The sequence below is a fragment of the Pan troglodytes genome, chromosome 1 (genome assembly GCF_028858775.2).
Source record: "Pan troglodytes isolate AG18354 chromosome 1, NHGRI_mPanTro3-v2.0_pri, whole genome shotgun sequence".
Classification (NCBI taxonomy): domain Eukaryota; kingdom Metazoa; phylum Chordata; class Mammalia; order Primates; family Hominidae; genus Pan; species Pan troglodytes.
In genome coordinates, this window is record NC_072398.2 from 23579260 (window position 1) to 23858941 (window position 279682).

General features: G+C 42.1%; 1 protein-coding gene and 1 long non-coding RNA gene across 21 annotated transcripts; one reads left to right on the top strand and one right to left on the bottom strand.

Moving 5' to 3' along the window:
* Nucleotides 1-543: 543 nt before the first annotated feature.
* Nucleotides 544-26534, bottom strand: LOC104004758 (uncharacterized). Of its 2 annotated transcripts, none has more exons than XR_001712919.3 (4): nucleotides 26400-26534; nucleotides 17063-17912; nucleotides 7638-7703; nucleotides 544-913 (listed from the first exon to the last, which is right to left on the bottom strand). It is a non-coding gene; the product is annotated as an uncharacterized LOC104004758 (long non-coding RNA). The 2 variants fall into 2 exon arrangements; XR_677790.5 differs by lacking the exon at nucleotides 26400-26534 and adding an exon at nucleotides 24837-24991.
* Nucleotides 26535-64705: 38171 nt separating this feature from the next.
* Nucleotides 64706-219419, top strand: ENAH (ENAH actin regulator). Of its 19 annotated transcripts, none has more exons than XM_063800653.1 (16): nucleotides 64706-65388; nucleotides 146825-146990; nucleotides 159159-159336; nucleotides 178710-178766; nucleotides 183625-183709; nucleotides 194684-195015; nucleotides 196223-197017; nucleotides 199306-199610; nucleotides 201195-201340; nucleotides 201497-201554; nucleotides 202352-202400; nucleotides 206186-206252; nucleotides 209175-209237; nucleotides 213167-213245; nucleotides 215841-215898; nucleotides 216436-219419. In XM_063800653.1, the coding sequence occupies exons 1-16, from the start codon at nucleotides 65384-65386 to the stop codon at nucleotides 216471-216473; spliced, it is 2481 nt and encodes an 826-aa protein (XP_063656723.1). In that variant the 5' UTR covers nucleotides 64706-65383; the 3' UTR covers nucleotides 216474-219419.
* Nucleotides 219420-279682: the final 60263 nt, after the last annotated feature.

The following is a 279682-nucleotide window of genomic DNA, read 5'->3' on the forward strand; positions in this document are numbered from 1 at the left end:
TCTACCCGCCTCGGCCTCTCAGAGTGCTGGGATTGTAGGCATGAGCCACCGCACCCGGCCTGCACTCTGCTACTATTAGGATTACACCATGTACCTGGTCCTCAGCTTTCCCTTTCCTCCAGGTGCAAGGGATGAGAGTATCCCTATGAGCTCCACTCAGTTTTCAATTGCTGATGAATCCTTTTCAACATTTCATTATTTTTTTCGAAGTGTTAATTATCCTTAGTGAAAGCCACCTAATTGAATTGTCCTTGTGGTAATTCCCCCCATATTTCTCAACCACCTGATAGGTCACACCCTCTGGTGCATTTCCTTCCATGGGAATACCATTCTAGTTCACCATTGGCAAAAGTTTTAACAATTTCACTGCTATCTTGTGCTACGGACTATATGTACTTCTTCTACTGCCACTGATGGGGTCTGCACTGCCAGCTGGATGGTAGGTGATCCAATTCCAAAATCTCATGTTGGCATCTCTTTCTTGGATCACTGCTGGTATAAACAATCTAGGGTTGAGTTCCCAGGGAAGGAGACACCGAGAGATATTAGCACGGAAGAAGTTTGTTATTAGCACAGAAGTTTGATATTAACACAGAAGAAGTGCTGGGAGGGAAGTGAAGGAGTCAGGACCGTGTATAGGAAGAGGTTGGTTGGACCACAGTGAAGTCTAAAAGTCTCAACCATGGGAAGCTCTGAAGCTGGGTGATCCTTCAGAGTAGTCTCAAGTTGGGGAAGGGGGACCAGGCCTTTGAGTCCCCATATTGGCCAATCATTGGATGTGGGTCCCAGGAGTTGGAGTGATCTTGGGTGAGGTGACTTTCTTCATCCAAGGCAATTCCCAAAGAGGACTGACAACTGAAGGCTGACCACACCATCAGCAACTGGGGGAGTAGTCTCCAATCCTGAAAGGCACCTAGGCAGAACCAGAGCATCCACTACGATCACGGTAAGCAGACAAACAGACCTGACTATCCTATTTACTACTCAGTGAGGCAACCCATACCACCTCCTCTCCACCCCATCCCTGTCTATGGCACTTAACATCTTCTAACGTAGTATATAATTAACCTATTTATCATACTGTTTAGCAGCAATTTCCCCTGCTAGAATGTAAAATCAAAGAAGACAGAGATTTTTATTCATTTGATTTACTAATGCATGCTAAGCACATAGCTAAGGACCCAACACATAATAGGGGCTGAGAAACATGTTCTGAATAAGTGAACAAATAAATAAATAAATAAATACCTAACTCGTTGGTTTTTCGTGAGGATTAAACTGAATTGATGAATGTAAAATATTTAAACAGGCCAGACACACACTCACCACCATGTTAACTATTATTATTATAGAGTTTAAAGTCTTAGACCAATATGTTAATAATGACTGTCTCTGATTTACGGGATTATAGGTAATTTTTATTTTGTTCTTTGGAATTTTTGTATCTTTTAAATTTTCTGTGATAGATAATCAGGAAAGGAAAAATAGCAAATTATTAAGTTAAAAGAAAATTTGGTTGGTATACATTGGATAGTAGAGAGAATGAAAATTCCTGATGGACATCACCTCTCTTAGAAAGAGCAATTGATTTGACAGCAAGTTTTTTTGTTTTTTGTTTTTTTGAGACAGAGTCTTGCTTTGTCGTCCAAGCTGGAGTGCAGTGGCACCATCCTGGCTCACTGCAACCTCTGCCTCTCGGGTTCAAATGATTCTCCTGCCTCAGCCTCCCGAGTAGCTGAGATTACAGGCATCCGCCATCAAGCCTGGCTAATTGTTGTATTTTTAGTAGAGCCAGGGTTTCACCATGTTGGCTAGGCTGGTCTCAAACTCCTGACCTCAAGTGATCCGCCCACCTCGGCCTCCCAAAGTGCTGGGATTACAGGCATGAGCCACCACACTCGGCCTGACAGCAAGTTTTATATGGTTCTTTCTCAAGCTTGACCTCTACATTGTTGAGGGCCTGGAACTGTGCCTGGCACAGAGCAAACACTCAGGAAATATTTGCTTCTAATAAGGACAGGAGGAAATTGGCATCATGGGATTTGGGAGATAGCTGTTCTACTGTTGAAAGCAGCACTGTCAGGCTGAGGAAGTTTTAAAATTCACTGTTTGTGTCTCAGTTTTCCTGTCAAACAGATAATAAATGGTTGTTTCCCACTCTGACCTGTTAGTGGCCTCATGGACCTACTTCAATAATAAATGATTTCAACAATATCCCTATCAAAATTTTAGCTGCCCCTTTTATACTTTTTTGCAGAAATTGACAAACTGATCCTAAAATTTATATGAATATATAAGGGACCCAGAATAGCCAAAACAATCTTGGAAAAGAAGAACAAAGTTGGAGGACTCACACCTCCCAATTTCAAAATTTACTACAAAGCTACAATAGTCAAGACAGCAGGATACTGTAATAAGGATAGAAATTAATGGCATATAATTGAGAGTCCAGAAATACACTGTCAAATATGGTTAATTGATTTTCAACAAGAGTGGCAAGACAATTCAATGAGGAAAAATAATCTTTTCAACAAATGGTGTGGGGTAACTGGATTTCCTCATGCAAAACAATGAAACTGAACCCCCTATATCACATCATATCATATCATATAAAAATTAATTTAAGGCTGGGTGTGGTGGCTTACACCTGTAATCCCAGCACTTTGGGAGGCCGAGGCAGGAAGAGCCTAGGAGTTCGAGACCAGCCTGAGCAACATAGCAAAACCCTATGTCTACAAAAAATATATATTTTTTAATTAGCCTGGCATGGTGGTACAATCTGTGGGCCCTGCTACTGGGGAGGCTGGGGCAGGAGGATCACTTGAGCCCAGGAGGCTGAGACTGCAGTGAGCCATATTCATGCCACCTCATTCCAGCCAGGGTGCCAGAGAGAGACCTTCTCTATCTCTCAAAAAAAAAAAAAAAAAAAAAATCAAAATGGATTGTAGGCCGGTGCAGTGGTTCACACCTATAATCCCAGAAGTTTGGGAGGCTGAGGCGGGCGGATCACCTGAGGTCAGGAGTTTGAAACCAGACTGGCCAACATGGCAAAACCCCGTCTCTGCTAAAAATACAAAAATTAGCCGGGCATGGTGGTGCACACCTGTAATCCCAGCTACTCAGGAGGTTGACAGGAAAATCGCTTGAACTCGGGAGGCAGAGGTTGCAGTGAGCCTAGATTGTGCCACGACACTCCAGCCTGGGCAACAGAGCAAAACTCCGTCTCAAAAAAAAAAAAAAAAAGGCTGGGCACAGTGGCTCACGCCTGTAATCCCAGCACTTTGGGAGGTCGAGGAGGACAGATCACAAAGTCAGGAGGTCGAGACCATCCTGGCCAACATGGTGAAACCCCATCTCTACTAAAATAAAAAAGAAAAAAAAATTAGCCAGGTGTGGTGATGCACACCTGTAGTCCCAGCTACTCGGGAGGCTGAGGCAGGGGAATTGCTTGAAGCCGGGAGGCGGAGATTTCAGTGAGCTGAGATCGTGCTGCCACTGCATTCCAGCCTGGGCAACAGAGCGAGACTCTGTCTCAAAAAAAAAAAAAAAAAAGGATTGTAGACCTAAATGTAAGAGTGAAATGACAAAACTCCTAGAAAAAAACATAGGAATCAATCTTCATTGCTTTGGATTATGCAATGGTTTTCAAAATATGACACCATAAGCACAAGTAACTAAGGAAAAAAATAATACATTGAATTTCCATCAAAATTTAAAACTTTGTGCTTCAAAGGACATCATAAAGAAAGTGAAAAGACAACCTACAAACTGGGAGAAAAGATTTGCAAATCATATATCTGATAAAGGACTTATATCTGGAATATAGATATAGCTCTTGTAAGAACTCTTACAACTTGGTAGTAAAAAGACAACCCAATCTTAAAACGGATCTAAATAGCCATTTCTACAATATACAAATGGCTGATAAGCACATGAAAAGATGCTCAACATCATTTGTCATATGAAAAATGCAGGCTGAGGCAGGAGGATTGCTTGAGCCCAGGAGTTTGAGGTTGTAATGAGCCGTAATGGTGCCACTGCATTCTAGCTTGGGTGACAGAGCAAGACCCTGACTCTAAGATAAAAGAAAAAAAGAAAAGAAATAAAGAAAAAAATGCAAATCAAAACCACAATAAGGTACCCCTTTAAACCCACTAGAACAGTTACAAAAAAAAAAAAAAACAAGGAGGGCCAGGTGCAGTGGCTCACACCTGTAATCCCAGCACTTTGGGAGGCCGATGTGGGCAGATCATGAGGTCAGGAGATTGAGACAATCCTGACTAACATGGTGAAACCCCGTCTCTACTAAAAATACAAAAAATTAGCCGGGCATGGTGGCACACGTCTGTAGTCCCGGCTACTTGGGAGGCAGAGGCAGGAGAATTGCTTGGACCCGGGAGGCAGAGGTTGCAGTGAGCCAAGATTGCGCCACTGCACTCCAGCCTGGGCGACAGAGCGAGACTCCATCTCAAAAAAAAAAAAAAAAAAAAAAGGAATAAAAACAAGTGTTGGGGCCAGGCGCAGTGGCTCACACCTGTAATCCCAGTACTTTGGGAGGATAAGGTGAGCCAATCACCTGAGGTCAGGAGTTCGAGATCAGCCTGGCCAACATAGTGAAACCCTGTCTCTACTACAAAAACTAGCTGGGTGTGGTAGCGCATGCCTATAGTCCCAGTTACTCAGAAGGCTGAGCCAGGAGAATGGCTTGAACCAGGAATGCGGAGGTTGCAGTGAGCCGAGATTGCACCACTGCATTCCAGCCTGGGGGATAGAGCAGGGCTCCGTCTCAAAAGAAAAAAAAAAGTGTTGGGGAGGATATAGAGAAATCAGAACCCTCATACATTGCTGGTGGGAACATACAACAGGGCAACTGCTTTGGAACACAGCTTGGTAGTTCCTCAAAAAGTTAAATAAAATTACCATATGACCCAGAAATTTCACTCCTACATATATATCCAAGAGAATTAAAAACCTATGTTGATGCAGAAATTTGCACACAAATGTTCATAGCAGTGTTATTCCTAACAGCCAAAAGGTAGAAACAACCAAAATGTCCATCAACTGATGGATGAATAAACCAAATCCATACAATGGAGAATTATTGAGCCACCAAAAGGAATGAAGTACTGACACACACAACATGGTTGAACTTTGAAAACATGCTAATAAGTAAAAGAAGCCAGATGGCTGGGTGCAGTGGCTCAGGCCTGTAATCTCAACACTTTGGGAGGCTGAGGTGGGCGGATCACGAGGTCAGGAAATCAAGACCATCCTGGCTAACACGGTGAAACCCCATCTCTACTAAAAATACAAAAAAATTAGCCGGGCATGGTGGCGGGCACCTGTAGTCCCAGCTACTCGGGAGGCTGAGGCAGGAGAATGGTGTGAATCCAGGAGGCAGAGGTTACAGTGAGCTGAGATCGCACCACTGCACTACAGCCTGGGCTACAGAGCGAGACTCTGTCTCAAGAAAAAAAAAAAAAAAAAAAAAGCCAGACACCAGGCAGACTATATATTGTATTATTCTATTTACAGGAAGTATCCAGAAGAGTCAAATTTATAGAGATAGAAAGTAGATTGTTGGTTGCTAGGGGATGGGGATGGGGTAGGGAAATGAGAAGTGACTTGATAGGTGCCGGTTTCTTTTTGGAGTGATGAAATGTTCTAAAATTAAATAGTGGTGATGGTTGCACAATTCTGTGAATATACTAAAAACCACTTAATTGTACGCTTTAAAAGGGTGAATTTTATGGCATGTAAAGTACATCTAAGTAAAGCTGTTATTAGAAAAAGAAAAGGGGCCAGATGTGCTGGCCTATGCCTGCAATCCCAACTACTTGGGAAGCTGAGGCAGGAGGATTGCCTGAGCCCAGAAGTTGGAGACCAGCCTGGGCAACATAGTGAGACACCATCTCTAAAAAATAAAAAAGAGAAAGGAAAGGAAAATAAAAGGGTAGGGGGCAAGGGGAGGGATAGCATCAGGACAAATACCTAATGCATGTGGGGCTTAAAACCTAGATGATGGTTTGAGAGGTGCAGCAAACCACCATGGCACATGTATACTTATGTAACAAACCTGCATTTTCTGCACATGTATCCCAGAAGTTAAAGTATTATATATATATATATATATATATATATATATATATATATATATAGAAAAAAAAGAAAAAAAGGCTGGGTGTGGTGGCTCGCACCTATAATCTCAGCACTTTGGGAAGCCAAGGCAGGAAGATTGCTTGAGCCCAGGAATTTGAGACCAGCCTGGTCAACATGGTAAAAACCCATATCTACAAAAAATACAAAAATGTGTGGTGGTGCATGCTTGTGGTCCCAGCTACTCGGGAGGCTGAGGTGGGAGGATAGCTTGAGCCTGGGAGGTCAAGGCTGCAGTGAGCTGTGATCACACCACTGCTCTACAGCCTGGGCAACAGAGCAAGACCATCTCAAAAAAAAAAAAAAAAAAAAAAAAAGAGGCAAATGACACAAGGAGGTTTCTTAAACCAGAGCACTGGAAGTTGGACTAGTGCAAAGCTTTCAGGGGACCAAAGTCCCTGCAGGGTCACAGGGGCAGTCTGAGCCTTTTCCTTCCTGCCCCACAGTGCAGGCATTCCTGCCCCTTTCCCCAACATGAAACACAGCCACCTCTGTGGTCTCTATCAGGTTGCTAAATGATTTTCCGAACCTGAGTTAGCCAGCGGCCCTGTGAGCTGCCAGCCATGCTGAGTGACTGTTCTAAAAGGGCCTGAGCTCCTTCAAACAGCCCATGTGGAAGGTTCTTTTTCCCCTTGCCTGGAAAGTCTCCTCTGCCTACCTGTGCCTTAGCCCCTCCTTACTCTGCCTTTTCCATAGGGCATTCTGCAGCCTCCCGTGGGCTTTTTTATCTACCCCTTCCTGCCCTGGGCCCTCTCCCCAAAATCACAAGTCATCCACTTCACCAAATTTGGTGGATCAAAAACCCACCAGGCATGCTTTTATTTTTTAGGAGACAGATTCCTGAAATTCACCCCACTGAAATTGAGTCAGTAGGTTGGGGGCAGGCCTGGGACTCTCGAAGCTCCCCCAGGTGATTCTGATGATCAGCCAGATTTGGGAACCTTTGATCCAGTTCACCCTCCCACCCAGTGCTCCAGCATCCCTGCCGAGAGGTTGACTCAGCTTTTCCAAGAAGCATTCCCTGACTTGCCTTGCCAAGGTGGGAGCTCCACCCAAGTGCTTCGAAAATGCTGTGCTCATCATCAACCCCAGTCTTAGTGTGAATCATGTATTGTCATCGCCTGTTTAAATGTCTCACTCCCCTACTAGACTCTTTGAAGAAGGGGACTGTGTCTTAGTTAATGTATTACCCCCAATACCTGACTTGTAGTAAGGACTTCGTGTATTTATCAAGTGAGTGAGTGAATAAATGAACACCACTAGAAATCTACGAATATAATACAGTCATTATCTAAGGTATAATGATTTTGCTTGTACAGCATTTGGTGTGAAGAATTTGACAGTGAAAATATTTATTTGGCTATTGTGTAAAAGGAATTAGATTTTGATATATCAGCTCTGAAAATCGGGCTGGAAGCTAGCTGTCCTTTAGACAGGTAGGTCCAGCTGTTCTCACAAGTGCGTCATTTAGGAAGACATACCATTCACTGGAAGGATTTGACATATTTCCTGGGTCCAAGAATAAGCTTTGACTTAGGCTCTGTAGTCTGTAAATGTGAGAGAAAGTAAAGTATGAGCTGATTTAGATTTATCCATATCCAGTTAAGGGCAGATTCACATTTTGAGGGGCCTGAAGCTTGGACAATTTTGGAGGCTTTCTTTTAAAAAAGCCCTTGTTTCTCTACCACCCCCAAACTTCTAGTGCCAGGAGCCCAGGACAGGCTCATTTTGTGACATCACATCTGACCCTGTACCTTTATGACATGCCAGGTGGGTCTTTACAGTGAGTAAAGGAGTATTCCTGGACGTCACCTATGTACTGATATAGCTAGCAATAACTTCATATCTACCTAAGTGACAGCATACCACATACGTCTCCCACATCCCATAAATATGTCCCCAACATCCCATACTAAATGTAGTCCCAATGCAACTTCCTCTTAGCTGGATATCCAGAATGCCCATGGCCTCTCCAATGTCATTGACATCAGCGGAAAGTGGTAGAGGGGAAGTTAGGGTAGAGACAGAGAACTAGTTAAAGTATCTTACCTTTGAAATTTTTATAAAAACAGATTACCATGAGAACACACAGTAGTCCCCTCCCAGAGCCATGAAAGAGGACAGTGCAATTGAGGGGCTATGGAGCTTAAACTCTGTTTAGTTTCATGATAAATGCACCTCTGCAAACAAACATTTATTGAGCATCCCTTACATGCCAGGCACTGTTTCAGGCACTCAGAATGAAGTGGTGAATAAAATAATCAAAGCCCATGACCTCATGGGGTGCACATCTAGTCTAGTTAAAATAGGTGCGTTTTCCTGGTTTGTGAGGACAGGAACATTGGATGTATTGGCCACCACTGCCTGACTCTCAATAAATATTTGTGGAATGAATAAATGAAAGATGGAATGAATGAAACATTTCAGAACTAAAAAGTATTGTGCTGTTGAGATTTGGTATGTCAAGGAAATTCAGCACAAATTACAAAGTTGCTACAAAGCCTATGAAAAATTATAAGGACGATAATGACATGGGTGTTGCACCACAATTTTCCAGGACCCAAGCAGGACTATTGTTCTGACATGTATTAACATTGGCAGGTAACCAGAGATTCCACTTCCTTTCTGGAACTAAATTGGCACTCCAGCTAGTACACCTCTAAGGCAGGTCCTCCCTCAGGTTTGGAAGGTTAAAAACAGGGAGAGACAAGTGAGAACCAGTCCCAGTCCTGTGTCACCGACTCCTCCTTCTTCTGCCCGCTGGCTGCCGGAGCTACTGGAGATGTGGCCCTCACAGCTGCTCATCTGTCACAGCATTCACTACAGGTGATTGGGTAACCTCTCCCTCCCATTGACCCCTCCGCCACCACCCCCCTACCTCCTACTTCACAGGAGATAGAGGTAATCAGAGGACAATGCCCACAGTCACCAAACCTGCAACATTACTGCACCTGAGTCCATCTTCCCCTTTATTCCTCTGTTAGGGATGGAACGAGCCCCAGCTGCATCATTTATTAGCTCTGTGACATGGAGAATGGGGTGAGGGCCTCAGTTAAAGATTGTCCCCCACTTTTTTTTTTTTGAGGCGGAGTCGAGATCGAGGCTGCAGTGAGCCATGATTGCACCACTGCACTCCAGCCTGGGCAACTGAGCAAGACCCTGTCTCAAACAAACAAACAAACAAACAGAGATAATGGAAAAGGTACATGGTGCCTGGCACAAGAAACTTTCTTTAATTATTAATATTGCTGTTACTATTCTTATCATTTCTGTCCAAGGCCAATGCCTTCCATGGTATCTTGCCTTTTCAGAAACTCCACTCTTATCAGTTATTCACTCTCCCTGTTCCTTCAGCCTTTCTTCTATAGCCTCCTACCCATCACCATATAAACAAATACAATTTACTTCAATTTTTAAAAATGACAACGTAATTAAGAACTTTCCTTGACCTCACCTGCCCCTCCATCTGTCATTCTTTCTCAACTGCAACCTTTGGAGAGTAGCTCGCATTCACTGTCTCTGTGACGCTGTTTTCCTCCCTTCCTTTCTGCATCCACCCAGCACTCCTCGGAGTCAGTCTTAGCAAGGTTACTAAAACCTCCCTGTGGCTTGATCCGGTGACTGCCTTGAGTCTTTTCTTCCTTGACCTCTCAGTAGCTTCCCAAGTTGCTTATTGTTCCCCCTTTAATGTGCTTTTCATCCCTTGACTTCAGGACATCTGGCTCTTTAACTCCTTTAACTCCTACTTTCCCAGCTCCTCTTCCCAGTGTCCTGTGTGGGCTCCTCTCCCTTTGTGAGTTCTTCGACTTCTGCTCATCCCTAAGTGGCTGTATTCTCTGCTGGTCTAGCCCTCGTTTTGTTCTTTTCTTACTCTTTCCTCTCCTCTGGTTCATCCCAATGATTCTGTGGCTTCCATTATCATCCAAAGCTGGAGATCAATCATCCAGTGCCGCCAGTCCAGACCTCTCTTCCAGGCTCCAGACACATAAATCCAGCTGTCTGCTGCCATTCCCCATTTACATTCCCCACAGGCCCTTCAACATCCACATGCTCAAAATAAGCTCTTCATCTTGCCCCATAAACTAGTCCTTCCTCTTGTTTCCTATTTCAGTGAACAGCATCTCCCTTGACCCAGTTGCCCATGCTAGAAACTTGAGAGTCTCCCTTTACTTCTTCTTTATCCAATCAATTAACAAGGCCTGTCCATTATCCCGCCTATAAATCTCTCAACTCCATTTGTTTCTTTTCACTTACACAGTCACTACTCTCTTGTAACTGGCCTTCTTGTTTCCAACTCCCTCCCTTCCGCAGGATAAAACGCAGACTCTAGGCAGGTTGGGTGGGACTGGAGGGGCAGGCTCTGCTCCCTGTGATCAGCCCTTGCTTACCTCTCCAACCTCAGGTCTTTTCTCTTCTTCGCCACCTACCCTTCGCTCCAGCCACACAGCTCCACTTTTACTTTCCAAAAAGCCAGGCTCCTTCTTGTCTTTGGGCCTTTGATTCTGCCACTCACTCTAAATAGATTAATCTTTGCAGCCTTAAGTTTTTGTTACCACTGGGGCCATCCCCCCGACAGCTCCCCTTATTTACCCTACTGTAGCATTCCCCACACTGTGCCCCAACTGCCTGTTTGCCTGTCTTCTCATCTAGTCTGCGAACTCCTTGATGAAGGGACTCAGCCTCTTTTGTTCACTGCTGAAGAAGGCTCTAAGTAGCACCTGGCTCGAGGCAGGTGCTGGACATGTGATTGCTGGGTGAATGAATGGAGGACATGTGATTGCTGGGTAAATAAATGGAGGACACGTGATTGCTGGGTGAATAAATGGAGGACACGTGATTGTTGGGTGAATAAATGGAGGACAGGTGATTGTTGGGTGAATAAATGGAGGACACGTGAATGTTGGGTACATAAATGGAGGACACGTGATTGCTGGGTGAATGAATGGGCCACTGGTTCTTCTACATATCCATGTAGCCAGTAGAAACCTGGTCCTTGGAGGTTACTGCGTAAGCTTTTTAAGCACCTCTTTTCTGAAAGCTCATCACTGACCCACACATTCTTTCCACTGCCAAGCCTCAAACTCTGAGCCAGGGGTGGAGGAGAGAAGAGGTGGGGGTGACTTTCCTTTGGAAGAGAAGAACGTGGATTCTGTCTTTTCTGAGGTCAAGTCTACCAGCTCCCTCCCTCATTCATTTCTTCTCCACCCCTCAGCATCAATGTATCATCACTTACCCACCTTGCCTTCCTTTCTGCGTCAGAAGAGGAGGGGTCCCTCCTTCCAGCCAAGGTTAGCCCTTCTATGAGAACCCTTGGTGCTATGCCTCTTAGGAACCATCATGCACCCATTGTCCCCTTCTCTTCCCATTTAACAGCGTCCTGTCTGTGGTCTCCTTCCTTTCTACAGATATACAAGCTGAATGAAGTCTCTTCTATCTTGAAAACATTGTGACTTTTTCTTTTCTTTTTCTTTTTTTTTTTTTTTTTGATACAGGGTCTCACTCCTGTCACCCAGGCCGGAGTGCAGCAGTGTGATCAAAGCTCACTGCAATCCCTACCTGCTGGGCCCAAGTGATCCTCCTGCCTCAGCCTCCCAAGTAGCTGGGACCACAGGCATGTGCCACCATGCCTGGATAATTTTTGTATTTTTTGCAGAGACAGGCTTTCACTATGTTGTCCAGGCTGGTCTCGAATTCCTGGGTTTGAGTGATCCGCCCACCCTGGCCTCCCCAAGTGCTGGGATTACAGGTGTGAGCCACTGCACCTGGCCAACAAATTATTTTAAAAGGGATTTTCCACTATACTTTCTGCCTCCATCATTGTTTTCACCCTCTCGCTCTTTCCTCCTGGCCCCCTCTCCTTCCCATCTATATTGAACACGCTTTCTCTCTCTCTCTTTTTTTTTTTTTTTGTTGAGACGGAGTCTTGCTTTGTCACCCAGGCTGGAGTGCAGTGGTGTGATCTTGGCTCACTGCAACCTCTGCCTCCTGGGTTCACGCCATTCTCCTGCCTCAGCCTCCCAAGTAGCTGGGACTACAGGCGCCTGCCACCACGCCTGGCTAATTTTTTGTATTTTTAGTAGAGACGGGGTTTCACCGTGTTAGCCACGATGGTCTCAATCTCCTGACCTCGTGATCCGCCCGCCTCGGCCTCCCAAAGTGCTGGGATTACAGGCGTGAGCTACTGCGCCCAGCCGAACACACTTTCTTTAAGGTCACAAATGACTTAGTCCAGCTCACGTTCGAGGCTTGCCCCTACTCTCTACTGACACATATGCCCTAGGTTTCTGCCTCACCTTCCGCATCGTTCAACACGGGTTTATTGAGCACCTGTTTTGTGTGCAGCCCGGTGGTGGGGAAGGAAAAGTTATCAAAAAGTGGCCTCTGAACTCAGAGGTGTGACTAAGATACACACACGGAACTCTACTGAACAGTGGATGGCAGAATATAAGTGCCAAGTTATGTGGCACAGACTGTGCTTCCTACCAGGGAAGAGAGAGAACAGCCAGGCTGGAACAGGCAAAGAAATCTTGAAGCTTAAGGTACGAGCTAAGTTAAACTCTATGATGGGCGGGATTTTGCAGAGTGGGGGTGGAGTTGGGGAGCAAGTGCCAGGTTACAGTAAGACAGGAGCAAGGCCTCTACCATCTAAGATGCCTTCAGAGGTTTTCTTCACATTAAAGTGTAAATGACTGAGAAGGACTAAAAATGTAACCTATTTAAGTTGTACTTGCATTTTACATTAAAGACTTCAACTAAGAAGATGCAGGGTTTTTTTTTTTGTTTTTTTTTTTCTGTTTTTTTTTTTTTTTTTGAGATGGAGTTTCGCTGTTGTTGCCCAGGCTGGAGTGGAGTGGAGTGATCCTGGCTCACTGCAACCTCTGCCTCCCGGGTTCAAGCGATTCTCCTGCCTCAGCCTCCCGAGTAGCTGGGATTACAGGCATGCGCCACCATGCCCAGCTAATTTTGTATTTTTAGTAGAGACTACCATGTTGGCCAGGCTGGTTTCCAACTCCTGACCTCAGGTGATCCGCCCGCCTCGGCCTCCCAAAAGTGCTGGGATGGCGTGAGCCACTGCACCCAGCCTGCAGTCTTAATGATAGAATTTCAGCCATTTCCTGAGTTAGAAAAAAATATAATAGTAATGAAAAAACAAAAAAAGAGTCATCCCTTTCTCTCTCTGTTCAGTTTGCAAGTTTTCCCCTATAAGAATTATGCATGAGGCTGGGCTCGTGGTTTATGCCTGTAATCCCGGCACTTTGGGAGGCTGAGGAGAGTGGATCACCTGAGGTCAGGAGTTCGAAACCAGTCTGGCCAACAAGGTGAAACCCCGTCTCTACTGAAAATACAAAAAATTAGCCGGGCATGGTGGTGTGCGCCTGTAATCCCAGCTACTCCAGAGGCTAAGACAGGAGACTCACTTGAACCTGGGAGGCAGAGGTTGCAGTCAGCCAAGGTCACACCATTGCACTGCAGCCTGGGCAACAACAGAGAAACTCCATCTCAAAAAAAAAAAAAAAAGAGGCCAAGGCCTCACTTTGGAAGGCCAAGGCAGGCAGATCATGAGGTCAGGAGATCGAGACCATCCTGGCTAACACGGTAAAACCCCGTCTCTACTGAAAAAACACAAAAAATTAGCCAGGTGTGGTGGCGGGCGCCTGTAGTCCCAGCTACTTGGGAGGCTGAGGCAGGAGAATGGCATGAACCCGGGAGGCGGAGCTTTCAGTGAGCAGAGATCGTGCCACTGCACTCCAGCCTGGGCGACAGAGCAAGACTCCGTCTCAAAAAAAAAAAAAAAAGAAAAGAAAAGAAAAAAGAATCACGCATGAATATAACAGCTCTGCCATGTAAATATTTTCCTTGATATGAGGTCAGAGCCAGGCCTCAGGCACACACAACTGCATATCCTCCCAGCAGGCACTTTGCTCTCAGTGTAGGCTTGATACCATCTCTGTTCAGTGTGCTGTTATATTTGAGGTGTTATTTTAATCAAAACTGTTTTTTTTTAAAAATCTTCTTTTATTTTTTGCAAAATGGTTTGCAAGTAATAATAATAGCAGATGCTTAGCTAGTGTATACTGGAGACAGATTCTGCACTAAACGCTTTGCATATAGTTGCCCCCACATAATCTTTCAAAATAACACTGTGAAGAAGGTTCTTTTATAATCCCCATTTACACATGAGGAAACTGAGGCAGCTGGGTTAAATAACTTGCTGGGAAGTTAAGGAGTTAAGATTCCACTCAGGAAGTGGGGGGTGTGGGGACTATATGGTTTCCCTCTTGCAGGAGGTTGTTGTTGACCTGCCGGCTTCCCATGCGGCTGACAGTGGCTTCTGAGCTCCTGAAGCTTCAGAAGTGTTTGCATTTTATTAGTGTAATGATAGTTTGCAGTATCTAACCCATAGCAGTGTTTCTCAAACTGTGCGAAGGACTAATTTGATTTTTTTCTTTTTTGAGACAGAGTCTCGCTCTGTCACCCAGGCTGGAGTGCAGTGGCGTGATCTCAGCTCACTGCAGGCTCCGCCTCCCGGGTTCATACCATTCTCCTGCCTCAGCCTCCCGAGTAGCTGGGACTACAGGCGCCTGCCACCATGCCTGGCTAATTTTTTGTATTTTTAGTAGAGACAGGGTTTCACCTTGTTAGCCAGGATGGTCTCGATCTCCTGACCTCGTGATCTGCCCGCCTTGGCCTCCCAAAGTGCTGGGATTACAGGGGCGAGCCACCACTCTTGGCCAATTTGATTTTATTTTTAAAAATTTCTGGGGGCCGGGCGTGGTGGTTCATGCCTGTAATCCCAGCACTTTGAGAGGCTGAGGTGGGTAAATCACCTGAGGTCAGGAGTCCAAGACCAGCCTGGCCAACATGGTGAAACCCCATCTCTATTAAAAATACAAAAAATTAGCTGGGCATGGTGGCGGGCGTCTGTAATCCCAGCTACTCAGGAGGCTGAAGCAGGAGAATTGCTTGAACCTGGGAGGCGGTGGTTGCAGTCAGCTGAGATTGTGCTATTGCACTCCAGCCTGGGCAACAAGGGCAAAACTCCATCTTAAAAAAAAAAAAAAAATCTGGCTAGGCACAATGGCTTACACTAGTAAATCCAGCATTTTGGGAGGCTGAGGTGGGAGAATCCTTTGAGCCCAGGAGTTGAAGACCAGCCTGGGCAACATGAGACCCCCATCTCTTAAAAAAAAAAAAAAAGAAATAGCTGGATGTGGTGGCTCACACCTATAGTCCCAGCTGCTATTCAGAAGGATGCGGCAAGAGGATCACTTGAGCCCAGGAGTTCAAGATTGCAGTGAGCTTTGATCGTGCCACTGCACCCCAGCCTGGGTGACAGAGCAGGACCCTGTCTCAAAAAAGAAAAATTCTCCTAATCATTGCATACAATTTGATAATTGTTATAAGAGTTTCTAAATCCTCTCAATTTCTGACTTATCTTGTTGCAGATGAATAGTGAAGAGTTTGCAGGCCAACACCAGTTCGAGGACAGTATTTTGATGGGCACCAATATGTGGTATCAACAAAGCAGCTTCATACTTTTAAAATTTCATTTCATTCATTCAATACACATTTTTTAAAGTGCTTACTACATAGCAGGCACCCAACTAGGTGCTACAAATCAAGTAGGAAAAAAGAACAATGGGGCCTTCATAAAGTTAACATTCTAGCAGGGAAAGCAGAATTGAAACAATTTACTGAGAATTAATTATTTTTTATAATTAATTATAAAAATAAATACCACTGGGCATGGTGGCTCATGCCTGTAATCCCAGCACTTTGGGAGGCCAAAGCAGGTGGATCACCTGACGTCAGGAGTTCAAGGCCAGCCTGGCCAACATGGTGAAACCCCATCTCTACTAAAAATACAAAAAAATTAGTCGGGCATGGTGGCGGGCACCTGTAATCCCAGCTACTCGGGAGGCTGAGGCAGAGAATTGCTTGAACCCGGGAGGCGGAGGTTGCAGTGAGCTGAGATCGTGCCACTGCACTCCAGCCTGGGCAACAAAAGTGAAATTCCATCTCAAAAATAAAATAAAATAAATAAAAATTAAAAATTAATGCTAAGGAGACGATCAGAATACTCAGCGCTCCTATTGGGGTGCCCAAAGCTAGGCTGATGGGTGAAGGAATGCTTCTCTAAGGAACCCTTCATCTTAGAGCTGAAGAATAAGCAGGGGCTGCAAGGCCCCAAATGGGGAAAGAGGGTTCTAGGGAAAAGGAGGGACAGAGAGAGAGCCCTGGAGCAGACAGACACACAGGAGGCTGCTGAAATAGTGTCCTGCAGGTCTCTAGAGCCCATGCCAAGGATGGTGCATTTTATCTCAAGAGCTATGGAAATCTCCTGAAGGATTTTAAGCCAGGGGTGGGCAAAATGGTCAGATTTACCTTTTAAAAATCATACTTTTACTTTCCCAATAATTTAAACACAGCAGATTTTCATAATAATTGTAACAGGGAACTAACAATTCATTACAGAGATTTTCGCATGTGAACAAAAAGTTTGGGGCTGCTAATCTATCGCAAGAGTTATTTTTGATTCCCATGGCTCTACAAACACATGATGTAGACAGTCACTTACATCTCCAAAGAGGTCGCTATGCTCCTTCTGCCTCCTCCTCTCAGTCCCTACCATCCTCTAAGTAGCATCTTAAGAAGAGCGGCTGTGTGAGGTATGTGACCAAACTCCACCCACTCCTCTTCTTTTGCACTAACAGAACCACAATTTAGTTCAAGCCAGCAATATTCCCAGGAAAAACTCATTTTTAAACCTATTAAAAGTGACCATGTGACACAGTTCTGGCCAATGGGAAGACAGCAGAAATCTGCTGAGGATTCAGGGAAACCTTTTGCTTTCCAGATGAAAGGAAGCCGTCTGGCTAGTACAGTCCTGTCCCCTTCTTCCTACCTTAAAAATCAGTCGTGAGTCCCAGAGGTGCTGCAGCCATCTTGCCACCATGAGGCAACAAGCGCAAAGATGACAATCCAACATGGTAAGGTTGATGGGACAGAAAGAAACTGAGTCCTTGAGAACTCGGCCTCTGTCCACTTCTGTTCTTCTTGTTACATGAGAAAAATAAACCCCTATAGGCTGAAGCTGCTGTAAGTCTGGTTTTCTGATGCTTCAAGTTGAAAGTAAGTGAGCTTCCCAATTGGAAATGGATGGTCCACAAAATCAGATCAACTTGCATAGCACAGTATTCTCCCCCCTGCGGCTGTTCCCATCTTTGAACATTTAGATATTTCAAAGGAAAAAGCCTTTTCTATTATTTCTGACATCGCTTTGCCCTTCTCACCAGGAGCTGTAACGGGATAAGTAGGCTCTGTCACGGGTCCTTTGTTTCCTAAAAGGGGAAGGCCGGCGACGAGGCTTCATGGAAAATGCTGATATACTACACCACATCAGAATGTGCTGTTCTCATTTATTTTTTAATACAAACCCATCTTTGCATGTGGGCACTGGCAAAGAGTTGATGGTTATGAAATGTTGGGCGACAGTGGTAATATGGGAGGTGACACACAGCAAAGGAATCTCGTCTTCAAATTACACAGAACACAAAACCATTGTGGTTCATGACATAGCTCCCACATTCTTTCCGTATTTATCCAACGGGGCTCCAGTGAATTGGATGGTGCCTTCTATTTGTTTAGTGAGTGTGTAAAACTCCTGGACAGGGTTGTGTGAAGCAATGTGTAAAAGCCACAGTCGCCAGCCTGTTACCGCTACCTTATGTCCATTTTCCTCTGTGCCACGAGCTCTGCGGAGAACCAATGAGAACAGTTGGTACAAAACTCAGGGAAGAAGTTCAGGAAGTAGTTGTCAGAAATGATGCACGCTACAGTTACTATATTCAGTGCCAAAGCAATTCATTTATCTTTACAGACACACACAAGCAGAAAGGGTGAATTCAAAGGTAGTCCTCTGGGCAGAGAAAACATTGCAATTCTAGACACACACTGTCAAGAAGCCCATATGTCTGCAATGTAAAGGGCTTTTTTAAGATTATAAGCTGTCTTTCAAACACAGCAGCTTCTTCTAAAAATAATTCCATTTGATCAGACAAAGTGGGAAGAATGCTACTGGTTGGTATCTCAGGGGCAAAGATAGAATCAAAACAGAGTATAATCTCTCATGCCTACAAAAGGGCCCCAGGAAGGACTATTCATCAAAGAGGAGATGTTTTAAAGGAACACATACACTATGAGAGTGGCCAAAGGAAAATAGAAAATGCTGAAATATATGCAAAATGAAGCCTCTGTGGTTTATAATGAGGCTGAAATCTCACTGATGGGGTCTGGCTTAACTCTGAATTAAGAGAATGAAGCTGAAATCCCCATGACCTTGAGGCAGCAGCTGAAGACTTCAATGTATGTACATTTTCGGTCACTCAACTTTTGTAACATCTGGAGCATGATTAATGCTGTGAGGGGTTTAAGAACTTTTATTGGCACTAATAGTCATTGGTTGCCACTAAAAAATGGTCCTGCTGCCAGCAAAACAAATGGTTAGGCATTTAAAGCCCCTATCAGGGTGGAAAAGGGCATTTTGCCAATTTTAGTTTCCTCTTGGAAACTGTGTGGTCAATTTTCCAAACTATGTTTGAACTTCAAAAGTCCATACTTGCTGCACTGGGTTAGATGGGCTTCCTGGTATTTCAAAGAAGTTTACAAAATCTTTGGAAAGTCTAAAAGTTTTAAGATCACAATTTGGAGAAAAAAGAAATATTATCAATATATGTGCAGAAAAATACCTTAGGAAAATTTAAAATATTAACAGCAGTTATATGTGGAGTAGTGGAATTACTACTTCTTTACACATTTTGCATTTTCCAAAATTTCTATTATAATCATACATTATTTTTATAATCAAAAGACTTTATAAAGTACTTTTAAGAAGAAAAAAATTGTTTCAAGACTTCCTTCAAAAAACCAGGCAGCTTTCTATAAAGAAAAAGGTGAGTTAGGCCAGACACAGTGGCTCACACCTGTAATCCCAGAATTTTGAGAGGCTGAGGCAGGCGGATCCCTTGAGGTCAGTAGTTCAAGACCAGCCTGGCCAACATGGTGATACCTCGTCTCTACTAAAAATACAAAAATTAGCTGGGCCTGGTGGCACACACCTATAATCCCAGCTACTTGGGAGGCTGAGGCAAGAGAGTCGCTTGAACCCAAGAGGCAAACGTTGCAGTGAACCAAACTCGTGCCACCGCACTCCAGCCTGGGTGGCAGAGTGAGACACCATCGAAAAAAAAAAAAAAAAGGAAAAAAAAGAGAAAAGAAAAGAAAAAGGTGAGTTGGATTCCACCTTTGGCACTCACTAGTATGTAACCTTGGTATTAGAGATAAGCATTATATGATTAAATTAAATAGATATAAAGTGCCTGCAGGGGTGCAAGACATATTGTAAATGCTTAATAAATGTGAGTTAGCATCATTATTTCACCTCAAATGAAGTTCAACATTCAAAACAGTATTCAAAGGGCCCCAGGTATAGAATTCTATTCTGATGAGAAATTTATCTGAAAAAAATTTTTTTTTTTTTTGAGATAGAGTCTCGCTTTTTCACCCAGGCTGGAGTGCAGTGGTGCGATCTCGGCTCACTGCCAGCTCTGCCTCCTGGGTTCAAGCAATTCTGTGCCTCAGCTGGGATTACAGGCGCCCACCACCACACCTGGCTAATTTTTTTGTATTTTTAGTAGGACGGGGTTTCACCATCTTGGCCAGGCTGGTCTTGAACTCCTGACCTCATGATCCACCCACCTCGGCCTCCCAGAGTGATGGGATTACAGGCAGATTTTTTTTTTTTTGAGACGGAGTCTCGCTCTGTCACCCAGTCTGGAGTGCAATGGCACGATCTCGGCTCACTGCAAGTTCCGCCTCCCGAGTTCATGCCATTCTCCTGCCTCAGCCTCCCGAGCAGCTGGGACTACAGGCACCCGCCACCACGCCCGGCTAATTTTTTGTATTTTTTAGTAGAGACGGGGTTTCACAGTGTTAGCCAGGATGGTCTTGATCTCCTGACCTCGTGATCCGCCCACCTCGGCCTCCCAAAGTGCTGGGATTACACAGGCATGAGCCACCAAGCCCAGCCAACCTGGATTTTTAAAAGGAAGGAAAACTGTCCTGAAAATAGGATTACAGAATAGTCCTTTCATATTGCCAAAGTGTGGGAATTCTCCCTTTCACTCCAACTCCATGGTAAGGAGGAAGGGATCACGATGAGAAATTTACGCAAATTGATTGGATGCCACTGTTAGGGATCAGAATCTGGCTTCCTTACACCTCCCATTGGCTTCCAGACAGATTAAAAATGTGAGACTCTCATGACCACTTGTCAGGGATCCCCATGCCTGGGTCGGGTGCAGTGATGTGGGTCACAGCAGCTGCCATTCCCACAGCTGTTGGCCATCAGCCCTGGCAGGGGCTATTTCAGGTTTTACTGAGTATTTCTTGCCCCACTAGTAAAGCTTTGAGAAATGCTTTGAACTATCCAAAGACCAAAAGGCCCTCCCAGCCTCCATTCTTAAGAGAACAGTCTTCTGCTAACTTAGCCTCAGTGACGGTAGGGTTTCTCTCCTGCTGGGCAGAGACTGTCCCCCGCTAGGCCATAGCTTTCAGGGAACAGAACCATAAACCTCCTTTCTCCAAGTCAAAACTTTTTGGAAAGATTTTCTGCTCAATTTTTCTAGTCATTACAGCTAAATATGTCTAGTTTTAACTCTTTCCCTGCGGTGAGGGTAGTGAATCAGTGTCTGAAGAGTTGAGGCAGAATAATACTAGCTAGCATTGATTACCACTTACTCTGTGCCTGACATTGTTCAAAGCAACTTCTGTATTGCTGTAGATATGTCTCACAACAACCTCAGGGGGTAGATACAGTTATTATTACTATTTTATAGAGGACTGGCCCCAAATTACTATGACTCCATGGCCAACTTGTTGTATGTATAGGCCTAGGAGCATCCTTTTCTTTCTCTCTCTCTCTCATAAAATTTCTGAAATGATTACCAGTTAAAAATGAGCAAGTTTGAGCCAGACAGGTGCAGTGGTTCAGGGTTGTAATCCCGGTGCTTTGGGAGGCCAAGATGGGAGGATCACTTGAGCTCAGGAGTTCAAGAGCAGCCCAAGCACCTATTGGGACCCTACCTCTAAAACAAATTTTTTTTTTATAATTAGCTAGGCCTGGTGGCATGCTCTTGTAGTTCCAGCTATTCTAGAAGCTGAGGCAGGAAGATCTCTTGAGCCCAGGAATTTGAGGTTATCATTATCATGCCACTGCACTCCAACCTGGGCAGCAGTGAGACTCTGTCTCAAAAAATAAATTAAATTAAATAAAATAAGTAAGTTTGGGTCTTTATGTATTCAAGGGAGCAACTTTTGTCAAATTATTTTCCTTTATTTCCACTCTCCCACCCCATTGATCCTGGGTACTTTTCTAGATGATCTTGCATCCAGGTTTCAAATATGATTTCTTTATGTCATGTCCCTAAAGACTGATGCTCTGAGTTGTTGGCCTCAATTCTCTCCTAAAAGCTGTAATATTCTTTTTTATGGCCAAGGGAACAAATGTACTTCTAGAGTGACCAAAAGATAGGATGGGATAGAAAACTGGCCAGAACCATATGCGCTGAATTTTTTAGTGTAAGGAGAGCCCTGTGGAGCCCATTATTCATTTATCACACAGGCATCCCTGGGCAACAGCTGACAAGCGCAAAACAATGCTCTGCACATTACCAGACTGTCAGGACACTCGATGCAGGCCAGCCATGGCAGCCCCTTCCTCCATTCTCCCCTCCACCCCCATCCCTTGAAGCCTGCTCATGGCAAACATATGGGAGCCATTCAGGCTTATTCCCTCCTTTCCAATGTCTGAGTTATGTTGACAACAGGGGATTTACAACTGCCCAAAATGGAGCGTTGTGTTTCTTTTGGATTATTCCAAGTTTGGGGCCCATTAAAAGTTTTGTAACTATATAAATATTTATCCAGAGTTTTTGGTTACTATATAAACATAACAAACACGACATTGGACCTAAATGCTGTAAGTCACTTAAAAGTCTTCCAGTTAAGAAAGGGGGCAAACTAATAAAGGGCTTCAGAAATGATTATTTTTATTGTGAAATATTTTTACTGCTATTTTTATGCTGGGTTTTAAAAAGACCAAAATATGTTTATCCTTGACTCTATGTAACTCTTCAGACCATCAGCCAACTTGCTTAAGCATGCTCCTGACCTGCAGAGACATGGGAGAGAATGTGGATGGTGCAGTACAAGGCTTCACCTTTGTGAATATGCTCAGGCCAACAGCTGGAAGCTTAGGATGAGAAATGCTACTCTGAGCTTTGTCACCTTCGAAGGCCAGAGATGTTACTTTATGTTCAAATGTTGTATGTTCACATTTGTTAGTAGGTTCTGGTTAACGCTTACAGATGCTAGGTAGAAAGAGCTGAAACTATTAATGCCCAGATATTAATTATTAAGGATAGACACCAAAGTACTCAGACCTAGGAGGGCTCATGTTGTTAATGAAAAACTAGGGGGGAAATATTATGGTGCGTTATTTTCGTAACCCCTATGTTTGCCATGAAGTTAACCCTCCAGATCTAAGGGTTGAAATTCATGAAGTGTTTGTGTGTGTGTGTGTGTGTGTGCATGTGTGTGTGAAGTTTGTGTCCTTCAGAGCTGTTGGGGTTGTCTTTTTTTTTTCTTTCTTTTTTAAGACGAGATCTCACTCTGTTACCCAGGCTGGAGTGCAGTGACACGATCACGGCTCCCTGCAGCCTCAAACTCTTGGGCTCAAGCAATCCTCCGACCTTAGCCTCCTGAGTAGCTGGGACTACAGGCACATGCCACCACACCTGGTGATATGGTTTGGCTGTGTCCCCACCCAAATCTCATCTTGAATTCTTATGTGTTGTGGGAGTGACCCATTGGGAGGTAATTGAGTCACAGGGGCAGGTCTTTCCCGTGGTGTTCTCATGACAGTAAGTCATGAAATCTGATGGTTGTTATAAGGAGGAGTTTTCCTTCACAAGTTCTCTCTTTGCTTGCTGCCATCCATGTAAGATGTGACTTGCTTCTCCTTGCCTTCCGCCATGATTGTGAGGCTTCCCCAGCCACGTGGAACTGTAAGTCCAATTAAACCTCTTTCTTTTGTAAATTGCTCAGTCTCAAGTATGTCTTTATCAGCAACATGAAAATGAACTAACAGACTGGCTTTTTTTTTTTTTTGTAATTATAAGGTCTCACTATGTTGCCCAAGCAGGTCTTGAATTTCTGGCCTCAAGTGATCCTCCTACCTTGGCCTCCCAAAGTACTGGACTTATAGGTGTGAGCTGCTGTGTCTGGCCTGTTTTTCTACTTAAGGAGGCACACACATAACCTTGGTCTTGGAGGAGGTTTCTGGCCGAACTCTCTGACCCTCTGTAGAAAGCAGTAGGTCCAAGGAGAAAGCAAATTCCTGGGTTCTGTCCTGCTTCCTCAACCCCGGACTGGCACCATCTCCTACATCATTTTTTGGCTCCCTGTTCCCTTTATCCAGTGGATAAAGTAAGGCGGTCCCTTCTTTGTTCTTTGCAGCAGATCAGACTGGAACCAGGAAACTGTTTTTCTATGTTTGCTGGTACTTGGTAAAAGGAAGCAAACCCTGTAGTGTTGACTTAAGGTTAAATGGGGCGAGTGCTGACTTCATGTGTTCTGGCAGGATCTTATCTGTTGGAGATAACAGAGGCAAGCCCTGGAGTCTAGTAGAACACAGCGGGGCTGAAGCTCATACAGCTCTGCAGGGCCTTGATGCAACAAATGCTGGAGACTTCATTTCTGTGAAGGACTTAGCTAATGGTCAATTACTATTGTTAGAATATTATTAATCCCATTCTGTATATAAGTAAATGTTGACAGAAAATGGTTTAATGACTTGCTCCAAATTTCATAGTACACCAAGATTATAGTTACAGGAAAAAAATAGCTAGATTTTCTCATTTTCTTTTTTTTTGGAGATGGAGTGTCAGTCTTGTTGACCAGGCTGGAATGCAGTGGTGCGATCTCGGCTCACTGCAGCCTCCACCTCCTGGGTTCAAGTGATTCTCCTGCCTCAGCCTCCTGAGTAGCTGGGATTACAGGCGCCCACCACCACGCCGGCTAATTTTGTATTTTTTTAGTAGAGACGGGGTTTCACCATGTGGGCCAGGCTGGTCTTGAACTCCTGATCTCAGATGATCCAACTGCCTCAGCCTCCCAAAGTGCTGGGATTACAGGTGTAAGCCACCATGCCCAGCCTAGAATTTCTCATTTTCAAACCCATGCTTTAGCAGGGAGACTCGGCTGTAAATAAACATGCTTTACACGCACAGTAAGAAAATCAGAGAAAATAGCATTACAGAATCTAGCATCTTTTAGCGTCTTTGGATGGAAGTTTCTTTTTTTTCCCCCCTGTGTACTGTTTGACATTTTCACTGCTAACATTTTAACTCCTCCACTTCTGTATGCACCGTCTAAGAGGTGATGAGTCATCATTTTCTTTCCCTAAGGACCTGAGGGGCAGAGAGGTTAACAATTTAGCCCAGGACACATTTTTAGAGGTAGAACTATGACCAGAAGTCCTAGATATCCTGACTTTAGATCAGGGCTTTTCTCACAATGCTAGAAACTGACTGCTTGTGTTCTGAGCAACTAGTACATACCTGCACGGATTTTGGACTGTGCTGGGTAGCACGGATTTTGGACTGTGCTGCATAGCACGGATTTTGGACTGTGCTGCATAGCACGGATTTTGGACTGTGCTGCATAGCACGGATTTTGGACTGTGCCGGGTCAACTTGCTTTAACTGGAATGGCTTTCTCAAGTTCCTTTCTTGGTATGCCTCTGGGTGAGAGCTGGGCAAAAGAGAAATTTGTCCAAGATTAGGAAGGTGGAAGTAAAGCAACAGCCACTACTCTCTGAAGGTCATTGTGGTTTGATGCTCTGACTGGCAGGTGCAGGGGTGCTGGTGGGTTCCAGCTTGTTCAGTTTCCCGTTCCACAGCCAGCAACTCTTCCTAAGACCATTAGTGGGGCCAGCTCACCATCAGAAACATAGACTTTTCTACCAGCTCTACTTTCATGGTCCCACTTCAGCAACCGGATGTGCCTAGCTGCCTATATTCCTTGGCAAACTTTGTTCCATCCACACCAGTGCTTCAGGAAGGCTGGTTTGTGACTGATGCTTTAACTCCTTGTCATGCACCCTTCCTTAGCTTCTCCCACCATTGCCTAATATATCCTTCAAAATTTACACATGGTTCTGCTTCCCTGGTTGGGTGCTGACAGAGAGAATACCAACATGGGCTGGGTGTGGTGTCCCATGCCTGTAATCCCAAAACTTTGGGAAGCCAAGGTGGGAGGATGTCTTAAGGCCAGGCGTTCTAGACCAGCCTGGGTAACATAGCAGGACCCCATCTCTAAAAATAAATAAATTTAAAAAGGGAAAAAAAAAGAATAAGCAACATGGTGCACCATGAGAGCTGCAGAAGAAACATAAAAGTGTTCCTGCCATCAAGGGACACATGGCTATTGGGAAGATGGAGCACTTTAACACAGCCAGCTGGGGACTCATGTAGCTTATGGTAAAGTGACAAACGCACAATGCAGTCATTGCAGCCCAAGGTGTCTAGTGTCTCTTAGTGCCAGGCATGAGGAGCTGATTGGGAATGGTCATAGTCAGCATTTTCCATGACTGATGACCACATTTAGATCCAAGTGGAGACCAACTTTTCGTTTCTCTGTTCCAGGCTTTTAGGCTCCTTATCAACACAAGGATGGAAATCAAGTTACTTACATATTGGGCCAAAATATTGAGTGCAGATGAAAATAAATGCTGACTTTGAAGATTTCCCATCCAGCCCGCAGAAATTCCCCTGGCCTGCCACACTTGGGTAACTTGAGTTCTGGAATTCCAGACTTGGTTAACCCCAATCCACAAATTTGCTGGAGTTATGAAGCTGAGTGAGAGTACTGCTTTTTCTATTATGCATTCCCAATATGTTCTGTTCTGAGCTGACACCACAGAATTTACTTCTCCCACAAGTTTAACCCACTGCATGGAGTGATCATGGCTCACTGTTTTTTGGTAAATACCAAAATACAGATAACAGTTTTTCACAGTACAAATTTTATATCTGACTTGGCTGGAAACTTCCCCAGTCACTCCGTCTAGTTGCCTCATTTTGTTGGGCCTTGGTTTCCTTCAGTTTCCTACTAAAACTTACCTCTTTGGGGAGGTGTGAGTATCAATGCTTGGCTACCAATCCAGGTAAGGCCTCTGAATGAAAGGTGATATGGAAGGGCACAAACGATCTGGATACCTATCCCCTGGGAAAGTCCAGGCCTCAAGCCACAGCAATGCCACAGCTTCTGGAAGCTGCCTGGGAACTGAGGTTTTATTCTCCTGTGTGTGTCTACATGCCTGGAGTGTTGACTCTGGAGACCTATGAATACAGTAAATGACATCATAGGTAGCTCAGGTCAATGAAGATTTATTTTTAGCTATGACCCTTGTCTGTTAAATGATCTGAATTTAAAAAGAAAGAGGACACGGAAGAAGGAAAAGAAATGTGAAAGGCAATGAAAGAATGTAAGATTCCTGCTTGATCTTAAAAAGCACTAGAGCAAAAGTCAAGCACAGCTTTCTTATTTCTTTTCAACCAGAAGGGTGTTACAGGAGAAATGTATGAAGGGCGGAGGATATGCCCTCTTGTGAGAATTCTGTCTCTTCCCTGCAGTTACTCATTTTGAGAATGTGGCTCCCAGTGTCTACAGTGGAGGTGGGCTCATTTGTCCCTGGGCTTCTTTTTTATTTTATTTATTTTTTGAGATAAAATCTCGCTCTGTAGCCCAGGTTAGAGTGCAGTGGTGCCATCTTGGCTCACTGAAACCTCCGCTTCCCGGGTTCAAGCAATTCTCCTGCCTCAGCCTCCCGAGTAGCTGGGATTACAGGCGCCTGCCACCGCACCCAGCTAATTTTTGTGTTTTAGTAGAGATGGGGTTTCACCATGTTGGCCAGGCTGGTCTCAAACTCCCGACCTCAAGTGATCCACCTGGGATTACAGGCATGAGCCACTGCGATCCCAGTGATCCTGCGGGGATTACAGGCATGAGCCACCACGCCTGGCCTGGACTTCTTTAGATTGTGCTTTTCAGTAATCTGTCCCTGTTTGTCTTGGTGTCTTATGGGCTGACGTCTGAGGGATCCCTGGTTACTCCCCATTTTTATGCTGTACTGAGATAGGACAAAGAGAGAAAAGAAGTCGTGGAACTTTGGGAGGCCAAGGCAGGAGGATTGCTTGAGCACAGGAGTGCGAGGCCATCCTGGGCAACATAGTGAGACCCCGTCTCTACAAAAAAAATTTTAAGCATTAGCGAGGCATGGTGGTGCGCACCTGTAGTCCCAGCTACTCAGGAAGCTGAGTGGGGAGGATTGCTTGAGCCTGGCAGGTTGAGGCTACAGTGAGCTGTGATTGCACCACTACACTCTAGCCTGGATGACAGAGTGAGACCCCGTCTCAAAAGAAAAAAATATATAAAAAAAGCAAGAGGCCAGGGAGTAGGATCAGTCAGAAAGCTGGGTCTGTTAAGTAGAGGGAGGGAATGCAGAGAGTGCAAAAAGATGGAGAAGGGGGCCACCCAGCTAAGAGCAGTGCTCTAGGGAAGAAACTCCAGAAGGATTGTAAAATGTGATCAAACATTTTGTCATGGTTGAAACAGAGAGGGCCCAAGGCTCTGGCCACCCACACATCCTCCTTGCTTTCATTGTCTTGGTATCTTAGGGAATGACACTGAGGGGCTGGATGTCAACTCAAAAGTTTTCCTCCAGAAGAGTTGGGTTCCAAGGAACCCAATTTTAGATATGGGAAGTAGAGCCCAATGCTACCACCAAGGATGATTCATCAAAGCAAAACTAGGGCCACCTATGAAAACTACGATGATGAAATCATGCTCCAGATCATACCAGTGTCAGATATGAGCTGTACTCCTAATCTGGGTCATAATTATTACAGAGGCTTGTGTGTCACTTGATTTTTATTTTTATGATATTGGATTGGCTTTATATTATGATTGATTTAGTTAATAACACAAACCCCAATTATAACATGGTTACCCTGGAAAAATATCATCTACTTTGTGAAGCGGTTGCATGGAATGCACTGCTACCAAAAGCACTGGTGGGAAAAGGCCCACCCTGGCCCAGAGACAGCCACAGGACAGCACTGCAGGGACCTGGACAAAAGGCATGAACAGGGGCTCCCTGGTCAGAGCATGGCTACCACCAGCACCCAGTGACCAGCATTTTTCTCTCTACTTATAGTGAAATATGCAGGAAGAATGAGGTGTGTGAACCAAAAGACCCAGAATTGCAGCTCAAGATTAAATTATGAATGACATTAAAAGGAGCTCCAGAGCATTCAGGAGCCCATAATCCCAGTGCCAGACGGGCAAAGGAGTAAGATACTCAGTTGAGGTCAAAGAGAAATGAGGCAGGAAATGGGGAGCAGGGCCGCTGTTCATATTGAAGCAGCATCAATGAAGAATGGTTGACACTCTCCTTGCTACTGTCTTCAGCAGCTGTTGTAGCCTCAAAAAAGAAAAAAAGAAGTACCAGGCCTAGCTAAGAGAGGGGAGTATTCCCGACACAGGTTGATTCCTGACAAGAGGAAATACAAGGCTAAAACAAAAAATGGGGCCACAGTTTTCCTCCTATACCCGGTCAGACCAAATCAAGTTTCTTGACTCTTAATCCCTCCCCAAAGGAATAATCTTCCAATTTATGCCTGAATTAAATACACAAAATGCCATAGAATGTGATGCAAATTCTCCAACAGGTGCCTTGTAAAAATTCCAACAGAGCCAGGCACGGTGGCTCATGCCTGTAATCCCAGCACTTTGAAAGGCTGAGGTGGGTGGGTCACTTGAGGTCAGAAGATCGAGACCAGCCTGGCCAACATGGTGAAACCCCGTCTCTACTAAAAAGACAAAAACTAGTCGGTTGTGGTGGTGGGTGTCTGTAATCCCAGGTACTCGGGAGGCTGAGGCAGGAGAATCGCTTGAACCCAGGAGGCGGAGGTTGCAGTAAGCCAAGATTGTGCCATTGCACCCCAGCCTGGGCAACAGAATGAGACTCCGTCTAAAAAAAAAAAAAAAAAAAAAAAAAATTCCAATAGAAAAAGTGAGCAAAAAACGTGAATAGGTATTTCACAAAGTGGGTGAATAGATCCAAAACATATTCAAGCTGACTGGGCATAGTGGCTCACACCTGTAATCTGAGCGCTTTGAGAGGTCAAGACCAGAGGGTTGCTTGAGGCCAGGAGTTTGACTCCAGCCGAAAAACATAGCAAGACCTTGTCTCTATAAAAAAAATTTTAAAAATAGCCAGGTGTGGTGGCATGTACCTGTAGTCCCAGCTCCTGGGGAAGCTGAGGTAGGAGGATCTTTTGGGCTCAGGAAGTCAAGGCTGCAGTGAGCTGAGAAGGAAGTCAAGGCTGAGTGAGCCACTGCACTCCAGCTGGGTGACAGAGTGAGACCCTGTTTCAAACAGGGGAAAAGAAAAAAAAGTTCTGCCAGCTAATTATTCCTCAGGTAATTGCAAATGCAGATGCAGCGAGATATTCTTTTACATCTACCAGATTAGCAAAAATTAAGAACGCTGATGATACCAAGTGTGGGAGAGGATGTGAAACTACAGGAATTATTTCACATTCCTAATGAGCATGTAAATTCTTATAAACAGTTTGGTATAAACAATGTGTCATTTTGTTGTAAAGGCAAACATGCATATAACCAGGACCTAGCAGTTTCACTCCTGGGTATAGTATTCTAGATCTGGGTGTTTTCAAACATCTACAATTTGGTGGTACAACCTTTTTTTTCTCTTCAGAGACAGGGTCTTGCTCTATCACCCAGACTGGAGTGCAGTGGTGCAATCATAGCTCACTGCAGCTTCCAACTCCTGGGCTCAAGCAATCCTCCTACCTCAGCCTCCTGAGTAGCTGGAACTACAGGCACACACCATTAAGCCAAGCCTAGCTAACTTTTTTTATTTTTGTGGAGATGGGGTTTCACTATGTTGCCCAGGCTGGTCTTTTTTTTTTTTTTTTTTGAGACGGAGTCTCGCTGGGTCGCCCAGGCTGGAGTGCAGTGGCACGATCTTGGCCCACTGCAAGCTCCGCCTCCTGCATTCACGCCATTCTCCTGCCTCAGCCTCCCGAGTAGCTGGGACTACAGGTGCCCACCACCACACCCGGCTAATTTTTTGTATTTTTTAGTAGAGACGGGGTTTCACCGTGTTAGCCAGGATGGTCTCGATGGTCTCGATCTCCTGACCTCGTGATCCCCCCGCCTCGGCCTCCCAAAGTGCTGGGATTACAGGCGTGAGCCACCGTGCCCAGCCCAGGCTGGTCTTGAACTTCTGGCCTCAAGGGATACTCCTGCCTTGGCCTCCCGAAGCACTAGGATTATAGATGTGAACTGCTGCTTCTGGCCTCAACCAACTTTTTTTGTTTTTTAAACAAACAAAATAAAATTCAATAGAGTGGAAAAACTTAGTATAGTAAGAGTAAGTTTTACCAGCCTGGGCAACATGGTGAAACCTTGTCTCTACAAAAAATACAAAAATTAGCTGGGCATGGTGGTGCATGCTTGTAGTTCCAGCTTCTTGGGAGGCTGAGATGGGAGGATCACGTAAGCCTGGGAGGTGGAGGCTGCTGTGAGCCTTGTGATTGTACCACTGCACTCCAACTTGAGTGCTGGAGTGAAAAAAAAGAAAAAAGAGTAAGTTTTGTTTCATAAATTGTTGGTTTCACATATGTGTGCACCATGTGTGTACAGTTGTGATGTAAAGTATTTATGGTACCTGTAAAATATGTGTGTATAAAACATATTACAGTTTTTTAAAGTTTGGAAACCAATGCCCTGTAGTGTAACTCTTTGACATACATACCTGGAGAAATGTAGAATGTTCATAATTCACAAGAGCAAAAAACTGCAGACGACTCAAATGCCCATTGCCAGGAATATGGATAAGTAAATTGTGGAGCATTAACACAATTGTCTATTACACAACAATGAAAAGGAATGAACTATATTGCTACATGCAACAATGTGAGTGAATCCCAGAAACACAATATTGAGAGAAAAGAGCTGGTCACAGAAGACTAAAATAGTATGTTATTTTTATAAAACCCCCAACCAGCAAAACTAAACAAAACAACATACGCCATATGTGGCAAAACTTTTTTTTTTTTTTTTTTTTTTTGAGATGGAGTTTCACTCTTGTTGCCCAGGCTGGAGTGCAATGGTGTGGTCTTGGCTCACTGCAACCTCTGCCTCCCAGGTACAAGCGATTCTCCTGCCTCAGCCTCCTGAGTCGCTGGAATTACAGGCACCTGCCACCACGCCCGGCTAATTGTTTGTATTTTTAGTAGTGATGGGGTTTCACCATGTTGGCCAGGCTGGCTTAGAACTCCTGACCTCAGGTGATCTGCCCGCCTTAGCCTCCCAAAGTGCTGGGATTATAGGCATGAGCCACTGTGCCCAGTCAACTTTTTTTATACCACATTTACTCCAAAAAATGTACAACTATGATATATCGATTAAAAAAGATAAAAGTTTTTAAAGGCAAAGAAGTCACAAATTTAGGAGAGTGATTACCCCTGGAGGAAAGAAGAGAGTTACTGGTAATGTTCTGATTCTTAAGTTATTGAAAGTGGTTTTCCCATATGTTTATTCTATTATAGTTTATAATTTACAGATAGATTTCATATGTATATATACATGTATGTAATACTTAAATCTATTTGATATTACATAAAACTAAAATTGATATAACCATGAAAACATCTAATGCACTGGCTCAAAAAACATCTGATTACAGTAAGCAAATATATTTCTTTCCCTCAAAATAGAGATTTCCATCAAAATCAACAAAAATGAACTAAAAAGGAGAGGAAGAAAAAGAACAGCCTGTCTAGGCTGTCGTCACTGGTTTTTTTTTAAAGCATTGACTACATGGATCAGTACTTACTGTCATAGTTGGTAAATGAATCAGGCAAGACCCATGTTGAGGAGTAGAATGTTTTCTCCTGGGATCAACCTTTGAATGTTAAAGCAGAAAAGGTTCCAGAATAAATTCACCCAAGTTAGTAACAGACCATGTTCCCTGTCTACTTTTGTAGACTAAAACACATCATTTTCTTCAAGCTATATTTTTACACAAACCCATCTTTACCAGTAGGAGTGTAGCATGTAGCATGCACCAGACTGGAGCAGGTTCTTTTGCAGACACAATTTTTTTTTGAGACAGGGTCTTGTTCTGTTACCGAGGCTGGAGTGCAATGGTGCAATCTCAGCTCACTGCAGCCTTGACCTCTTGAGCTCAAGTGATCCTCCCACCTTGGCCTCCTGAGTAGCTGGGACTACAGGTGTGTGCTGCCATACCCAGCTAATTTTTAAATTTTTTGTAGAGATGGGATCTTGCTATATTACCCAGGCTGGTATAGAACTCCTGGCCTCAAGTGATCCTCCTGCCTCAGCCTCCCAAAGCACTGGGATTACAGGTGTGAGTCACCAGTAGACACAATTTATTTACTGCTATCACTCAAAATTCAGTTGAAATGGACCTATTCTTTAAACTGAATACAAGCAGTGGCTTTCAGGCATGCATTTTGCTCAATAATTCATGAAGTATTCATGATTACTTATTAGTGAGAATAAAATAAAATTAGCCACATAGCAGCCCAGGAAATATATCTGCCTAGGGTAATAAGCATTACTACACTAAAGCAAATTTTCCTGTCTTAAAAGCCATCCCTAGTCCCAAGGATTTACTGGAATACAAGGATCAATTATGAATTGTTGGGCTTGCAGAGATGGACCAAACTTTCATTATCTTTGTGCTGTGGGTTGAATTGCATGTTTCCCCTACCCACCCCAGCTCACATGTTGAAGTCCTAAGCTCAGTACCTTAGATTTCCTTATTTGAAAATAGGGTCATTGTGTAATGCTTAGCATCGGGGCTCTGAAACTAGGGTCACTGCAGATGTAATTAGTTAAAGTATGATGAGGTCATACTACAGTAGGCTGGGCCCTGAATCCAATAAAACTGGTGTCTTTATAAAAAGGGGAAATGTGGCTGAGTGCAGTGGCTCATGCCTATCATCCCAGCACTTTGGGAGGTGGAGGCAGAAGGATCACTTGAGCCTAAGAGTTTGAGACCACCCTGGGCAACAAAACGTGACCCCGCTTATACAAAAAATAAGAAATTAGCCATGTGTAGTGATGCATGCCTGTAGTCCCAGCTATTCAAGAGGCTGATGCAGGAGGATCGCTTGAGTCTGGGAGGTCAAGGCTCCAGAGAGCTATCGTTGTGCCACTGCACTCCAGCCTGGGTGAGAGAGGGAGACCTAGTCTCAAAAAAAAAAAAAAAAAAAAAAAAAGCTGGGGGAACACAGACACATGCACAAGCAGAATACCATGTGACAATGGAGGCAGAGACCAGGTGATGCGACAGAAGCCAAGGAGCACCAAAGATTGCCAGCAAACCAGCAAACCACCAGAAGTGAGAAGAGAGGCCTGGAACAGATTCTCCTTCTCAGCCCTCGGAAAGACCCAACCCTGCCAACACCCTCATCTTGGACTTCTCGTCTCCAGAACTGTGAGACAACAAATTTTGGTTGTTCTAATGTCACCGGCCAGGTCCAGGTCCGTTCTGCCTGTGCACAGTAAATCAATCACTGTGACACGGGTTTTGCAAAAGAGAAAAGATTTGTGAGGCTGCCAAGCAAGGAGGTGGGAGAACAGTTCTCAAATCTGCCTCCCCAAAGATAAAGCTTAGGGATATTGATGGGTTAGGGGAGTGGGGTTGTCTACGGTGCAGGGAGAGGTGATTGGCAGTGGGGAAAAATGAAGTAATGGGTTCATGTTGTGCAAACATAGTTGGGGTTTGTGGCATTTTATAGGACATATGCACAGAAAATGGTGCTGCTAGCATGATCAGGAGGGAGGAGTTTTGGGCCCTCCAACATCAAAAGGCCACCTCTCAGGCACTCATGAGGGCCCAGTGCCTGCATCCTTCAATCCGAATTGAAGACTCCTCAAAATAAAACAGCTCTATTTGGGGGCATGAGCAATCTGTAATGAGGAGGAAAAATGAGGTTTTAGATGAGGACAAGAGACAGTTTTGGCACAGAGAGCAAGTTAGAATGAGGAGAGGACTAGCCGGATGCGGTGGCTCACACCTGTAATCCCAGCACTCTGGGAGGCCGGGGTGGGCGGAAGAGTCAGTCAGTGGTCTCAACTAGTTTGAACTGAACAGGAGCGGGCCCAAGTTCCTGAAAAACAACCGAAGCAGCCATTACCATGGTAATGTATGAATGTTATATATAAAGTAGCCAGTGAAGGTTAAGCTTCAGAGTTCAGTGGCAAGACCTTCAACTACCACGGCCTTCTGCTTCATGGAAAAAGGAAAAAAGAAAAAGCTAGTGAGCAAAAGCAAGCAGGGCAGGCAGACCTGATCAAATTAACCCCTCGGTGCCACAAAGTCACCCAATTTGTGGTTTGTTCAGAAGCCCTAGCAAACAAATACACGTTGGTTCTTTAAGATTTAAGAAAATGCTTCATCTCTTAATGTAAATACTAAATATTGCCGTTAGGACTTCCGTAGGTTAGCAGTCAATATTTAAAATCGGGAGACCTAGAATAAAGATTCTACTCTGGCTTTTAATTGGTCCCCTTCAGCCTCAGATAAGTCATGTCCCGTCTTTGGGCTGTGTTCTCATGTGTGACTTGGTCATGATACTAATATTTACCCCTCACCTCTCATAGTGCACTGTAAGTGAGCCCAGTGAAGTCACCCATGGGAAAGCCTTCTGTAAATTGTAAAGCCCTACACTACTATGTTAAATATTCTATTTTTCATCTATTGAAGTGCCGGCAATGATTATCAATTAACCTTCTAATGTACTGTACATATTAGGATGTTGCATGCTGGATCCCCAAATACTACCAGCATAGCCTGTTGATAAGACATAGCCAAGTTTATTGCTTACTGTGGTTAGGGAGAACACCTCATCCATAGAGCTTTGATAGGGTCTTGGAGGGGAAAAGGTAAGGTTGGAATTTGTTGAGAATTTGAAATTTGGTTTAGTGCAGGTCTTTCGATGTGGCTTTGGTAGCATTGGGTAAGAATTACCCAATTCTTAATTTTTTGAAAGGGTGGTTTAGTGTTGGTGGCAACAGTTGGCCGAGGATTTTGAGACAGGGTTTCAAAGAATCTTAGGACATAAACAGTTGATGCTTTTTATTAAAAGAGTTGGAAGTTTCTGTAATAAACAATAAAGTTATTTGCCTGGGAAATCTCCTGAAATAGAAAAGCAATTCTGATAAACACAATAGAATCATAAAGTTGGGTTAATGCAGACAGCATGTGGTTTTGGTCCTCATGTCCAAACTGTATGGCTGGGAATGGAGGGAGATGGTTTCCTTTCTCATGTATAAAATGTGGGTACAGTGCTTGAGTTATTGGCTGGTGCCTGCCCATTCCTTCTCTTGTGAGCAGGCTCAGCTTGAGATGGAGTCTCACTCTGTCACCCAGGCTCGAGCACAGTGTCACAATCTCAGCTCACTGCAACCTCCGCCTCTTGGGCTCAAGCAATTCTCCTGTTTCAGCCTCCCAAGTAGCTGGGATTAGAGGTGCGGGCCACCGCACCCAGCTAATTTTTGTATTTTTAGTAGAGACGGGGTTTCACCATGTTGGCCAGGCTGGTCTCGAACTGCTGACCTCAAGAGATCCGCCTGCCTCGGCCCCACAAAGGGCTGGGATTACCCGTGTGAGCCACTGCACCCGGCCTGTCCTCTCCTCATTCTAACTGGCTCTCTGTGCAAGAACTGTCTCTTTTCCTCATCCAAAACCTCATTTTTCTTCCGCATTACAAATTCCTCATGCCCCCAAATAGAGCTGTTTTATTTTGAGGAGTCTTCAATTCAGATGAAGGGTGCTATGTAGACGATTCTGGAGGAAGAACTGTCCTCTGAAGAGGATGAGAACGTGTTCTCCTTCTTTCACCACCTCAACCATGGCTTCAAGACAGAGGGGCAGAAGGTCACTTGGCCCCCTTAGCTTTTGCTTCTTCTGCTGGGGAGACCAGCTAAAGTGTTCATGAGCGTCAGTTGTGTTCAGTGTGATAGAGGTTTATTTATACTAAAAACAGGAATAGGGCTGAGTGCAATGGTATACACCTGTAATCCCACCACTTTTGGAGGCTGAGGTGGGAGGATTGCTTGAGCCCAGGAGGTCTAGGCTGCAGTGAGCCATGATCATGCCAGTCTGGGTGACAGAGTGAGAAAACAACAACAGCAATGAAACACAGGAATACGGTCCCTAGTTTAGAATTCAGATAATTTGAATTTGGGAACTGGCTTCCAAGTCCCAGGTGGTCTAGGTCCAATTATTCTAGATCTGATTTCCTAACCTTTACCTGTTTCTAGCCCTCCTCACCCCAAAAGGTTAATTTCTTGCTTTAAAAAGCGATTTTGAAGAACCAGTAATTCTCTCCTTCTGGTGCTATCACAAGTGAATGAATGGCTCATTGTTAAAGAAGTCATTCCGCTGAACAAAGCAATCTCTCCTTTAAACCAGGCTAGGGGTATTGGACCAAACATTATAATTAAATCAAGTATTCGTCTGCATTCCTTGTTATACAGCCTAGTGTATTCAGGCCTTTCAAAGTACTGAATTTTGGGAGTCCTATCAACATTATTTGCCTTTAATACAAATTAATTTATAAATGAGCAGGTAGTAAAGTACCACAATACTGTCTTAATTTTTTGAAAGGGTACTAAGACACCTGAGATTTTTGAAAACTGAGACATTTTATAGGGAAAAGTAGTTAGCAGTTTCCTGCATTGCTAAGAGTATTTGCTAGAGTTTAGGTTACCAGCACAATTATATTTTCAGTATATGACTAAATCCTACTTATCCACTTATAATTCCTGCTGATTGGTGAGTGAGAAATAAAGATATAATTTACTGGCTAAGCCAGTCCTATAATAAGTGGAACAAAGCAAGATATTCTAGAGAAGTAATAAGCACTTATCTTTAATTTCTAACACTTTGGTCAGGGAACTTGAATTGGTCCTGAGTTTGATCTTTTGGTGGGAGAAAAAAAGCACGTCACTGGGTGTCCTTAAACTTTCTGCTAGGAGATGTTACGTTAAAAAAACTATGGTAAAATATACCTAACATAAAATTTACCATATTAACCATTTTTAAGTGTACAATTCAGTGGCATTGAGTATATTCACATCGTCATGCAACCATCACTACCATTCATCTCTAGAACTTTTTCATCTTGCGAAAACTGCAACTATACTCCTTAGACAATAACTTCCCATTCCCCTCTCCCCCAACTTCTAGCAAAAATCACTCTACTTTCTGTCTCTATGAATTTGACTATTCTAGGTACCTCATATAAATGGAAAGTGGAATCATGCAATATTTGTAGTTTTGTGTCTGGCTGATTTCACTTAGCATAGCGTCTTCACAGTTCATCTGTGTTGTAACGTGCGTCAGAATTTAATTCCTTTTTAAGACTGAAGAATATTCCACTGCATGTATAGACCACATGTGTTTATCCATTAATCCATTAATAGACACAGGCTGTTTTCACCTAAGATGTTACTTTCCATACCTGTTCATTTTCTGACGTCTCCCATTTCCAGATCGCTAGACAGAGTGGACACAACTGGGGAGTCAGAGTAGGGGGTGTGTTGGAGGTGAGGCAGGTGAGGAGAGAAAGAGGAGGCAGTGGGGGCAACCACATGTCTATGCTATGCAGAGTGAGGCAGACAGGACCATGCTCGATTCAGGCTCCGTTACCCTGAGAGGCCAGGTAGGCAGCAGCAAGATCTGCCAGAAAAGTTCTACCAGCAGCAGTTTATCATAGGTATCCTTTTACCCCCGTGTTTAGAATCCCTGGTTTAAAGAGATTCAGGGCCAGACACAGTAGCTCACGTTTGTAATCCTAGCACTTTGGGAGACTGAGGTTAGAGGGTCGCTTGAGCCCAGGAGTTCAAGATTAGCCTGGGCAAAATAGTGAGACCCTGTCTCTTAAAAAAAAAAAAAAAAAAAAAAAAAAAAGTCTGGCGCTGTGGCTCACGCCTGTAATCCCAGCACTTTGGGATGCCAAGGCGGGCGGATCACGAGGTCAGGAGATCGAAACCATCCTGGCTAACACGGTGAAACCCCGTCTCTACTAAAAATACAAAAAATTAGCCGGGCGTGGTGGCGGGCGCCTATAGTCCCGGCTACTGCGGAGGCTGAGGCAGGAGAATGGCGTGAACCCGGGAGGCGGAGCTTGCAGTGAGCCGAGATGGAGCCACTGCACTCCAGCCTGGGTGACAGAGCGAGACTCCATCTCAAAAAAAAAAAGAAAAGAAAAGAAAAGAAAAAATAGCTGAGCATGAGTACTTGTAGTCCCAGCTACTCGAAAGGCTGAAGTGGGAGGATTGCTTGTGGCTGCAATGGGTGGCGATTGCACCACCACACTCCAGCCTCAGCAACAGAGTGGTACACTGTCTTAAGAAAAAAAAAAAAAAAAGAGAGAGAGAGAGAGAGCGATTGAGAGATTTAGGTGTCTTTAGAATTACATCAATATTTCTGGCTGGACATGGTGGCTCACACCTGTAATCCCAGCACTTTGGGAGGCTGAGGTGGGCGGATCACCTGAGGTAGGAGTTCGAGACCAGCCTGACCAACATGGAGAAACCTCGTCTCTACTAAAAATACATAATTAGCCAGGCGTGGTGGCGCATGCCTGTAATCCCAGCTACTCAGGAGGCTGAGGCAGGAGAATCATTTGAACCCGGGAGGCACAGGTTGCAGTGAGCTGAGATCACGTCACTGCAATCCAGCCTGGGCAACAAGAGCGAAACTCCTTCTCAAAAAAAAAAAAAAAAAAAAAAATTACGTTAATATTTCTAACTAATAAAATTCCACTGAAGCCTACCAGAAAAACCTTTAACAGAACTAATAAAGCCAGTGTGACAATTTTAAAGCGAAAGATTTATACCATTTGAAGAGAAACCAGAGTATAGTGTGACCATTTTAATCTTGTCCAGATGAGCATTTAGGGAATGCAAGTTCCAATCCCCCATTACCTCTGAACAGCAATGTTTTAAACCTGAGTTTTCAATTTGACTGAAATGGGATTATGTTACAAGTTCCTCATGAATTAAAAAAAAAAAAAAAAAGGCAGTTCATAACATCAGGCCTTGGGCAAATTATGCTGTAAGACAGTCTGTAAGTAAAAATGTTGACAATTTCAGTACATTAACACATTCAACATGAATATTTTTACATCAATTTAAACACGAAAGCTTAAGTGTTGCTTCATTTGGTTTTCACAATAACCCTATGGGGAGGATAAGGCAGGTATTAACAAACATTTTACAAGTGAGGAAACTACATTTAAGAAGAGCTAGATGACATATCTAAGATTATGTACCTAACATATGGCAGCATTGGGGCTGGGCGCGGTGGCTCTTGCCTGTAATCCCAGCACTTTGGGAGGCTGAGGCAGGTGGATCACTAGAGGTCAGGAGTTCGAGACCAGCAAGGCTGGGTGTTTCTAATCCTGGGAGAAGTGACAGAGGTAGGCTGAATACCGCTATGGACTGGGTGAAGTATTACTAACTTGCAAGCTGTTTTCATGTTATCTCATGTGAGACAAATAACATCATTTCCACCTCTCATCCTTGGAAACTAGGGCTCAAGTAGTTGACTTGCCTGGGGACTAGTGAGCATAGAATGTAACCCAAACTTCCAACTGAAGTGTCCTCAACCTTTACCTACATTCTAGAAGCAGAAACTTTTTTTTTTTTTAAGTTTTACTTACGGTTTTTCAAAGACAAGTGTATTCAGAATTTAAAACTAACAAAGGCAAAACTGCTCTGATCCAAGGGGCTAAGGACTCCAGAAACTTCCCCTAAGGGGGTGCTGTCCACAGGTTGACCTAAGGGATCCTAGGTGGAATCAACTGCTCGTTAGTTTGACCAGAACTTCCCAAGCCTTTATAAGCCTTCCGGAAGCTCACTTTGGCGCCCTCTCTCCCCTCAAGCCATCAGGGTGGCATTTACCTTTTGTGCGGCAAAGCTGGTTATTCCCACCTCCCCGCTCCACGCCCCCGCAAATCCTTCAAAATTGCTTGCTCTAAGAAAGTCACCCAACTCCAAATGGGGTTGTATCTCTCTGTTTCTGATGATCGCCCTGGGACCAGCCTTAAGTGGTCGTCGAGCACTTAAAATACTAAGCGCTACACATATTAAATGGTTTGTCACCCAGAGGGAAAGAAAGGAGAAACAAGGGATTCCCTTTCGATGAGCAGGTGGAGTGAAAATTAACGTGTGCAACATGTGATTTCAACGAGTCCATCAATTCTCTCCCTAAGGGCCGGCGGCGGCTCCCGGGAAGGCCCCAGGGCCGAGGAACCAACCCTCGGAGCGCGGCTGTGGCTGCGCCTGCCCCCTCCAGCCCTCCGGAGAGGCTGGGCTGCTGCGGGGGTCAGTCCGGGCCCAGTCTGGAGGGCCGAAGCACCTGCCCGAGAGAAGGCAGCATCCCCGGAGCCGGCGCGACTGAATGAAGCCTTGCGGGAAAGGCTGTAACCGAGGCGCTAGCGAGGCTCGCCTCCGTGTGGGGTGGCTCAAATGGCTGCGAGCGATGGACAAATCACACCTCCTTTGTCTAGCACTGGGGGTGGAGAAAAAACTTCTCGGTATTAGTGAATTTTGATGAATCTTCCGGGTAACTGCAACTTCTTTCTTTAAGAACCCAAGCTGCAAATTTTTAAAACATTTTTGTTTTTGAAACATGTATTCCTTTCATTTACCCTGATGTGGCAGGCCCTTGGTCCTCGTTGCTGAGGCTCTTTCACTGTTCCAGCTCAGAACGTCTAAGGTGTGCGGGGCTCCTCTGCTACCACCATCTGCCCCCCTCCACTCTCCCCACCCCCCCCCCCCGCCCCCCACCTGTTTGTAGGCGCCGGCTCGCTCTGCTATCGCACCCATCGCTACCTCTTGAGGCCTTTTTCTCTATTTTGCTGTCTTTAATTTGTATAGGGCCAGGGAGTCAGTGTCAAACTTCTCAGAATTGATTAATAAGTAACACTAATAAATAGCCCCGGAAGGCCGGGCACGGTAGCTCACACCTGTAATCCCAGCACTTTGGGAGGCTAAGGTGAGTGGATCACCTGAGGTCAGGAGTTCAAGACCAGCCTGGCCAACATGGTGAAACCCCGTCTCTACTAAAAATACAAAATCAGCCGGGCATGGTGGCAGGTGTCTGTAATCCCAGCTACTCGGGAGGCTGAGGCAGGAGAATCGCTTGAACCTGGGAGGCAGAGGTAGCAGTGAGCGGAGATCGCGCCACTGCACTCCAGCCTGGGTGACAGAGTGTGACTCTGTCTCAAATAAATAAATAAATAAATAGCCCAAGAAGTCCTCATATGAATATGTCAAGGCTGAGCTCTTGTACATCGATTTTTAAAACCATTCAAATGCTTTTTTAAAATTATCATTCTTTTAAATTGTGGCAAAATACACATGACATAAAATTTACCATCTTGATTTTTTTTTTTTTGAGACAGAGCCTCTGTCTCCCAGGCTGCAGTACAGTGGCGTGATCTCTGCAGTCTTGGCTCACTGTAACCTCCACCTCCCAGGTTCAAGCAATTCTCCTGCCTCAGCCTCCCAGGTAGCTGGGACTACAGGCGCACGCCACCACAGCCAGCTAATTTTTGTATTTTTTTAGTAGAGATGGGGTTTCACCATGTTGACCAGGCTGGTCTTGAACTCCTGACCTCAAGTGATCCACCTGCCTTGGCTTCCCAAAGTGCTGAGATTAGAGGCGTGAGCCACCATGCCCAGCCAAATTTTGTATTTTTAGTAGAGACGGGGTTTCACCATGTTGTCCAGGCTGGTCTCGAACTCCTGACCTCAAGTGGTCCACACACCTCGGCCTCCCAAAGTGCTGGAAGTACAGTCGTGAGCCACTGCACCTGGCCAATCTTGACCATTTTTAAGTATACAGTTCAGTGGCATTAAGAGAGTTCACGTTGTTGTGCAATAGTCACCGCCATCCACCTCTGGAACTTTCATCTTGCAAAACTGAAACCCCGTTAACACCCATTAAACACCTTTCTATTCTCTTCTCCCTGGAGTCCCTGCCAATCACCATTCTACTTAATGTCTCTATGAATTTGACAACTGTATGTACCTCATGTAAGTAGAATCATACAGTTTTTGACTTTTTGTGACGGCTTATTTCATTTAACATACTGTTCTAAAAATTCATGCATATTGTAGCACGTGTCAGAATTTCCTTCTATTTTAAGACTGAAGAATATTCCATTGTATTAATAGACCACATTTTCTTTGTCCATTCATCCATCAAGGAACACTTGGGTTTTGGCTTTTGTGAATAATGTTGCTATGAAAATGAGTGTGCAGATATCTCTGTAAGACCCTGATTTCAGTCCTTTTGGGTATACACTCAGAGGTGGAATTGCAGAATCACATGGTAATTCTATTTATAATTTTTTTTTAGGAGCTGCCATACTGTTTTCTATAGTGGCTGCACTGTTTTATATTCCCACCAACAGTGCATAAGGTCTCCAATTTCTCTAAGTCCTCACCCATATTTGTTATTTTTCTCACAGATGCCTTTTTTGCTAATTTATTGTTTCTCAGTTGTCTTTTAGGTAGTGAAAATTACTGGCTTTCAGATCTCTAGATTGGTGGGGGTGTTTCCAACATGAATCAATAAGTTAGGTAGCTATGTCTCACTTTGCATAGTAGTTGTGATAATAAAAATCATACACACACACACACACATATATATATATTGAGAGAGAGAGAGAGAGAGAGAAACAGTCTTGTTCTGTCGCCCAGGCTGGAGTGTAGTGTCATGATCTTGGCTCACTGCAACCCCCGCCTTCCTGATTCAACAGATTCTTCTGCCTCAGAGCCTCCCAAGTAGCTGGGATTACAGGCACCCACCATCGTGCCCAGCTAATTTTTGTATTTTTTGTAGATACGGGGTTTCACCATGTTGGCCAGGCTGGTCTTGAACTCCTGACCTCAGGTGATCCACCCGCCTCGGCCTCCCAAAGTGCTGGGATTACAGGAGTGAGCCACTGTGCCTGGCCAAAAATCATATTTTAAATGTACAGAGTATCTAGCTATTTAAAAGAAGCCTATAATGGATTCTTTAAAAATATCTTTTGAAAATTAACTTATTACAAAATAATAGGTGTTCATTGTAGAAAATTAGGAAACTATAGAAAAGTAAATAAAAGAAGAGTCACCAATAATCCCACTGGTCAGAGATCATTTTAATGAACGTGTTGGTGCATCCCCTGCATTCTATATATGTATATATGCACACATACATTCACACACACATCCATCTACGTGTGCACACACCGTGGTTTCTAAAAATTGTCATCATTCCATTCTTACAGTTTGGTAGCCTGGTTTTCTCATTTCATAATACATTAAGAGCATTTCCTATGTCATCATATCTTCACATAATCTTCAGATACATACCATTTGTAACTGTGATTACCATTTGTATCTGTGGTGTGATTAATAGCTATATAGTAAGAATCCTTAAAAATATAATCACTCATCATCTGTTTGGGAGGTTTTCACGTACTTGACTTTCTTGGGGATACTACAGAGTTAAAAAAAAATTAAGAGAGGTTCTGTGGCTCCTGCCGATAATCCAGGTACTCAGGAGGCTGAGATGGGAGGATCGCTTGAGGCCAAGAGTTTGAGACCAGCTTAGACAACATAATAAGACCACCTGGCTCAAAAAAAAAAAAGTAAATTAATAAACCTGTTTTTAGTTTTTACAGGAGCGTTGCTAGGTAGACTCTTTTGCAAGAGTGTTACCTCCATTTTGCAGATGTGAAAGACACCCACAGAGGATCTCTAGATCCTGGATTCTAAATGGCAGGACTATTGGGCAACAATATTCGTATGGGAAAGAGACACGCAGAATAGGTTAATTCAATGCAGCATTCAAACTGTCAGAGGAGGAAGAAAATCCATAATTTGGACAAAAACTCTTTAAATATATGAAAGAGACCTGGAGGTTTATTAATTGTTCTATAATTCCATGAGCAGCTTTTGCTTCAGAATTAAATGACAGTTAACAGTAATCCCAGTGATGTTTTGACATTGTCAGACCTTTTGGGGCTCATGCCTTCATGTGTGTCTTTTTATAGAGCAATTAATAAATGTTGGCAGTGTGCTTGTGATCCTTCTGAAATGCTTGGGGAGGATATTGTCACTGCTGAAGCTTTGTGTGTCTTGGGTCTTACAAATGATTTACCACTTACTAAATCTGAAATCCAAATTGTAGATTTGGCTCTGGTTGTTGCCAGCTAACAGAAGCTATAATACTGGAAAGAAGTTAAGAAGCTATCACAGACTGCCTCAATGTCTAACTTTATCCAGGATAATCATGTAGAAAAGAAACTCCTGGACTTATAGGACAAAAAAATTATAGAATGTTTCCATAATTAAAAAATAAAATGCAATATTTGTTATATTTTATATGAAAATAAGTCTTCATCATATATTTTATTATTTATTTATTTATTTATTTATTTGAGATGGAGTCTCGCTCTGTCGCCCAGGCTGGAGTGCAGTTGTGAGATCTCAGACCACTACAACCTCCGCCTCCTGGGTTCAAGTGATTCTCCTGCCTCATCCTCCCGAGTAGCTGGGACTACAGGTGCCCACCACCACGCCTGGCTAATTTTTGTATTTTTAATAGAGATGGGGTTTCACTATGTTGGCCAGGCTGGTCTTGAACTCGCCTTGGCCTCCCAAAATGCTGGGATTACAGGCGTGAGCCACTGTGCCCGGCCTTCATTATATATTTTAAACTTGATATACTTGAGTAAACAACTTTTTTCCATTATAAATACTATAAATTACAATTTAAGTAATAATTCCTTATAAAACTAAATGGTAGATTACAGCTTCTAAGTATTATCATTCTTCTTCCTTTTGTCTTCCCCCAGACAATAAAAGAAGAAAAAACCCACAATATATAGACATATATAAAGGCATAAACTTATAGGAATGTGTGAGAATGTGCTGTTGCTGCTGCATTGTAGATTCAGAATAAAAATAGTGACAAATCGTAATTCTTCACGATCACATCTGCTAGCAAAGTTAACTGAGGAAGGTCCCACTATTTTCATCTTATACTTCCCAGGGAATAAGATGTGGCCCCTCAAAGTGTCACTGATAATCCAGCATTATCTAATTAGCACATTTGATCCATCATCCAGTTTTTGGATACATTCAAATATACTGTTTTACTGGATTTGAAAATATAAACATAGAATTTAAAATACATTAGAAACAAAATAAAATAAATCAAATATATTAGAACTGGAAAGAGGCTGGGTATGGTGGCTCACGCCTATAATCCCAGCACTTTGAGTGGCTGAGGCAGGAGGATCACTTGAGGCTCAGAGTTCAAGTCCAGGGTGGGCAACAAAGCAGAGACCCTGTCTCTACAAAAAACAAAAAAAAATTTAAAAATTGGCTGGATGTGGTGGTGCACACTTGTAGTCCCAGCTACTCGGGAGGCTGAGGTGGGAGGATTGCTTGAGCCAGGAGCTGGAGTCTGCAGAGCTATGACTACAGTCTGGGTGACAGAGCAAGATCCTGTCTCAAAAAAAAGAAAAAGAAAAAAAAAAAAGAAAAGAAAAGAACTGGAAAGGTATTATAAATCAATGATTCTAGCTGTCTCAAATTACAGATAAGGAAATGGAGGTCTAGAGAGGGTAAACAATTTGCTTAAAGGCAGATTTCTTTCTTTCTTTTTTTTTTTTGAGACGGAGTCGCCCAAGCTGGAGTGCAGTGGCGAAATCTCAGCTCGCTGCAACCTCCGCCTCCTGGGTTCAAGCGATTCTCCTGCCTCAACATACCAGGTAGCTAGGATCACAAGCTTGCGCCACCACACCCAGCTAATTTTGTATTTTTAGTAGAGACGGGGTTTTACCATGTTGGACAGGCTGGTCTCGAACTACTGCCCTCAGGTGACCCACCCACCTCGGCCTCCCAAAGTGTTGTGATTACAGGCGTGAGCCACCATGCCCGGCCAAGGCAGATTTCTTTTCATTTATTTCCTCAGTTATTCTTCCACACATTCAGTCAACCATGTTACTAAGCAGGAGTTAATGTGAGGCCCTCAGGATGTAAAAAGAGTAAGATACCACCATTATTCTTAATGAGTTAAGCTCCAGCAAAGAGAGACAGGAGCCCCTCAACCAGCTAATACAGTAAGTAGTCTGTGGTGAGGAGCTTGTGAGCATTACAGACTAAGAGCTACCAAAGAGCACAAATAGTTGTTGATTCTACTTCATGAGGTTGAGACGGCTTCACAGAAGAGCAGACCTATGAGCTGAGCCTTAAAGATGAACACGACGTCATGTAGAAAAGATCAAAGGGCAACCAGGTAGGATAAACAGCATGAGCAAAGCCACAACCCCATGAGCATGTGTGAGAAAATTAGGGAACAGTCAACAGTCCAATGTGCATGTGTGGAGGGTGTGGGGTCAAGCAGAAAAGGTGAGGAAGAAAAATTACCCTACCCAAATTACCCCAATTAAAGGAAATTGGTCTTTTAGTCTTTTGTGGCTAATTTGGTAAAAGCCTTGAATGTCATTCTGAGAAGTGTGGACTTTATTCTGAGAAAATAGGGCTCCAGGGAAGGCTTATAAGTAGGGCTAGGACACAATCAGACCTTGGTTTATGCTGGAGATGAATTAGAATTTTACATTTTAGACAGGAGATAATGAGAGCCTTGTATTAGTCAGGGTTCTCTAAAGGGACAGAACTAATAGGATAGATGAACGTACGAATGGGGAGTTTATTAGGAGAATTGACTCACAGGATCACAAGGTGAAGTCCCACAATAGGCCGTCTGCAAGCTGAGGAGCCAGGAAGCCAGTCCAAATCCCAAAACCTCAAAAGTAGGGAAGCTGATAGCACAGCTTTCAGTCTTTGGCCAAAGGCCCAATAGCCCCTGGCAAATCACTGGTGTAAGTCTAAGAGTCTAAAAGCTGAAGAACTTGGAGTCTGATGTTAAAGGGCAGGAAGCATCCAGCATGGAAGAAAGATGGAGTCCAGAAGACTCAGGAAGTCTGCTCTTTCCATGCTTGCTTTTATGCTGGCAGCTGATTAGATGGTGCCCACCCAGACTGAGGGTAAGTCTGCCTCTCCCAGTCCACGGACTCAATTGTTTATCTCCTTTGGCAACATCCTCACAGACACACCCAGGAACAATACTTTGCATCCTTTGATCCAATCAAGTTGACACACAATATTAACCATCACAAGCCTAGATGTGGAAGAATGGCAATAACGAGGAACAGAAAAGGTATATGGATGGCCAGTAAGCACATCAAAAGATGCTCAACACCATTAGTCATCAGAAAAATGCAAATTAAAACCACAATGAGGGCTGGCGCGGTGGCTCATGCCTGTAATCCCAGCAGTTTGGGAGGCCGAGGCGGGTGGATCACATGAGGTTAGGAGTTCGAAACCAGCCTGACCAACATGGTGAAACCCCGTCTCTACTAAAAATAGAAAAATTGGCCGGGCACAGTGGCTCACGCCTGTAATTCCAGCACTTTGGGAGGCCGAGGGGGGCAGATCACGAGGTCAGGAGATCGAGACCACCCTGGCTAACACGGTGAAACCCCGTCTCTATTAAAAATACAAAAAATTAGCCGAGTGTGGCGGCACGTGCCCGTAGTCCCAGCTACTCGGGAGGCTAAGGCGGGAGAATGGCGTGAACCCGGGAGGCAGAGCTTTCAGTGAGCCGAGATGGCACCCCTGCATTCCAGCCTGGGCAACAGAGCAAGACTCCAGCTCAAAAAAAAAAAAAAAAAAAAGAAAGAAAGAAAGAAAGAAAAATTAGCCAGCCATGGTGTGCACCTGTTATTCCAGCTACTTGGTTGGCTGAGACATGAGAATTGCTTGAACCTGGGAGGTGGAGGTTGTAGTGAGCTGAGACAGCGCCACTGAACTCCAGCCTGGGAGACAGAGGAAGACTCTGTTTAAAAAAAAAAACCAAAAAAAAAAAAACAAACAAAAACCAAGTAAATAAAATAAATATAAATAAATAAATAGGCCAGGTACGGTGGCTCATGCCTGTGATCCCAGCACTTTGGGAGGCTGAGGCAGGCGGATCAGGAGATCAAAAGATGGAGACCATCCTGGCCAGCATGGTGAAACCCCATCTCTACCAAAAATACAAAAATAGCTGGGCATATGGCGCACACCTGTAGTACCAGCTACTTGGGAGGCTGAGGCAGGAGAATCACTTGAACCCTGGAGGTGGAGGTTGCAGTGAGCTGAGATCGCGCCACTGCACTCCAGCCTGGTGACAGAGTGAGACTGTCTCAAAACAAAACAAAAAATAAATACATAAATAAAAATAAACCACAGTGAGATACCACTACATATCCACTAGAATGGTCAAAATTTTAAAAACTGATCATACCAAGCATTGGCCAGGATGTGAAGCAAATGAAACTCATATATTGCTGGTGGGAATGTGAAATGACACAACAATTTTGGAAAACAGCTTGGCAGTTTTCTTTAAATATACACTTACCATGTGATCTAGCCATTCCAACCCTAATTATTTACCCAAGGTATATGAAAATATATGCCCAAAGACTTGTACATGTATGTACATACCAACTGTATGCATAATAGTCCCCAAACTGGAAACAAGCCAAATGTCCAACAATACACAAATGGATCAACAAATTTAAACAAATTGTAGGATATCCATACAACGGAATACTACTTAGCAGTAAAGAGGAATGATCTGCTGATACCCATGGTGACATGGGGAATCACAAATCCATTATGCTGAGTGAAAGAAACTGACACAAGAGTACATATGACGTGATTACATTTGTATGAAACTCTAGAACAGACAAATCTAATCTATAGTAACAGAAAGCAGACCAGGCTGACGGTGAGAGAAAGATTAACTAGGAAGGATTACAGGAAATTTTGGGGGGTAATGGGGTTGTTCTCTACCGTGATTGTGCTGGTGGTCACATGATCATACACATTTGTCAAAACTGATAGTGTACATTTAACAGGAGCATTTTATTATATATAAGTTATATCACAATACGTTTCATTAAAAATAATTGAATTTACATGGTTAACGGAATAAACTAACAACACGGTAGTTGATCTGATTTTACAGGCTTTTCCCTTGGTTCTGTGTAATTATGGATTGATGTCTTAATGCAGTCCAAACAGATGGAAACAAACTTAGAAAGGATTCTCACTCCCTTCAGCTAATCAAGGGGAGGGACTTATGCAGTAAAATTCAGTAGCTAATACGATACAGAGCTCCAGTTCCAATGTCAGCAAAAAACAACTCAACTAAATGTTAATGTGATATTAATAAGCTCCCCTAAAACTGGAAAGAATTTATTTTAAGGGCTTCTTGTACCCCCTTCCACTCCTTAGAAAAGTTTTTTAAAAATATTTTTCTACATTTATTTATTTTTTCCCTCAATGTTGATGATGTCGTTTTTTCTACATTCAAGTGCATCTCTGCTGCTTTATTTGTGTATTTAGGCCTAATACAATGACTGGGTTATCTTTAATACTGCTGGTTTCAAAAAATTATTTATTCCTTTTTATTTTCATTCTTCTTTTCACAATTTTTATTACACATCTAGGGGAAAAGTAAAATGGGGTGATAAAGTGAAAAAAGAGAATGACATTGCTCAGAAAAGTAATCTAGGGAAAAAGTAAAATAGGGTGATAGTGAAAGAAAGAGAATGACATTGCTCAGAACTTGTTATTATGCCATTATTTTAGGTTTTTCTCTATTATTTTCCATCTTACTCCTTAATGTGTGATCCACTGGGAAGCAGCAGAACCTGGTAAGAAAATCAGAACTTAGCATTGTTTTATTTCTTTTTTTTTTTTTTTTTTTGAGACAGAGTCTCACTCTGTCACCCAGGCTGGAGTGCAGTGGTGCAATTTTGGCTCACAATTTTTTGTATTTTTAGTAGAGACGGGGTTTCACAGTGTTAGCCAGGATGGTCTCGATCTCCTGACCTCATGATCCGCCCGCCTCGGCCTCCCAAAGTGCTGAATTGCAGGCATAAGCCACCACGCCTGGCCACATTGTTTTATTTCTATCTTCAGAGAGTAATCCCTCCCTTCTCTGAAGGAGAGTCTCTCTTCCCTGCCTCCAGGGGTATGATTTTAGGAGGGCTCTGAAGCTGGGCACGTGACCCAAGAAGAATCAATGAAAGTACTTCACCTCCTGACCAGTGTTTGGGTGGATATGGGCACATGACCCAAGTAAGTCAATCAGAGCCTTTCCCCAGTTTCCCCCCGCCTACAGTTTATTGGGGGAAGAGTCCATCCTTCTCTGGTGGCCAAGGAAGAGGTGAGCCAGGAGCTGCTGGCTGCTGTGGTTACAGCTTTGTGAAGAAGCCAACCTGAGAGAAAGAAGCTAATACTCACAGAGAAGTAAAAAATGGAAGACAGAAAGAGTTCTGACCTGTTTGAGATGCTGTTCATCCCTGTCTTTCCTGAGAGTTCATTACATGAGAAAGAATTCTCTTAGTTCAAGCTGGCTGTCATTGAAATCTTTTTTAAAATGAGTAATTAATATAGGTTTCTTGGGCTGGGTGCGGTGGCTCATGCCTGTAATCCCAGCACTTTGGGAGGTCGAGGTGGGTGGATAACCTGAGGTCAGGAGTTCAAGACCAGCCTGGCCAACATGGCAAAACCCCATCTCTACTAAAAACACAAAAATTAGCTGAGTGTGGTGGCGGGCGCCTGTAATCCCAGCTACTCGGGAGGCTGAGGCAGGAAGAATTGCTTAAACCCAGGAGACGGAGGTTGCAGTGAGCCAAGATCATGCCACTGCATTCCAGGCAGGACTCTGTCTCAAAAAACAAACAAACAAACAAAAACATATATATGTGTGTGTGTGTGTGTGTGTGTGTGTGTGTGTGTATGTATATATAGTCCTCTGGCATAGATTATAATATAGTCAGTCTTTCCAAAGCAGGGAAGAGTGGCTTGGGTCCCTAGTAAAAAAAACTGAGGGCTCCTCTTGTGAGGCTGGGTTTATATTGATATGCAGTATAGTTGGTTCCCAGAACCCCTTCCAGATGGCTGCATACCAGGTATTTGTAAAGAATTTCCCTCCCTCTCCTATTAGTCTTGATTCTTTCCTCTTCCTGACCCAGATGTCAGCTTCTATTGAGATCTAAGTGTCTTGAGCTCTCCGTTCCCTTATTACAGCCTTCTTGGATCTCAAATAATCTAACTTCACTGCAGTTACTCCACTGGATTGCTGCCTAGTAAGTCTGGAGGCCAAGATCTAAAATATTGTTCTGAGACCTCCAGGAATATCAGCTTCCTTCTTTCTTCCCCCGTTCGAGAGAAATGGCCTCATTGAACTCTTCTGAGGGATGACCTCAGTGTCTTTTTCAAATTGGAAAGAAACATGAGTTTTATCCCAACTCATGCCCGCCTCCTTAGCCATGACATATAGACAATGGACTCTCACTGAGAACTCTTCCAAGCATACCTGAGTAGGAGCTGATTCCTAAGTGTTTATTCCCAAGGAATTTATTAGGTGGACTAGAGAGAGTATCTTCCTCTGCCATCAACCTGACAGCATGAGAGGGGTGCTGTTCTCCTTAGAAACTTGAACTTGAGCATGGACAAAGACTCTTCCTTTACTACCTTGTGGACCAGCTGAGAGCAATTTGGAACATTCCAACAAGACTTTACCAAAGATTTCTGGAAAACAAAAGGAAAATAAGCAGAGAGGGAAATAAGAATCTAGATCATCTGATATCAAGTTACAGCTCTTGCTCATGGCCTCAAGAACTCCTGCCTTCAACCTGGGCGACAGAGTGAGACCCTGTCTCAAAAATAAATAAATAGGGTTGGGCGCGGTGGCTCAGGCCTGTAATCCCAGCATTTTAGTAGGCCGAGGGGGGCGGATCATGAGGTCAGGAATTCAAGACCAGCCTGTCCAACGTGGTGAAACCCTGTCTCTACTAAAAATACACAAATTAGCTGGGCGTGGTGGTGCACGCCTGTAGTTCCAGCAACTCAGGAGGCTGAGGCAGGAGAATCGCTTGAACCCAGGAGGCAGAGGTTGCGGTGAGCTGAGATTATGCCACTGCATGACGCCTGGGTGACAGAGAGAGATTCTGTCTCAAAATAAATAAAGAAAATAAATAAATAAATAAATAATAACTCCTGCCTTAACTGCATGTAATCTGGTGCCCTCAGAGGTTCCACCTTTTTATTATTCTCATCCTTCCCATCTTGGATTTCCTGCCCCCTTCTGGAGGAAGAACTCCAAAGAATATCAGCCAACGAACCAGTGGTGAGTAGTTGTGGTACATCAAGGCTCATGGACTCTGCGACGTCTTAAGAATATGCCTGGATATGAGATCTTGGGCAAAAGTGAATATTTTTCTTTTTTTCTTTTCGTTTTGAGACAGAGTTTCACTCCTGTTGCCCAGGCTGGAGTGCAATGGTGTGATCTCGGCTCACTGCAACCTCCACCTCCCGGGTTCAAGCGATTCTCCTGCCTCAGCCTCCCAAGTAGCTGGGATTACAGGCATGCACCACCATACTCAGCTAATTTTGTATTTTGTAGAGACAGTGTTTCTTCATGTTGGTCAGGCTAGTCTCAAACTCCCGATCTCAGGTGATCCGCCTGCCTCGGCCTCCCAAAATGCTGGGATTACAGGTGTGAGCCACCACACCCAGCTGAAAGTGAACATCTTTCAGTTGGAGCAAGAGCTTCAACCACAAATACTTCTCTCAGTGCAGGAGCCATTGCTCTATTCAAGGACTTATGGGAAGTTGTTGAAGAAGAGAATGGGTCTATCAGTTAGCTTTTATTGTAAAACAAACTACTCCACAACTTTAGTGGCCTTAAAACAGTGGGTTGACTGGGCAGTTATTTTGGTCTAGATGAGCTCACCTGGGGCTGGATGGTCTAGAACAGTCTCATGCACAGTCTTTCAGTTGGCAGGCTACTGGTCCAGGGCCTCAGCTTGAGCAACTTGATTCTACTCCATGAAGTCTCTCATTCTTCAATAAACCCGTCCAGGCTTCTTCACATGGCCATCATAGCTTTCCAGAGAGCCGCAAGAAAGGGTGGGCCCTGATGCAAAAAGCCCTTTACAAGTCTCTGCTTGTGTCACATTTGCTATTGTACCACTGTCCAAAGCAAGTCACAGGGCCAAGCTCAGGGTTAGTGAGGGAGAGGCCAACCAAAAGCATGGATATTGACAGCGTAATGATTGTGACAATTTTTGTAAAAAATCTGCCACAGTTAAGAAGGAGGGAAGGATAAAGGAAGGAAGAAAATGAGGGAGATCCAGGGACTTTGTGGTGCTGCACCCTCTATTACTCTGGTCTATCATTCTGTTGAGGTGAGCAGGCTGTTGGCACAAGCTTAATTTCAAAGGAGCCCAGGGCATCTGTGGAAGCACCTATGGCTGTGTTTGAACCCGTGGAAATATTACCCTCAGAGGTTTCTGCTTTCTGGGTTTGTTTGTTTTTGAGACAGAGTCTCGCTCTGTCGCCCAGGCTGGAGTACAGTGGCGTGATCTCAGCCCACTGCAATCTCCACCTCCCAGGTTCAAGTGATTTTCCTGCCTCAGCTTCCCAAGTAGTTGAGACTACAGGTGCCCGCCACCACAGCCAGCTAATTTTTTTGTATTTTTAGTAGAGATGGGGTTTCACCATGTTAGACAGTATGGGATGGTCTCCATCTCCTGACCATGTGATCCGCCCTCCTCAGCCTCCCAAAATGCTGGGATTACAGGTGTGAGCCACCATGCCCAGTCTGTTTGTTTTTTGAGACAGAGTCTTGCTCTGTCTCCCAGGCTGGAGTGCAGTGGTGCGATCTCCGCTCACTGCAACTTTCATCTCCCGGGTTCAGGCGATTCTCCTGCCTCAGCCTTCTGAGTAGCTGGGACTATAGGCATGTGCCACCACACCCGGCTAATTTTAGTATTTTTAGTAGAGACGGCGTTTCACCATGTTGGTCAGGCTGGTCTCGAACTCCTGACCTCAGGAGATCTGCCTGCCTTGGCCTCCCAAAGAGTTGGGATTACACAGGCGTGAGCCACCTGGCCCAGCCAGGTATCTGTGCTTTGTAAATTGACTCCCACCACCAAAGAAAAATCATTCCCTCACCCATTCCTCCTACCCCACTCAAGAATGTTGTTCTTGTTTAGTTAAACCCATGCTCCCTAGCTGGAGGCTCTTTGAGTAGTTGTGGATTTGATTGCCCAATATACTATTTTATGTCCCACCCCTTGCAGTAAGAGAGCTGTCTTCCTGACCAAGGGTGGGCCCATGATTTGGTTCTGGCCAATAAGAGAACCTCTTCACCCTGGTTGCAGCCAGTGGTTCAGGATGACCATGTGACTCCTGGTCCAATCAGAGAGACCTTGCTACTTGGACAGATTGTCCAGCTTTGGGATCACAGTACTGGTAGAAAGTGAAGTTGGGACTATATATAGGAGGAGAAAATAGGTCAAAACACAAAGAAAGGCAAAGATAGGCAGAACTAAGAGATAGAGAGGATGCCATTGTTTGAGGCCCTGGATCTAGCTAGCCGGAAGAGCATACTGAAAATATACAGTAACATTAAGCTACTTTGAATTGGATTTCTATCACCAGCAACCAGAATCCTAACAAAAAGACCAGATAGAAGGTAAAAGCAGAAAAGCTCTTTTTCTTTGATGGGGGTGATGGTAATGGTGGGAGTAGTTAAGTTGGCATCAGGACCCCTTGTTATTATACTCCACTGACTGTTCTCTCTTGGAGCCCCATCACTGAGAGCCAGTTAAGGGCCTTATAGTGTTTTTTTTTGTTTGTTTTGTTTTTTTTGAGACAGAGTCTAGCTCTGTTGCCCAGGCTGGAGTGCAGTGGCCCATCTCGGCTCACTGCAACCTCTGCCTCCCAGATTCAAGCGATTCTTCTGCCTCAGCCTCCTGAGTAGCTGGGATAACAGGTACCTGCTACCATGAAGGGCCTTATATTCTATTGGTTGATGCCAAATGAATAGAACTTAACCAAGAGAGCAAATTGCCTCACTAATTTTATTTATTTATTTATTGAGACACGATCTGGCTCTGTAGCCCAGGTTGGTGTGCAGTGGCATGATCTCAGCTCACTGAAACCTCTGCCTCCTGGGCTCAAGCCATCCTCCCACCTCAGCCTCCTAAGTAGCTGGATCTACAAGGCAAGCACCACCAAGCCCGGCTAATTTTTGTATTTTTGGTAGAGGCAAGGTTTTTCAATGTTGCCCAGGCTGGTCTTGAACTCTTGGACTCAAGCAATTGCCCGCCTTAGCCTCCCAAAGTGCTGGGATTACATGTGTGAGCCACCTCTACCTAGACTGCTTTAATTCTTCCTTCCCTATTCTATCTCCTCATCTAGTTTTGGAACAGAGTTACTCTGGAAAGCAACTCTTGAATCAAACTTGACATAAACTATTAACTTAGCTAGTTACATCAACTTTCAAAATTAAACAGACTGTCCAGTGCTTGGGATACCAGAAGACCATGAAGAATCACAGGCCAGCTTTCTTAGGAATTGCTTCTTAACTTAATTTGGGCATCATTCAGTAGGAAAAGAATGCCAAGCCAGACTTGATATTAAACAGAGGCTGGAAGATATAAATAACTCAAATAAAGCAAATCAAGAATCACCATCTCACTAGTAGGAGGAGAGAAAATAAAGTGAAAAATAAGAAGGAAAAGACCAGACTGTGAACTTTTGAAGGGAAATATTATTTGCAAGTGAGAGACACTGAATAAAATCAAGTACAATGAGTTGCTCAGTGAACATTACAAAAAAACGCACAAAACAGGAGCTATTTAAAGACTGATTATGAGATGTTGACAGATATAAAATGCCACCTGAGTTAGACAAGAAAACCTGAATGGGAAGCTAGGATAGTGGTTTTCTATTCAGGGCCTTTCCCTGAAATATAAGCACCCTTATTGGTGATAAATTTTAAATGAGCAAGTCCTAAAAAAAAGTTTTTCACAAGAATATAAATGAAGAAATAGATGAGTTATTGTCAAAGATTTTGGTACATCTCATCCTAGAGTAAGACTTTTATGGCAAATTGCTTTGCAGACAACCAAAGCTAAATATAGCATCAGGTTACTTTTGGGGTACAGTATCCCTTAGCTACTCTCTGAATCTAATTAGAACGTTAATAAAAAGAATGCTAGACATTCTCAGAACACCTTTAAAAACACACTGGCGCCGGGTGCGGTGGCTCATGCCTAATCCCAGCACTTTGGGAGGCCGAGGTGAGTGGATCACGAGGTCAGGAGATTGAGATCATCCTGGCTAACAGGTGAAAACCCGTCTTTGCTAAAAATACAAAAAATTAGCCGAGCGTGGTGGCGGGCGCCTGTAGTCCCAGCTGCTCGGGAGGCTGAGGCAGGAGAATGGCGTGAACGTGGGAGGCAGAGCTTGCAGTGAGCCGAGATCGCGCCACTGCACTCCAGCCTGGGCAACAGAGTGACACTCCGTCTCAAAAAAAACCCTCCCCCAAAAAAACAAAAACATTGGCTTACAGGTATATGCATATATCCAAACTCAGCAAATTGTATACATTAAATATAGGCAGTTATTTTTTAAAAAAATACAAAAACACAAGAGACAACACACACACACACGCACGCACAGGCTTGGCTTTATTTTGTTTATCACCCTGTGTTCAACAAAAACTGTTAGCATTTCTATGAGTTTTTCGTTTACTGAGTTGGTTTAAGTAACTCTACCCGTATAAGCTTTATAAAACCTCCACTAGTTGTATGCCTGAAATATCTAAGTTGAAGGAGTGGTGAGTGAATGAATGGCTACTGGCTACTTCTCTAGTAGCATTACTGTTCTAGAAATGAAGTCCTAACATTAATTTGGAGTTGTAATTTGGAGTCTCATTTAACTCATTTATTGAGCCCCTACAGTGCACAAAGCCACAAGCCTAAGCACTAGGAATCAAATCTGTGCCTAAGGGAAGGCCTTATTTATTGCTTGGGAGATAGAAGTGTCATGATTTACCAGATAGGATATCTCTGTAGTTTCTAGTGGCAGAATGAGGAAGTTAAAGAATTGAGAGAATTTTGTTTGTTTTATTTTTACCTTCCATTTCCTAAGTGGGCCTTGAGGCTTTTTTTTTTCTTTTCTTTTTTTAATCAGAGGAAGTAAAGTGAAACAGAAGAGATCCTGTGGTGCAGAGGTTAAGAGTGTGGGCTATGAAACTGGCCTTTCTGGCCTTCTCATTTACTAGCTGTGTGACTTTGGGCAAGTCTCTTAACCTTTCTGTGCCTCACTTTCATGAGTTGTATAGCAGGCATGACTATAATGATATCCACTTCACAGGAATATTGTGAAGATTAATGGAGTTAATATAAGTAAGTGCCTAGCAGGTGAGTAAATATGACTATTGGTCAACCAATCACTTAGCTACATTCATCTCTTACATTCCTGCCACTCAAATAACATTATTTTTCTTAAATATAAAGCTTGTTGGTGTCAGACTCCATCTAAGGTAGGTATTCCCACAGAGAGGGGCCTGAAATAAGAGGCTAAATTTAAATTTTTCCCTCAATGGCTTTAATTATTGATTTGCAGTTCAATTCATTTGCTACCAAATAGAGTATTCAATCACTGGCTACTTTGATCAAAGAACCCAACAGCTTCATATACAAAATGAGTACAATATCAACATTTTACTTCATTAAAAGTTGGTACTCATGATAAGTGAGTTAAGGGTATTAGAATGTTTGGAGGCCAAATGAAAGTATTATAACTAACGACACATAATGACATTATTTATCTGATTATTTCCTGCCTTTCAATTTTAGAAAGACTTGACTAGAGGCTGAATTTGGACATTAAACCCAAGAAAATGAACATTTGAAGATAATTTCTCAAAGTAGAATTTGGCCAGGTCACCATGCTTAGCAACCGTTTCAAAGAGAAAGATAATTGAGATTTTTAATGAGCTTTGAAACTTACCTGAAAGGTGGGATAAAAGTGTGGTGTTAAGCAGTGTGAATTAATTTTTTTTTTTTTTTTTTTTTGAGGCAGAGTCTCACTCTGTTGCCCAGGCTGGAGTGCAATGGCACGATCTCGGCTCACTGCAACCTCCCCCTCCCAGGTTTAAGCGATTCTCCTGCCTCAGCTTCCCGAGTAGCTGGGACTACAGGTGTACACCACCATGCTCAGCTAATTTTTGTATTCTTAATAGAGATGGGGTTTCACCACATTGGCCAGGATGGTCTCAATCTCCTGACCTCGTGATCTGCCCACCTCAGCCTCTGAAAGTGCTGGGATTACAGGTGTGAGCCACCACACCCGGCCTGTGAATTAATTTTAGACAGCTTGTTTAGGATACATCCTAGTGGTAATATCTTTCTTCTGTACTGTAATTAGCCAGAAAATAATCTTTTATTTAATAACATTTTTTCTGATCTCCTTTGAGGAAATACTCTAAGGTCAGTTGTCACCTGATCGTATTGTCTGTGAAAATTGAGTGGTATTCTAGTTTTATTACAATAAATCACTTCAATGCAAGAAAGAGGGTACCAATCTTTTTTTTTACCTAGCTACCAGCTAGATTTTATAAAATAGGGGCTAAGAGTTCAGAATTAGATTATGATGATCGTTTCTCTTTCTTTCTTTCTTTCTTCTTTCTTTCTTTTCTTTCTTTCTTTCTTTCTTTTCTTTCTTTCTTTCTTTCTCTTTCTCTCTCTCTCTCTCTCCCTCCCTCTCTCTCTCTCTCCTTCTTCCTTTCTTTCTTTCTTTCTTGACGAACTTTTGCTCTTGTTGCCCAGGCTGGAGTGCAATGGCGCGGCCTCAGCTCACCGTAACCTCTGCCTCCCAGGTTCAAGCGATTCTCCTGCCTCAGCCTCCCAAGTAGCTGGGATTACAGGCATGTGCCACCACTCCCAGCTAATATTTTTGTATTTTTAGTAGAGACATGGTTTCTCCATGTTGATCAGGCAGGTCTCGAACTCCCGACCTTAGGTGGTCCAACTGCCTCGGCCTCCTAAAGTGCTGGGATTACAAGTGTGAGCCACTGCGCCCGGATGGTGATGGTTCTTTTCTATTTTCTTTTTATTTTTTGGGACAGGGTCTTGCTCTGTCACCCAGGCTGGAGTGCAGTGGTGTGATTATGGCTCACTGCAGCCTCAACCTCCTGGCTCAAGCCATCCTCCACCCTCAGCTTCCTATGTAGTTGGGTCTACAGGTGCATGCCACCATGCCTAGCTAGAATTTTATTTTTTAGAGAGATAGAGTCTCACTATATTGCCCAGCCTGGTCTCGAACTCCTGGGCTCAAGTGATCCTCCTGCCTCAGCCTTCCAAAGGGCCAAGATTACAAGCATGAGCCACTGCACCAGGCTTGACACTTATTTTCAATCCAATTTCTAAAGCACTATAATTTGATTGTTATCTAGATATGGGGACCAGCTGCCATATTCTTTAAATGGTGGCCATAGCTGAATTTTGTGGGAAAAAACGCATTGCATTTTACAGAATATGGCCTCTATAGACTAATGTTACTCCAAAACCATTCAGGCTATGGGAATCTTCTGCCAAATCTAAACACTGTAGAGCTAAGAAAAGAAAGAGACTCTGGGGAAGACGAAATGAAATTAACTGAATAAATCCTAATTTGGAAGGGAGAAAAATGACAAATGGAAGAAAAATGCAAAAGGCAGAGAGGCAAATAGTTTCCTCTAATGTCTGTGTCTCCTGATAATATTTTAGAGCTGACATTATATATGGGCAGCTAAAGCTGAAAGATGAGAAATAAAAATATCTTGAATCCTACCGGAATATCATGTTCTACGTTATTTTTTTTTCCATTCTTGGGGACACAAACAAAAATTACACTGTGAACTAACTGCCACAAAAGAAAACAAAATACTGTTAGGGATAAGCAGAAAGTATACAATCAAGTTCACTCCAAACTACCTTCTCTTCCTCACCCATCTGTAAAGTAACTTAATTTTTCAAGGGAGAGCCTTTTTTTTGGGTGATGGGGGAGACCGTGCCTACAATCCTTGGCACTGATTTCCTAACTGCTGAGTAGCATTAGTCACGCATCCTCCTCATGCCCATAAATGGAGGACAAGCCTACACTGATGCTATCAGATGAATTTAAACAAGGCATGTTCCAAGTGAACCCTCAGAGCCAGACTGACAACACTCCTGCAGCAAACTCATCTTCAACAGAAGCAAATTTTATTTCCTTTTCTGAGTACACACTGCTAACAAATGTATAGGCCAATGTGATGGCTCTGTACTGTACACCTAGGACTTGGAGCAGGCCTCCTACTGTGATATTAAGCAGGGGTGGCTGGGCGCGGTGGCCCATGCCTGTAATTCCAGCACTTTGGGAGGCCGTAGCAGGTAGATCACCTGAGGTGAGGCGTCCGAGACCCGCCTGGCCAACATGTTAAAACCTGTCTCTACTAAAAATATGAAAATTAGCTGAGTGTGGTGGCAGGCGCTTGTAATCCCAGCTACTGGGGAGGCTAAGGTAGGAGAACCGCTCGAACCTGGGAGGAGGCTGCAGTGAGCAGGGCTCTCACCACTGCACTCCAGCCTGGGCAACAGAGCAAGAGTTGGTCGAAAAAAAAAAAAAGCATGGGTAAAAGTTTATCTGAGAGAAAGTTGAGGTCTATATACCTGATGTTAACAACAGAGTATATTTCTTTTGATGAATAGTTTTTAATTAGGGAAGTCATTCACTCATTTATTCATTCACCTTTTGAATACCTAGGTGCCTACATGATGGGCCAGCCATTGGGCCTTGGGCCAGCAACCCTTATGATAGAAGAGTTCAAATGATTTCCACTATTCAGCCAAGCCAACACAATCTCAGCTAATTTTTAGTTTTTAATTTTAATTGTTTAGAGACAGGTTCTGTCTCTCAGGCTGGAGTGCAGTGGCCGGATCATAGCTCACTGCAGCCTCGAATCCCTGGGCTCAATCTTCTTGCCTCAGTCTCCTGAGCAGCTGAGACCACAGGGGTGTGCTACGATACCTGGCTCATATTTTTTTTCTTTGAGACGGAGTCTCGCTCTGTCTCCCAGGCTGGAGTACAGTGGCACAATCTCGGCTCACTGCAACCTCTGCCTCCCGGGTTCAAGTGATTCTCCTGCCTCAGCCTCCCGAGTAGCTGGGATTACAGGCACCCGCCACCACACCTGGCTAATTTTTTGTATTTTTAATAGAGATGGGGTTTCACCATGTTGGCCAGGCTGGTCTCAAACTCCTGACCTAGTGATCCGCCTGCCTCAGCCTCCCAAAGTGCTGGGTTTACAAACCTGAGCCATCATGCCAGGCCCAGACCTAATTTTTAAGCAGTTTATGAGAAGAGAATCAACTTTAATTTTTATTGCCTTAGTGCACTCTCATCCCATAAGAAGGTAGTTTGATATAGTCGAAGGAACAATGGACCAAGAATTGGAAATCCTGAGTTTAAGTTGTGGGCAAGTTACTTAACCTCTCTGGGTCTCACATTTCTTTTCTGAAAAATGAGTGGGCTGGACCGAAGATTCCTTCCATCTTTAAAATTCTTTTATTCTATATGGTAACACATTCCACAGCATTTCCTTTGTGACCAGAATTAGTCTGTGACTTCCTACCTTAAGTATCGCTTTGCCCTCTTTGAATGTTAAACCAAATATGAACAAGAAGCAATAACATTTTGTCACAGCCAACAAATTGCCCTTCCACAGAATGACCTTTGGGGGTCAGGCCACCCATTGCAATATCTAAATCCAAAAGGCAATGAATGCTATGACCAACTTGTGAGCTGGCAGGCTGCCATCCAAAAGGATGGAAATGGTTGTAGGCAGCCAAAATTCTTGGCTGGTACATTTTTAATAAACATAGAAAATAAGAACAGCATTTTCCACTTGGATTGCTTAATTTGGTGCCCATACCATTGGAACATTTGCTGTTAGAATAAAGATGATGTGATATATCACTTATTTAGCGCAGGATGGATTAACTTTCACAAATGAGAAGTAGGTTATGGAGTCATCTGTAAGGAATTTTTATCCTTGTTTCTTGTGTCTGGCAGGAGATAGCTTGAGTCATTACAGCACTCTCTCCACCCCTTTTGGCCCTTTGTAAGAGTTTTCCCTGAAACATAAGCTCTGTCGGATTTACTGTATTGCTATGAATGGACTAAGGCAAATTGGTGTGACTTCTCTGTGGTCGAATATGTTTTATTAATACTTTTCCAAGATGGTTCAATATGTCTTAATTTTTCCAAGAAAAAAGTCTCCACAGCACATGTTCAAATACTTGAGGTATGTGTTTCAAACTACAGGGAGAAACTTACGTAAGACAATGACCCTCATAGTTGGTAGCTATGATTTTTAATCATGCCTGTTGCACTAATTGATCCAGTTACTTGAGCTCTATGTTTCCCTGTCTCTACTTGCAATATGGCAACTAGGACATTTGACTGGCAAGTTTGTTTTCTCTCCAGTGGTTGGAGATCCTTGAATAAAATGCCCTCTGTAATGGTAAGCTGTAATTAGATATGTGGGTGGTGGAAATTAGCGTTCTTCAAGTACACCATGTTTAAGGCAGAGGCATCATGCTTTCTACTACCTGAGGCCACCTTGATCCTCTGCCATAGCTCCGGGTCACTGCTTCTATAGGGCTGTTGGTCTAAGGCTGCCGGTTCCAAAAAGAAAATAACTCGGTATTGAGCTCTGAAACCAGGAATTTTTTAAATTATTTATTTATTTATTTATTTATTTTTTAGATGGAGTCTCGCTCTGTCACCTAGGCTGGAGTGCAGTGGTGTGATCTGAGCTCACTACAACCTCCTCTTCCCAGGTTCAAGCGATTCTCTTGACTCAGCCTCCCCAGTAGCTGGGATTACAGGCGTGCACCACCACGCCCGGCTATTTTTTTATTTTTTATTTTTAGTAGAGACAGGGTTTCGCCATGTTGGCCAGGCTGGTCTGGAACTCCTGACCTCAGATGATTCGCCTGCCTCAGCCTCCCGAAGTGCTGGGATGACAGGCGTGAGCCACCGCACCCGGCTGAAACCAGGAAGCTTTTTTATGGTTAAAAATGGGCTACACAGTTCAATTATAGACAAATCAGGCATTGACCACGGATCACTATAACTTGTCTTTTCATTTGGAAGTGTACATTATCCCAACCTTCCTAACTATCTTTTGAATGGTACCTGCATCTTAAAACACCAAAACTTTTGAATGGATTCCTGGAGTCACGGTAGGTCGTCCATTTTGGATGAGATCCTTCAGCAATAGGATCCCTGTAGCAACAACCCTTTTCTATCCTCCTCACCTTTTATACAGAAAGTACATCCCTGTCTTCCGGACTAAAAGGGGGCCGTAATTCGTACAGTTAAAAATTTTATTATTGGATTTGTTTTTAGATTTAAAAAAAAAACCGAAAACAAAACCTTCAACAATGATCAATTCTGGCTTCCTGGATGCCCTCCTCCCCGACTTGACTTGAAATGAAATTGCCTCGCCAGTATTTTATATCTACTTTTTAAGGGAGGTGACTTCAAGACCATTGGGAATGACGAAAAATTTAAAATTATCATTAGTTCCTCTCTCTCCCCGCCCCCTGCCCGGGATTCCCTCTTTGCTAATGACGCTGGAAAGCGGCTCCACTGGCTGCGTTTCTCTTCTTCCACTCTTGCGGCAACACACTGTTCCGCGCGCGTCTCCCGGCGACTGCGTTTCCCTGAGAGTCGGCTGCGTTCGTTTGGGGATGAAGTCATCCCTATACCTAGTGTGCACATCAACTCGTTCCATCGGCGCAGCACGCTGGGATTCCTCGGGAAGAAAAGGAGCGAAGGGAACAATGATGACCATATTTTCCATTTATGTGCCCCTCCTCAACTCCGCAGGAATCGCCGGGCGCAGCCGCGGCGAGGGCGGGCAGTTGGGCTGACCGGGATGCCCCCCGATTCCCTCATCCCCGTCCTGAGACCGCAACAGGGCGGGCTGAGCACTCGCCCCGCGCGAGGGCACCCGGCCGCGAGCCGACCCGGAGTCTCCTGGCCCGGCCCTGTGCCCAGTCACGCGTCCAAGCTCCCCACGCCGGTGCCTACGGGTCTGGCGCCCAGGAGGTCTCGGCGCCTCGGTCTCCGCACCGCGGCCGTGGGGGAGGCCTCGGAGCTCCCCAAGCCTCTGGGGAGCGGGAGGCGACGGGGAGGGGGCCGACGGTCAAGGACAACCACGGGCGAGGAACCCCGGGCGAGGAACCCCTGCCGACAACTGGCGGGAGGTGTTGGGCGGGAGGGGGGGGTGGTGGCCCGCCCGAATCCCAGGGGGGTGCAGGGGGCGGGGTAGGGAGGCAACAAAGAGCCTCTCTCCGCCGCCGCCGCCGCCGCCGTCGCGCTCGCTCTCTCCCAGCCTCGCTCTCCGCAGTCCGGCGGGGGCCCGGCCGCCGGCGCGGGGGAGCGCGCCCGGCCCCCCGCCTCCCCTTTCCTCCCCTCCCCCCGCACCGCCCCCTCGCCCCCGGGGGAAGGAGGGGAGGAGGGCGGCGCCTGCGTGTTCCTCCGCCGCGCGCCCCGCCTCCTCCCGGGCTCCTCGCGGCGATCCCGACTCTCCTCCCGCGGCTGCAGCAGCTGCCGGTTGCACACGGCCTCGGCGGCGGCGCGGCGAGCGCGGGCCTGTGGAGCGGCGGCCGGGCGCGCGGCCCCGGCGGGCACCCCTCCGAGGGCGGCCGAGGAAGCTCCGGGAGGAGGAGCAGGACCACGAGGAGGTGGGAGGCGGCGGCCGCCTGGGGACCAGCTCCGCGCCTCGGCCTCTCCGCCCCCTCCCCAGCCTTTCTCTCGCCCTCTTCTCCCACACTCCCGGCCGGCGCCTCGGCTTTGTGCGAGGAGATGGTGTAGCCCCCTGGCCGCCGAAGGAGGAGCCGGACACTTGTCTCCCGTCTCCGAGCTGCTCCCCACCCCTGGAGGAGAGACCCCCCTCGGCTCGGCGCCTTCTGCGTCTCCCGGCTGGTGGGGAAGCCTCTGCGCCGCCGGCACCATGAGGTGAGGGGCGCGCGGGGCGGGGGCCGGGCGGGCCATTGTGCCGCGGGAGCCGCGACCCCCGTTCTCCTCGGACCCCGCCTTCCCTCTCCCGGCCCGGCGCGTCTCCCCTGGTCTCCGGTCTGTTCCTCCCCCTTCCCCCTTTTGTCCCTTCCAATTTCTCTTTCTTTCTTGGAAACCTCCCCAACCCGTGTGGTTTGGGGGTCTCGCTTCATCGTTCTCTCATTTTTCCTCAAATGCTCTTCTTTCACCCAGGATTTCCCTTCCTAAATTTAATTTGCGCCTAGCTCCCTCCCCCAAGCCTTTGCAAGCGAAACCCGGGAGATGGGGAGGGGTTCGAGAATCGAAGCGTGCGTGTTGCTGGGAAACAGGTATTTTTTCGTATATATGTAAAAATTTCATGCACTTTTGCCTCCGAACTCTCGTGTTTAATTAAAAAAGGCAGAAAAGTTTGAAAGGTCTGAAATCTCTGCGGGTAATAAAGTGCCTCTGGTAGGGGTAGGTGAAGGAGCTGTGAAAGGCGAAATTTCACGATGGTGGGGGAAGGGAAAGAATTGATTAGGTTCACGTGGTGGGGGCAGTAAAAGACTGGGATAAGTAAGTTGGTAGGGGTGTGTAAGCGGGGGCGGGGAAGGGATCTGTTTGGAAAAGCCTTTTCTCCCCTTTCTCTGTAGCAGCCTGTGTTGCATTGCAGCAGCTGCTTTTTCCCTTTGCTCTGTAATCAATAAAACAGGAGCTAAATTATTTTTGCGGCCCCGAAGAAGAGAATTGAATGTACTGTCGTAAAATATTTTTTTAATTGATACGATGAAACATATGGTGTGATATTTTTCTTTATTGTTTCTCAAATTGTGTAGGAGAATAAACCGTGATGTGGTGTGTCATTCATTGGAGATTTTTTTTCCAGCCTTTCCTAAACCTGTTTTGTGTCCATAACCTTCTCTTTTCGGATTGGTGCAAGACTTCGTGAGAAATGGGACTTGGTAGACTGAAGGCTGATCCATTCTGCGTTATCATCCTTAAAGGCCTTCCTTGTGGGTTAAACAATTGTGGATAAAGTAAATTACTCCATTTCTCTCTCCTGGAAGAGATAGTCTTACAGTTCATTTGGATTTGAATCTCCTTTGTGTTAAAGATTAATGGCCAACCGTTGCTAAGACCTTTATAATGTAATACAATGAGATTTGAATGATATAATCTACAAATTCCTTCGCTTTGGCAAGAAAATGTCATGTCATTGGAATTCTTTCTCAATTTCGGTAGTTTCCATTTTAAACTTTGCTTTTCATTTTTTTTTTCTATCAAGGTTAAACGTGTTTCCATTTTGCTTTTATATATATATTGTGATATATCTTTGTTGAATTTTTACTTAGGCTTACTGTGAATTTGAATTTTTTTCTCTGATTCCAAGTTACCTGTATTTATGATGGCCTTAAAGAGTGAGTTTAATGTGGTGTCTCTAGGCGACTGAACCCTTTTCCCTTGATGATTTCACACAAGTTATTTTCAAATATAAGCAATGAGTTTAAATAGTAATTATAGCATACAAACCAAAAAACACAATCTTTGTAAAATATGGCTTGAAAACTTTGAGTCATATGTTTGAGCATGACTTTTTTTTTTTTAATCAAGTTACTGATGTCCTTGAAAACTCAGGAACTATAATATACATACTGTTATATCTTGTAATATTATATGTTGTTGGTTTCTGTTTTAGAGATCTAATGCCGTAGGGATCTTGCAGACCAGAAGTTATCAGTTGTTTCAAACTTTGGATAAACTTATCTTAACATTGAGAAACATAAAACAGGGAAAGTTTTTTTTTTTTTTTTTTTTTTTTTAAAGATGCAGTCTTGCTCTCTTGCCCAGGCTGGAGTGCAGTGGCGCGATCTCGGCTCACTGCAACCTCCGCCTCCTGGGTTCAAGCGATTCTCCTGCCTCAGCCTCCCAAGTAGCTGGGATTACAGGCGCGTATCACCACGCCCGGCTAATTTTTTGTATTTTTAGTAGAGACAGGGTTTCACCATGTTAGCCAGGATGGTCTCCATCTCCGGACCTCGTGATCCACCAGCTTCGGCCTCCCAAAGTTCTGGGATTACAGGCGTGAGCCACGGTGCCTGGCCAAAAGTGGGTTATTTTTAAATAAAAACAGGAGTAGTTGTCTAATTCAAAGATTGTGAACTAAAAAAAAGTTACCGTTTTGGGTATTCAGTGAAGTTTAATCACTGTCATGTATAGATGTCAGTCTGTCACAGGTAAATTATGTCTTCATTTGAAAATTCCTTTTCTAATAAAAAGTAACTTCTGTTTTTCAAGCTCTTTTCTTGCTCTGTTCCTTATGAAGTGTAGAGAGAGAGGAACCACGCTGATGTTTTCCAGTAACGTAAATATAGAACTTGGTACACAGATCTGAAAAGTTTATTTAAGCAGTCTACAGTAATTCTTCGTAGGCTAATTTTGAATAAGAGCAGGAAAGAGGGTCAGCTTTTCACTTTGGAAGGAACTGGATTATTTGGCAGGTGGTTAGGTAGTACTTAGATTTGCTTAGATACCTGTAAAAGTGAGATTGGTATGGGATAAAACGTTCTTGTGCTGCTTGCAAAAGTCTTTGGAATATTCTTTGAGATATTTTGGTGCTTAGGAAGTGCTTTTCAGGTTATATTAATATATGCTTAGTCTTCATGCTTTCAAGTCCTGTGGGACATTAATGTTAGTCTTTTAAGTTGAGTCCTTTTGGGTTATATTAAGAGGTAGTTCTGATGTTTCAAAGGCCATCCAGAAATAGGAATGCCTGAACAGGAATTTCCAATTAAGTCGGTCAGAATCCTGAACAGAGGATATGATGAATATATTACGGTATAACTATTAGTGATATCTGTCAGATGACTTTAATTTTAGGAATAGCATGATCACTGTGTATAATCTTATACAGAAGAGAACTGAATAATAGTTTATGTTCCTGAAACGGTCATAGGCATTTGAGTAAAATGCAGTATATAGATTTACTTGTTAATATTTTCCTTAAAGATGAATATTTAAAAAATGAAAAAGCATATTACTTATACAGGACAGTGGATAGGTTGAGACCAAAAAGCTGGTACTCTTAGTGTCCTGTCTGTTTAGTTCTATTCTTATTTTTCATTTATGCAATGTTTCAAAAGTGTAAGATGCTTTGTGATTAAAGTGTGCGTGTATGTATGTGAATGCGTTTGTATGCAGGTACATACAGTGTGTGCCTTTTAAGTGCATTTTTAAAATTAGTTGGTTTGTTACTTAAGATTTTTTTTTTTTTTTTAACTGAAAGAGGAGCTTGTCTGATCTAAAATAGTTGCATGTAGCCTAGTGGCTAAGGAGAGCTCAGAAGATTTTGTATTTACATTCTCGGATCCGTATTAAAATAGCCCAGGCTTCCACTAGCTACTCTGACTTTCTGATATAAAAAGGTATAGTAGGGTTATGAGGATTTGTCCAAGCCATTTACTAGCTGGGTGACCTTGAAGTAATCACATTATTTCACTGATGCCTTTTTAAAAAATATGTAAAAATAGAGATAATTCTTAACTGAGTAGTGAGGATCAAATGATAATAGAAGGTACTTTATACACTGGTAAGCCTTAAATTTATGTTACTCCTCCTGTTTCCAGGCCTATTTCTATGTTAGACTATTTGGGTAAAACTTCTGGGCAGTGGGCTCCACCTTGCGACCTTATTTAGCTCAAGGATGTCAAAAAGACCGCATTTTTATTATTTTATAGGTGAGGAAGCTGTTCCCTTCTTCTGTGTTTCCTTCCTTAGGGTCTTTGAAGTATCTTCATTTGTGGTAATCATAAATTTTATATACATTTCAGAGTGTGGTACAATCAAGGGTCAGAAGATCCAGGTTTTATATGCTGACCTGTTAATTGAGTAAACTGGTAAAAAAAAAAAAAAAAAAAAAAAGAGATAATCTTATATTTCACAGGATTGTTTTTTGAAGTGTCAAGTGAGATATCCATGAAAGGATACAAATAGTAGTCTCTTTGTTCCCATGGGTCTTCATTTATACTCGTAGCTGTTGGATGTGTGACTTTCCCACAGAGGTTTATTTTAGGAGCAAGAGCCAAATCTTCATTTTTTGAATGTCAGTATTGTAGGAATTTACTAAGTGAATAAATCTTGAAGAAGAGTGTGGATTAATAGAGAAAATTCACTAAAGTTTATTCAGTATTCGAGGTGTTGGATACCTTGTTGGCCCAGTTGGATTAAGCAAAATAACTATGGAGGCACCATTTGGCTGGTATAGAAGAAATTACATACTGAATAGGTTTTGGTGATTTATCTTACAGAAGGCTTAAAACAGGTGATTGTATAACTTGTAAAACATCTAGTCTGTATCATGAGTGTAAGAAAGATTTGAAAAAATGTGATTTCAATTTTTATATGGTTGTAGGGGAGTAAAAGGGTATTTAAACCCTGCTTGTGCCAACTTAAAGTTGTCTTTTCCTCTTTTTTCTCCTCCTTGTTTGAAATTGATGAATGGAATTAAGTGGAAGTAAAAGTTAGAGAATATGAGCTGAGGCTGTACTTCAGTGGATGCTTCTTCAGATAAGGGTTTACGAAATTTTCCTGACTAGAAACAAGAAGGGGACTCCTTGTCAGACCTGGGATATAGTCCTTGACTTGCCCCTAACATGCTCCCCCAACCCCCTTGTCCCCCACTATTCCTGTGTGTTCCAGTGCACTTTACATGTTTTTTTGCTATTGCATTTATTCTGTCTTATAATTATGTGGTTCTTTTTGTCCCTCTTCATTGTAAGTTCCTTGAAGAGGATTTTTATATTCATGGTACTAGCAAAATACTAGCATTTTTATATTCATGGTACTAGCAAAATACTTGGCAAATAGTGGGTGGCCTGTGTAAGTGTTTGACTTTGACTGCGTTGCTCTTTTATAGAATCTGTTCACTAACAACCCCATTTTTGGAATACCTGTAGTGTTCTAGAAGCTCTACTGGATATTGTAGGGTGTAGTGTAGTATTTGGTGGATACTAAATGTTAATAACATAATTTAATTAAGCAAGCAAAAACTCACATCCTGACTCCAGGAATAGGTGTAGAATTTGGTTTTCTTTCGTTCTTTCTTAAATTTTAATTTAATTTTTATTTTGTAGAGATGTGGTCTTGCTATGTGGACCAGGCAGGTTTTGAACTCACCTGGCCAGAATTTATTTCTTATTCTAACACAGAGCTCGGAAGTGGCTACAAGTGACAGGATTGTCTAAATTCTAAGCCCTTTGGAGGATACCATGTTTACTTGACTTTATGATTAAATTCTGAATTACTGAAAGGGCCATCAGTCTGTTTTTAAGTCTCTTTGACCAAAGAACTTGTAAATATTTTCAAGTAACAAGCATATGCATCTCTATTGGTTTAATTTATTTTTACCCCATTTAGTGCTTGCTTTGTTTTGATTCTTTTTTTTGTTTTTGTTTTTTGAGATGGAGTCTCACTCTTGCCCAGGCTGGAGTGCAGTGGCATGATCTCCACTTACTGCAGCTTCCGCCTCCCGGGTTCAAGCAATTCTCTAGCCTCAGCCTCCCGAGTAGCTGAGACTACAGGCGCGTGCCACCACGCCCAGCTAATTTTTTGTATTTTTAGAGATGGGGTTTCAACATGTTAGCCAGGATGGTCTTGATCTCCTGACCTCGTGATGCGCCCATCTCAGCCTCCCAAAGTGCTGGGATTATAGGCGTGAGTCACCGCGCCCAGCCCTGCTTTGTTTTGATTCTTATCAGTGCTTCAAATACCAATCACTGGGTAGTGTATGATACTCTTGAAGTATTAGTGTGGGCTGCCATAACAAAATACCATAGACCGGGTGGCTTAAACAACAGAAAATTATTTTTTATTTTTATTTATTAATTTTTTTGAGACAGTCTCACTGTGTTGCCCAGGCTGGAGTGCAGTGGCTCGATCTCGGGTTACTGCAAGCTCTGCCTCCCTTGTTCACACCATTCTCCTGCCTCAGCCTCCTGAGCAGGTGGGACCACAGGCGCCTGCCACCACGCCTGGCTAATTTTTTTGTATTTTTTAGTAGAGATGGGGTTTCACTGTGTTAGCCAGGATGGTCTCGATCTCCTGACCTCGTGGGATTACAGGTGGGAGCCACAGCACCCGGCCTAGACATTTATTTTAAGGTTCTGGAGGCTGGAAGTCAGAGATCAGGTTGCCAGTATGGATGGGTTTTGGTGAGGGTTCTCTTCCTGGCTTGCAGAAGATATCCTTCTCTCTGTGTCCTCACATGGTAGGGTGGGTATGGGAATCCTGGGGTCGGGGAGATGAGGGGGGATTTCTCTCTCCTCCTCATTTCATAAGGCCATTAATCCTATTGAATTAGGGCCCTGTGCTTATAACTTAATTTAACATGAGTTACCTCCTAAAAGCCCTTTTTCCGAATAGAGTCACATTGAGGGTTAGGGTATTAACATATAAATTTTAGGGGAACACAGTTCAGTCTATAGCAGAAGATAACTACATTTTTTTTTTTTTTGTCAGTGCATACAACTTTGGAAGAAAATAATTTGTTTAATGTTTAGGTGAACTTTAGATAAGTTTTGTTTTAAGTAACCAGAAATTGTTTACTAAAGAAGATACATTAGGGGGGTTGATTGATTTATACAAGATATCCGTTAAATTTTCTAGAAATATCTTTACACTGGGAACCTTCTATTTTACAATGATTAAAGTAAGTTTTATTAACAGGCAACTTTTCCAAAGACTACTTTGGTATGAGGCAATGTATGTATATCTAAGTGTAGAGATTGAATGGTGTAGGGTAAAGAGGACAGGCTTTGAAGTTAACTCTGGGTTTGACTCTAGTTTGACATTTACTAAATAATTTATTTTTGAGTGGGTTATAAACATTTTTTGGGATCGAATATACTTTGTGAATTATAGAGTTGTTGAGAAAATTAAATAAAATTCTGGCATAACACTTGGCACACAAAATGAGCTTGATAAGAGTAAATCCCCCACTTTTATGAAAGTCTGACATCTCTTAAGTTTATGTTAAGAATGTGAAAAACCATGTAAAATGGTGCAGCTGCTTTAGAAAACAGTTTGGCAGTTCCTCAAAAGTTAAACATAGAGTTATCGTATGACCCAGCAATTCCTTTCCTAGAAATGAAAACATTTGTCCACAGAAAAACTTGTACACAAATGTCTATAGTATCGTTATTCATAACAGCCAAAAAGCAGAAATAACCCAGGTGTGTCTGATTTCATGAATAGATCATCAAAATGTGGTATGTCCATACAACAGAATAATATTTGGCCATCAAAAGGAATGGAATTCTGATATATGCCACAGCGTAGATGGAAGCATTATGCTAAGTGAAATAAGCCAGACACAAAAGGCGATATATGCCATGATTCCATTTATATGAAATGCCCAGAATAGACAGATCTATATAATAACACCAGAAGATCTCATTTGCTTTTTACGTGAGTTGTTTCTGACATTTTTATTACTTTGGATTAATATTTTAAATTGACATCTTCATGCTATTTAAAGAAGAGAGATTGAAGATAGAACTACTGGACATTTCTCTGTAGGGAAACAAGCACGTGGGAATGCTGAGGTGGAAACCTTGGTAGTGGTGGCTTTGAAAGGCCTGAACAAATTTTGGAGCTGTTTCTTCGTGCTAAGGAGACAGCCAGCCATCTCTTTGGTAGGCCTGTTGTAAGTAAGGATGACTAAAGTCACCAGTAAAATGTGATGAAGCAAATCCATCAGAATCTTCAGAAAACTTAAATCTGGGTGGTGATTTTCTGGGGTTTGTTTACAGTAGTCTCAAATACCAAAAGTTTTGTCTTTGGGGAATGAGGTAATCATGATATTTTTAAATAAACTGAGCCCTTTTCCAGTGGTAAAGGCCTTATAGAACATCTGGTCTTGGTAAGAATACATCTGATGATGTGAAATCAAAATGACTACCTTTAATTGTGCCTTAGAGGTCCTCAGTCTTCTGTCCTTTTTGGTATCTGTTACATTTGCAACTTGGCAGGGGGGGAACTTTATAAAGAACCAAGAACTTAAGTAAAATAAAATGAATAGCTCTTGAGGTCAAATCTCAAGGGAGTCCAAATTGCTCCTTTTACAGTTCAGTGAAGGGATCTTTTTATGCAGTCTTAATAATTATTAAATACTGGTTATTTGAATATCTGCTTTGTTCTGCAGCCTTTCTCCTCCTCCCCCGAATTCTCATGTTAGACTGATATTGCAAGCAAAATTGTGACCTTTCAGTTTTTAACAATTTAAGATTTATGTATCTTAAGTTTTCACTTAAAACTTTTACCTACAGTCTACTTAATTGTGGTCTTTGCAGTATTTTTAGAAAAATAAATCAATTACTGTTGTCCATATGTCTGGTCAGTATTTTTTTAAATTACTTTTTTCCTTCCATTGTAAAGTAGTACAGATTTTGAACAGATTTTAGAAGGTATGGAAAGTATAAAACATTTATTTATGAAATGTTAAATCCAAGCCATCTAGTATTTTAATATTTTAATGTGTAGATTTCTAAACTTTTTGTAGTGCATTTGCAGCCATCATTGTGTGTGTGCATATGATTATATATAAAAGTAAGATTATACTATTTAAAAATGGAATTATACTATATTTGTATTGTGTATTTTGTAGCTTGTCCCTTTCCATATATATAATATCTATACTTTTTACATTTTATTATTTTTATTTTTTAAATAGGATCTTAAACTGTCACCCAGGCTGGAGTGCAGTGGTGCAATCATAGCTTACTGCAGCCTCGAACTCCTGGGCTCAAGCGATCCTCCCATCTCAGCCTCCTGAGTAGCTGAGACTACAGATGTGCGCCACCACACCCTCTAATTGTTAAGATTTTTGTGTAGAGACAAGGTCTCGCTATGTTGCCCAGGCTGGTCTTGAACTCCTGGCCTCAAGTCATCCTCCCACTTCAGCCTCCCAAAGCACTCGGATTACAGGCATGAGCTGCTGTGTCCAGCCAGTAATTCTTGTTCCTAACTATATAGCTACATAACTTTAAGTGACTGCATAATATTCCATTGCTTTGGATGGATGACTTTGTCTACTTAAATCTTAAAGATGGACTTTTAGATTTGTTCCATTATTTTTGTTATTATAAAAAACACTGCTGTGAACATCTTTGGTTATATGTCTTTGTGTACATATCTGATATTTTAGGATACATTCCTAGAAGTAAAATCAAGAAGTAGTGCTGTGTTTTTTTTTTTTTTTTTTTTAATTTTTTGTTTCTTTACCTTTCTGTATCCAGTCTATCATTGTCCTACCAGGTCACCTTCACTTGCTTCTGTCCATCTCACTGCCTCAAGTCCAGGCCACTGTTATCTCTTACCTGAACTATTAGTGTTTCCTCATTTCCATTCGTGTCCCCTGTTCTTCATGCATCACTCAGAATACTCTTAAAGTGGAAATCAGATATTGTTATTTCCCATGTAAAGCCTTCAGCAGCATCTTAGACTAAAACCCAAATTTGTCATAAAACCAAAATTATTAAGGTCTTGCGTGACCTGGCTCTGCATTCCAAGTTCCCAGCACAGGCCTCTGTGAGTATGCATAAGTATTTGAGTGAATAATAAACAAAATGACTAAAAGGAGTTGTATCAGTTTTTGATACACGTTACCAGATAAGCAAGAATAGATGAGATTTCTAGTTACCCCACATTCTGGCCAGCTCAGGCCATTATCGGTCTTTTAATCTTTGCCAATGTGATAGGTAAAAGGTGTTACCTCATTGGTTTAATTTGTATTTCTTTGATTACCTGTAGGGTCTCTTTATTTGTTTATTGGACAGCTTTATTTTTGTGTGGATGTCTGTTCATGTGCTTTTTCTGTTTTCCCAATGAGATGTGTAGTTTTTCTTCTAATGATTTATAATAATGAGGATATTAACTCTTCATAGTGCATATACATATATCGTATCCGATATCTACTGCTGTTTAACAAAGCATCTCAAAGCCTAGTAAAGCTGTTACCCGGGCTGGAGTGCAGTGGTACAATCATAGCTTACTGCAACCTCGAACTCCTGGGCTCAAGTGATCCTCCTACCTCAGCTTCCTGAGTAGCTGAGACTGCAGATGTGCTACGGATTGGCTGGGCAGCTCTACTTACCTGGACTCATTCGTGTGTTTTCCTTCACTTAGGTTCATCTGGTGTGTCTATCCCATCCCTCTGCCTCATCGCTCACTTAACAATAGCAGCCTCCTCGTGACAACATGCCCTAGTATGAAAGCTCTTAACCAGACCTCAGCTTGCATCCTGTTTGCTTATGTTTCTTTGGCCAAAACAAGTCATATGGTCAAGCCCAAAGTCAGTGGGGGAGGTGATTACACAAGGACAGATCAAGAGGTGCGATTCATTGGTGGTCATAATGTAAACTTTACTATATGTGTCTTCTTTTTTTTTTTTTTTTTCTGAGATGGAGTCTCACTCTTTCTCACCCAGGCTGGAGTGTGTGCAGTCATGCGATCTCGGCTCACTGCAACCTCTGCCTCCTGGGTTCAAACAGTCCTCCCATTTCAATCTCCTGAGTAGCTAGGATTACAGGTGTGCGTCACCATGCCTGGCTAATTTTTTTGTATTTGTTCTTATTTTTATTTTTGAGATGGAGTCTTGCTGTGTCCCCCAGGCCGGAGTGCAGTGGTGCAGTCTTGGCTCACTGCAACCTGTGCTTCCCGGGTTCAAGTGATTCTCCTGCCTCAGCCTCCCAAGTAGCTGGAGATGCACGAGACCACGCCCAGGTAATTTTTGTATTTTTAGTAGAGAGGGTTTCACCATGTTGGCCGTGCTGGTCTCGAACTCCTGACCTCAGGTGATCTGCCTGCCTCGGCGTCCCAAAGTGCTGGGATTACAGGTGTGAGCCACGGCATCCAGCTTTTTTTGTGTTTTTAGTAGAGATGGGGTTTCATCATGTTGGCCAGGCTGGTCTCGAACTCCGGACCTCACGTGATCTGCCCGCCTCAGCCTCCTAAAGTGCTAGGATTACAAACATGAGCCACCGTGTTCAGCCTTGTATCTTCGGTAATACTGAGTTTTCCATTCTTTTTTTCATCTGTATATTAAGATTTAAAATTTTATCTTTAGTGAAGTGTGCGGCAACTCATTGGTTTTTTTAATTAAAAACTTTTTTTTTTTTTTTTTTAGAGATGGAGTCTTGCTGTGTTGCTCAAGTTAGTCTTCAACTCTTGGCCTTGAGTGATCTGTTTGCCTTGACCTCCCAAAGTGCTGGGATTACTGAACCACAGTGCTTGGCTTAGTTTCTAGTTTAATGGGTTCGACACGGTACCTTTAAAAAAATTCTTACATGTTTAGAAGGAAAATGCATAATTTTTTACTATATAGACATCATATAAAAGCATATATAATATACTTTTAGCTTTCTTTTTTATCGTTAAGTACATTTGTTCTCATTTTTCTTTGTCTTAATTTTATTTAAAATGTGTGTACTTGTATTTGGCCGGGCGCGGTGGCTCATGCCTGTAATCCCAGCACTTTGGGAGGCTGAGGCGGGTGGATCACGAGGTCAGGATATTGAGACCATCCTGGCTAACACGGTGAAACCCTGTCTCTACTAAAAATACAAAAAATTAGTCAGGTGTGGTGGCGGGCGCCTGTAGTCCCAGCTACTCGGGAGGCGGAGCTTGCAGTGAGCCGAGATCGCGCCATTGCACTCCAGCCTGGGCAACAGAACGAGACTCTGTCTCAAAAAAAAAAAAAAAAAAAAAAGTATGTACTTGTATTTAAACCATAAAGCTTGTGTTTTTAAAAATGTTTTTCCTTTGCTAATTAACTTAATTTCAGTGTTGGCATTTATATTCTTCAGTTTTCTTAGAGTTAAAAAAAATGTAATCGCTGTTATTGAGTACTTACTGTATGAAACCTTTATTAACTCATTTAACACTGATAGAACTGTTATCTCCATTTTATAGATGAGGAAATTAAGCCACAGAGAGTTAAGTGACTTGCCCAGGGTCACCCAGTTAGTAGAGAGTGGAACTGGGATTCCATCTCAGGCAGTCAGGTTCCAGAGCCCATGGTTTTTAACCAGTAAGCTCTCATACATAACTGTTTGTAATGGTTAACTTTTGAACTGAAGCTTATATTTGAATTTTCCAAATGTTAATGTGTGAGTGAGTAATTTATTTTTCCTTGTGATTTCATTGTTTAGGGGGTCTTTACTTTCTGAAAATAATTGGCATAAGAACAAGATCTTGTAGGATGAATTGACCTAGAACATTTCAGAGATAATAGTACATAGTTGGAGTGGGGAGAAAAGGCTGTATTTGGGTTTAATCTTGAAAAATGAAACAAAACTATGAAAACATTCGTGTTATGGTTGCAACTATGTGTTAAATTATTAGAATGAAAGAAGAATGAATCAAGTGTTGGTTGCTTAAAAAATTTTACATAATTTTTCTGAGAAAATTGTAAGATCACATGAAACTATCCATGTTATGATGGACTTTTGCAGTATGATCATAAAGACAGTCCTTTTTGCCAAAATATTCAAGGGCTTCATTAGTTTTCCTAACTTTACTTTGATTTTCAGATTTTCTTTTGACCTCCTGGTAATCTCATCTTTGTTAGTTCTCCAGTTATTAATTTACAATCTGTTAAAATGCTTTCAGCTCCAAGTAACTGTTTAAGACTTAAAGTGCTTAAATATTGAGAAAATTTATCCCATATAATTAGAGGTCCAGAGGTAGGGTAGGCTCCACACATACTACAGTCAGTGGGTCACTGATGTCTTTGAGGACACGGGTACATTTTGCCATCTTTGATGTTCACTCATCTTTATATTGGTAACAAGTGGACCATAGGGCTTCCAGGATTCACATTGAGACCCAGTAATTCTTGGAGGAAGTAGGACCATCCTTCGTGTGTGTGTGTGTGTGTGTGTGTGTGTGTGTGTTTTTAATCCCACCATAGTCCATTTTGTGCTGCTATAACAGATACTACAGACTGGGTAATTTATAAAGGAAAGAGATTTATGTGGTTCACAGTTCTGGAGGCTGAGAAGTCCAAGATCAAGGGGTTGCATCTGGTGAGGGCCTTCTTGCTGTCTCATAACATGGTGGAAGACATCTCAGAGCAAGATGGTGTATGCTCAAAACAGAAAAAAGGGGTTGAATTCCTGTGGTAACTAACCCACTCCCATCATAATGTTATTAATCGATTGATGGGGGTGGAATGCCCATGGCCGAATCACTTCTTAGTACTGTTACAGTTAAATTTCAACATGAGTTTCAAGATTCAAACCATAGCAGCTCTCTTAAGGTATCATTTACATACAGCTAAATGCATAAATCATGTATACATATAGCTTGGTACATTTTTACTGTGTATACATACCTGTGTAGCCACCAACCAGGTCTGGATATAGAACACACTTAGGCCATTAAGTTCCCTCATGCCCCTTCCCAGTCAGTATCTTTCCAAATACTCATTTTTTTCAGTTGCTTTGTAAAGAGTTTTCATCATTTTCAGTGACTTCATAAAGGCCTACATCTTTTGGAATGTTTGCACTTTCACTTTGTAGATAATATGCATTGTGTTGCTTTGTAATTGAAATAACCTGTCAATCATTGAGAGACTGACAGGGCAAAGGTGAAATGGCCTGACATAGAGGCTAATGCTGCTTTGGGAGGGATGTTTAATGGGGACTGATATTATAAATGTTTAGTTCATTAGCGGATATTTTTGTGTTAAGAATACTTTTGCTTCCCTGGCAACTTCTGTGTCTGATAATGAACTTTGATTTTAAGACCCTTGTACCTATTTTGTTCTGTATTACATTTTTACATATATGTCGTTATAGATTCTCTAATTTATTGCATTGGTCTATTACTCCTATGCAATCTGTTAGCTGTGAGCCGTTAGATCTTTATGAAATTTAGATTTGATCAGCTCAGCCATGAGTCTGAACTACTTCAGTGCCTTCCCATTGCTCTTGGAATTAAGACCAAGCTCCACTAAGCTCCTCCTCATTATGGCCTAAGTCCTGCATGATTTTACTTTCTCAGTGATTCCAAAGTAAGTAAAATGACCCAATAAGAAAAATCCTCAACAATAACTTACAAAAAAGTAAAAATGTGCATAGGTATGACCCCTTGCCTTAGACTTACAGTTTAGTGGGGGAGGAGACATTAATTTTCAAGAGCTGGCAGAGCATAGTGGCTCATGCCCATAATCCCAGCAGTTTGGGAGGCCGAGGTGGGTGAATCAGTTGAGCCCAAGAGTTCAAGACCAGCTTAGGCAACATGGTCTATCTCTACAAAAAATACAAAAAATAATATTAGCTGGGTGTGGTGGTGCACACCTGTAGTCCTAGCTATACTCAGGAGATTGAGGTAGGAGGATCACTTGGGCCTGGAATGTTGAGGCTGCTTTTTTTTCAAGGTGTTTGCATTTTGGGGTTAGTCAAGTTTAATAGAATCAGCATTGACTTCAGAGCCATTCTGCTATTTACTGGCTGTGAGACCTTGACTTTCCCAAACCTTAATTTCTTTTTTTGCAAAATGGGATTAATAATTCATTGCCTTGTTTTGAAATTTGCTATAATGTAGTTAGAGTTTTTATGGATTGGGCATATTCTGTTTATTGTTTTCTTTGTATTGTACCATGAGATTAAAACAAAAAATAAAGTTCAAGCTTCTGAATGTTGTTTTGCCTTTTTTGCTTGCTTGCTTTTTCTTGTTTTGAGACAAGGCCTGACTGTTACACAGGCTGAAATGCAGTGGCACGATCATAGCTCACTGCAACCTGGAACTCCTGGGCTCAAGCCATCCTTGCACCTCGGCTTCCTAAGTAGCTGGGACTATAGGCACCTGCCATCACACCCACTGTTGCCTTTTTTAACTTTTAATATGAAAGTTTCTGTTTTTTAGGCACTCTGAAAGCAAATAGCCAGTTAAATTCTTAGAGTACCTGTATTTTAAAATGATGTTTATAATTTAAGATGAATATTTAAATTAAAAACCAGCACCCAGACATAGAATGGTTATTCGCATTACTTAGAACTAAGTTCTCCCCCTAGATCTGTCACCCTACCTTCCCTTCATAATGTGTGGTTCCCGTGTGGTCAGCCATCCTATCTAAACTTTCTCCTGAAAAAAAGGCCATGCACGGTGGCTCACGCCTGTAATCCCAGCACTTTGGGAGGCTGAGGCGGGTGGATCATTTGAGGCCAGGAGTTCTAGACCAGCCTGGCTAACTGGTGAAACCCCGTCTCTACTAAAAATACAAAAATCAGCTGGGCGTGATGGCGCATGCCTATAATCCCAGCTACTCGGGAGGCTGAGGCATGAGAATAGTTAGAACCCGGGAGACAGAGGTTGCAGTGAGCAGAGATTGCACCACTTCACTCCAGCCTGGGCAACAGAGTGAGACCCTGTCTCACAACCAAGCAACAACAACAGAAAACAAAAAAAATCTACTGAGAAAACCTTCCCCTGCACCCTGGGGCACACAGAAGAGATGTCTTAACTTGGCATTCAGGGCCCTCGAGAAACAGTTCAGCAGTGCCTTTCAATACTCCCCATGTGAATTCACTTCAGAATGGTCGTTTATTGTTTTCCAAAGGTACCAGTGAAGTTGCGGTTTCATTACTTTTATTCTGCCTGTCTTCTGGAAAGCTGCCTTCTCTGTGCTCACCTCAATCCCATTCTTGCTTTAGTTTCCTCTTCTGGTTTGTCTTTAGTGATTGTTCCAGGCTGAGTCTCTCTCTTTTCATAGTTTTTGTCGACTAGCTCTTTTGGTGTGTCATACATACATTTTTCCCTTAAAAAAATGGAGTATAAACTCATGACACATTTCTCTGAAAACTTTATATCATGCTGGGTTCAATGAGACACTGTTAATAACTTTTTTGAATAAATTAAAAAAACTAAACTCATGACTATTGATTGTTTTTGGCCTCTCATTTTATTCTTTATTTGTTGTAGAGATGAGTGTCTTGCTGTGTTGCCCAGGTTGGTCTCAAATTCCTGGCTTCTAACGATCCTCCCACCTCAGTCTTCCAAAGTGCTGGAATTACGGCTGTGAGCCACTGCACCCTCATTTTATTCTTTAGCTAAATCATCTGATTTTTAATAAAGGTATTGGGACAGTACTTTAAACAATTTTATATTGTACATAGGATGTTTTGGTAAGTGACAAAGTGAAGATGTCATGGTATAACATTTTAACCAAAATTTTCAATATGCACTTGAAAATGTAAAGACAAGACATCAAATATATTTGGTTTTATTTTTCCTGCCTGGAAATGTTATACAAAATAAGAATCTTGTCACCCAATCAGCAGTTCTGTTTCCCTGTAACATATTGACTGTTAGTTTTTTCTGAGTCTGTAAAAAGTTACTAAAATTAGAAACTAATACAGTAAGGGCTTTACAAAAACTTTACATAAATTTATGCAGATCTTGGGTACACTTCTGAGGTAGGCAGTTAATTTTTTGTGACCTCCACATCTACTCTTCCCCTGTTTTCATAAATGCTCCCATCATTATTAGCCAGGGTTCTCTAGAGAAACAGAACCAGTATTTATTTAAAGGAATTGGCTTACATGATTATGGGAGCTGGTAAGTCTGAAAATTGTAAGGCCAACAGGCAGGCTGGAAACTCAGGCAAGAATTGATGTTGCATCTTGAGTCTGAAATTTGCAGAGCAAGTCAGTAAGCTGGAAACTCAAAACAGGAGGATTTCTGTGTTACAGTTTTGAGGCAGAATTGCTTTCTCTGGCTTGGGTTTGCTGGCAGTCTTTGGCATTCCTGGGCTTCTAGGTCCATCACTTCAGTCTCATGCTTCTGCAGTCACATGGCTGTCTTTTCCTGTCTGTCTTCAGTTGATGTTTTCTTCCTCTTATAAAGACACCAGCCATATTGGATTAAGGGGTCCACTCTACTCCGGTGTGACCTCATCTTAACTAATTACATCTGCAAAGACCCTGCTTGTAAAAGAGGTCACATTGTGATATACTGAGGGTTAGGACTTCAACATCAACTTCTTGCCTGAGTTTCCTCTTTGAGTATGGACCACAGTGGTCTCATTCATCTCTCTCATTAGTCAGTTGAACTAATTGTCTCAGGTGACAGATACAGAGGGAGACATGCATGTACACATTAAAAATAAATATATGCAAAGATTCCACAGTAAAGCAGCTAGAGCTAATGAACGACTTCAGCAAAGTTGCAGGGTACAAGATCGTCACACAAAAATCAGTTATTTCTATACACCTACGATAAACAACTGAAAAAAATTAAACCAGTTTCAGGCTAGGTGTGGTGGCTCGTGCCTGTATTTCCCAGCACTTTGGGAGGCTATGATGGGAGGATCACTTGAGGCCAGGAATTTGAGACCAGCCTGGGCAACATAGACTGTCTCTTTAAAAATAAATTTTATATAAAAACAATTTCATTTACAGTAGCATCTAAAGAAATAGACACCTAGGAATAAATTTAACCAAGGAAGTAAAAGACTTGTACACTGAAACTATAAAATATTGTTGAAAGAAAAGACTTCAATAAATAAAAAGACTTTGTCTTCATGAATTTGATATTGACTTGATAATTGTTAAGATGTGATAGTTGATAAGACTTGATATTGTTAAGGTGACAGTACTACTTAAATTGATATGCAGACACAATGTAATCCTTATCAAAATCCCAATGGCGTTTTTTGCAAAAATAATTCATATGGAATTTCAAGGGACCCCAAATAGCCAAAATAATCTTGAGAAAGAACAGAGTTGGAGGAGACACTTCCCGATTTCAAAACTTAACTTTGCAGTTACAGTAATCAAAACAGGTAAAGGCATAGTAAGGCATAGTAAGGACATACCTATAGACCAGACCTACAGACCAGTGAATAGAATAGAGAGCCCAGTAAACCCTACATTCAATAGATTTTTGATGACGGTGACAAGAACTTTCTCCTGAGAGAAGGGATAATCTTTTCAAATGACACTAGGGAAATGATATTCCCAGGTCTTTTCAAAGAGAGTTTAGTGTTTTTTTCTTAAAACATCAGTGCCTACTTTCAGAGTTTCTCAACCTCAACATTATTGATGTTTGGGGCCAGATAATTCCCTGTTACAGGGTTGTACTGTGAATTGTGGGATGTTCAGCAGTATCCCTAGTTTGTACCCACCAAATACCAGTAGTACACACCTTAACCTTTCTCTCCCAGAAGAGACAACCAGAATGTCTCTACATACTGCCAGATGTTTATGAGGGCTAAAATCACTCTTGGAGAACCTCTTTAAATTCTGTAAAATGTCAGCAACTACTATATAAATTACACATTTTAAAAAATATGTTCAACATATTTTAAACTCTTAAATGCTTTAAGTGAGATGAGGTGGCATTCATGCCGTTTCCTACTTTTATTACAAAATGCACATATCTGTTTGGTTGCTTAGACTTTAATAGACTAGCCTAGTACCCCAACCACAATTCATAAGCAGTTTCAAGAAAGAAAATCAGTTTGTATCCTAAAAATCATAAGCTCATTTATAAATTGGAACTGACTGAAGAAAAAAAATCAGCTTTTGAATTTTAACGTAAGTGAAATGGAAAAAATAAAACACTTTTAAAGAAGTTGAGGTACTTCATTGTTAATTTATTGCAAATACTTAAAATAAACTTATTTTTAAAAATTAGCTTTTGAGTTCCAAAGACCTGATATTAAATGTCCCTACTGATCCAGAGGCCTGATAGCTGAATATCCAAAACATGCATGCCACAGGGTATAAGTCCTTCGCCACAGACCAGAGCATCTCTGAGGCTAACCTTTGGGTAATGTTTGTTCACACCTGGTGCAAATTAAGTGGTCTAACCAATTACATATGATAACTTTGATAAGTAATATTAATAGATATTATTTGTTGAATATTTAAAGATAGGCCAGGCAACTTCACATGGATCATTTCATTTAATGGATTCGAATAAGCCATGAGATTCATGTCGTCATTGCTATTTTACAGTGTAGGAAACCAAGGCTTAGGATACTTAAGTGACTTGGCTGGAGTCATACAGTAGATAAATGACAGCTGAAATTCAGATCTAAGTCCTGCGTAACTCCAAAGTCCTTGCTCTTAATACTTTCTATAGCCTCTTATCATTTTACCTTTCAATGCTGTTTCTCAAATTTCATTTTTCATCCTTAAGATCACATCCAATGCTGTCTCAAGTCTCATGTTGGAGTTTGTGTTGGAAGCAGTAGGAAATATGGCAGTTGGGCTGGGGTGTTAAAGACTTTGAGTGACAGTTGGCTGGGTGCGGTGGCTCACGCCTGTAATCCCAGCACTTCGGGAGGCAGAGGCAGGCGGATCACGAGGTCAGGAGATCAAGACCATCCTGGGTAACATGGTGAAACCCCGTCTCTAATAAAAATACAAAAAAAAAAAAAAAAATTAGCCAGGTGTGGTGGCAGGTGCCTGTAGTTCCAGCTATTCAGGAGGCTGAGGCAGGAGAATGGCGTGAACCTGGGAGGTGGAGCTTACAGTGAGCCGAGATTGCGCCACTGCACTTCAGCCTGGGCACTGGGCGACAGAGCAAGACTCCATCTCAAAAAAAAAAAAAGACTTTGAGTGACAGTTTAAGGAACAGAACTAACATGCCACATACTTCCTGTACATTATGTCTTCCAGTCTGTAAGCCACCATACAAGGAACATGTCTTCATTAATGTCAAGCCTGCATGGTTAGTAAGTAGTGGCACCTAGACCTGAACCCAGCTTTGTCTCATTTCCAAGCCTATATGCACCTTACCCTAAGTGTTTTATTCAAAATAATTTGAACTTTTCCACTGGATTAATGACTTCCAGTTTGTGAGCCCTGGGGGGCGTCTGCGCCATTCCTTTAAAGAATAGTTGAACCCCTAGGTATAGCAAGATTTGTCTGTAATCCAAAGATGCCAGCCTTTACATGCATTATATTTCAACTATATGTAGATGCTTTTCTGATAATGTATAGATTCATTTAAAAGCTTGCAAATATAATGTGCTTTTAAATCACATTTTTTCAGTCAACATATACAGTATTAAAAGTAGAGCAATTATTCATGAAGTTAAAAGGTCTTTTCATCTTTGGAAATGTTAAGAACCACATTTTTTTTTTTTTTTTTTGAGACGGAGTCTCGCTGTGTCACCCAGGTTGGAGTGCCATGCGCGATCTTGGCTCTCTGCAGCCTCCGCCTCCTAGGTTCAAGAGATTCTCCTGCCTCAGTCTCCTGAGTAGCTGAGATTACAGGTGCCTGCCACTATGCCCAACTAATTTTTGTATTTTCAGTAGAGATGGGATTTCTCCACTTGGCCAGGCTGGTCTTGAATTCCTGACCTCAGGTGATCTGCCCGCTTTGGCCTCCCAAAGTGCTGGGATTACAGGTGTGAGCCCCTGCACCCAGCTGAGAACCACTGTTCTACATAGATGTTTTCTCTATTTAATCTGTTTCTTAGGTGGAGATTGGCAGCCATTTAACATTCTCAAAATAAAGGAGGAAACCTCTAAACAATGAAAGTATTTAAAGCTACCGCAAGAATAACTGCAATCTTGTTTTTTGTTCTCTAGGTGAAGTAGAATTTTGTGAAAAAACCAAAATGTTTTGTGAATTGTTACTAGTTACCTACAAAGGCAATCCATAAAAATAGTACAAACAAATTGTGAGTAGGAGAAAAACTTAAACTGTTAAGACATTATAGTCTTTTCTTATAAATTATAATTTTTAGAAAATAAACTGAAAGGATCAAATGATGTCTTTAAAATTAGGAAACAAAATCTGTGGGTATGCTATTACCTAGGATTAAAAAAACAAAACAAAACAACTAACTCTTGCTAGATGATGCTAGATGATGCTTTCAAAAGAAATGTAGTCCAAAAATGAGCACTGGCACTTTTTGCTGGTACATGGAGAAACTTTGAGAGTGAAGGCATATTAATACTTTCAAGTTGTAAATAGGCTGGAATTTGGGCTTGTGATTTTATAGTTTTAGAATTTATATCATTAGACTTTTAATATTGGATATTAGTTTATGCCTTTTTTTTTTTTTTTGAGAGATGGTGTCTTGCTCTGTCACTCAGGCTGGAGTGTAGTGGTGCGATCTCAGCTCACCGCAACTTCCGTCTTCCAAGTTCAAGTGATTCTCTTGCCTCAGCTTCCCAAGTAGCTGGGACTACAGGCGTGTGCCACCACGCCCAGCCAATTTTTTTTTTTTTTTTTTTATAGTAGAGACAGTTTCACTATATGTTGGTCAGGCTGGTCTCAAACTCCTGACCTCAGGTGATCCATGCGCCTCCCAAAGTGCTGGGATTACAGGCATGAGCCAAAGTCCCTGGCCTTTGTACAGATTTGTTTTGCATACTTCTCAGCCTTAGTGGGGTTAATTGTGGCTTGGCAAATCAAGAAAAGGAGTTCTGTGCTGTTTTCAGACTGCAGAATCTTGTTGCTATGCAACAAAAATTGTCAGTCAGTATAGGGTATAGTAAATTGGTATTCTCTGTCCCTTTTCACCACATGCTCATTTTGTAATCTGAGAGAAGTGGTTTGGGGCTAGTTTGCAAGGTTTTATTTTAAAACAAGCATTTAAAAAATTTTGTTGCTATTTGTAATTGGTTATATTTAAGGTCGGTGAAGTCTTTCTGTACTTATTAGAAGATACAATAAAATGCTAGTGTTCAAAGGGTTTATAGATCTGTTTCCAAGTTGTTTCAGGTTAGAGCAGTGTATTTTTGTTTTGATGCTGTAACAGGGGTAATATTGCCAACTTCCAAAGAGTAAATTTTAGCTTGAGAATTCAAGTTGTATAATTTGAACATCAGAAGTTTATTGTAAGCACATCATATTATTTTTAAATTTATTTATGAAAAACATGAACCCAAAAAACCCTTTTATTAATAAAGTTTTTTAAATAGGAACCCTAAACTTGTATGAAGTCTCATGTATGATAATTTATTTTCTGCCAGGAGAAATTAAAATGCCTTTATAGCAAATGGGTGATGGCTAATAGCCTTCTAAAAATTGTGATAAAATATATATAACACAAAATTTACCATTTTAACCATTTCGAGTGTTTCACATAGTTGTGCAAATATCACCTGTTCATCTCCTGGATAACAACCTTTTGCATCCCATTTAGTAACTTAGTCCAGACTGTCTTCTAAATCCTTTAATTCGTTTAATCTTCGTAAGAGCCCTATATGTACGAGAAGTACTTTTGTTCCAAATGAGAAGAGTGAGGCACAAAAAGGAACACAAAAGTAGTAATTAGTGGAGCCGGAATTCAAACACCAACAGTCCAACTCTTCTGTGCTCTCAACTGTTATGCTATGTTACCCTCTTTTGGAATTACTTTCTTTTTGTTTAGTGGTTAAGAGCATTGATTTTAAAAAAAAATTACTTTCTGTAGCTTTTCCAAGTAAAGTTAATACAGTTTAACAGCATTTTGGACTGTTAACAAATTTAGTTTGGCTATAAATCCCTGCAATCTTCTAGACATTTTTTTTCTAAATATTTCAAAAGGATGCAGTTTATGTTATTTTATATTGTGTTATTTGTATATGAAATTATACATATTATGGTTAATTATATAGAAAGGACTTACTTTCCTTTTTCAGTTTGTTTCTGGACCATTTTTCATGCCATTCCTTCCAATAGAGAATGCAAATCATTTTCTGGTCATTTAATGTAAATAGGAAGGTACACTTGCTGTTAGAGAATTTTAATATGATGCCATCCAAAGACTAAAGCCAGTTGGCATTGGATCATCTACTTAGTATTCTCTAAATTTATGATCTTCTTTTTCACAAATAATCTGGAGTTAATTGTAGTATTGGCAGTTTAGAATAAAGAGCAATAGGGAGGAGTAAAAAGGGAGAAAAACATTGCAAGGAGTCATTAACTTCCAATTGATGAATAGAGATGAGTTTTTGCAGACTCTGCTTTTTTTCTGCCATTCTTAAGCATCCTTAAGGAGCTTACTTTCCTTTGATTTTTTTTCCCCACCTTCTACTTTTTTTTTTTTTTTTTTTTCTGGGACAGTGTCTCACTCTGTTGCCCAGGCTGGAGTGCAGTGGCATGATCTCGGCTCACTGCAACCTCCGCTTCCCAGATTCAAGCAATTCTCCTACCTCAGCCTCCCGAGTAGCTGGGATTACAGGTGCACTCCACTACCACCTGGCTGATTTTTGCATTTTTAGTAGAGGTGGGGTTTCACCATGTTGGCCAGGCTGGTCACAAATTCCTGACCTCAAATGATCCACCTGCCTTGGCCTCCCAAAGTGCTGGGATTATAGGCGTGAGCCACAGCGCCCAGCCTTTCCCTGCCTTCTTTTTTTTCTTCCGAGATGGAGTCTTGCTCTGTCACCCAGGCTGAAGTGCAGTGGCGTGATCTCGGCTCACTGCAACCTCTGCCTCCCAGATTCAAGCGATTCTCCTGACTCAGCTTCCCAAGTAGCTGGTGTTACAGGCACTGTCCACCACGCCCATCTAATTTTTGTATTCTTAGTAGAGATGGGGTTTCACCATGTTGGCCAGGCTGGTCCCGAACTCTTGACCTCGTTATCTGCCCGCCTCGGCCTCCCGAAGTCCTGGGATTACAGTTGTAAGCCACTGCGCTTGGCCCATATTTCTGTCTTGCTCAACCAGACTTACTCTCTAGTCAGTTTGCTTTTCATATCTGTTCACAGTTGCACCATCTTTTTTTTTTTTTTTTTTTTTTGAGACGGAGTTTCGCTCTTGTTGCCCAGGTTGGAGTGCAATGACGCGATCTCCACTCACCACAACCTCCGCCTCCCAGGTTCAAGCAGTTCTCTGCTTCAGCCTCCCGAGTAGCTGGGATTACAGGCATGCACCACCATGCCCGGCTAATTTTGTATTTTTAGTAGAGATGGGGTTTTTCCATGTTGAGGCTGGTCTCGAACTCCTGACCTCAGGTGATTTGCCCACCTTGGCCTCCCAAAGTGCTGGGATTCCAGGCGTGAGCCACTGTGCCCGGCCTAGTTGCACCATCTTTTAAAAAAATGTTCTTCTTTTATTTTTGTGCATTTATATATGTGTGATTATACTTGATACATTTTTTGCCTTGTTCATTTGATATGTTTTGCATTTTCTATGTTTTTTAAAAACTTAGAATTTTATTAGTTGCATATTTCACTGTAATTTACTTACTTCCTTTAAAATGGCTATTTATGTGGTTTACAGGGATTTTGTGTAATGAATAATGCTTTCATGAACCCAAAGGTTTTTTTCCCCTCCTAATTGCAGACTAATTCCTTAAGATGGATTTCCAGAAATAGTATTAGATCCCTGAAGGAATAGAAACGGTTTTAAAAGCTCTTGAATCTTATTGCCAAAATGCTTTCCAAAAGTGTTGTACCAGTTTTCATGCCAGCCAGCAAATATATGGAGTGTCCATTTCACCTCAGCCAGCAATAGGAGGGAATGTTTTGATGCTGACCTTTAAATCTAAGAAGAATTGATTTACAGCTCTGCTGGGCTTCTATCCTGAATTACACCCAGAATTATAACCGTGGTTGAGATTGGATTAGAAAGAAGGAAAGCCTGGTTTACCAGTTTCTGCCCCTTCAGCTGCTTATATTCTGTTTTGCCCAGTTAAGGTGAATTCTTTTGGAAACATGAAGTAACTGCCTTTTTCTGCTTTTCAGCCCCCTTAATTATTTTGATAAGTTGGTAGGGGACAAAACAGTGTATGTTTATAAGTTGGTAGGGGACGAAACAGTATATATTTCACATGACATTTCCCTTGAGAGCTGGGATAGGTTTGGCTCTCTTCTCCACTCCACCACTGGGCTTGGTGTGTTTGGAGGCGTCTGAAAGTTACATTCAGTAGCCACCTTGTCCAGGGGTGCTAATTAGATGTAGCCTGAGTCACTGCTACTTCTTTAGCTAGGAAATCATTAACAACTCTGGAGGTAAAGTAGCTTTTCCCTAAGAACTTGTTAGATAATTTAGTATTAAGTATGGAAAATTTTCTCCCTGAATAGAAGGAGGGTCAGGGGACACCATTCCTACTGAAAGTTGATAACAGGGAGGTCTTATCTGGTCTCCTCTGGCCTCATAACAGCATTCAGCACAGTTGACCATTCTGGCCTCGAGCCACTTTGCAGTGATTTTAAGCTCCCTTGGTTCTCTCCTTATCTCATTGGCTGTATCTTGTTCCTTTCCTCCCTTTTCATTTTCTTCTCCCCATCAGTCTTCCCCTCCTCCACAATGTTACTCCCTGGGCTTTACAACCTGTGTGCTGCTTATTCCTAGATTTATTTTTTACCTAGCTCTTGCTCCTGAGCCCTAGATAAATAAGCTGGCATCTTAATTCTCTTTGTATAATTAATAGGCACTTTAAATACCATGTGTCCAAATCAGGGTGTTGTGATATTTTCATACAAGTTTATACTTAGGTGTTTCAGTAACATTTTTCCCAAAGTTTCAGACATAAAAATAACGTAGGGGGCTAAATTATAAATAATATCAATTTAAGACACATTGTATTAAAACTATCTTTCTCATTTTGTAAACTGTAGAGCCCATAATTTTTCTTTTGATAGGCCAGAAGAAAGTTTACCTATTTCCTTCCCAATGACTGAGAACAAAAATTCTCACTAGAGGATTTTATTTATGTGTTTTTCTCATATGATATGTACTTGTGTCATGAAATACCATTCCTCTTTCTCAGTTTAGTGTCTCATATGTCAGCTGACAATGATTTGAACTGTATTGCATGGTGATACAACTTGTCCACTCAGCTCATTTTCACTAGTATCAGTGCCTTTGTAGTGTATTTATTTGAACGCTATTGTGGTTTTGCCTTTATAAAAATAACTAGAGAATAGAAGAAAGGAAATGTTAATGCTAACACAGTTGAGATAAAGATGGAAGTCACTTGGTTTTCCAAAAGTGGTAATTCTTTGGTGTTGTAGTCTGTTCTTGCTGCTATAACACAACATCTTAGACTAGGTAATTTATAAACACAAATTTATTTCTCACAGTTTTGGAGCCTGGGAAGCCCAATATTAAGTTGCCAGAGATTCAGTGTTTGGTTGAATGCTGCTCTCTGCTTCATAGATGGCGCCTTGTTGCTGCATTCTCACATGGTAGAAGGCACAAAGGCAGGAGGGCCTAGCTCTTTTTTAAGGGCATAAATGCCATTCACGAGGTTGGAGGCCTTGTGACCTATTCACCTCCCAAAGGCCCCACCTTGCAATATCATCACCTTGGTGATTAGTTTCAACATAGGGATTTTGGAGAGACACATACATTCAAACTGTAGCATTTAACCTCAGTAGAACGATACCCAGTTTGTACTTAAGCTGACTGTTTATCAGACAAGATTTTTTTGTTGGCACTGATAGAAACTCAAGTTAGTTCTCCTGGTAGAGGCAAAGTGAGAGTTGCTGGAGCTAGGGCAGCTTGAGGACCTCAAAGATGAGAACAGAGCTGACCATTTTGGTTAAATAGGACTCTCATATTTGCTTAGCTTTATTTTTTTTCCCTGCAGTCTTTCTTCATGGTTTTTCTAGATTCCCATTATTCCAGCTTTCATAAATGGAGAGTCAAAGGATGTTTCCTGTAATCTTCAGGGAGGAAAATCCTGAAAAAGACTGGTAAAGTCCGACTTGCATCTTTGTCCCTTCTTCTTTAATGGGGGATGAGGTACTGTGGTGGGCACCAATGGGTAGAAGGAACAGAGTTCTAAAATGGAAGAAGGAATGCTGGCAATGGATATCTACTATGATAATTCAACTAAAGAGGACAATAGCAAAATTAAGTTATATTTTAAAAATACAGGAGGCCAGGTGTGGTGGCTCATGCCTGTAATCCCAGCACTTTGGGAGGCCGAGGTGGGTGGATCACCTGGGGTCAGGAGTTTGAGACCAGTCTGACCAACATGGTGAAACCCTGTCTCTCTAAAAATACAAACAATTAGCCGGGCACATTGGCACATGCCTGTAATCCTAGCTAGTTGGGAGGCCGAGAATCGCTTGAACCCAGGAGGTGGAGGTTGGGGTGAGCTGAGATCATGTCATTACACTGCAGCCTGGGCAACAAGAGCGAAATTCCATCTCAAAAAATAAACAAAAATACAGGAAACGTGTTGACTGTTTTAGTAATCTGTTATATTGACAGGACCATAGAGTTTGTGGAGGAATGTAGCTTGCACGACTTCTTTTTTTAAAAAGAAGAAAAGGCAGGAGTTCAACTATGTCTTAAGATATTTCTTAAAGAAAACTGGTAAGACAACATCTCATTTCTTGCAAAGTCTCTGAGCAGTTTTTTAAAAATTATTTTTGTCTGCTAAATATTGCTTTAGGTGTGCCAAGAAGACTAGAATTTGAGCTAAGAATTTAAGAAAATTAACTTTATCTGCATTTCATATTTACTTTATCTTGTTTTAAGTGATTGCTTATACCCTAGCTTTTAAAACTAAACATTCATAGCCTAAGGATTTTTCATATCTTTTGACTCTTGGAATGAAAACCCATTTTGAAATTAAGTTTATCGCTCAGCTCTTCTGCTTTCACATGCTTTTCAGGAACAGGTTATGTGTGAGAATAGGGACACTGGAATTCCGAACATCTGACATCCCCATTGTTGACCACAGTTCTCCACCATGAGCTCTATCTGTCACATTAAGGGGTCAGCTGTTTCACATCCCACCAGGTTAGGTGAGCACATAGTCCTTAGCTTTCCCACTTATTTGGTGATGCAGTGATGTAGAAACCATGTAAGATTGTGACCTGGGAAGAATCAACCCTGTGACAGATAACAAAAGCAGAATCCTGGGGCATTTTCCTTTTAGGGGACCTTAATCTGGGCTTCTTCATCCCCGGTGGATAGAGTCCAGTGTTGAGATCACAGCATCCTTTCATTGTCTAGGACAGGTTGTAGCTAAGATTACAGACCTGCACCACCACACCTGGGGAATTTTTATTTATTTTTAAAATATTTATTTGTTTGTTGATTGATTTAGTGGCAGGGTCTTACTCTGTCACCCAGGTTGGAATGCAGTGGTGCAATCTCAGCTCACTGCAACTTCTGCCTCCCAGGTTCAAGCGATTCTCCTTCCTCAGCCTCCCAAGTAGCTGGTATTACAGGCACCTACCACCCCGCCCAGCTAATTTTTATAGTTTTAGTATAGACGCGGTTTCACCATGTTGGCCAGGCTGGTCTCAAACTTCTGACCTCAAGTGATCTGTCTGCCTCAGCCTCCCAAAATGCTGGGATTACAGGTGTGAGGCACCATGCCTGGCCATATTTATTTTTAAAATATTTCTTTGTCCTTTTCTTCCTCTACCAGCTAATCTTAAATTTTTTTTTTCTAAAGACAGGGTCTTGCTGTGTTGCCCAGGCTGGTCTTGAACTCCTGGCCTTAAGCAATTCTCCTGCCTTGGCCTCCCAAAGTGCTGGAATTACAGGCATCAGCCACTGTACCCAACCTATGAAGCTTTTAGTATTTAAAGTTTTTATGTTTTTCAAGAGATTTGTTGCAGCCATAAAAAAGAACAAAATCATGTTCTTTGCAGCTGGAGGCCATTAGCCTAAGCAAATTAATATAGAAACAAAAAACCAAATAACCGCATGTTCTCACTTATAAGTAGGAGCTAAACATTGGTTACACACAGACACAAAGATGGGAACAATAAACACTGGGGATTCCAAAAGCAGGGGAGGAAGTCAAGAGTGAAAAACTACTTATCGGGTACTGACTGGGCCTGGTGGCTCACGCCTGTAATCCCAGCACTTTGGGAGGCCGATGTAGGTGGATCATAAGGTCAGGAGAGCGAGACCATCCTGGCTAACACAGTGAAACCACATCTCTACTAAAAATACAAGAAAAAAATTAGCCGGGCGTGGTGGCATGCGCCTGTAATCCCAGCTACTCAGGAGGCTGAGGCAGGAGAATGGTGTGAACCCAGGAGGCGGAGCTTGCAGTGAGCTGAGATTGCACCACTGCACTCCAGCCTGGGTGACAGAGCAAGACTCCGTCTCAAAAAAAAGAAAAAAAAAAACAAACCCAACAAAAAAACACTACTTGTCAGGTACTATGTTCACAACTTGGGGGGCGGGAAGCCCAAACCTCAGCATCATGCAGTGTACCTGTGTAACAAACCTGCATACCCCTGAATCTAAAAAAAAGAAAAATTTGTTAATGGAAGTATTATCATATTTTTGAATATACAAGTGAAATTATGAGTCTTTGCTGATAAAGACTTAATTTCTTTTTTTCTTTTCTCAGTCACCAGGTTAGTACTGGTGAGCTCAACAACATAAATGAGATAGCCTGTAATCTAACAGCCTTAGGGGAAGCATTTTTACCAATATTAAGCCAAACAGAAAAATTGGGAAATATAATTTAGAAAAACAAGGGAATGAATTTACTTTGCTAATTATAGACAAAATTAAAACCACCGTTGTTTTATTTTTCTCTAAGCCTGTTTTTTCAGAGATCTCTTAAATCCGTAGTAAGAACTCTAGTGTCTTGAAAAATTCTATCTGCCTTTCTTTTGCATTTTAGCATAATCCAGAACCTTTTCTGTAATAAAAAGTTCCCCTACTTTTAAAGCCTTAACTTGCAAGTTTTTCTGTTTCAAGTTGAGAAGGTTCTGTAAACTGGGCCATGGTGGGGGTGCTGGAGTGGAGGATTTCTCTTTATGTCTTATCCCTGTGCCCCTCACTGCTTCTAGTTTTTTCCTTTTGAAATCCATCCTTCGAGTTACTTCCTGGTGCAAATTACTCTCTGTGAACCCCTATCCCCTAGCTCTTATAAGCTGCCCTTACATGCTTAAGGCTTGTGGTTATGTCATTCTGCCATAGTGCTATGGTCTGAATATGTGTATGCTCCCAAGATTCTTAGGTTGAAACCTAACCCCTAAGGTGATGGTATTAAGAGGGTAGGGGCTTTGGGAGGTGGTTAGGTCGGGGGAGCTTGCTCCTTTTGCCCTTCTGCCATATGAGGACAAATAGAAGGTGCCATCCATGAACAGCATGCCCTCACCAAACACCATATCTGTTGGCAATTTGATCTTGGACTTCCCCAGCCTCCAGAGCTGTGAGCAGTACTCACATGTTTATAAATTACTCAGTCTAAGGTATTTTGTTGTAGCAGCAGGAACAACTAAGACACATAGCTTATCAAATATTTAATACAATTTATAACATTTTAACAGCTTAAAAAAAATAGAGATGGGGTCTTGCCATATTGCCCAGTCTGGTCTCGAACTTCTGCGCTCAAAGGATCCTCCTGCCTCAGCCTCCCAAACTGCTGGATTATAAGCTTGAGTCACAGTGCCTGGCCAACACCTTTATTGAGGACATACAATAAATGTCACATATTTAAGGTGTACAATCAAGATAGCAAACATATCCATCACTCCTAATATATAAACATATGAACACAAATTTGAAGGGACATCACCCCATAAGCCTAACACTCAATATGTATAATAACCTTCAGTGTTCTTTTTCAATGAACATAACCATGGACACTTTTCCATGTTGTTACATGGTCTTAATAATAGTATGACTTTTTAAAGAGTTGAGCAATGGCATGTTAAAAACATGTTCTTTACACATCTAAGATGATAGTACATAGATTGTTTCATGTTAGAAGTAGAAACATTTTCAGCTTCTTTTGAAGTGAGAGATACGAAGAGGGAGGCTATGAGAGAATCAAAGAGAGCACAGGGAGTTCTCAGTGGTCTCCCCTCTTCCAAGGCAAATACTCCTGTCTCCAAGGACTGAGTAGAGCTTTGAGAAGGAGGATAGGTATGTCACAGAGAGTAACTAATTTCTGATTAGGTGAAACTGAAGCTGTGTGCTGAGGTAAATGGTAAATTTAGGAGTGACTGCTTGGGATTTATTCAGTTAGAGGTCCATGTAGCAGGTGGGAAATGTTTGTATTTGATGTATGCAGTTAACAAAAGCCAATGAAGAATTTGGGAGATTGAGTGACTGGGCCATTATGGTGTATATGTAAAATAATCTTAGTGGTTGATTAAGAGATAGATTTAAAGAAGTAATTCCCATGGCCATACCGAGTCAGAAGGGTGATAAGTATAATGAGAATGGTTGGTGTGAAAGGTCACACCAAGGTTCTGGAATTTGGTAATAGGATGAGAGCATTGTCACTCTTAAAAAGATGATTAGGCAAGTGGACATGGGTGAAGATTTTCCCAAGGAGATTTGTTTTAATTCGGGACACATTTTATCAAATGATAGTATATCACCATAAGGAAGGAGGCTTTCAAAGACTACAAAGGACTATCTCCACACTTTTTTTTCTTTTTTTTTGACGGAGTCTAGCTCTGTTATCCAGGCTGGAGTGCAGTGGTGAGATGGCGGCTGACTGCAGTCTCTGCCTCCCAGGTTCAAACGATTCTCTTGCCTCAGCCTCCTGAGTAGCTGGGAATACAGGCACCCGCCACCATGCCCAGCTAATTTTTGTATTTTTAGTAGAGACAGGGTTTCGCCATGTTGGCTAGGCTGGTCTTGAACTCCTGACCTTGGGTGATCCGCCCACCTTGGCCTCCCAAAGTGCTGGGATTACAGGTGTGAGCCACTGCACCCGGCCCTATCTCCACATTTAAGGAGCTTATGATCTGATTGAAGTGAACATACCTTCAGAAAATAAGATAGATCTGATAGAAAGTAGCAGGCTGAGATTGAGGCTCCAGATTTGGTAATTGTGTGAAAACAAGAATGAATCAAGTATCCCAAGTTGCATGGAAAAGCAGCGGGTTTGTATTAGAGTCCTGGGACATTTTTGAGACAGAGTTTTGCTCTTATTACCCAGGCTGGAGTGCAGTGGCCGATCTTGGCTCACTGCAACCTCCGCCCCCTGGGTACAAGCGATTTTTCTTTTCTGCCTCAGCTTCCCAAGTAGCTGGGACTACAGGCATGCGGCACCACGCCCAGCTAATTTTTGTATTTTTGGTAGATACGGGGTTTCACCATGTTGGCCAGGCTGGTCTCGATCTCCTGACCTTGTGATCTACCTGCCGCGGCCTCCCAAAGTGCTGGGATTACAGGTGTGAACCACCGCGCGAGGCCTGGTACTTTTCTAGTGATGAAGTGTTGAAACCGCTGGTGGTCACATTGAAAAGCATTCAGAGATACTAGATCACATTACATCTTAATTGCAGATAGTTCCAGCTTTCAAATTAGATTTTTGGTAGGAGCTTAGCACATATCTTTCTGTGGGAACTGTGTTATAATGAGGGCTAGTAGGTTCTCAAGTAGTACACACAAGGCCATTTAATGCATCGTATCCTTGAAGTATGTGTTACGCTATTAGGCTAAACTGTAAGAAATTACTGTTTTTGGAAGTCACAAATCACCAGATGTTGGCAGTTTCACATGGTTCAATCGGTACATTTAATTATCACCAGACATTTTTTTTTAGCTTAGTGAATTTTTAAAATTTATTATCATTTATGTACTTTTTATTTCAATACTTTTAGGGTACAAGTAGTTTTTGGTATCACCAGACATTTGATGTCTATAATTTATTTGGGAAGACACTGAGACTGCAGAATTGACCTGATAGCTGTGTTTTAAAAGCATTTCTCTGAGACCATTCAGGGTTTTAAATTGGGATGTCTGAGACTGAAGGCCCTTCTGCCCCAGGGATTCTCCTTAATCCCAAGTTTCTGATGGGTTTTGTCTCTATAGTCATCCTCCTTCCCCTGATCCCCAAAATAAGACTAGGGAGGTGGGAGTATTTTAGGGTGGTGTTTTTCTTTTCTGTTTTTGAGATGGGGTCTTACTCTGTTGCCCAGGCAGGAGTGCAGTGGCAGGATCTCGGCTCACTGCAACCTCTGCCTCTCAGGTTCAAGTGATTCTCCTGCCTCAGCCTCCCGAGTAGCTGGGACTACAGGTGCTTGCCACCATGCCCAGCTAATTTTAGTATTTTTTAGTAGAAACAGGGTTTTACCATGTTGGCCAGGCTGGTCTCGAACTCCTGACCTCAAGTGATCTGCCCGCCTTGGCCTCCCAAAGTGCTGGGATTACAGGCGTGACCCACCGTGATTGGCAAGGGTGGTGTTTTGCTAACTGTAGGTTAGTTTTTCTAACTGTAGGTTATTAACAGGATTTATCACAAATGAAAGACAATAGAAAATATTCAGGAAACATTGCACATGGTAATGGCAAGTGTTTCATGAAACATTTAGTGTCTGTGCATTTGTGTGTGTGTGTGTGTGTACTGGGTTGTATATGCAGTGTATTTATTTATCACAGGCCTTAAACATTTGAGTAATGCTGATTTGGGAGATGAATTGATGTAGGCTTGGCATCTTGGGGATAGAAGGTAAGCCATTGTAGGGGTCCTCGGACTTCTTTAACCTTTTGCCCTCCTATTGTGGGCCAGAAAGTAGGCCTTCTCTCTCTCCACTGGTGCCATCAAACTCCTCTGAACTCTGGCTCATGTCTTTCCTTTACCTGCATGTCACACAATGTAATTTAGTATAGAGTAGAATCCTTTGGAATTTTTTTAAAGGTGATTCCTGGTAGTTGCTGGTATAAAGGTGGTTAAAAACAGAAAACCTAAAGCACAGAGATAGTGTTCTCATTTAAGTGTTTTAAGTAGAACATGAAACTTTCTAAGTTGAGTTTTTGTAGAGTGATCACTGAGAATTCATCTATATTTCAGAGGAAAACAAGAAAGACTGGTAGGTAGGCACTTGATAGATTTGTGGAATGGGTGGAGACAGTTCTGAGCACCTGTCTAGGATCAGTGAACTACTTATTAGTGAATATGAAGCAGAAGTTGATAATAGGAACAGAGAGGTGATTATCTTCCCCTTTTTTTCTGTGCTGTACTATCTTGGAGAGGTGAGGAGAAAAAGGTTCCAAATTGGCCACTAGATGATTGAAAGAAGTCCCTGTGGCCAATTTTGTATCTGGATGACCATTCTTTTTTAAGTGAGATGCGTGAACCTTTCATATAAAGAGCTGCTGGCAGGATATTGTTTTATTAGGTTTTAGGGATATTGGCCCATGGTTCACTTTTTCTTTCTCCCCAGTTTTTGGAAAAGTTGATTGCTAGTAAGGCTGATTGCTTTCAGGGAATTGTCATTTTCCTCCGGGGGATGTTTGGATGAGAATGGAGACCAGTTTGGCAAGGGCAACAGCTGTTGAACAATCTGTTTGGGATTAGGTGCAAGTTGGTATGTAGTGGAAATCTGCCTCCTGGTTCCTGAAATTATGTTCCTTTGCCTCAAGGATAAATGTTTTCCTGCTCATTCCAGTTACATTCACTTAGTTCTGGCTGGTAATGCTTCTGACTGATAACTTTCCTCTTTTAAGAGAGCTTCCTTGAACGAATAATTGATAGCTACGATGAACAATTAAAAATGTTATGCCTTCCCTTAAGATTTTGCTCAGGATTTAATCATAGGTTGGTGGTAACAGAACGTTTCAGTTCAAAATTAACTGTATATTATCTAACCATTTTGGTAAGGGGAGAGACTTAAGGTGCTTTCTGATGGTTTAGATGGCAGTATCACATGAGATTTATTCATACTGTGTGTTGGAATGTAAATTCTAATAACGTTTGGAAGCATTAGTAGTAAAATTTACTTAGCTGGCTATTCCTAAGCTTACTAGCGAGTTGGAGTTGCATGCGTGAATCATACCTCTGACCAGTTGTGATGATACAAATTAAGTTGAGTTTAAGGAAGAGACTAAATTAATTGCCATCCTGTCACCATACTGTCCACTTAGCACTGTACAGCTAAGATCCTTTCAGTTTTTTAAGTTTTAAGTTTTTTAAAAAATACTTTTTTAATACCACAGATATAAGAACCTGCAATGGGTGCTTTTAATTTGGGTTTATGCTGACCTTTATGTATCAGATAATGTGTCTAAATCCTGAGCCAGGATCCTAATAACCCCAATTTCTATCTAAGCATAGTCTAAAAGCTGTCACTCAGTACTAGAACGTCTTTTGTGGTATGAAAGGATAATGTACAGGGCCTGGAAGTACACTTACATATTTGCTTATTTGGTTAGGTTGTTATTTTGTGAATAGAATTTAAATTCACTTTTAGAAGTAATGTCATAGTTGTCAGTGGACATGTATATTTCAACTAACTATAAGGAAGACAGATGGAAATGTCCTTTTCTTTTTCGTGTCTGATAATGCATTTGCATTTGTTGGTCTGAGGTCAGCACTTAAGTTGGACATCTTCAAATTTTTTTTTTTTTAATTGAGATGGAGCCTTGCTGTGTTGCCCCGGCTGGAGTGCAGTGGCATGATCTTGGCTCACTGCAACCTCTGCCTCCCAGGTTCAAGCGATTCTCCTGCCTCAACCTCCCGAGTAGCTGGGATTACAGGTGCCTGCCACCACCTCTGGCTAGTTTTTGTATTTTTAGTAGAGACAGGATTTCTCCACTTGGCCAGGCTGGTCTTGAACTCCTGACCTCAGGTGATCTGCCCGCCTCAGCCTCGCAAAGTGTTGGGATTACAGGCCTGAGCCACCATGCCTGGTTTCAAATCTTAATTTAATGGGTGGAGTTAGTTTTCCAATCACTAGTAGAAACTCAGTAACCATAAATTTTGAATGCTTGTATTTTATTGGAGTTTGGAATTACCACCTCCAGAGATATTTAGATTGACTTTGTAGTTCTGATTGGTGGTATCACTTTTGATTTTTGAGCATCTCAATTAGCTTATCTTTTCATAGAAGAATATTTTATCTTCAATTTTTATATATAGATGCAATATATAATTATAAATACTATATATAACATGTACTTGTGAATCCGCATTTCAACCATACATCAACATAGAGTAGTTGTAGTTAGGTTCCTTTTTAAATGTATTTTAATTTGAAATTTACTTGTATGAATAAACTCATTCATTAAAATTTTTTTCTCAACATTATTTAATATTGGCATATTGTCACCAGTGAGTCTGAAATAATTCTCATGCCTTAAATGTGACTATTTCAAAGTATTACTCTTTTTTTTTTTTTAGTATTTATTGATCATTCTTGGGTGTTTCTCGGAGGGGGGATTTGGCAGGGTCATAGGACAATAGTGGAGGGAAGGTCAGCAGATAAACATGTGAACAAGGGTCTCTGGTTTTCCTAGGCAGAGGACCCTGCGGCCTTCCACAGTGTTTGTGTCCCTGGGTACTTGAGATTAGGGAGTGGTGATGACTCTTAACCAGCATGCTGCCTTCAAGCATCTGTTTAACAAAGCACATCTTGCTCCGCCCTTAATCCATTTAACCCTGAGTGGACACAGCACATGTTTCAGAGAGCATGGGATTGGGGGTAAGGTTATAGATTAACAGCATCCCAAGGCAGAAGAATTTTTCTTAGTACAGAACAAAATGGAGTCTCCTATGTCTACTTCTTTCTACACAGACACAGTAACAATCTGATTTCTCTTTCTTTTCCGCACATTTCCCCCTTTTTCTATTCGTCAAAACCGCCATCGTCATCATGGCCCATTCTCAATGAGCTGTTGGGTACACCTCCCAGACGGGGTGGCGGCCGGGCAGAGGGGCTCCTCACTTCTCAGACGGGGCGGCCGGGCAGAGACGCTCCTCACCTCCAAGACGGGGTGGCGGTCGAGCAGAGACACTCCTCAGTTCCCAGATGGGGTCGCGGCTGGGCAGAGGCGCTCCTCACATCCCAGATGGGGCGGCAGGGCAGAGGCGCTCCCCACATCTCAGACGCCGGGCGGCCGGCCAGAGACGCTCCTCACTTCCCAGACGGGATGGCGGCCGGGAAGAGGCGCTCATCACTTCCCAGACTGGGCGGCTGGGCAGAGGGGCTCCTCACATCCCAGACGATGGGTGGCCAGGCAGAGACGCTCCTCACTTCCCAGACGGGCTGGCATCCGGGAAGAGGCGCTCCTCACTTCCCAGACTGGGCGGCCGGGAAGAGGGGCTCCTCACATCCCAGACGATGGGCGGCCAGGCAGAGACGCTCCTCACTTCCCAGACTGGGCGGCTGGGCAGAGGGGCTCCTCACATCTCAGACGATGGGCGGCCAGGCAGAGACGCTCCTCACTTCCCAGACGGGGTGGCGGCCAGGCAGAGGCTGCAATCTCGGCACTTTGGGAGGCCAAGGCAGGCAGCTGGGAGGTGGGGGTTGTAGCGAGCCGAGATCACGCCACTGCACTCCAGCCTGGGCACCATTGAGCACTGAGTGAGGGAGACTCCGTCTGCAATCCCGGCACCTCGGGAGGCTGAGGCGGGCAGATCACTCGCGGTCAGGAGCTGGAGACCAGTCCGGCCAACACGGCGAAACCCCGTCTCCACCGAAAAAATACAAAAACCAGTCAGGCGTGGCGGCGCGCGCCTGCAATCGCAGGCACTCGGCAGCCTGAGGCAGGAGAATCAGGCAGGGAGGTTGCAGTGAGCCGAGATGGCGGCAGCACAGTCCAGCCTCGGCTCGGCATCAGAGGGAGACCGTGGAGAGAGAGGGTGAGGGAGAGGGAGACCGGGGAGAGGGAGAAAAGTATTACTCTTAAGGATTTGTGTATGGAGAAGGGTATTGAGGTTGTGGAATAGAGGTAGGATTGGTGTTGGAGGAAGGGTTACTTACCTTATGGAATCGGAAATTTGAGACAGGTTTCTGAGTGAAAATAGGTAAATGTGGTATTGTAATATAATAAGAAATACATATTTGGTCTCTGTTTCTGGTTCCTGGCACACAGCTCTTAAAACCCTTGGACTGACCAAAGTACTGTAATAAATGTCTTTTTGTATGCTAATGAGATGACTGGTGGCTGGGGCTCCTGGATAGCTTCAGGGTGGGGGAACTGGTTGCTAGGGGAAGCAACCAACCTATCTCCTGGGAGGGGAAGGGGAAGAGCCTGAAGGATGAGTTGATAACCAGTGGCCAGTGATTTAATCAGTCATGTCTACATAATGAAGCCTCTATACAAACCCAAAGGATAGAGTCTGGAGAGCTTCCAGATGGATGAGCAAGAACACATCCAAGTGCAGCGATTGGGGGTACATCCCAGCTACAGGAGATCAGAAACTCCTGCTCTTAGGACCCTTCCAGACCTTCCCCATGTGTCTCTTCGTCTGGCTATTCATTTGTATCCTTTAAAATATTAGTATTGGCTGGACACAGTGGCTCACACCTGTAATCCCAGCACTTTGGGAGGCCGAGGTGGGTGGATCACCTGAGGTCAGGAGTTCGAGACCATCCTCGCCAAGATGGGGAAACCCCGTCTCTACTAAAAATACAAAAATTAGCTGTGCATGGTGGTGGGCGCCTGTAATCCCAGCTACTTAGGAGGCTGAGGCAGGAGAATCACTTGAACCCAGTAGGTGGAGGTTGCAGTGAGCCGAGATTGTGCCATTGCACTCCAGCCTGGGCGACAGAATGAGACTCCATCTCAAAAAAAAAAAAAAATCTTTCTAATAAATGCGTAAACATAAGTAAAGTGTTTTCCTGAGTTCTGTGAGCTGCTCTAGCAAATTAAACTCTGGGGAGAGCTTATGGGAACCCTGATTTAGAGCTATTGGGCCAGAAGCACAGGTCACAACCCGGGGCATGAGATTGGCATTAGAAGTTGGGGTGGTCTTCTGGGACTGATCCCTTAACCTATGGGATGTGATGTTATTTCCACATAGTGTCAGAATTGAGTTAAATCATAACTCACTTAGTGTCTGCCAGAGAATCTGGTGTCAGGAGTGTGTTGTGTGAGAGTAGAAAAAACACTGTTTTTTTCCGCCTATGTTTAATAATAAAATATGCTATAAGGTGTAGTAGAGCATTATCCCTTATTAGGAAGAGTTTATAATTAGTTATTTTTGTTGTTATGGCTGAACCAGACCTTTGCTTTGTTCTTAGAAAATATCTAGCAAAGTTACACATTTTCTTTGGTTCAATAAGTGTTGTTTGTTGATCTAGTTGTATATTTAAAAACAGTGTTAAAAATAAAATATGTGCTTATTACACATAAAATTGACAAACTGTAAAAGTAGAAGGAACAAGTTAATCAACAAATATTTATTATCTTCACAAATATTTATTATTACCACCAGGCACTGTTCTCTGCCCTGGGGAAATGGTGTTAAACAAGTCATGTACCCAGGGGGCTTACATTCTGGTAGCTGAATGGAGGAGAAGGATGTACCAATAAGTCTGTTATTCTCAGTAAGTGTGAAAAAGATAAAATGTGTAGTGAGAAAAGATGGGTGGTGAAGGCAAGGCCTAACTTGGTTGGGGTGGTCACGGAAGGCTTCTTAGGGAGGGACATTTGAGTTGCTCTGAAAGATGAGGAGGCAGTCATTGGAGAGCAGGGAAAAGGGTACTCTAAGCAGAAGAGGTCCAAAGGCCTTGCAATGAAAATGAGCTTGCTTTGTTCAAGGGACAGAAAGTAGGAAGAAAATAGTGTCCGTAGCAAAACCATAGGACACATACTGAGTCTTTGTAGATGTATACTTTGGCTTGTATTTTTAGAATTTGTATTCTGCTATTTTAATATTTGCTTCATAATATAAACATTCTTCATTTCATACCTTAGTAAACATTTTTAGTGTTGACACAATTAATTTTGTAAATGTATCGTGGTTGACTTACCCATTCCCCAATAGTTTGGCATTTAGATCCCTCCTCCCCCCCCTTTTTTTTGCATTATTGTAAGTATTACAGTGAGCACTTTGGATATAAAACTTTTTTGCTTCTTACGGTTGGTCCTCAGAAGGCAAAATATAAACTGGGGCAAAGATATGAATTATTTAGTATTTATTGCCAGAATATTTGGCAAAAGCTTTAGTTTATGTTCCAATTACCAAAGTGTAGAGAGTGTTTACTGTATCCTGGCCAGCATTAAGTATTATTTTTGTTTTGAAAATTTTTTTTGCTATGGGAAAATGCAGATAACATAAAATTTACCATGGTAACCATTTAAAAGTGTACAATTCTGTGGCATTAAATAAATCCACAGTGTTGTGCAACCATTGCCACTATCTACTTCCAGAACTTTTTCATCACCCTAAGTGGAAAACCTTGTACCCACCAAGCAATCATTTCCCAATCCCTGTTCCCCATCAACCCCTGACAGCCATGAATCTGCTTTCTGTCTCCATGGATTTGCCTATTCTGGACATTCCATGTAAATGGAATTATATAGTACATGGCTTTTTGTGTCTGGCTTCTGTGACTAAGCATAAAGTTTTCAGGGTTCATCCGTGTCATAGCAGTGTCAGTACGTCTTCCCTTTTTATGGCTAATATTCCATCGTTTGGATATACCACATTTTGATTATTTATTCATCTCTTGATGGACATTGGGTCATTTCCACCATTTAGCTCTTGTGAATAGAGCTGCTATGAAGATTTATGTACAAGTATTTGAATACCTGTTTTCAGTTTTTTTGGACATATATCTAGGAGTGGAATTGGCCGGGTTACATGATAGGTAATTTTCCATTTAGCTCATTGAGGACTGGCCAAACTGGTTTCCCCCTTGGCTGTGTGATTTCACATTCTCACCAGCAGTGGATGAGGGTTTTAATTTCTCCATATCCTCACGAATACATTATTTTTAAATTTTTTGTGTTTTGTTTTTTATGATAGCCATCCTAGTGAGTGTGATTTTTGATTTCATTGTGGTTTTTTATTTTCATTTCCCTAATGACTAAAGATGTTCAGCATCTCTTCATGTGCTTGTTGGCCATTGAGTATTATCTTTTTCTCACTCTGTCACCTGTGCTGGAGTGCAGTGGTGTGAACACAGCTCACTGCAGCCTTGACCTCCTGGGCTCAACTGATCCTCCCACCTCAGCCTCCTGAGTACCCAGGACCAAAGGTGTGGGCCACCACACCTGGCTAATTAAAAATTTTTTTTTTTTGTCTGGGCAAGGTAGCTCACGCCTGTAATCCCAGCACTTTTGGAGGCTCGAGGCAGGTGGATCACCCGAGGTCAGGAGTTCAAGACCAGCCTGGCCAACATAGTGAAACCCCATCTCTACAAAATATATAAAAATTAGCTGGGCGTGGTGACGCACGCTTGTAGTCCCAGCTACTCAGGAGGCTGAGGGAGGAGAATCACTTGAATCTGGGAGGCAGAGGTTGCAGTGACCAGAGATCGCGCCACTGCACCCCAGCCTGGGCAACAGAGCAAGACTCTGTCTCAATAAATAAATAAATACGTAAATAAATAAATAATTTTTTTTTTTTTTTGGTAGAGACAAGGTTGCCCAGGCTGGTCTAGAACTCCCAGGCTCATGCAGTCCTTCCACCTTTGGCTCCCAAAGTGCTGGGATTACAGGGACTATTATCTTTTTTCAACTTGAAATTTTTATTGAAGTATAAGATGTACAGAAAAGGGCACATAGCACCAACTCAGTACACATGTGTAACCATCACTTTATGCCCTCTTCCAGTCACAGTCTTTCACCAAAGAGTAACCCCACCTGACCCAGAACAGCGTCAATTAGTTTTGCCTGCTTTTGTACTCATGTGAATAGAATCACATAGTACATATTCTGTATCTGCCTTTTTCGGCCTAACGTTAGATCTGTGCCGTTCATCTGTATCATTCATTTTATTCTATTGTGTGAAATACTAGTTTATTCATTCTAAGGTTGATGGACATTTGGATTGGTTGCAGTTTTTGGATCTTATAATGTCGTGAATATTCTGCTATTTGTCTTTTCTTGAGCGTGTATGTGGGCCAAATACAGCTTTTGGAGTGGTTGATCGTACTAGCGTTAAAATGTCGCCATTGGTGTAAATAATTCCTCTACTTTGTTGGCTGTTTCTTTTTTTTCTTTTAATTTTAGTTCTGTTTAGGCGTGGAGAAGTTGTAAGTGGTTTTCTTTTGTTCATTTATTTGGTTAGTTTTAAGTTTGGATTGTGACCCCTTCATCCAGAGTTTTAAAATTGGAAGTCAGCTCTCTTGAGTCACATAATCTTGGTATGAAGTTTAAGATGAATGAAATGCGACTTTCCCTCACTGCTGAGATCAGGCCACCTGCATGGACTTCTCTACTCTGCTGGTTGGCTGTCCTGCACCCTGAGGAACACGGAGGACTTCTATGAAGGCTTGCCTGGCTCTTCCTGGCAGGCCTTGGGCAGTCAGGTCCCTGTTTCCCATTTAGAACCCAGAAGGGGACAGGGACTGGAGAGGAAGTGCTTCTCTCCAGCTCCACGAATCTTTTGACTTTGGGCTTACTGCCTTCCAAATAGCCCCCACTGCAGCTGTTCACACCTTCACTTCCTCTTTCAAAGGTGAGAAGACTCCTACATCATCACCAGCCTGTATTTTTCTCTCCTCTATGGCTTTTGTTTGTTTGCTTGTTTTGATGGTTGTATATTCAAAGTCCTCCAGGCTCTGTCTGGTCAGAACTCACACATCCTCTCCTTGCTCAACAAAGCCTGGCCTTGTGGGGAAAGCTTGGCTTTCCAGACAGGCAGCATTTCAACTCCCTTTATCTTCTGGGCTGTATCCACTCTGCCCTGGAGGCAGTAAATGGGGGAATTGGTGAAGGAGTCAAAGGAATGACTAACACCCCAGCCTCGACGGCTGCTCTCACTGCCACAGAGCAGGGACAGAGCAGGCGACTGGATGCACGAAGCATTCCTGCTGAGTGAAGTCCCAGGGATGTTGGGGCCTGCAGCCCAGACAAAGGAGCCCTAGAGATTCAGAGGGAGAGAAATAAGTTGTCATTGACCTGTAGTGTGGGCATGTTAAAGGCTGAGGAGGCTCCGGACTTTGCACCCAAGACTGTGTGGTAGATAGACCTCCCTCTCCCCTCTCCCCTCTCCCCTCCCCCCTCTCCCCTCTTTCCACGGTCTCCCTCTGATGCCGAGCCGAAGCTGGACGGTACTGCTGCCATCTCAGCTCACTGCAACCTCCCTGCCCGATTCTCCTGCCTCAGCCTCCCGAGTGCCTGCGATTGCAGGCGCGCGCCGCCACGCCTGACTGGTTTTCGTATTTTTTTGGTGGAGACGGGTTTCGATGTGTCGGCTGGGCTGGTCTCCAGCTCCTAACCGCGAGTGATCCGCCAGCCTCGGCCTCCCGAGGTGCCGGGATTGCAGACGGAGTCTCGTTAACTCAGTGCTCAATGGCGCCCAGGCTGGAGTGCAGTGGCGTGATCTCGGCTCGCTACAACCACCTCCCAGCCCGCCTGCCTTGGCCTCCCTAAGTGCCGAGATTGCAGCCTCTGCCTGGCAGCCACCCCGTCTGGGAAGTGAGGAGCGTCTCTGCCTGACCGCCCATCGTCTGGGATGTGAGGAGCCCCTCTGCCTGGCTGCCCAGTCTGGAAAGTGAGGAGCGTCTCTGCCCGGCCGCCATCCCATCTAGGAAGTGAGGAGCGCCTCTTCCCGGCCGCCATCACATCTGGGAAGTGAGGAGCGTCTCTGCCCGGCTGCCCATCGTCTGAGATGTGGGGAGCACCTCTGCCCTGCCGCCCCGTCCGGGATGTGAGGAGCGTCTCTCCCCGGCCGCCCTGTCTGAGAAGTGAGGAGACCCTCTGCCTGGCAACCGCCCCGTCTGAGAAGTGAGGAGCCCCTCCGCCCGGCAGCCACCCCGTCTGAGAAGTGAGGAGCGTCCTCCCTCCTCGTCCGGGAGGGAGGTGGGGGGGTCAGCCCCCCGCCCGGCCAGCCGCCCCGTCTGGGAGGGAGGTGGGGGGGGTCAGCCTCCCGCCTGGCCAGCCACCCCATCCAGGAGGGAGGTGGGGGGATCAGCCCCCCGCCCGGCCAGCCGCCCTGTCCGGGAGGTGAGGGGCGCCTCTGCCCGGCCGCCCCTACCGGGAAGTGAGGAGCCCCTCTGCCCGGCCAGCCGCCCCGTCCGGGAGGGAGGTGGGGGGGTCAGCCCCCCGCCGGGCCAGCTGCCCCGTCGGGGAAGTGAGGGGCGCCTCTGCCCAGCCGCCCCTACTGGGAAGTGAGGAGCCCCTCTGCCCGGCCAGCCGCCCTGTCCGGGAGGGAGGTGGGGGGGGTCAGCCCCCCGCCCGGCCAGCTGCCCCGTCCGGGAGGTGAGGGGCGCTTCTGCCCGGCCGCCCCTACTGGGAAGTGAGGAGCCCCTCTGCCCGGCCACCACCCCATCTGGGAGGTGTACTCAACAGCTCATTGAGAACGGGCCATGAAGACAATGGCGGTTTTGTGGAATAGAAAGGGGGGAAAGGTGGGGAAAAGATTGAGAAATCGGATGGTTGCCGTGTCTGTGTAGAAAGAGGTAGACATGGGAGACTTTTCATTTTGTTCTGTACTAAGAAAAATTCTTCTGCCTTGGGATCCTGTTGATCTGTGACCTTACCCCCAACCCTGTGCTCTCTGAAACATGTGCTGTATCCACTCAGGGTTGAATGGATTAAAGGCGGTGCAAGATGTGCTTTGTTAAACAGATGCTTGAAGGCAGCATGTTCCTTAAGAGTCATCACCACTCCCTAATCTCAAGTACCCAGGGACACAAACACTGCGGAAGGCCGTAGGGTCCTCTGCCTAGGAAAACCAGAGAACTTTGTTCACTTGTTTATCTGCTGACCCTCCCTCCACTATTGTCCTGTGACCCTGCCAAATCCCCCTCTGCGAGAAACACCCAAGAATGATCAATAAAAAAGAAAAAAAAAAAAAAAGATGAATGAAATGCAAGCATACTTGGGAAAAAAAAGAATTTTTTTTTACTGGGGACCTATCATTCTTTTCTTACCAAATGTTAAGAGTATCCCCCAATATTTTTATAGTAATTATAAAATCACAAATTTATTATAACCCCACAGTAGGTCCTAGAGACTAACTGGAACAGAAAGCAACATTGTTTTAATTGTTTGATCTTTGAGCTCTAGTAAACTTCTCTATCTTTTCTCATTTTCTTTTAAAATTATAAAATAATGCGTACATATTATAAAAAATTTGAAAGTTACGTAAGAAAATCAAAATAATGTCACTACTTGAGAGAAAACCACGTTAGTACGTACACTTCCTGTTTGTTTTTAGGCAATGCTAGTTTTTTTTTTATTGAACATAATGTTCTATAATGTGATTTTCCCTAAATATACTGTGAATACTTTCCTCTGTAATTAAATATTATTCTAAAGCATGGTTTTAAAAAATTAGAGCATGATTTAAAAATTTAATTTTTATCAAAGTGGTATACATGTACATATTAATAATTTATATAGTCTTGTAGTTTTACAAGGCTAATAAAAAAAGTAGGCCGGGCGCGGTGGCTTATGCCTGTAATCCCAGCACTTTGGGAGGCTGAGGCAGGCGGATCACTTGAGGCCAGGAGTTCAGACCAGCCTGGCCAACATAGCAAAACGCTGTCTCTACTAAAAATATAAAAAATTAGCTGGGGATGGTGGCGCATGCCTGTGCTCCCAGATACTCAGGAGGCTGGGCATGAGAACCACTTGAACCTGAGAGGTGGATGTTGCAGTGAGCCAAGATCGTGCCACTGCATTCCAGCCTGGGCGACAGAGGGACTCCATCTCAAAAAAAAAAAAAAAAAAATCCATTTTTCCCTTTCCTGCTAGAATCCAGCTCTCAAGAGGAACCACTATCAACTGACATATTTCTTTGGTAGTTTTTAATTTCCAGATAACGTGTTTAAACTAACCTTTTTTGACTCTTTCAATTTTAGATTTATCTTTTGACTTGCCATGATGGAAGATAGTGGTTTAGCTGTTTTACATTTTCTCCTCCCCACGATGCATACTTTCCATCTTCTCTATATGGTTATATAACCAATTTTGGTTAATCAAAGTTTATATAACTATTCACATTGGAGCCATGCTGTGTACTATTTTAATATGGTTACTTTTTTTTTTGAAACAGCTTTTTGTTTTAGCTGGATTTAATGAATCTTTGTGTTTATTTGTTTTCCATGCATTCATCACTTACTCAGCTCAGACTATACTACTAAAGTTTAACTCTCCTTTTAATATAATAAACACATCAGGTAATCTTTCAGTTTCTTTTTTTTTTATTTTGGATACCTCTAACTTTGTGTTCCAGTTGAACTGATTGCCTTCTTGGCTTGCTTCCTGGAGTGGGATTTTTACCATTTTCATGGGAATTCTTTCAGCCTTATTCTGTTGCTTTTCATTGTAGCTCCCTTAGAAATGAAGCATGGGAAGCAAATTCTTTGAGACTTAGAATATTTAAGAATATCTATTAGAGCCTACTCTTGATAGATAACTTGGCTGTATTTACAAGTCAAGGTTGGAAATTATTTTTCTTCAAAATTTTGAAGGCATTACTCAAGTGACTTGTTTCTAGAGTTGCTCTGAAAAGTCTGATGTCATTTTGATTCCAAGACCCCCCTCCTTTTTTTTTTTTTTTTTTTTTGAGACAGAGTCTCGCTCTGTCGCCCAGGCTGGAGTGCAATGGTGTGATCTCTGCTCACTGCAACCTCTGCCTCCCGGGTTCAAGCGATTTTCCTGCCTCAGCCTCCTGAGTGGTTGGGATTACAGGTGCCTGCCATCACACCTGGCCAATTTTTGTATTGTTAGTAGAGACGGGGTTTCGCCATGTTGATGAGGCTGGTCTCGAGCTCCTGACCTCAGGTAATCTGCCCGCCTCTGCCTTCCAAAGTGCTCAGATTACAGGCGTGAGCCACGGTGCCTGGCCTCCAAGACCCTTATAAGAAAGCTGTTTTTTTCTTTCTGGAAACCTTTAGGATCTTCTCTTATTCCTGGTGTTCTGAAATTTTATAATGATATTTCTTAATGTGAGTCTTTGTTTAAAAAAAAAAAAAGTCTGTTGTGCTATGCCCTTGATGGATCTTTTTATTCTAGAAACATATGCCCTTCAATGCTTAGAAAGTTGTTTCTTTGGTAATGGACTCTGAAAAGGGAGAACTCCTTGTTAGGGGGTTTTTGGGTCTTCTGAATTCTTTTATCTACTCTTTGCTGTCTGATTTTGTCTTTTTTTTTTTTTCTGTTTTTTATATTCCAACTCCTTTATTGGATTTAAAGTTTCTGCTGTCTTTAATTTGCAAAGCTTTTCTTTTGTTTTATGAATGTTTCTTTTAATCATTCTTATTTCACGGATGCGTATCTTTTGAGGATATTATGATTCTGTTCCTTGCATTGTTTCTTTTTTTCCCTTGCTCTGTTTTGATTCCTATCTTTCAAATTAAAGGTTTTCTTAAATGTTTGATGTTCCTTGCCTATCTGTTCAGACTTAAGCCTGAGGCTTTTAAAAAAGTTTTTATTTTTAAAGCAAGTTGGGAAGTCTTTCCGTGGTATGGGCCTGTGACATGTTCTTCCTCTCTGAGGGATGAACTGGTGAATCTGGCTTTCCGTGGGGACCCTCAGCTGTCAGTGTCTCCAGGTCTCTCTTTTTTAGGCTGTTTTGTTTTCCTGTCTAAGCTTGACTGCCAGAATTCTGTGGTGAATTGGGGAAAAGGAGGGTGGTGGGTGGGTGGTAAGTTATCATTCAGTATTTAGGCTTGCATTTAATCCCCATCATACCTCCCTCAGAATGCCTTTGTTTACAGTCTCTCCTGTGTAAACTTCCCAGAGTAATGGGCTGAGTGTCTGATGGCATTGTTTGGGTTATGATATCTGGGATTTCGATGAATGGCTCCTTATCTAGAATTTCAACCAGGTTTTTTTTTTTTTTTTTTTTTTGCCCCCCCTGCTCTGGATTCCTGAACTTTTCTAGGCTTTATTCTTGGTACATTCCCTCAGTAATTCTGCTACAGTTTCTGTTTTCTTCAGTCTACTAAGTCAGTTACCTCTAATCCATCTGCTTTTCAGCTTTCAAAATTGTGCTTATATCTAGAGCAAGCTTGTCCAACCCATGGCCTGTGGGCCACATGTGGCCCAGGATGGCTTTGAATGTGGCTCAACACAAATTCGTAAACTTTCTTAAAACATGAGATTTTTGTTTTGCGATTTGTTTTTTTTAAGCTCATCAGCTGTCGTTGTTGTTAGTGTATTTTACGTGTGGCCCAAGTCACTTCTTCCAGTGTGGCCCAGGGAAGCCAAAAGATTGTACACTCCTGATCTAGAGTCTGCTGTAATGTCCTCTTCTGTTTGTTTGTAGTCTCTGCATTTATAAATTATTTATTATTTAGTGTTGGACTTGTAAGAAACACTCTGCTCCACTCTGCCGAGGAAAAGGTGAGCTGTTGTGGTGAGGCCTCCACAGGTCTGTGTGCCTGGCACTCTCAGCTGCATCATTCAGGACCTGGGGGTGTACGTAGTTATTTTATTGGATTTGTGTGAGAAGGGTTAGTTTTGTGATTGGTTAAGTTGATTGAAAATTGACTTTTTTTTTTTTTTTTTGAGACAGAGTCGTGCACTGTCGTCCAGGATGGAGTGTAGTGGTGTTATGTTGGCTCACTGCAATCCCTGCCTCCTGGGTTCAAGGGATTCTCCTACCTCAGCCTCTCAAGTAGCTGGGACTACAGGTGCACTCCACCACGTCCAGCTAGTTTCTGTATTTTTAGTAGAGATGAGGTTTTGCCATGTTGACTAGGCTGGTCTCCTGGCCTCAACTGATCTGCCTGCCTTGGCCTCCCAAAGTGTTAGAATTATAGGCGTGAACCACTGCGTCTGGCCAAAAGTTGACTTATTTTGAATGGACTACATTATAGCTTAACTAGATTGTACGAGTGCTTATCAACTAATATGTTAAAATATGGTAATTCCTTTTTTTTTTTTTTTTTTTTTTGAGATGGAGTCTTGCTCTGTGTTGCCCAGGCTGGAGTGCAGTGGTGCGTTCTCAGCTCACTGCAACCTCTGCCTCCTGGGTTCAAGCAATTCTGCCTCAGCCTCCCAAGTAGCTGGGATTACAGGTGCCTGCCACCACGCATGGCTAATTTTTATATTTTTAGTAGAAATGGGGTTTTGCTGTGTTGGCCAGGCTGGTCTCGAACTCCTGAACTCAGATGATCCACCTGCCTCGGCCTTCCAAAGTGCTGGGATTACAGGCATGAGCCACTGCACCTGGCCAAAATATGGTAATTCTAATAGGTCACATTCAGGTGTATTTTTTTTAATGGTCTAATATAACATTAAAAGTATTTGTGAAAAATTCCATTTTGGTATTTTAAGCATAATCTATCCAAAAGGAACATTAAAAAATAATAATAAAAGGGGAATGTGAGGTTTAGGTTTTTAAGATGTTCAGTATTTTTAGGTAAGAGTGTTGTAGTAGTTTGCTAGGGCTGCCATGACAAAATACCACAGACCCGGTGGCTTAAACAGTACTTTCCTCACAATTCTGAAGGCTAGAAGGTCAAGGTGTTGGCAGGGTTGGTTCCTTCTGAGGCCTCTTTCTTGGCTTGCAGATGGCTCTCCTTCTCTGTCCACAGTGATCTTCCCTCTGTGTGTGTCTGTCCTAATCTTCTTATAAGGGCACCATTCATATTGGATTAGGGCCCACCTGTATACTCAGTTTACCTCAGTTAACTCTTTAAGGCCCTGTCTTCAAATACAGTCACATTCTGAGGTAATGGGGGTAAGGATTTTCACATGTGAATTTGGTGGGTGTTGGAGGGGCACAGCTCAGCACATAACAAATATTTTTATTATCTCATGCATTTAAAGGAGTATCATTTCTGATACACTTCAGAAAGGAATGTATTAGTGTGATGAAGTGGAAATAACTCGGACATTGTAGTCAGATAGGTAGGCCTAGTTTGAACTCTAGCCTTGCCTCTTAATAGTTCCCTAAATTTTTGTAACTTCTCTGAGACTTGCTTCCAAATCTATGAACTGGGAGTAACTGTACATCACAGAATGATGGTAAGAAATTAAGGACGATGTATGTTACAAGTGCCTGACATCGAGTTGACTTCTAAATATTATGTTCTTACTGGTCTTTTCTCTCCCCCACTCCCCAAAGTAGTGTTTTGTATCCTTCCCCCTTATTTAATATCAGAAGGTGTCAATTTCGAGTGTAGATATATATCATTTTAAAATTGCTTAGTCTTTCTATTCACAAGTGGTTGAATATCAGCAGTTTCTTAAGATTCAATCTACAATTGTATTTACCCAGTCGCTTGTCAGAATTTCCAATCATCATGTAGTTCAGTTTAACATTTTACATGCTTTAAGTGAAACCTACAGAAGTGTAATCTGCTGAGTCAGTGGATATTCACGTTTCAAAGGTTCTTGATGCATAAGGACAAGAGCTTTTTTATCAGCTTTTTTATCAGCAAGGTATGAGGATGCCCTTTTCCCACTCTAACATTACTGTTTTCTCCTAAGTATCAAAGTCTAAAAGGATATCTTGTTTTATTTAACTTGCATTTCTTTACTAGCTAGCTTTAATGTGTTTCATATCTTTATCAGCCCTCTCTAAATCTTTTATCAATTGTCCTTTTTTTGTTTGTTTTTGTTTGAGACAGGGTCTTGCTGTGTCGCCCAGGCTGGAGTGTAGTGGCGCAATGTCGGCTTACTGCAACCCCTGCCTCATGGGCTTAAGTGATTCTCCTGCCTCAGCCTCCCAAGTAGCTGGGACTACAGGCACCCACCACCATGCTTGGCTAATTTTTTTTTTTTTTTTTGGTAGAGACGGGGTTTTACCATGTTGGCCAGGCTGGTCTCGAACTCCTGACCTCAAGTGATCTGCCTCAAGCCTCGGCCTCCTAAAGTGCTGGGATTACAGGCGTGAGCCACTGCGCCTGGCCACATTTGTACAATTTTAAAATATTGTTTTTTTCTAGTGGATAAGGCACACAATAGTAGTCTCCCTTTGCTTAATAGCTGTCTGGGGCATATTTTCCCACCTATTTATTTACCCCCATTTATATTAAGCCCTCATTTTCCTCCTTTAGCTCTGCCTGCTTGTTCTCCCTCAGCAAGTCATTGACATTTTCCAAAGTTAAGAGAAACAGTAATAACTTCACTGAATAAAAATAGTGAGAGAGCCTGGACTTTGATTATGCCCAGAGTACCTCCTAAGAGTGTTATTTTCAAAGTCAAAGTGATAAGGAATTTTGGTTTTTATGTCTGCCACTGAAAGTAGCTTGTTTAAATTTGAGTTTAATTAGTAGAATGACAGTGTTATTACTCATAGTGTATAGTGTTATTAAAGATTCTTTGGCATACATGCAAGTTTTTGCTTATTAGAAGTTTGTAGTTGAAATTATAGCACTCACAAAAAGTTTTGAATAAATAAGATTTAGAATGAGTGACCCCTGAAAACCTGGTATGCAAAAGGCTACTGGGTAATAATTTCATTAATTTTATACCACACGTGTGATTTCACCATACTCTTTTTGTTCCTTGTGGTTGATTCTAAGTGATCAGCAATTTTTATTTTGACCATTTAAACCCATAGCCATTAGCTACTTAAATTTGTGAAATTCTTTGTAGTGATTTCAGTTTTACAAGTTTGTATCTTGGCTGATGGTCTAATTTTGAAAACTTTACATTTGGTAGATACCAATGTTTTTCTTAATGTACTTTTTCACAGTCCTTCTGATTGATTTCAAAATGTTGTCTTTGAAAATAAACATGACTCATAGCACTTGGGTAGCCAGAGCATGCCTGTAATGAATGCCTCTGTACATTTTGAGGCTGTGGTAGAATAAACATAGCAGTTCCTTTCCTTTTTGAAATGGAAGTTTGATACTAGTACTGAATTTAAAGATGAACAGAGCTTAGTTTTGGAGAAAGAGAAAAGCACAGTTATATTTGCAGGTACACTTTTTTCTAACTTTCATTGACTATTTTTGAGTGTTAATGTGTAATTATTAAATTAATAAAAGTAATTTTATAGAAGCTGCAAATTACCATATTTCAATTTATTTCAGGGGTTATTCTTTTAATAATTTAGGAGCTTTAAAGTATGTATCTCAAGCGCTATATAATAAAGAGCCATCTGTGTAGTTAAACTTTTGAGCTTTTAAGAAGTTATACATATAATTCTAAATATTTGCTTAATTATTTATTTTTACTTAGGGAGAATGACTGTTTAAAGGTTGAGTCTTCACATTTTGGATAGCCAAGAACCATTAACAAATTTCTATTGTTTTTGCCATTGATTTGTGGGTACTTTTTAATCCTTTATTATCATTTAGTTCTTTGTGTCCCAGAGTAAGTTCTCATTTAGTTCTATTTGGGTATTTGTTTTTGTGCTCATATCTCTTACTGTTGGCTATACTTCATAGTATGTTTTAATATCTGGTCAAGCAAGTTTATTTATTTATTTTTTTGAGGTTGATTTAGCTGTTGGTTAGCCTTTATTTTAGCACGAACATTTTAGGCTGTTTATTGAATTCTTTAAAGAATCAAACTGGCAATTTGAGATTGCATTACATTTATAGATTAATTTTGGTGGAGAAATGTTATTCTATTTGGATTGTTTTGGTTCTTCTAGATAGATGATGATGTCATCAGCAGCAGTGACAGTTTTCTCTCTTTCTTTTCAAATGTTACACTCTTAGTTTTTACAGTGTTGGCCAGTCTGGCACTGTGCTAGACAGCATGGTCATATTTGTTGACATAGGGAAAGGCTTTTGAAGTCTCTATTTTATATTTGTTATAGGTTTTTGATATATATATATAACCTTTGCTAAATTAAGGAAACTCCCTTCTATTCCAGGTTTGCATAGATTAAAAAAATTTTTAAGTAGGTTCTTCTTTTGTCCAGTTGTTTTCCTGCTTCTATCAAGATAACCACCTGAGTTTTTTCTTTTAGCGTTTAATAATTAACAACAAAAAAACACTGTTGGATTTGATTAGTCAGTATTTTACTTAGGCTATAACTTTATAGTATTGTTATCTGGTTTTAGATTCAATACTAGCCTGATAAAAATGACCGTAGCTTTTGTTCTTTTTAACTTTCTGAAACAACTTGTATAAGATAAGAATAGAATGTTTCTTAAAAGCTTAGTAGAATCCACCTATTAAAAAAAGGTCTCATCGTGGAGTTCGTTTTGTTTTACTTTGTTGGGAGAAGAGCATTGCCATTTCAGTTGCTTTAATCTTTTGATCTGTTTTTCAACCTGTTTTCTTTCAATCTATTCAAATCCTCTTTATTTCTTCTGATAATTTTGTCATTTCTCTTCTTTTGGATCTTCTTTGTCTTTTTCTTGATGAATCTTACTAGAATTTTATCTAGGCTATTAATATTTACCAAGAAACAGCTTTTGGTTTTGTTATCTTCTTAATTGTTCATTTGGACTAGATTTTCATTGATTTCTGTCCTTTATTATTTCTTTCCTTTTTATTTATTTGGCTTTTCTTTGTTAGGCTTTTCTTTTCTTTTTTTTCACCTTATTTCTGGTAAATGTTTAAAGCCATATATTTTCCTCAAGTTCTTCCTTGGCTCTAACATACATTTTCTAAATGTTTCCTGATTTTTATTGATTTCCTTTTTAACGTAAGGGTTATTAAGTTATATTTTTTTAGTTTCCAAATTTGAATATTTATAAAAATTATTGATTCCTGAGTTCATTGTATTATATCAGAACATAATCTGTATGCCCTTGTGCCTACCACATGGTTTAGTAATATAAATGTTTAGGGTATGTGAGAAAAAAAAATGTATCCCCGTCCATTGGGATGTATTTCTTTGACCTAAGGAAGTGTAGGCCATTGCTTTTAGGTCTTTCTTTTTTAATATAAGTATTTTGTAATTGGAACCTTCTCTTTTTTTTTGGGCGGGGGGAGATGGAGTCTAGCTCTGTCACCCAGGCTGGCGTGCAGTGGCGCCATCTTGGCTCACTGCAAGCCCCGCCTCCCAGGTTCACGCCATTCTCTTGCCTCAGCCTTCCAAGTAGCTGGGACTACATGCGTCCGCCACCGCACCCGGCTAATTTTTTGTATTTTTAGTAGACACGGGGTTTCACTGTTAGCCAGGATGGTCTCAATCTCCTGACCTCGTGATCCGCCCACCTCGGCCTCCCAAACTGCTGGGATTACAGGCGTGAGCCACCGTGCCTGGCCGTAATTGGAACCTTCTGTTTGTACTGTTGAGAACTTGAATTTTTTTGCTTATATTTTGTCTGCTTGATCTATCAGTAGTCTGAACAGAGTTGATTAAGAGTAATTGTTGATTTTTCTCTGACAGTTCTGTTAATTGTTGAATATATTTTAAGACCTGTTGTTTGAAGTGGGTAGATATATTTTGCTGTCATTTTCATCACTATATAGCCTCTTCTTCATGTATTTTTAAATCCCTTTTAATTTGCTTTTTTTGGGGAAAAATTTCAGACCTTTAAGAATGTTGTAAGAATGTTACAAAGAAAATTATTTTGCTCATCATATAGCTTTACCAATTAATATTCTTTCTTTTTCTTTTTTTTAGTCTTTTTTATTTCCTGGTAAATGTTTAAAGCTATATATTTTCCTCTTAAATCTCCCAGGCTGCAGTGCAGTGTTGTGATCACAGCTTACTGCAGTTTTGAGCCCAAATGATCCTCCCACCTCATTGCCCCCAGTAGCTGGGACTCCGGGCACACACCACATGCCTGGCTAATTTTTTAATTTTTTTGTAGAAATAGAGTCTCACCTTGTTGCCCAGGCTGGTCTTGAACCCTTGGGCTCAAGCAATCCTCCCACCTCAGCTTCTCAAAGTGCTCAGATCACAGGCATGAGCTACTATGCTCAGCCTTCTCTAACTTAAGAAGGAAGCTTACTTAAGTCGTTGCTTTTAGGCCTTTGTATTAGGTTGGTGGAAAAGTAATTGCGTTTTTTGCCATTAAATGTGGCAAAACCACAATTACTTTTGCACCAACCTAACATAAGGATTTAAAACTATAAATTTCCCATTAAACATTACTTTAGCTGCATCTATTTTTTTTCTTATTTATTATTATTTTTTAGACAGAGTCTGACTGTTGCCCAGGCTGGAGTGCAATGGCACCAGCATGGCTCACTGCAGCCTTGACCTCCTGGGCTCAAGTGATCCTCCCGGCCTCAGTCTCCCGAATAGCGGTCTTACTCATTTTCTACGTGTGTGTTGAGTGCACCATTTGAGAGTAAGTCACAGTGTTAGTCCATTTTGTGTTGCTCTAAAGAAATAGCTGAGACTAGGTAATTTATAAAGAGAAGAGGTTTAATTGGCTCATGGTTCTGCAGGCTTTATAGGAAGTGTGGTGCCAGTATCTGGTTGGTTTCTTGTGAGACCTCAGGGAGCTTTTACTCATGGCAGAAAGTGAAGTGGGAGTAGGCATGTCACATGGGGAGAGAGAAGAGGAGGACCCAGGCTCCGTTAAATAACCAGCATTCCTAGCTCTCAAGTGAGCTGACAGACCAAGAACTTACTTTATTACTACAGGGAGGGCGCCAAGCCATTCCTAGGGATCCTCCTCCCCCATGATCCAGACACCTTCCTTCAGGCCCCACCTCCAATAAAGGGGGTCACTTTTTTTTTTTTTTTTTTTTTAGACGGAGTCTCGGCCCTGTCGCCCAGGCTGGAGTGCAGTGGTGCAATCTTGGCTCACGGCAAGCTCTGCCTCCGGGGTTCAAGCGATTCTCCTGCCTCAGCCTTCCGAGTAGCTGGGATTACAGGCGCCTGGCTAATTTTTTTGAATTTTTAGTAAAGACGGGGTTTCACCATGTTGGTCAGGCTGGTCTTGAACTCCTGACCTCAGGTGATCTCCCCACCGCAGCCTCCCAAAGTGCAAGGTTTACAGGTGTGAGCCACCGCACCCAGCCAGCAATCACATTTTAACTTGAGATTTGGAGGGGACAAACATCCAAACCATTTAAGTCACAGCACTTTACTCCGCAGTGTGAATAACACAGGCATTCTCCTACATAATCACAGTACAGTTATCATACTCTGGAAATTGAATATCATCTAATATACTTTCCATACCCAGATTTTCTTAGATTTCCCAATGATATTTCTTACTGTCCTCCCTTTAGCCTTCCTCTTTCTCCATTCAGGATTCTACCATTACATTTCATTTTCATGTCTCTTCAGTCTCTCTTTAGCTTTGTTTTTCTTTCTTGATGTTGCCACTTTTAGGAGGCCAGGCCAGTTGTTTTGTAAAAGATCTTTTCTCTTTGATATGTTTCATTTTGGATTTGTTTCATTGTTTTTGCATGAATGGATTCAGGCTAAACATTTTTGGGCAGGACTGTTTATTGTATTACCTAGTGATGTGTTCTTTTCAGTCCATCATCTGGAGGCCCCTGATGGCAGTTTTCCCAATATTGCGAAATTAAGTTTGATTATTTTGTTAAGGTAGTGTCCACCAGATCTCTCCATTTTAAAGACATCCTTTTCTCTAATTACTCAGTGGACTGTAGAGTGATGCTTTGAAACTGAATAACTAACACTCCCTAACTCAGTGATTTAGCACCCGTTGATTTTTTTTTTTTGCCTGAATCAAATATTATTATAGTAGTTTTAAATGGTGATTTTCCATTTCTATTCTTTTGTTAGCTACCATTCTTCTATAATTTTGTCTTTATATTTTACTGGGTGTTAAGATTGCTATTCCAGCTTTCCTTTGTCTTTTACACCTTTTCCCATTCTTTTATTTTTTGTCCATCCCTTTTTGTCCTGTTTTCCAATAGATGGATAGAATTTTCTTTCTCTGGTTTAAAGGTTATACATTTGTGTGTGTGTGTGTATTCTTAGCCATTTGCCCTTAAAACATAGAGATGGTTATTCCTGTTGATTAAAAAAAACTCAGTAATGTTACTATCTTCTCTTTAATAAGATAGGTACTTTATTTCATTCTGTGTTCTTGGGTGAGGTCTCCCCTCACCCAGTCAAGTTGATGTTAATCTAGAATTTTTAGTTTTTTAAATTATGGATATACTTTTTGTCTTTTCCTTTTTTTTTCACTCTGTCTGTATTTTTGCTTTCCCCCTTTACTCTCTTTCCCTTCATTCCTTCTTTCTCACTTTCCTGTTCTATTTTTCACTCTTGGGTAGATTATCTTTTAGAAAACAGCAAGATATTATATAATTTACTTTATATTCTCTTTCCAAATGATTAAAGTAATAATTAAAAATTTTTGATATGTGTGTATGCAAGGATAGGAATCCCTTGTAAGTGGAAGAACTCTACCACATGCATGAGTCATTAGTGTGTTAAACACTGGGAAGTGGCTTTAGGTCCAGCTGGGTGCTCTGAAGAAGGTAGGTTTCTTCAGTTCTTTACGTTAACTGTCTCCTTACCTTAAAAAAGGAGTGAAGAATACTGACTGCAGAGGTTTTGTGAGGATTCCGGTAACACAGAAGCATAGAACTGGAAAAGAATTATTAATATTTGCCAAAAAAAAAGTTAAGTGGAGAGAAACTCTTAAAATGTCATTGATTAGAAAGTAAGGATTTAAATAAAAAGTTAAACAGGTTGATTTCAGATCTAGCTCTCAGTAGAATATGATGTTAGAATGGACCTTCGGTAGGCCTTATGCATCATCTATTAATATTTTGTTCAGTTTCAGTGTAGCAAAAGAAGAAAAATACTCTTTTTTGTTTTTCTGGCCCAGGATTCAATTCACATGGCACATTGGGTTTCATTGTCACATCTCTTTAGCTTCTTTTTTTTTTTTTTTTTTTTTTTTTCTTGAGATGCTCTTGCACTGTCGCCCAGGCTGGAGGGCAGTGGCGCAGTCATGGCTCACTGCAGCCTGTACCTCCCAGGGGTCAAGTGATCCTCCTGTCTCGGGCTCCTGGGTAGCTGGGACTATAGGTGTGTACCACCATGCCCAGCTAATTTTTAAATTTGTAGAAACAGAGTCTTTCTATATTACTCAAGCTGGTCTTGAACTCCTGGGCCCAAGAGATCCTCCTGCCTTGGCCTCTCAAGGTGTTGAGATTATAGGTGTGAGCCACCATGCCTGGCCTTCTTTGTGTCTTTTAATATAGAACAGTTCCTCAGTCTTAACATAGACATTTTTGATGAATAACGACTATTTTGTCTAACATCTCCCACTTTAGGTTATATTTTATTTCAGTATTGACCTTGTTCCAAGGCACTACCATTATGAAACATGGAGACTCATGATTTAATATGGTATTAATATTTAAATTCTTATATTTTCCTATGGGTAGAATACTTGGTTCACGGCGGAATGGAAACATAAATAATAGGCTATTTTGGGTATACGTCCTACATGTAGGATTGATGTTCAGTATTTGACTTGAAGACTTTTATTGTCTTTTTAAAAAGTATGGGCAAAAGAAGGGGAGAGGTGGGAAGGGGATTTAGAAGTCTTCTATCCTAGATCTCATCAGAATGACAGAAACAGTACACCAAACAGCTGTGGCCACTTGTTCAATTTATTTGCCATTTTTATCCCACTGGTCAGATGTTTTAATTTTCATTTGAACATTTAAAGAAAGGTTGAAGTGGGATGTCAGCTGTGTGTAAGTAGTAGACTGTCCAACTGCAGATAAACAGTAGTTTTTAACCCTTCACTGCCCAAGTTGTACCTGTATTGCCTGATTATGATGTTTTTATTTTGCGGCTATCTGTAAAATCAAGTTTTCAAAGTGTATTTCTAGAATAAATAAAACTTCATAGAAACATTACAATGGATTTAGAGCAATGTATATATGCTAAATCACTCTTTTCAGACTTAATAATTGGAGAAGAATATTTCTAGTCTTTTATTATTGTTTCATAATTTAAATGCTATTTGAGGAGTATAGTTAAACTTGAACAGAGTACTTTGGAAGCCAGTTTTTTTCCCTTCCTCCTTCTTAATCAGAAGCTGTTTAGTTTTACTATGGCTATATGTGGTCCTCCTAGTTTTGTAATAAGGCTGGTGTAATTTCAGGAACCCTTTTGTTTAAGAGATCAGGACATTGAAAACCAGAGAGGGCTAAACTCAACTTGAGTCCTGACTCTTTGCTGATTAAGTGCTAGTTCTGACTCGTAGAAGGATCAGTCATGTGGGTTTGCCTGGCAGGCTTACCCTAAGTAAAATATAAATTCCTGGTTATCACTAAGGGGGGAAAATATCTGAAAATTCAGTTTTTCAATGAAGAGTACTTTGTGTTAGACATAGCTGTCTGTCTCACTAGCAATGGGATTTCCAGGGTAGAGTGTTAAAGATATCATGAGTCTTTTGCAGCTAAGCAGCTTATGAGGTCAGTCAAGGAATAAAAAAATAAGCCAGCTTCAGAAGAGTCTTTCTTTGTTATTAGAAAAATTGTGAGAGGCTATAGAATTATGTCAAGATGCTGAGAAAACTATAGTTTCTAAATTTTTAACCAAAAGGGTATCCTCTTTAGTAGTAAGGAAATAATAATGAGAAAAAATGCTTAAGTTCAGTTGCAGACATTGCATATCTTGAGGAAAAAAGAGGACACTTCTAAAATTAAAATATAGCCCATAACATTTTTATTTTTTATGAATTGTATTACTCATCATTTTGAATGTTGCCTTCTGCTAAATTACTCCTTTAGCATGAATTAACCGTATTCTTTTTCAGTCATATTCCTAAATGTTAGATGAAATTCATTTAATGTTTTGAACTTTATATTTTTAGCTATACTATAAAGATTACACAGCTGTTGCTTGGAGATGTATGTGAATTACTTGGAGCAGTAGGATCATGATTTGGGTCCTATGCCAGCTGATAGTCAGCTGCTACAAATGAAGAGATCCTAACACATGGGAATAAAAATTCTTAAAGGGTATGAATATCATATTTTAAAATGTTCTGGGTAGTGCCTGCCCTTGTTTTAGGCACCTAACTATTTGTCATGACATACCACATTTCATGATTAGGAGACTGGCTTTAGGTTTTCTGTTGGAGAGCTGAGAGTATTCTCCCCTCATTTTGATAGCAATTAGAGTAACTGGGACCAGTTACTCCTGTCAAGATAAATTGTATTACCAACTTCAGCTTTTGTATTTCATTTGATAATTTTTTTTTTTTTTTGAGACAGAGTCTTGCTCTGTCGCCCAGGCTAGAGTGCAATGGCGTAATCTCAGCTCACTGCAACCTCCGCCTCCTGTGTTCAAGCGATTCTCCTGCCTCAGCCTCCTGAGTAGCTGGGATTACAGGTGCGTGCCACCATGCCTGGCTAATTTTTGTATTTTTAGTAGAGCTGGGGTTTCACCATGTTGGTCAGGCTGGTCTCGAACTCCTGACCTTGTGATCCACCTGCCTTGGCCTCCCAAAGTGCTGGGATTGCAGGCTTGAGCCACCGCACCTGGGCTGATTAAAATTTACCTAAATACTAAGATTCTTCATGCCATGGTTGATTTAGTAGTGTTAAGATTGAGTTGCTCCCAAGCTACAATTAAATAGCTCTGATACTGTCTGTGTTTTCTGTATACCTATTTTTTCTGGATTGTATTAATTCTGTGTTTATTGAGAGCATATGTAGTTTCTAACCTTCATTGATTATGCCCTTAGCAAAGCTGTCTATAAAGTATTTTGTGCTTATAGCAAAGATGTCATAAAGAGAAACTTCAAATGCAGAATTGCGTATTATTTTCATTGAAAGTGATCTCTACTAAAGAAAGTTTAAAAAGATTAAAATAGTGGTTATCCATGGTTCCTGCTGGGCATTATGTTCCATTTACTAATTTGACATTTAGCAGATGCTTGAATATGCTTCAGATATTAATATTGTAGATAGAGGTGATGCAGTTCTCTACCCTGGTAAGTGTATAGTCTAATCAACAAATCATCGTAATAGAGTGAGGATCATGCCGTGGTAGGAGTATCCCTGCAGTTCTGTGGCGCTTGGAGACCTCCCTCCTAGAGGGATGTTTTTGGAAGAAGGCAGTCTGAGTAGACTACTTGGATGTGAACTGGGAGATACAATTGAGCAGTAACAATTAAGAAGGTGATGGAGGAAAGGAAGGATTTTCTTATTTGACAATCAGGAATAGCATGATTAAATGAGTGAAGAGAAGAGAGACTGTTGCCCCAGTGGGAATGATAGGATTTAATAGATTGTTGTAATGATGTAATTTCATTGAAATTTCCCCAAAACTGAGACTTTGCGCAGTGTTTGAAGATGTCCTTACTCAAATTAGAAGTAAAATATATTGCATGTGCCTGTCACTTTCACATCCATTTAAGAACAGTTTGTCCTTAAACTTTGAATCTAGCAGTGTTCCAGAGAAGCAATGTGTGAATGGTTCTCAAGATAACAAGATCATCTCTGAATTTCTAGCCTCATGCCAACATTTATGGCAGGCACACTCGTTTTACCTTCTTCCTAAGGCAGATTGAAAAGGGAATTTTTATAGCTGAAAATCATGTAAGAATACCAAGTGTAATCTCAAGGCACATCAATTTGGTTACTTCTTCAGTAGGTTCCAGTAGTCTTTGCAAGCAACTGTTGATTGTTAATAACTACACTTTATTGATATTATCAGAAAAGCACAACATTAAGGCCTTCTAGTCAAGCAGCTTTAAAAAATTGTAATAATTACTATTCTACCTTGTTTTAACCTTTTGTAGAAGCACAGGACAATAAGTTCCAGAATCTTTTGAATGTCATGCGGTTCGTAATTAGCTGAAAACGAATGATAAAAGTGGGCTGCTGTTTTTCAGATTACGGCCAGTAATTCTCTTTGGTTATGGCTGTGCTAAAATTACTTTCTGAACACATTGCCAAAGTGTGTGAACAAAACATCATATGCTAGTGATTCCCAAATCACTCTTAGCTTTCATCATATTTTTCTGTTGGTAGTGTCAACTGCGTGACACTGCATTCTATACTTAACTCTTCTACCCCTCTCAAAGCATAAAGTTTTGGTATTTACCTTAACATTCAGTCTTCCTCTTGTCACAAACACTCTTTGGTACTTCTGGGTTCTCATACTAGGGCACCCCCCCCCCCCCCACACACACACACAGGGGCAGGCTGCAGTGTGCAAGCATATGGAGCACACTGTAGATGACAAAAGTGGCATATCTACCTGGAAGATCAATTCTACTGAAAGATTTATGGAGAGAACATTATATTAAGATAGGCAGTGTGATGGGGTGAATTATAAAATACTCATTCAATTTTAATGTGAACTATGAAACTCCTGAGAAATCTGTTTGCTCTTCAGGGTGGCTAGACGTCTTTAGTCTGTGTGTAGGGGGAAGGTCTACTATGTGCCATCTCTTATCAATCTTTTCTGGCATTTTTGTTATATGGTAGTTATAGCTAGTCTAGTCCTTGGAACTAAACTATTTTGAACTTCATTTGATATAGCAAATTTGTGCCAGGGGTCATCTGGCATGTCATGTTTAGGGGCCGTATTCCTCATCTGTGTGGAGGAACTAGATGTGGAGAGAGCAAGAGAAATAAATACGTTTCCCCAGCTGTAGTGGACAGGCTGTTTTTCAGGACAGAATTTTACAACTTTTATAAAGTAGTTGTGAGCAGAAGTTGGCAGCTGGCAAATGTTGTATGTATTTGCCAAACTATAAATATCTGGTCTGCAGCCACAAATGTCCAAGAAAGGCTCTTGGAAAATTAAGGGTTTCCTTAGGATAATAGTAAAACCAGGCTTTCCTCAAGTTGTTATATTTAAGCATAAGAAGCAGCAGTTCATAATTGATTTAGTTATATTCATTTATGTTTTATTTCAAGTTGACTTTTAATCCAAATACTAAAATATAACAAAAGACAATTTCTGAGGACTTGAAAAGTACATAAACCTTAAGTCACATATAGTAGCAGTTAACTTAAATTGAAACAAGAAGTTAGAATTGTATTTCAGTTCATAGAGATGTACTAAACATCGCGGATTCTCAGATTGACAGATAACCACTGTAGCCTAGAATACCCACCACATAAAATGAGTATCCAGGGAAGAGTAAAAATGAAGAGATCCTCATTGGGATGCACTTCATAGGAAGTTCACCAGGCTCACTTGCTGGATAGGGAATTGGTCACGTTCACTCCCCACATATCAGACTGGCAGAATGGGAAGTTTAGATTCTTGTATTGGTCAGAGGATGGCTCGAGGCATGTGGGTCTTTGGGCTTGTTTGTTAACACATCAAATGTTAAAGGTGTACTGTTTGGTAGTGTTGAGCTCACTTGTGGTTCTAGCAGATAGCTAGATTTATTTATTTGCAATCTCCATTTACCAAAATACTGTTGCTGCTCACAGTAATAGTAATGAGTAACATCGCTGAGTACCTAACATGTGCCAGATACTTGAATGCTTCATGTACATGGTTTTATTCTCACAACAGATCCATGAGGTATTACTGTTATTATTATACTCTAGAAATCAGGGAACAGAGGCTTAACGAGGCTAAATAAAAACTTGTTTAAGGTCACGCAACTAGGAAATGACAGAGCCAGAATTGTAATTCACTTAGGTTTAACTTCAGATTGCCTCCTCTTAATCCCCATGCTCTGGTGCTTCTAAAGAGACCAACACTCTGTCCTGAGTAATTTAGTACTGATGTTAAACATTTCAGAAAGACTTTTGAAGCCTTTTTTTTTTTTTTTTTTTTTTTTGAGACGGAGTCTGGCTCTGTCGCCCAGGCTGGAGTGCAGTGACGCGATCTCGGCTCACTGCAGCCTCCGCCTCCCGGGTTCAGGCAGTTCTCCTGCCTCAGCCTCCCAAGTAGCTGGGACTACAGGTGCCTGCCATCATGCCTGGCTAATTTTTGTATTTTTAGTAGAGACAGGGTTTCACCATGTTGGCCAGGATGGTCTTGATCTCCTGACCTCGTGATCCGCCCACCTTGGACTCCCAAAGTGCTGGGATTCCAGGCATGAGCCACCACACCCAACTGTTTTTTTTTTGTTTTTTTTTTTTAAACGGAGTTTCGCTCTTGTCGCCCAGGCTGGAGTGCAATGGCGCAGTCTCGGCTCACTGCAACCTCCACCTCCGGGGTTCAAGCGATTCTCCTGCCTCAGCCTCCTGAGTAGCTGGGATTACAGGCATCACCACCACGCCCTTCTAATTTTTGTATTTTTAGTAAAGACAGGGTTTCACCATGTTAGCCAGACTGGTCTCGAACTCCTGATCTTAGATGATCCCCCTGCCTTGGCCTCCCAAAGGGCTGGGATTACAGGCATGAGCCACCGCGCCTGGCCTGAAGCTTTGTTGAGGTATAGAATGTGTGAGAAAAAAATGTATAGTCCATGTGCCAGTGATTCTGATAACACAAAATATGCTTAGCAACAATTCTATAATAAAATCATCATTGTCATCTGGTCTTAACTTAAAAAGTGTTATAGCATTAATAAGCTGTCTTTAATAGTTCACCCGAAAATAAGACCAATGAAGCTAATGGAAAAGTAAATGTATTTTATAAAAGGTTCTAATTGAACTATTCCTAACTAGATTCTCCTATGCAGAAATTGTAGGATATTATATTTTCTAGGTAATATTTAGATGCTTATTCTTGCTCAGGAAGTAGATTATGGGGCTTCTAGGTGGAGAGGCTGGCGGTAGAAAGGCTGTTTTGGAGGCTGTTGTAATCTAGGAAAGAAAGAATGCATTAATGTAGTGGCACAGTGGAACAGAGTGGAGGAGGTGTTAGTAGAGATGTTTGGGTGGTAGAATTGACAGGGCTGGAGACTGACATAGGGATGTTGGCAGAGGAGTCATCTAGGGCACTCCAGTTTCTAGCTCGGGCCAGACAGTATGGTTTTGGTATCCTTCATCTGGGAAAGGGAATGGGGTGGAGAAAAATAGGTTGTATTTTGAGGTATGTATGATATCTAAGTAGAAACACGTAATAGGCAGCTGTTTATGTGAGTTTCTGGCTCAGGAGAGAAGTATGGACTGTAAATACCTATTTGCCTTTTTTCTTTTTTTTTTTTTTTTGAGACAGGCTAGAGTGCAGTGGTGCGATCTCAGCTCACTGGAACCTCCACCTCCCGGGCTCAAGTGATTTTTGAGCCTCAGCCTCCTGAGTAGGTGTGCGCCATCATGCCTGGGTAATTTTTGTATTTTTTAGTTGAGACAGCGTCTCACCATGTTGGCTGAGCAGGTGTCGAACTCCTGGCCTCAAGTGATTGGGTCTCCCAAAGTGCTGGGATGACAGGCGTGAGCCACCACGCCTGGCCCCTGTTTGGCACTTTTTAACAGGTATTAGTTGAAATGGTGAATTTGGAATCTGTGTTTAAACCTTGGTGCTGTGTGTGTGTCTGTGTGTGTGTGTTGAGTGATGAGGGGAGGCAATTAGTCACCACAGCATCTACCAAATTTTATTATCATTTATATGTTGTTTCTCAACCCATTTGATTTAAAATTCTTAGAATACTTACTTGAATGAATATGGAGAAATAAAACATGACATTCTTTTCCCCTCTAATGAAGTCTGTGCATAATTAGTTCTTTTATTAGAAAAAGCTGCACGGGGAGTGTACACATGCTTAATTTTCCCTTCAACATTTTATTATGAAAAATTTCAAGAATACAGAATGGTTGAATTTTTCTGTTAACATATGTATACCCACAATCTAGAGCCTACTATTAATATTAACATTTTACTATATTTGCTTTATCACACATCTGTCTCTCCATCCTTCTCTGTATACAGTTGGCCCCCTATGGGTTTCATATCCACAGATAAAAAATATTAAAAAACAATGCAACAATAATACGCATAAAAATACAATGCAGTATAACAACTATTTACATTGTATTAGGTATTATAAGTAATCCAGAGATTTAAAGTATACCAGAGGATGTGTATAGGTTATATGTAAATACTATACCATTTTATGTAAGGGACTTGAGTATTTGCAGATTTTAGTATCTGTGGGAGTCCTGCAGCCAATTCCTCCGAGGATACTGAGGGCTGACTGTAATTTATTTATTTATTTAGATGCATTTCTAAATAAAAAGTAAGTTGTAGTCAGCACACTATTGCCTAAGTATGTCAGTATTTATATCGTTACCTAGGGTTCGATAATGCTTATATATATTTTTTCCTTTTGTGATATATATATAGCGGAATGCACAGATTATTGGGAAAGTTTTGACAGATGCAAACGTGTAACTCAAACTCCTTTCAAGATTACAGAATGTTCTGGGGGTGATGGCAAAATTCCCTGAAGCTCCTTCCCATGTCACTCCTCGCTTTGCCTCCCCTGCTGCCCATACTGTTTTGTTTCTACTATAGATTAGCTTTTCTTTCCTGTTCCAGAATTCATCTAGGAACCGTAAAATATATACTCTTGTGTAAGGCTTTCTTCACAGCATAATGTTTTTGCAATTTATCATGTCATGTATATCAGTTGTTTGCTTTTCTTGTTTTCTGATGAATCTTTGGGTGAATACACCACAATTTATTCATCGTCTTGTCGATGGATACCTGGGCTGTTTCCAGTTTTGAGCAATACCTAACATTGAAATTGACTTGTCAGAGGGTAGGTGTTTGTTTAATTCTGTAAGAAACTGCCAAGTTTTTTCCTTTTTTTTTTTTGAGACAGACTCTTGCTCTATTGCCAGGCTGGAGTGCAGTGGCACGACCTCGGCTCACTGCAGCCTCTGCCTCCCATGTTCAGGCGATTCTGCCTCAGCCTCCTGAGTAGCTGGGACTACAGGCATGCGCCACCAAGCCCAGCTAATTTTTGTATTTTTAGTCGAGACGGCGTTTCACCGTGTTGGCCAGGCTGGTCTCAATCTCCTGACTTGGTGATCCGCCCACCTTGGCCTCCCAAAGTGTTGGGATTACAGGCGTGAGCCACTATGCCCGGCCCCAACTTTTCTTTCAAAGTTTGTTGAACCATTTTATACTCTCACCATTGCTGTGTGGGAGTTAAGGTTAAACCATGTTTTAGCCATCCTGCTGGTTATGTAGTGGCATCTTATTCTGATTTTAACTGGCGTTTCCCTGATGATTAATGATTTAACACAAATTTACTGAGCATTTATATATCATGTTTTGTGACATCTGTTCAACTTACTTGCCCAATGTTTTATTGGTTGTCGGAGTTTCAGAAATGTTGAATTCATGTCAGATTTATGTTTCGTAGATTTTTTTCTTCATCTGTGCCTTGCCTATGTATGCATTCTCTCCCTTTTTCCCTCCTCCCTCTCTTTCTTCCTGTAACAGCTTTATTGAGAGAAAATTTATATACTCTATGCATTTTCTTAAAGGTGTCTTTTTATGGGAGAAAATTTTAATTTGCCTTTTTTCCCTGTGATTATTGAGAAGAACTTTTGCCTTCCCTTGATGATTTTTCTCCTAGGTTTCCTTCTCCAAGTTTATGGGTCTAGCTTTTAGGTTTAAATCGATATATCTTGAATAATTTTTTTGTATGGTGTGAGGTATGCATTGAGATTTTTTTCCTGCATGCATATCCAGTTGTTCCAGCACCACTTATTGAAAAGATTATCTTTTCTCCACTGGCGTCTTTTTAAAAAATTAGTTGTCTTTATATGTGTTGATTTCTGGACTCTGTCCTGTTTCATTGATATATTTGTCTATTTTTGAGGCCACTACCATACCCTCTTAATTGCTGTAGCTTTGTAATCTTGAAATCAGATACTATTAGTCTTCTATCATTATTCTTTTTTTTTTGTTTTGGATATTCTGTGCTCTTTGAATTTCCATATGAATATTATAATTAGTTTGTCAATTTCTACAAAAATGGCTTGATGGGATTTTCATTGTGATTGCATTTAACTTGTAGATTAATTTAGGAGAGACTTGGCCAGAAGCAGAACCCTCCCTGCTTACATTTTGAGAAAAATAGATTGAGATTCTATAGTATTCTGCTTTAGTTTTTCTTTCTTGATCTCATATGGTACTTGTCTTTTGCTGACACTGTTCATTCATTGAAATTAATAACCTTGCAAAATAAAAATATAAGAAGTCAGTGTGGCTCACCCTCCACCCTCCACTCCCACTCCATCTTTCATCCCGTTTTTATTTCCACGTCTGTCCTAACTTGGCTCTGCCTGGTGCCTTTATAGCTAAAATTAGCCACACTTGATATTTTTAACTCTACGGTGCTTGGAAAGTATTTTGAGAGGCTTTGCCATATAACTTCATGAAAATAATGTGAGGAAAAGAAGAACTACAGGAAACAGGTGAAATAATCTATTCAGTTACTGAGAAAAGTTTCTTATTAATGGGAGAATTTATTAAGATAGGGAAGTATGTGTTGCCAAGTGAAGTGTTTTCCCACATTTTTCTTTTTTTTCTGTGACCATTTCTAGATGTCTGTACTTTTTGTGAACTCTCATGCTGTGAATGACGGTTTAGGTTTGCTGGTGCACTGGGAATTGATCTTTGAAAATTACAAGTCCAGTTAAAAAAAGATGGGTGGCCAGACGAAGAATCTGAGCCCTGTGTGCCTATACGTGTGCTAAAAGTCATGGAGCTTATGAAATCTGAGGTAATCTTGGCTTTTTTTTTTTTTTGGTTTTTTTCTTGAGACAGAGTCTCGCCCTGTTGCCCAGGCTGGAGTACAGTGATGTGATCTCGGCTCACTGCAACTTCCACCCTCCCAGGCTTCAGCCTCCCAAGTAGCTGGGATTACGGCATGAGACACCATGGCTGGCTAATTTTTGTATTTTTAATAGAGACAGGGTTTCACCATGTTGGCCAGGCTGTTCTCGAAGTCCTGATCTCAAATGATCCAGCCACCTTGGCCTCCCAAAGTGCTGGGATTACAGGCGTGAACTGCACCCGGCCCAATCTTAAGTAGTTTAAGGTCTTGGGGTCAGGCACAAGGGAGTGAAGGGGTAGTGTGTTACTTACAGCCACACAATAAATTACACTAAAAGTTTTAGTGGCTTAAAACGTCACATATTTATTACACAGTTTCTGAGGGTCAGGATTCTGGGTTTGGCTTAGGTGGTTCCTCTAGCTCAGGGTCTTTCATAAATGCAGTCAAAATGTTGGCCAGGGCTGCAGTCTCAACTGAAGTCATCACGGCGGGGAGGAGGATCTGCTTCTAAGCTCATTCACATTAATGGATTGGATTTAGTTGCATGCCAGCTGTTAGACTGAGGGCCTCATTTTATTCCTGATAATTGTCTCGTGTGGGCCTCTCCATAAGGTGGTGGCAAGCTAGATGGAAGCCAGAGTCACTTCGTAAATTAACCTTGGAAGTGACATTCCATATATATATATATATTTTCCCATATTCTGTTCAGTAGAGGTAAGTCTCTGGGCATGAATACTAGGAGGTGTGGAGATTATTAATAGCTATTTTTTTTTGTTGTTGATGAGTTGAGGGTGTGGGGAAGAAGAAGAAGGTATAAATTTTTATTTCTTACAGTGTATACTTAGAGTAGGAACCAGAATCACACAGTAGGGTGAGAAATTTTAAAAGCAAAGTTTACCACTAGGAAGCTATGTGATGTCTTACATAGGAAGAACAGCAAAGCATCTCAAATAAAGGAACATAACAAAACTTTAAACATTGAAAGGGTCTTTTTCTGTAGTTTTAGGTTGAAGTTTTATCTTAATTTTCTAGTCAATATTTTTCTACACTGACTTGGATGAAAATATTTATAACTGAAAGTATATTATTTCTTTTTACCTATTCTTTTTGAAAGATGTAAAGACATATTCTTCTAATTGGCTAATAGATTTCAAAGTTCATGTGCGTCCTGTAATGTGCTAAACTCATACATTGTGTAGTAACAAAGTTGGAGTAGTTTAAATAAAATAATGGAACGATAGCTGCTATTCTATTCTTCATGTTTCTGTGTGCATGTCTGTGTGAATCTCTATCTGTATCTATAGTTTGATGTCTAAAATGTTTCCCACAGATTTTGTCTTTCATGTAATTCTTTGAAGAAAGTTGAGATTCTATTTGAAGGAAACTTTCCCTGGAGTGTTAATTTTATGAATAAGTTTCTTCCTACTGCCTTAAAAAAATCTGATATTCTAGACATGTTTTTGTTATAGGTTAACATTGTATCTTCAGTAATGAAACCTTTAAAATAAACCTTGGTTATTTCTAAAAAGAACATAAATTTCAGCAAATAAATTCTTCCCTCTTAGCTTCAAATTAAATATAACATGAAGTATAATGTGGAAATAATAGAAAATATACGAAGAGGTAATTTTGTGGAACTAATATAGTTTATAGTCAGAATCTTTCTTTTTTTAGTAGAGTGGTTGCAAGTCCAGACCTGGAAGCAGACTGGCTGCTTTAAGTCCCATTTCTGCCTCTCCCTACAGTATGTCTTTAGTCAAGTTAATTCACTTCTTGTGTCTCCATTTCCTATCTGTAAAATGGGGATATTAATGGTACCTACCACATAAGGTTGTTGAAGAGATAAGTGAATTAATAAAGGCAAAGCACATAGAACCATATATGGCACTTAGTAAGTACTATATACATATCCTTATTTTTTACTATTATTAGTAGTATTATTAGTATCAACACTGGCTCAGTAACTGCTTATGTCACTTAATTGTCTCTGGGATTTAGGTCTTTCATAACATAAACCAAGAGATTTGGATTCTTTATAACTGACTAACTGGGGAGCTGTTAGTCTCTATTAGATAGTAATTCACTGATAACATTTTTCCTCATTGATAGGATTTTTTGTGCCTACAGTTAAACAATACTCTGAAATATGGGCTCTGAAATATTTATAGACAGTTGTAGAGTGCATTCTTCTGAAACTGTTGGTTTTAATTTTTCCAAGTAACGTTTGCTTTATCTTTGTTAATTAGTCTTTCATATTACAAGAAAGAGAGCATTGCTTGAATTTTTTCTGTGCTGCTTAGCAGCAGGCTGTCTTTGTCATTATGTGGCCAGCTAGAGTTGCACACACAGAGCAGGTTCCCACCCTAGATACTCTCAGTCTTACTAGTTTGTTAATATTTCTTTCTTTTCTTCCTTTTTTAAGAGAGAGTGTCTCGCTCTGTCGCCCAAGCTGGAATGCAGTGGCTCAGTAATACCTCACTGTAACCTTGCACTCCTGGGCTGAAGTGGTCCTTCTACCTCAGCCTCCCAAGTAGGTGGGACTACAGGTGCACACCATTGTGCCTGGCCAATTTATTTTATTTTTCATATCTTGTGGAGACAGAGTCTCACTTTGTTTTGTCCAGGCTGATCTCTCTAACTCCTGGGCTCAAGTGATCTTCCTGCCTTGGCTTCTTAGAGTGCTGGGATTGCAGGTTAGAGCCACTGTATCCAGCCTGTTAATGTTTCTTTTTATTTTTTTCGGTCTCCAGAGCTTTTGTAAGTTTTACAAGTTTCTCTGTCTCTCTTATGGTTCTAAGAATATGGAAATTGTGCATTCTAATTGTCTTTATTATTCTCTCTCTCCAGGTATGTTGCAGGTAGGGACAGGTTCTTTTTACCGCCTGAGTCACATTTATTGAATTTTGCAGATTCTATACTTAAGTAAGAGGAATTAATGATTGAAGTCAAATAGTACCATAAGAATTATTGAGAAAAGATTACTCCCTAAAAAGATTACTCCCTATTGAAAAAAAGATTACTCCTAAGCACACATGACTACATGTGGTAGGTACATTCTCTAGAGTACTTTTTCTACATACTATTGTATTTAACCTTAACGTTTTCCCCTATTTTAAGAGATTTTTTCATCCTGCAGAATGACCCAATAGATTTGCTGAAATGTTTTCTTTTAAATCATGCCATCTTGCTTTCGATGATCCTTTAGACTGACCATTTTCTTTGGTGAATCTGGATCAGTTATACTAGACTGCATTTGTACTTTGCACATGAATATAGGTGTTGTAGGACAAAGAGTTTAATAGTGCCATATTGATGTTTTTACCTTTCATTTATTATTCTATTTCTCAGAAAGATGAATGAAACATAAGTGTGGTCTTTAGAGGAAGTTTTGCCTTTCTGCATATTTGGTGCTGCTGCATTCCAGATGGTTTTCTTGCCTTGCAGAAAATAACTTTGTAGGCTGCCGTTATTTGCATCTGCTGTTTGTCAGTGGTATTCACAGTGTTTTTGTTGTATTCCTCAATCTCTCAGCCATTGTGGCAGAACCGAATTGTAACTAGCAAGCAAATTTTTTCTCCTGATTCTTAGCAAGATTTTTTCTTTCTTTTTTTAACGGAATGGCAAAGGAGATAAGTTTCTAATTTGGTCTACTGGTGATAGTGGTTAGTTAGTTGAAATCAAGTTTGGTATCCTTAAAAATGACATATAACTTTAAATATTTATTTTTCATTTATTTTTGGAAGCTTAAACAGATTTTTAAGTTTTTTAAAAAGTTTTTTGAGATAGAGTCTTAACTCTGTCATCCAGGTTGGAGTGCAGTGGCACAATCTTGGCCCAAGGCTCCAGTAATCCTCACACCTCAGCCTCCTGAATAGCTGGGACCACACGTGCCTGCCACCCTGCCTGGCTAAGTTTTGTACTTTTTGTAGAGGTGGGGTTTTGTTATGTTGCCCAGGCTGGTCTTGAACTCCTGGGCTCCAGCAATCCACCTGCCTCAGCCTCCCAAAGTGCTGGGATTACAGGTGTGAGCCACTGCGCCTGGCCCAGAAATTTACTTTCTCACAGCTCTGAAAAGTCTGAGCTTGATGTGCTGGCAGGGCTGGTGCTGGTTTCCTCTGAGGCCTGTCTCCTTGGCTTGCAGATGGCCGCCCTCTTGCTGCCTCTTCATATGGATGTTCCTCTGTGTGCTTGCTCCTGTGGTGCCTCTCACTCTTTAAATACTCTAGTCTCTGTTATATCATATGTGTTAATTCTCTAGTCTTTGGCTGTAAAGCTTTTTCTTTAGTGTTAGTCTGGTGATGAGAACTCTATATTGTTTTTCTTCCTAAAGCATGCCCCAGCGGATAATGACGTTTCAGCTTTGGTTTCTTTGAAGTGGAGAGAGAACTTAGACATATGCAAAGCATTGTGAATACAGAATTCTGTTAGACTTGTATGATCTTTTTAGTGACCTACCTTGATAAAGACTTTTCAAAACATTTAACTTAATTTTTATAGTATTTCTGTATACTCACATATCAATTTATATAATATTTAGATTGCAGACTTACAAGTACAATTATAATGAATACATTTGGTCACAGACAGCTGATTCTTTTTTTTTGGGGGGGGGTTTTTTTTTGGGTTTTTTTTTGGGTTTTTTTTTTTTTTTTTTTGAGACAGAGTCTCACTCTGTCACGCAGGCTGGAGTGCAGTGACATGATCATGACTCACTGTGGCCTCGAACTCCTGGCTCAAGTGATCCTCCCACCTCAGCCTCCCAAGTACTTAAGACTACAGGCATGTGCCATTGTGCCCAGCTGATTTTTAAGTTTTTCATTTCTGTAGAGGTGGGGGTCTTGCTATGTTGCCCAGGCTGCACAGCTGATTCTCAACCTCTGGGAGCAGAACAGTGCAGAGTGATGAGTTGAGGAGCTCTGAGCATTTAGAGTGCTAGTGGTATGGTTTGTGGATGGGAAGGGGAGGAGTGGAGAGATTGTCCATTTGGGCATTGGAGGTCAGAAAAGGAAGCTTTCACTGTCGTATTTCAGGGCTCTTACTCCAAGTTTACAGATGTTTACTTTTTACACTTAGTATCTCTCACCACTTTTCAGGCCACTTCTCTCACAAATCTTTAATTGGGAGAGAGACAGTGCCAGTCCTTCCTGGGTTTAACATCTGATATTGGTAGAGATGATATGCACAATATATTGTGAGAGCACAGGAAATAAGTTCTTGTTTTGGGGGAGTGTAAAGCTTTCAAGAAGAGGTGAGTTTCTGAATTCTCAAGGACAGGTCAGAATTAGAAGGTATCTGGGAAGATGAAAATGGGGCAGATAGGTCAGGAAGAGGGGAAGGCGTGTTATTGCTGTAGTTTTAGACTATTTTGAACACCAGTGTGCTCCCAGCACTAGGATGGTAGAATAATGTCTGGCACATATTACATGCTTAATAAGTATTTTAAAGAAAAAATAAATGTTGAGGAAGACAGAGGCCCAATTATAGTGGACCCTGTACGTGATGCTGTGAAGCCAGAGTTTATCCTGAAATGAGTCTTTGAGGTATCTTAACCAGAAGAGTGGCATGATCAGATTTTATTTATAAAAATATCCCTCTGGAAGCATTGAGAGGGAAGAATAAGATTGCAGTGACAGATACAGGTAAGGAGATTTTTGAAATAAGCCAGTTGAGGAACTAGGGAGGGCCCAAATTAAAGCTTTTGAGCATTGAGCATTGTGAACAAAGGGTACTGATGCATTGTAGGAGTCTTTTGGAAATAGAATTGACAGGGCTTGGTGACTGTGTGTGTGGAGCAGTGAGGGTCACGGAGGATTCTGGAGTGAACCCTACATTTGTAGGATGCTGTGATTTCAGAGTGGTGGTGTTGGTGCTATGGACTAGGAACAAGCTCGTCTAGTGCTTAACACAGTATATAGCACATGCTATTTATTGTTCACTTTCCTGTTTGAGAAAATATGTTTATTATTCGTATCTGAATGCACAATCTTTATTTTTTTATTTTTTTAATATATTTTGGAGACAGAGTCTCACTTTGTCACCCAGGCTGGAGTGCAGTGGCGTACTGTTGGCTCACGGCAACCTCTGCCTCCCAGGTTCAAGCGAATCTCATGTCTCAGCCTCCCAAGTAGCTGGGACTACAGGCACGAGGCACCATGCCTGGCTAATTTTTGGTATTTTTAGTAGAGATGGGATTTTGCCATGTTGGCCAGGCTGGTCTCGAACTCCTGACCTCAGGTGATCCACTCACCTCAGCCTCTCAATGTGCTGGGATTACAGGTGTGAGCCACCACGCCTGGCCCACAATCTTATATAACTGAGCTGGTCTCGCCCACTTTTACTATATGCCAGGACCTGTGTTATAAATGTGAACAATATTTGTGGAATCGAGTTGAAACCTAACACAATTGTGTTTACTCTGAGCCTCTTTAATCTTTGAAATGTCATAATATTGTAGACATAGCCCAATAAATTGATATCAGAGAATAAGATGGAAATCCTGAATTTAAAATTCCAAAGTTTTTAGTGTTATTTCTTAGTATTTTATCTTCTGAATAAATGACATCTTAGTTCATAGAATGACTCAGTATCATAACAGACGTGATGCTAATTCTCTTTCTTTAGGATATATTCTCTTAAGAGGCTGATAGTATAGTAGAGGTTATTGTGCACATGTTGATAACTCACTACAGACTAGGCTCTGTGCTGCACATAGGGGATTCAAGAAGGGATGACATATTTTCCATTTTCAAAGATGATGAAGACATGTTTCTGCATAAGTGAGTTGGGCCATGACTTTCAGTGGTGGTACATTTTAATACTTTACAGCATATCACATACTAACTGGGAGTATCATTAAAATGCTAGGTGCATCCATAATTTTTTTCCTCCTTTTGATTGCCTCCTCCTTTGCATCCTGTCTATCTACAGATCCTTTCTTCTGTACTTGCAACATACATCCCCAGTGCTTTCCTCTCCCTCCTTTTTTTCTTGTCTGGTATTTGTGCTTCTGTTCTTGATTTTGCTGCCACTTTCTTGAATTCTTTCTCTACATAGTAGCTACAGTTATCTTTAAAATGTAGGCCGTGTTCTGCTTAAAGCCCTTCAGTGGCTTCCCAGTATACACTTGGAGTAAAACTCAAGTCTTTCCCATGGCTTAAATATTGCCTCCTCAGAGAGTCTTGTTTGTTGAGAGATTAATGAATACTCTGAGAACTCGGAGGAAGGAGCAATTAGTTCTGGCTTTGGGAACCACAGAGAGAATTAATAAGAGGAATAGTATTTGATCCAGGTCTTGATGAGTAGGATTTTGTTAGATTACAGTAAGTGCTGAAAAAGCATTTAAAGAGTGCCTACTATGTGCTACATATTGTCATATTCATGCTTTCTTTGACAAGTAATGATTAATAAGTGATATCTTTGAAAAGAAATTTATATTTGTTAACAACTTGGTTTTACTGCAATCTCAATAAATAGTATATACAAGACTAGCCTAGCAATCCTTAGTCTGCTTAAATACCAGGAAGCGCTTCATTCACTGGTACCTGTGAGAATAGAACTTGGCAAGCGTTCTCATCACATATACCTGCTCAGTCAACTTGACGATATTCAGAAATGAACTACCTGACAAAACTACAAAATTGTAATTTGGTGTCTTGGTTTTTAGACCTTTTTTCCCTTCTTTTAAACCAGCTGTCTCTAGCCTTTTAATGCCATATTTTATTTTAAAATACCAAAATTAACATCAGAAGATGAAGTATAATTAACTATATATACCAATTGCACTGGGTCATAAAAATGAAGTTTTTGTTTATAACTAATTTAGTGCCTGATCTTCACAAAAGTACAGCTTGGTAATTTACTAATTTAATCTTTTGCGTAGTTGCTTCACTGACTCAGAATCTTGAAGACTTTGACTGGGCATTCATTTTGAGGCTTGTCATGATGCAGATAGGATGGTAGTAAAATGATGCATTGCTCTAGTATTTGTTCACCAGTGTCCATGCAGCAATACTGTCTCTTGTGGCTGAGGCCAGCCATATTTTAAAGCAGGCCCTTGGCTAAGCATTTCACTGGACCAGGGAGAAACGGGGAGAAAACAAAATCTGCAGATAATAGAGGGAATTGTCTAGAAAGCTCAAGTTATTGCATTTAATGATTTGTCTTTGTTTTGAAATATTCCTATTTTTAGATTCCAGAAATATCATTTTAAATAAGTTATGTTTGTCCCCACCACTGCCCCATCGCATACCTGTCAAGTAGGGCAAAATATTGGCAGCCAGTTCTGTATTGATTTATCTAGTCTGCTTTTGATGTTCATGGCTCCATGAAGTCTAAAACTGCTTACCACCAATTTATTTTGTGCATCACACCTGTAATCGGAGTTAGTATGTGAGTAGCTTTTTTCCTTACTTCAACAGTCTCTTCTCGAGATTTCACCAGCTGGGTGTCCAATAATTCAGTTCACTCTGACACTGTGCAGAGTTAACGTAGACCCCATAGGTTAAGGGCTCAGTTCCATAAGTCTGCTCCTCCTTCAGATACCAGCTGCAAATGGAGTGCCCAGGCTACCCACATCTGCTTAGCCAACTGCAAATACTGAGGTTCCTGAAAGCACCCAACCCACATTTGATAATTTGCTAGAATGATTCCCAGAACTCAGGAAAGCGCTTCACTATTACCCATTTATTATAAAGGATATAATTTAGGAATAGCCAAATGGAAGAGAGGCATAGGGTAAGGTGTGAGGGTGCGGGGGTTGAGTCTTTTCCTGCCCTTTCCAAGTGCGACTCTCCCAGCACCTTCATATGTTGATCAACCTGGAAGCCCTCTGACCCTGTCATTCAGGGTTTTTATGGAAGTTTCATTACATAGGCATGATCGATGAAATCATTGGCCATTGTGATCGAACTCAATCTCTAGTCCGTCTCCCTTCCCCAGTTGTTGGCGGGGGGCAGTAATGAGGTGGGAAGTGTGGGCCTGAGTTCCAGCCTTCCAGTCATGCCATGATATTTCCGGCCACTTGGCCCCATCTGAAGCCATCTAGAAGCCCCTTCAGCCAAGAATCATCTCATTAGTATACCAAAGACACTTTGAGGAGCCCTGTACCCAGGACCTCAGGCCAAATACAGTTGACCCTTGAACAGTAGAGTTATAAAAGGTGAGTAGAGGGGTGGAGGAGGTTAGGGACTCTGGCCCCCAAGTGCAACTTTTCTTTTGTTTTTCTTTCTTTTTTTTCTTTTTTTTTTGAGACAGTCTCACTTTGTCGCCCAGGCTGGAGTGTAGTGGCATGATCTCGGCTCACTGCAGCCTCCGTCTCCTGGGTTCAAGCGATTCTTGTGCTTCAGCCACTCGAGTAGCTGGGACCACAGGTGCACGTCACCATGCCTGGCTAATTTTTGTATCTTTAGTAGAGATGCAGTTTCACTATGTTGGCCAGGCTGGTCTCCTGACCTCAAATGATCTGCCTGCCTTGGCCTCCCAAAGTGCTGAGTTTACAGGCACGAGCCACTGTGCCCGGCCCAAGTGCAACTTTTGAATCCCCCATAACTTAACTAATAATAGTTTACTGTTGAGTAGAAGCTTTATAGATATCCATAAACAGTTGATCAACACGTTTTGTTATGTTATGTGTATTTTATACCATATTCTTTTTGAGACGGAGTTTCGCTCTTCTTGCCTAGGCTGGAGTGTCATGGCGCGATCTCAGCTCACCGTAACCTCTGCCTCCCAGGTTCAAGCGATTCTCCTACCTCAGCCTCCCGAGTAGCTGGGATTACAGGTGCTCGCCACCAGACCTGGCTAATTTTTTTTTGCATTTTTAGTAGAGACAGGGTTTCTCCATGTTGGTCAGGCTGGTCTCCAACTCCTCACCTTAGGTGATCTGCCCGCCTCGGCCTCCCAAAGTGCTAGGATTACAGGTGTGAGCCACCACGCCTGGCCCATATTCTTAATCTAGAGAAAAGAAAATGTTATTTAAAAAAACATTAAAAAATCACAAGAAGGAGAAAATATATTTACTATTCATGAAATGGACGTGGATCATTATAGAGATCTTCATCCTTGTCTTCATGTTGAGCAGGCTGAGGAGGGGCAGGAAAGAGGAGGGCTTGGCCTTGCTGTCTTAGGAAGGGTAAGGTGGGAGAGGAGAAGGAGGTGGAAGGGGAGGCAGGCACAGTTTTTCCAGTGTTAACACTGGAAAAAATACTGAAAAACACTGGAAAAAAAAAATCCATGTATAAGTGGACCTGCGCAGTTCCCATGTTGTTCAATGGTCAGCTGTACATGGCAGGATGTCTCTAGTGAGAAGAGGTCCTCAGATGCTGTGGAAAGGAATAAGAGGACTGAGTTGCATTCGTTGCTAAACCCTAGCAGGCAATGCCATCCTTTCCTGGCTGGGCCTTGATGGGGGCTTCTCTGAGTGCCTAATGTCTTTTTTTTTTTTTTTGAGATGGAGCATTGCTCTGTCACCCAGGCTGGAGTCCATGGTGTGAGTATGATTCTCCTGCTTCAGCTTCCCAAGTAGCTGGGGTTACAGGTGCCTGCCACCACACCCAGCTAATTTTTGTATTTTTAGTAGAGATGGGGTTTCCCCATGTTGGCCAGGCTGGTCTCGAATTCCTAAACTCAGGTGATCCACCTGCCTTGGCCTCCCAAAGTGCTGGGAGCCACTGCGCCCCACCAGTGCCTGATATCTTCTAGGGCTACACAGTTATTTGGGTTTAGCCAATCCCTTCACAGTGTGCCACATACCCACATGGCTATTACTACCTCTCCAATAACACCTCAGCTCTTACCCATAGCTTATTTTTTCTTCTCTTTATTCTCAGCTTTGTTTAGAATTGGAAATGTTTAACATTTCATTTTGAAGATTTCTTTTCATCTTCAGAAAACCAATTAATTTTTTGCATTTTTGACTTTTCTTGGCTACTTGGATATGTTCATTTGGAGAAAAAAAGTAGAGGAAAACTTTGGGGCCATTAAAGCTAACTTTCCTTGTTTTAGATTTCTTATACTTAAAAGAAAAAAATTTTTTTGAGGCATGAAGTGACCTGTGTACAAAATGAGGTGTTGCTTTAGCTTATATGATCTTACTGACACTTCTTAAAGAGACATGATTTTATTTTATTTATTTATTATTTAAGTTCTAGGGTACATGTGCACAATGTGCAGGTTTGTTACATAGGTATACGTGTGCCATGTTGGTTTGCTGCACCCATCAACTCGTCATTTACATTAGGTATTTCTCCTAACGCTGTCCCTCCCCCAGCTCCCCACACCCCAAGACATTATCTCTTGAATCTTGGGAATCTTAGAAACAATGTAGCTGCAAAAATATTATTTGAAAACTGGAAACTACTATCCTGTATTATTCTAGATTTGTTTATTGAATTATTTACATTTAGCAGTAAATTTGTTGCTTGAATTGTAAGCTGTAAGAGGCACTTTGCCTTGGCTTGTTTCATGTAATCTTTCCATAGGGTTATGTAAATGTCATCACATACAAAATATTTCTGTTGTGAATGATGGAGAGATTTTTCAACTGCTACTGACACATGCCCTTTAATCTATCTTTTAAAAATAATTCAAGTTTTAGTCATTGGCTTGTTTTCGTTCCCAGAAGTATTTTACCAAAAATGTCAGTGCAGCATAAAAATGTAGACATTACCATTGGGTTTGCTGCACAAATATTGTTACAAGTTAGTTTTTGTAAACATTTTTCTAATGGAAAATTACAAATAATTATAACCCTGTTGTTCTGAAGCAATTTTATTACTCAGCGCTGTGACCTCTTTAGGCCTTCAGTGATCTTCTGTCATCAAGGACAAGAATAAAACACATGCCATCTCCTGCAAAGTTGCATTTAATTATCCCTCTTGGATGGGTTAAGAGGTGGGGCAGATGCACGAGCAAGAGGGGAGAGTGTGAGGGTGACTTTCTGTTTGAGAATTTTTAGGAAAGAACCGACATGATTTATTGTTTAAAATTTTTGAGATAAAATTGATAGAATAAGCAGTGCTTTTGTGAAGGATGTGGTTGCATGAGCTACTTCAGAGGATTTCCATTAATGACTGTTAAGTCTCAGGAGTATCAGAAGGCTTGTCTATTGAGGTTGAGTTATTTTAATTGGGTTAATAGCATAGAGTTGATGTGCCTATTCTAATATCCTAGAATATTTGAAAGATGAACCCATTGCTTAAGATGAAATTGAGATTATCTTTATATTTTATTTTAAATATAGAGATGGGGTCTCGATATATTGCCCAGGCTGGTCTTGAACTCCTGGCCTCAGGTTATTCTCCCACCTTGGCTTCCCAAAGTGCTGGGATTACAGGCATTGAGCCATTGTGCCTGGCGTCTCTATTTTATTTATTTGTGTATCTCAGTCTCACTTGGTAACAAATAATTGAGATAGATGAAGCTAATGTTTAAAGATTCTATGACAGAATTGGCCTTTTCCCCTTTAATATTTATCTTTGGAGGCTAGAATTTAAAATCTAGTGGGGTCTTTAGAAATTACCTCATTTTACATTTTCATTTTTAAATGAAGAAATTTGAAGCATAGGATGTTATCTTGCCCAAGGCGAATGAGGAATTTAGTTACACTGCCATCCATTGGTTGTTAGCGGCCACTCCATGTCTCAAGGGGCAGATGGTTGATTATCAGACTTAGTTACAGACTTTAGGGCAAGCCTGAGGATAAAAATAATTTTCTCAGTAAAGAAGGTGTTATCACAGACAGGTCATCAGTATACTAAACATGTATGCAATTAAGCAAATAATGATTAATTTATACTTGTATTAGGTTGGTGCAAAAGTAATTGCAGTTTTTGCCATTAAAATAGCAAAAAGTGCAATTACTTTTGAACCAACATAATAGTTGTATTCAGTTTAGTGAATGAATTAGATACTCAAATTTAGAAGAAACCATTTCTTGTGTTGCTTATCTAAGTGTTCTTCGTGGATCCTGCTCTCCTTTTGGTCTTTTAATTATACTTTATTTTTTTTGGTTTGTCTTCACCATTAGACTGTACACATAAAGACAGGAAGCCTCTGTCTTGTCCATTGTTGTTTCCAGCACCCAATAACAGCACTGATTGTTGACTGACTCCTAGGTTTGTGTGGCTATGTGGAACACTTAGCATATTTTAAATATTGTAAGTTTGAATATTTTATTTTATTTTTTACAGTGAACAGAGTATCTGTCAGGCAAGAGCTGCTGTGATGGTTTATGATGATGCCAATAAGAAGTGGGTGCCAGCTGGTGGCTCAACTGGATTCAGCAGAGTTCATATCTATCACCATACAGGCAACAACACATTCAGAGTGGTGGGCAGGAAGATCCAGGACCATCAGGTAAGGCTTTACTACAATTCTTGTTAAAAATGATTTAGTATTACAAAAGGACTTGGCATATTCCGTAAAATAAAGTAGTTTTAAAACTGTAATCAAAATAGTCTCTCTCTGGGAAAAACTGAATATAAAATTGTCTCTCCACCCTTTCTACCTTTTATGAAGCCTGAACTTAAACGAAGATTTAGAACAAGTTGTACAAAAATAGAAATACAAGTTCTTTTATGATGAATTTTCATTAGATTTTCTGGCCTTCAATTAGTTTTTGAAATCTAAAGCAAATTAAGGACAAACAAACAAAACTCTACTTAAGTGGCAGATTGTATGTTTATGGAATTCATTTCCTGCCAAAGTTTGGGATATGGGGTTAGAGGAGGGAGTTGAAAGTATAGATAGTTTCAGAAAATACTGTTAAATTCACATGTGATAGAAAAATAGTAGGTATTGAGGTTGCTGGAATAGTTTGGCTTTTGCAGTTCATGTCTGGGGCGACAGCTAAGCTTTTACTAATTCCTCGCTCCGGATTTCTTAGAAAGTAGCTGGATTATCTGATTACTTGATTTCTTGGGCCTTAACAGATCAACAGCAGTAGATAGAGGAAAAGGCAGATAAGCTCTTACTAGCATTAACTATATACTAATAGTAAGAACTTTTATAAAGAGTAGATTTACAAAATACTTTGGGAAAAAATATTTACCAAAGATGTTGGAATCAACTGACTTTAAAAATCATCCTGCTACACATGCAGAAAGAATGTAACAAATTTTCTTCTTCGTTGCCCAGCTGAGCTCTTATGAAGAAAGGTAGGTTCCTAGGTTTCCCCTACATTGTGTGGTAGTGTGGTGTAAACAGATGCTGCATTAGCCCTAGGTTTTAGGATGGTGATTATGGATTGGTAAGATTTGTCATGTATGCATATAGGGGCTGTGGGCCTACGAGAGGTTGGGCTGTGAAACTGGTATTTTGGCAAAACAAACAAACAAACAAAAACACACAAAAAACTAGCAATCTTAGAGGGGCTACACCCCGTAGAAAGAAGACAAGAGAAATCCTTCTATCAGCACAGGGAAGCAAAGGAGTTTGTTGCTTTCTTAGCTGGCTTAGAAGCTCCCCCGAGAAATGAGAAACTCCTTCACTTAAGCAACTTAAGCCAAGAAATTAGGAAACACTGGTTGTAGAGCACTGAAACTGTTGGGGCACGTGGTAGAAACAAATGTGGTGCCTGCGTGGAGATGAACTTTCACAGCTCTGAGTCAATCTGTGGAAAGAGCAATTCTCTGAATTTACCAGATTTATCCATTTATACAGACAGTTTCGGCCTGCCTCTCTTTCTGCCCTCTCTGGCTCCCTTCTGTCTGTCTCTCCCCTGTGCCCCGCCCTCTTCTTTTCCCTCCTTAGTCTTCCTGCCTTTTCCTCTAGGCTCCAGTTTCCTTGTTGTGTTGCACAGCCTTTTTCTGGTCTCCCAGGCTTTTTACCAAGAGCCCCCTTTGTCCCATTTGTAGTCCAGGTTCTGGGGAGCACTGTCTCATCTTTGTCTTTGTTCCAGCAGCGACTTAGTCCAGAGATAAATCAAATACACCCCAAGATGTTATTATGGGGGAAAAAAAAGAAAACTGGACAATTAAAATTTTGTAGAAATTGTTGAACCTTCTTAATACAACATTCCAAACTAATAGCTGTAAAGAAACTACGTTTTTGGTAAATTTAGTGAATTGGTTATTTGAAAGTACTGATGAACAATCCTACATTTAGAGAAACAAAAAAGAATATTTGAAGATAATCAGAAAGAAATTCTTTTTTTTTATTATTTGAGACAGAGTTTTGCTCTTGTCGCCCAGGGTGGAGTGCAATGGCGTGATCGCGGCTCACTGCAACCTCTGCTTCCCGGGTTCAAGTGATTCTCCTGCCTCAGCCTCCAGAGTAGCTGGGATTACAGGCATGTGCCACCATGCCTGGCTAATTTTGTATTTTTAGTAGAGATGGGGTTTCTCCATGTTGGTCAGGCTGGTTTCGAACTCCTGGCCTCAGGTGATCCACCTGCCTCAGCCTCCCAAAGTGTAAGGATTATAGGCGTGAGCCACCGCGCCAGGCTCGGAAAGAAATTTAAGCTAGGAAATTTGCATATGAAATACCAAAATTTTTATTTCTAGGAGAAGTAAACTATCCTATGACTCTTAGATTTTGGCAAATAGAATGTTTCTTAAAACATTTAAAAATTTAAAACTGTGCTTCTAAATTGTGACATTAAGAGGAAATTATTATGTATATTAAAAAATATTTAGAAAATAAGAAAACACTGAGACCTGAGTGATATTACATATAGAAACCTGTAGGACATCTAAGCTGTCCTTAGATGGACAAGTCTTAATTGCATGTAGTAGGAAAAAAAGGGAAACTAAAAAATAATGAGCTTAACCCAAAGAAAGCAGAAGAAAATATTAAAAAGATATTAATTAAATGAAAATAAATAGTATTTGTTAATACAAAAGCTGCTTCATTGAAAAGATAAACTAGCTGGCGTGGTGGCTCACACCTGTAATCCCAGCTTTTTGGGACGCCAAGGCAGGAAGATTGCTTGCCCAAGAGTTCAAGACCAGCCTGGTCAACATAATGAGACTCTGTCTCTACAAAACTATTTTTTAAAACCCAAACAGGCCAGGCGTGGTGGTGCTTGTCTGTAATCCCAGCACTTTGGGAGGCCAAGGTGGGTGGATCACCTGAGGTCAGGAGTTCGCAACCAGCCTGACTAACATGGTGAAACCCCGTCTCTACTAAAAAAAAAAAAAAAATAGTTGGGCATGGTGGCGCATGCCTGTAATTCGAGCTACTTGGGAGGCTGAGGCAGGAGAATCGCTTGTACCTGGGAGCGGAGGTTGCGGTGAGCCGAGATTGCGCCATTGCACTCCAGCCTGGGCAACAAGAGCGAAACGCCATCTCAAAAAAAAACCAAAAAACCCCAAACAACTAGCCAGGTGTGATGTGTGTGCCTGTAGTCCCAGCTACTCGAGAGGCTGAGGTGGAAGAATCACTTAAACCTGGAAGGTGGAGACTGTAGTGAGTGTGATTGTGCCACTGCACTCCAACCTGGGAGACAGAACAAGACCATGTCTCAAAAAAACAAACAAAAAAACCTTGCAGAATCAAACAAAAAAAAAGGAACAGTACAAATAACCAATTTTAGGAATGAAAAAAAGAATACCACTATAGTTACTGAAGGAAATAAAATATTATAAAAAACTTTATGCCAGTAAGTGGGCCATTTTGTAGAAAAACGTAACTTTCTAAAACTGAAGAATAGGAAAACGTGATAGACCTACAATCATGAAATAAATCAATGGTAAATAATCTGCCCCCCAAATTTTAAAAAGCTGCAGGAGAGTACAGAGCATTTATAAATGAAATCTAAAATGTCATGATATTTTCTGTTTTATGCAACCGTTGTAGAGAATGATATTTTATAAGGCTTGTATAATTTTGATATCCAAAACACAGAACACGTTTGGGAGAGGAGCCAGTCTTCAGTTATGAATATATACCTAGATATAATAGTCCTCAATAAGATATTAGCAGACCAAATGTAGTAATGAGTAAAAAACAAAACAAAAGCACTTCTTGATCAAATAGGGCTTATCATTGTTTGCCTTAGTAATATAAGGATGGTTAACATTAGATAACTTACTAATGTTATTTCCCAGGAGAAAACCTACAAAAGCAAGAGGTTCTGGAAAAAGCATTTGATAAAATTTGAATCAATACATAACAGTTCTCATCACATTAGGCATAAAATTAATCTTGTTAAGCTGATATGGGTGGATAATAGAAGCATACAGCAGGTATCTTACAGGATTGTACAGTGTCAAGAGCATTCCCGTTAAACTTGTGAATAAATTGAGCATTTCAGCTCTAATCACTTTCATTTAGTCATACAGAGGAGGTACTAGATAACCTAGCCATACAAAGTTTAAGAAATAGAAGCAGTAAGAATTGATAAGAAAGAAACAGCTGGTTACTCACCAATGATGTAATTGTCTGCATAAAAATCTCCCAGGAGTATCTGCAGATAAACTATTAGAACTAACAAGATTTTCAGTGAGGTTGCTGGTTACGTGATCAGTATATAAAAGCCACTCGCATTTTTGTATAAGCAATAAACGATTAGAAAATATAATTTTATTAATATAATGATACTTAAGGAAACACCATCCCTAAGAATAAATCTAATAAATAATTGGTTTTCTGTCTTTCATTCTTGCATTTCGGGTTTTTTTTTTTTTTTGACACAGAGTTTTGCTCTGTTGCCCAGGCTGGAATGCAGTGGTGTGACCATAGCTCACTGCAGCCTTGACCTCCTGGGCTCAAGTGATCCTTCTGCCTCAGTCTCCTGAGTAGCTGAGATTATAGGCATGAGCCACTGTGGCTGGCCATCATTCTTACATATCTTAATGGTTATCAGTCTGTTCTAAGTGGGCACATGTTGTTATAATTTACTAAATATCTAAACTTTCTATAGTAAGAGCTGTTAAAACCACCCACCATTTACTTACAAAATTGAATATGTACAATTATATAAATATGTTATATAAAAAAATACTTCATTTTCCAGCCTAACATTTATTAAGTGCTTATGGGTACTATGCTTGGGTGTGTTTTTTTTTTTTTTTTTTTTTTGAGACGCAGTCTTGCTCTGTCGCCCAGGCTGGAGTGCAGTGGCTCGATTTCAGCTCACTGCAAGCTCTGCCTTCCGGGTTCATGCCATTCTCCTGCCTCAGCCTCCTGAGCAGCTGGGACTACAGGCGCCTGTCACCACGCCCGGTTAATTTTTTGTATTTTTAGTAGAGATGGGGTTTCACCATGTTAGCCAGGATGGTCTCGATCTCCTGACCTCGTGATCTGCCCGCCTCAGCCTCCCAAAGTGCTGGGATTACAGGCGTGAGCCACTGCGCCCCGCCTGTGCTTGGGTTTTATATAGAATATCGTTCCTGACCTTGAATCAAAGATGCAGTAAAGAATGGGAATGTTGGCTGGGTGCAGTGGCTCACGCCTTTAATCCCAGTACTTTGGGAGGCCGAGGTGAGTGGATCACAAGCTCAGGAGTTTGAGAAGAGCCTGACTACCATGGTGAAACCCAGTCTCTACTAAAAATACAAAAATTAGCTAGACGTAGTGGCGCGCGCCTGTAATCCCAGCTACTCAGGAGGCTGAGGCAGGATGGAGATGTTAAGCACATAAGCAAAGAACCACAGTTAAATGTTTCAGTTGTGATAAGTGTAAAATAGAGCACAGTGAGGGCATAAAAGCATCATCAGTTTGTTGAGAAGATAGGAGAAAGGGTCATGTATGACCTCATAGACAGGATAAGATAGTGAGCCAGGTCACAAGGAACTGTGGGTGTTTACTGCACTGTTTACTCTGTTATGGTCAGGCTAAAAATGTATAGGCATGTGTGAGATGGAACGTCACCACCAGTCTAGACTCAAGCTCACTGGATCTGAAGCACAGAATTTAGGATTATGATGTAGTCCAAACCTGACAGCATGCTCAGTGGACATCCAATAAGTAGTTATTAAGTGAAAATACTAATTTTATTTTATTTTAAGACGGAATCTCACTCTGTCGCCAGGCTGGAGTGCAGTGGCGCCATCTCAACTCACTGCAACCTTCAACTCCCTGGTTCAAGTGATTCTCCTGCCTCAGCCTCCCAAGCAGCTGGGATTACAGGCACATGCCACCACACCTGGCTAATTTTTATATTTTTAGTAGAGACAGGGTTTCACCATGTTGGCCAGGTTGATTTCGATCTCCTGACCTCATGATCTGCTTGCCTTCGCCTCCCAAAGTGCTGGGATTACAGGCGTAAGCCACTGCGCCCAGCCTGAAAATATTTAATTTTAATACTTTTAAAGATTATTTGCAGTACTGTCTATCCTCAATGGTTAGATGAGTGAAGGAATTAATTCAGATTAAAAAAAATTTGTTTTTGTTTTTGAGACAGAGTCTCACTGTCGCCAGGCTGGCGTGCAGTGGTGCGATCTCTGCTCACTGCAGCCTGACTTCCCTGGTTCAAGCTATTCTCCTGCCTCAGCCTCCCGAGTAGCAGGGATTACAGGCACGCACCACCAAGCCCAGCTAATTTTTGTATTTTCAGTAGAGACAGGGTTTCACCACGTTGGCCAGGATGGTCTCAATCTCCTGACATCGTGATCTGCCCGCCTTGGCCTCCCAAAGTGCTGGGATTACAGGCATGAGCCACTGTGCCCAACCCCAGATTTCAAATTTTTATATTGGAAAAAGGAAACAGTAGTTTATGTAATTTTGATCCTAGTTATATTTTCCACAACTTTTTCTAGCATTCTGTTATGAACAATTGAAAAAGTAAATGTAACACATCTTTTCTCTTGTTTGCCATTTTAAGCTGTTTGCCAAGCAGGGATATTGATTTGCCTTAAAATGGGTCTTCTAATTTTCTGATAATGTTAAAATTTAATAGCTTTGGGTTTCTAGTGTCTTCTAAGGAATTGTGACACCCCCACCCCAATATTTATAAAAACCACATCAGGAGGGTGGGCACAGTGGCTTGTGCCTATAGTCCCAGCTATTTGGGAGGCTGAGGCAGGATAACTGCCTAGGGCCAGGAGTTCAAGACTGTCGTGTCCCATGATTGTGCCTGTGAATAGCCACTGCACTCCAGCCTTATGGTAAAATGTGCATAACATTTAATCTTTTTTTTTTTTTTTTTTTTTGAGACAGAGTCTCACTCTGTCACCCAGGCTGCAGTGCACTGGCATGATCTCGGCTCACTGCACCCTTAGCCTCCCGGGTTCAAGTGATTCTCCTGCCTCAGTCTCCCAAGTAGCTGGATTACAGGCATGTGCCACCACGCCTGGCTAATTTTTGTATTTTTAGTAGAGACAGGGTTTTGCCATGTTGGCCAGGCTGGTCTCGAATTCCTGACCTCAAGTGATCCACCTGCCTCAGCCTCCCAAAGTGCTGGAATTACCATGAGCTACCTCCAGCCTTGTGGGGCACAGGAAGCCCTTGTCTCAGGAAAAAAAAAAAAAAAGTTCAGATTTGCCTAGGTTCTAGTAAACAGAGTGCTACCCATCCCAAATTGAGGAAGTCCCAATGGGGATGTCCTGGTAGTGTGGGAAGGCTGGCTATGGTGCTGCTGAACAGCCACTTTGACTCGGTGTCTCCTTTGGCCAAGTTACAGAGCAGACTTTCTGGGCTAGTCCTGCTTCCCCACTTTGGCTGTTCTCAGGGATATTTCTCCCTTCTGGCACTCCCAATGCTTCCCATGGTTTGAGATGACAGATGGGTCTTTTGCCATGAACCCTGGATGGTGGAGAAGTTTGTTGTTTACCTTGATCTCACTTTTTCCAGTGTAGAAGGCATGAGTTGGGGGAGATTTTTTGCGTGCTTGGTGCCAACAGGCTGTGGGGAAGGGCCATTGTGGATATGGAGGTCTGATTCTCTTACTGTCTGCTGAGAGCTTTTTTATTTCTCTGTGTCTCCAGGAACTGTCTCCTACTCCTATTTGAGTTGTGGGATATTGCTGGTGCTGTATACTTGATTTTGTTTTGTTGGGGTGCAGGGAGAGTAGGGAACTATTAGGTTGGTGCAAAAGTAGTGGTGGTTTTTGCCATAGCTTGCTTCTGCGCTGCCATTTTGGAACCAGATATTTCACAGTTCCTCTTGTTCTGGTTACAAATTTATGAGTCACAGCAGGAGACTTTAACTTACTTCTGTTAGTAACTGATGGAACAGGCAGTCAGAAAAAAAGGTCTGTAAGAATGTATAGAAGGTTTGAACAATACAATTACCTCCCTAGCCTAATTGACATATATACCACATACCTTTGAAATGTACGTCACAATTTCAAAATTGTATATATGCTTGGCCCTAAAGAAAGTGTCAACAAATTTCAAAGGATTAAAATCATACAAAGTGTATGGTCACAGCAGAATTAATCTAGAAATAAGATAATAGAGAATCCCATAGGTGTAGGTGTTAAGAAATACCTTTCTGAATAGTCCATGAGTACGAGAAGAAATCACGATGAAATAAGAAAAATTGGTTGAGCTGAATAATGATGAACATGCCACATATTAACACCAATAGAATGCAACTAAACTTGTGATTAAAGTGAAATTTAGAGGCTAAAATGTTTATCTTGAAAAAGAAGTATTGTTGACTTTTCAGCCAGAACTCAGGATGCATCTCAAGAAATTAAATAATAGGCCATTAAAGCCATATAGAATATTAATAGAAAGAGGGTAACAATAAAGATAAGAGCAGAAACAGGCCAGGCGCAGTGGCTTACGCCTGTAATGCCAGCACTTTGGGAGGCCGAGGTGGGCAGATCACGAGGTCAGGAGATCAAGACCATCCTGGCTAACACGGTGAAACTCTGTCTCTACTAAAAATACAAAAAATTAGCCGGGTGTGTTGGCGGGCGCCTGTAGTCCCAGCTACTTGGGAGGCTGAGGCAGGAGAATGGCGTGAACCTGGGAGGCAGAGCTTGCAGTGAGCCGAGATCATGCCACTGCACTCCAGCCTGGGCGACAGAGCGAGACTCCATCTCAAAAAAAAAAAAAAAAAAAAAAAAAAAAAGGCAGAAATTAATGCAGTAGAAAGCAAACACACTAAGGAGGAGAGGTTTGTCTCTAAAGTCCTTGTGAGGGACAGCTCTTGAAAAAAAAAAAAAAAAAAGAATGGTTTAACCATTATGAAGAAAGAAGGGACATCACTGTGAATCTTACAGACATTTAAGTGATTAAGGAGATATTTTGAGCTACTTTATTTTAGTAATTTTGAAAATGTAGATGTAGAAATTCCTACGAAAACACTTTAAAGAAATTAAGACTATCATTAAAAGAAGTAAAAGGAAGAAAACTTTGTTTAGCTGGCTCTACTGGTGGTGTCCTTTTCAACCAAACCTTTAAAGAACACCAGTATTACGTACTTTTTTCCAGAGAATACAAAAAGAGGATGCCTATCTTTTTGTCAACTCCACAGTGCCAATTCATTTTAAGTCCAGCGTTACTTTGGTATCAAAACCTGGTATGAATACAATAGAGAGGAAATTACAGGTTAATCTCACTCATAAAAGTACATGTAAAAATTTCAGAGCAATATCAAACAAAAATCTAGAGATTTATAAAAATTGATATATGAGGACCAAGATTGTTTATCCTAGGAATGTAAGGTTGGTTTAATACTAGAAAATCATCAGTGTAACTTACTGCATAAAAACAGAAAAACCAGTCACCTCAAGAGATGTTGGGGAGGACTTGATAAAATGCAGTATTCAATCATGATGGAAACCCTTAGCTGTCAAGTAATAGGGTTTTTCCCCAGATAAAAGATATCAATAAAATTATTACATGAAAGGTCATTTATTTATTTATATATTTATTTATTTTTTGAGACAGAGTGTCACTCTGTTGCCCAGGCTGGAGTGCAGTGGCAGAGTCTCAGCTCACTGCAACCTCTGCTTCCTGGGTTCAAGTGATTCTTCTGCCTCAGCCTCCCAAGTAGCTGGGATTACAGGCACATGCCACCACGCCTGGCTAAGTTTTGTATTTTTAGTAGAGACGGGGTTTCACCATGTTGGCCAGGCTGGTCTTGAACTCCCGACGTCAAGTGATCCACCTGCCTTGGCCTCCCAAAGTGCTGGAATTACAGGCATGATCCACCTGCCTGGTGTGAAAGATCATACTTTTAACGGTTTAATTGAGAAAGCTTTCCTTCTAAAATCAGAAAATAAAGATACTTGTTATGAACACTTTTTTTCAGCATTGTATTGTTATTTCTAGCCAGTGTATGAAGATAAATACGTTGTGAACGGATTGGAAAGGAAGAAATAAAGCTGTCTATTGCCGATCACATGATTGTGTATTTAGAGGAAAAAACCTTAATGTAAATTATTAGGAATATTAGAAGATTCTAATACTTAGAACTCGATTAATAATAGAAAATAATAAATCTAATGAAAGATCCTCAAGACCCCTATAAAGATACTTAAGAGCCTCCTCAGATTGATATGTTAGCTTTCATGCAACCTCAAAGTCCCCCAAATTTCTTTGGTAGAAACTGATAATCAGAATGTAAAACTAGCTGCACACAAAGGACTGAGAAGAGCCAAAGCAATTTTGAAGAATGATACAGGAAGACACACTCTAATGGTCATCTAGATTTCGTATAAAGCTACAACAGTTAAGACATTGTAGAGTTGGCAAAAAGGCATATTGATCTGTAGGTGAAAATAGAGCCTTATAGACACTTGATTTATGTGCTGCAGGCAAACCTGCAGCACAGTGATAGTGCTGGATCATTTGGACAGCCATATTGAAACAAATAGCAAACTTGATCCCTACCTCACACCATAGGCACAGATCAATTCCAGTTGGATTGGGGATAGAAATATGAAAGGTAAAATAATAAAGCTTCTACAAGATAATATGGGACAATATTTTCATGACCTTGTGATTGAGAAACATTTGTTAAACAGGGCACTAAAGCAGTAACTATAAAGGAAAAGATTGCTAATTTGAACAGAATCAAAGTGAAGAACTTACATCCATCAAGACACCGTTAAGAGTGAAAAGGCGATTCATAGAATGGCATAAGATATATGCATCACAGATAACCAACAATGATATCATATCTAGAATATATAAAGGGCTTAGAAATCAAAGAAGAAAAAAGTTGACAACTCAGGAGAAAAATGGACAAGAGACTTAATTCAAGCAGATATTCACAAAAAGAGACATCTAGATACCTAATAAAAATCAGGGAAATGCAAACTAAAACTGCAGTGATAAAGCATTCATACCCACCAGAATTGCTAAAATAAAGACTGACAGTACCAGTCGTAATGTTGCATAGTATGTAGAAGTAGCACAAGCTCTTGTATACTCTTGTGGAAGTGTAAATTACTAGAACCAATTTGGAAAGCTACTTGGAATTTTCTACTAGAGCTGAACATACACATGTCCTGTGATATTTCCACTCCTGGGTATATGCCCAACAAAAATGAATGCTTGTTTGTACCAAAAGACATGCAGTAGAAAGTTCATAACATCGCAATTTTTAATAGCCCAAACTGCAAATAATCCAATTGTTCATTAATGGGAGAATGGTTAAATAAATATGATTTATACAAACGACTACCATAGAGCAGTGAAAATGAACAAACCACAGCTGCATGCAACAAGTGGATGGCTCTTACAATTTTGAGGATAAGAGAGCAGATACGTTTAATACATGTTGTATAACTCCATTTATATAAAATCCAAAAACCTACAAAACTCGATTAATAATAGGAAATAAATCTAATGAAAGATACTTAAGACCCCTATATAGATACTCAAGACCCTCCTCAGAATGATATGTTAGTTTTTGGATTTCATATAAATGTAGTAATTTATGATGTTAGAAGTGTGGCTAGTACCTTTTGGGAGGTGGGAGGAATTAAGAAGAGGGGCTTCTGGTGTTGCTGTTTGATTTCTTAATCAGGGTACTGACTTCATGTGAACATTCACAGAGATAGACTCTTAGGTTGTGTATACTTTTTTGTATTTGTAAAACTTCAGCTAACAAGTTAAAATATATTTAATGAGGAAAATTTTTTTTTGTTTTGCTGATTTACTTTTTTTTTTTTTTTTTTTTTTTTGAGACAGAGTCTCGCTCTATCGCCCAGGCTGGAGTGCAGTGGTGTGATCTTGGCTCCCTGCTAACTCCGTCTCCTGGATTCACGCCATTTTCTTGCCTCAGCCTCCCGAGTAGCTGGACTACAGGCACCCGCCACCGCGCCTGGCTAATTTTTTGTATTTTTAGTAGAGATGGGGTTTCACCGTGTTAGCCAGGATGGTCTCGATCTCCTGACCTCATGATCTGCCTGCCTCGAGCCCTCCCAAAGTGCTGGGATTACAGGCGTGAGCCACTGTGCCCGGCTGATTTACTGTTTTATGGCAGACCTTTGTAATCAGCGAAAAGCTTAACTTCTATCAGACTGATATTTGTGTAGATTTTACCCAGATAATTGTTTAAGCAATTTTTGCCAAGGTCTGTTAGGAACACATTTGAATGAATATATACAATCAGCATTTGTTGACATCCTTGATTTTGCCAATTATTGGTTTGACTTTATAAAGAATTATTATTTTTTAGGTCGTGATAAACTGTGCCATTCCTAAAGGGTTGAAGTACAATCAAGCTACACAGACCTTCCACCAGTGGCGAGATGCTAGACAGGTGTATGGTCTCAACTTTGGCAGCAAAGAGGATGCCAATGTCTTCGCAAGTGCCATGATGCATGCCTTAGAAGTGTTAAATTCACAGGAAACAGGTAAGGTGCCCATGGTTTACTTGTATTTTCTTTCTTTTTCCAGAGACAAAGCAAAACTGAAGATTTACTTGTATTCTTGAACTGAAGTGCCATGTATATGTTAAAACAAATGTTTGTTAACTTTTAGATCTTGTATATATTTGAAGTTCTTGAATTTTTATTTTCTATAGAAATGTGAACTTTTTATTGATGATAAATGTATAATCTAGAAAGATAATCCTGTGAGTTTAGTTCCCTTTAATTCTGTAACCCTTTTATTTGAAGTATTTAGATGTGTTTCATCCTGCTTTAGAAACACTTTCGTTGCAAGTACATGAAGCCCAGAGAATATGCAGTGGATAGGAATTATGCTTATTTATCATCTTTGTGTAAAGAAACACATGTTTTCTGAAAGACATTTTTCAAACCATGGACTTGAAGTAGGACTGGGTCTCCTTCCCAGTAGGTAAAAATGTGATTCTCGGTTTTTTAAAGATTTTAGGAGTGCCCTCAGGTGGTATCAGTCATGAATTGCATCTCCTCTGATAGTGCATATTGGTTAGAAATATATATAGAAATCACTTTTTTAAAAAATCTCAATTTTTAAAAACTGTATATATGTCAAGGATAAGCTTAGTTTTGTCTTGGTTTAAAAAATAGAAAAATGTACCAGTGTGTGGTTATTTCTTTGAAGAGATAGATTTTATAATCAGGAAATAATTGTTATACATGAAAACACAAATATGATTACTCTTGCCTATATTGTATATTTAGTAATGATTTTAATGATATAAATGTACTGTAAACAATATATATTTTAAGAGGAAAGAGTTTCAGTCAGATGAAAATTTGATACTTTGTTGAAAGTGTAGAATATCAAAATCTGTTCAAAATCTGTTATAAATACATTAAACAATGTATATGTTGCCTTATACTAAAAAGGGTTGAAGCATCTAGCTCGTGTGTTAGTCTGTCAAATACTAATTTCAGAGCAAGAAGACATTTTGGGATCTTGCAGAAACTTAAAGTTGTTATGCCTTTAGATGTTTTGTATCAGATCTTCTTTTGAGGAAATTAATATCAATACATAACTTATACATAGGTTGCATATTTTGTCTAGTTTGAGAAAATAAACCACTAGAACTTGGCCTGGTGTGTCTCTAAGTCCAGAAAATAGCATAGGAAAGTCTGTATAGTCTTGTATGTAGGTCATTTCTCTAAGTCTCTGTACTTCTCTCCTAGGTGTCAGTATTTTATTGGCATGCTATCATAGGTATAGAATTGCTTTTCATTTACTGTAGTTTTACCATAGGGAAGAAGCTAGAATTGTGATTCTTTTTTTTTTTTTTTCTTAATATCTTGTTGGATAGGTCAGTTATGTGATAAATAATTAAGGTATCAAAGTTTGGAGAGTAGACATTTGACTATCCCGTGTTTTAGAACAAACTAGCATTATTTTTATTTCTAAACTTTCAAAAGTGTATCCGTTGCTATTAGAAACTAAATGTTACTGATATTAGGAACTTATATTGGGAACTAAATGTTCCTTTTTAAAAAGTAGTTAAAATTATTATTCCTCTTGTCATTGACTTTTGATTTTTAGTTTTTAGCCAAATGGAAAGGATTGTTTCTCTCAATGAGTAGTCATATGGTTTGATTTCAAAATGCAAATGCTAATTAATGGGTTTTTTTTTTTCTGATTTATTTATTTATTTATTTATTTTTTGAGACGGAGCCTAGCTCTGTTGCCCAGGCTGGAGTGCAGCGACGCGATCTTGGCTCACTGCAACCTCTGCCTCCCGGGTTCGAGTGATTCTCCCTCCTTAGCCTCCCAAGTAGCTGGGATTGCCGGTGCTCACCACCACGCCCAGCTAATTTTTGTATTTTTAATAGAGATGGCGTTTCACCATATTGGCCAGGCTGGTCTCAAACTTCTGACCTCAAGTGATCTGCCCACCTCGGCCTCCCAAAGTGCTGGGATTACAGGCATGAGCCACCGTGCACAGCCTTTTTTTAAATCTTGATCTTTTCAAATTAATGAATCTTAATGTGGAGAGACTCAATTACATTCTCTATTGTAAGGTAATAAGCATTAAGAAACAGTGTTCCACATTATAGAAAGTTTGGCAAATAGGAAAATCGGCCATCATTTTACAAGCTACACAAGCATTTTAGTGTGGGAAAAAGGCTTCTTGTTAGATGATTTTGATACTTTATTCTCAGTCACAATCTCAACCACTCATACTAGGGGCTGAGGAAAGAGAGATAATGGTGGAAGAAATGAGTCCATCACAGCTGCCTCCTGGTATTCTGGATCAGTCACTGGCAAGGAAGCTTTTAGTTCTGTAGTTTTTCATGATGGAAAAAAACCATATAGAATGGCTAAGTTCTAAATAGTCTGATTTACTTAGAAAATGACTGTTTTCATAAATTACTGTAGTTAAGTACTATTTCTTATTTTTGATGGCCTTAATTAGTGTGGAAGTAGAAGCATGGGAGAGAGTAAGATGTTAAGAATCAGGGCCGGGCGCGGTGGCTCACGCCTGTAATCCCAGCACTTTGGGAGGCTGAGGCGGGTGGATCACAAGGTCAGGAGATTGAGACCATCCTGGCTAACATGGTGAAACCCTGTCTCTACTAAAAAATACAAAAAAATTAGCCGGGCGTGGTGGCGGGCGCCTGTAGTCCCTGCTACTCGGGAGGCTGAGGCAGGAGAATGGTGTGAACCCGGGAGGCGGAGCTTGCAGTGAGCTGAGATCGTGCCACTGCTCTCCAGCCTGGGCGACTGAGCAAGACTCTGTCTCAAAAAAAAAAAAAAAAAAGAATCAGGAGTGTTCTTGGGAATAGATATAATTTCTTACGCAGATTCTCCAGTGTAGAAAAGGTATGTACCCTACCCCAACATTATATGGGCCACCTCCCCTTTATCTAAACAAACATACCCAATAATGTCACCTCTCAGTTTGATCATACCCTGCCAAAAATCTTTGCTTTGGATTCACAGCCAATTGGCTGCTGAAATCATCTACTGTCTTTCTTCCAAAACCAAGTTGAAAAGGCTTAACTTACATCTCCCTTCCCTTTACAAACTGTAGCCTGATAAAACTGATGAGAAGCAGAACAAACTTATTGATAAAGCAACTACAAATATTAGTCTTGCCTGTTTCTTAATGTTTTACCACTTGTTAAAACATTTTTCCATATTAAACATTTCTGTTTGTATTTTTATTTATTAGGTGCTAATATCAATATTATCCACTGTTGTCATCGGCTAATCCTTCTCAGTGATTTTCAGACTTTAAAAAGTTATGGACATTTTTGTGCAAATGAGATCTTTGGTAGTTCAGTGTATAAATGGACAAAAAATATGGAGCTTCTCTGATTGATGTAGGGTTCCGGATCTGCAACCACTGAGATGCCTCCATGGTTCTCTAGAACTGAATTTGAAAATTACTAGCTCACGTTTTGTGCTAAAACCAATAATCACATAATTTTCCTTTCCTCTTCTCCCGTGTCCCCTAAGTCCTCAAATTTTTTAAATTTATAAAAAACAGCTTTCTGGGGGGCTAGTCATACCAACCTTTACAAGGTGCTCTGTGTGTTTGTGTGATATTTCCTTTTTTTAATGAAAATGGTGGGTGGCAGAAATGTTTTCCTTTATTTTGTTTTTAACTTGGTATGCAATTATCTAATATACTGGAAAGTACAGAAGGTGCTAAATACAGTGAGTTATATTTGGAAGTTAAAAAAACACAAATCACATGTTCTAACATTTTTGAAAAAGAGCTGAATTAGTGCTCTTCCTTTTATACCAAATGCTACAGTGTATTTTTTCCTTTCTCCATGGAAATGGATTCAATTTTAAATGGGTGTATTACCTAAAGTGATATTTTTGATTTCTCTATTATTTATCCAGTACATTTATAGATTTTTATAGGTAATAGTTATGGATTATATAAACTACAAAGTTAATTTTTGTGATAATTGGTGGAGGCAAATTTGCCCAACTGTTTTATTTTTTAAAAAGGTTTAAATCATTTGAAAATAGGAAATAATTTTTAAATCCAAAAAAAAGAAAATTATATGCATAACCAGTAAGATTATCCCACTGCTTTTGTTCTCAGCCAAGATGAAGCATGCCTTTTCAAAAAGAACACCCCAAAATAAGTATTTTACCATTATCTAAAAGACTACTTTTGCTGGGTTTTATTTTTTAATCTATTGAACATGAGAACATGGTCAAAAGTCATACCTTCCTTATGGTTGAAATTTTCCAGAGGTTTTATAATATTGAGATTTCATTTTTTAATGATAATTTGGCCTGACATACCTTCCAGTATGTACATTTGTATGAGTTTTATCACAGCATTTAAAAATCTCTTTATGTTTGGAATTAATAGGATTTAAAAAATCTCAGTAGTTTCTAGAAATACTTTATAGTGACAGTTTTGTTTTTTAGTCTTCCAGATTGTTGATATTAATGCAAACAATATTAAGCTTATATCACACAAATATTTTCAGTAAAGCGTATTTTTTATAAACTGTGTTAGGCACTGGGAATAATACAAAAATGATAAATAAAGCCTGTCCCTTGCCTGATGTCACAGTCGGGCTACAGCTGCCAGAAACAAGGCCAGCAAAATTAGGATACAGCTTGCGAATGTAGTGTGAAGAAAGGCCTTCGGAATACCAAAGAAAATTCTAGGGTCAGGGAAAGCTTTGAAGAGAAGGTGATGTTTCAGCTATGTTTGAAGAATGGGGAGGGCTCATCAGTGATAGAACATTCTAGATAGGTTTGGAAGCATGAGAGCATGGAGCAATTGGGAAATAACAAATATGCCATGATGTGGCTTGGACATGAGAATTTATGTGGTGGGGGTCAGGAGCAGGGCATCCCAAGAGATAAGGTTGGGAAGGGCCTAGTGCTGACGAGTGTGCATGTTATCATGGAGGTGGTGAAGAGTCATTGAAGGATGCTAAATAAAGGATTGATATGATCAAGTTTGTGCTTTAGGACAAGTGTGGTGAGCATGCAAGTTTACAAGCATGAAGATCAATTCAGGACACTGTTGTAATAATACCGGTGAGAAAGATGAGGCCTGAACTGACAAAGTAGAGAGAGGAGAGGAGCAGAATGAAGAGGAGGTGACCAGCTTTCATTTAGTGCTGGCTATACCTGCCATGGCAGTGTTCTAGCTTTCTACCTTTGTCCTCACATAGAAATTAAAGCCATTCTGAGGCAGGAATAATGATCTATTTATTGGTCACCTTCTGTGTGCTTGGTCTTAATCTGGCGTATACATAACCAGTCATCTTTATAACAACCCTACAAGGTTGGTGGTATTATCCTTGTTTTAGAAATGAGATTGGCACTTACAGAAGGTCACTACTGTAGTGATGCGAGGACCCACAGCTAGACAGTGGCATTAGTGGCTTTTGTACCGAGGTCTTAGAACTCAACCTCTTTTCTCTTTGTCAGTAAGATGTAATGGGCAGGCCGGGAAGGAGAGAACAGTGTTTTAAAATGATGACCAGGTGTGTCAGTTTGGGCCCCCGGTAAAGATGGTCCTGTTAACCAGAGACAGAGTGAAAGAGGGTGGAAGAGGAAATACTGTGCTGTAGATAACACATTTGGTTCTGGATATACTGCATTTGCGGTTCTTTATTAATGCTTTCATGAAATCTTAAAAATTTGGACCTGAAAAGAATCCCAAAGATAACCCTGGACAAAGTTTTTTAGTTTAGCTTTCCGAAACAACTAATCTTATTGGAGAATTAACATTTTGAACCCTATAAAACCTATCTGTTTGGCCAGGTGCGGTGGCACACACCTGTAATCCCAGCACTTAGGGAGGCCGAGGCGGGTGCATCACTTGAGACCAGGAGTTCGAGACCAGCCTGGCTGATATGGTGAAACCCCATCTCTACTAAAAACACAAAAATTAGCTGGGCGTGGTGGCGGGCACCTGTAGTCTCAATTACTCGGGAGGCCGATGCAGGAGAATTGCTTGAACCCGGGAGGCGGAGGTTGCAGTGAGCTGAGATCGTGCCACTGCACTCCAGCCTGGGTGACAAGAGTAAAAACTCTGCCTCAAAAAAAAAAAAAAAAAAAAATCTGTTCACTAAGTATTAAGTGAGTAACAGGTTTGGGGATTGGGTAGGTGGGGACAGTCTTTTCGTAGGTCTGCCTGCTCTACTTTCTTCTCATACTTACCTCTCACAGTCCTCCCTTTTGTGAATCACAGTAATGTGAGGTTAATATGTCTGTTGTCACTCCCAATTTCCAATTAGAAAGGTTGACATGGAGAGCTGGGATTTCCCCAGGCTGTCCATACCTAGAAAGGGAGGCACAAAGGGGATTGGGTTTTCGAGCCTTCAGGCCATTTATTTTTACTGCGTTTGTCGGGCCTTCAGTTCAAGATCTTCAAAGCATTTTTAAAAACGCCTTTGAGGGAAGTCAGTTTAGAGTGAGAAATTAGGAAAGCGAAAATTTGAATTTACTTTTAGTTTTGTGTTTTTAAGTAAAATGTTAAGGTCTTTATTGTGATTTAGTAGAAAGAACTTGAGTTTAGAGTCAAAAGACTCTAGTTCTGTCTCTCCCTCTGGTGCTTTCTCTAAAGCTATTTCCTAATTTATAAAATGTGAGTCATGAGAATATTTATGTCAGGATATCATGGGAATTAAACAAGGCAAAGGCATAGTATTAAACTAGAAAATGTTATTTTGAATGCTAATGTCCAAAAAAAAAAAAAAAAGAAAATGAAAATTCTATGTGGATTAACTTAGAGGGAAAAAAAAGTAGGCTTTCAAATTTTCTCCAACATCTGCTTTGTCTTAACTGCCCAGTAAAGACATATCTTTTGGGTGTTTTCTTTTTTTCTATAGACAAATTAATTCATCCATCATTTGAGTGCATCTGTATGCCAGCGCAAATTAGACACAAGTCTTGTCCTCACAGATCTTCTTTCTCCTCTTACAGGGGAGGTAAGGCACAACCATAACACACAAGAGAAAACCTGTCTGAGGACAGATAACATACTGTATTGGGTGTGTGAAGGGGACGAGCCGCCTTCTCACTGGAGCAGCCGGGAACATATTAGTGACAAGCTGACTTTCAGGTCTGGATTTTGAAAGTTGGACATACTGTAGGCATGGGAAGATGAGGGGGAAAGACATATCAGGCCTGAGGAATAGCATACCTGTACAAAAAGTGGGAAGAATGAGCTGTGTTTGTAGAGGAGGGAATTGTTTGGCCTGGTGGGAATAAATTCAGAAAGGTAGGTGATCAAGAAGGGCGTTTGAGACCTTTGGGTGATAGAGATTCAGTGTAAGTTTTCAAGCAAGAGTGATAATGTGAGTAAAGCTGTACTCCAGAAAGCTAGCTGTGGTTTGAAAAGGGAGCTACTGGAGGCTGTAAGTCAAGCATTCAGTTCCTGAGTGGAGGCAGAAATAGAGAAGAAAATTCAAACAGTGGTAGAATGAGGTGAATTTAAACAGGGAACCAATGTGGTTCTGATTGTACTTCACTTAGGTAACTTTTTCATTAAGAAAGAATTCTGGCTACCTATTCTCACATGTTAATAATAGAGGTCTTGGGTGCAGTGGCTAACATCTGTAATCCCAGCACTTTGGGAGGCTGAGGCGGGTGGATCACGAGGTCAGGAGTTCGAGACCAGCCTGACCAAGATGGTGAAACCCCATCTCTACTAAAAATACGAAAATAAGCTGGGCATGGTGGTGCGCACCTGTAATCCCAGCTACTCAAGAGGCTGAGGCAGGAGAATCACTTGAATCCAGGAGGCGGAGGTTGCAGTGAGCCGAGATTGCACCACTGCACTCCAGCCTGGGCGACAGAGTGAGACTCCGTCTCAAAACAAAACAAAACAAAACAACAACAACAACAACAACAACAAATAATAGATGTCTCCGGGAAAGTATCATATATGTTTGAATATAATGTGTGTGACACCTAAAATTATTTCTACTATATGAAGAAAATCAGTACTTTGGGAGAAACAGGTAAAAATGAAAATGTAATTCAGCATCAGTTTGAGTTTCACTGTGAGCCTCAGTCCAGGTTTTAGAAAGAAAGGTACGTAGACACAATTCTGGCTTTAAATAGTTCACAATGTGGCAAAAGAAACTTCACTAATTTCTTAAGATTAATGATAAATACAGTTTCTTTGGGCAGATTGACTCTAAATATTGAGTTCAAGGGGGTTAATTACAGTATAAAAGGGTTTCTAGCTGTTGAAAAGGTTGGGAGCTACTGAATTAGGCCTCCAGATCCTGTGGCCTACCTGTTATACCTCAAAGCCTCAATTTTCAGCCGCTTCCTTAGCCTTTCTCAACCAGGGCTGTGAGACAGTTAAGCTCTAAGGAAAATTGTTTGAGTAACTAATATCAGTTCTCCCAAGGACTGTATTTAGGTATTCTTTACCTACCATGGATGTGTTAGGGCCAGACTCTCTTGGAAGGATGCTTCTCTTCTGTTCTCTTCCCTTGCCCTCTCCCTCTCTTTATGCTTCTGTTTTGTGATCCCCCATTTATACACAGGAACAACCTCGAAGTTCTGGGTTGGAATTGGGACCAGAAAATGACTATAGCTTTATCTTCTAATATTTGTGTTGATTAATGCTTGAAATTATATCTAATAATTCATAGTCACTAAAAAGAAAATTTGAGTGAATATTTGATAGTAGCTTATCCTCTTAAAGTTTACAGACCTCAGGCCAGGCTGATTCTCATTAGGGCCAGGCATGCTGGCTCAGGCCTGTAATCTCAGTGCTTTGGGAAGATCTCTTGAGGCCAGGAGTTTCAGACCAGCCTGGGCAACATAGTGAGAGCCTGTCTTTAAAAATACATATATTATAAATTAGGTGGGCATGATGGCGTACATCTATAGCCCTAGCTTCTTGGGAGGCTGAGGCAGGAGGATCACTTGAGCCTGGGAGTTTGAGTTTACAGTGAGCTATGATCACGCCACTGCACCACTCCAGCCTGGGCTACAGTGAGGCCCTGTGTCTTTTAAAAAAAAAAAAAAAAAAAAAAAAAAAAGTTTACAGATGTCCTAATCATTAGAGCTAATAAGGCCTAAATTACTGTGTACTTGCTGGTTCTCCATGTTTTAATTTTCCTTTGGGCTAAATCAGGTGTAAAATTGGGAATCTTGAATTTAAACCTCTAACTCAGGGATTCAAAAAGTGTGGTCCATGGCAACTCTTGAGGGTCCCCCTCTGGACCGTTTCAAGGATCTTCTTCATTATACTTCAGCCAGAACAGCATGCCACAGCACACTGAATACAAAAGCAATTGAAATAATCTAGCTGTCTGGATTATTATTTAATATTTAGTGTTAAATGCTAAAGAGATTTGTAAAACCATGGCATTCTAATCACTTAATATTTTTGTTCTGAGAAAGTTATTTTTCATTAAAATGTTATTTTAAATATAACTGCTTTTTAGTTGTTTTAAAAGTGAATTCCTAAAAGTTAAAACATGTAATTTAGTTATTTAGTACAGTAAATAATGATAGATGTAACCCACATAAGCAAAAGCTCTTTAGGGTCTTTAATAATTGTTAGGAATATAAGTGGATCCTAGGAACAAGACCTTTGAAAACTACTGCCATAACTTAGGAGGGACAGCTGTTGACTAAGAATGGGATTTCTATAGTCTTTTTATCTTTTCCAAACAGCCTAGCAAAGCAAAAAAATCTTAAAGGCCGTGTGTCAGATGGGCTTGATTATTCCATATTTTCTGTCTCTTCAATGTAGATGGACATGCCTAGCTTTGCCTGTAACAGAGAACTCTTTCTTCCTGTCTTTTTCCTTTCTGTATTTCATCTTCTCTCCTCCCCCATGAGGACATTATGGAGGGCTGGCCAGAAGTGGGACTTTGCAAGTCACAGAAGTGGCAAAAATTATTCCTAATTGCTGTTATCATCTGTCAATGAAAGGGAAAATGTAGGTCTGATGGCCTTTTTGATGCTTAATATATAAAAATTGCCCAGCAATTAGCTTTGTAACCACTGTCTATTTAATAGCAGTAACTGTTGTTACTAGCTGTTTCTAGCTCTGTCTCAGTCAGTACATTTGTGATTTTTCTTTTTGTGATTTTTTTTGTGATTTTTTCATAATTATATCTGAATTACATATTCATATATGTGGATTTATAAATTGTTCATACTAAATTACAATAAATACATTTTCATATATTAACTTCTATGACTTTTAAGTTCTTGTTCACTAACTGTCTGGGAAAGCTGCTTTAGCTTATGAAGCCTCATTTTTCATGAGCACAGCTTTTAGTCTTACGTTGTGGGACTTAAGACATCTTGTCCTGCCCCAAGGTGGGAATGATTAAATGGCTAAAAAGAGGCAGATACTATTTTTGTGATAAATATGGGTTTCATGTCTTATAGCAAGTTATTTTAGCCTGGAGTTTGTTGTCATACAGACACTATATTCTGTCTGCCTTTCATTCCCTTTTCTCTACTTCCTTGTTTCTCTGGCAGTTAGGCACCTTATAATCTATTGTCTGATGCATGTCCAGCTAGTGACTTCAGTTCTTCCAGGCTTATTTTACAATAGGCTTGATCTTTATTCAGTGGTGCTACAATGACCTGAGGATGTCATCTGTAATTATTTGCATGCTTTCCTACAGGAGGATAGTAATTTGCATGTAATTACTTTATCTTTATTCATGAATTTTTATCCTTTATTGCTCATAAATTGAAGAAGCATTTTGCTGGATGTTAAATAGTCAAAAATTTTGATACCTCTGTGTGGAACGTTTTCCTCTTAAAACAAGAATAAAGAGAGGCTTTAATAGTCTGTCTTGTTTTCCACTGATGATAAGAGATGAATTGCAGGAACCACTTCCACTCTGATGAGACCATTCACAACACACAGCAGCAGCCAAACCTGTTCCACGATTTTTACAGCTTAATCTCGGCTGTGCTTTCCTGCATTTGGAAGCGTGATGGTGCCCTGTCAGGTCGCCCATGTGCATATTTTGGGGCATTGCCTCTGAGTTAACATTGGGCATTCCTGTTTTCGTAATCTAGGTAAGGTAGAAAAATCCTAAGGAGTCTTTTGAAGATGGTGTTGAATAGCAGTATCTTTGAAGTTAGTTGGTATTTCATGTATGAAAAATATTGTGACATTATTTCATTAATACATAAAAAATTCCTAAGGGGTAGATGCTGTTCTAATCTAAGAGAAGAAATGCTGTAGTTAACTGGAATTATTTGTATTCCTGTTAAGGTACTATGTTACATGAGATGAGAGAAACAAATAATTCAAAATTTTTGGTCTTAAGGAGGCTGTTAATTGTGTAGAGAGTATAAGTCATGGTCAAAAATATCCACAAGGCAGTGTAAGTAACATGAATGGTGCAGAATGGTAGTTAGGAAACAAATATAGAATGCTACTCATGTAAAGATACCAAAAATAATTCTTACAAGGTAGACCTGCTATTTATGTGAGCTTTTGTAATTTCTGAAATGATTCACATGAGAAAACAAATGACTTCTGTGTTCTGGAAAATTTCAAGAGTATTTGGCTATTACATTGTCATTCATGTAGGAAGAAATACATTTTTTATGAAGGAGTTTATTTTGCAAATATTATCCTGCTCTTTGCTGTGGTAATATTGTAACAAAGAGAATTACTTTTTCTTATTCAGAAATACTCACTGGTTTCCCATTGATTTAAAGTTTTCCTCAAGCCTTGAAACAGTCCCACTTTGAAGACTGGATGAATGATATGGGTGCCTAGGAAATGTGTCTCCAGTCTCTTCTGCAGATAACTAATGGAATTAGCCTTATATTGCTAGGAAGATGGTAGAGTGGGTTTTTGCATGACTATTGTAGTATGCAGCAATAACCCTGCAATGGCTTCCTATCAATCTTAGAATAAAGTACAGAACTTTTTTTTTTTTTTTAAGAGAGAGTCTTGCTCTGTTGCCCAATCTGGAGTGCAGTGGTGTGATCATAACTCACTGTAACCTCGAATTCCTGCACTCAAAGGATCCTCCTGCCTCAGCCTCCTGAGTAGCTGGGACTACAGGTGCATGCCAGCACACCCAGCTCATTTTTAATTTTTTTGTAGAGATGAGGCCTTGCTACTACATTGCTCAGGCTGCTCTTGAACTCCTGGCCTCAATGTCCTGCCTCAGTCTCCCAAAGTGTTGGGATTACAGGCATGAGCCACTGCTCCTGGCCATCTTTAATTCTATTTAGTAAATCCCATGTGAGACAAACCCAGTTTATTTAATTTTTATGTATTCAACCAAACTATTTTAATAGAATTTTACATATTTTTGAATTTCAAAAAGCAAATGTGGACAATTTTGTCATTTAAATATTAGCTGTCGTGTGTTGTTTTAGATAGAGGTTGCTTCTTGGTAAGCAGCTTCTTGAAATACCAGGAATTATCACGCAGAGAGATAGAGAAGGCAAGGGCAATAGGATTCCCATGGAAAAGGAGACAGCTGTCTTTGTTTAACTAGGACAGTCCTGGTTTTTGATGAACCATCCTGAATGGATATGTACTGAGAGAGTCATGACCTAAAAAATGCCTTTGGGTTTGATTCCTCCTGGAAAGTAGTGTGATGGCAGAACAGCCACTGTATGCCTTCTCTTAACCAGCTCTGGTGTTTGGAAAGGGTATTCAGGTCCTGGTTTTGCAGTCTTTCCAAACATTTGGGGTCATGTTGGCGTTATTCATAGAGTCACTTCATTCTTTATGTCCAGTTTTCTTGTTAGAAACTAGAGCTAGGCTAGGCGCAGTGGCTCATGCCTGTAATCCCAGCAGTTCGGGAGGCCAAGGTGAAAGGATCACTTGAGGTCAAGATTTTAAGACCAGCTTGGGCAACATAGTGAGGCCTTGTCTCTTCCAAAAAATTAAAAAGTTAGCTGGTTGTGGTGGCATGCACCTGTAGTCCCAGATACTCAAGAGACTGAGGTGGGAGGGTCACTTGAGCCTGGGAGTTTGAGGTTCCACTTCACTGGAACTCACCATTGCACTTCAGTCTGGGCAATCAAAGTAAGACCCTGCCTCAAAACAAAACAAAAAACAGACTAGAGCCAGTTAGAGCTCTGTCCATCTAGAACCACTCTTGTTAACAGAACTGTAATTTCCATAGCATTTTGTTTTTCGAGTGAGAATAAGTTCTTCTGATGATAAAGTCGTGTGCTATTTATAAAAATTTAAGCAGTATAGGAAGCATGAAGAAGAAAATAAAAATACCGAAAATTCCACCAATCACCTCTAATACTTTTCAAAATGGAAAAAGCAGTAGGCATTGGGATATTTTAAAACTTTGTGTTATAAACAATTGTGAGATGAAGAACAGATGCACAGCATGGCACTTGTTATTTTCCGTAACAGCTTTATTGAGCTTTACTTCACATACCATACGGTTTACCCATTTAAAGGGTACAATTCAGTGGTTTTAGTATATTCACAGGGTTGTGCAACCTTTGCCACAATTTTAGAACATTTTGGTTTTTTTTTGTTTTTGAGACTGAGTCTCACTCTGTCGCCCGGGCTGGAGTACAGTGGCGCGATCTTGGCTCACTGCAACCTCCGCCTCCCGGGTTCAAGCAATTCTCCTGCCTCAGCCTTCTGAGTAGCTGGGATTACAGGCACATGCCACCACGCCTGGCTAATTTTTTGTATTTTTAGTAGAGACGGAGTTTCACCGTGTTAGCCAGGATGGTCTTGATCTCCTGACCGCATGATCCGCACGCCTTGGCCTCCCAAAGTGCTGGGATTACAGGCATGAGCCACCGTGCCCGGCCAATTTTAGAACATTTTTAACCACACCAGAAAGAAACCCTCTACCCTTAAGTCATTGTCCCTTTACCCCACTTCCTCCATACCTCCCAGCATCTGGCAACTACTAACATAATTTCTATCACTGAAGATTTGCCAGTTCTTGACGTTTTATATAAATGGAATCATAAAATATGTGGGGTTTTTTTTGTGACTGGCTTTCAATTAGTGTACTGTTTTCAGGGCTCATACATCTTGTAGCATTTATCATGCATGGCATTTTGAAAAGCAAATCTTAGTTAAAAAACATGTATTTATGTATCTAGGCATGCTTTCTTAGTTTTAGTTACTGGCTCTTATTTTAATTGTGTGAGTGTGGTGTATAGTGAAAAGTAATGGCTAAATCTTAAGAATTTTTAAAGCAAAGATTAAAATCAAAGCAAGAAGCCTTCCTCAGATTCTTTAGTTTTTTTTTTTTTTTTTAAATAAACGTTTTAAAACTTGGTAAATTACGTAAAGGAGAACTGTGTAGCATTTTCAATGCCAGATTGAATGTAAACAGGGATGAATTCTTTACCAAATTGTGGAAATGTCTGAGGTTTATTCTCTTGGTCCAGGCTCAGTTTTCTTGCCCAGAATTGCCCTATCTTCACTGCCTTCATTTTTTCCCCACCCCTAAGTATGTTACTGTAGTTATCAGAAACCTCATGCCTTTGTATTTCTCTTAATTCTTTTTTTCTCCTATAAAAGTGGGAGAAAACAGACATGGTCTTTGAAAGTCTTTTTAAATTACTTATAAAGAGTAAAAACACCTATCTTGGTTAAAGGAGATTCAGTTTTTTACATGTGGATAAGAGAGTGAAATTGTGTTTCCTTAAAATGATGTGAGGTATCCTCTTATCTTGAACGCTATGGAATTGGGTGCCTTTATCATTTTCCCCTGAAACTTCCAGCTTTTAGGCTATTCCAGGTTTATTTTCTCTCTGTTGCCCACTCGCATCCAGAGTGAAAGAAACGAAAACAAACCCTCTTTCTTTTGTACCCAAATATAAGTTTGAACCTTTTTGCTTAATTTTAATATCATTCTAAAACTTTTCTCCCGAGAGTCTTTAGACAGATTTCTCATATCTCCTAGGAAATCTGATATTATCTAATTTTATATTTATACTTCTCTCCTTTCAAATCTCTTGAAGTGGCTAATCAGAAAAAAGCATATACAATAAAACCTGAAGTAGGAAGTGAGATTCCAAGTGAAAGAAGAACTAATTATTTTAGTTTTCTGAGGGCTAATAGTAACTCTGAGTGTTGACTGCCAGAAAGTTCTAGTTGGTACAAAAAGAGGCACGCCAGTTGAGCAAGAGAATAGTATTAGAAGTAGAAGGCACATGCATGTTTCAGAAAGGCTCTGCAGAGGAAAGGTGATACAGCATATTTGAGAAATTGAGAGACCGGTGTACCTAGAGCCTAGAGAGCAATAGAGTAGGAATTGGATGAGATACGTGGTAATCACATCATGGGGGGCAAGCACTGGATTTTGGTATTTATCTTAAGAGCAGTGGGCAGCAATTGAAGAGCTTTTACTAAGAGCAATGATTTGATCTGGTTAATTATTAAAGTATCACTGGCTACTGTGGGGAAGGGGACAGATACCACGATTGGAATGGGCAACTTAATTAGATGATGCTAATGTAATTGTCTAGGTTGGTGGTCTCTCAGTTTTTGAGCTTATCCCCTCATACATGTGTGTTTATTATTTATATATATGTACTTTGTTGTTGACAAGTTGAGTACATTATAAGACGTTAAAAAACAGTAAAATGGATGAGAAAAATTAATGAATGGAAGTGCTACTATTTTTTTCCCTGCCCCAACTGATGTATGTTAAGCTTCTGGGATACTTGTTGCCCCACCCTGAACATGACTAAGCAAGGGATCATGGAACAAGAACAGTGGCAATGGAGAGAGTTTGGAGAGAGAAATTAGGAGGTTGCATTAACAGGACTTGAAAATTGGTTAAATAGGAGTAAAAGAAAAGGTAGTGGATTTCTGGTTTGTGTAACTGAATAGATAAGAGCGCTGATTAAAGAGTCAACCAACACTCTGATAGATGCTAATTGTGTTAAAGTAGCATTCTGCCAGAATGGTGGTTTCTCTGAGCATATACTCAATAATGCCCTTAGTAACAAATGGTAGGAGGGCATTTGATGGGCAAGTCTTGATCTGTGTTCAGGAAGAGGAAGCAGAGCAATGAACCTGAGGACACAGGTTACTCTTGCCTTTGGAGGCATTAGGGTATGACAGGATTGGTAAATGATAGGCCCCTCAACTTCCAGTTGCCTCTTCAAGTGTCTTTAGCTAGAGGCAGGGCCATTCATTTCACGACTAAAAATAAACGGCTTTCAAAACATGGTGGACTGAGGAACATATTAAGACTATTGCCAGTGCAGACAAATAATTTTTCAGCAAGTTATCAACTGATAGAAGTGATTTTCATATTGGCTTAGAAGGGAATAAAATGCATTCGGGTCATAAGTTGGGAGAGGATTGCAAGAAATAAAGGATGGGAAAAAAACCCAATCATATATACAGTTTTGCCTTAAGGTTGAGTAAAAAAAAAAGGGGGGGGGGATGTTTATGATGGTACATTTTCATGTGTAGCTATATATGCACGATGCTCCATTTCCTGAGATATAGAAAAGTTTTTAAATCACATTTTAAAACAAAATTTGAAATAATATTTTTGAAAATGTTTCAAAATGCCACTTTAAAAATGCATTGCTTTGAATAAAATTTACTGTTTGTAATCCTTATGCCTCCTAGCACAGTGCCCTGCAATGTGGTAACTTTTTTTTTTAATGCAGCAACTGTACCACTGCAGTATCTGCCTCCCTTCTATTCTAGATACCTTTGAGCAAACGTAAACTCATTTGCTTTCATTCTGTCTCAAAAATGTATTGCGTAGAACTTTGCAATCATGAGAGAAATACCTGGGGGCGTTACTGATGGTCCGAAGTGTGAACACCACTAATTTAGATGCTGATGTTGTGATCACTCACCCAGTCAACTGACCAGCCTTCCAGAGAATGCAAATCAGATTCAAGCCAGTCTTTAAGCAAACATCTCATTTAATCGTAAGAAACAATGCTGAGATGGGTCATATCCACATTATCAATTGCCTTGGGACTAATTGCTAATAGGAGAAACTGCTGGTTGTGAAAATCATGAATGCAGAGTCTACTGTAGTAATTATATACAGTAATAAAATACAGTCATGCCAATCAAATCTAAACAGCCTGTCGTTTTCCACTACTGCTAACTTACCCAGCGTTTCTACATTTCCCTGCTTGTACAAAACGCCTAATGGTAAAGTATGTTAAAGGCAGGGGTGAGCCTGAAGGATGGCTGTTTGACAACTGCATTAGCGATAAAGGGACAGCCATGAAAAAAAAAAAAAAAGTCAATAGGCCTAACTTAAAGAGAAATGTCCTTTCATAGGTAAAATGTAAGGTTTATGTAATATCAGTGCTAGTGTTAAAAAGTATGCTGAAAACATCGTATTACTGAATTTACTCAACCTGGACAATAAGTGTTCTTTCCCTTATTCTGCTCTGTTGCCCTGACTGAATGAAGAAAGAGTTAATGGTATCAGTATTAAGCAGGAAGTTCTGTTAGGCTTATGCATATGATGGCATGAATAATTTAGCATCTTCAGGAAATGCAAACTGCAGTAGAATTTAAGCAACCTATCAGAATTTAGATCAATATTTTACATGATAGTATGAAATTAAAGTCAGTGGAAAGAAGATGCTTAAAGATACCAAGTGAAGAATGTTAATAGTTTAAACTGTGAGAAAGACTGGGAATTTTTTATTGGAAATGTTTTGTCTTACGCAGCAATAATGGTTTACCTGCATTCTGACACTTGTCAGATGACTTTTTGCCAACATGATTGGTAATGGGATGTGGCAGTTTCTTTGCTGTCAAAGAAGAGATAATTTCTCAGGTTTTTCTTGTAAGTTTTAAAAATTGTCCTTATGGGTTTTTTTTTCTCTTTAAATATGGAATAAAGGAACTGAAGGGTAAAACCTGAAGACTAGGCATGTTTCTTTAATAAAGGTTTTATAGAAGTAGCCATTTGCAAACGTCGGTAAGACAGATTTTTAAAAAAACAGTTTAAACTTATAATTATTGAAAATATTCTAAATTGTTTATCTCCTGTGGAATGATCTCATTAGCTTGGTAGACATTTTATATGTACGCCTGTGGTCTTTCTATATCTTATGTCATTACTGTAAATAAATATTGTGCATGCAACTTTAATAGATTGGGTGGTTGGAAGTACTTAGCAAAGGTGACATTTATCAATCTTATTTTGTGTTTGCAAAAAAAATACAGTGTATGTAATATTTTCAAAGCAAGACTTAATTGGATTATGTTAAATAATTTCTAAAAATGATGAAAAATTCTCTTTTATTTAAGACATTACCATTTTTAGATGTGTGTTATTTAAATATAAATTGGTTTGGTTCTGATTTTTCTAAAACTTTTAGTTAGCATGAGTTGTATGTTTTAAATAATACAGTCTTAGGGGAGATCTAAAACACTGTCTTGTTTGCCTTTATGTGGGCTTTCCTAAGCCCCAGTGCATTTTAACCACTAATTGTTTCTTGGTTAATACCAACGGAAAAAGAAAATCTTTCCCATGCTGAAAATAATTTCTTCAGGATTTTACAGAAAATTATTGATGTAAAGTTTTGGATGTCACTAAAGTAATAGTAAAAAAAAAATTACTTTTGTTTGTCTCATCTCAATTTTGAGTGTCACTTTGATTTCATATAAACCCTTCCCCTTTTCATAGATCATCACCTTCTCATTGAGTTTTTTCTCCTAAAGAGAATTTACTTCATTGACACTTAAGCTAAAATTTAATGTAAATAGCCTAAATAAATGGCTGTTTGATCTGGCCACACATTTTTAATAAGACATTTTGTCAAGTATGTATATATATATTGAGAAAAAAATAGTAACATGTGGCTTGGTAAAAAATGAATAGCTGATTTTTAGCAAACCAAAGATATTCTTATTTTGTATCAGTGGATATAAAACTCTTTATTGCAGTGTGCCGTTTATAATGGCTTTGGTCTCTTTCCAACTAGTAGGAATGAGTTAATCTTAAGCACTTCCAAGCTTAAATTTTTTTTGGATTCAATTCTCCTAAATGAGAATATAGATCTTGTGAAATTATCACTAATAGCCACAGATCTTGGCTTCCTCTACCTTATCTTCATTGACTTTAAAAATATATAACCCTAAAATGCTGGTTGCACTCTTTGACCGTATAACTTAGGAAATAACTAAGTTATAAGTGCATCATTTGATCTATGGCTGCTTACAGGGTTTTTCCACAAAAAAACGATTGCATAAATTTTTTTAAGAGCCTATGTTAAAGAGGATGCGTTTTTATTAAATTACAGAGCTTCCAGGATGAGGATCTAGATAGGACGTATGTATAAATACATTTTGAACATTTCAAAGCACCTTTTAGTTTATGTGAAGTTCTTCAGATGGCCCCGTTGTCCTTCGAAGCTTCTAACACCAAGGTGTCTGTTGCAGCCCAGAGCAAGGTTACTGCTACCCAGGACAGCACTAATTTGCGATGTATTTTCTGTGGTAAGCAACATTATGTTTACATTACTTTTTCAAGCTGTGGTACATGCTACTTGCGCATTTCCATAACTTTTGTTTTCTTAGGCCATAGTCTGGTTTGTGATATTTGGGATATATAGCAAGCTATTGTTTTTATGTTGTGATATTTGTTGTGGTTCATGTAGGTGATTTGGTCAGCTTTGAGTTGGCTTGTTAGCGAGGATTAGAATTAGTTAGAATTAGGATCTTAAAACACTTCTTGTCCACCTCTTCCAACACAAATGAGAGGGGTTTTTGTTTGTTTGTACTTTTTTGTTTTTAATTATTTTGTTTGGGAGCAAATTTTTGATTTAGAATTTAAGGAAAAAATTTATGTCCATCTTAATATGATTTGAGGAACGTAAATGTGCCTTGTGCAAAGGAAACTTTTGCTTAACTTGAATTAATTTTAGGTGTGCACGTTGTGAGGCAGATGTAAGCTATTACTTGCTTTAATAGGTTGATTTCTGATTGACAGCCTCCTTTATTCAGTAGGTTAGAAATCTGTGACTTAAGAGTGAATTTAGGCTTATTGAGTGTTTTCTTTCACTCTCACTCTCATATACACATGTGTGCACATATATGTATTGTTTGCATGGACAAACCAGGTATGTCACTTAGCCACCCCAAATTAGAGATAATAAGATATATATCTAAGGATACGTATCTATCTATAAACACAGATAGATACATATCCTTGTCTAAATTCTTTTTATTTCCATTTGTTTCTGAAACTTTGTTTTAAAAACCCAAGTTCCAAAGAGTTACTTTTAATTACTTGAGCTTTGAAAAGAAACCTCATATATGCCTTTTTGATTCATGTGTACCTTGCTAGCCAGATTATTTTATGAGAGAGATAAAGTTATTAAATGATATACAGTATTGCTCCAATTTTACATAAAGTGTTCAGCTCTGTGTATGTACTTTATGTGACTCAGAATTTTTAATGTGACTCCTCAATACTAATGATACTGTTTTTTTTTACCTATGAAGAGAATTATTTTAAAATGTATGTACTTTCTGGTTTAGGCAAAGAAGTACGTGTTGCAAATTTCTTTAAAATAAAAAAAAGAAAAAAGGAAAGAAAAGAAAAGGCTAATGTATTTGTTAGTCACTTAAAGTTATATTTTAGGATTGTTCCAGAGGACACAGTTACAGCAGTGAGCCTATTGTGTGGCTGTTCATAAATCCCTCCTCTCCCTCCCAGATCCCACAATGAAACACTGCAGATTAAGTGTGTAATCAGTAACTTTTTCTCCTCATTTTTCTGCCTCCTCCTGGGGGTTTTTCCGGGCTATCTTTTGAACTAGTCATGAGTGATTATTGATATTTGTGTTATTAGGACTCTCTTTAGCTCATTTTGAAAACTCATCCAATGTTGTATACCTTTCTATTTAATATGTTGAGGTCCATACGCAGAATAATGGATACTTTACCCAATTGCAGAGAAAATATTGATTTGACCTAAGTGAAGGTGAATCTTTAAAGTTGTAAAATAATGTGTTAAAAAGCAGATTTCCCCCCATTATTACCTTTAATTTAACTGTGTGCAAACAATATAATTAACACGTTGCTAAGTTTAAACTTGATTGTATTGTGTATATAATAACACCGATTTGTCTTTTAGTCCTGTGTTTTTAAATAGTCTGTGGCTAATTGTGAAAATAGATTTGTGAAAATTAAAATGTGACAGTAAGTGGAATGTGCTTTAACCAAAACTCAATATTGAAGGCAAGACTGACATACAGTTCCTATTATAGAGTCTCCTGATCTGATTTTAATCATTTATAGGGTACTGTATCAGTGACATTGCCACATTTCTCTGTTACAAACAGTAACTCACAGACTTTGCTATATACCTTCTTCTTGTAGCCAGGACAAATTAAGATCAGCCACTATCTTTGGCTGTGAGGGAGAGAACAAACTCTCAAACAGCTGCTATTCTTTATGATAACATAGAGCAAAGCAGGTTCACTAGTTTCTTAACCTTGGTTGTTCTTCCCTCTTTTTCCCCTCCCCAAAGGGCTGTTAACCACCACATGATGCTCATAAAATATTGTCATTTTCCCACTGAAATGGTTATGAAAGTACCTATTTTGCATTTTATGAGAACACACTCATTTAGGAATGTGACCTGTGTAAAGTAATGTTTATATTCCTGAACATACAGCGGCAGCTGACAGACTTTGCCTGATCCTAGTTGCTGCTTCATGTCATGTGGGGTGCCTTTGGTATTACTTACCAATTTTATAGCCCATTAGAATGTTTGACAAGAAGGAAAAATGTAATTGTGTACCTTAAATTTATATTTACCTGGAACTTTTAATGTTTATAGTATGTTTGTATTAATTTTTAAATGCACATAAATTTCAATGTGCTAGTTACTGCAACCTGACAATTTGAAGAAGAAACAAACAGAACAACCAGATTAAATGTAGATGTGAAAAAGTGCCAAGGGGAGTGATTCCATGCACGGATACACACACACACCCAATTTAAAGGATGTCTGGAAAGACAAAAAGCCCAAAAATCCATTATCATCACAAAGAACCATGTAGAAAAGAATTGTTAAGAGTTGTTCTAGGATCAAAATTCTCCCCATTTTAAAAGGAACTTCCTTGAAGCTTTTCATCTCAGCTGCAGGAATAAACTGTAGTAAATTTTTTTTATAATTATGATAACAGCCACAAAATATTACCCACATTTAAAAAATCTCCTTTCTGAACAGATTTGCTTAGTAAGCTTTTAAAAAGCTTTAAAAAAATATTTCAAAGCAGGTTCTGTAAATTGCTAAAAGATTTTCTTTTCTCAGCTTTTGTGAGTTACATTAAACTTGTGTTAGTTTTTTTAAAAACCTGTTAAATAAAATAAATAGGATTGAGTTGAAATTTTGACGTCTTTTTTGAATCTATATATTTGAATTAAAACTGAGATTTTAATTGGCAAATTTAATCCATTAATATTACCTTTGATATATAACACCTGTCCTAGGTGTGTGACTGGTATAATTGCATTCTTCTTTGAGGTAGATGCCAAACAGGTCTAACCTACTCACATTCAGCTGTTTCATTATTTAAGCAGCCTGAGGCTTTCAACTTAAATACTCAAGTAAACATTATTTTAAAAAATAGTTAAAACATAATGGTCTTGTGAGTTGCCCATGCTAAATGCTCACATTTAGTACTTTGGATATATAAAGTACATTCCCTAAATAATTTCATGCTACCTCAGATTTACCCGCCCCTCCCCACACTTGTGTGTCCCCAGAAGAGAGGTCTTTTCTCTGTAAAGTATTAAACATTTGTGTATAGCCTAATAGGAGAGTCTGTTTTTACATCATTATTTTAATTTCCCAAGAAAAGAATTCTAGTCTGTTTACTAGACAGCAATCATGTATTTTCATTTATACAAACATTTACGTGTGTATTTAATTTCAAAAGTTTTGTTTTTTTTTGTTATTGATTACATGGGATTAATTTTTTTATAATATTTATTTGGTTCTCAAAATAGACTCTTAGGAAATCTAATGAAATATATCACTGCAGTTGTCATCAATTTGTCTTTAGAGGACAAATAAAGTGATTAATCTAAAAACATTTGTAAAGAGGTGAGAAAAAAAGTTAGTAGGTAAGTTCAGATCAAATTAATTCTGTTTTTCCACACTTGGGATACACCAGTACTGCATTACATCCTAATAAATCTTTACTTCCGGTTGTGAAATCTACTCCACTAGTATAAAATACTTTGCACAATTAGCCCATAGATTACAAGAATTTAGTACACAGAAGCAGTTATTTCGTAACTTTTAAATAAGTTGTCTACAAATCTTTCAGAATATCTGTTAGGAGCATTTGCTGGTACATTAGAATTCACAAATATATGTAGTGTGTCATTACTCATATATTCTTCTCCAAGAGTGGAAGATAACTACTGTTTCTTTACTTTCTTGTTTACTGGATTAGACTTTAAGATTGTTCTATTTTAACCCTAGGTATTATATATTAGGTCCAGTATTTATCTCATTTTGTGACAGATTTGATTTTTATATCCAATGACATTAAGATGTCCCATAATTCAGTGGCATTCTATCTAAGATGCAAAAAACAGGTCTGCATTGTACATGGTATGTGGGAATGGATGGTCATTAGTGTCTCATGACAGAACCATGTTGTATGAATGCAAGTTTTTTTTTCTTCTTACCCTAAATGAAAACTTAAAATTACCTGTTACATTAAAAATTCAGTTCAGTAGGTTAATTACTATATGGAAGTTTAGCAAATGTTTGTTTTCACCAGTGCTGGAAATGCTAGGCTATTAGACAAAAATGGCAGCTTAAATTGGGCAAATTTGATAAATGCTTTAGCATACTGGAGTCTAGTAATAAGGTTCTCATGCTCTCTCTCTCTCCTGTTTTTCATTTCCAGTGTTCTATTTAGGTGAGTTTTTGAATTCTGATTTTTCATTTAAGTTCTCCCTCTCCACTTCATGAATAATTACCCCAAAGAGAATGTCTCATTGTCTTAGAAACTGTCAAGCTTAGGTGCCTCTTCAGATGCTCATCGAACACTTGTTTTACTCAAGCTCTTCATATATAAATGTTTCTTTTTCCTTATTGTTGATGTTTTCCATTTGTTTCAAGTAAGCCTTCTGGAGATGATGACAGTATTATGTTGCAGTCTTTCATTTGCTCTGTGTTATGTAAAGCTTATATTTTATTTTGCTAGACAAAAAGAAGACACGTTTGTAAATATGTGATGGTTTTATGTTATTCTCATGATTTTATCTCCTCTATCCAGCTAGATATGAAGATAATGTTCATCTGTAATGTTTTCTCCCTCTGTAGGGCCAACATTGCCTAGACAAAACTCACAACTACCTGCTCAAGTTCAAAATGGCCCATCCCAAGAAGAATTGGAAATTCAAAGAAGGTAAATTTTCAAGTTATTGTTTGTACTTTTTCTTTATGCTTCAGAAGACAAAACTGAACATCCTGTGTTTAAAGTAGATTATGTCTTATCAGCTGTTTAAGAGTCACAACTTTTATTCTTACATTAGTAAGTTTTGTGACTATCATTAGTAAGTTACCAGATACTTGTTATGCTGGACATGAGATGTTATAAAATTTCATAAGTGTTTTTTTTTTGTAAAAATTATACTTAAGGTATGTTTAAAATATTGTAAATACGCTTAACAGAATTCAAAATCTTCTTATGGTTCAAGAAGTCTTACTTTTGTAATTATAAAGTGATCTGTGAGTACTATGATTTTCATGTGACAAATTTAACTAAAAAGTTGAAATACTGTTGGCTGTTTCTGTAACACATTGATCTTCAGATATTACTATAGGGTTTAGTAGTAGAATACAAAATCATTCTCTACTGGGCAGCATTCTTCCATGACTAGGAGTTCTCTGAAAGTGGGCAGAGTATGTAGGATGACAGGCTAACCTTTGGAGTACCAGGATGGCGAGCAGGCAGGCCTCAGAACCGCACAAACGCTGAGCTACTTAAAGTTCCACTGGAAGCCCCAACTCATCTGAGGCAGCTTGTTCAGTTTCTTTAGAGAACAGTCTTCTGTGGTAAATGCCATTCCATCCATTGAGCTGGGGTTGGGGAGGACAGGGGAGGAGCTGGTACAGCTGTTCTTCAGACAGTGTATATACTTATTAATCAGCTTGATTATTGTGGCACTGCTCATTCCCGTTCTCTCTACCTGCTGACCTCAGGTTAGATCTTTCCCAGATTCCTCTTCCCATGTCTGCTTTGACCGTCTTCAGTATGTGTTCTGGGTTATGGATGCCTCCACTGCTCCATTTATTTATGTCACAGGCATTTTTTGTTCTAAGTACTTAAGTTACATTGGGAAGGGTGGGGAGAGTGGAGGGAACAAAAAGCCTGAAACTCATCAGACAATAAACATGACATGATATAGTAGAAGATGGTAAGTGCTATGGGGAAAAATGCAACAGAGTAAGGAGGATTATATGTTGTGAAGGGGCAGAGGGAAGTGCTGGTTGTAATTTTATTTTATTTTTCCGTCCATTACTTATCAGTCTCAGTACTTGTGAGTTTAAATAGAGTGGTCAGGGTAGATCTCATTGAGATGAAAAGAAGGAATTAACCAAGCAGATACCTATGTAAGTGCATTCTGTGCAGAGGCCTTAAGGAAGGATGGTGCTTGTGTGTACATGGGAAAACAAGGAGGCCGTGGAGGCTGGAGCACAAGAGAGTATTAGGAGTAGAGGTCAGATCATGCAGGACCTTGCAGGCTCCTGTGAAGAATTTAACCTTTACTCTGAGAGAAAGGAGAACCATTGTACAGTTTTGAACATAGGCATGATCTGACTTAAAATTTTAGCAGAATCAGTCAGTCGCTCTGTTGAGCCTACACTATTGAGAGACGACTTGAGGCAGGTGCAGTGTTGTGACAGCAGCTCAACAAGAAAGCCAGTTAAGAGGCTGTTGCAGTGAACTAGGCAGGAGATAATGGTGGCTTCCCCCAGGTGATAGAAGTGGTTGTTGAGAAGTCAGATCCTTATATGTCTTGGTGGATTGTATGGTGGGGATGAGGGAAGGAGAGGGGTTGAGGTTTTTAGGCTAAGCTAGTGGGAAGGATGGAGTTGCCATTAATAGTTGTGAAAGACTGCGTAGAGCAGGTCTTGTTGGGGGATGTCAAAAATGAATTTTGAGGATGTTCGGTTGAGATTTTTACTGGACATGTAAGTAGAGATGTTGAATATTAGTCTCTAGGAGACTAAGGAAGAATTCTAAACATATAACTCTTTCCTACCCTTTCTGTCTTCTGGAAATCTCATGATAAATTTGCCCTACTAATGACCACCACCTTCAGTTTTCTACTTGGTCATGGGTTTATTTATATGCATTTTAATGATGTTTCTGGAATTTTAGTAGAATTTTGGGGAAGATTACAGGACTCCTCAATCTACCAACCTGAATAAGAGTCCAGACACTCCTGTCTTGTCATCTCCCTGCTCAGCATTCCTTATGGCTGCCTCTCCTCACATCAGTTTACTTCTTTGGCCTGGCATTTAGGAACTCACCCCATGTTTGTGTTTCACCCCCTCATGACTGTCTCTGTGTACACCATACTCATCTTTCCCTCTGTGTTTCTGTGTAGCATTCACCTCTTCTGACATGTCCTTCTCATATCCTTTCTACGTTGTCATTTTCTGTAGACTCTTCTCCAGGCACACTGATGTTCCTCTTTTCTGAATTCCTGTAACTTAATCACACAGTGTTTTGTATTTTCTTCCTACTTGTTTATTTTACATTTGAGTATTACCTCCACAGTGAACATTATGGGCTAATTTGAGAGTAGAAACCTCAATAAAGTTTCTAATAAAAAGTTAAGAAGTTTCTGGTACTGAATTAATTTATATGCAGGTTTTGGGGTATAAGACAGAAAGTATATATTTGACCTTTAATGTAGTAATTTTCTTTACTTTTGCCTAATTTTTTCCCCACTCTAAACCCATGGTTTGGAGGAGAAATTACTGATGTTTAGCTGGTAAATGGCCTTTTAGAGACTTCCCAGGTGCTAGGGAAGACATTACCTAGGAAGGTTGTTGAGTTGATTAAGATAACACACTCTTTTCTTGCTGCCTAGGATTTTCTGTGTTTTTTGGGAGTTGGTGGGAGGTTCACGGAGGAGGTGCTCTTTGAGCTGTGCCTAAAGAGGCAATAAAGTAGGAGTTTCCAGTCATAGAAGGGAAAAGCATTCCAGGAAGAAAGAGTAGGTGTGTAAAGGCAAGGCGATGCAAACACACGTGCAATGTGAGTACGCTTCCTCCTTCCCCCTCCAGGACCAGTGGTATGGTTAGATGAGGTTGTGTCCACCTTGTAAGGGCCTTATATACAATTATAAAAAAGGTATTTGTCATTTTTCTTTGACATATATCCCGTACAATCTGTTTTTGCCTGTGGTTAAACCATACTTGGAAAAAGATACTACAAAACTCTAAAATATCTACTAAATATTTATATAGACACTTAGTACTGGTTTTCACTTTCTCTCAGCTGACAGTAGTGCATGGCTGGATCTGGTTGTGTAGGCTAGCAAACGGGAAGGATGTATAGCACAGTCTAGTGTGAAGTTTGGTTCCCAGTAGAAATTATATTTCCAAAATTTATTTCATGTGGTTATTTATATAAAAATCATTTTTTAAAACTTGATTTAATCTTCAGAGGCACAATAAAATACCCTCAGGCCAACTTCTTACTTCATAAGTTGAGTGAAATTGTCCTGTTAACTTTGGCTGTTTAACTGGCCTTTTTCTATACTATTACTGGAACGTGTAATGAAAAACATTATCAGTTTGCATTATAAATTCACAGCTGTGAGGATGTGGGTGAAGTGCCAAATGAAAAGAGGGATTAGGTGAAAGTTGGCCAACTTGGTTTCTTTCCCTTGCTCAGCTCCTAGACACTGGCAGCCAGACCTGTAGAGCCCAGCAAGAAACTAAGATTCCTCTGTGGGAAAATTGCCATGGCCAAGAGAAGACAGAGATGTTGACACTCGTCCTTGCCAGTGAAGCTCATTTACTTAAGGGCCTCTGATCAACTTTGGTGCTGCTTATAAATATGAACAGACAGCCAAGGATCATCAAACCTTTCAGGCCAACTTCTATAAAAGAAGGACCAAAACAAAGAGTTGAAATTGTATGAAATAGTTGCAATGCAGGGAGCGGAAGAAAACCTAAAAATATACTGCAATAGCTTCAGAGAACTAGGAGAATATATTTCATTGATGAAATAAAAATGGGTAGTTATTTTAAATGGATCATTCAGAGAACAAGAAAGTAAACATGGAAACTTTTTTTAAAAACCACCTCACTTTTTTTTTTTCCCCCCGAGAAATAGAAGGGCCTGTGCTGTGTCTTACATAATCCCAGCACTTTGGGAGGCTGAGGTGGGCAGATCACGAGGTTAGGAGTTAAAGACCAGCCTGGCCAATATGGTGAAACCCGGTCTCTACTAAAAATGCAAAAATTAGCCAGGCCTGGTGGCATGCACCTGTAGTTCCAGCTACTTGAGAGGCTGAGGCAGAAGAATCGCTTGAACCCGGGAGGCCAAGGTCGCAATGAGCTGAGATCGTGCCATTGCACCCCAGCCTGGCGACAGAGCAAGATTCTGTCTCAAAAAAAAAAAAAAAAAAAAAAAAAAGAAAGAAATAGAAGTTTTGAGAACTAAGGTTGAGGAATTTATTCTCTGAAAATAGTCCTAAAACAAAGAGGTGGCATATGAGAAAGAAAGTAAAGTAAGAAGATCAGATTAGAAGGTTCAGCATCCAAATAATAGAAGTTCTGGGGGAGTGGGAAGGAGAACAAAAACGTGAAGAAATTGAATTTGCAAATAAATAACAAGAAAATTTGCTGGAACTCATTGATTGTCTAGATCAAAGGTCCGCAAACTTTTTCTGGGAAGGGCCATCTGTGTCATTTGCTAGGCTCTTCCTTTGTAGCTTGCCATAGACAAAACGGAAATAAATGGTTGTAGCCAGATTTGGCCCTAGGGCTGTATACAGTTTGCTAGCTTCTGGTTTAGGTCAAAAAAGCTCACCAAAAGTCCAGCCCAGTAAGTGGGGAAAAAACCAAAGACCTCCCACCAAGACCTCTCACTATGGTATTTTAGAATGTTGTCCTAGAATAAGTAAGATTTCAAATGCTTGGTAAGGGGTGGTGGGAGTGACAAGGTGGGGGAGCTTCAAAATCCTAAGAGAATCTCTTTCCAGTCTAAAATCTCCTCTTCTGCACAACTTCCTAAGAAGCTATTGGAAGATGTGTTCTGTTAAGATGAGGGAGTAAAGCAAGAATGATGAACCCATGACAGCATCCAGGAGACAAGGAATCCAACTTTGGAAAGAGATAGGTAATTCCCGCACGACTAAGGTCAAAGCAAAACCTAGGGAATAGCCCGTCCGGTTGGGGGCGCTGGGAGGGCTGAAGGCTCCCGATGGGTAGTTTCTGAGGGGAAGCAAAACAAAAGAATAGAAAAACCTGACCGTGGTTCTGCTATGTTGGACCATGTTGATAGGGATTACAGTTCTAATGGAGAGTTTGGGGTGAAGTAGGGACAGGTATATAGAAAAAGAATCAAATTTTTAAAAGTACTACTTTTTAGCACCAAAATAAGAAAAAAATTGTTCTAGAAAGTAAATGTGATCAGCAGTGAATTATGTGATATGTGAATATTGGTGTATCCAAAGTGGTGGTATGGGTTTATTGGGAAAATGGAGAAGAAAAAGTTTTGGGGAGCTAGAGATATAGGAATTAAATCATTTGTATAGTAGGAAGTCAGTAGATAACATCTAAATATGAAAAGTCTAGAAGTAATAGTTCTAAATGAATTACTGTATTTAGAAACATGTGATAAGTACCAGAGTATTGAAAATAATTGCTTCTGGGGAGCAAAATCAGAAGTGGTGAGCGTTAGTAAGAGGATTACTGTTCTAAGTCTTATAATATAATTTGGCTTTTTAAGTTATTTATTACTACTGTTATGTTTAATTTTTTATTTTTAATAAATGTAGAGTCAATAGAGCAAATGTCTAAGTGTTCATTCTTACTAGTCCAATACCTTTTATTATTATATCATTTATTAAATAGTTTTTGGTTCCTACTCATATAATTAATATTTGGCTTGGCCATGATGAGGAAACATATTCTAAGAAACATGAGTCAGTCCTATGTTAGTCTCCACATAGAACCTTAATATAGTTAATATCTATAAATAGTTCGCAAATCACCAGTACTATCTGAAAGTTATAAAAGGGGAATAATAATTGCGGCACAGAACTGAGTAGTTGGAACAATGAGAGTGTATAGCCCTCCTATTGGCCTTCGGAGGCCGGATGGACCAAAAGTTGACCGTCTTCTCTTGTGAGTATCAACTCTTGCCTCAGCGGCTTTGTAATATTAAAACTTAGCTGTCTTATTACATTTTATCCATTTTTTATTTGTTTACTGATAGTGAAGTGAAATGCTCATGTTATACGATCAAACTGTGTCTGTGTAGTTTTATTTTCTGAGAAATGTCAATAATAACAGTGTTACTAAATATTACCAACTCAGAACATTTTTCCTAGACTGTTCCTACTTCATTTTGTTAAAATTGAAATCATTCTTATTTACCTAGTAACACTATTCATTATAGGTAAAGCTGGGTGAAATGTATTTTGAACTGATGTTACTTACATTTTACTTGCTTCAAGAAATGTCTTTGAGTCAACATAAACTAAATAATGAATATATATTTAAAAAGCTATTAATCTCAATGTGGGCTGATGCTTTGTGCATCTATTTACATTTGGGGATAGCTGTTTTGGAGAGAAATAGGTATTTGGGTGGTGGAGGAACTGTGTCTGATATTTTTTAAATGCTTAAAAAATAATATTGGCGATTTGCACTATAATTGTTTCTGAAAAAAATTTATATTCTCAGAAACTTTCAAATTATTGTAGAATATATATGCCTAGCTTAAAAGAAAAATTAAAGTAGTCCGTCAGGATCTTTCATGGTTCAGAATTAAGGCACTCTTTCTTTGAAAAAAGTCCTCAGACGATTCTATTAATGACTGAAGAAAACAGTTGGAGAGAGAACTCTAGGAAGAGGAGCCATGTGCATTTCCAGTATGTGAATTGGCAGCGATAATTCTGAAGAAAAGCAAAGTTTATAAATTTGGAAACTCCTCCTAGAAAGCTACACAAATGTCTTGCTTTAGAGGTCAAAACATGAGAGTCAAATTTATAAACCATCCAATTTAGGTGGGAATTATTCATGCCACACAAGATTCGGAAGCCAGAGATTTTCTGCTTGAATCACTATTTTGGGAAATCCGTTTAGATGGGCATCTTTTCAGCAAGCAAGCTAAAAATTAGCTTAAAGTGTTCAACACTTTCTTTTCTTACCTTCAGAACAAGAAAATAGTAAGAATCTCCTGCAGCTATATGAATTGCCTGCTTGAATCATCTGTCTGTGAACTTAGAAATATTCTCCAGCATTGTGTCCTTTTCCTATATCAGTAGACACTCCTTATCTTTTATAGCCTGAAAACCCTGGAATATGATGACATGTGGAACAAACTTCTTAAGTCAATACAACCTAGCTGTAAATGCTGTTACCAATAATTCTTTCAGATTCACCTCACCCATGCCTGGCCTTCTGCTTGTGACTTAAGCTTACTTTTTGTGTGTTAAAAGCATTGTATTGCTTAGAGAAACAGCCATTAACTTGGTGGTTAAAAAAAAACCCAACTACTAAGAACTTGAATGAGAAATGAAATGTAGTCATAGAATACTATTTGGTTCAGCTGTGAGCAGTATTTACATTATCATGTTAATAATGTAAGCTGTGAATATTGATTTTCCATATTGGGAGAAGCATGAGTGTAGTGAGGGAGTTGTAGAAGGCATCTTCCTGTTAGAAAGTAGATAGCAAAAGCTAAAATGTAAGAAACAGCTGCAAGAGTAGGAAACGGGTGGGAGGGTTGAGGCAGTGAACTACTGATTTTTGTTATAAACTTTAAAAACTATGTATTTATGTTGTTTTGGTAAAATAGAAGAAGTAACAGAAATGCTCAAAGATCTAAAAACTTCGATCTTTTCATCATAGATTTCTTGGGACAGCTACTGTGCTCTTAAATGTTTTTCTTTAGCTTCTGTATTTAAATTTGTTCTAATTAGAATAATATGGGTGTATCTTTTGCCCTTTGGGCCCAACAGATTGCTTAGAGCATTATATTTAAAATGGCCCATATTTTTTGATGTAGGTTGAATATCTGAAATTTAATACAGGCTCCAGCTGAGTTTATTAACTGCAGGTTACTGGAGAAACAACAACCAACCCTGACTTTTCTCTGTTTATTATTAAAAACATTCTTTTGAATACATCTGATTTCTTCCCCTCATCCCTGCAGATAAAGTTATTGTTATCCCTCAAAAACTTTGGCAGCTAGTGATTTATCAAATAGCATAATGAAGTCCGTACTAGATCCTGAAAATCTGATTTTATTAGTAGTCAGTATCTCAAACAACTACTCATAAATAAATAACTACTCATAAATAAAGTCAGTTTCTTGTGTTTTTCTCTTGCAGTCATTGTTAAGTGTGATGGTATGTCCAGGAGAGGGTGTGTGTTTTGTGAGAGCAGTGGGGTTGATGTATTTGTCAAATGGGCCTTTTCTTTTGTTGTATAGCCAGCTTAGGAAACATGAAGGAGAGAGATTTTTGGAAAGATCTTACTGGTGTGTTGGTACCACTGGAAGGAACAAAGGGATAGCATGCATGTGCTGTCATTTAGCTTTGTCTCTAACTAGACCCACCCAGTTTATTAGCCAGTCCAGAAAGTCCCAATTTGAAATTTCCAAATAATAACTATTGTTAGGCCGGGCACGGTGCCTCACACCTGTAATCCCAGCACTTTGGGAGGCCAAGGCGGGTGGATCATGAGGTCAGGAGATCGAGACCATCCTGGCTAACACTGTGAAACCCCGTCTCTACTAAAAATACAAAAAATTAGCCGGGCATGGTGGCGGGCACCTGTAGTCCCAGCTACTCGGGAGGCTGAGGCAAGAGAATGGTGTGAACCTGGGAGGTGGAGCTGGCAGTGAGCCAAGATTGCATGGCTGTACTCCAGCCTGGGCGACAGAGCAAGACTCTGTCTCGGGGAAGAAAAAACAAAACAAAACAAAAAAACTATTGTTATAGCCCACATTGAACGTTCTTATGTTTCAAGTACTTCTTAAAGAGCTTTTAGGTATTACTTCATTTAATCTTCCCCACAGTGCTATGAAATACATATGTGTAAGATAAAGATACTTTTTTTTTTTTTTTTTTTTTGGAGACAGGGTCTTACTCTGTCACCCAGGCTGGGGTACAGGGGCATAGTCTCAGCTCACAGCCACCTACATTCCCCGGGTTCAAGTGATCCTCCTGCCTCAGCCTCCCAAGTAGCTGGGATTACAGGCGCACACCACCACGCCCAGCTAATTTTTGTAATTTTAGTAGAGACAGGGTTCCACCATGTTGGCCAAGCTAGTCTCAAACTCCTGACCTCGGCCTCCCAAAGTGCTGGGATTACAGGCATGAGCCACCGTGCCTGGCAAAGATAACTTTTTTTTTAGGGAAGGTTAATTGACACAACTTTTCCTAAAGACAATTTGGAACCATGTGTCAAAAATCTTAAATTCATACCTTTTCACCTAGCAAAATTTATGTCCTTGTTGATCCTATAGAAACAGAAAAAGATTCAAAGATGAAGACAAATGTTATTGCAGTATTGCCAATAGTGTTAGGATAACTTAATATCCTACTGTAGGAGACTGCTTAGACTGTGGACAGCAAAATAATCGAATATTATTATGCACTCATGGAAAATAAAGATGCTGAACTAAGTGCCTTAGGATAACTCTGTGTGTGTGTGTGTGCGCGCGTGCGTGCGTGTGTCCATCCAGAGTTGTACACACAGGCAGGTTCTCATCCCAGATATCCTCAGTTTTACTAACTTATGTCTCCCTCCCTCCCTCCCTTCCTTCCCTTCTTTTTCTTCCTTCCCCGCTTCCTCCTTTCTTTTCTTTCATTGTTTTTGGAGACAAGGTGTCATTCTGTTGCCTGGGCTGATGTGTGATGATGCAATCTTATCTTACTGTAGCCTCAGACTCCTAGGCCCAAGCGATCCTTCTCCCTCAGCCTCCCAAGTAGCTGGGAATACAGGTGCATGGCACCATGCCTGGCTGATTTTAAAATTTTTTGTAGAGATGGGTCTTGCTTCGTTGTGCAGGCCCATCTTGAACTCTTGGGTTCAGACAATCCTCCCACTCAGCCTCCCAAAGTGCTAGGATTACAGGCCTGAGCCACTGCTCCCAGACCAACTTTCACAATATATTAAGTGAGAGAAAGGAAAGCAGATTTCACAGTAGCGGGAAATGGTTACATTTTATTTTGTTTTTAAAGTTTATATGTGTATTTTTACACAAGGGGAAGTCTAGAGGTATATAGGGGTGCGTGTGTGTGCGTATGTGTATATATAGATGCGTGTCTTTATATACATATGTTGATGATAGTTGCCTCTGGATATGAGATTTCAATCATTTAAAGTTTATTTCTTCTTTCTTGACTCTTTTTCATTCAGTAAACTTTTTTTTTTTTTTTTTGAGGTGGAGTCTTGCTCTGTCACCCAGGCTGGAGTGCAGTGGCACGATCTCGGCTCACTGCAGCCTCTGCCTCCCAGGTTCAAGCGATTCTCCTGCCTCAGCCTCCCAAGTAGCTGGGATTATAGGCACACGCTACCATGCCCGGCGAATTTTTTATATTTTTGGTGGAGATGGGGTTTCACCGTGTTGGCCAGGCCAGTCTCGAACTCCTGACCTCAAGTGATGCACCTGCCTCGGCCTCCCAAAGTGCTGGGATTACAGGTGTGAGTCACTACAACCGGCCCATTCAGTAAATATTTATTGAGCTATTGCTGTGGCCAGTCATTGTATTTTCTGAAATAATTATTATTTGTACAATTAAATTTGATATTAAGGATATTACAATTTTACAAATGTTTTCACTAAATAATTAAAATAATGACTTGGTTATTAAAGTGGTATGTTATTTGGAAAATTCATTTACTTGCAACACTACTTATGAAAAGTACAGAATAAAATGAAATGTTAGTGTAATGTGCTGAAGCATTCAGCCAATATGATGCTAATAGGAGAAATGATTTTCATTTGTATGAAACAGTCCCTATCCAAGGTAGCCTTCAGGTGGGAGGAGAGATGTTTGCATGCTCAACATTGCTTTTATTTGACTCAGAAATAGTTTACATAGGTGAAAAAAATCGCTTTTTCATGATGAGTAGCCATAGATGCATGTTTTTACTTTTTTTTTTTTTTTCCCAGACAACTACAAGAACAGCAACGGCAAAAGGAGCTGGAGCGGGAAAGGCTGGAGCGAGAAAGAATGGAAAGAGAAAGGTTGGAGAGAGAGAGGTTAGAAAGGGAAAGGCTGGAGAGGGAGCGACTGGAACAAGAACAGCTGGAGAGAGAGAGACAAGAACGGGAACGGCAGGAACGCCTGGAGCGGCAGGAACGCCTGGATCGGGAGAGGCAAGAAAGACAAGAACGAGAGAGGCTGGAGAGACTGGAACGGGAGAGGCAAGAAAGGGAGCGACAAGAGCAGTTAGAAAGGGAACAGCTGGAATGGGAGAGAGAGCGCAGAATATCAAGTGCTGGTAAGAAGTTTACAAACTCTTCTGTGTTCTTGTATCTGAGCTTGGATGATGTCTCTTGTGCAGTCACGTGTTAAAATATTTCACATTTGAGATGTTTGGGATTAAGCCATACAATTTGAAATTATGAAAAAATATGCAGCAATTACTACTTTAACATTTTCTTTTTATTTCTCTCTGTATTGCTTTTATTGCTTGGAGACTTAAAGAAAGCTCTTGGAAATTTTTATTCTGCCATTCTAATTCTTCTAACTCCCTATAAAATGGCTATAAAGTGTAAGTGTGTTTTTATGGGAAATTTTTTATACTGGATGAACTTCAAATATATTTCCCTCATGAGATCACTTAAATTGTCTCAAATACTATAGTACTGTAGTACCATTCAGCAAGAAATTTGCTTGATTGCATTCTAAAGATTTTGGAGGAAGAATTATTTTAGAGAAATATTCTCTAAGACTAGTTATTTAAATATGCTTTCTGGTATTATGAAAAATTAGTGAAAATTATGGAATCTGGTATTTACTGAAAGACATAAGGGTTAATATATGGCTGAAAGTTTGAGATATTTTAACGTTTATTAAAATTAACATTCATTATAGGATTTAAGAATATTCCTTATGGCCTAATTAAAAAGTCTCAATGTGGTTTGATTAAATAGTGGTTGGTTGGTTGGTTGATTAAGTTAATTTATGTATTTTTAGCTGCCTAATTATTTTCTGGAGTTATGGCCAACAAAACAAAACTTTTCCACAAATTAGCATTGAATAGGAGCATTGAACCCTTCGTATTAAATGTTTTGCCAGCTTTACTAGTTTTGCTATTTGTTGTTTTTAAAAAAACAACTAAATTTATTCTTCTGTTTATGGTCCTATTCATGTGATTTTAATGTCCTTTTTCTTGTGGACTAAATAAAAATTAAGACTAATACTAGCTTTTTCTTGTAAAAGAAATTAGTCAATGAGATTTATTAATCCACTTATTAGATAAAAGGAAACTTATTTCATCCCCTTCTGAATCTCAAAATGTATTTACAAGTTAAAATATTCTTGGGTGAAAATAGTTATTTGCGTTTGTGCCTAATTCTCTGATACTAACTGTAGTCTACATTTATACATTGTGTCTGAATGCTGGTTTTGTGGCTTCACTAGCTCCCTTTTTCTCTCTCCTTTTTTATCCTGTCTTTTGCTGCTGCTTTCCACCTTCTGTCCAGCTCCATCTTCAGACAGCTCCCTGTATAACGCTCCACTTCCTGAGTATTCCAGTTGCCAGCCTCCTTCAGCACCTCCTCCATCATATGCTAAAGTCATCTCAGCTCCAGTGTCAGATGCCACTCCTGATTATGCTGTAGTGACTGCTTTGCCACCTACTTCCACACCCCCTACACCACCACTGCGACACTCAGCGACACGTTTTGCAACATCTTTAGGTTCAGCCTTCCACCCTGTTCTTCCCCATTACGCTACAGTTCCTCGTCCTCTGAACAAAAACTCTCGACCTTCTTCTCCTGTGAACACACCCTCTTCTCAGCCTCCAGCTACGAAACCCTGTGCCTGGTCTACTTCCAATTTTTCGCCCCTCCCTCCATCTCCTCCAATAATGATTAGCAGCCCCCCAGGCAAAGCTACTGGTCCAAGGCCTGTCCTCCCTGTTTGTGTTTCTTCTCCTGTGCCCCAAATGCCTCCATCACCGACAGCACCCAATGGGCTGGTTGACTCTGTAACATATCCAGTGTCTCCACCGCCTACCTCAGGGCCAGCAGTTCCTCCGCCGCCGCCTCCACTGCCTTCCCTCGCATCACTCTCACACTGTGGATCTCAAGCTTCTCCTCCTCCAAGCACCCCTATTGCCTCAACTCCCTCATCCAAGCCTAGTGTTCTCCCTTCTCCCTCTGCAGCTGCCCCTGCCTCTGTTGAGACTCCTCTAAACTCTGTGCTGGGAGACTCTTCTGCTTCTGAGCCAGGCTTGCAGGCAGCCTCTCAGCCGGCCGAGACTCCAGCCCAACAGGGTAAGGCTTTCATTATTGCTACTAACAGCTAATCACTTGAAAATGTTATATAGCAGCAACTTTAATTGCCTGAATGGATGGGTAGGATGGTTTTGATCCTCGAACATTTATATGCCATAATGCCATGCTTTTTTTTTTTAATTAAAAAAATTAAAGTAGAAAAATGTTTTTCCTGTTGGATTAATTGCATTTGGAGGAATTTCCTTATTGAACTAGGTTTTGATATCTTTTATAGTATCACAGTTAAAGATGTTTTCTAGTATTTAAGAGCCCCTCATAATACATTTCTTTATTTTATTTTTCTTTTTTTTGTTTTTTTGAGACAGAGTCTTGCTGTGTTGCCCAGGCTGGAGTAGAGTGGCACGATCTCAGCTCACTGCAACCTCCACCTCCCGGGTTCCAGCAATTCTCCTGCCTTAGCCAGCTGAGTAGCTGGAGTTACAGGCACATGCCACCACGCCCAGCTAATTTTTGTATTTTTAGTAGAGACAGGGTTTTGTCATGTTGACCAGGCTGGTCTTGAACTCCTGACCTCATGTGATCTGCCCCTTCGGCCTCCCAAAGTTGCTAGGATTACAAGTGTGAGCACCGCACCCAGCTAATACATTTCTTTCACTGGGAAAACTTTGCTTGACACGTTGATCTACCACACAATAAATACATGATCTAAATTGTTTTCCTTCATTTTTCTGGGAGACTTAGAGAGATATATTTAGTGCCCAACTGTAGTCATTAGATATGTCATCCCAGAGTTTCCTTTAGAGCAGTTCTGATCTTGGGCCCTGTTTCCTTCTTGCCTTTCCTATATCAGATGCCCCATGTTGGACTTTCAGGATAGGTGTCACCCTAACCCTTGGAGCATTATGACTTTGCAGGAGGAGTAGAGAGGATGGCAGGGTTCGTATATGCCCTAAAGGGTTCCAATGTCCAAAATTACAATAAGTAGTGGCTTGAAGGGGTAATCAAGAGAGAATAGCATCCTCTAGTTATTCTCCGTGTCCCTACCTTATTGTTATGGTAACAGGGAAGGCAGGATGTAATCTCTAAGTGGATTATTTGTAAGTAGAAAAGGACCTGGTTCTGTAAGTAAATAAGAAGATGCTTGGCAACCCTAGTTTTTAAAATATGATTTAAGGAGGACTACAGAAAGAAAACTGAAAACAAATTTGTACTTAAACATTGCAAGGCTTGTTATTGCTGTATATATATATATATTTTGTTGTTGTTGACTTACCAAATTTGCTTAAAAGGTTAGTCAGAATTCTAAGATGTTCAGTTTGGTTTGACCATGACACTTATACTGTACAAAATGGGCACAGCCAGCCTGACAAAGTGACCTGCTGTACCCTCAGAACTCTTAACAACCCCTACAGAAGGGACAGACTATTTCTAGATGCTTCTTTTAACAATTTATGTTTTCTGCTTGTGTAACTGCTCAAGCTGAAAAAGTTAGCAGTTACCACCCAGTGTGCAAAATAGCATTTTATTCGTTCTGAAAACACCCCTCTTAAACCTTAACTAAAGGAGCACCTACTGTTTCAGGATTCTGTTATTAAATAAATTCTTGTTCACTCCCTTTGTGATTTTATAACATTTGAAAATTTCTCTTCTTGCCCCCCATTTTGTGGGATAAAAACTCTACTTCAAATCCTATGGTATTTAATTATTTCCGAGCTTTATTTTGAGGTTTTACTTTGTACTAGTAAATTCCTTTACTTCAGTGATTCTCAGCCTTGGCTATCCATTGAATTTAAATGTGAAGTATTTTTTAAAATGCTGAAGCTGGGACTTACTCCTCCTTCATGTTTTTAATACAGCCACTTTGACTGTAAACAATTAAATGTATGTGTTCACTGTTACTGAATTTACTGTCTCAACACTTAAGGTTAATGTGGATTATTTTGGGTCTGTTATTTCAAGTAGTACTAACTGCCATCCTATATACTAGTTTGTTTTTTCAGGGATGCTTACCTCTCTTCCAAATTTTATAAGTATTTATTTTGCTTATTTACCAAATCCCCATGAAGAAAAAGTCTTAATTAGATGATCTGTTGCATAGTTCTATTACTAAAGCTCTAACCTAAAGTAAGTAGTTATATATACTTGGACCTTACATTTCAGTATCTTTCAAAAACTGATCTAGACTTTTACAACTATGATAAATTGGACTCATTAAGTAAATACACGAGTCAGTTTAATTTAGCATGGCATTCTGCGTACCTTCCCACATAAAATAATATCACTCAGCTCTATTGTTGATGGTCTTACTTAACATTTCTCTCTCTCAGGCATTGTCTTGGGACCACTTGCACCTCCACCTCCTCCACCACTCCCACCAGGGCCTGCACAGGCTTCAGTAGCCCTCCCTCCTCCCCCAGGGCCCCCTCCACCTCCTCCACTCCCATCCACTGGGCCTCCACCGCCCCCTCCTCCCCCTCCTCTCCCTAATCAAGTACCCCCTCCTCCTCCACCACCTCCTGCCCCACCCCTCCCTGCATCTGGATTCTTTTTGGCATCCATGTCAGAAGACAATCGCCCTTTAACTGGACTTGCAGCTGCAATTGCCGGAGCAAAACTTAGGAAAGTGTCACGGGTAAATACCTTTCTGAAAAATTTTTTTAATATATCTTATTCTTCCTAAATATCTAAAATGTTGAATTTATTGTATTCTAATTTTATGAAATGTTATGAACTTCATTGATTTAAAAAATTGAAATAATTTACCCTGGTGCGATGGCTCCTACCTATATAATCCCTGCACTTTGGGAGGCTGGGGTGGGCGGATCACCTGAGGTCAGGAGTTCGAGACCAGGCTGGCCAACATGGTAAAACCCTATCTCACTAAAAATACAAAACTTAGCCAGGTGTGTGACACATGCCTATAATCCCAGCTGCTCGGGAGGCTGAGGCAGAAGAATCGCTTGAACCCGGGAGGTGGAGGTTGCAGTGAGCCGAGATCATGCCACTGCACTCTAGCCTGGGTGACAGAGTAAGACTTTGTCTCAAAAAATAAAATAAATAAAAATTAAAAATTGATATAATTTAAATTTTTGTAGTGAAGTTGTAAGAATAGTATAAATAATTTCTATAAATTCATCACCTACATTCACCCATTAACATTTTACCAGTATTTGCTTTTTTATTCCTTCTTCGGATATGTTTCCTTCTTTACACATGCACTTTTTTTGTTTTTTCTCTTGAGACGGAGTTTCACTCTTGTTATCCAGACTGGAGTACAATGGCGCGATCTCAGCTCACTGCAACCTCCACCTCCCAGGTTCAAGCGATTTTGCCTCAGCCTCTTGAGTAGCTGGGATTACAGGCACCCACCACCATGCTCAGCTAATTTTTGTATTTTTAGTAGAGATAGGTTTTCGCGATGTTGACCAGACTGGTCTTGAAATCCTGACCTCAGGTGATCCACCCACCCGCCTCAGCCTCCCACAGTGCCGGGATTACAGGTGTGAGCCATCGCACCCGGCCTACACATGCACTTTTGTTTGAATGATTTGAGAGTAACTCAGAGACACAAGCTTCTATTTTCCTAAGTACCTCAGTGTGAATTTTATAAGAACAAGGACATTTACCTGCATAACCAGTAGTATAATTATCAAAATCAGGAAAGTTAACATTGATAGAATACTGTAATCTACAAATGTATTATTCAAATTTCATCTATAGTCCAATGACATCTTTAGTGACAGTTTTTTTCCTAGTGCAAGATCATTTATTGCATTTAGTTATAATGTCTCTTTGATATACTTTATGACAGTTCCTCAATCTTTCATAATACTGGCATTTTTGAAGACTGTAGGACAATTATTTTGCCTGTTATCCTTCACTTTGGCTTATCTGATTTTTCCTCAAGATTAGATTCTAGTTATGTAGGGGTTGTTTTAGCAGGAATATTATCAGAGCAAAGTCATGCCCTTTTCATGGCAGCACAGGAAGAGATACATGATACTGTTTCATTGCATTCTTGGTGATAGTAGTTTTGATAAACTCTTGTTGATATATAAAATCATGCTAAGAATCTATTGGTTCTTAAAGCTTAAAAAATAATATTTAGGTTTTTTAAAATTAATGCTGATGTTTCCTTGTGTTTTAGATGTAATATATTAATAAAAATATGGTTGTCTAACATAGGAGTTGATTATGTCTGTATATTCTCATTAAGATGGAGGATACCTCTTTCCCAAGTGGAGGGAATGCTATTGGTGTGAACTCCGCCTCATCTAAAACAGATACAGGCCGTGGAAATGGACCCCTTCCTTTAGGGGGTAGTGGTTTAATGGAAGAAATGAGTGCCCTGCTGGCCAGGAGGTAAGGAATTTCATTATAATGGACATGCCCAGAATTGAGAGGATTTTAATTGTATTCCAAATACAACTAACTAGATGCACTTCTTTCCTCGTAGAGAAGTGGTTTTTATACTGAATCAGATAATATTTTTAAAAATCGGATTTGCCTTCTTTGTAGGAGAAGAATTGCTGAAAAGGGATCAACAATAGAAACAGAACAAAAAGAGGACAAAGGTGTAAGTTAATAAAGATAGTCTACCATACCTTAAAATATGGAATTCAGGCACAGCTCATTCAGGAAATAGTGTCAGCATTTATTTAATTTGGGCTTAATTAGTTTGAACTTATATTTGCTAATTTTTAACTATGCATGTGAAGTGGCTTGTTTTGACTGTTATTTATAAATTTTTAATGGCAGTCTTAGTAAAGTGAGTTGAATATGTGGAATTATGGGAAAAGCATTGAAGTTCAAACCTGTGGAGTTTAATTCTGTTCCTTAAATGAGTGAATGACATTTCACTACTTTTTTCATCTCTTAGAATCTCAGTTCCCTTGCATTAATTTAAAAGGAAGGAATTCGCCTAAATTCATATGTTTCCCTTAGGAGCTTGATGGTTATTGGCTGTGCCCCTTAAGAGTGTAACCTTCATGCCCTCCTCCCTGATTCAGCTGGGCAAACCCTGCTTTGTCTGTGCTGTATATTGGTGTGCAACAAATAATATGTTCCCCCTGCTCCATCTGGCCACCTTAGATGCCGTTCCTCAAATCTGTCTCTCGTGTCTGGCTTTGTAGCATTGGCTAGTGAAAGTTCTCAGGGAGAACACATGAGGAAAGGAGCTGTGGGGAGGGTCGAAGGGAAGGTGGTTGAAGACAGGAGAAGAAAGTCTAAGCTGAAATGAAAGGGAGAGAAGACCGATGAAAGAGAAAGTGGGGAGTGGCAGAAAGAATATTAGAAGTGTTCGTGTAAAACACTAAATGTATATAGCAAGAGGGGACTGGAAGATGCGATATTAATATATATCTGTATATTTAGGAAGATTCAGAGCCTGTAACTTCTAAGGCCTCTTCAACAAGTACACCTGGTAAGTTCAAGATAAATATTTTAACCTTTATAAACTTTCTCTAAATATTAATACTCCCCAGTTAAAAATTCCCCCTTTCCCCATATTTGGACCAAGTGACTGGACACTAAAATGCCAGAGTTCTTTGTTCCCACCCGAAAGCATTCACTTTTTTCCTCCTGGAAGCTGCTGTTACTTTCTTGAGGTTACTTACTAAAACAAGGAAAATATTAATGTACTATTAGATGACAAGAGTATTTTTCATAATTGTTTTTCTAGAGGTAAAAATAAAGTGAGCATGTTAGTTAGTACTACAGTCTGCTTCAGAACATTCTCAAATTGAGAAGGATGTCCTAGCCATTCATTTGGGTGATATTGATAATTAAGGGAATAAAGTTTCTGATTTGTAAACTTAAAAAGTCTCCTTAAAATTTTGGGGAAGTGTTCTTGAATTCAGTGAAATTTCTGACATTGAGAATTCTTGAGCATCTGATAAATCACCTAGAATATTAACAAAAGTATATTTCACTAGAAGTACATGATGAGTACTGTATCCAAGATGAGAATACGAACTCATTACATATTCACATGTTATTTCTTCATATTTGATTAAAGACTAAGGGCTGGACTATCTATTGAACTCCTTATCTATTCTGGAATGAAATGACATAAATAAACTTGATGAGTTAATATCTAGAGTGGTCCATAAGAAACCATTATAGAGAAATGCTTATATTCCTACAGTTTTGATTTAAAGACAACCAGCTGCATCTACAATTCCCTTTTTAATTTTCATTTTTTAAATTTTTTTGAGATGGGGTCTTGCTCTGTTGCCCAGGCTGGAGTGCAGTGGTGCAATCTTGGCTCACTGCAACCCCCACCTCCTGGGCTCAAGTGATCCTCCCACCTTAGCCCCCCAGCCCCGTAAGTAGCTGGGGCCACAGGCATATGGCACCACTCCTGGCTAATTGTTTGGATTTTTGGTAGAGACAGGGTTTCACCATGTTGCCCAGGCTGGTCTCAAACTCCTGAGCTCAAGTGATCCACCTGTCTCAGTCTTCCAAAGTGCTAGGATTACAGGCATGAGCCACAGTGCACCACCTAGAATTCCTTTTTTTTTTTTTTTTTTAAGTACCTCTGAAGTTTTTGTTTTTGTGATTGTAATCCATCTTTTCACCACTCCCCCCATTCCTCATTCTTATTATTAAATAGTGACTCTTCAGTAGGTTGATTGCTATACCATAATTAACATCATGGCGTTGTTTTCCCTCTGAATAGGACTCAGTTTGTTATTTTCATTAAAAATTCACTGGTTTGTGACCCACTTATTTTAGCTTTATCCTTCTTTCTGTAAGCCAAAATTAATTGTATATACTCTCATTAGTACCGCATAGATGTTGTAAATCCGAACCATATTTTGGGCTCACAGAAGCTTTAGAATATGATGAGAGCTATAGATCCTCTTTCCAGGGAGGAAAATTGTATTTTTATTCAGATTTGTTCATAATTTCAGAATATTCATGAATTTCTTGAAGGTTATCCATGGACTCCAAGTTAAAAATTCCTTATCTAATATATAATCCCTTATATAAAATATGAAAAACTAAGGCACAGGTTTTGTGTGTGTGTCATATATATAAAATCAAAAAGGGCAGGGCCTGTTTTGTCGCTTGTTTCATTCCGTTTTTAAACTGACATTGTGTCAGGCACCTGAAGTGAAAGGTACAGGTCCTAAGCCCAAAAAAACTCATGGTACAGCTGGGAAGATGAGACACACAGGTGTGAAGTTAACCTTTTTACAACCACTTGTTGAATACTAAGTAGTGTGTCACAGAGGGAGGAAATGACACATAGAGTCACCTGAGTCATCTTTGTAGAGAAAAGTGACATCTTAGTATTCCTTGAAGAGTATTTAGTTTGGCTGAAAGTGAGGGGAAGGTGTGATATTTCAGGATATAAGTATAGCATGAGCAAGGTATGGAGTTGGAGATGAGCAAGAAGAGATTAGGAAATACGAAATACACTAGAACGGGGAATTCTTTTTGAGGAGTATTGTAGGGAAAAGGTTGAAAATATGAGTTAGAAACAAAAATGTTGAGAGCCTTTTATAAAATTATCAAGAGTTTAGACTTTATCCTGCAAGTACTGAGTTCAGTGGACATTTAATCCACTGAAACTGTTTGAGGCACATTAAAATGGCACTTGTGGTTTTCCCATTGAAACTAGGGAGGATTGAGATAGGCAGACCAATTAGGAAGCTCTATACGCATGCCAGTAAAGATCCTCTGAAGGGAACCCAGCCTTGCCCCTCCTGAAACACACCCGAGCTCCTTAGAGAGAAGAGGCCCTTGCTTCTCAGCTTCCACAGGGCCAGCTGAACCAGATGAGCCCTTTTAAGACTAAAAGATAGTTTTGGTTTGGCTGATTGAGAAAGGACTTCAGCCAGCTGCTAAAAGGTAGCACTTGCTACATCTTAACCACTTTGGAATTACTCCCTCATCCTTCCACCCACCTCCTCTTTAGTGACAGTGTCCGATGACCGTTCCCTTCCCTGTCCCGGTGTCCCTCAGTTTCATTCAGGACTTCCCTTTTTTCACCCGCTTGGGCTGGTGTCACTTGGATATGTTTCTGATTCGGCCTGTCCCAAACCCCATCCGATTATTTGATCTTCCTGGTCAAGTGTGGAACTTGACACCACTGTGGCGTTCATTGAGAGACTGTGTTAGCTGTTAGAATACAAAAGAAGGAATATAAAAAAGAAGGAATTTGGTTGATGAGGAGTCAAGCAAGATCAATAATGACTTTAAGGTTTCACATCTAATGCCTTCATGCAACAAGAAATCCAGAAGCAAAAGCAGGGCTTCATGGAAGAGTGTGAGTTTATTTTTGCGTTAAGTGTACTTTGAAGAGACCGTAAGCTACCTGAGAATGTGCAAAAGCCAGTTGAGGAGCTGCATTGGAACTCAGAGCAGTTTTAGTTAAAACTATACAATGAGATCACAATTCATGAATAGACTTCATTCTCCTGTGGCCCAAATTCTTTCCTCCATGAGAAGATTCCACTTCTGATTTTACCCAGTCATGTAGTGAGGCCAGTGACAGCATCAGTGAGTCAGCCCAGATTAGAAAAACAATTCAAGCACAATAGACAGCCAACTAGTGAGTCACTGACTACATAGTGTCTTTTGTAATAAGAGCTTAGAGCGAGCTTGTTTATATTTAACTGGAATAATCGGCTAAGGCCCAAGAATTAATTGTTTAAGAATCAAGGAAGTACAATAGAATTTCAGGATTCTGATATTTATTTTGAGTTGTTCCTATTTTTTTCCCCAAGAGGGACTATTTGGATTTAGTTTAAATGTTGAAATACATGAACATATTATAAGTTATACTTACTGTTTTTATCATTGGCACTAAAAAATAATTTAAAACAGTGTCAGTAATACTATTCCATTTTAATTAATTGAACTATCCTAATTTTAAAATTATCCTACTTTATTCTTACTGTCCTTTCTTTATTAGAGAAACTCCTTACTATCCTAAGGTTATAGAATCATAATATTTTAGACTTAACAATGTAAGTTTTCCTTGGAAACTTACTGTACTAGCTTATAATTTCTTCTCATTTTAAGGTCTGGCATTGTGCAAATTAGAGTCCTTACAGATTTCAATTAAAGTTTAGAATTTAAATTTTTATTTATATTACTACTATGTAAACAGGTATAATGAGATTTAGTATTTTGTTATTTGTTTTATAATAACTCTGGAAGCATATATTTAATAGCTTTTGTTTTTTATTTTTAAAGAACCGACAAGAAAACCTTGGGAAAGAACAAATACAATGAATGGCAGCAAGTCACCTGTTATTTCCAGGTATCAATTTTTTTCTCTAAGTTTTATATTTTATTTGTATAAAAAAAGAAATTAATGCATTCTTAGTGTAGAAAAAAATTGAATGGTAAGAAATTATACAGAGGAGCCCATAAAACTCTCGTGATCCTCCTAGTATTGGACAACCACCAAGCCTCATTATATATTACTCATCTACATTACTAGTGATTGATAAATTCTACCCACATTTATTAACCAGATGATCTGAGATTTTAAGATAGCTTTGTCTTTCCCAATTTGTATTTTGAAAAATTCAAAACTACAGAAAAATTAAAAGGATAGTACAGTGAGTATGCGTATACCCATTTCCTAGGTTTAACAGTTGTCAACATTTTGCCCCACTTGTCTTAACTATCTACCTATCCACACTTTTTTCCCCTCTGATTAGTTTGAAAGCAATTCACAAATAAGAACTGTTTCACCCTAAATACTTCAGTGTTTTTTGGAAGAACCAGGACATCTGCTATGTAACCACAATACCATTATTACTCTCAAGAAATTTAACATTAAACAATAATATTATCTACCATAGTATATAGTCACATTTCCCCATTAGTCCCAGTGACATAGATTTTATATATATATATATTTATTTATGTATATATATAATTTTTGGAGCCTTTTTTAAACCTGAATATCAGCTGGAGAGAAAAGAGAGCAAAATAAAACATACATCTTTGAATTTGTAAAGTAGAAACATGTATTTCCTATCTCATTTGAAACTTGTAAGTGTAATCAAGTTAGAAAAGATAGTATCCAGAAACAAGGCTAGTTAATACTTGTTTCTACAAGTACATGTGGGCATATTTAGGCAAATTTGTTCTTCCTTTAGCTAGGCATACTTTATTTTCATGACTAAATTTATATCACAGCTCCTGAACATAGATGAAACCTTTTCTTGGTTTATGAGACAGTTTAAAGGACTTGTATTTTTCCCAGAAAAAAAAAAAAGTATGTATTTAGAAACTAAAAGGTATTTTGTCTTTTCTTTCTGAGCTATTTGCCTTATTTTTGTCTCGTAAAAAGCAACTTGACTCTAATTATAGAAACCTAATAAAGATAAGTACAGGGATAGACTTTATATTATCACAGACCTGTTCTGTGTTAGTCTAAGTCTGAATTTGGATTTGGCTTTCTATGTGGTTCTTTCTGCTAGTAGGAAAGAAGATTTGGTAGTGACACGATTGTTTAAGCTCCACAAAGAAACTAGGCCTTTTGGAATGTATAAAAGCTTTTAGTTTCTAAGTGATTGAAAGATGATCATATTTTACTTTAGAAGAAAGGGGGAATTGCTTTTGGTGGACATGTGTTTTCAGTAGAGTAGAAAAATTGCACATTTATGTTTCTCAGACTCCTAACTGAGATGGCCTTCTAACACATCTCTACTAGTTACGGATTTTCTTCAGTAGCACATTATGAAGTGCTGATTTATTAAGCCCATAACAAGGAGCTGGCTAGGCGTGGTGGCTCATGCCTGTAATCCCAGCACTTTGGGAGGCTGAGGTGGGTAGATCACTTGAGGTCACGAATTTGAGACCAGTTTGGCTAACATGATGAGACCCCATCTCTACTAAAAATACAAAAATTAGCTGGGCATGGTGGCGCACACCTGCGATGCCAGCTACTTGGGAGGCTGAGACATAAGAATCACTTGAACCTGGGAGACGGAGGTTGCAGTGAGCTGATATCGCGCTATTGCACTCCAGTCTGCAGACCTGTCATGTGTCATTTGTCCTTTCTCTTCATCATGCTTCATTGATCTGCATTTCACAGTGAACTAAAAGCTAAGCCTACGTTGATGGCAGAAGTCATGTCTTAGAAGGGACATGGACGAGGTTCTCCAAATGGAATACATTCTTTGATGTATTTGGTCCATTTAGTAAAGGAAAAGTTGTTCTTTGAAAGATTTTTTTATTTTTCCTAATTCCAGAGTAGGGAAAAAAAGATTTTTTTTTCAGACTTGGAAATTTAATAAGTGCTCTAAAGGTCACCATTTTGAAAATAATTTTATATAGATGAGTTGAATCTTGATTCTTAATATCCAGTAGTGCACCATAATCATGTTCCAATTCTGTTAGGTGGTTTTCCTTCCCTTTCCCAAAATAGAAATTCTGGAACTCCTGATTATTTCCTGACCACTCATATATCTTTTGATAGATTTGATCCAACTACTGATATATAGGTTTTAAAATTACACCAAAAGCTGTTTTAAACCATAAAGGATTTTAAAAATATGTTTAAAGGAGTAAGAACTATATTGCTTTTCTTCCTAAGTTATCTCTCCTGTCCCTTCGGAAAGCAAGTGTATTAGCTGCTTTAAGTATGTCTTATCCTTGCATTGTAGTGAAGGTGCCCATTTCTCTTTGGAATAGCTTTGTCAAAATTACGTTAGTGGTAAGATGGATTAATGTCCCATAATATGCATGAGATATTGCATATTGCTGTATTTGTTAAGTGAAGATGTCAGAGTAAAAGCAAGACTGTTTGGTTAAAGGTTAAAAATGCTTTAAACTATGACTGGATTATAACATTTGGGAAGTTGGTGCATTCATCTGTGGTTATTAAGACCTTACAGATCTTGTATTCAAGATGGGAAAACTAGTCCTTTACATGTCTCCTGAGAAGAGTTAATTTTGTATACTTTTATATACTTACTGTGCCTACAACCTATATAAAAAGTAGCCATTGTGTAATGATTTTTAAAATTTTCTGTAACTGGTATCTTCACATAACTAAAAGTAATCTTAAAATATCTTTTTTATTGGGGAAAAATTGGTTATTTTAAGGTTAATAGACTCAATTCTTGTTTTGTTTGCTATTAACAACCTATAAAACAGTAACATAATGAGAATTATTTTTTAAAGTTCTATTGTGTATCCCTTTCAATGGTTTTCCCCTTCATAGACGGGATTCTCCAAGGAAAAATCAGATTGTTTTTGACAACAGGTCCTATGATTCATTACACAGGTATCATCCTGCTGTGACGTTGTGATTTGAGACTTTTAAATAACATGTTCAGGATAGGGCTGAGCTTTTTCTACCTGGATTGGTAATCACCACAAGGGAGATTTTTTTTTCTTTATTTTGAATACCTTTTAAAAATTCTGCCATCACTTCACAGTTGGATTCAAGGATAAATACAAATGGTAAACATATTAGAAATACTAGACTGGGAATCTAAGGCCACATGTATTATCTAGGCCATTTGTAGCTTAAGCGTTTTCTTTTAAAGGCTGTTCGCCTTATGATTATAAGACAAGGTTTCAAAAAAGTTGAATAGAAGATCCTTTTCCATCTGTTACTGGAACATGGACTAATATTAAAGCCATGGTTGTGGATAATTGATTATTTGAGGAAAATCTCTGTTTCCTAGATACTTTGTAGTAAATTATCTTGGACAGTTTAACATCTAACACCCTGAGTAGATTGTTTTCTAGGATGAGCCCTATTATACCATTTTTTAATTAAGAAGACCTAAGAACTAGTTTTTTCTTAATTAAAAAAATTGACAGCTAAAAATAATCCTGCAGTGCTTTTCAGTTACTTACACAATTAATTTGACAGAATAGGGACTTAAATATAGTAGTACAGTCATTTTATAGGCAGATGTTTAAAGGCAACGCTCTCATCATAAAAAAATAAAAACTGACCCAGCACCTGGTGGTTCACACCTATAGTTTCAGCACCTTGGGAGGCCAAAGCTGGAGGATCATTTGGGGCCCGGAGTTCAAGACCAGCCTGGGAAACATAGCGAGACCCCATCTTTACAAAAAATAAAAAAATTAGCTGGGCCTGGTGGCTTGTGCCTATAGTCTCAGCTACTCAGGAGGCTAAGACAGGAGGATATCTTGTGCATGGGAGTTAGAGGCTGCAGTGAGCCATGATCACACCACTGCACCCTAGCCTGGGTGACAGAGTGAGACCCTCTTTTAGGGGAAAGAAAAAAAAAGTGAAATAAAAACCTGAGAAACCCTCATTTTGTGATCAATTATGATGAAAACCCATAGGTTAGAAATAACTGAAATATATTTATGTTATTTTACACATCTATTTTTTTAAAAAATATACATCAAGTTCACTGGGAATATGAATTAAGTGGTGTTCATAGTGGATGTCTATTGCAGTGAGTTGGGAGTTCTGTAAGCAGACTCTGGCCAAATTCTTACTTGCTAAAATTATTTTTATGCTATTAATGATCAAAATACTTGACAAGTTAATTTTGTCAGCCAGTTAAATCTTCACAAAATGTTTATATTCCAGTAGTGAAATAGTTTTTTCTGTTTTTTTTTTTTTTTTCTTTTTTTTGAGGTGGTTTGTTTTGGCCAAAAGATTTGTTTAGAAAATTTGCTAGTACATAGAAAAATAGCATTTAACAATGAGATTTTTAAGGCTGGGTGCCATGGCTCATGCCTATAATCCCAGCACTTTGGGAGGCCGAAGCAGGAGGATCACTTGAGTCCAGGAGTTTGAGACTAGCCTAGGCAATGTGGTTAAACCCTGTCTCTACAAAACATACAAAAATTAGCTGGGCATGGTTGCATGTGCCTGTGGGAGGCTGAGGTGGGAAGAAGACTTGAGGCCAGGAGGTCAAGGCTGCGGTGAGCTGAGATCATGCACACTGCAGCCGGGGTGACAGAATGAGACCCTGTGTCCAAAAATATATGTATTTTTTAAATGTAGTAAATCTGCTCAGTTATCTTGCTGCTTTCACACATAGTACCCCCTGGGATAATGTTATTGATAAACTTTTTTAGTAAAAGTTAAGAAAAAAAGTGGTGATTACATCTTTCCTTCAGTATGAAAAGTTCCCCCCTTTAGTTAATTATCATGGTGGTGGTGGTGGTGATGGATTGCATGTTAGCATGAATTAAATTTTTAAAAATTTGCATGTTTCCACAATTGTTTATTACATAACAATAATTTTTTGCATTGCTTAGTAAATATGGATATATTCATAACATACTTGCCCAATTAAATAGCAGGCTGTAGTTCATGTGAATTTCAGAGGTATTCATTATATAACTTGAGAAAATAACTAGCTAAATGGGCCACTTAAATGGGAAATGTAAAAGAAAAGCAGAGTATGAATTATAGTTTAATTCTAGAGAACAGGAATAGGTAGCATGAGTGAGTATATGAAATAACATCCTAAACTTTAAAAATATTTGCCAGACGTGACTCTGCATTTTATGGATCTAAGTAAATCTTAAGTGACCTTGGAATTTAGTAGTCTTCCCTAGCAAAGTAAGAAGGTGTAGCCTCACAAGAGGAAAGGAAATATTTCATATAAATATTATTCCCTACAGTGCCTAGCTCAGTGCTTATTGAATGAAATTTTCTGGAAGTTATTATTTCCCCCTATTCATAAGCAGATACCTAATAAAGTAAAATTGGACGACTTGCTTCTTAACAGTCTTTTAAGCAGTAATACGTTTTGATAGTAAAGCAGATTAACAGGCTGGGCGTGGTGGCTCACACCTACACCCAGCAATTTGGGAGGCTGAAGTGGGCAAATCATGAAGTCAGGAGTTTGAGACCAGCCTGGCTAACATGGTGAAACCCCATCTCTACTCAGAATACAAAAAAATTAGCCAGGCGTTGTGGTGCACCTGTAATCCCAGCTACTCCAGAGGCTGAGGCAGGAGAATCACTTGAACCGGGGAGGCGGAGGTTGCAGTGAGCCAAGATCGCACCACTGCACTCCAGCCTGGGAGACACAGCAAGACTGCATCTCATAAACAGCAGCAACAACAACAACAACAAAAAGCAGATTAACTCAGTGTTTAATCTTCAGGAACCATGCCTATGGGTTTAAAGTATTTTATGTCTTATAAGAATTATAAATTATAACTTTGAAAAGTTTATTATGCCTTTTGGGTCTTGCTTCAGATGGCTAACATTGGTACTCTGCAAAATTGGGAATATATGATTTGCCTGATGGTTTTAAATTGCATTTATTTGTGGCTCATAAAGGAGGGCACTTGCTAGACTAAACCAGAACCCAGAGGAGTGCCCATTTAAAACTCTAGGTTTTCCACTGAGGACTCTTTTATTGCCGGACTTGGAGAGGGCGCCATGACTGGTTTATTTGGTGTTGAAACTTGTTTAAAATATACCTAATCATTGACGTATTAAGAATTATAATAGAAACTAAACTTTTGAAAGTGCAATAATAATTGACAATCTGCTTCTGTCTGGCATTTCCTTTTTATTTAATAAAATAAATTTATGGAAGTAGTTAGCCTGAAACACACCATTCAAATGACGTCTCCATAAAAATTTCACAAGGAAATAGTCACATAGTCTAATCTAATAAACATTTTTAAAACATTTTTTATTTTGATGCTTGAAATGGAATAATATGTATAAAGCAAATCATGCTCACTAAAAATGTTTTCTTCCTGCAATCCAAGGCATCAGCTTTGTAAGCTGATTTATGTTAGTGTAAAACATTCAAGTCTTTATGTTTCTCCTTTCACTGGTTTGCCCAGGTATTTAAGTAGATAATGTAAAAGTTCAAAAGAAAGACAAAACAAGATTGTGTTATTTGAGCCTCAGATGTTTCAGCTGGCCTCTTCATCACTGTCTTGGTCAACGTGCCACGTTATCTGGTTACCTCATGCCCAAAGAATACCGTCTTCTACTCTTTTCTGAAGAAGTCTCACCATCTTGTCACCTTTTTCTAGTTCCTTTATAAATAAGAAATACTGAGAAAAGTGAAAAAATTTTGTTTTATGTTCTAATCAGCCCTACAATTTTGATAATTTTTTAAGAAAATGGCTTTTTTAAAGAAATGTATTTAAATCTGGTGGTGGGTTGGTAAATTTGCAATTATTTATGAACTCATTAAGTATTAAGAATGTTGTTTACCTGTCCTGGAAATCTCATTTATACAGACCAAAATCCACACCCTTATCACAGCCCAGTGCCAATGGAGTCCAGACGGAAGGACTTGACTATGACAGGCTGAAGCAGGTGGGTGCTCAGTGGCAGCTTTCCTTTATTTGTACTTGTTTCTTTTTAAAAAATATCCCATATGCATATCTTTGACATGGATCCTGAATGTACTTAGAAAGACGATAGAGCTATTGTTACACAAATTAAACAGTGGCATTAGTAGTACTGTATTTTTTCAAATCTACACTTCCGGTTCATTGAGTTTGCACGAAGGTCCAGAGGTAGTGGAGGGTGGGGCTGTGGTTCAGTGATAACAGCATAAGGTGTAAATGTAAGTGCATGGTACGCAGTTGTAAAGAAAACAATGGGCTTTTACTTTTCAGTGACTGTATTGGCAAAACTGAACCCAACAAATCTGATTTTGGCAAGAGTGCAAGGAAATAGGCACTCTTCTATACTTCTGCTTTCTAAAAAGCAGTTTGGAAAAACAGAATCAAAAGCCTGAAAAATAAATGTCTTACCTTGAACTCCGTGATATGAATTCCAGGAATTTATTTAAAGAAAATATTGTGGAAGTATACAAATGTATAGTGGGTGGAGTAGAGGCTCTGTAGGCTTCAAGGGATCATAATTTAGTATGCTTAATAGTAAATTGTGAACAGTTGCCTGTGTTAGGTAACAGAACAAATGTGTACAGTTATCTCAATTTTATAAAAAAGAAAAAGATACTGTCCACATTTGGATTCATATGCCTTATAGTTAATACCTATGTACTCAGGAAAAAGTAGTAAGTGATAAGATTGTGATTTAAAATACCTTATTCACAGAAGAGGTGAAATACGTTTTTTAGATAAACTGAATTTTCATACTGCAAAGCTATTGGAAAAGTTAAATTGAGTAATATAATTTTAAAGGGGAGCACGTGGTCATTGAAAATCAAGCCCTTGTTTTGCTGTGTATTGAATATGGCTTTCTTGAAAAATATTTTAAAATAGAGCACTTCCACACACTTCAAAACATGGTCAGTTCTTGGTCATCTGAAGAATTGGAGGATAACAGAGGAATAGATTTGATTTGGGGGATGAGATGTAAAGAGTAATTTGGATCAGGGCATCTGTGAGTCTATTTAATAACTTCTGTGTCTCAGTCTTTTCCATTGTTAAAATGAAGACAAACTAATTGATAGTTTTATTTTAAACATGAGAAGCTTTTCAAAAGGTAAATTTTAACAGAGCAATTTAATTTTTCCTGGGGTATTCAGTGTTAAAGTCACACAATTCAAAACTAATTCTTCCAAAGGACAGCTGTTACTTTTCACCCATTAAAATTGTGTCACTTTGTCATGGGACCTCTGATCTTGAATCTGCAGGGGTTTTTTTTATTTCTTTGTTTTTTGTTTTTGAGACAGAGTCTCACTCTGCTGCCCAGGCTGGAGTGCAGTAGTGCAATCTCGGGTCGCTGCAGCCTCCACCTCCCGGGTTCAAGCGATTCTCCTGCCTCAGCCTCCTCTGAGTAGCTGGGATTCCAGGTGTGCACTACCACGCCCGGCTAACTTTTGTAGTTTTTGTAGAGACAGGGTTTCACCATGTTGGCCAGGCTGGTCTCAAATTCCCAGCCTCAAGTGATCCGCCTGCCTTGGCCTCCCAAAGTGCTGGGATTACAGGTGTGAGCCACCACACCTGGCCAAATCTGCAGTTCTTGAAGGAGGGCCCAGAGCACCACAGTTAAATAGAAGTATAATGTGGGCTACGTATATATTTTAAAATTTTTCTAGTAGCTGCATTATTTATTTATTTATTTATTTTTTGAGACAGAGTCTCGCTTTGTCGCCGAGGCTGGAGTGCAGTGGCGTGAGCCACCGTGCCTGGCTGTAGCTGCATTTTAAAAATACAAAACAAAAGGACATTAATTTTAAAACTTAATTATTTAAAGTATGTTTTAATATGTAGTCAATTTTTATAAATTACTAACGAGTTATTTTACATTATTTTCATCACACTAAATCTTTGGAATCTGGTGTGTGTTTCGCACTTCACAGCACATCTCATTTCAGATTAGCCTCATTTCAGGGGCTCAGCAGCTGCATATGACTGGTGCCTGCCGTATTGGACAGCATGGGTCAACCAGGGCCTCATCCACCTTCCTGCCTACCCATTAGGGCAATCCCTGAGGTCCCTTCAGGGAAATCCTAGACTCCTTGAAATATGGTTTGGCAGCTATGGTGATTCCTGAGAAATCTCCATACATACTTCAGACAAAAGGACAGATTTGCCAAGAGCCAGTTGTTCAGTTTACTGTAATATCTTCCTCCTCTAAACTTCCTTTGCATCACCTCTCAGACTGTTCCCAGAGGACTAGATTAAAAGTACAGCTGTTATCATTTCTAGAAACTATCTGACTCATACGTTTCACTGGATGACAGAGTAATTATCTTAATTTTAGGAAGCATTCTATTTCACATATTGCTAGGCTAGAATAAGCCAGGATTGGGAAGGGCAGAATATTAAAACAAAATTCACCAAGGCTAGTCTTCCAAGAAATAGAATTGTGGCTCTGGAAACAAAAAAAAACTACACATCATATTTCATGACATTCTTAAAATTTTATATGAGTAAGAATCTCTTTAGTGGTAATTTTGTTCTGTATTTCTGGTATTTTTCTCTAATATTTTAGGACATTTTAGATGAAATGAGAAAAGAGTTAACTAAGCTAAAAGAAGAGCTCATTGATGGTAAGTGTCTGGACAAATTTACTATTCCTATAAAACAATGTTTAAGATTGACCATTTTTAAGAAAATGCAAATAAGGAAATACCCAGCTGATTAGTTGAGGGCAATGACTTCCATAGTCCTGCCCTTTTAGGATTAGGGTTTTGGGGAGGAGGTTTCTCCTTCATATAATGGAAATTATTTTTATAAATAGGGATTAAACAATATCCCTAAGTTTCAGGTGTTGTCTTTTCTTAGATGGAAAACCACATGAACAGATCTTTCTCTAGGTTACCTCTACTCACCTATCCCAGTGTCCCCCCAGTGTTTTTGAGCCCACATAATCAGTGTTTTCATTTTGTATACAAAAGGAGAAAATAAATATATAGAAATTAGTATCATCTTTCTAATATTAAAGATGTGTGCAATGAAAGATGCAAAGTTAATCTTTTTATTACTGTGAGTTTGAGCACAATCCTTAAAGTTTCTTAGGAATGAATCACTCATTTATCTTACTTTATCATTATATTTATTTTCAATACTTGTTCTTTTCCATCCAGCAATCAGGCAGGAACTGAGCAAGTCAAATACTGCATAGAGGAACAGACTAAGGAGAGATAGGACTTTAATCTGGAGGAAAAATATCCTGCAAACAACAACTGTTCACAACAGCAAACCCCTACATTTTATGAGCTGTAAGAAGAAAATGGAGACAAACAGAAGGAGGGAAAAACCAACCTACTCTGAAAGCCTTCAGACATTATGACTCTGGTGATAAGCTCTTTCCCTCTCCGTTTGCTGCTTTTTTTCTGGCCTTTACAACAGAATGGAAGAGAATCATTTAAGAGTTCCTGTAACAGTTATGCAGAAAATACTAAAACCCATCAGGCAAGATCACCACGCATTGAAATATTTTCATATCAAGATAAAGTCGCACATTTTCCACAATACATTGCTAAAATAAAGAGGAGAAAGGCTTAGGAAGTTTTTTTGCAGAGAGTGCTGGTAAAGAATTGAGCAAGTTTGCTATTGTATTGTAATGTTTCTCTCAGGTTTGTTCTTCCTATCATGTTTGATATTCCATGAATAATTGAGATCAGCCCTATGTAAGTTAAGATCATAATATGTGGAACAAATGGAATTGTAAGTGCTTTCAAAGGGTAATATTTATAAGAAAGTGTCCGAAAAATGTTTCTTCAGCTTGAGGAATTTTAGAATGATAGGAAGTTTCTCGAGTTAGCCTTCATGCAATTTTGTAGATTAAAACATAAAATTTGTCCAGAACTTAAAGATTTAGATGCCTTCCTAAATTGTTACAATGCTTTACCAAATCTATGACTTCTACGTAACACAAACCAGTGGTCAAATGTAAACACTATATTGTAGATTTACTGTAGGTTTTCAACCTTTTTTAGATTTATGCATGTGGACATTTTTATAATGTAATTACAATCACCACAAGGTTAGCTTTTTTAATTGCAGACAGTAATGCATGTCACACTAATATGTAGTGGCCTTTTCAAGGCCTAGTCCCAGGGAAAACATTTTGTAGAGTATAGGGGAGTGGGAGGAAGGGGAGGAATAATTTTTTATTTAAAGTTGATTTCTGCACTATCTTTTTCTCAGTTACCTGCATGAATAAATAATGAGGAATATTTTGTGACTTTAATTGGTAAATATGTTACAAAACCAAGTACTTAATCTTTTACATCATGTCTTCAGCTATTTGTATTTTAACCAGTAATTTCAATGGTCTGAAACATGATTCTGAGCTTCACATAATATCTTAACTGTGGAACTCAAAAGTTTGATCACTGAATTTGGCAGTTATTATTACCTAGGTACCCCCGCTGTTACACAGGTGTTTAGATACGTGTTCCTGAATGAAGCTGCTTTTGAATTTTGTTATGTTGAAATGCAAGAAATAACAATGATGGCAGCAATTAAGGTCACAGAAATCATTAGGTAAAGGAAAACCAATGAGGAGTTCTGCAGTTTTCTTTTAATAAGTAAAGTGAGACTTGGGTGGTGGGAAGAAGGCATTAGACACCCTGCCTGCCACTCTGCGTGTGTGTGCTCTCGCGCACGTGCTGTCTATATATATGGAAGCCACTCCCTTTTCTTTCCTTTGAAACTGGTAAGGTTAAAATAGGGGAGAAATCCTACGTGTTGGAATGATAGCTTTTTGGAAAATTTAAGAAACTCTCCAGGCTCTCCATCTTGATTTATGCTTGAGTTGTTATGTGCCATATTTGCTTTGAACTCTGATTATCAGAAGTTTTACTAAAACTTTGAAATAATTCACTTTCATCTGCTTTCTAGATTTTGTACATCTCAGTCCATAAAGCAAAGCTTGTTGATAGTGTAGTTTTCTAAACGCTGCAGATTTGCAGCCTTTACCACTACAAAGAAGTTTGGATGAGGGATTTTTTTTTTCTTTGTCAAAATAGTTCCTGTTTCTGTAGACATTTCATTTTTAGATTAAACTGTGATGGATGAGCTATCATAATTCAAGTATACATTTCTTTTTTCTATCAGATATTCATTGTCATGCAGTAGTAGTAAAAACATCAAAGATGCAGCAAGCTTATTAAGTATTATTTTCTAAAAGAAATAGGCATTTTCATCTTTATTATTGTACTTTTGGTTATGCAAACACTTTGATAATATAAACAGTTATGTCCCCTATAAATCTGGTCAGCAACCTCTTTTGATTTTGTTGGGTAAGTTAAATAGTCTGTAGTAGGTAGAGTACTGGGTACAAGTGGTCCAAACTAAGATAAGAGACTAAAATAAAATGCTAAATCTTAAAAGAAACTGGGTTTATGCACTAAACGTTTTGTGCCTTGGTCTAATATTAACATGATGTATGTGTAAACTGACAAAAAAAAAAAAACAACCAGTGTTGAATCATGCTATGTTTTCCATCATCCCAGATTGCTAAATGTGTTCTTTCCAAGAAGTCTGAATGAATGATTATATACATTTGCTATCATACATGACAGTTGTGTCATTATTAGAGATTTCAGTAATTAAAACGGGAAACAGAAGCCTAAGTTATTTACCTTATCAAAACTACGTTCCTTGGAACCACATTATTATGATGGTTTTTGTGCTCTTGTACATTGGATGTCTTAAGCTGAGTACAGTTTAGGGGATCCTTTCTAATGACAGGAAGGCACTGCTTTCCTCAACACTGTGATCTGACCTGTGACAAGTCTGTACTATCCACTATGTAAATGGCTCACAAGTCAATTGCAAACAAACTGAATGTACAAATCTTAGTGCTGGTGCTGAAATCTCTTCAGAATAGTCATCATGATTTAAAAGTTTGTTTAAAAATTTGCAAGCATCAAGTGTCAATCAAAACTGAAGATGAAACACTAATGAATGTTGAATTCTCATGCTTTTAGGTGTACTTCCTTTTTAGAATTTTCAGTTTTCTGCTATTTTTACCGTAACTATTTCGTTTAAATTTGTTTCATTTAAGTTTCCTACACGCTAACTTCGTTTGTGCGATTGAAATAAAATTGCAGTATATATATGTTGCTTGTTTGTGACACTTAGCTAATCTTCTGAAATAATTTGTTTTAAAGTAAGTTATATTGGATGTGAAAAACACCTTTTAAAGTCCAAGACTTTACTACTTAAAAGTTTACATGTCACGTCACTATTCTTTACAGATTTCATAGAAGTCGTGAATACTAAGTAATGTATACAAAAGAAATATGTGATGATGTGTCTACTTTTTGTTTGAAATAACTGTTGGGTATTCCCTCTTCTTCTTTTCTCTCTGCCCACCTTGACACAGTAACTTCCTCTTATAGTCAAGATGATGATTAAGTGTTTAATTTTTATTCCATTTTGTTCTGCAACACGTTCAGATACTTAAAACTCATTCATGCAGTTAGAATTATCCTTTATGTAGTTTGCATGGTAAAGGACATTGTGTGGTAAAGGGCATTATTGAGTAATGAATTTTAAGTATAGCAAAATGTGTATAGTGTTTATACATGATGCTGATTTCTTAAAACCTACATATAAGCAGTAGTACTTTTTCTCTATTATAAAGTATTAATTTTGAGTTCCATTTTATAATTCTGATGTCTTCATTAGAAATACAAAAATACAATCCTTGTATTTTTTTCTTTGACCAGACCCAAATTTTCCCCCTTCCCCCCCCTCCATTCTCCTCTCCACTTCTCGTGGACCGCGTGTTCCCAATATTCATTAACATTTGCAGCCATTACAGAGTTACAGTTGTAAAATTTTCAGCTGTTTTTTTTTTTTTTTTTTTTTGCTCTAGCCTGTCTCATGTTCTTGCTTCTCTTCATATGTAAGTCAGTATTTTTGTCTACAAATTAAAAGTCACTTGTCATTCAAAAATGAGTTAAGTAACATGATAATCTTTTAAATTTACCTAGCTACAACTTTTATGTCTCTTGTAAATTTATATATACTTTCAGTGCCATTGTGAAGAATTGGCCTTTTAATTCTAAATAGTGTTACCCTATGAAGCACAGTGTGCAAAGGTATGCTACAAGGTCTCTTTAATTCCTGTGTGGCCATTATAATTTTATAACACCATTACCCTTTAAATTCTACCGATTATAAGCAGCGTAAAAGTAACTATATAAAGCAAACATCGCAAAGGAACTCTGCAGGAGCTCTTAATTCCTTTATGTAGCTATCATAAAATTCACTTTCCTGAAGACATTTACTCTCATTCACTTCCAAACTCCAAACCTTTTTCTGGTAACACTTTTGTTTTTAATAGAAAGATGAGTTCATATCTGTACATCTCTCCAAAGCTCTAAGGAATGAGAAAAGGATCCTAGTATATTGAAATTACTGATGTTTAATACCTCTGCCTTTTCACTGAAAGCCATTTAATATTTTTAAAGTCAAAACTTGACATACAGGTATTTATAAGGAATCTCCATGACTCTGAAGGAATGAAATTGATGTAGGTAGCTTTGGCTATGTAAAGACATAGTAGAGGACAATTACTTAAAGAAGAGTTTTCTTTTGAGGATTTGTAGATTTGACTAAGCAGCTGAAGTCAGTAACCCCTCAAGAAAGGCCGTTTATAGAAGCCAAGAACTGTTGGAGGTCTGTGATGCAGGTTTTTCTGTTCCCAACATCAAAAGCTGTGGATTATTTGGTGTGTTCCCCTTTATGTTATCTCTCGATAATTTTTGAGACATCAAGATTTTTTAAAATATCTACACTGGAAAGCTGAAACCTTCAAATTAAAACCTAAAATTGATTAGAAAGAAAAGTAAAATATTAATGCAGTAAATTTAGGATGGTTACAGATACTCACCATCAACATAAATAAATGGAGTTCTAGGATAAATTATTTGTGGAATACTAATGGTCAAGTCACATAAGAGTAAAATCTTTTGGTGAGGAGACACATTTGACAACTGCTAAAGAATTAACTGTAAATTTGTCTTTATAAATAGTTTTCTCTATAAAGTAACAGAAACATTGTAAAAGGATAAATAAATGACTGTCATAATGACTTAGGATGTTGTAAGAATGTCTGCCACATTTATTGGTTATTTCTGTTGAAATCTGAAGGAATCGATACATCTGAAAATTGAGAAAGGGAAATAGGACTGTCTCCGTTAGAGATACTCTGTGATGCACACAACCTTCTAAACGAAGTGTTAGTATCATTTAAAGCACACAGTAGGCCTTGAGTATTTGCAGATTAACATGCAGAAAAAATCAAAGATGAAGCCCCAATTAAGTGTTTGAACCAAAGAATCACAGTCACTGAGCTGCACCTCCGTTCTGTGAAGCATGTTAAATACTCATAAAGAGCAGAGAGCAGGGCCCGTAGACGCTTCTGGTGTAGGACACAGGAATTCTAGGCAGAGGGAGAAAATTAGGGCCCCAGTTGGTGGCTGAGAGTAAAAAGAATATACCATTTGAGTAGTGCTGTTCTTTTTCCTCAGTTTTTAAAGACATATAATTCCTAGTAGTTAGGACATCTAAATAGCTCAGTAAACTGGTCAGAGGCGGGAGGATTGCTTGAGGCCAGAAGTTTTGAGATCAGCCTGGGTAACAGGGAGACTCATTTCTACAAAAAAATTTTAAAATTTAGGCCAGGCATGGTGGTGCACACCTGTAATCCCAGCTACTCAGGAGACTGAAGCGGGAGGATCACCTGAGCCCAGGGAGGATGAGGCTGCAGTGAGCCGTTATCATGCCACTGTACTCCAGCCTGAGTGACAGAGCGAGAACCTGTCTCTAAAAAAAAAAAAAAAAAAATCTAAGAGAATATAGCTTTTCATAGAAATTATTAGAAAAGCTTACATATTTCATTAGAGAGCCCAGTTTGTTAGACTACATTTATTCCGTAAAAGTTCTATATACAAATGACAACCCATAGTTTATCACGTAAATCTGATGTAACTGTTCCCCTTCAATTCCAAGAAAGATTTCTTCAGCAGTAGATGACAATTCTAAAAGCATAAAGAAATAACTAATAAAGGAGATGGATGATGTTATAGGTTGGTTTGGTTGGGTTTTAGTAAATAGTTATTCTTCTAAGAAGGCTTAGAAAATCGAAAATTGAATAGTTGGTACTTTGAATTCAATAGGAAAAAGCACTCAGAAGAAAAAGTCTACATTGACTAGTGTTTAGATTGAGAGTTAATTTTCCCATCAAGTCCAAAAGTTTCCATCCAAGTCTATAGAAACCGAGAGAAAAGGTTCTTGGCTTACACTTAAAATATACATTGTTGTAACCATACAAGAGAGATACATTACAGAACGCTTTAAAAAATTTGGTCTCTTAAGCGCCTAACAGTCCATGGTTTAGTCACATCTGTGAAACCTCTTTTCTTTTTTTCTTTTTCTTTTATTTATTTATTTTTTTAAAGATTAAAGGCATTTTAAAAATAAATGTTTCATGGCCGGGCATGGTGGCTCACGCCTGTAATCCCAGCACTTTGGGAGGCTGAGGTGGGCAGATCACCTGAGGTCAGGAGTTTGAGACCAGCCTGGCCAACATGATGAAACCCCATCTCTACTAAAAATACAAAAAAATTGGCCGGGCATAGTGGTGGGCACCTGTAATCCCAGCTCTTCGGGAGGCTGAGACAGAAGAGTCGCTTGAATCCAGGAGGTGGAGGTTGCAGTGAGCTAAGACCGTGCCACTGTACTCCAGCCTGGGCGACAGAGCAAGATTCCATCTCTAAATAAGTAAATGTTTTTCAACATGTTTTATGTGAGAAATACCAGCTTTTCATTATTACTACCAGTTGATCTCAGGTGTCACTTGGTTGGTTCTGCTGACCGAGGCACTGGGCGTTTTAAATACGGAGTTTCCCTCCACCCATTGATCAAGTCTGAGGTTTGTCCATCCTTGGTGGTGGGCTATAGCTTAACCATGGATTCACAAACCCCATTTGATTGTCGTAAGTCATGAGGCCACCCCAGTGCCAGTGGTTGGGCATCACAGTGAGTCTGAGGTGATGAATTTGAGTTAGCTGTAGGCTAGTTCCGCAACTGAGCAACAGCCCATGGATGGTTGGTAAAAGACGTTGACTTTGCCACTTAAATTTCCAGGAGAATAGCTTATAGTTTATCTGAGGAAAGTAATTGGGAAGGCTTAGATATTGAGAAGAAAGCCCTGTTAAAATCTAGGTAGCATTTCCTTTCTTCTTCTTTATTACTAGAGGGATGGGAGGTTCAGGCCTGAGTCAGGACTTTACAATTTGGTGTCCTTCCCAGAGGTACTTTGGGCTTGATCATTTTAAGTTTCGATTGCAAAAAAAATTTTTTGACGGAGTCTTGCTCTGTCACTCAGGTTGGAGTGCAGTGGTGCGATCTCGGCTCACTGCAACTTCCGCCCCCTGGGTTCAAAGGGATTTTCCTGCCTCAGCCTCCCAAGTAGCTGGGACTACAGGTGCGTGCCACCATGCCCGACTAACTTTTGTATTTTTAGTAGAGATGGGGTTTCACCATGTTGCCCAGGCTGGTCTTGAACTCCTGAGCTCAGGTGATCTGCCTGCCTCGGCCTTCAATTGCAGAAGTTTTTGAAGGGAGAATATTTGTTCCTCACATAAAATGTCCTTGTTTCTGAAAGAAAACATGGTAAAAAGATTGTTATCGAGTCCATGTCTTTGCCACCTTGTTGGACTTGATTTCCCTTTCTCTGTGTTCCTCCCGCCCTCAGTCTCTCTCAGTCTGTCCTTTTTGTGTGTGGAGTTGTGGGCAGGTCATTGGACTGGGACTGACTTCACCAGTTTTCAGGCTGTGGGGCTAGTCAGTCATTCTCTCTGAGCCTTCTACCTCTAAAGTTTAGTTCTTTTTTAAAATTCTTTTTGTTTTGTTTTTATTTTTTCCTTGCCACTATACAAGCAAGGATAGATAAAGCTTTTTATTATTATTGTTATTATTATTTCGAGACAGTCTCACTCTGTCATCCAGGCTGGAGTGCAGTGGTGTGATTTCAGCTTACTGCAACCTCTGCCTCCCGGGTTCAAGCGATTCTCCTACCTCAGCCTCCTTAGTAGCTGGGACTACAGGCATGCGCCACCACACCCGGCTAATTTTTGTATTTTTAGTACAGACAGGGTTTCACCGTGTTGGCCAGGCTGGTCTCGAACTCCTGACCTCAGGTGATCCACCCACCTTGGCCTCCCAAAGTGTTGGGATTACAGGCATAAGCGACCGTGCCCATCCCCGATAAAGTTTAGTTCTGAATTTCCTCTTTCACTGTATTCTCGGCAGCTACTGGTTGGTTTATTCTTTTTTTTAATCTTTTTTGGTTTATTCTTTTGATCTTTGAAGAGAAGAAGAAAAAAGATCTGAGTTTGGCTCTCCCATCTTAAGTGCAGCTTTTAGTTGTTTTATAGTCATAGACGCTATTGCACTGGACAGCATGCATCCTGGATGTAAACAATGCGGAAAAATCAATGGAGTGACCATCTTGAGGTTAGTGGTGTTGCATAAAGCACCAGTGGTGTGCTGTTCTGTGTCAGTTTCCTCTGCGCCACGTGCTTTCACAGTTTGAATTACCGGCATCTCTGTGGTGGCTTCAGTACATTCTCCATTGTGCTTCAACCTGGAAGCACATTCTGCCATTCAGAAAGACTGATTCCAATCATGTAATGGGACCACACGAGATCCATGCTCCAATTATATGAATAGCAGAAGGTCCATTTGACTCTTGTAGTTCAAGAGCTGTTTCTAAGTAAACAGACTTTCCAGAGCTCGATGAAGTGAAGAAGCCCTTTCAATTCCTGGGCAGAATTCAGTGGTTTTCATATCATCTGAACCTGCTGTGCTGCTGTTTATTCTATCACTGTCAGCCTTAAAAGGAAAAAAGGAATTATCTTACCCTCCTGCCCTTCTTATTTTATATCTTCCATCTTATCCATCTATATCCATGTCATTCCTTCCGAGTTCCCTGGTTTTAATCCAAAAGACTCTGTTTAACAGCAATGTCTTGGCAGACCGGGTGCCGCTTCCGTGCCATTTGAGGGCTCTGAGTCTTTGCTTCGTCTTAGGAAGATAAAGATAATTTGGCAGAAAGTCAGAGATGGAAATAGCAGTTTGGGATGATAAAAGATGGGTCCTGTTTTGCTGACATTCTTTTACTTTGGTTCTTGGTGCGTGTCCTTTGGGATTCATTTCTTGCTAGCATGAATAGGACATGCTTTTCGTTAGGTGCTTTTCTTTTTTGGAGAACATGAAGTGTTTCTAACAAAACTGAATGAGCTAGAATTCTATTTTGAGACATCTGTAGTTGATGCAAAGTATTTCTGTAATCCTCAATGACAGTACTTACATATTTGCATAGAATTTTTTTTTAATTTTTGAGGAAACCTCTCTGGAGTCTGTATTTATAGGAGCATCCTGAAAGTCCCTATTATGTAGCTGGTGGGAGCGAGAAAGGGACAGCCACACTCGTGCTGTGAGCAGAGCACAACTTCAGGCAGAGTGAATGCCTTCTGAGTTCTCATTGGAAGCTTTCTGTTGCTCAGCCTCTGGCAGATTTCAGAACCTTCTACTTAAGCCAGGTGTGGTGGTGCGTGCTCCTAGGCACAGCGACTCGGGGGGCTGAGGCAGAAGGATCACTTGAGCCCAAAGTTGGAGGCCAGCCTGGGCAACATAGCGAGGCCTGTCTCCTTAAAAAATAAATAAATAAATAAATAAATAAAAACCTTGTCCTCGACTATTGTGCTGTCTGCTGCCCCTTTGTAGGGATGGGGTTGGGGTCAGAATAAGCATGTGCATGAATGGCGGAAAGCTTTGGTGGTGTTTGTTTGTTTGTTTGTTTGTTTTTTGAGAGGTGGGGGAGTCAGCAGTGAACCTTTCTGGTTAAAGAACAACGTACATAATTTCTATTATGAGATTTAGAAGGTTAAATACATTTTTTTTCAGGCCTACCAAGTTGATAGACCAAAAGTATATAGTAGAACAGCACAGTAGAAAAAATTTAAAAGTGAATTTCTTATGGTCCAAAAGGATGGATAGTCACAGTCCATAACCTTTCCTAATATATGCTGGAATTGGAATCTCTTGTCATCTTGCTTTGCTCTGAATTTTAGAACTAGAAGTGTGCATGTATGTCAAAAGATTATGCAGAGCTATTTTCTTTGCTAACAATGTAAACATTTGCACCCCACGAATGGGACTTTATAATCTGGAAGTGAGCCTAAGGTTGCGTATACTGAAGTCATGTTTTAAAAGTTAAGGTTGACTTAAACATATACAAGGCTGTATTTTAATTGTAATTAGAAATCATTTACTATGCATACAGAACCTCATGTATCTTATCGTGGAATTTGTGAATTAATGGGCCTTGCCGAATTCAAGGGTAAGGGAAACTGGTAACAACTTGTTTTAAATCAGCATACTATAAGCTCCTGCTTGCTTGACTCAAGTTGTTTGAAAATCTGAATTAAACAGGATCTCATTGTCAGGAAACATCTTCTAAGCTTGACATCTACGTTTAAGAAGGGAACGTGGAAGAGAGGGTGAGACATGAAACTAAAACAGCTGGCAGGGTAGGATCAGACCGCACCTGATTTTTGGACCAAAGTTTCATATAGGAATAAATAAAAAGGAGGACCACTTGTGAGCCAACCTAGGAAGGACTTGCCAGAAAGTAGCAGCTCCTGCTGCAAAATACAGTGCCTTCAAAATGATTCTCTGTGTGAATTGCATGCAATTTCATGTAACCAGAAAGTGTAACCTGTATGTGCATGACATGTGTCTAGAATGTGTAAAGTTAGGATTCAGCAGGAAGGGGCCTAGCCCTGTCACTGTGGTGGATCAGTGGACCTGCTGAAGTCACTGGACTTATGTGACTTAGGTTTGCAGCATCAGACCCCTGTGTTTGCATTAAGTGGCCATATCGTTGAAATCGGATCCATCTCTCCCTCAGCTTTCTTTCCTACTTTGCAGCTTTGCTGGTTTTAACTGCTTCATTCTTCTGCTTCTTGGTATCCTTTTTTCTTTTGAAATAAAACCATGAAATACTTAACTCAAAGGAGATTTGTATTTATTTTACCAGTTGCTCTTAATTTACCAAAGGTATACGACATGAAAAGAGTTGCATTCTGTTGTCTTGGTTGTGATTCTGACCTTAAAATACGCTCAGTTCTAAAAGCTTGAGGAGCGGTCTATACTGGTCCTTCTGCATTTCAGCCTGTCACCAAGGGGAGTGTTTTGCGATCCGCCATCCTGTCCCTGAATGCTGCTGCTCCTCTATGACGGAAAGCTTGGTGACCTCTTCATTGGAGGCGTCCAAGGCCAGTGAACAGCCTGTTGGTAAATGAACGAGCTGCATGCACGTGCTATTTTCCTCCAGGACCAAATGCCCTGTGCATTTTAGTATTAAGCGTACTTACTGCAGGAACCAGTACTGGTACCACTGCAAAACTACACAATGGTGCAAGTGCTTTGGGGCTTTGAAGAGCTGAAGACAGACGTAAGACTTAGTGTTCTCAGGCCGGGCACGGTGGCTCATGTCTGTAATCCCAGCATTTTGGGAGGGGTGGGCGGATTGTTTGAGTCCAGGAGTTCAAGACCAGCCTGGGTGACATGATGAAATCCCGTCTCTACAACAACAACAAAAAAGGACTTGGTGTTCTCACTTTGTGACCATCCTGCCCCTCACTGGAGGTCCCTAGAGGCAGGTGCCTTTCAGCTAAGAATATCTGGGAGTCTGTGGTTTGTGAGGAGCTTGCTGGCACATTAGTGTAAAGGGTGTGATCCTTTTAATGGCCACACTTTTCTGTATGATGTCTTTGTTTTCATTCTCTGATGTCAGGGAGGTGAAAAGAAGGCTCAGGTGAAAAGAAGGTTCATCAACTGAACCAGAGTAACTTGTCACCTCCTTTTTGGCCAGCCTCATTTCTAAATAGACTGAGTGTCTGTTACCTCTCCTCTCCTTTTCAACTGAGAAGCCCTTGGCGTACAGCGGAAAGGGGCTGTAGGGGAATGCATTTTGCCACTGCAGTCATGAGCTGACCCAGCCTTCTGTATTCTTGGATGTTTTCATTCTAGGCTGAATCCCATTGTGTTATGGCAAAGAGGCCAGACCCTAAGAGACTATATGCTGCAAAGATTTGTGAAGCCCCTCAGTTCCCAGTAACTTTTGGAGCTTATTGTCATGAGATTGCTACCCTAGCCCTGGGCAGTGTGGGCAAGGACACCGTGGCACCTGGGCACTGAGTCCGGGAGTTGTATTTTAGCCTTCTCTCCTCTCAGCTGTAAAGTGAGGTGTTTAGGTCTTCAAAGGTCATTCCAGCTTCAGCTTCTATGGTTTCAATATGCTGGGGGTATCTGGCTGAGGCTCCCCACCCAGGTGGCCCAGCTGACAGTGACAGTATCATAGAGTGCGAGATAGCCTCTGTCACCACACTGACAGCTGCAGACACTAGTATGGAGGGGTTATGTGGGTGAAGTTCAAGGCTTCTCTCTGTGAACAAGCTAGAAAGAACCACTCATTTGTCATTTCTCCTTGGCCACAGGCTCTCATGGCAAAGGCCTCTGGCTGAGGAGTAACACAGCGTTGAACCAATTTTAATATTGCAAAGCCACTCCTGTGGGTAAAGGCATTGGAGATGTATGCTTCAAAGCATTTTTAAAAGTCACCTGGGATATGACAGTGATGTCTATCCTTGGATGATTATAGCTCTAAGTCATCACTCCCGACCCCCAAGACAAAAACGAGTCTGAGAAGCCAGGAAGCTGGTTTGCAAAAAATGTGTCGCGTTGAGTTGGGCCTTTCCTGGCACAGCTCCTGCCGCTGGGTGAAGTGTTGGAACCCTACAGACAGGTCCTGTCGCAGCCAGCTGGGAAGCCGAGGTGAGCAGGCCTCCTGGGACAGATGGGGCCCCACTGATGAGGCCACTCAAACCCCACAAAAGGGGTGGCTGCTGTCAGGAGCCTCCACAGCTGGGATTGCCCACCACATTTTGGCTTTTTTTAAAAAACTTTTTTTTTTTTTAAATTTTAGAGATGGGGTCTGGACATGTTGCCCGGGCTGGTCTCACTCCTGGGCTCAATCCTCCCACCTCAGCCTCCCAAAATGCAGGGATTACAGGTATGAGCCACCATGCTCAGCCTTAAAAAAACTTTATTGAAGTAAAACATATGGACAGAAAAGTGTACGTATGCATACAGCTCACTATCTTGACAAACTACACCCATTTGCACAGCATCCAAAGCGAGAAAAGACGTCAAGACCCAGAAGCCCCCTCGTGTTTCCTTCCAGCCACTCCCTCCCAGCATCACCCCTCTCCTGACTTCTGACCCCCGAGGTTGCTGTGTTTGTGCTTGATGTGAAGGAATCCTGCTATTTTGGGCTTGGTTCCTTTCTCCCAATATTGCATGTGAGATCATCCGTAGTGTGTGTAGTGGTGGATTGTCTGTCCTCGTGATATCGTAGTTCCCAGCTTAGGGCTATTATGGGTAGTCCTGCTATGAATATTCTAGCATGTGTCTTTGGTGAACATATGGATGTGTTTCTTCTGGGTGTGTGACTAGGAATAGCGTTGGTGGGTCACAGCGTATGCCTGCATTCAGCTTCAGTAGATCCTGACCCACTTCTAAACGTGCCTAGCAGTGCTGGAGCCATTTATGGGCATGTCAGCTGGCGGGGCTGCGAGCCTCCCTCCATCGCCTCCCTCCATCGTAGCTCCCTTCTGTGAATGGCCCCACGGGCAGCACAGGGAACAATCCAACGAAAGAACCGAACCTGCCTTGGACAGCTAACTAACTGCGGTCTCATTCTGTTTCCCTGAAACATGGAATTAAGTTTCAAATACAACTTTCCTTCCCTCTTAACAACAATATTATTCATGTCTACATTTATTGTAAGCATTTACCTAGAAGATAAGGCCTATTTCCTCCAATAAGGTGAGTTTATACTCAATGAAATTAATTTTTTTTAGTTCATTTAGCATTGCTTCTTAACAAGTTGCCAATTGATGGATCAGACATTTCTTCCTGACCTGCAGATTATAAAATGGTCTCACTCTCAGGGCACAAGAAGCAAGAGCACATACCCAAAGGCCAAGGAAGTGGCTGCCTTCTTTGTTTTTCCCTAAATGATGTCCTCTAGAGAAATTCCCGCAGCCCCATTATGAGATGGGAATTTGCTTGATTAAAGGAGATGATTCCACTTTCTGTCTAGTAATCTGGGGCATGAAGTGGATGGTTAGATACAAATCTCCAGTGTTAAGTACCAATAATTTTTGTCAGTATGAAAAAAGTGGCTGGGTGCAGTGGCTCATGCCTGTAATCCCAGCACTTTGGGAGGCCAAGGTGGACGGATCACCTGAGGTCAGGAGTTTGAGACTAGCCTGGCCAACATAGCGAAACCCCATGGACGGATCACCTGAAGTCAGGAGTTTGAGACTATCCTGGCCAACATGGTGAAACCCCATCTCTGCTAAAAATAATACAAAAATTATCAGGGTGTTGTGGTGGGCGCTTGTAATCCCAGCTACTCAGGAGGCTGAGGCAGGAGAATCGCTTGAGCCCGGGAGGCGGAGGTTGCAATGAGCTGAGATCATGCCACTGCACTCCAGCCTGGGCAACAGAACGAGATTCTATCTCAAAAAAAAAAAAGTGCTTTTCTTTTTAAAACTGTAATTAGAGATGTAGTCTTGCTATGTTGTCCAGGCTGGTCTCAAGCAATCCTCCTGTTCTGGCTTCCCAAAGTGTTGGGATTACAGGCATGAGCCACTGCCAAAGATTATTTATTATTATTATTACTTAACTGGGAGCTGTTCAAGTCCCAAAGCCCTCTAGCTCTCCTAAGTTTTCAAAAAAAGGGAAAAGACTTTTCCCACATAATATCAATCCCATGTGTCAGATTATCTTGTAAATGTTGAGACGTGTTGGTCAGCAAGGGTCCAGAAGCTGTGAGTGTGCACAGCAGGTGGAAATGGAAGGGGAATTTGTTTTTGCCTTGCAGATCTCCTGTCCTGACTCAACACTTAATGGCACAGTGTCTCCGGTGCTTTCTTGAAACCTGGTGATGTGAACAAAGAATAAAAATAGCTGCTTGAAATGCCTCCAAATGAGCAAATGCAGGCATTGTTGGAATTCCAAATTTCAGAGCTGCTTTCCGGAATCCTCGTGGATTAACGTAGCAGGAGTGGGTACTGAACAGCAAGGATGGGGCTGGAACTGTAAACTCAAAAAGCATGATTATAAAAGGGGCATGTCAAAGGGCCAAGGATCGCAGAACGATCAGAGTTCATAATTTGGGGTAACCATAGAAATCATTAGCTCCAGCCCTGCCAGACAGCGACGGCTCAAAGAGGCAGCTGGTCAGAGTTGGTGCCTCATTCCCCCGCCGGTCCCCCTGCCCTGCCAAATCTCACTTAGAGAAAGCTCTAAGTGTGGGGAGGATGGAGGGTAATTGGAATTCAGACAGGAGCCAGTTCCAAGTAATTTGTAAATTATGTGAATGAGCTTGAAAAGATTTTACCCAAGATGGTAGATCAGCTTAACGTTCTCTTCCCATAATAACCCCCATCACAAATACACAAGGGCCTCAACACCCAGATATGAATGGAATGACACTTCTTTCCCTAGAATTGTAAGGCAAGGGAGAGGGAGAAGCATTTACTTGCCTCTAAAATGGAGCCCTGGTCCCTAAGTCCATGTGTGTTTAGGGGGAGGCAGACAAGTAGATCAGTGAACAATTTGTCTTAAATTGGTTTACAAAACAAAAATTACAATGTGAGTGTAATAAATTATACAGAATGGTATACAAACAGATGGGGAAATAATGTCAGCTGCTTGGTGGTGATGGAGAAGTCAATTCACCTGGAATTAACAGACGAGCTGTTAAGAATGAGCAGGTGTTCTTGGGCATCAGAGGGGCAAAGGTATTTCTGGCAGAGCAACGAGCAGTTTGCAGGTGTGAGAGTGCATGGGCTGTTCTGCAACAGGCCCCGTAAATGGGCGAGGTTGGAAGACGAGCCGTGGGGTGGAGGCAAGACAGGAGGTGAGCTGGAGAGGTTGGGAAAGAATTGGAAACATTTTGCTCTGTCCTCTGAAATCCCGGCACATGCCACATTAGACTGCATGGTTTCTAGGGAGCTTCAGAGGTCCTAATGAACGTTTTAGTCTGATTTTAAAAAGAAAACGATTTTAAGGTTCTGGCACAGAAGACATAAAAATGTGTGACATACTCCCTGTCTGCCAGAAAGCACGTTCTTCTGCACATTTAGAATGTAGAAAATATAACCCTTTAAAAAACCACCAATACAAATTGTTTTTAAGTATTCCAGAGGGAAAATAAAAATAATATATTGGCCCCTTTAGGAAACAGAACGGCCTCTCATTTCCTGGACAGTTGTTGAGAGTAGCCGTGCCAGTGCTACCTGGATTCATGGATGTGCCACACGGTGATCAGGTTCTGTGATCTGTCACGCTATGGGTGCAGGAAATAAACCCACTGGCTTGATGCTTTCCTGAGTCCGTGTCAAGCGAGTACAAGTGGGAGACATTCAGGGTAGGAGTAACTGGTATTACAGGAGCACCTGGGCTTAGATGGCAGGTTGCGTCCAGCCATAAATAACACCTGACTTAAAGCAGCTTATGTAAATAACAGTTTTAATTTCCTCCTATTCACCTGTTAATGAGGGAAGGATTCCTGCCCTGGGATTGTAGCAATGGCCAAACACACAGCACCTGATACGGGACAGGTGCGATTGACAGCAGGTTATTAGTAACCTGAACTCACAGCTCAGGGGAGGAGGACAGTGCCCCACACAGGGCCCCATGGGAACTGCACTCAGGAACAGAGGAAGCCAGCAGGGGCTGTGGGAGGCAGGCTTGGTGGTAGTAGCAAGAGGGTGTGGTGACCCCTGGTTCCCACCGGAGAATATGATTGACTTGTTTAAGTCATTCCACAGGCTGGTAAGGAAGTGAAACCCACAGCTGGTGGGTGAGCAGGAGCCCTGCCTGGTCCCCTGGGTAAGGAGGGATGTTCGGCTGGGGGGCCTTATCTGAGAGAAAAGAGTGAGGAGGGGAACTTGCAGCTTGGTCACACCTGGCCCTTCCGACTGGAGCAGAGATCAAGGCAGCACATAGTGTTGGGTTTGAATTTTAGGTCTTACCCTACAGGTTTATTAGCACACGTGACACTCAACCCTGAGGTACGAGGGCCCGGGTTGGTTAATTCCACAGTTTTGGATGCCACCGCTAGGTTCCTGCCTTTCCTCAGGGCCACTGTCACTGCCTCAGCTCCCGGGAGGAGGTTTCCTCCTTGTGCATCCCATCCGTTCTTCTCAGGCAGGAAACTTTTCTGTGGCCCCTGGTGACTTTCAGATCTCAGGCAGAGCTGGCCCCATCCCACTACTCTTCATCTGCAAAGAGGAGAGATGCCCTTAATCGGTTCAGACGAATTACCACGCGTCTCTCAGGACCCAGCCTGCTTTCCTGAGCTCCTCGCTGCCCAGCAAGGAGCAGTGGATGTGGCTATGAGGCAGGCACCCCAGGGCCTCATCTTCACCCCAAAGCAAGGCTAGGGAAAGTGGAGTTCTGGAAAGCCACACTGATGTGCATCACGCCTCTGTGCTAAACCTTGGATCCATGGTCTGGTAGGCAGTAATAAATATGTTTATACTTCTTTGTTTTTTGAGATGGAGGAGTTTTGCTCTTATTACCCAGGCTGGAGTGCAATGGCGCGATCTCGGCTCACCACAACCGCTGCCTCCCGGGTTCAAGTGATTCTCCCACCTCAGCCTCCTGAGTACCTGGGATTACAGGCATACGCCACCACGCCCGGTTAATAATTTTGTATTTTTAGTAGAGATGGGGTTTCTCTATGTTGGCCAGGCTGGTCTTAAACTCCCAACCTCAGGTGATCCACCTGCTTCAGCCTCCCAAAGTGCTGGGATTACAGGCATGAGCCACCGCACCTGACCACTTTTTTTTTTTTTTTTTTTTTTGAGACATAATCTCGCTCTGTCACCAAGGCTGGAGTGCAGTGGTCAATCCTGCCTCACTGCAACCCCCGCCTCCCAGGTTCAAGCGATTCTCCTGCCTCAGCCTCCTGAGTAGCTGGGATTATAGGCGCACACCAACACACTCAGTTAATTTTTGTATTTGTAGAGACACGGTTTCACCATGTTGGCCAGGCTGGTCTTGAAATCTTGACCTCAAGTGATCTGCCCTTTTCAGCCTCCCAAAGTGCTGGGATTACAGGTGTGAACCATCATGCCCAGCCATACATTTATACTTTTGAGACAGGGTCTCGCTCTGTCTCCCCGGCTGGCGTGCAGTAGTGTAATCTCAGATCACTGTAGCCTCAACCTCCCAGGCTCAAGTGATCCTCCTGCCTCAGCCCCTCGAATAGCTGGGACTCCAGGCGCTCACCACCATGCCTGGCTAATTTATCTTTACTTTGTAGAAATGGGTTCTCACTATGTTGCACCAGCTAGTCTCAAACTCCTGGGCTCAAGCGATCCTCTTGCCTTAGACTCCCAGAGTGCTGAGATTACAGGCGTGAGCCAACACGCCTGGCTGGCAGAATATATTAATATTTGCATGAACCACAAATCAAAATGTTTTCATCCAAAAATGGATTAGCTGTGTCTGTTGGCTTGTGTATATAAAAGATTTGTGAAATAGTCTCAGTTGAGGAACCTAAGGAACTGGGGACGGTTCTTACAACACTGAAAGAAGGTAGATATTGAGATTAGTTTCTTCCCTCCAAAGACTGAGTGACTGTTTAAAAGGCTCAAGCGTGCACCACACTGACTACTGTGGTTCAGGAGAAGCAGCTGAAATATTTCATTTTAGAGCTAAGTTCTATCCATAGAGCTGAACTTACAGTGAAGTTCAGTAAATTTTGGATTTACTGTAGGTTCTTGGAGACCAGAATTAGAGGAATGAGAACCCTGTGAGTTATAAAGTCCAAGCTGTGTCAGCCCTTTGCTTGGGAGCTGTCCTGCCCTGCCATCTCCTCTCTTTTTGGGGGCCTCCTTCTCAGTCTCCTTGTTGGAGCTGTCACCCACTATTGGTGCTTTTTTTTTTTTTTTTTTTTTTTTTTTTTTTTTTTTTGATGGAGTCTCACTCTGTTGCCCAGGCTGGAGTGCAGTGGTGTGATCTGGGCTCACTGCAGCCTCCACCTCCCAGGTTCAACTGATTCTCCTGCCTCAGCCACCCTAGTAGCTGGGATTACAGGTGCCCACCGCCACGCCCAAATAATTTTTGTATTTTTAGTAGATACGGGGTTTCACCATTTTGGCCAGGCTGGTCTCGAACTCCTGACCTCAATGATCCACCCGCCTCGGCCTCCCAAAGTGCTGGGATTACAGGCGTGAGCCACTGCGCCCAGCTGCTATCCGTGCTTTTGAAGGCTTTGTTCCTCACCCACCTCTCAGCCTCCCTGGGAAAGCCTGTCCTCTCCCGTGTCTTCTCTTGCCTTTTCTCCATCAACACACCAGTGACTCCAAGGAGTGTCTCAGCCCTGTCCTCTCTCCCGAGCACCAGAGCCACTGTCCTGCCCACTGAGGACAAGACTCCAGGACAGCCCTGCAGCATCTCAAATCCGAGATGACCCAAACCAAACTCTTGACACTTCTCCTCTGTTCTAATCCCCAGGCAGTTTTTACTCTCTCCTGGGCTCCCCTGCCCATAAGTGAGTGGGCCCCGTGGATCTGCCTCCCGCATGGTCCTCCCGGAGCTCCACTTGTTTCCAGCCTTGCTGCCAAGTCCTGTCAACCTCCCTCCACCTCTCACTGGACCTCCGCAGCAGCCTCCCGCTTCCTCCTCTCTCGCCCTGCATACAGCCCACTGTGGCCGGAGGGAGCCGTGTGAACCGCATGTCAGAACACGCCTCTTCCTGCTCAAGGCCTTTTGAGGCTCACAGACTGTAATCAAAATGAAGTCTGAATGTTTTAAGTGCCTTTTATGGTCAGCCCTGTGATCTACAGCGGGAGATAGGAAAGGGACAGCTGGCAATGTGGGAGAAGCTGCCTCCTCAAAAGCCTCCCCTTCCCTTCTTCCCTGCTGCCAGAACCCCATTTCGTGTAGGCCTCAGTGGAGCTCTCTTGATCTCAGGAATGCAGATCCATCCTCGGTCTGTGAGGCGGGCCTTGTGGCCTAGTTTTGGGCACGTCTGTTGGAAGCTCCTGGGAAGGTTTTTTTTTCTCCCAGATAAGAGGAACGCAAATGGGAAAGCTCTCCCCTGCTCCACTCCCTCACTTCTCTTCCTTGGACTTGATGGGAGTGTATGATGCTCTGGGCAACTGCAGCCATCTTGTAATCATGAGGGGAAGGTCAAGAATCTGAGAGAGCCAGACCTGGCATCTATGAGCCACCACACTCATGTTGGCAACCATCTACCCCCATGCTTATTTAAGGAAAAATAAACCACTCTTTGTTGAAGTCACTGCTAGTCAGAGGTTCTGTTGCTTGCAGCCAGAAGGATTCCTAATAGACACAAACAGGGTGTGTGGGAGTGCAGAGGAAGACTTCATGCGGGAGGTAGCATCTGAGTGCAACCCTGGGGGTGAATGGTGAAGGGCGCCCCAGGCAGAGAGTACTGTAGGAGCACAGAAATTAGGGAATGGGAATGGAAAATTCCCATTTAGTTGGAACATAGGAGGGATAGAGAACAATACAAGACATTTTGCCATGAACAATTTGACACAGTCATTTCAACCTCAGGGACAATTTTAAGTAGCTTTTCTTCTCTCTCTCTCTCTCTTTCTCTTTTTTTCACGGTCTCACTCTGTCACCCAGGCTGGAGTGCTGTGGTGCAATCTCAGCTCACTGCAACCTCTGCCTCTCAGGTTCAAGCAATTCTTGTGCCTCAGCCTCCAGACTAGCTGGGATTACAGGTGTGTGCCACCATGCCCGGCTAATTTTTTGTATTTTGGTGGAGACAGGGTTTCATTATGTTGCCCAGGCTGGTCTTGAACTCCTGCACTCAAGCAACCCGCCTGGCCTCAGCCTCCTGAAGTGCTGGGATTACAGGCGTCAGCCACCGCGCCTGGCCCCTCGTGTTGCTCTTTTGGTTTGGATTAGTCTGGACTTTCCAGAGAAGCAGAACGAAGAGGATGTGGTGTGCATATGTTTTTCATAACAGCACTAATCCCATTCATGTGGGCTTTACCCTCACGACCTCACCTCCTAGAGGCCCCTCTTATGCACACCATCACCTTGGGAGTTAGGATTTCAACATGTGAACTTTGGGGGAAAATAAACATTCAGACATATACATACAAGTATATTCAGACACACACACACACACTTGTGATAAGGAATTGACTCACTTGATGATGGAGGCTGCAGTGTGAGTTGGCAAGCTGAAGACCTGGACAGCCAATGGTGTAGCTCCAGTCCAAAAACCAGCAGGCTCAAGATGTGAGACGAGCTGAAGTCTCAGTGCAAGTCTGAAGGCAAGAAAAAATGATGTCCCAGCGCAAGCAGTCAGGCAGGCAATGTCCTTCTACCTGTGGGAGCGTCAGACTTTTTGCTCTATCAAGCCTTCAACTGATTGGACGAGGCCCACCCACACCAGGGAGGACGTTCTGCTGTTCTCCGTCTGCCCATTCAAATGCAAATTGCATCCAGAAACACCCTCACAGCCATGCCAGAATCATGTCTGACCAAATGCCTGGGCATCCCATGGCCAAGTCGACACTGAAAATGAACCTTCATGGATATGTGATGGTCTTCCCTTGGCTGACAAGGACCCAGCAGGCACTTTGGAAATGGGAGTTTCCTCGACTTTAGGCCCAATCAAAATGCTTCCTTGGCCACCAAGAGGAAGGGGAACTGTGACCATTTACTGCCATTTCCCATCTGGCCAGAAAGAGGTATCATCTCCATTTCCTCACCAAGGGGAAGGAGAATTGTTTTTATTTTTATTTTTTGAGATGGAGTTTTGCTCTTCTCACCCAGGCTGACAGTGAGTGCAATGGCCCGATCTTGGCTCACTGCAACCTCTGCCTCCAGGGTTCAAGCGATTCTCCTACCTCAGCCTCCTGAGTAGCTGGGATTACAGGTGCGCACCACCACGCCCAGCTAATTTTTGTATTTTTAATAGAGACGAGGTTTCGCCATGTTGGCCAGGCTGGTCACCTGACCCCAGGTGATTCTCCCGCCTCGGCCTCCCCCAGTGCTGGGATTACAGGGGTGAGCCACCGCGCCCGGCCGGGAGGAGAATTCTAACATCGGCTCTGGATCCGTCCGTTTGTTCTGCAGTTCCCGCCAAATCCAGACTGCTTCCTTGACCCTCCATGGAGGGGCAGTCCTGGGAGTTCGCAGGCTCCCGGTCGGGGCATTTAATGGAGCAGAGGGCGCCCCGGGCAGGGTGGATGGTACAGGCACCTGGCCAGGAGGAGCACATGAGGTCCTGGGCCAGGACAGGCCTCAGGAGCAGCTGATGAGAAGACACTGCTGGGGAGAGGAGCTGGCCTCGACCGCATCGAGTCCTTGGAGGTGGTGGGTCTGCTGTACTCTGTGCGGTGTCATTTCCATCCTTTCCAAGGCTGGCATCACTGCTTACACCATCCCACCAATCTCACCCAGCCTGCCCACCTGCCCTAGTCCACCGCAGCCGGGCTGGTGTGGGGATTTGCAGGCAACCACTCAGATCCTCCCAGGGGAGCGGGGAGAGTGTGGAGCAGGGAAAGGCGGCACGTCCCAAGGCCCCAGGCGTGCAGGTCCGCTGGGCGCCTAAGGCCAGCCGGGTTCTGCCGGGGCCCGGGGCCTGGACGGCGGCGCTCGAGCGACCCCTGGCGGTCATGCTCGGCAGCGCGCCCCGTCCAACACGGGTGCGCAGCGCCCTCTGCCGGCCAACGGGCGTCCTTGCCTTTTCCCGGCCTCTCAGTTTGGGATTGGAGGGTACTGGTAGGATCCTATTTCACAGCTGAGAGACGGAGGCACAGAAGTGAAGTAACGCATCCGAGGCGAAGTTGACTGAGAAAATACATGAATGCAGGTATTCTGACTGAAGAGTCTGCATGAAGTCCAGGGTAACGAATATGACCTTTGGTTATGTCAACAAATGTGTCCACAGAGCCTTTTTTCTCCGCTCAGCTGGTCGGCTGGTTCCAGGGAGCTGTGTTGAGTCCTGGGTACCCCACTTTTGAAGTTCATCAGCGAACTACAACATGTTCAGGTTGCGTGGGCAGAGTGGTGGGGGAATCCAAATCCAGTCGTGTGAGGAACAATGGAAAGAATGGGGTGGCAGGTTTCTGCAATCCAGAACATTCCACTGGCCAGGGCTGTCCTCCGGAGGAGGGAGCATACTCATGAAGTGGACATCCTACTCACCAGGGGCCTAGAGAGTGCTGGGCTGGCCACTTGCTGACTGGTCTGGAAGAATTAGAATAATTATGGGAAGGCCCTTTAAGGTGCTCACAGCTTCTTTAGGAGACACAGGTACTAATCATTAGGAACGAGGCAGGAGGCATGCATGGCCAGTGCTGTGGGGTGGGCACGAGGCTGTCTCGTCTCTTCACTGGGCAGGAGGGGAATCATGAGGTCAGAGTGCTTCGGGAAGGTGGGCGCGGCACAGGGTTCTGGCTGAGTCCTGCTGCAGTGTTGGGACAGAGGCATGGATACCACCTGTGAGGTGGAAACGGACGGACAGGAGTGTAGAAGACAGTGCCACAGGCGGGATTCTCCAGGAGGCCAACCCTGAGTCAGAGTTAGGAGAGCAAAAGATTTATTGGGAGCCGGGCACGGTGGCTCACGCCTGTAATCAAGGCAGTTGGGGAGGCCAGGGTGAGTGGATTGCTTAAGACCAGGAGTTTGAGACCAGCCTGGGCAATGTGGCAAGATCTTGTCTCTACAAAAAATACAAAAATTAGCTGGGCATAGTGGCTCGCACTTGTAATCCCAGCACTTGGAGAGGCCAAGGCGAGCAAATCGCTTAAGTCCAGGAAAATCTGAGACCAGCTTGGGCAACATGGCAAGACCTTGTCTCTACAAAAAATACAAAAATTAGCCAGGTGTGGTGGTGCACACCTGTTGCCCCAGTGTGTCCGGAATTGGTGGGTTCTTGGTCTCACTGACTTCAAGAATGAAGCCGCGGACTCTCGCGGTGAGTGTTACAGCTCTTAAGGTGGCGCGTCTGGAGTCTGTCCTTTCTGATGTTAAGATGTGTTCGGAGTTTCTTCCTTCTGGTGGGTTCGTGGTCTCGCTGGCTCAGGAGTGAAGCTGCAGACCTTCGCGGTGAGTGTTACAGCTCTTAAGGCAGCGCGTCTGGAGTTGTTCGTTCCTCCCAGTGGGCTCGTGGTCTTGCTGGGCTCGGGAGTGAAGCTGCAGACCTTCGCGGTGAGTGTTACAGCTCATAAAAGCAGCGTGGACCTAAAGAGTGAGCAGTAGCAAAATTTATTGCAAAGAGCGAAAGAACAAAGCTTCCACACTGTGGAAGGGCACCCGAGCGGGTTGCTACTGCTGGTTCGGGCAGCCTGCTTTTATTCTCTTATCTGGCCCCACCTACATACTGCTGATTGGTAGAGCCGAGCGGCCTGTTTTGACAGGGCGCTGATTGGTGCATTTATAATCCCTGAGCTAGATACAAAGGTTCTCCACGTCCCCTTAGTTAGATACAGAGTATCCACACAAAGGTTCTCCAAGGCCCCACCAGAGCAGCTAGATACAGAGTGTCGAAAGGTGCCCCCTGAGCTAAACACCGGGTGCTGATTGGTGTATTTACAATCCCTGAGCTAGACATAAAGACTCTCCACGTCCCCACCAGACTCAGGAGCCCAGCTGGCTTCACCTAGTGGATCCTACATAGCGGCTGCAGGTGGAGCTGCCTGCCAGTCCCACGCCGTGCGCTCGCACTCCACAGCCCTTGGGTGGTCGATGGGACTGGGTGCCGTGGAGCAGGGGGTGGTGCTCGTCGGGGAGGCTCCGGCCGCACAGGAGCCCATGGAGGAGGTGGGAGGCTCAGGCATGGCGGGCTGCAGGTCCCAAGCCCTGCCCCGCGGGAAGGCAGCTAAGGCCTGGCGAGAAATCGAGCGCAGCGCCGGTGGGCTGGCACTGCTGGGGGACCCAGTACACCCTCCGCAGCCACTGGCTCGGGTACTAAGTCTTTCATTGCCTGGGGCCAGCAGGGCTGGCCGGCTGCTCCGAGTGCGGGGCTCGCCAAGCCGACGCCCACCCGGAACTCCAGCTGGCCTGCAAGTGCCGCACGCAGCCCCGGTTCCCGCTTGCGCCTCTCCCTCCACACCTCCCTGCAAGCTGAGGGAGTGGGCTCCAGCCTTGGCCAGCCCAGAAAGGGGCTCCCACAGTGCAGTGGTGGGCTGAAGGGCTCCTCAAATGCCGCCAAAGTGGGAGCCCAGGCAGAGGAGGTGCCACGACCAAGCAAGGACTCTGAGGACTGCCAGCATGCTGTCACCTCTCACCAGTTACTCGGGAGGCCGAAGTAGGAGGATCACCTGAGCCCAGGAGGCAGAGGCTGCAGTGAGCTGTGATTGTGCCGCTGAACTCCAGCCTGGGCGACAGAGCAAGACCCTGCCTCAACAACAACAACAACAACAACAACAACAACTATATATATATATATATACATATATATATGAGGGAGCAACACCCATGAAGAAAAGAGAGGCTGCAAGAGAGTGCAGGAGGGGTGGGTAGGCTGTGATGTGGATCTGCCACACTCATCTCTGGCAGCCCAGTGGGCATGCAGAGCCAGTGCTGCCCATCAGAGGAGCCCTTGAGGGGTGGAATAGTCAGGCCCTTGTATCCTCACCTAGCTCAGACTCCTGGAGAGGCAGAGAGGATGCTGACCCTGAGGAAGCCAACAGCTGGAGGCCAACCACCCTCCATGCAGCTAGGCAGTGCGCCTTCCTTGGAGAGCCACGGTGGCCTGGCCTGCCCCCCGCCAGGAGTGCAGCCTCAGGAAGTCGGATCTCATGCCCCAAGTCCCGGGGCTGCCCTGCTAGGTCTGCCCATGACCGGAGGGGTGGTCCCCTGCTTGGCTCTCCTCGGGTGGCCCTCCCAGTCACTCCGTAACAATGGGTGGTCCCCCAACTGTCTAGGTCCCTGGACCCCTGCTGAAGACAGGGGATGTTTTTAGGGGAGTCCTTCCCCTGAAGGCTCAGCTCTATCAGAGATGGCTTGGATAGGGCCTCAGGCGGCGGCAGTGAAGGGCGGGGGCGCCACCAGCAGTTTGGTGTGATGGGCGGGAAAAGCTCAGAGTGGAAGTGGCCGGAACAAGGTGCCGGTCCACATGTCTCCCTTCACACCCGTTACACCCGGCAGTAGGGGCTGGCCGGAGGCACTGGCTCACAGGCTCTGCCTCCTGCAGAGATGTTCACCCCCACCACCTGCACTCGTTCCCACCTCCCTCAGGCCCAGGGGTCTTGCCCTGCCCAGGGAGGGGCCCGCCCACTTACTGGTGTTGACAGGAGGACTGGGTGCAGGATGACCACCTGTGCACCCTCGGTTCAGTCGGGGGTTACCTCTGAAGCTCCCTTCCCCTCCACGCCTTCCTCCTACCCCTCACTACTCTGTCCTGAGGCAGGTGCAAGGCAGACAGTCACTCAAACTATTCGTCTCCCCAAAACACTAAAGACAAGCCCAGGTGGCCCGCGTGTCATCCGCACCCCCAGGAACCCTGATGGGGTTGGTGGGGGCGTCATCCTTGTCACTCTTCACTGCAGCCTCTGAGAGCTCAGACCTCCCACAGTGGGGCTCTGAGCAATGGAGATGACCAGAAGGTCGGGGGAGTGCCCCGGAGTAGCTGGCAGGTGGGAGCCAAGGGGCTTCCTTCCTGCTTTGCACCAGGCTCCGTTCACCAAGCCCGAAACTCTGTCCCCTTAGAGATGGAGGCTCTTCCATTTCACAGAGGACACGAGACACAGAATACGGGACGAGACGTCGTCCGAGGTCAGCCGGCGTTGTTGTCTGCTCCACAATCTGGGGTCCCTGATGCCTGGTCTGGGTCCTGAAGACAGCGGCTCAAATTGCCCACCACCGAGTGGATGGCTCCCGAGTGCCCGGTGATCTCCGTTCCCTGCTGCACGGGCTAGGATGTGTATGTTTGCATTTAGGAAGTCCTTAGCACTTTCTGAGCACCTACCGTGTGCCAGGTGCTGGGAACATGGAAAGAAAGAAAAACAGCCTGCCACTGGTTCACGTGCTGCCACACCGAGGCCTGTCCTGAGAGCACAGGCAGACTCTGGAGAGCAGAAAGTCTGTCTTCCTTAACCCTGGCTGGTCCAAATTTCTTTCATTCAGCTACAAGATCTGACAATCCTATTTTTTACTTCCAGTGAGGTTTTGGCAGCCAGTGGCCAAATTTCCCCAACAAGGCTGTTAGGAAAGTGTGTGTGTTCTCTGTGGGGTGGCCTGCCCCCGGGAGCTAGGCTCTCAAGCTGGTTGGCACCGAGCGGCTTTCCTGAGCCAAGCCTGTCGCTTAGATGACAGTTTATAGATCCAGGAAGCCAGGTGACCTGAGGCTTCATCCCAAACTTGTCCTTGTGCAGACCCCCACCTGGGAATGGGCTGCAGGTCCCCACCTGATGGGAGGTGTCGGGAGAGAGAGGGGGGAGGCAGCCTGAACTCTGAGGCCAGGTGCAGTGGATCAGATTTCTGGGGCAGCTGTCACAAAGTTCCCCAGACTGGGCAGCTTCAACAACTCCCACTTATCATCTCAAAGTTCTGGATGCTGGAGTCCAAGACCAAGGCGTTGGCAGGATGGCCTCCTTCTGAGGTCCCTGTCTGGCTTGGAGATGGCCACCTTCTGCCCGTGTCTTCCCACGGTCTTCCAATGGCATGCGTTTGTGTCCAAGTTTCTTTCTTTTCTCTCTCTTTTTTTTTTTTTGAGATGGAGTCTCGCTCTGTCGCCCAGGCTGGAGTGCAGTGGCACAATCTCAGCTCACTGCAACCTCCACCTCCCGGGTTCAAGCGATTCTCCTGCCTCAGCCTCCCGAGTAGCTGGGATTACAGGTGCACACCACCACGCCAGGTGAATTTTTTGTATTTAGTGGAGACGGGGTTTCGCCATATTGGTCAGACTGGTCTTGAACTCCTGACCTCAGGTGATCCACCTGCCTTGGCCTCCCAAAGTGCTGGGATTACAGGCGTGAGCCACCATGCCTGGCTCCAGGTTTCTTTCTGTATAAGAACACCAGTCATATTGGATTAGGGCCCACTCTGATGACCTCATGCCCTCTTGATTTACCTTTGTAAAGACCCTATCTCTCAATAGGGTTATATTTTGAGGTCCTGGGGGTTAGGACTTCAGCATATGAAGTTTGAGGGGACACACCATTTAACCTATAACACACCCCAATTCCAGGTTGCCATGCTTACTGGCAGGAGCTTCACCTTCTATTTATATGTCTGGACCATGGTGCCTGTTACCTATGGCAGGGGCTCTCACATGCAGCAGTTGCCTGATTGTAGTGTGTACCGATATGTATAGCTGGCTAGAGTGTGTGATCATCTGGGGACTCAAGGCACCTTAAACATGTGGGGTAGGAGGTGGGGAGGGGAGAATGGGAGGAGAAAGCCCTGAGATCTTGTTCTTGGCCCAGAAACTCCTGTGCACACCTCTGCAGTTACAGTCCCCTGCAGGTATGCAGGACTGCCCAGAAGACAATTCGCCTTAATTGCCTAGGCCACCCCGGGCATTTATGCATCTTTCTGGGAGGGGAGCAGAGGGGAAGGGCTGGGCAGGCGTAGCAGCTGCAGCCCTGTCTGCTGCCCCTGGAGACTCAAGCTCACAAATGGCCTATAGTCTGGGGGCTGGGGTGCAGAGTCCTTGTTGCTTAGGGTTGCTGGATTTAGCAAATAATAATACCAGATGTCCAGTTATATTTCAATTTCAGATCAATTACAAATAATGTTTTAGTATCGGTATTTTCCAAACATTGCATGGGACATACCTACATTAAAAAATTACTTGTTTATCTGTTAGAGGAGGCAGTTAGGAAAGACCTCTCTGAAGAGGACATTGGGCAGTGATCTGAGTGAAATCAGGGACACAGCCGTGCAGATCTAGGGGAAATAATGGAGACAGAGAGAACAGCAGGTGCAAAAACGTGGCTGAGGAGCCCCAGAAAGGCCAGCGTGGCACGGTCTCCCATTTTAGTGTGAGCTTGTTGAAGTGTGGATTCCAGGCCCTGCTTCTAGTGCAGTAAATATGGGGTAGGTACGGGACCCCATCAAGAAGCTCAGTTCGCATCTGTCCTATTCCCTACTCCTTCTCAAGTTTTCAGACACAGTCCAGGGGGTGAAATGCACCATCGTGGGCTCAGAGCTGGGGGGAGCCCCTCAAGGACCACCTGGTGCAAACCTCTCCAGTTACTGATGAGGAAACTGAGCTCCAGGGGTCTTTAAGGACCTCATCCAAGGGATCTGGTCAGAGGAGAGCATGGTGCTTTTGTGCACAGCCAGGTCCAGGTCTTCCGGGGCACTTCTAAAAGGAGTTTGGGGAGCAGTGTGTGGTTTTTGGGGAGCCCCCACCCACTCCCCAGTGCCTGTGGCTTTGAAGCTAGGGCTTCCTGCGTGGCCCTGTTGGGCCCTGCTGATCCTAGAGGTCTCACGGCTCATGGCCTAGGGTCCCTAAGGTTGTGTCCACCTTCTGGCTTTCTGGCCCCTTAACCTTTGGCAAATACTTGCCGGTCTAACTTGAGTTCCTTGCTAGAGCTTGTTTCTTTCTTCATGTTTGAAAGAACATAAAAGAGAGAGAAGGGACAGTTAGAGCTATTTATGGAGCCGCAGCCCTAGAAAGCTCCTATCTGTTCTTTCTCCAAGCAGGAAAACCAATTGTAGGCCTCTGACCTCCTCCCTCTCCAGCTCCCAGTGGCCTCCGAGAGCCCCTTGAGCTGCAGAGAGATGCGGACTCTGCAGGCCCCTCACTGCCAGCACCTTCATCACCGAGAGCCTCCACCTGGGCTGGTGGTGGGGGTGGAGAGAATCGAGGAGCAGGAAGAGAGGTGAAGGGACACCGCCGAGGAGCCCCCTGCTCTGTTCTTCATCCTAGACACAGGGAGCACCGGCTTCTCTGCAGCCTTGCCTGGTGCTGCCCTGCAGCCACCCACCCCCCTTCTGAAGGATGCAGCCGGCACAGAGAGAGGGAAGCGAGACAGGAAGTGACCTCAATTTCCCCGGCCACAGAAAGGGCGGCTCCCCCTGCCTCTGCAGCTGGGTGTGAGTCCGCGGAGCTGAGAGCCTTGCCCTCTGCTCCATCCTCCTCTTTTGGGGGTCTCCGCGGTGTCAGGACTTGGAGAGCCTGGTCGTGGGACTTGATCAGAGAGGCCTTGAGTGCAGTGGGTGCTTATCTGGTGACTGTGGCCCTGAGGTCTGGGACAGACACTGCCAGTCTTTCTGGGCCACACCCACGGGGACTGCCAGCCCCCCTGGGCTTGGCACAGTGGAGGGGAGCCTCCACCACAGTGGAGGAGAGACACACCCAAGGCCCTGGATGTGCCCGGCTCTCTGCAGCTGCGGGTGCCTCAGGCCGGCCGCCGATGGGTCTCAGTTTCTGAGGGGGTGGCAGTGAAGTTGCAGAGAAGAAACCTATGAAGGTGCCCTGTCAACTGCCACACGCCGAGATGCACATTGACAGCCCATCACCGCCTCTTGCCTGTCCTCCCCGGGGACCGGCAGATCATGGGAGATGATTTGTCAAGGGGAGACACATTTGGGTGACACCAAGCCGAGCTTCCTGTCTTGAGACGCTTTCTGCTTTCTCATCTTCCTGCTAATGAGTTGCCTTTTGTGTGTGTAAGTTCAGAGGGTCTCTGTCACTGGTGTAACCTCTCCAGAACATTTGAACATGAAACAAACATCATTTCTCTAGATTAAATTAAATTAATTCCCAGCTGCACCTCCTGAGAGGAATCATCCACTGGGTTCCTGGGCGGGGAGGGGTCCTCACTGCATGTGTCAGAGGCGTGTGAACCAGAGCAACTCCATCTTGTATAGGGGCTGGGGAAAATGAGGCTGAGACCTACTGGGCTGCATTCCTAGATGGTTAAGGAAGTCACAGGATGAGATAGGAGGTCGGCACAAGATACAGGTCATAAAGACCTTGCTGATAAAACAGGTTGCAGTAAAGAAACTGGCCAAAACTCACCAAAACCAAGATGGCCATGAGAGTGACCTCTGGTCATCCTCACTGCTACACTCCCACCAGCACCGTGACAGTTTACAAATGCCATAGCAATGTCAGGAAGTTGCCCTATATGGTCTAAAAAGGGGAGGCACGAATAATCCACCCCTGGTTTAGCATATCATCAAGAAATAACCATAAAAGTGGGCAACCAGCAGCCCTCAGGGCTGCCCTGTCTATGGGGTAGCCATTCTTTTCTTCCTTCCTTTCTTTTTTCTTTCTTTTTTTCTTTTTTTTTTTTTTGATAGAGTTTCGCTCTTGTTGCCCAGGCTGGAGTGCAGTGGTGCGATCTCGGCTCACTGCAACCTCCTCCTCCTGGGTTTAAGCGATTCTCCTGCCTCAGCCTCCTGAGTAGCTGGGATTACAGGTGCCCATCACCATGCCTGGCTAATTTTTTGTATTTTTGGTAGAGATGGGGTTTCACCATGTTGGGCAGGCTGGTCTCGAACTCCTGACCTCAGGTGATCCACCCGCCTCAGCCTCCCAAGGTGCTGGGATTCCAGGTGTGAGCCACCGCGCCCAGCCCCTTCACTTCCTTAATAAACTTGCTTTCACTTTACTCTACGGACTCGCCCTGAATTCTTTCTTGAGCGAGATCCTAGAATCCTCTCTTAGGGTGTGGATCCGGACCCCTTTCCGGTAATGCATGGGCTCATGTGGGAGTCCCGAGGCTTTTTGGGGGAACAGGAGGACTGCGTCGGCCTTGGCTTAATCCAGGGCACTCACTGCGGCTCCTCTGTTCCCTGAACAGTGTCCCCCCCGTCCAGGGGCTCAGAGATGTCCCCACGGGGTCCTCCTGGGTGGCCAGACTGTGCCCAGGGACCCCTTCAGGGCTCTTGAGATGGGGGAGCTCTGTGGCTCTTCCAGGGCCCACGCCATGGGCTGTGGGCAGTCTGGCTGCCTGCGCAGGAGGCAGGCGTTTCCTATCGGAGGACCCCAAGCCCAAGGCCCCCTTCCTGCTGGGCCTTGGGCAACTCAAGTGATTTCTCTCTGGTCTGGCTGTGGGAGTTGGTTCCTTCTTGCCTGGGCAGCCCCTGAAGCACAGAGAATCAGCTCCCAAGCCCATCCTTCCTTCCCACTCTGGGAGCCTGGTGGAGGAGCACAAAGTCCTGTCTGTCCTTCCAGGTTGGGGGAAGGCGCATTCCTCTCACCTCGTTTCTTGTGCACAGACAGCTCGTTTCATAGCCATCTGGCAGGCGCTCAACCAAAGACGTCTCATGGCACTGTGGATCAGGAAAAGACATCTGATGCTGGAGTCCTACGTGGTTCATAGCCCCAGGCCCCAGCCCGTAGCCCTGCCTGCATCACCAGGCTGTCAATGGGACAGGAGCACCCTGCTGTGCCCATTTTGCTCACCCAGAAAAAAACTTTGTAAAAGGCTTTGTATTTCCTTCCCTAGCCCTGGCTAACTGCGCATGGTCACACTGTTTTTTTAGATCCCACTTCCTGTCCCACCCAGCCCCAAATGTCCGTGGAACCGGCCCCACTAACCTGCATCCAGCTGCCTCTTCCACCTGGGCCCTGCTCTCAGATGGAAGTGTCACCAAACACCCAGATCGCCGTGCTCCTGCTTCTCTGGGTAAGCACTTACAGAGGCTACACAGGTGCTTGCCAGGTTCCTTGGGCTTACGTTAGGCTGTGCCTTCTTTCCTTGTGGCCCATGCACAGGCCTCTGGCCAGCTCTGTCCGGGTGGCAGCTCTCCTGGGGTCCGGCAAGCTTCCTCTGCTCGGACTCTGCCAGTCAAAGCCCAGCCCTGGCTCCTGGAGTCTGCAGCGCAAGTGGCCTCAGAAGCCCAGCCTCCCTCTGCAGCTGAACCCTGCAGCCCTTGTGTGAGGTCAGACCCCAGCGCCCCTCATTTCCTTCTTTGGAATGCAGGACTGACTTGCAGGCAGAGGCCTTTGTCTGCGTATAAGCCCAGACAAGCCTCCCAGGTCCTGCCATTAAGAGTCTCCAGGGGATTCTAGAGATTTCAGACGTGAGCAAATCCCAAGATGAATTTTTAAAGTATCTTTCAGCAGAGGAGAAATCCCAGTGGCCAAGCTTTAGTTTTCAACGATAAACGGAAATAGATATTGTAAATTGGGAAAAAATTACGTAGTCTTGTGCTACCCGCTCCCGGTCCCTTTTCTATGTGACGTTAATGATGCAGTGAACTCTTGCTGAGCCAAGCTGCATGCTCGGGGTTTTTCTCAACCCAGTACTTCAGGTAGCCAGCGCTAACCAAAGTTTATTTATTTATTGAGACAGAGTCTTGCTCTTGTTGCCTAGGCTGAAGTGGAGTGGCGTGATCTTGCCTTACTATAACCTCCACCCCCCAGGTTCAAGCTATTCTCCTGCCTCAGCCTCCTGAGTAGCTGGAATTACAGGTGTCTGCCACCATGCCTGGCTAATTTTTGTATTTTTAGTAGAGACAGGGTTTCACCATGTTGGCCAGGCTGGTCTCGAACTTCTGACCTCAGGTAATCTGCCCGCCTCGGCCTCCCAAAGTGCTGGGATTACAGGCATGAGCCACCACACCTGGCCTAACCAAAGGATTTTATTTGCTCTCCCTGGAACGTGAAGTGCCCTCAATCCTGACTGGCTGAATTCAGGTTGGCATCAGCTGTCGCCAGGATGACAGCAATGCCGGGTCCCTGGCCCCCTGCCTCCAGCCTCCTGCCCTCCAGCACTGCCTCCACTGCAGCCAGTGAGGTCTGATCTTCTCATTCACCTCTCAGAGTGGCTCAGTGGTGAAACGTTGTCTGCAGCAGGGGTGGGCAACCCTTCTCTTTAAAGGGCCACTTATAAATGTTTTCAGGCCATAAGGTCATCATGGGGTGAAAAGAGCCACAGGCAGTATGCAAATGAACAGGCAGGGCTGTGTTCCAATAAAACTTTATTCACAAAAACAGGTGTCAGGTCAGATTTGGCCCTGGGGCTGCAGTTCCAGTCTACAGAATAAGGTGTGCTCAGCTCAGCAGTGCAGTGAGCATTTTGGGTGTGGTTCTTTTTTACCTCTTCAGTGTGTCACCTGCCACACCCACTACCACTCCCCACCGCCACACCCTGTGCCAACTCCTTGTCCCTGGAAGTTGCCCAGAGGCCTTCTGCTTCCTTGGGGTCTTTGCACAGGATGCGTTCTCATCCTGCAGACCTGGCTGCCTGATTCTCCACCTGAAAATCTCCCACTTGCTTCTACAGATTCAGCCCACCCCTCTCAGGGGCCTTTCTGAGAACTGCTCCTTCAGCCCTGTCCCCTCACAGGCTTTATCCTGCTTGGCCTCTGAGCAGCACCAGGCCCTGTGCACCTCTCCCCTCCCCTCCCTCCTCTTCCCTGGGAGGCTGTTTTGCCTGTTTTCCTCCTGCCTCCCTGACTGCTCCTGCTCCGCCCCCTTCCACTGTGTTCTCAGCTGCTGATGCTTCTTTCTGCCTCTTCTTCAGCCTCTTCATCTCTCTTCCTCGGGGTGACCTGCACCCCCATGACCTCACTCCCCACCTGGTTACTGATGGCTCCCAGATCCACGCCTCCAGCTGGGCCTCTGCAGAGCATGATCCCACCAGACACTCCACGCGGCAGGGGCTGTTCAGACTCACTGCTTTTCTCCCCACGCCTGTGCTTCCTCCTGAAATCCCCCTCTGTAAGATGGCATTGCTCTAGGACTGACAGGTTTGCACGCCCGCTGTGCAGTAACAGGCCAATTACATCGAGACAGCAGGGAAATAATAGCAGGGCACCAAGCCAGGAGATGGGAGGAAGCCCTGAAATTCATCTCCCTGAGGAGTTCTGGGCTGGGATTTTTAAGGGGATTGTGGAGGGTGAGGGGTTGGGAGACTGGGGTCTTTGATTGGTTGGAGTGAGGGGAATGAAGCCACCAGGAGGTGGAAACTCCATTCTTTGTGAGTCTGTTCCCGTGGGGTCCTTGAGACCAGCTGACATCAGTAGTGTCACTGGTATGCAAGAACCTGAAAGAATATCTCAAATGGAAAACTTACCATTTTATAGTGTTCAAGTTGTTATCTATAGAACAGTGACGGGGAACTTTAATCTTGTCACGGGGTCTACGTGATTTTAGGGCAATAGGCAAACACCTCTGAGGAAGCGGGTCTGGGAGCGGGCTGGCCTCGTGCTGAACGCTGGATGTGCTGCCAGCTGGGTTTATTTTCCTTCCCCCCTCCCTACTTCCCGGGTTCATTTTATAAAGCTTATAGGGATGGTCGCAGCATCTGAGGTGAACACATTTTGGGAGCATCTTTCTAGTCCACAGCAAAGCCCTTAGCCAGAGCAGTCCTCCACCATTGCCCAATGAGACCCTCCCTCGCTGGTCTGTGTCACTGCTCCAGGTTCACTGAGACCCTCCACCCAGATGAGCATGAGCCCAGCCAGGGTGGACTGTTCAGTTTCTTCCCTGGGAATCTGGAGCTGGATTGAGCTGGTCTGCAGGTAAATGGGCTTTTATTGCATGAGGGGGATATGGGAGAGGCTGTTCCCATCACCACGGGGCCTGGGACAGCAGCGGCTGTGGGTTGGAGAGAGCGGGGAAGGCGAGCTGCGCAGGCAGGGTCAGAAGAGGGAGGTGGCCCCGGGCTCCAGGCCCCCTGAGGCAGGCCATGGGGTGGCAGGGCAGGGGCAGTGCTCCTGTTGTCTGGATGTTGAAGGAGGTCCTGGGAGATGAGTGATGTGGCCCCATGGCCAGTCATCCAGGCTTTCCAGCCCCAGCCACCTTGACCCTCCTTCCCTCAACACCTTCTCGTGCCCTTGAGCTGCTGCTCCCGACAAGTAGGTAGGTCCCCAAGTCACCAGATATTCTGTCATGCTTTAGGTGACTAGACCCCCACATCCCAGCAGCTGTGCTCCTTGGCTGCTCCTGAAGAGTTGCCAGCCCCCTCCCTGGCCCTCACCAGTCCTGACAAAGGGGCTGAGGGGACAGGGGCAGGACTGGTCTGCTGGGTCCAGGGTGGCTTGGGGCCAGGCCGTTCTGTATCCTGGTTTTATAAAATGAAGCTGTGCTGCTCCTTCAGGCGATGGGGCGGGGCAGAGGGGGCACAGACTCCTCCTGACATCTCTGGCTTTGGGACAAAACAATTTACCCGGTGGACTCTTCTAGCCTGGTCTGAGAGCCCAGCAGGCTCGAGACACTGCAACCTGGCCTGGCCGTGGGCAGGCAGGGAGTGGAGGTTGCAGCATCGTCTGGGCAGAGGAGCTGGGGCATTTGCCAGAAGTCTCCAGCGGGCCATCTGGTCCCAGAGAGCAGAGCACACAGCCTCAAGAAATACGAGAAAGGCGGCAGGGGCAGGTGAGCTACAAAGAGGGCTCCCCTGGGCAGTTTCATTTTTAGGGGATTGTTTCATATATCTTCGGACCTTCAGGGTTTTAATATGTTTGAAGCTGTGCAGTGAAGCCCAAGGTCCTCTATGTGACCTTGCAACCCCTCTGGGCCTTGGCCAGCTGCCGCTCTGCCCCTTGCCTGCCCTCCAGACTCCGGTAAACATCAGCAAACCTGGATGGAGAGGAACCGTGGATGAGGATGAAGTGGGGAGTAGGTCCTCCAAATCCTTCCAAAGCCACCTCATCCTTCCAGCTAGCTCCAGGCAGGAGCAGCAAGCTCCCTGTGCTGTCCTGCATCAAACAGGCAAGGACAGCTGGACACGGAGAGAAGAGGCTGCAGGAGAAATGAAATTACCTCCACAGCCCAGGCAAGACAGCAGCCAGGGGTGCCTATCTGCCAGCTGTGCAGGAAAGACCCCTTCCCCACCGTCCCCCGCTGGTCGGGGAGAGCCACACTTGCTTTTACTTATACTCAGTAGGTGTGATTAGCAATGCGAGTCTGGGAAGTTTTTTTCTCGAACTAGAAACCTTGGGTGGCACCCTTGTTGGGGTAACAGTGAGAGGTGTGGGTGACAGAGGGGAGGGGCCTTGATGCTTCCTTGCTCTTGGCAGGGGGAGCTGGCTGGTGGATGATTCATTCATTCAGTAATTGTTTATCTAGAGGAAATGATGGGCAAAGGCCCTGTGGGGTGGGCAGTGTCATATGAGGTGTCAGGAGGTGGCTGCAAAGGAGAGGAGCTTGCAGGGGTTAAGGCAGCTGAGGGACCTTAACCCGAGGTTAAGGTTGCTGCTTTTACAGTAGATTAGATTTTCCTGAAGCATGGCAAGAAAGAATAGTTGGGACAGGCTGGGTTTCTGAGCAGAATGCAACCTTTGGCAAAACCCCGTAAAATACTCTGTAGCTTAAAAAAAATCCCCAGACCTCAGCCAACTATAGTTATGCTCCTAAACCAGTTCAACAGAAGCCCTTACATGACTGCTGATCTGGGTGGCAGGTGGTGGCTGTCTGCACCCTAGGCTGCAGGGAGGACGGCCCCGGGAGCCCCCAGACCACAGACACCGACAGAGGCCTGGGGTGGGGTGGGTGGTACCAGAGGCAGCTGCCGAGGACTCTTGGAGATGCTCCCTCTGCTCCTCCTTTCGCCACCAGGGGCCTGAAAAGGGATTTCCTTCTGTGGGAAAATCCAGATTGGCCTCCCTGTCACCTCTTCTTCACCCTCATTCGTTCCTCCCCCTGGGATAATCTGACTGTGCCTGTTCAGCTCTGTGGCTAAACAGAGTGGATCCTCTCAGTCCTCACCCTACGGATCGCTGAGGTCCTGCACCTTTCGCTTGGCCATGCCCAGCTCCGGGGCTCCCACCCGCCTTGCCTTTACCCTGGGACTGCTCTCCGCCTCCGTGGCTGGGTCCTGTCCTCGGGCTCCCTTCTTCAGTAGCAAGGACCTTAGGTCCTCATCCTTGAGCCTCTTCTCTCCCAAACAGACCCTTGTACCTGAGCTTGTCCACTCCCGAGGAGAACAGATATGTGCCCAGGCCTCGGAAATCTGTTGTTTCTAGGCTTCCTCTCCGTAAAGTTCCTGATTCACATAACTCATTGTAGGAATTGTGACTGGACATCCAGAGGCGTCTCAACTCCATTGTGTCCCAAACTGAACTGGTCCCCTTTCCCCCACATCCCTGTCCCTCCTTCAGTATCCTCTACTCGGAGGGTAATGTCACCTCCTAAACACCCAGCCCAGAAGCCCTGGGGTCAGAGGAATGCAGGCTTTGGAGTCAACCACCAGACTCAAATCCTGGCTCTACCACCTCCTGTGTGATCCTAGCAAGTTCCTGAGCCTCTCTGTGCCTTAGTTTCCCAGATAGCATCAGCGCTCCTCTTATAGACTTCTAGTGAGGAAACAATGAGATATTCCATTAGAAGTGGCCATACAGATAGCGCTCAGTAAAAATGAGCTGTTATTAATCCCCTTCCCCCAACACACACACACACACACACACACACACACACTCACTCACTCAGCCAGTGACTCAGTCCTGTGGGCTCCACCTCATCTCCAGATCCAGGTCCCATTCACTGCCACAGTGGTGGCTCCGACCTTCCCCATTCCCACCCTCAGCAGCTGCAGTCACCTCCTTATTGGTCTTTCTTCCTGCATGGTCTCCCTACTCCCATCTTGGTGAATAATTCCTTTTTAACAACAACAACAAAAAGCTTTATTGAGATATAATTCACATATCATACAAGTCGATCATTTAAAATGTAGAATTCAATGGCTTTTAGCACATTCATTGGGTTAGGTGACCACCTCCACAACCGATTATTTTTCTTTTCTTTTTTTTTTTTTTGAGACGGAGTCTCGCTCTGTTGCCCAGCCTGGAGTGCAGTGGCGCGATCTCGGCTCACTGCAAGCTCCGCCTCCCAGGTTCATGCCATTCTCCTGCCTCAGCCTCCCGAGTAGCTGGGACTACAGGCACCCACCACCATGCCCAGCTAATTTTTGTATTTTTAGTAGAGATGGGGTTTCACCATGTTGGTCAGGATGGTCTCAATCTCTTGACCTCGTGATCTGCCCACCTCGACCTCCCAAAGTGCTGGGATTACAGGTGTGAGCCACCATGCCCAGCCTTACAACTGATTTTGTAGCACATTTTCATCACTCCAAAAAGAAACCCTGTGTGCATTACCACTCACTCCTCATTCCTGCCTCCTGACCCTCTCCCACCCCTAGGCAGCCACTAATCTACTGTCTGCCTCTATAGATTTGCCTATTCTGGACGTTTCATATTAAGGGAACCCTATACTATGTGGTCTTTTGTGGCTAGCTTCTTTCACTTAGCATATTTCAAGGCTCATCCTTGTAACAAGTAGCATTCCTTCTTACGGTCAGATAACATTCCATTGTGTGGATATACTAGGCCACATTTTGTGTATCCATTCACCAGCTGCTCAACTGAATAATACATGGGTTGTTTTCATTTCTTGACTATTACACAGTCCATACAAAATGCTGCTATGAAATTCCTATACAGGTTTCTGTGTGGACATATGTTTTTGTTGCTCTATATACCTAGCAGTCATATTAGTCATATGGTAACTCTATGTCACTTTTGGAGGAACTGGCAAGCTGTTTTCCAAAGTGGCTGTGCTATTTCACAATCTTCCCTGTAAAGTGTGAGGGTTGCACTTTCTCCACGTCCTCACCCACACTCATTACTATCTGTCTTTTTGACTGTGGCCATCCTAATGCCTGTGAAGTGGTATCTCACGGTTTTGATTTGCATTTGCCTGATGGCTAACGGTGTTCAGCAGCTTTTCATGTACTCATTGACCATTTGTGTATCTTCCTTAAGAAACGTCTATTCAGATCCCTTGCCCGTTTTAAATTAGAATATTTATTTATTTTTATTATTATTATTTTTGAGACGGAGTCTCGCTTTGTTGCCCAGGCTGGAGTACAGTGGTGCAACCTCGGCTCACTGCAAGCTCCGCCTCCTGGGTTCACGCCGTTCTCCTGCCTCAGCCTCCCGAGTAGCTGGGACTACAGGCGCCTGCCACCACGCCCGGCTAATTTTTTGTATTTTTAGTAGAGACGGGGTTTCACTGTGTTAGCCAGGATGGTCTCGATCTCCTGACCTCGTGATCCGCCCGCCTCTGCCTCCCAAAGTGCTGGGATTACAGGCGTGAGCCACCACGCCCAGCCAAAATATTTATATTTTTATTATTGGTTTGTGAGAGTTCTTCATATATGCTAGAGACAAGTCTCTTAGGCGTATGATTTACAAAACTTTTCTCCATTCTGTGGGTTGTTTTTTCACTGGCTTAATAGTGTCTTTTAAAACACAAAAGTTTTTAATTTGAACGAAGCCCAATTTATCCATGTTTTTCCTTTGGTTGCTTGTACTTTTGGTGTCATGTTTTAAAAACCATTGCCTACCTTGATGTCAAAATTTACGTCTATAATGTTGAGAAAAGAGAACTCTTAGATGCTATTGGTGGGGAAATAAATTAGTTTAGCCATTGTGGAAAACAGTATGGGAGTTTCTTAACAACTAAAAATAGAATTACCGTACAATCCAGCAATCCCACTACTGGGTATTTATTCAAAGAAAAGGAAATCAATATATTAAAGGAATACCTGCACCACCCTTGTCTATTCACAATAGCCAAGATACGGAACCAAGCTAAAAGTCCATCAACAGATGAATGAATTAAAAACTGTGGTATATATATACACAATGGAGTATTAGTTAGCCATAAAAAAGAATAAAATTCTGTTATTTGCAGCAACATGGAGGGACCTAGAGATCATTGTGTTAGTGAAATAAACCAGACACAGAACTACAAATGTCCTCTCACTCATATGTGGGAGCTAAAGAAGTTGATCTCATGTCTCACGGAGGTAGAGAGTAGAATGATAGTTACCAGAGGCTGGGAAAGGGGGTGGGATGAAGAGAGGTTGAGCTACTGGGTACAAACATACAGTTAGACAGAAGGAATAAGTTCTAGTGTTCGATAGCACAGCAGGGTGACTATAGTTAATAATTTATTATACATTTCAAAATAGACAGGGATATGTGAAAAGTTCCCAACACAAAGAATCGATGAACCTTTGAGATGATGGATATTCCAGTTACTCTGATTTGATCATTACACATTGTAGGCATGTGCCAAAATATCACATGTACCCCATAAATATGTACAATTATTATGTATCAGTAAAAAAATGTATGACTATATTTTCTGCAAAGAAGTTGTATTAGTCAGAGTTCTCTAGAGGGACAGAACTAATAGGAGATATCTATATCTATATCTATATCTATATCTATATCTATATCTATAGGAGCTTATTAAGCATTAGCTCACATGATCATAAGGTCCCACAATAGGCCATCTGCAAGCTGAGGAGCAAGGAGAGCTGGTCCAAGTCCCAAAACTGAAGAACTTGGAGTCCAATGTTCGAGGGCAGGAAGCATCCAGCATGGGAGAAAGATGTAGGCTGGGAGGCTAGGCCTGTCTAGTCTTTTCACGTTTTCTGCCTGCTTTATATCCTAGCCACACTGGCAGCTGACTAGATGGTGCACACTCAGATTGAGGGTGGGTCTGCCTTTCCCAGCCCACTGACTCAAATGTTAATCTCCTTTGGCAGCACCCTCACAGACACACCCAGGATCAATACTTTGCATCCTTTAATCCAATCAAGTTGACACTCAATATTAACCATCACAGAAGTGTATAATTTTACTTCTTATATTTAAGTCTTTGATCCATTTTTAATTTTTGTGTATGAGGTGAGGCAGTGTTCCAACTTCATTCTTTTATGCGTGGATGTCTAAGTTGTCCCAGCGCCATTTATTGAAAATTGTCTTGGCATCCTTGTCAAGAATTAATTGGCTGTAAATGTGAGAATGTGCTTCTGAACTCTCAGTTCCATTCCATTTATCTATATATCTCTATTTTTTTTGAGACGGAGTCTTGCTGTCGCCCAGGTTGGAGTGCAGTGGCGCGATCTCGGCTCACTGCAGGCTCCGCCCCCCCGGTTCACGCCATTCTCCTGCCTCAGCCTCCGGAGTAGCTGGGACTACAGGCGCCTGCCACCACACCCGGCTAATTTCTTGTATTTTTAGTAGAGACGGGGTTTCATCGTGTTAGCCACGATGGTCGCGATCTGCTGACCTCGTGATCCGCCCGCCTCGGCCTCCCAAAGTGCTGGGATTACAGGCGTGAGCCACCACGTCCGGCCTATATCTCTATTCTAATGCTAAGATCACACCGTCTTGATTACTGTAGCTTTGCAGTAAGGTTTGAAATCAGAAAGTGTGAGTCCTCCAACTTCGTTCTTTTTCAGGATTGTTCTGGCTATCCTGCATCCCTTGAACATCTACATGAATGGGCAATTCCTTTTAAGATGCTTTATTTATTTTTTGGGGGGGGGTAGAGTTTTGCTCTGTCACCTAGGCTGAGAGTTCACTGGTGTGACCATGGCTCACTGCAGCCTCAACCTTCCAGGCTCAAGTGATCCTCCCACCTCAGCCTTCTGAGTAGCTAGGACTATAGATGTACTAATTTTTATTTCTCTATTTTTTCGTACATATGAGGTCTCACTATGTTACCTAGGCTGGTCTTGAACTCCTGGGCTTAAGCCATTCTCCCATCTCAGCCTCCCAAATTGCTGGGATTACAGGTGTGAGCCACTGCTCCTGACCCTTTTAAGATAGTTTAACTCCTCCTCCCTTTCCCTGTCATCATCCATCTACAAATGGATTGATTAGCTTTAATGGGGAAACACACGTCTCCCCTTTCTTGTGTTTTAGAACAACACTCAAAATTAACAATCGTTCTGAGTGATTCTTTTGTTTAAAGAGCTCTTCTGATTCACTGTGGACTCTGGGGGCAATTGTCACCCTGGTTCTGGTTTTCTGAGACTAGACATAAGGGGTGGGTGGCGTGGGAGAGGTGACAGGAGCAGCCAGCCTGTGTTGAACAACAGTTCTGGCATTTCTCTGACTTCTCTATCACCCTGGTCGAATGGGTGGCTGAGTCACCAGTGTGTGAATCACAAGTGGAGAAATGTCAGGCAGTTGACAGACTGGTCTTTGAAGGCAATGGAGCCTGAACGCAAGTGCCTTTCTGAATCTCTGTGGGCATTTATTAAATGCAGATTCCTGGAGCTCATGATTCAGGCATCCTGAGCTCCTAAGAGATGCTAAGTCCTCTCTCTGTAGAGTTTTCACTCTAGTGGAGAAAAGGCCAGTAATAAACAAGCAAACATCAGATACCAATGTTAATTGCAGAAAACAACGATAATGTCCAGAGAGTACCAGGAGGTCTACTTCAGATCAGGTGCTGAGGGAAGATCTCTTAGGAGATGACATTTCAGCTCAGATCTGAATGACCAGAGTGAGCCTCCACTGAGAAGGCTTTTGTGGCTATGAGAGTGCCCTGCCCAGCCAACCTCAGGATGGCCTGCTGCTAAGGGTATCTGTGCTAAGCTGACTTGAGCCACATTCTCTTCCAGGAATGACCATCTTTATGTTTTAGCTGTGTTCTTGTCACATTCTCTCCCGTTTGTGGATATTTTTGTGATGCAACCTTGTTTGCTTATTACTCACTAGTGGAGAGAGGTGAGGAGTTGTTCACTTTTTGTTTGATCTCTGTTTTCTCCCACGAGGACACACATTCCCGGAGGCAGGGGTGCTCTGTCTTGTTGCATCTGTGTTCTCATACCCAGCACAGGTTCTCAGTAAATATATGTTGAATCAACTAATGATGCAGCATCAACTGCTACCAAATTTAGCTACTGATCCTGGCACCTGTTATAACAAATAAACATGACTGTGTGTGATGGAGCATTGCCAACTTCTGATGGGTGTTCTGTTTAATCCAAATGTTAGACTGTGAGGCACATTTTCAAGAGTGCAGGTTTTAGTAACTGCTCTTCCTGTAGAGTGCTGTGTTCTTTTGTGCATAATATGTAATAGTTAGTGAGCATTAACATTTGTTGTGAGATTTGCTACATGTCAGAAGCCATGCCCAGTGCTTAATGCATTATTCCTATTTACCTCTAACAAGTCATATTCATGAAGGTGCTGTCATTATTCTCATTTTATGGATGAGGACACTGTGGCAGCTAGAAGCACTCACTTGCCCAAAGTCGCACTGCTGCCAGATGAGAATCTGGGATTCTCAATCCAGGAAATATGTCTCTGATATGGTTTGGCTGTGTCCCCACCCAAATCTCACCTTGAATTGTAATAATCCCCTCCTGTCAAGGGCAGGGCCAGGTGGAGATAATTGAATCATAGGGGCAATTTCCCCCATACTGTTCTCATGGTAGTGAACAAGGCTCATGAGATCTGATGGTTTTATAAATGGGAGTTCCCCTACACAAGATCTCTCTTGCCTGCCACCATGTAAGACGTGACTTTGCTCCTCATTCACCTTCCACCATGATTGTGAGGCCTCCCCAGCCACGTGGCACTGTCAGTCAATCAAACCTCTTTCCTTTATAAATTATCCAGTCTCAGGTATGTCTTTATTAGCAGCATGAGAACAGATTAATACAGTCTCCAAAACTGATGCTCTTGATCATGATGCTATGCCCCTTCCTCCAAATGAATATCTAGAAGTGTCCAGCCCAGTGGATTATTCTGCAGATAAGATGCACCCAAACACATATTTTCCTAAGCACCTGAAATGAGTTTTTTTCATTTTTATTGTGGTAAATATACACAACATTTATTACTTTAACAATTTTTAAGTGTACAGTTCAGCGGCATTAAGTACATTCACACTGTTGTGTAACCATCACCACCATCCCTCTCCAGAATGTTTTCTTTTTTTCTTTCTTTTTTTTTTTTTTTTTTTGAGATGGAGTCTTATTCTGTCACCCAGGCTGGAGTGAGTGGCGTGATCTCCACTCACTACAAGCTCCACCTCCTGGGTTCAAGCGATTCTCCTGCCTCAGCCTCCCGAGTAGCTGGGACTACAGGCGCCCGCCGCCATGCCCGGCTATTTTTTTGTATTTTTAGTAGAGATGGGGTTTCACCGTGTTAGCCAGGATGGTCTCCATCTTCTGACCTCGTGATCCGCCCGCCTCTGCCTCCCAAAGTGCTGGGATTACAGGCGTGAGCCACCGCGTCCAGCTCCAGAACGTTTTCATCTTCACAAACAGAAAATCTGTATCTGTTAAATAGTAACGCCCCATTCCCTTCCCCCAGGCCCTGGCAACTCCCATTTTACTTTCTGTCTTGATGATTTTGACCAGTCTAGGAACCTCGTTTAAGTGGAATTCTACAGTATTTGTCTTTTGTGTCTGGTTTCTTTTACTTAATTATGCTCTCAAAGTTTGTGCATGTTGTGGCAGGTGGGGGCGTGGTCTCCCTTTAATGGCTGAGTGATATTCCATTGTATGTAAATACAACGTTTTGTTCATCCATTCACCCACTGAGGGACACGTGGGTGGCTTCCCCCTTTTGGCTATTGTGAATAATTCTGCTATGAACATGGGTGTAAGAAGCATGTTCTATGTATTAATTAAGGATATCAAGGCCTCACCCAGAATGTGTCCTGGGGCTGGAAGGGTAGTTGGGGTCCTGTCTGCCGGTGGCCCCCGAGCTGGTCGGGAGAAGGCGCCATAATTTTCATGTCCTGTGCCCTCCTCACCCACCACAGCCCTTAGCCATATCTATACCGCTGCCTTTCCCACCAGACGGTGAGGCCCCAGGACATAGACTGGGTTTTTTTTTGTTGCCGCTTCACCGTCCCCGCTGCTGGCCCCTGCAAACGCCAATTCTTGTGGTGCACGAGTTCCCCAGGAGAGGGGCCTCTGCACTACTGCCGAACGGAGCCCGGCACAGGTAAATAGCGCCAAGATTTGGGGAGAGCACCCCGAAGCGGGGTGGGCGCGGGCGTGGGCAGCGGGCAGACACTTGCAGCCCGCTTGGCACTGGGAAGCATCCACTCCCAGGCTGCTTTAGGGGGCGCTGCTGCTCTTGGACCCCAGAATGGCTGGACCGAGCGTCCCTAACCCAGCTGGGTACCACTCTCAGAAGGCGCTATGGCGCTGACACGCAGGAATCCAGGCAGGCCCCCGCGCTGCCCCCGTAGCCTGACCCTGTTTCCTTTCCCAGTGTCTTTTTTTGTCTTCTTCCCAAACCATCTCTGACAAGTGGGGACAAAGTGAAGGGCAGTCTGAAGTTTTCTGAAGGCCTGGTTCTTACAAACTTTTTTTTAAATTTAAATAAAGATTCCAGGAGATACTGTTCTGTCCTAACAAAGGAGTCTCGCAAGGTGTGTCTCTAAAAGGCCACCATGTCAATGACTCAGCCCTCCATAGCAGGGAGCTGAAACACAGGGGCCTCCAGATGGCTACCATTGCCCACAGGGAGATGCTTCTTTACCCACATTAGCTGTTCAGAGGGTGTCTTACCAAACCACAACCGCCTCTGTCCGTGTGAAGGAAGGACAGCAAGCTGCCCAGGGCCACTCTGTGGCATAGCCTATGGAGTCAACTCAGCTCTCAGCCAATCCATGAGCACTTAGCGAGCACCTGCTAGGCCCCACAAGCATTGCTCTAGGACTGGGAATGCAGCTGCGAACAAAACAAACACAAACCCCTGTCCCGCAGGAGCTATTCTTCCAGCCCAGACAGACTGATGGGTGTACAAGGAGTGACATACGTGTGTGGTGGAAAGTGCTCTGCAGGGAAGGAAAGGGACTGGGTCTGGTAATGGGTTGCAGTTTTCAGCAGAGTGGTCAGGAAAGGCCTCACTGCAAAGGCAAGACCTGAAGAAGAGAGGGAGAGAGCCTCAGGAGTGTTGGGGAAGTGTTCCAGTCATGAGGGCAGCATGTGCAAAGGCCCTGAGGTGGAATCCAACAGCACGGAGGCCACTGTGGCTACAGCTGAGTGAGCAGAAGGAAGAGGGTCAGAGGAGGAGGCCAGTGAAGGGGAGGAGGATTCTGAAGGGCTGTGTGCACCTTGGTAAAAGATGGTGATATGGTTTGGCTGTGTCCTCGAGCTGCTGCGGCCTGACAATGAAACCAAGCTTCCAGCAGAAGTGGAGGCAAGGGCTAGGAGACTGTGGCTCCAGTGATATCATATGAGTCCCTTGGTCAAGTTGAGCCGGAAGCACCAGATCTGTCCCTAGACTTTTTGGTTATGTGCCAGGAAAGCAATTTCCTTTTTTCCCTTTTCTCTTTGCAGTTTACTTATTGTTATATACATTGCAGTTCGGAGAGTTCCTCTGCTCACAACTGTGTGAGCAGAGTGAGGGTTTACATGGGCCACTGTGACCTTCCCCTTGACAGGAAGCCCCAGGGCTGCGACAGCAGGATGATGAGCTGGCAGAGCTTCGCACAGGCTGCCTGGAAACTGGCACAGCTGCATTCATCAGAAGAAACAGTTGCAGCCGGGTGCGGTGGCTCATGCCTGTAATCCCAACCCTTTGGGAGGCCGAGGCCGGCAGATCACTTGAAGTCAGGAGTTCAAGACCAGCCTGGCCAACATGGTGAAACCCCATCTTTACTAAAAATACAAAAAAATTAGCTGAGTGTGGTGGTGCTCGCCTGTAGTCCCAGCTACTCGGGAGGCTGAGGCAGGAGGACTGCTTGAACCTGGGAGGTGGAGGTTGCAATGAGCTGTGATCGCGCAATTGCACTCCAGCCTGGGCAACAGAGCGAGACTCTGTCTCAAAAAAAAAAAAAAAAAAAGAAGAAGAAGAAGAAACAGTGGCTGATGCTTACACATATTTTATTTATCTCACAGTGTGGTACAATGTCATAGCCCTAGATAACTGGAAAAGACGCCCCCTGGAATTCTGGAGAATCATGAGAAATGTGTCAGGAGCTTGTTCTGCCTTGGAGGGGGCCTGGAGGTGTGAGGCATAGGGGCTGCCCCTGGGTAACCTGGATCATCAGCTGCTGCGGGGCATGGCCTGCACCATCCTGCTTCCCCGACTTGGCTCTCTCTGTGCCCCCTGCCAGGTCAACCTTCCCATCTTTTCTACTGTCTTCTAAAATCCTGCCCATACTCCAAGGCCCTTCTGGAATGCCACCTCCTCCTGTCAACCTTGCTTGCTAATCCCTGACACGTGAGCTCTGTTGTTCCTTTGCCATCAAAGCTTGGCAGTGGTCGAGGGAGGCAGTGCTCTCCAATGAGCAGAGCACAGGCTTCCCTTCCAGGCGGCAGAGACCTGGCTCTGCCACCTTCCCACTGTGCGACTGTGGGCATGTCACCTGACCTATTTGAATCTGATTGTCCTCATCTGTAAAATGGGAATAACACTCTCTACCTCGACATTGCAGGGTCCAGAGAGAGGGAGGGGCCGGGTAGAGGAGACCAAATCAACCGCTTGCAGACTCCTGTGCTCTATCATGGAAGGTTCCTAGGGGCTCCTCCTCTGCCCCAGGTGCTCCTCAGGGGCCAGGAGGACAGAGCAGAGGCAGGTCTGGGCAAGAAGGGCGTGACCGCGCTGAGATACGCACCCGTATGGTTGGCGGTCGGCGCCTGCCTTTCCTTGTTCCCAACCCACTCTAGAGTTCAGGCTCCGGGAGAGCAAGTTCTGACTCATCCTGTAAGCTCGACGGGTGAATGCCCAGCCTAGGAAGTGGCATAGAGGATACAGGTGGCCCTATGATTGAATTGAGGTAGTGAAGAGTGGGAATTTTTTTTTTTTTCAATAACAAATTGTGGCTGGGTGCAATGGCTCATGCCTGTAATCCCAGCACTTTAGGAGGCCGAGGTGGGCGGATCACTTGAGATCAGGAGTTCGAGACCAGCCTGACCAACACGGCGAAACCCCATCTCTCCTAAAAATACAAAAATTAGCTAGTTGTGGTGGCACACGTCTGTAGTCCCAGCTACTTCGGAGGCTGAGGCAGGAGAATCGCTTGAACTCGGAAGGCGGAGGTTGCAGTGAGCTGAGATGGCGCCACTGACCTTCAGCCTGGGCGACAGAGCAAGACTCCGTCTCAGAAAAACAAAACAAAACAAAAAAAAGAAACCCAAAATTGTGTTAAGCTGAGATCCAAGCAAATAGGGAGGCTGAAAAGAACACAGTTATGTGGGGTTTTCCCCAAGCACAGCTCCTCAGTCTCAGCTTTCCACCCTTTGCTGGGTCCTTCCCTCATTCAGCTTTATGGGAGTCTTTATAGAATTCCTACTCTGAAGGTGGCGCCCGGGTCACCAAGTAAGACACAGAATTTGCCCTTGGGGTGCAGAAATAGTGGGTACCCAAGGCAGGATGCCCCAGGCACCATGAGGACATCCAGACAGGGGGGTCAGCAGCCTGGGAGTCAATGAGAGGGAGGCGCTGAAACCCAGAGGCCACCCCAAAGTTCAGACCCTGAGAGGGTTAACCTTTGCCCACCCCCACCAAGCCGGACTCTTTTCTCACCAGAGTGGACACAACCTGAAAACCAACTGGACTGAGCATCCTTCTCCTAAAATCTCAGCCAGAAGCCACGATGGAGGGTCCTGGGAAGGGAAGAGATGTGAAGATTTCTGTGATTCTAAAACCTTGGGTCTGCCTGCAAACTTCTCTCTGATCCCAGCCGAGAGCTGTGCACATGCTAGCTAGCCCTGTCAGACAATAGCCCAGTGTTCCCGTCACAGTGCCTGGGAATGAGAGGCTTTTGAGGCCACAGAGCTATGACAAGTCCCCAGGTTGAATTTACTCTGGGAGGACAAATTTCTGAGAGACTCACGGGACCCTTATCCAGGACAACCTCACAAAGATCCCTGAAACTTAGCTTCCTCTGCTTCGTGCATAGGTTGAGGTATAAACTTTCCTTGTGTCTCGGTCAGATGAAGCGAAGGATGAATATTATCCCAGGCTAAAGTAATGAAAAGTCCAGAAGCCAGCGATGACAGAGATGTGTGTGGAAGAAGGCTGTGAGCATTTCCATCAAACCCTGTGGGTTTCCGAAGATCTTATCCCGAAGATATGTGTTTGGCCAATAAAACACTGAATAAAAATCCATCATGTTTCCAGAGCCAAGTCGAATTCTGCGGGGCTGGGGTGAGGCAGAGGCAGAATCAGACCTTATAAAGATGTTTTGAATAGCGGCTGTTCTGGGATCGCAGCCCGGTGACAGTGAATGCTTTCCGAGTCCTCGGATGAGAAGGAACAGAGTGACAGACTGACCATAACTGGCCACTGTGGTGTGTGCTCAGCTCCAGACCAGCACCTTATTTGGGGAGGGAGAGGGTTCAAGGCCCCAGCGAGACAGTGAGTCCTGGTAGGGAAGGAACTCTGGCCAAGCTGAAGGCTGTGCAGTGGAGTGGGTTAGGAGGGGCCCTCGGGAGGGAAGAACAAGGAGAGAGGGAAGTGAGAGGAAAGGAGGTTTCTCCTTTGTCTAAATCCCAAGTATACACCCTTCTAAGGTCTGTTCTGGCCCTTCCCTAGGGAGTGCCTTCCCCTCTACCTGCCAGGTCCCATAGATAAGGATGTCCTCCCCTGCAGGCGCCTGGCCTCCATCACAGCACGCCCACTCTGTGCCCGCTGCAACCTCCTCTGACTCTCCCACTAGACCGGTGCCTGGCACACATGCTCCTGAGTGCATGAACATCGGTCAGCTATGGGTCCTCAAGATGACAAAACCCCCTGCTCCTGTGTCCTCACGGGGATCTGCACCAGCACTGGGCTGAACACTCTCCCTGCAATCCCTCAGTCACGTCTTCTGTAGCATTTTCTTTCTGGCAACAACATTTGGGGTCATTAAAAGTGTCTTTGAAATGCAACCTTTTAATTACAGGAGGAATACTGCCCCTCGGAAGGGGCCTTTCTTCAAATGCTCCAGGAATTCCTTGGCCAATACACTCCAGGGGGAACACAGCCCAAAACGGGCCTGTGGCTGTGATCAGACCCAGGCATCCTGTCAAAACAGGAGCCTGGGAAGTGGAAGCTCAGGGAAGGAAAGGGGCTCCTCTTGGGAAGAGCAGGGGTGCTGGAGGAAGAAACCCACCCAGTCCCCTTTGGGCCTAACTTAAGATATGCTCACCGGCTCTCTAGCACGCAGTTTTCCCCAGGAGGTCCCTTGGCCATGACCCAAAGTTAGGAACTAGGGGTCTGCGGACGCCTCCTCCTCCTATATCAGAATATGCTCTCCACCGCCTGCACGGTAGCATTGGCTTTCTGGAGCTTTAGGGCCAGCGGGGGCAGCAACCATCTTCCCACGTGTCTCAGGCTGACTGCACACAGCTCCTCTCTTTGTTTTCAGAAGCCAAAAAGAGCCAGGCAGGCCAAAGCGGGAAAAGGGGGGGCTTCTAGGAAACACCTGGGGTGGCTGGGCAGAGGTGAGATGTGACCCTGGCTAGCCTAAGGGCTCCCTGTGGCTTTCGATGGCCAGCCTGTGATAAAGCCCTGAGAACTCCATCTCCTGTGATTTTCCTGGGGTACTGATTTCCCCCTCCCTGGGAGTCTAGGTGTTTGTTTATAAAATCCAAGAATGCTAATTGAGATCAAAGTGACTCTGAAGTTCACCCTGGGGGTGCTGCAGTCTGAAAGGTGTTTTGCAAAGACACAATCTTGGTTAGCCCTTCTCTGGCGCTAGGCTGCAGGAAGCTTCTCACAGGGAATAGTCCACACTGTAATCTACCTCAGGCAGGTGTGCTGCTGGGAAACTCAGTTAATGATGTCTAATCTTTAAGAGCCATGGGAAACTCAGGAAGACCTAGCTGGACAGATACTACTCAGACATTTTCTCAAATAAGTGTGGCAGAGCCACTCCTCATCTGGTTCTTCCAGTCTTAGTTACCTGCCGAGCCAGGTGTGGCAAGTGGCAGGTACAGGGATCTGGGAGCTCAGAGAGCAGTAGCAGGAGCTTTAGGCTTCAGTTTTTTCTCCCACTTGATGGCCCCAGACGCCTTGGTGAAGTGAAATGCTCCCTGCCTGGGGCTCCAGGATGCCTTCGAGTGACTGCCTTAAGGTTATTGTGTTTTCTTGTGGCTACGCCAGGATGTTCTGCCTTCACCAAGCATTTCCATCCTCAATCGTCATGTCCCTACTGAAACTCTGTGTTCTCTTCTCAAGCAATTTTCTGGTAAAAACATTTTCCTGGCTAGCCTGTAAGCATTGCTGTCTAGCTTTTGTGTTAGCACTGATTCAGATGGCCACTACCCACTCTGTGCAGCAGACTTTCAAGACCAAGCAGACTGATAGGCAGGCAGGAGGGCGGAGTTCTCTACCTGCTGGAATGCCCTGAGGCCCAGAGAAGGGATGGACAGGGCATCAGTGTCTCTCCCGTGTCTCTCTTGCCTTCAACCACTGACTCACCCATGTTGTTTCTCACTTAAGTTAAAACACACAGAGGGGCTGTTCTTAGAGAAAGTCTAACTCGGCTGGGCGTAGTGGCTCACGCTTACAATCCAGCACTTTGGGAGGCCGAGGCAGGCAGGTCATCTGAGGTCAGGAGTTTCAGACCAGCCTGGCCAACATGGTGAAACCCCGTCTCTACTAAAAATACAAAAATTAGCTGGGCATGGTGGCGCACACCTGTAGTCCCAGCTATTCAGGAGGCTGAGGCAGAGAATCGCTTGAACCTGGCAGGCAGAGGTTGCAGTAAGCAGAGATCACCATTGCACTGTAGCCTGGGTAACAAGATCGAAACTCTGTCTTTAAAAAAAAAAAAAGTCTAACTCTACTTTTGATCAAATTGTATTCTTGCAAACAATTTTGCAAGAAATTGATTGTCTCATTTTGATGCCATGATGACATTTTGGGAAATGTTTCCAAGTTGTTACAGTTTTCTAGCTGCCAGGACCTGGGTGCTTCCTGTGGCAGACAAAGGGTGACTCCGCGCATAGGGTGCCAAGAGGGAGGGCTCCACTCCGTTCTGAACTTTTACACATCAGCCTCCTGCAAGATAAGCTTCCTGGTTTTCATATTACAACATGAACCAAACCGCAGAGGTTATGACTTCTCTGTGTTTTAAGCCCTGCCCACTTCCTGCTCACGTGCCTGGTCTGCAACGACCATTTATTTCAGGATGTGAAGTCAAAAGCAAAGCCCAAACAATAGTGAGCGGCTTCTGAGCCAAGCTCGTCAGCCTGCTAACCCACTCAGAACTGCCCCATCTTCAACATGAACAAGTGCTTCTGGAACAAATACCAGCCAATTTCACACAGTCCAGTCCTTTGACATGAAATACGGATCAGCTCTACATTTATGCACGACAATGTCGATTTGTTATCTGTTGGAGTGATTGTATACCTTCGGTGGTAGAGCTGAGGTTCCCAGGGGAGCTATTAAGAAAAAAGCTTTTCTGGCACGGGTGCAGTGGCTCACGCCTGTAATCCTAGCACTTTGGGAGGCCAAGGCTGGTAGATCACCTGAGGTCAGGAGTTCGAGGCCAGCGTGCCCAACATGGGGAAACCCCATCTCTACTAAAAATACAGAAATTAGTTGGGCGTGATGGCGCACGCCTGTAATCCCAGCTACTTGGGAGGCTGAGGCAGGAGAGTTGCTTGAACCTGAGAGGCAGAGATTGCAGTGAGCCAAGATCGAGCCACTGCACTCCAGCCTGGGTGACAGAGCAAGACTCCATCTCCAAAAAAAAAAAAAAAGAAAGAAAGAAAGAAAGAGCTTTTCTGGCTGGGTGTGGTGGCTTATGCCTGTAGTCTCAGCTACTTGGGAGGTTGAGGTGGGAGGATTGCTTGAGCTGGGGGAGTTTGAGGCTGCAGTGAGCTATCACACCACTGCACTCCAGCATGGGTGACAGAGCAAGACCCTGCCTCGGGGGGAGAAAAAAAATGCAAATGCTTTCCTGACAGAACTAAGAGAGTTTGGAACTAGGGTTCTATAAAGTCAGCCCTGGTGTGGGACTTCTGTTATTACAGAGAGTACAGAAAGTGTCCTAAAAGGACAGCTGGGTGGCCGGGCATGGTGGCTCACACCTGTAATCCCAGCACTTCGGGAGGCAGAGGTGGGCGGATCACCTGAGGTCAGGAGCTCGAGACCAGCCTGGCCAACATGGTGAAACCCTATCTCTACTAAAAATACAAAATTAGCTTGGCATGGTGGTGCATGCCTGTAATCCCAGCTACTTGGGAGGCTGAGGCAGGAGAATCATTTGAACCCAGGAGGTGGAGGTTGCAGTAAGCTGAGATTGCACCATGGCACTCCAACCTGGCCAAAAAGAGCGAAACTCCGTCTCAAAAAAAAAAAAAAAAAAAAGACAGCTGGCCAAATAGCAATAGGCTGATCATGTGTATTTAGCGCACATGGGCACAGCCCATGGCACCAAGGGGGACATCGAGGTCACAGATGACAAGACTTGCTCTCACAGTGCTTACAGTTTATGAGCCAACAGCCACGTTAAGCAACAACCATCACTGGATATATAATTAGGGGTGGGGTAGACACTTTCTACACCAAAGACAACTCTTCGGGCTCCAGATGGGATTCCGGCTGCTCCTGACTGGTCTCTCTTAGTCCTTCATACATCACACACCGTGGGCTCTGAGTTACATGCCCTTCGTCTCTCTTCCCAGCTCAGCCACTCACTCCCTGTGTCAGCCGGAGCAGGTCATTCAACCATTCTTTCAGTTTCTTCACCTGTGGAATGGGGATAAATGGACCTATCTCACAAGGGCATTGAAAGGATTAATAGAGCGATTGCATGCAAAATGCTGGCACCTAGTGGAGTTGTAATCAGAGTAGACAGACACTATCATGCGTCTCTGTATTCCCAGATACTGGCTGGCCTGCAGCGAGCCACAGCGTTACCATGGGTGGGCCCGTGGGAAGGGGCAAGCATTGACCTAACTCCTCACATTTCCTTATTTTTCTCTCGCCTCTGTTATATCCTTTCTAAATAGTCATTCCAGGATATACAACTCCCTGCCCCTGAACACTTCTGTGGGGTGGCCTGGCTGAGAGCCCAGATTCCCAGGAGAGCCCTGCACGCAGCCAGCTCTCTGTCGCCCCCCTCTCAGGAGAGGCAGGTGGGCAGACCCTGAAACCTAACAGTCCTGAAACGCGCTGAGCATGTCCACGTTACCACAGCAGCCAGGTCACCTCTCCAGGGTGGCATCTTTTCTGCCTCCATTCTTCTCCTTCTTCCTTACCATTTTTTTTTGGCCCTCCGTGTGTGTGTGTGTGTGTGTGTGTGTGTTTTGAGATAGAGTCTTGCTCTGTTGCCCAGGCTGGAGTGCAGTGGCGCGATCTCAGCTCACTGCCTCCTGGGTTCACAGGATTCTTCTGCCTAAGCCTCCTGAGTAGCTGGGATTACAGGTGCCTGCTACCATGCCCAGCTAATTTTTTGTATTTTTAGTAGAGTTGGGGTTTTACTATGTTGGCCAGATGGGTCTTGAACTCCTGACTTCGTGATCTGCCCGTCTCGGCCTCCCAAAGTCCTGGAATTACAGGTGTGAGCCAGCTCATGTGTTTGTTTTATGCATCCAATAAATCATGAGAAGGACAAAAAGACCACTATGGTGGGGGAAATAGTGCCTGTCTTCAGTTAGCAGTGAGAGGCCAGCAGGTAGGTCACACAGACATATGGCACCAGTTTTGAAGGGGGACATGTAACACAAGTCTTTGTTAGCCAGGATAAGTCCTTCTGCTGGCTGTGCCGGGCCTCACTTGCACCAGGAAGCTCTCACAGGGCTCTGGCATCCAGCAGGGCGCTCTGTGCAGGTGTTTTGGAGAGCATCATGGTGGAGGGTGCTCCTCCTTCTCCAGAGGAGAAGGCACTCACTCCCTGTGTCAACCGGAGCAGGTCATTCAACCATTCTTTCAGTTTCTTCACCTTCAGCATGGCAATGAATGGCTCAGAGGAACCTCAGGATAAAGTACCTCCTGATCCTGTCATGCCTGGAGTGATTCCCGTACAAATCAGTTTTTTTGTTGTTGTTGTTGTTCTTTCTGTTTAGAAACTTGAAACAGAAAAAAAAAATGGCCCAGATATTGTTTTATTCTCTCTGAACTCCTTCAGGTGCAGAACAAACGGAAAGGGTTCCAGCCCCTTTGCTTTCAGTTTTATCTGCACACAGTAATGACATTCTAGAAGGGTTCCCGAGCTGCACACCATCTGCCCAGGCCAAGAGCAGGACACGCAACTCAGACTTCTGCCTTGGAAGTGTAAAGCCTGCCCGGGAGTGTCCACCAACTTCCAACTACTTAAAAAAATCCTCCATTTTTTATGTCTTTGCCTTATCATCCCTGCTTGTGGATTATAAATTACCCTTTTCTTGAAAGAAATATAAACAGAAATACCCCCTGCTGTAGCTGGCTGAGGCAGAGCCAGTAGAGGGAGCTCAGGGGCGTCATCAATTATTAATTCATGGTATTCAGAGTTTCTAACGTTTGCAAACATTCAAAAATGACCCAGGTCTTACCAAGAGGGAATGAAATTGTCATGAAACATGCCTGAGCCAATGGCCTGACAAAGCAAGTTGATTTCAACATGGGCGTGGGTGGCAATGTGATCCTCAGGAGCCATAAGTCCAATTGCTGAACGTAGATGCACCCATCTCCCACCCCCTCGCCATCTGAGGTGAGCACTTTGTTCCCATAGCCTCATATCCATCCTTAGTTGTTACTGACCTGTGGGTGAGGTCTTAAAGGCCCTGGTGTGAATTCAGGGAGTTCTTACTGCTAACTGTATTTAAAAGCTGGGACGGAGAGGCGGCCAGGGTGTGTACATGGAGGGGCAAAGAGCATGTTCAAGTAGTCTAAGAGACTTCCTGCCAACTGGTCCCTTGTATTTTACAATAACGTGTGGCTCAAGCACTACAAATAGATTTAGGGAAAATGGTGGTTTTGGTTTTGAGCTATTTCCAAACTCTAGGAAAGACATTTTTCCAATTTAGGGATGTCAAAGAACTCATCTAGCTATAACTATATACTCAGTCCGTTGCTCCAGGGATCAGGCATAGTGTGGTGATTTTCCAGCCAAAGTACTAATTCAGAGAACTGGGAAATTGTCTCCTGCTGTGGGAGGCCGTGTTCTGAGCAATACCCAGCTGGCTTACTGGCCTTTCCAGGCATCTAAATGTCCTACAGCCACGTAGATCCTCTTGGAAAAGCCTTTTAAATAATTCCTCAAGAACAGTGCACTTCATTTCTTCACTCTCCCTCATTAACCTGAATGCCATTTGATAGACATAAAAATCCCAGGCAGTCCTGGAATTTGTTTTAAATTTCTTCCACTGTCAGAGTTTGACACATATTTGCTGAATGAATGAATGGTTAAAGCAATGAATCAGAACTATTTATTGATTGCTTGTTGTTAAATTTAAGCCCCACAATAGCTCTGTGAAAGGCAGGTATTATTAGTTTTCTCATTTTACAGGTAAGGAAACAGTCTGAAAATAAAATGTAAGTACCTTGCCTAAGATCTCAAGTGCAGGCGCAGAAGCCAGGATTCAAAGGCAGGTGTTTCTGACTCCAAAGTCCATGTGCTTTCTGTTACTCAGTTCTGCTAGTTAGGATTCCTCTAACTCTTTCAATCATGGACTGTCATTGGAAAAAAGCCATCCTCCACCTGAGTTATTTTCCTGGTAGACGTAGCATTATACTTTTTAAAAATGCAGTCCCAGCTACTCCAGAGGCTGAGGCAGGAGCATCCCCTGAGCCCAGGAGTTCAAGGCTGCAGTGAGCTATGATTGCCACAGTACTCCAGCCTGAGTAACACAGCAAGACCCCTAAAAAAAAAAAAAAAAAAAAAGCTTATGTGTCTTATGTGTCCAAAGTACTTGCCCTGAAAAACTGTGTACAGTAAACATGGTTTGAAACTTCACTTTCCTCCTTGGAAACCCAGATCACTTAATTATAGCTTCACTGGCATTTACTAACACATTCACCATTGGAGAAATGTTTTCTTGCTTTGCAAAGGACAATCCATGGAAGAGAAAAGACTCTGAAGCTCAATTCTCTTCCACCTTGAATTATGCTGAGATGAAAGCAACTTGAGGTAACAGCTTGCTTCTATGTTAATTAACTCCTGTTAATATTTTATGTTTAAGCCATCCTCAAACCGTATTTTCCCTAGGAAATCGGAAGAGTTCTTCATTTGTTTGCATGTTCCTTGGCCTGAAGAAATTAACAACATTTTGAACTATATTATATATGAAGCTATTTTATGTTGTACTGAAAAAAATGCGTGATGCAAATACATTTAGACTCTTAGAGCAATAATTCTTAATCTAATGGACACATGCTAAATCAAAATTTCAATGGGGTTCTACATGCTTTGGCTAAGCATATCTGATATAACTCAGTTGATTAAAAAATTTAGAAATCATAATATTTATTTTAGTAAAAGAAGATTGGTAGTATCAAAGATAAACAAGGCTGGATACTCGGTAAGGACAGACTTTAATCAGTAATATACTATTATTATTGCAATAGGGAAAAAAGTCCAGTGTGCTCCAAACTCAACTTCAATGTGTACAGAGATGATGGCATTTTAAAGGGAGGATGGGCTGGGTGCGGTGGCTCATACCTGTAATCCCAGCACTTTGGGAGGCTGAGGCAGGCAGATCACGAGTTCAGGAGTTCGAGACCAGCCTGGCCAACATAGTGAAACCCTGTCTCTACTAAAAATACAAAAATTAGCCGGGTATGGTGGCATGCACCTGTGGTCCCAGCTACTTGGGAGGCTGAGGCAGGAGAATCGCTTGAACCCGGGAGGCAGAGGTTGCAGTGAGCTGAGACGGCGCTATTGCACCCCAGCCTGGGTGACAGAGCAAGACTCTGTCTCAGAAAAAAAAGGGAGGATGAGGGAATAGGGAGTGGGTGAGCAGGGGCTCAAGAGGGTCTGTGAAAAAAATTATAAAATGCAGGAAGTGGGGGTTGGTCCATGTGCAACCCATCTGTTTACTTACTGGTGCTTATGGAAGTTAGGCTCCTACCCTCCCACAGAGGCAGGGAGATGGGGGCCTTGTCTTCAGGTGTTGGCTGGAACCAACAGTAAATTCCCTGGGTAGCCTCGAGTTTTCTCAGGCAGGCATTCTAAGAGGGGCTAGGGCCATCCTAGGGAAGGCCCTTGAGCTGTTAGAAACTATGCTAGCATTGGATCAAGTCTTTTTTTTGAGACAGAGTCTCGCTCTGGCAGTTGCCCAGGCTGGAGTGCAGTGGCATGATCTCAGCTCACTACAACCTCCGCCTCCCAGGTTCAAGCAATTCTCATGCCTTAGCCTCCAAGTAGTTGGGAATACAGGCACGCTCCACCATGCCTGGCTAATTTCTGTATTTTTAGTAGAGACGGGGTTTCACCATATTGGCCAGGCTGCTCTCGAACTCCTGACCTCAGGTGATCCACCTACCTTGGCCTCCCAAAGTGCTGGGATTAGGGCGTGAGCCACCACATCCGGCCTGATCAAGTCTTTATAGACCAAGGATAGCACTTAGTTGAGAAGAGGGCTGAGAGGAGCCTGGGTGGAGTTTCGTTAAGGAGATAATTTTTGTAAGTAGTATTTATCGTTGGTTTGAGTAGGTATTAATGAGCAAAGTATTTTCAAAGTAACTGACAGGAATTTATGTTGTCCTTTTGAGTGTAATAAAGACGACTAATTATTAATGGGAATCCCTAATCTGACTTTATGATTTGAAAACCTTAAGAAGGGAGCGATATCCTGTTAAATTCATGTTCAGTGCTGCAGAATTTTTTCCAGAAGCTCATACATTATCCAGCAGGCACAAGGACAGCCGAAGTGTGTTTAAGGATATGGCACTTCTTTTTAAAAATGAACACAAAGGGATCTGAGTAGCCTGCCTTGACCAGGGAGAGGAGCCCCCTTCTGGCAGGCCTAGCAAAGGAGATGTGGGAACTGGGCATCTTTCCTTCTGGTCAGGATGGGAGTTCTGGCCTTGACTTACGGAGCAATAGGAGTTCTCTATAGGACCAGGAAGATGAATACACAAAACATCAGTAAAAGTAAAATAGAAAAAAGAAGTAGAACTTTTTTTTAAAAAGGGAGGAACTATATATTTGCAGAAATGACATTTTTGAATAACAGAATAACACAGACCAGGTAATTTATAATGAACAGCACTAAGCTGGCTCACAGTTCTGGAGGCTGGGAAGTTCAATATCTAGGTGCCTGCCTCTGGTGAGGGCCTTCTTGCTGTGTCACTCCATGGCCAGAAGGTGGAAGGGCCAAGAGATGAAAGGGGGCTGACCCTGCCCTTTTATAATGGCAGTAATGCCACCCATGAGGGTGCAGCCCTCATGGCCTGATCACCTCTTAAAGGTCCCACCTCTCAACATTATTACGATGCCAACTAAATTTCAAATGAATTTTGGCGAAGACAAACATTCAAACCATAGGACTAAGTAAATAAAAACCATATCTGTATAGTCAAATAGGATTAAAGTAGACCTAAAAATGGCATTGTGTTTGGCAATATGACTTACCGTGGAGAATGACTGGGAACTGTCAATTCAGAGTAACATGACTTGCTTTGCTACAGCAGTGAAATTTCTGGGATCCTAGCCTCTTGTATCTAAAGTAAGCAAGCAAAATATCGTCAGCAACTTAGTATGAATATATAGTTTTTTTCTGCTGAAATACTCATGCCAATTAATACTTATAGTTGTTGAATAACTATCAAGCCAACTCTGTACAACTTTCAAATAAATCTACGTTGCAATTATATGTCATCTGTTTAAAAGGATAACATATTGATATTTTTAGTCATTTATGTAGGTGTGTGTTATGACTAAAATGATTCAATACACTACTGTGCTCCAAATAGGTTTTATGTTGTACCATCAATTAGGATCCTCTTGCTCAAGTAAAATGAAAAAATTTAAAACAATTATGCAAATTTGGTTTTAAATACTCATCTCAAATATTTTATATTTTATTCCCCTTAAATGTGTTTTAAACAGATTTAATCACATTGGGTACTGTACTAAGTGTAGTACAAAGATTACAGTGATCCTGCCCTTGATATCATACCTACAAGTGAATATTCTAAGATAGTCCCTGGAAAGGAAGACATAAAGACAGTCCTACAGAATCCAGAATAGGTATCAGAATTAAAATAGACCAGCCATGGAAGAAAGAATCAAAGGGTGAGAGACAAGGACAAGTTCACATGCATGGTGCTCTTTGAGAGAGCAGGGATGAGTGTTCTTTGCTTCAGAAATGTAGACAAAACGTCCACAAGCTATATTCTCATTAGCCTGGGATGTCTCCAGCTGGCATTGACAGTGGGATCATGTAATATGAATTGTGTGTGGTGACCGGAAGTCAATGGCTAAGGGAGCTAAGAGGCTGCTTGGGGACCCTAATGGGTTTGGAGGGTAGAAAGAACATATGCTTTGGAATCCAGAGAACTGGGTTAGAATTTCTTTTCCAGCCCCAATTTGGTGGGTGCGCTGTATTGCAACTTTGCTGACCTGAGTCTCGGTTTCCTCGTCCTGAAAGAGAGGGTGATGCCTATTTTGTTGAGTTGATTTGAGACATAAATAAGGTAAGGACTGGTAAGTGACACAGAACAGGGCCTCATTAGAAATGAGTCCCCTTCCCTCTCCTTCTCTTTCTCCATTGTTCTGATGCCAACTGTAGTTGCTACACACTTTTCCTAAAGGGTATGGTGTAGTTTTGTTGATAGAGTGGGAGCAATTGCTGAACAGACATGAAGTGCTAAACATTAACACTGATGGGCTGAGCCTTATCTTGTCCAGAAGGGAAGCAACATGGTAATTACATGTTACCTAGATGGTACTTTCTGTTCCACAATTGAGCCCCCGTCTGCCTCTGAATGTAGACTTTGGGTGGGAGGTGGGGAAGAAGGCTGCCCTCTGGGACTCGCAGTTTTAGCAACCATGCCAAAACAAGCCATGCACCTGTGTTCCCTGTAGGTTTTAAAAAGAAACATTTAGTTACATATTCTGAATTAAGAGAGATGGTGGCAACCCAGGTGGAGAGAAGGGTATTTAAGCACAGCAGAGTCCCCACCATGGGGCTGTGAGCCTGTGGCAGACAGCAAGAGAGACACCGAAGATAGGCTTCCGCACCTCTCCAGCCGGTAGGAACAGTCAGTGCCAGCGGAGGCTTTATCTCTTCTTGCCTCAGTCCAGCCTGTGGCAGCTCAGTAACTGGAACAAGAGCGTTTACTACCTTCTGACCTTTAGGAGAACATATACGACACAGTTTCATGATTAACACATTCATTTACTTAATGGGGAGAGATACAAGGAGAAATTAAATATACTTCCTGCCTTGGAGGAGTGCAGATGCCCATAACATGGGAAGGCAGTGACAGATGTATGTGGGGACTGCCCTAGGAAGTTTTGCTGGGGATGAGCAAGAACAGGCCACTCTCAAAAGAAGGCGGAGGCATTCCAAGCAACAAGAGAGGAAAAGGCTTATCTGAGGACTCATCAGAAATTTGGTAGAACTGAGGGTGGAGGGGGTGGGAAAGCGAAGGCAGGTGTAGGAAAAAGGATGTTGAGCCTACCAGAAATCCATTAGGGTGAGTTTTTGAAGGCCTTGTCTGTGTCATATTACTAAGTTTGATTTTTTTTCCTGCAGATAAATATTTCAGGACTCTCTACCTATCCAAACGCATTTTAGGCTAATTTTAAAAAACAGTTATTAATTAGCAAACATTAAAATAAATGTGAATAATAATCACTTCCTGAACAGTCCAAGGACCTTTAAGTTTTAAGATTAATCCAGCAGGTTAGATTTTTCAGTTAGAATAGCATGGAAGAAAAGACGAAGTTATGTCTTTTATGTTGAAGTGTGCACTACAGGATGATTCAAAGGATTTAGGCGGTTAGAGAAAAAACAACAAATGCATTAAAACATTATTGACACATCTGCTACTGAAAACACTCTTTCGTCTTTTTATAGTTGACTAAAAATGGTGACTTAACGAACTTGAAATAAAATGATTACACTAAGGGTTATGATTGCCTGATATGTTCTAACAGGTATATAGCATTTAATCCTCACAATTACCTAGTGTACCTTGTGCAGAATGGGTACACTTTTTTGTTTTTGTTTTTTGAGACAGAGTTTCACTCTTGTCGTCCAGACTGGAGTGCAGTGGAGGGATCTTGGCTCACTGCAACCTCTGCTTCCCAGGTTCAAGCAATTCTCCTGCTTCAGTCTCCCGAGTAGCTGGGATTACAGGCATGTACCACCACGCCTGGCTAATTTTTGTATTTTTAGTAGAGACGGGGTTTCGCCATGTTAGCCAGGCTGGCCAAACTCCTGACCTCAAGTGATCTGCCCGCTTTGGCCTCCCAAAGTGCTGGGATTACAGGTGTGAGCCACCGCACCTGGCCAGAATGGGTACTTTTTATCCCCATTTTACAGATGAGGAAATCAGGACCTGGATAACTTGCTGGATAAGGGCTGAGTGGCAGCCCTGGAGCTTCAGACACTGCATTCCTGGCCCAGTGTCACTTCCACGGTCACTCTATGCCCTTTAGTTAAGGTA

Bases quoted from the DNA above. Each gene is read 5' to 3' on its own strand.
- ENAH (XM_063800681.1), top strand. From the start codon at position 65,710: ATGGGGAGGGGTTCGAGAATCGAAGCGTGCGTGTTGCTGGGAAACAG. The intron at 183,710-194,683 runs GTAAATTTTCAA...TTTTTTTCCCAG, and splicing joins GAATTGGAAATTCAAAGAAG to ACAACTACAAGAACAGCAAC. The intron at 215,899-216,435 runs GTAAGTGTCTGG...TTTTCCATCCAG, and splicing joins AAAAGAAGAGCTCATTGATG to CAATCAGGCAGGAACTGAGC.